This window comes from Perca fluviatilis, chromosome 11, assembly GCF_010015445.1.
Source record: "Perca fluviatilis chromosome 11, GENO_Pfluv_1.0, whole genome shotgun sequence".
In the NCBI taxonomy this organism is placed as follows: Eukaryota; Metazoa; Chordata; class Actinopteri; order Perciformes; family Percidae; genus Perca; species Perca fluviatilis.
In genome coordinates this window covers 5107149-5395506 of record NC_053122.1, presented here as the reverse complement: position 1 = coordinate 5395506, position 288358 = coordinate 5107149, and the positions used below count along the sequence as shown (strand labels likewise).

Sequence of the window (288358 nt, the reverse complement as noted above, 5' to 3'; positions counted from 1 at the left end):
AGTATACAATACTAGAAGGGACAAAAATCAAAGGACTAAACATGTGATCAATGTGCTTCTTTTTGTCTTTGGGCCGGGTCAGGCCAGAGCCCTTCATCGACATCACAAGCAATATTGTCCCTCCTGAGGCAACGTGGGGAAGAAATGTGTTTGTCTGTGCTAGCTGCTAGCTAGGCTAGTGTTTCCTGTGCTGCGCTCCATAGCAACTGCCTTGGTATATGCAGGCAGTCAGCCCTGACGGGCCTATTCTATTGTGAATATTATTATTATTTTTTTATTTTTATTTTAATTGGAATGTGACTATAACTGTCATATTGCCATACTGGATGACGCTTCACGTCAGGCCAAACAATCCCCCTTAGCTGTGATATAACCACAACATAACAACCTGTCCTCAGCTATTGAATTATTATCTAATCTTTCATTGAATCTTACAGTGTTTTGCTCAGTGTTACACGTTATAATTTTATTTACCATCTGATACCTTCACCTGTCACCACCACATCTCTTTTGACACATTACAGTCTAACTGAATGTGCATGCAGTCTGGCCAAAGTCACGCTTAGGGAAAACAAAGGCATTGGGCTGAGATGGTGCAAGGCTGTTCAAGCCTTTGCTATTGTCAGTTATACTGCAGCACCAGAACACTGCCTCGGGTCGTAAAGTTAGTGCGTGGGGTAATGGGAGAGTAATGGGATCGGTGGGGTACTGGTGTTTGGGCAACTGGGCTGCGAGGCAGCAGCTTAGGAGGTACTGGATTTGAGGAGCGGCCCTGTGAAACGCCATGACTGCTGCTCTGCTGCTCTGCTCTGTGTATGACAGAGAGGACAAAGCCTGGCAAAAGAAGATCTCTGTCAGTTAACAAACATTAACCTATAAGTTACTGGTGCAACTTGCAAGTAATGTTATTGCCAGCATTAATCAATCTATCACAAATAAATCTCACAGAGAGAAAGAGAAAGCAAAGCACAGAGAGAGAACTACTAAAACTGTGACTTCCACCACTATGCTATCCTCGTCGGAGTCATCAACAAGCTCGCTAATACCAAACAAGTACAGGCAGGAACTGGGCCTTATATAGGCTAACAGAGTATATCTAACTGCAGCCTCAAATTATATAGGCTAACAGGCTGCAGTTAGCAGTGGTCTGTTAGCCTATATAAAGTTGAGGCCCTCAACTTATATAGGCTAACAGAGTACTGTTATCTGCAGCCTCAACTTATATAGGCTAACAGAGTACGGTTATCTGCAGCCTCAACTTATATAGGCTAACAGACCACTGCTAACTGCAGCCTCAAATTATATAGGCTAACAGGCTGCAGTTAGCAGTGGTCTGTTAGCCTATATAAAGTTGAGGCCCTCAACTTATATAGGCTAACAGAGTACTGTTAACTGCAGCCTCAACTTGTATAGGCTAACAGAGTACTTAGACAGAGTACTGCTAACTGCAGCCTTAGTTTGTATAGGCTAACAGAGCTACAGAGCAACAGTCTAATTGAATGTGCATGAAGTCTGGCCAAAGTCACGCTTAGGGAAAACGAAGGCATTGGGCTGAGATGGTGCAAGGCTGTTCCAGCCTTTGCTATTGTCAGTTATACTGCAGCACCAGAACACTGGCTCGGGTCGTAAAGTTAGTGCGTGGGGTAATGGGAGAGTAATGGGATCGGTGGGGTACTGGTGTTTGGGCAACTGGGCTGCAGCGGCTTAGGAGGTACTGGATTTGAGTAGCAGTACTGTGAAACACCATGACTGCTGCTCTGCTCTGTGTATGACAGAGAGGACAAAGCCTGGCGAAAGAAGATCTCTGTCAGTTAACGAACATTAACCTATAAGTTACTGGTGAAACTTGCAAGTAATGTTATTGCCAGCATTAATCAATCTATTATAAATAAATCTCACAGAGAGAAAGAGAAAGCAAAGCACAGAAAGAAAACTACTAAAACTGTAACTTCCACCACTATGCTATCCTCATCGGAGTCATCAACAAGCTCGCTAATAGTAAATAACAATTACAGGCAGGCACTGGGCCGGTTCCATTGTGCTTAAACTAGTAGGAGGTTGGAAATATTCAAGTTCTGATTGTCTGGAACGCAGCCTTAGTCAATGTTATAATCTGAACATTGATTACTTGAACTAGTAGTAAAGGAAAGTAACTTAGTTGAAATACAGTAGTCCCATTAAAACTGGCTGGCACTCAATACAAGCTATCCTGTGTGGTTGCTAAATCATACTGTGTCTTTGACGTGTGAAATAGTGGATCATTCTTTCGACCAAAACCCCATCCAGATATGCCTCTTCTGTCTTTTGTTCTGTACTGTCTGTTTGTATAGGCTAAGAGATCCCTTCTAACTGCAGCCTTAGTTTGTATAGGCTAACAGAGTACTGCTAACTGCAGCCTCAACTTATATAGGCTAACAGAGCACTGCTAACTGCAGCCTGAACTTATATAGGCTGACAGAGCACTGCTAACTGCAGCCTCAACGTATATAGGCTAACAGAGTACTGCTAACTGCAGCCTCAACTTATATAGGCTAACAGAGTACTGCTAACTGTAACCTGAACTTATATTGGCTAACAGAGCACTGTAGACTGCAGCCTCAACTTATATAGGCTAGCAGAGTACTGTTAACAGCAACCTGAACTTATATAGGATAACAGAGTAATGTTAACGGCAACCTGAACTTATATAGGCTAACAGAGCACTGTTAACTGCAGCCTCAACTTATATAGGATAACAGAGTACTGTTAACTGTAGCCTCAACTTATATAGGATAACAGAGTACTGTTAACTGCAGCCTCAACTTATATAGGCTAACAGAGCACTGTGTACTGTAGTCTGAACTTATATAGGCTAACAGAGCACTATTAACTGCAACCTGAGTTTGTATAGGCTAACTTAGCAGCCTCAGTAATTGCTTTTTCAGTCAGTTAAATCTGTTAGTATTGGTTTGTCTGTTGAATTTAAAGCTGTCTAAAAGCAACATATTGTAATTTCTTTTACCTTAAAATAACAGCTTTAGAATAAGTTTGATGTTACTGACTTGTAATAGGAAAACTGGGCCTTTGTCATTTCCACAGTGGGCCCGATCACCTTTTCTCACATTATGTAGCTTTGGTGAGCAGGTATGAACTGCCAGGTGATGTCTGCAACTGAATTGACTGATTTTAGTGAAAGTGGTTTTCCCTCTAATGTCCTTCGGCTGCTCTGCCTCGACGCTGTGATTTACGGAGTTTCCTAATGTACAGAAAGCTTTACTCGTTGCTAAAGTAACCCTAAACTCAGTTAGCCATGCTGCCAGGACTCTCAGCTTAAAGCACCGGGGGAATGTTGATGTTTACCCCATTAGAACAGGAGTTTTAGACCGCTGGAAGGAGGTTTTTAAGGCCGGGGCATGGGGGGAAATAAATGCTGGTGGAGAGCAGCGCCTGTGTCATGCCAGAACCAGAGCCGTGTGAGCGGGCAAAAGAACTGGGTTAAGAAGCCTCTACATACATCATGCCAGAGACTATGAGATTGAAGACAAAACACTGAGAAAGCTAAGAAGAGAAAAGGAGAGTGACCAAGCAAGGGTAAATCCCAGACTGGCCTTTTGTGGTTAGCGAGAGCTTCTCAAAATAAAAGTCTGCTGACAGACTGGGCATCTTGCTGTTGGACTAGTAAGAATTATATGATGGCTTGCTATGTTTGTGTCATTCACTTGCTTGAGGTTTGGATTGAAATATTGGCTTGAGATATTTAACATGACATAAATAGTATTTTGATGATGTATACACAATATCTCATATAATAATATTTATTTTATTTGCTAAGTACGTGTACACATTCAAGGAATATAAGCTCTGGCATTTAACCCATTCTAACTACTTAGGAGCAGTGGGCAGCCATAGCCTGCAGTCCCACCTTAACCTGCCATTAGACTGTGGGGCTAAAAGGTTTTGTAGGCCTACCTCCTACCTAATGCTATAAATAACAAAAATTTATAATATCCACATTTGTCTATACAGCAGAAAATGTATTTATTTCTTTTGGTTGATACAATTGTGACTGATCTCCTCTTTGAGATGACCAAATCACTTAGTTTGCTTGACCATAAAAACAAAAGTCAGTCTAATCAATAACAAATAATGAGTATTTAATAATAAAATAGAATTTGCAAAAATGTATTCACCAGTTTAGGCTGGAAATGTCTATGTATGTAAAGGAAAACAGGTCATAATTCAAAATAGTATATAACAAACACATTTTTAAATGTGCATATGACACCTGTTGACCTCAATGATACATTGGCTCATTTTAATTAAAATATAAACCATTGGACTTTACTGGTGTCCAAGTATCTAATATGTTAAAATGGTTTCAATAGTGCTAGTAGTGTACCAATTAATAAAAAAAAACAAATTATAAGAAATATATATATATATACTATATCCCTATTATTTAAAAATTGTTTATCTTTACTTATTAATTTATAAGCTTATAGTTTTGTCTAAATTAGGCCAACAAAAAAGTTATCATGCATTTCTTTCAAAGAATAAAACCACTTTGAAAGGAAGTTTAATAATTAATTGGGAAAAATAATTTAAAATATAAATGTCTGATCACATTAAAGTGCGTAGACCAACAATACACACAACATTTTAAGCTTATTATGATATACACACTTATACACACTTACACACTTTTGTCAGGAAAATGACCCCACCAGTGCAAATTCACCAACCGCAATACCACCTCTGACCACTAGGTGCACACACAAAGTCAGAAAAATGAACTCCATGGGGACCTTTTTTTTTCAAGAAACTTGCACCAGGCATATCAGCAGGCTGTTTTCTATTGATTCCAATGCTTGTGCCTCTGGGGACCGAGTTTTGGTCCCCACGGGGAAAACCGGTCCCCATGGCGTGAGTCATATTTCAGGTCTTGGACCCCACCAGGTTATAAAAACAAACGCACACACACACACACACACACACTCTAACATTCAAACAGTCCCTATATAATGTAGCTATATCTTCAGTTTGCTGGCACGAGTGATGCATTGTGACATTTCAGTTTTCGTTTTTATTTCAAAAACACTCGTAAGGCTAGGTCTGCTCTGTCTGTCAAAAATATTAAAATGCTCAAAAGCAGAAGCTCTGACCTTTAGTACGTGGAGCGAATCACAACTCACACTCACACACACACACACACACACACACACACACACACACACTCACACACACACACACACACTCCCTGCAGTGGGAACTACAGGCTGCAGAGCGTCACATCAGCAGGCTTCATGCAGAGGCAGAACGCCGGCTGAAGACAGATGGTGAACAATGACGGAAAATAAAAACTCTCAGCTGCTATTTTCTCGCACAATCCAGTCCATCAACCCCATCAAAGACAACATCTGAGATAAAAGAGTCAGACATGCAGTAATTACAGACACACAAAGCTGTCACATTGAGGCTCTATCATTTCCTGTCAGGATGACTGTAACGTGTCATTTAGAGAGTGCCACGGTGATGGGATGAATGCAGCAGGTGTCTACGTTGAATAAGAACAAACGAAGGTAAAGCTAAAAAGCACAAAATGAAATACAGAAGACTGGTGGTGTTCCTATTTTTATTCAAGTTGAATTGATTGTACTTTGCTTTTTATTGTGTTTCTTAAAAGTGGTCTTAATGCATTTCTTCACAAAGCACTTTGAATTGCCAGAGGTGCTATACAAATAAAGTTGCCTACAATCACTTATTGCAATTAAACCAGTGTCATGAAACCTTTCAGGCTACATCCACACTGCTACCTTTTCATTTTAAGCGGCTATTTGAGACAAAAACTATCTCCATCCACACAAGAGTTTTAACTCCAGTAGCAGAACCCACTATCCGTCCGTATTAACACATCTGACGCCACATAGCGCATGACTGTTTACACACACTGGGCATGTGCGTGCATGTGGAAGCAGGATGCAATGAAAAATCATGGACGTGTAAGTTGAAAATACAGAAAAAACTTTGGAGAAAGAACAACAACAATGGGGAAAAGTAAGAGGAGGGATTTACTTAACTGTTTATGAAAGGTTAGTCTATTGTCAACTCATCACGAATGTTTGTTTTTTGGGTAAAATTCTCATTACACACTCGACCGCCATTTTAATTCCAGAGTTTGCCTCCCTAAGTGCACAGGATTCACCAAAACGAGTTCCTTTCCGAGACTATTTTGCAGAGGCACCGTCGCTCCGTCCGGAGCTTAGTGCCGCCCATGATGATTGTGATTGGTTTAAAGAAATACCAATAAACCAGAGCACATTTTTCTCCCATCCTGGAATGCTATGTGGACTAGCTAGACCCTCCTCCACGCGCTGTGGAGGAAGGTCTGGTATGTAAGCCTACCTAACAATAAGGATAAGGGGTCAGCCCTATGTTCCCACAGCCCAATGATCCCACAGCCCTATGTTCCCACATTTCTAAGATTTTTCTTAAAATTAGGTCCTATGTTAGGGTTATGGTTACATTCCATCTGTAGTCCACTGCTACTGGATAATATGTTGGGTGTAATGTGGCTACCAAATTGGGAGAAAGGGTGATAAATCTGATACAAATTTCTGAAAAAAGAAATGTGGGAACATAGGGCGTAATTTTTGAAATAAATCTTAGAAATGTGGGAACATAGGGCTGTGGGAACATAGGGCCTAATTTTCAGTAGAAAACATAGGATCGCTCCCACCGATAAGACTGACTGATGTGCGTCATCGTTTCCAAAGGTCTCCGTTTGTGCCCGTCCGGACTAGACAGTTTTCAAACCAAAACGGGGGCCAAACGTCTACGTTTTAGGCGCACGGAAACACCGGAGAAGTGTGGACGCAAGGCGCAAATTAGTTTGTTTTTCAACCAAAATGTAGTAGTGTAGATGTCACCTCATACACTATGAAACATTTTACTGTACGATTCACTCCAGCAGACTCGGAGGGAAATCTGTTCTACGTTTTTACAGCAGAAAAAGAAAGAACAGAGCTTCTTCTTGAGCTAAAATAGTTTCCTCACAGTGGCTCATGTTTACTGGATTCTTATCCCCTAAATACCACTGTTACCACATCGGGGAGTGACATGCAGGTCCTCCTAGCAGGCTTGAACAGGCAACCAAAACACAATGACATTTTAAGCTGTATCACCTTCTCTGGCTCAGTTTTTAACAGAGATGGAGCTCAAGACTGGACCAAAAGTCTACAGGAGAACAATATGAGGGAGGTGTGGACAGGGATGAAAGAGATCACCGGGTGTGGGGGTAGAAGAAGACCAACACCAGGCAGCCGGGAGAGAGCAAACAAGCTGAACTGTTACTTTAACAGGTTTAGCTCACAGCCATCCCCTGCCTCTTCTACCACTCCACCAACCCCCCATACTCCCTCTCTGCCTCCTCCCCCCCTCTCTTGCTCCCACACATCCCCCCTCACCCCCTGTGGTATGCCCACTCCCCCCACAACTACAGCACATCTCATCTCCCCCCACTGACACTTCAAGCACAGCCCCCCTGCTTTTCATTCACACCTGGCCAGGTGAGGAGACAGCTGGAGAGGCTTCACCAGCGCAAGGCTGCCGGCCCAGATGGCATCAGCCCTAGGGTCCTGAAGACCTGCGCCAGTCAGCTGTCTGGTGTTCTCCAGTATGTGTTCAACCTGAGCCTGAGCCTGCAGAGGGTGCCGCTGCTGTGGAAGACGTCCTGCCTTGTCCCGGTTCCTAAGAAGTCAACTCCATCTGGCCTCAAAGACTACCGCCCAGTGGCTCTCACATCCCATGTGATGAAGGTGCTGGAGAGGATGGTCTTGGCCTACCTGAGGCCGCAGGTAAGATCTTCTCTGGATCCTCTACAGTTTGCCTACCAGCCTCGTTTGGGAGTGGACGATGCTGTCATCTATCTTCTGCAGCGAGCTCATTTGCACCTGGATGGCGGTGGCAGCACTGTGAGAATCACATTTTTTGATTTCTCTAGTGCATTCAACACCATCTAGCCACAGCTACTAGGTGAGAAGCTGCGGATGATGGGTGTCGGTGCGTCCACAGTCTCCTGGATCACTGACTACCTGACAGACAGACCACAGTTTGTCCGTCTGGACCGTGTTCTGTCTGACGTGGTGGTGAGTGATGCGGGGGCTCCACAGGGGACTGTGCTGTCTCCCTTTCTGTTCACATTATACACCACAGGCTTCCAGTACAACTCAGAGTCATGTCACCTACAGACGTTCTCTGATGACTCTGCAGTTGTTGGGTGTATAAGGGATGGACAGGAGGGAGAGTACAGAGCGCTGGTGGACAACTTTGTGGAGTGGTCTGGTAAGAATCACCTGCTGCTGAACGTGGATAAGACCAGAGAGATGGTGATTGACTTCAGGAGGAAGGGAATGGCTCTGCAGCCCCTTTGCATTCTGGGTGGAGATGCGGACATGGTTGAGGAGTACAGATACCTGCGTGTCAACATCGACAACAGGCTGAACTGGAAAATCAACAGCACTGCTGTTTACAAGAAGGGGATGAGCAGACTCTATTTCCTGAGGAAGCTGAGATCCTTCAACGTGTGCAGCAGAATGTTGGAGATGTTCTACCGGTCTGTTGTGGCCAGCGCTCGGTTCTCCTCCGCCATCTGCTGGGGCAGCAGCATCGGAGCCAGCGATACAAACAGGCTGAACAAACTGATCAGGAAGGCTGGCTCCATTATTGGCTGCAAACAGGACACATTTGAAGCTGTGGTGGAGAGGAGGTCACTGAACAAACTAAATGGATCTATCACGGATAACCCCGACCACCCTCTCCACCCCACACAGGTCCAACAGAGGAGCACCTTCTCTAAGAGGCTCCGACAGCTTCGATGTCGCACGGACCGCTACAGGAAATCATTCCTACCACAGGCAATTCAACTTTTTAACACTTCATCACTGAGTGGGAGATAAGACTCATATACATCACAACTGCACTGAATGCACCTTGCACAACCTTGCACATTAGGTTTGTCTACATCCTATCATTACTAGGGAAACAGTTGTACATTTTTACTCCCCAACTTGTACATTAACTTTATCTATATCTGTTGAATCAGTTGTACATTTTATTTCCAAATTGTATATATTTTAAATATTGCTCGTGCAGTATTCAATTATTATTTAATGTATATTGTTTCCTATCATTTAATGTATACTCTGTATGTGTGCTGTGTGTCTGATATTTTTGCTGCTGCAACACCATTATTTCCCATTTTTTTGGGATCAATAAAAAAAATCTAATCTAATTTAATCTAATCTAAAACATTCATGGTTTATGAAAAAGCATGCATAGATGGCTCCATATGCTTATACCTGCGTATCACGTAGACTACACCACTGCCGTGAGGTGACTGACTTTTCAGCGGACTATGGTGGCTGTCATGCAGCGACGAACGTTAAGTTTAGACACCAAAACGACTAGTCAAGATTACAAAAAAAAGATTGCGGTTTGGGTTAAAACACCGGTGCCCTTAAGAAGTACTCGCGGGACACAAACACCCGTTCCTTCTTGGTGAAAGTCGTGTGTTTTCCCCGAAACTTCTTCCAGAACAGGAACTCCGCTCGCCCGCTTAAAAGCCCTGTGATTTAGGACCCAATATCCACCCAAAACTCCTCACTCTGTGGATCTTTGAGGTCTTACACAGCAGCAGTTACTGCCGTTTCATACAGTAATAAATACATAGAATACATATGAATGACAGCGTTACTTTCCGTAGCTATATACGAATGTTTCGTGAGAACAGCCTCCTGTCGTCCAATCCAGTGAAAGGCCTACAACATAAAAAAAATGATAAGTTTAGAGGATGGAAGGCCAAAGGAACATTTGTTATTAATCTTCTGATTTAGTGTGGACATGATCTGACGCCACCAGTCTACACCATGTGGATATCACAGCGGGCCTAACCAGAGATCAAAATGTGTTGAGATTTGTTTTGCTCTCGTACTAAGAAGCTCTTTATTTGTCCCTTTCTGTTGTACACATGGCTCTCTTTTTCCTTTCCCTGCGATGTGACTGTCCTTTGAAACCTGTGTGAGGAACTGTGCAAGCAGCGCTTTTCAAAAGCGTCTGTGTCATTTAGCTTGCCGACTGTGAGCAGGTCCTTACCCAGCCTCCATCTCTCTCCGTGTTCAAAGCCAGGCGTTGTGGGGGAGGATCAGAGAGACGGAGAGAGGGAGCTAGACGGAGGCGAGGCTTTGTGGAAGATCAGTCAGACCCTCCTGACGCGCGGATACTCTGGAACGGTGGGGGCTTCGGGCCAAACGTGCACAATGTGGCGGCATCTCTGCTCGGCGGCTGTCAGGGAGGATCTGTTAGGATGTTGGTCACCAGACGTTCACGGGATGGTAATCGGGCATGTTTCAGGCACAGGGGACACAGACAAAGATCTAATGTAACGCTTTAGAAATGAGGACTTGATATATTCCAGTGGTGTTGCTTTTGAAAAGAAACACGGAAGGCTCTGGCGTATTACAGGTCCTACGGTACCGAATGTAATGACAACGTTTTAACTGAAAAGAAATAAAATCTCACAGAGACAAACGGCTTCTGGTTCACTGGAGTATTTTACTGTACTTTGAATAAAGCAAGTTAGGAAAGAAAACTTCCAAAATGGAGTATTTTTTTCAGTTGAAAGAGTGACATTGAAGGATATATGTGACAGCAACATGTTAAACAAATGTTTTTGGATGCCATGTGTGCTGCATCTCTAGATTTCATGCATGCATTTTAAAACATCAAAAAAGGCAACAAAAAAAAAGTCTTTAATTATAATGCTCAGAAAAGGTGAAGCGGATTCTTCTCCCTTTACCTGTTAAGCGGGGTTTATCTGAAAAAGGCACACTAGAGACCCTCCGGTTTAGCGCTCCGCTAACTTGAAAGGGGATGAAATTATTTAATTGTGCGGCTCTTCGATACATTATATATCGACAGACCTACGATCACTAAACAGAGGACTTTCAGCATAGAAAGCAAAAAAATAAAACACACTATTAATACAAAAACTACGATATCATCAAGAACTCCGCTGGCTGAGCCGGCTACTTCCGGTTTAGCGCTCTGCTAACTTGAATGGGGATTTAATGATTTAAACGTGCAGCTCCTCGAGACTTTCCAAATGTTATCGGATCGAATGGATCCAATTCTGATAGTGAAACCATTTCGCGGGGGTTGTGACGCTCGAAAAAAAATGTATCCACTGATTAACAGACGTCTTTTTTGCCATGTAAGTCTATGGGAAAATGTATTTTTGGGCCAGAGTGACTGACACGGAAGTTGTTATTCCACTGTTTGGCCGCTATGTCAAATGGGCTTCAAAGCCTAGCACACTTCCTGGGGGCATGGACCAAACCCTAATAATATAGTTTCATAAAGCTTCATCTAGTTGTAATGTACAAACTGCATGCGTTAATATATATTGAATGTATGACGGTTACTGCCAAAATGTGATTGCTATCATTTGAGAATGTGTTGCCAGCTGTTACGGTGTCACTGGCGGGCAGAGTAAAGTGAATTTAATGCTCTGTATTTAAGAGGAAATGACAGTACTTTACAGCTTAGATAATCTAGGCCTATATGTTAAAGCCACTGAATGATTAACGGAAGGAGTCAATCCTACATATTATGGATTTCATTAAGTGCCGTTAAGCTGTAATGAAAGAGTGCGCCTTAATGTAAATGTAAATTGAGACAGCTAGCTAGACTATCTGTCCAATCTGAGTTTTCTCTCGCACGACTATTTTGCAGCAGCTCTGTGCGGAGTTTTGCACCGCCCATGATGATTCTGATTGGTTTAAAGAAATGCCAATAAACCAGCGAACGTTTTCCTCCCATCCCTGAATGCTGTGTAGAGTAGCCAGACTCACCTTTAGCGCGCTTTGGAGGGTCTGACAAAGCGTTATGTGACCAGGCTGGTGGATTGGCCATCGGGAGTACCGGGAGATTTCCCGGTGGGCCGGTCTATTTGTGTGGGCTGAATGGGCCACACTCCGGTTGAAAACTCTTTTTTTTATCATTTATTTTTTATTAGGCCCATAAAGAGAAGAGAGATCACATGATTGGCGCCCTTGTGTGTCTGTCATCTGAACACTGGCCAATCACATCCTACTATGGCCCACTTCCATCCTATCTATCCTAGCTGTTAGTAAGCTAATGTAAGCTAAAGCTAAGGCACTTATAAACATAATACTATAGCTTTCTGATTTATCGACATTCCACTATAACACAAGCACCATACTGTTTACAAAATGCAGCTATAGCTTAACTTACAGTCACTTGTTTGCTATTCAAGACATCATGAAGACAGCCATGCTTCACCCTCAACCTTTAGCCATCTAACCATCAGGAGCCAGACAGCCTTTTTCACTCAATGAGTACACTATCATACTATCTTACTTACCACTCAGCTAAGTGGTAGTATTATGGGATGGTATGCAGTGTTCAAAATTAAAAGATTAATTAATAAATTAATATGCGTTCCCCCAGCCTGCCTATGGTCCCCCAGTGGCTAGAAATGGTGATAGGTGTAAACCGAGCCCTGGGTATCCTGCTCTGCCTTTGAGAAAATTAAAGCTCAGATGGACCAATCAGGAACCTTCTCCTTATGAGGTCATAAGGAGCAAGGTTACCTCCCCTTTCTCTGCTTTGCCCACCCAGAGAATTTGGCCCACCCATGAGAGAGAGACATCATGGCTTTCAAACGAGCAAAGTGGTAGATGTTCAAGGCCACACCCCCCCTCTCCTCCTCAATAGCTACAGACACAGAAATGGCACATCCTAAGGAAAGCTCATTGTGGGACTGGCTCTAGTGGCTGTAATTCTGCACCAAGGCTGAATTTCGGGAAAGTGACTTCAGATACAGTATTAGGGGACCACTAAGGTCTATATAAAAGAGACTTCAGATACAGTATTAGGAGACCACTAAGGCCTATATAAAAGCATCTAAAGAGCAGCATGTCATGGGACCTTTAACGTTTTGTCAAACAGCCAAAATAGTAGTGAATGTTAAAATGTTACTTTTGTTTTGGCTGGTGAGGCAAGCAAATCTACGGTGCTAATTTTTTGCTAGTGGTGCCAATTTTGAACCCTGCTGGTGTGTTGAAGAGGAGTGCAAGGATGGTTGGTGTCCGGCCGATTGTGGTGGGCTTGTCTGGGTCTCAAAAGTCCAGTCAACCCCAGTCCAGCCCTGAATGTGACAGATGAAGAGCTGCAGTCCGGTATTTAATAGTTGGGTGCTTTAATCAGCTGTTTGTCAAGTAAGACCACTTTACAGACTATTATTTTAAAAATAATTGGAACGAAGTACAGTATTCAAAGTGGAACAGGAAGTGGGTCAGTAAACTGGGTGATCTTATTTGCTTGTGTTTTCTGTATTTGCAGCATGCTGCCTGTGTTGTTATGAAGACGATTTCTTCATTTGCTTGTGTTTTATCGATTAGCATGATCTTTTGCATTCATTTCATAAGTTGAAGTGGGTTGCGCTCCCAATTACCTCCACATTATGTGTATAATAAGGCAGTGCCCCCTGATTTAACATTGTAGCAGGACTCACTGCCACCGTGGGTTACCCTCGTCACAAATCAGCGCCAGGGCAGACAATTTCCAAGCAACCGTAGTTATTTCGACTGCTCACACACTTTAACCTGGAAGGCACTAGGATTAGGCAATGGTTATGGTTATGGTTATGGTTATGGTGCCATAAAGTCAACGGTTGGGGCGCTGCCTGGAAGGAGACTTTCGGGGGTAAAACACCATATAGCGTTTTACAACTAACTTTATTGACTTAAAAAATGATGTTTTAAAATGACGAACATCATATGTGTAATTTATGGCTCCATTTAAACGGGAACAAAAAAATCACCCCGGTAACTACCGTGCATATTTCTTTTAAAATAAAATGTCCCATGGTGGTCCACCGGAAGGGGAAGGACTTTGCCTCTCTATATCCTGTTTTGTATCTTGTAGCCTATTGCGAACAATACAGTAATATTAACACAGGCACTAGCCTAAGATCCTAATAGAAAGAAACACATCTATGTGCCAAATATGAAAAATATACAGGGATGTGTCTTCGTGACACATAGGCCCAAAAAAGATGTCAAAATTTATAAAAGTAACTGTGTGCACATCCCACCTTCTGGCAGGTGCAGGACAAATGAAAATACTTAAAACAAAAATAATATAATGTCCGCAACACTGCTTTAAACTCCCATATTTAATATAAAAATGCAACGTTTCGACCCAGCTGGGTCTTCTTCAGGCAAATGGTGAACACATTTGATGAAGGGATATATGTAGGGCTCACATTCAGCTGACACACCATCTGGCTTCAATTAGCCTGATTAGGTGTGAGCTACCCAAAAAGGCCCCACCCATGACATTTTCATAGACTTTTTCACCATATACATCCCAAAAGAGAGGGGGGGGGTTGCTTTTTAGAATACAATATATCCAAAGAGACACATGATATTACCATGCACAAAACTAGATGTCAACCAGACGTCACCAAGAAAACACACAGCACTGTATATTAAACTCAACATACAGTCAATTCAGTAGTGCGTCTGTGCATGAGAAGCATAAGTAAAAACAGTGTAGAGGAAATGTGCTTTTGCAACAACTACTTGGAGCAAGTGGAGCATTTTTTTTTTAAATATTTAGTGTTTCCCATGATCTCCGTCATGTTTCCCCGGTCTCCCGTGTTCTTGCGTAATCTTACATAATGTGTTGAATATTTAAAGCTCGAGTGCTCGTTTGCCGCTGAAGGAACGAGGACGATATTTTGGATTCACCCGGGAGGAGACGGAACAGGGATGGAGACATACAACAAGGGATGACTGTGGGAGATAATTGAAGGATGTGTTCTGCCGTCTTTGAGACGGATGCACGCACACCCGAACGCAAACATTCGTGACGCCTGCCTGGTGTTTGAGTTTAATTGAAAATGTTTAATCTCCAAAAGTAGACCCAGTGACAGTTGTAGACATGTTCACTATAACAGAACTCCACCCCTCACATGGTTTCACACGCAGACAGTTAGATGCTGGATGTTCATTTCTTATTGTGCATCATTTTGTACCAATTTATGCTGTTTCGTTCATTTCCCAGAGTCGATTTTGACAGCCTCCAGAGGACTCTGGACTTTAATCCAGCAGAAACGATTAGTTGGTTAATTGTTAAAGTCGAGTCAAAGAAAATTGGGATAATTGACTTAGCGTTAAGCAAAACTTCACTGCTTTCCGCCTTTTAATAAATGGTTCTCTTCCTTTATCAATAATCAAAATAGTTCAGACTGTTTTTGACTGTCGGTTGCTTTATAAATGTCAAAATATGTCAACTTGGGCTCTAAGAAAATGTGATGGTCATTTTTTTTTTTATATTTTCTGACATTTTATATACTGAATAATGAATCTATTAGTCAAGTAAATGATCTGCAGATTCTTCTATAACCAGAATCATTCATCATTAGGTGCATGTGTGTCAGCTACAGTCTGTCCTACAGCAGTACTCTCTGGTCGATTTCCTTGTCTCGTCGGTGAGGATATGGATTTCTTTTTTTGTCTTCTTGATGACATCCCTGTATGATTATTGAATTTTTGAGGAAGAACGAAGAAAAGAAAAAGACAAAAACCATTTTTGTTTGCAATTTATTTTCAATATCATCTGTGGGTCTCTTTTAAAATAACAATTGACTCTCAATATTCAAGGGAGGAAGGGAACATCTGTCGACGCCATCTTTACTCTTGCGTTGCCAGACCTTCCTCCACAGCGCCGTGGAGGAGGGTCTGGCTAGTCCGCACAGCATTCTGGGATGGGAGAAAAACGTGCTCTGGTTTATTAGCATTTCCTTAAACCAATCACAATCGTCTCGGGCGGCGCTAAGTGCCGGACGAAGCCACGGTGCGTCTCAAAGATTGGTCTAATAAAATAAAATAATCATGAAGTGAAGCCTTTTTTGACATTTTGATCAACAAAACCAATAAATCTGGTTTTAACAGACAACGTGAAGACATGGGATAAAAATTAGATGTTTTGGTTAGCAGCTGGCCTGAAAGTCAGGGTTGTCGGGATTGACAAGAGAGAATTCCGCAGAATTTTTAAAGATTTTTCAGATTTAAGAAAATAAATAAAATAAAAATCAGAACGTTAACACATCTCCACCACAAGCACAAAAACAGGCTGCTTAATTTCCGTAGATTTTCATTCTGGATCAACACATTCTCACTCCAAAAAGACTTGATCAGGTGCCTTTGGCGTTTGCTACTGACGCAAAAAGTCTCCCTTTAGCATCAAATTTAGACGCGCTTGGTCTGGACTCTTGGTGTCACTTTTTGACGCTCTGGGATGGAACATACGTTTAACTCACATGCAGCACAAGAAAGGGACACTTAGGTTTGGGAAAAGATCGGGGGTGGTGTTACATAATGTACGTTTCAGTGACACGCGGGACAAGAAAGGGACACAAACGTTCCAGGGTGAAAGTCCTGTGTTGTTCGACCCATGGCATCCACCCCGCCAACCTACCTCTTTACGCGGACTTTCAGTTTTTCACACTACTCAATAACGTTTTTGCTATTAATACTACATCATATTACAGTCCAGCTGCTGTTCTGCACGGTGCGTTCCATACAGACGCTAAAAGAAGATTTTTGCGTCGGTATCTGACGCTGAGAGCCACTGACCAAGCGTCAGAATTTGACAAGTTGGGAATGAGAACGAGTTGTCTGAATCACTGCTGAAAACTGTAAAAAAAAAAAAAAGATTCTGTTCGGGTCTGTTAACCCTTGTATTTCTTCCCGTCAACTATGAACTTGCTGTCCTCCCGGGTCAAAATGTATAATTTTTTTGTCCTTTTAACATTTTTTTGCCCACTACCACCATTATATAAACCACTTACGATTAATTTTGACTAGTTAAGATCAGAGGCTGTTGAGTGCATCACAGACTGGTTTATGTGAACATTTAGTCAGGATACTGTTTTGAAACCATTTAAACATTTCTATAAAATCCTATAAAAACTGAATAAAAGACCCAAAATTCAATGAAAGTAGTCATTTTTTTACTTGTGGATAGCGTTGAATGAAACCATCCATGTTATTTTGGGGCAATTTGGTTGATGCACACCCAAATTTCTGATAATGAAACTTTAATAAAGGGTCAAATTTGACCCGAGGAGAACAGGAGGATTAATAAGCTGCATTAAACCGGATACGCCAATGGATGAGCGAAAACAGGAGAATGACAACAGCAATGGATAGGCACTACAGAGCTAATGATCACTTTAATTACTCCCAGGCGCTTTCCCCGTGACGAGGCATCGGCGTTAACGGCCCACGACAAAGAGCACGATGCCGCCGCATCTACAACTACAGTGGAAGGAGGGGAGGGGGGCTTAGCATAACTCCAGATACCTGGTTTTATGTCCTACACATAACAACCCCATTGACAAATCAGTCGGAAAAAACTCCAGAGGGAACCTGATCGTCGGCCCACTGCCTCGCTGAGCCACCCCATTGGCCTGGGGGAGCTTCCTGCATCGTCCCGATTGGCTGTGGAGGCGGCCACGGTGCCGACTCTCGCCTAGCAACAGGCACACAAGAGCTGCCACTGCGCGCACACACACACACACACACACACACACACACACTCCTGCCTCCATGTGGGGGAGCAGCTGATAGATTGAGCATGTGAAGACACACAGAGAGAGAGAGAGGAAGGAACATAGGATGGCGTATGTACATGAGCACACAAACACATAATCACAGAGCTGAGGACGCACGTGTGCACACACACACACAAACACACACACACACACACACTCACATACAGTAAGTACATCTTGTACTGTCTTGTTGAACCTTACATAAGCAGGCTAATATTGGCACCTTCAGCCTGGCAGAGCAGCTGGAGGGAAATCAAACACACAACATTTTACCCACAATTTTTTCTCCAACATATCTGCTCGTGTAAACTACGGAATAATTTAGGTTTCTTTGATTATATGGAGGCAACTAGAAGCACCCGGTTAAAGCTATAGTGGGCAACTATTTTATATTAATGAATGTCCGTTACATTCAAGCCATTGCCAAATGAGTTAATACAAAGCTAATTAAGCTTCACAAAGCTCTATCTCTGTATTTCTCAGTATGGCTTTGTTTACAAAATGGTGTCGTCCGGCACTCGAGTGATGAGGACTGCTGCAACAGGTGAAAGCATGGCTGAAAACCCCCAAAAGAGCCCACAAAATGTTTCGGTCAGTGATTGTACTGCTACGAAAAGACCTACAAGTTCAAGCAGAAGGAAACTCCAATCCAAAAAAGATGAATTCAAGTTAATAAAGCTGCAAAGAGGAATCGATGAGTTGTCAACTATTAAATTAATTGCCGGTTTGAGTCATTTTCTATGAAAGAAGTACGGATTCTCTGATGTCAGCTTGTTAAATGTGAATATGTTCTAGGTTCTTCTCTACTATGTGATATTAAACTGAATATCTTTGAGTTGTGGACAAAACAAGACATTTGAGGACGTTTTGGGAAACACTGATCCACATTTTTCACAACATTTTATAGACCAAACAACTAATCAAGAAAATAATCAACAATGAAAATGAAATGAAAAGAATCGTTAGTTGCAGCCATAAAACTTAACTTAGAGTACTTTAAAATGGATCCACCAATGAAAAAAACAACCAATAAAACCTTCACAAAGTGTCTTAATGAATCTAGAGTCTACAAAGATCACACGTTGCCAGTGTTTTCTTGAAAAACAAAGGCCTAAAGGGGGAGTTTTTGATTCTGGAGAAAGATGTTTGACAATTTAACTCAACACCGAAGCAAATACATCCCTCCCGCCAATGCTCCTTCATAACGTTAGCATGTTCCAGGGTTCGTGTCCCATTCTTGTCCCGCGTGTCACTAAAACATTTTGTAACCCTCCCCCCATATCTTTTCCTAAACCTAACGGTCCCATTCAAGATTTTCCTTAAAATTAGGACCTATGTTAGGGTTACATTCCATTTGTAGTTTATTGCTACTGGATAATAGGTTGGGTATAATTGGCTACCAAATTGGGAGAAAGGGGATAAAATGTCCTGACTACCACTTCTCCATGACCCCCATCCGATGCACCCATCATCCCACCCCTGCGTGACATGTTATATTGTAATGTTGTGTTATGTGCAGCACGTGCAAATGTACTGTTATGTGGTGTGCAGCAGTGCAAATGTATGGCTTGTGGGCTTATGGGCTGAGGTGTTTTTCCTGTGCCCACACTGTACCCCTATTCAGGGGCATAGTCCGGGAGTTGCCTTTTCGCGACCGTCTCTCCTCATGTCATGCTGTATTTTCTTCCCACTTATATGTGTATGTACCGGTACCTTGGGCTGTGGGACCATTGGGCTCTGTGGGACCATTGGGCTGTGGGGACATAGGGCTGTGGGACCATTGGGCTGACCCCTCGGTGGTCCGGACACAGAGCGTCAAAACGTCAAGAATGTCCTGACCTAGCGCGAATCAGTTGAGAGCCCTACTCCATTTGACAGACGCCTAAGGAGACTTTTTTCGTCTGTATAAAACGACAAAGGCACCTGACCAAGATTCGTTTTTTGACGCGCTGGGATTGACCGTTTTGACCGTCGCTTTTAAAACTATTTAATCTTTTAGCGCCGCGGTCAAGCTGCTGCTATGCCAGGTGCGTTCCATACAGACACTGAAGGGTGATGGTTTCTGATGCTGACAGACACTGACTGAGCACCCAAGTATTTGACGAAGTTGGGAATGACAACGGGTTGGCCTTTCTCTTAATACTTTCCTCTGTCCTGTGCACGAGCGCCAACGCAATAGTGTTGTGTGACTTTGTGTCTTTCATTGTAACAGAGCCAGGGCTGTGTATGAACACCGTATTGTTTTTTAGCACACGCACAGAACGGACAGCTAGTAGACCGTGAGGAAATATTCGCTGAATTAGAATCACAGACTTAACATTTAATGCAAAAACAAAAGGCCTTCCAAAACTTACTATTTATGGAATAAAGTCAGATATCTGTAGGTGAAGGACCAGTTTAATCTTTGAAAATTCCAGTTATCCACGTGCATTTTCTACTACAGCATTTTCTTTCATAAGATGGAGAGAGAAGAGATTTGAAAGCAGCTCACAAAATGGCGCAGAAGAACATGCTGTGAGTATCGTCTAACAGTCCCTTTAAGCTGTCATTTCTTAGAGCCAATGAACCCGTTGTCCTCTCGCTGTTTTCCAAATTTAGATTTCACAAGTTCGGCAGACGATTACAAAGAATGACAGGTCTGAAGGAGCATTAGCCATCATGCAGGCTCAGAGAAGATGGGGGAGTTATGTACAATTCAACAGTCTCCTTTTCAAGGTAAAAACTGCTCACTGTATTCATAGCGTAACATTGTAATCATGTAATAATGTATTTTAAGTAACATTACAATAAACCTTTTGACCTGGTCTGTGTGCGTTTGAGACCGACTAACTGCAGAACAACAAAAAAGACGGGATCTAAAGTAAACTGAGTGGCATGATTTGGAGTAGGTAAATAATCATAATTAATAAAAAAAGATGGTCATTGTTAGGACGGGATTCAATATAATATCCTCGAAAATGTGTCCAGCTGCTGCAAAGTGTCTGTTGAAGGCAGAGCCGATGTGTTTGCAGGCGTTGAATAAAAGCTGGACACCAATTTAAAAAGATAATCAGATTTATTTGTGAATTCTCACGAATGGGCTTGTATGATATCGTAGGAAAAGTTATGCACAACGATTTGTATGATGTCCTACGAAATTACAGCAACAGTTAAATTTAGCGACAGAAAGATCTATGCGCTTTGTATAGTCGCACATGAAATTAATAGTTTATGGGTAGAAAAGGATTCTTGTGTTTAAAACAGAGTCTCCTTGGATACTTCTTCTGGGACATGAACACCTGTATCCTGGGTGAAAGTCTTGTGTTTTCTCCTTAACTTCTCCAGGACATGAACACCTGTTTCCTGGGTGAAAGTCTTGTGTTTTCTCCTTAACTTCTTCCAGGACATGAACTCCACTCCCCCTCTTGTACAGTAGCAGTCAATGTGGTGCATACAAATAAGTGGAATACATACAAATTACAGTGCATTACTTTCCGTAGCTATATATGTGCGAATGGTTCATGAGAACAGCCTGCTCCAGTCTGCTCCATATTAAGACTGAATAATTAAAGTCACTTCATTTGCCAAGTACAACAAATGTGCAGGAATTTGTGGTGGTGGCACTGCTGCAGACAAGTCAATAAAACAAAAAAAGCCAACACAGCATTGATGCATGCAGCAGTACAATGGGGAAGAAATCCAATACCACATGTATACACATTATTTGATCTAGCTGCATATCTACTGTATATCTGTCTCTGCTCTGTACCTGCGTACAAACTTAACTTAGTGCGTTCCCTGCATCATCCGGCTGATGGTAAATGATGGTAATAATATTATCCCTGCAACCGGTATTAAATCTCATTCATCAACGCCATTTGCACTCGTAAGCTTTTCCTCAAGGGAGCTGAGAACTGCAGCGTGGTCAGAAAGTCTTCACCTCTGTAACAGTTCAGCCAACTCGTTCTCTCTGTGCTAAATGCCTCAAGTACACCGGCAGCTTTCAGCTCAGCACACTGGATCCCATTCAAGTTCTCAGAATCAGAAAGGATTTATTGCCAAGCAAGTAACACTTACAAGGAACTGGCCTTGGTGGATGGTGCCTACATAAGCATATTAAAAGGAAATAAGCAATACATGTAAAAGAAACGATGAGATAAGTCAACAAATATGTACAATATAACTGCGTAACAATAAGAAAAGGCCTAAAATGTCCCAAAAAAACTCTTTACAGTGAAGTGAATTAAAAGTAGGTATTTAGTAGGAGGAGACAGGAGTCGTTATGGTTGACAAGTCAGCACTCAAACCACCAAGATTTAAAGAACATGAGCACACAATGTATTACTTTTTAACTTGTTGCTAAGGTTCAAGTATAGCTAAGGTAAGAGTATATACACACAGCACACTCAAAAATGATCATATATCCTTTTAGGCTACGTTCAAGTCTTAATGCTTAATTTTTTTTTTGCTCGGATCCAATTTTTTTTTTTTATCTGTTCACATTACCTTTTTAAAATGTGGCCTATATCAAATTCCAGTGTGAACTGTTTTCGGGTTCGAACTGACCCGCATGTGCAAAAGACCAATAACAATGACATCAGACGCAGCACGCTGCTAAAGTTAGGGAGGTTATGGAGGAAGTAAGCATTTTTCGCTTTTATTAAAAAAAAATTGTGTAATGGCAGCCGTAACATTAAAGGTCCCATGGCATGAAAATTTCACTTTATGAGTTTTTTTAACATTAATATGAGTTCCCCCAGCCTGCCTATGGTCCCCTAGTGGCTAGAAATGGTGATAGGTGTAAACCGAGCCCTGGGTATCCTGCTCTGCCTTTGAGAAAATGAAAGCTCAGATGGACCAATCAGGAATCTTCTCCTTATGAGGTCATAAGGAGCAAGGTTACCTCCCCTTTCTCTGCTTTGCCCACCCAGAGAATTTGGCCCACTCATGAGAGAGAGACATCATGGCGACAGCCCCACCCTCCACCTTGCCCCCCTCTCTCCTCCTCAATAGCTACAGACACAGAAATGGCACATCCTAAGGAAAGCTCATTGTGGGACTGGCTTTAGTGGCTGTAATTGTGCACCAAGATCGAATTTCGGGAAAGAGACTTCAGATACAGTATTAGGGGACCACTAAGGTCTATATAAAAGAGACTTCAGATACAGTATTAGGGGACCACTAAGGTCTATATAAAAGAGACTTCAGATACAGTATTAGGGGACCACTAAGGTCTATATAAAAGAGACTTCAGATACAGTATTAGGGGACCACTAAGGTCTATATAAAAGAGACTTCAGATACAGTATTAGGGGACCACTAAGGTCTATATAAAAGAGACTTCAGATACGTATTAGGGGACCACTAAGGTCTATATAAAAGAGACTTCAGATACAGTATTAGGGGACCACTAAGACCTATATAAAAGCATCCAAAGAGCACCATGTCCACCAAAGAGAGCCATTTTTTGTTTGCTATTTTCAAATCCGCCTCGGTTGTTCACACTGCGCCCGAATTGAAAACAATCAGACCTGGGTATGATTCAGGACCACAAATGGAAGTGGTCTAAATCTGATTTGAGAAAATTAGATCTGGGCAAGATTTTGAGTGTTCACACTACTTCTGAAGAAGTCTGACCTGGTCACTAGACCCCCCCAAAAAAAAATCTGATTTGGGCTTCTTTTGCCTGCAGTCTGAACGTAGCTTTAGAGAGAAAAAAAACGTGTTGTTCCATTCGGTAACCAACTAGTTGCTAACAGATGCTTCTGCAGCTCGTGCATTGTATTCAAACTGCGGGACAAACTCGACACAACAGCAGGAAGGCTGTGACACGTTCACGCTGCTCGTCAGCTGAGCCTCCTCCGGCTCGCTCCGTCTTTAAATATCCATGTCTTCGTCCTGCCCAGCGGGTGGGGGGGGGGGTGCGTCCGTCAGGCGCTGCATGGGAAACAGCGGCACCGGAGCTTTGTGATTGTTGTAATTTTCATCTCCCTCCCTCCCTCCATGGCTCTTGCCGCGGCCACCTGTCTTTTTCTCTTTTCTTTTTTTTTTTTTGCCTCCAGCTGCTGATCCCGATCGCCTCTCCGAGGAGTCAGCCGGTGTCATTGGCTCGCTATATCGTCATGGTAACCGCATTCTTGGAAATTTGCAGCGATGCCTCATGAGTCATGACTTGTACGTGTTAGGTTTGCATATACAGTATACATCAGTGGCATTAGTGCAGAGACAAACTGAAAACCTGCACAACGTGATCACACAGCTGTTGCTTTGAGTCGATGCACAAGAACATGTCCATATCCAGTGATGGAGTAAATACAAAGGAAGGCAAACGTGTATATAAAGGATATACATAGCCTATTCAATTGCAAATGTAATGATCTTTTCCTTTCAGAATGAATTTGACTTTAACTGCTTCAGAAAACCTACAATGGTGAGCTTCTTTGTGTCGTATTTTTTTTTTTCATTTGTCCAGCTTGTCTGCAATAGTCTGATCCGCAGCAATCTTTGATATTGAGCATTTCGAGTAGTATTAAGTTCATAGAATCTTGGCAAGGTGACGAAGCAGTAGGGCCGTCTTTGACCAAAGAACTTCTTAGTCGACTAACACGCACATGTTTGTCAGTGTGCTGTTGCTAAGACTTGAAAAGCGCAATAGAGGGCCCCCAAGAGCGCTTGAAATGTCCCACAAGAGTTCATAACAGAGCCAGTCTATTTAAAGATAGTGTTGCTGCTAATAGGTCTCACATTCGTCTTTAAATGCTTAATTGTACATTATGAGTGCTTAAACTAATATTTACAATACACAAGTTGGTGTTACAATGTGGAGAGTCCCCAGACCAAATCCTGCTTAAGGCCCTCAAAAGTCTAGGGCCGGCCCTGGTTTCTTGGAAATAAGTCATTAAGCATTAAAACGCATAACGATTTACTGAACGACTTAAGAAATCTCAGCCGAACAAGACCTAAACGACCGATTAGTCAACTGAGACGGTGCAGCACCACAAAGTAGATGGCGAGTTCCACCTTTACCTGGCAGTGTTTGTTGTTTAGATAACCTCAACTTGTGACTAATAAATCACATAACAACTTTTGTGTTATGTAGGTTATGAAACATTGAGCTTTGGCCTCATCCTCAATCTCTTAAACCTACTACACACCGAGCCGATAATTGGCCGTGGGACAGTCTGGCGAGGTCGGTGACTCGAGTCTGTTCGGTGTGTTCCGTGCCGTCATTTTGGCCGATTTTGACTTGTACAATCGGCGGGGCGGGCAATGCCGGCAGTCTCAAATGACCATTTCTGATTGGTGGAGTGCTAACCCGGAAACGGTGAGCGGAATGAGCGGAACTAGAGTCTCTCAAAATCTGACGAAAATCTTTTAAACTGACCTTTGTTGAGCTGAAATGAAGACAGATTCAGCAACTGCACGGCCTATTTCTCGCTTAAAATGTTTTCAGAAACACGCTTCGGTGAACTATTTCAGTACAATATGAGATCGTATTCTGAATGAGCCGCCATGACAGTCTGGCTTTGAATTTCCGGAGAAACCAGACCCAACGTGTCCACCAATCAGCTGCCGGTTTTCATTTTTGGGGCGACAATACAGATTAGCGCCGCCTGCTGGTATGGAGACGTATTACGTCTCGTCTCTTCGGTGTGTTCTGAGGCACTTTTTGGACCAACTCCGGGAGACTGATATCTCCACAACTGTCTTTTCTGCCGAGGGTCGGCCGTCTGGTCGGCGTGTCTGGGCCTTTAACGGCACTAAAAAGTGTTTTTTCCGCACACAAAAATATCTTTCATGTGCAAGGAGGAACAGAAACACATGTTTAACTGCAGCATACCTGCTGGCTTTTGTGCAATTATCTTGCATGTAAATCCAGACTTGGATTGTAAATGCCTTATATTGTGCTACATGTGGATAAAGGTTAAATTCACATCCAAGTGTAACTTAAAAATCCTGCCATCAGTCTCATTAACTGTTGTTTATAGCTGTGTTTAGGTGTTCTCACATACTGTACTGTACATGGCCAGAGTTTACAGATGAACCTTTGAGAGTTCCCTGCTCTAGCAGCTTTAGCTGGCGCTCAGCACCGTCTCCCCGGGCGAGCACGTCCATCATAGCATTTTCAGAACAAGCGAGCGAGAGAAAGCATTCATTTTTGGCTCGTTCGCCTCAACAAGCTTCAATTTGTCTCCCACTTAGAGCCCAATCGACTCACTCAGCCCTCCGCCCCTGAGATCTGCGAGCCGCTCGGATTAGAAAATGGAGCTCTGCTAAACAGCAATCAGCCGTGTGTGAGGTCCTCGGCTGGATGCTCAGTACAGCTAGACAACGCAGAGATGTGGCTGTGGACAAACAAACGTCTAGAAACACCCCAAGTGCTTTGTACCTGCTCTAGATCGTGCTATTGGAAAATAAAATGACACTAAACTATTTGATATGTATCAATTTGACTTTGCGTAAAGTGGAATAGAATTTACAACTCAGATAAAGCAAGGTGATAAATCTGTGCATTGCTTTGCATGGAATTCCATTTTGGTGATCTTTAATAAAGTAATTGGCACCACTGACAAATTACCAACCATCTTGACAGTGCTGACCTTTAAAAGGAAGCTGTGTCGCACCATGCAATTTTATATTACCCTCCTCGGCTGCAATATAACTCTCCTCTAAAGTTTGTATTCTGTTGTAAGAGTTATTGGTACAAATATACCGCCCAAAAACTTCAGTAGTTAGAGAGAAAGACAGACTAAGGAGTGTAGCTGATGTGCTGAGTTAGCCTGGAATGCTAACGGTAAGTAAAGAATGCAGGCTGTTCTCGTGACTCATTCGTACGTTTAGCTACAAAAAATGAATGCACTGTAATTCGTATGTATTCCACGTATTTATTACTGTATGCACCACATTCTGTTGCCACTGTATAAGACTGAAGATCCGCGTGGGGGGAGGTTGGGGTGGATGTTTGGGTCTTAAAGCTATAGTCTGTAGTTTCTGTCGCCCTCCCCCCAATGAGGAATTCTAAGTAGCGACAACAAAACTGTCGGCGCGTTCACGTGATACAAGTAGTGATGGCCAAATGAAGCTTCGTGAATCATTTTCTTTATTTTCTGAGCTCACTAGATGGCGCTCTCTGTTAAAAAAAAAAGGAATGGCAATAGGCCTATGTCACGCAACAATTGAAGACCGGAAGAATGTCTCCGAGTGGAGTTTTTTACAATGGCGGAGCCCGATAGATACTGCTGGACCAAGTCTCTCCGCTACCTTCCTGAAGTCACCTACGATGATGTGGTTGGGATTGTAAATTAATACTCTCAAAGTAAAAAAACATTTTGAAAACAGCAAAAAAGGCAAAAGGTACAAGACCGTGTACAGAAACTATCGCAGACTTCAGCGGTAGAAGCTCGCTCTAGCTGTTTGCGGTTTCGCGGGTACGGTAAACATTTCTATGGTAACAGCGAGTTGGACCAATCAGAGACGTTGCTATTACGCTTAGGATTGGGGGTAGTGTAGTTGTTCTCCATAGGATCGCGGATAAAACATGTTTTTCTTAAAACAAGGTTGATTTCATACGGACTTCTAGCTTCTACAGAAGCAGAAACTTTCGTTTCACAACCACGTAGCTCGGGGTCAGTCTACCGACGTTATGGCTGATAATCTAAATCCTTATGGAGAAAGGGACTGTTGACCGAAAATTCTGATTCCCTACTCCGCCTTCCAGAAGCAGGAGGTGTGACATAGGCCTATTTGTTGTGTTTTCAACCCTTTGTTGAAGAGAGAGCTCCATCTAGTGGGCTCAGAAAAACGACAAAGCTTCATTTGGCCATCACTAGATACAAGCCTTATGTGATCACACACCAACCCCACCCCTCCTCCACACAGTTGCTAGTAGCCAAGGAGGACACGAAAACACAATGGACTCTTCAGAAGAGGTCATTATCTTCGCTTGAGTTTCTGCGCACGAAAGTCGTCAGACGCCACAATCTTCTGAACATGGTCATACTGAGAAATCCAGAGAGAGTTGTGTGGAGCTGAGATTCTTAATTAGCTTTGTAGCAACTCATTTGGCGATGGCTTGAATGTAACGGACGTTCATTAATATCAAAAAGTTACGCACTAAGGCTTTAAAGCACAGGGCTTACAAGTGGGGGAGCGGAGTTCGTGTACCGGAAGAAGTTAACACAAGACTTTCACCCAGGAAACGGGTGTTCGTGTCCCGTTAAGTTTTGATGTCTAAACTTAACTGTCGCCGCCGTATGACAATTAGCTTTTGTCGGCTAAACTCAACTGCAACGTCTGCTCAGACAACCGTAACCTCACCGTGCTCTGTACCCGGCTCACAGTCACCTTTACTCGGATAAATCTAACCGTAAAGACCACTAAACTTAACTGTCCTGTGAATGGTTGTAACAGCCGGCGGTCGTTATAATTTTGTATGATATTTTAATTGTTGTGCGTATGTTTTAGTACGTTATCATACTAACCCATTCATGAGAATGCAGGATGAATTAAAGCGAATGCAGCTTTTTGGCATTTTTGTCGAATGATGAATGCAGCTGTGTATTTATTAAAGTGGAAGTCTACTGTATGAATATGCAACCTAATAAAGGCCCAGAGCGACGTTGCTCCGCTAGTGTTTGGACATAAAATCCAAATAAAATTGTTTTAATCATTTAGCCTTTTATTTTTTTTCTTAGAAAGAAAATACTCAAGTTTGACGGAGACTTGAGGCACAGAGGCCACCTGGGTGCAGAGCTGCAACTATCTTTTGTCATCCCGAGAGCCACGCTGCCAGTGTGGCATCAAACACGCAGTCAGACTAATACTGAAACATTCTCTGTTTGGGGGGCACACTGTTCAGAGCCAGACTTGTCACATTCTGTTAGCTGTGTATCCAACAGCGGCTCTGTGTTTGTGTGTGTGTGTGTGTGTGTGTGTGTGTGTGTGTGTGATGTTTGAGACTGTTCCTTAGATGTGGGTTGAGCCCCGACAAGCCAAACACCATCATCCCCCCCAACCCCAGTCAGTCTAGCAGCTTGTCCTTCCCCAGGGCCCTGTGTCCGCCATGTCAATCCAAGTCTGGGTGGGTACACACTACACAATCATTAAACACACACACACACACACACACACACACAAATAATTAACGTGTAATATAAACGTTCAGACAAGCACTCACAGCGGCTACTTTGAATTTTTACAAAAGAACACAGTAAGAATTTCATCAGAATCAAGATCAGAGACAGTTCTCATCTCAACCAGAACAGACATCTCAAAAAGATGGGTTAAAGCCTCCTTCAGTTTGGCGGATGCTGTGTCATGTAAACACTTTTGTGATTACTTCCTGTTTATCAGAATGTTTAACCTCTTTCTGCACTTGCTCATCCACTTAACTTTAAGATTTATGTATTAGGACAATGCACACTAATCAACATTTCTGTAAATGCGGCAGTGTTAGCCAGCCTACTAATTTCCAACTGTAGTCCTAGTTACCTAGCATGTCTTTATGGGAGCGTGCCTATGTTCCCACAGCCCTAATTTCCCACAGCCCTATGGTCCCACAGCCCTATGTTCCCACATTTCTAAGAATTTTTTTTTCACTGAAAATTAGGCCCTATGTTCCCACAGTTCCCACATTTCTAAGATTTTGTTTCCAAAATTAGGCCCTATGTTCCCACATTTCCTTTTTCATAAATTTGTATCAGATTTTATCCCCCTAACCCCTAATGGCAAAACAATGTTTTGGGAGGATAGGGCTTAAATTGAAGGGAAATGTAGGAACACAAGACCTAATTTTGAAAATGTCCTAGAAATGTGGGAACATAGTGCCTAATTTTAAGAAAAATCTTAGAAATGTTGGAACATAGGGCTGTGGGACCATTGGGCTGTGGGACCATTGGGCTGTGGGAACATGGGGCTGTGGGAACATGGGGCTGTGGGAACATGGGGCTGTGGGAACATGGGGCTGTGGAAACATAGGGCTGTGGGACCATTGGGCTGTGGGAACATGGGGCTGTGGGACCATTGGGCTGTGGGGATATAGGGCTGTGGGACCATTGGGCTGTGGGACCATTGGACTGTGGGGACATAGGGCTGACCCCATCTTTATAGTGGGAGGAAACCCACGCAAATGCGAGGAGAACATGCAAACTCCACACAGAAAGAACTCCGAGACCGGGGATTCCCGCAGGATGATCCCTAATTTTTGGCCGGATGTCCATCACCTTCCACTTTCTCTGTGTTGCCGTTCTAACCTCCGGAGGATTTATGAGGTCTATGGTTAACTGCTCGTCAGATCTCTGCAGGGTAAATCCAGACAGCTAACTAGACTAAATGCGGGACATCCAGCGGAATCCAAAATGAAAACCAGAAATGAAACCTCGTCGATATACACTAATACCTCCATAATCCAACAAGCGCTTTGTTTCACAGGTGTGCATCACGTTTTAGTGTCCCCTGTAAACAGTTTCCGTTGTGTGTGTGCTTCTTGCAGCGCTTTTTGTAAATGCTGCGCATCATGTGTCGTCAAATTGGTGATATTTCTTTGTTTGCTTGTGTTGAGTCTATTTGCATGTTTGTGTTTTCTTAATTGGCAGCGCATTGAGCTCTTTCTTTTACTGCTAATCGTAGCTGCTCTTCTGTGTGGGAAATTCAGACAAAAGCTCCATCTTTACCTACGTAACAGTACCAATATGCATGCTGTTATGTTTATACAAAAGTATATATTGTATTTATTAAAGAAGAAATGCCAATAATTATTCCATTGTGACAAATCTGTTGAGCCAACATGCACACACAGTGGAATATTTAGGTTTTGAAATTAATTAAGTCAGTGAAGTTATTTTCAGCCGTTCTCGTTGCAGGAGGAACAAAGATGACAGCGTCTTCTCACTTTTTCTTTCATTATATTTTCATGGGTGTAATGGTTGCTAAGCAACAACAGCAGTACTTCTGCATCTAAAGAGGAACACAGTGAGAAACTACAGAAAGGCCGAGTGGGCTTTCAGTTGAAAGAGAACCCATCTTTGATCTTCTCCTGGTCTGCTTGTTGAAAACGCAGTTTGCATGTGCGAATTCAGTTTTATTAGTGCACGTCAACTTCCTGCGGCATTACAGTGAAACTAATAATGGACGCTGCTCATGTCATCCTGCTGGAAGAGTGACAGCAGAACTGACAAACTGAACTTTAATTATGTAAATTCATTTCAGCGATAGAAAAATGCAAATAATTAAGTTTCCTCCTTGACATTTTCGTCTTTTTTGTTTTGGCTCTAGAGATGGCGGTCAGTCTTTCAGTCAGTCAGTCCAACACATTTTCCACAGTTTTATTCATGACAGGGTGCCTCTCATGATCACCAAATTCTTGTTAAATTTGACTATACTTACTCCACTCCACCATTAAAACGAAGGACGATAAAGAAGCTCAATGTGAAGTGCCCAGGCTGCCACACACACAACATGACTTTACATAGTGTTTACATCTGGATATTAAACCTAAAAAACGCCCTCATAAGTCGTTTGTTCAAGCTGCAATTACGACTCAAATTTACATTTATATTGGCGGCGCCCTCTAGTGGCCTCCTGTAATTACTACAGGAAGTAAAGTGACGAAATATAAGAGGGTAGGGTCCTAAATCTGATCTGCTAGAATGGTCGACGTAGTTAGGTTAAGGCATGGGGATTGGTTAGGGTTAGGGTACGAATACCACGGTAAGAAGGCAGAATAAGGCGGGGCCATGAGTTTGTTTGATTGGTGTTGTAAAACTTTCTTGTGGCAGGGATAGAGGCAGTGATGTTCCTTGTTTCCTGGACAGGACTCTCACACCGCCTCAGAACACACTGACAAGTCTGATCGCTGGTTACGTGATTGGCCAGCGCAGCGTGACATCGGGTTGCGTTTCTCCAAATGTTGACACCATATTTTAGTTGTACTGCACATTACTGCAGCTCCTCTTTTTACCCTGTGTGTTGATCTCTCTGTTTTAGCTACCGAGGCATCGCATGGAACTTCTGTTCCATCTTTGTTGGACTACTAGCCAGTCAGAAGCAGAATATGAGGGCGTGCCCTGACAGTACCTAGGTAAGGACTACTAGCCAGTCAGAAGCAGAGTATGAGGGCGTGCCCTGACAGTACCTAGGTAAGGACTACTAGCCAGTCAGAAGCAGAGTATGAGGGCATGCCCTGACAGTACCTAGGTAAGGACTACTAGCCAGTCAGAAGCAGAGTATGATGGTGTGCCTTGACAGTAGCTAGGTAAGGACTACTAGGCAGTCAGAAGCAGAGTATGAGGGCGTGCCCTGACAGTACCGAGGTAAGGACTACTAGCCAGTCAGAAGCAGAGTATGAGGGCGTGCCCTGACAGTACCTAGGTAAGGACTACTAGCCAGTCAGAAGCAGAGTATGAGGGCGTGCCCTGACAGTAGCTAGGTAAGGACTACTAGCCAGTCAGAAGCAGAGTATGAGGGCGTGCCCTGACAGTACCTAGGTAAGGACTACTAGCCAGTCAGAAGCAGAGTATGGGGGGTGCCCTGACAGTACCTAGGTAAGGACTACTAGCCAGTCAGAAGCAGAGTATGAGGGCATGCCCTGACAGTACCTAGGTAAGGACTACTAGCCAGTCAGAAGCAGAGTATGAGGGTGTGCCTTGACAGTAGCTAGGTAAGGACCACTAGCCAGTCAGAAGCAGAGTATGAGGCGTGCCCTGACAGTACCGAGGTAAGGACTACTAGCCAGTCAGAAGCAGAGTATGAGGAGGGCGTGCCCTGACAGTAGCTAGGTAAGGACTACTAGCCAGTCAGAAGCAGAGTGTGGGGCCCTGACAGTACCTAGGTAAGGACTACTAGCCAGTCAGAAGCAGAGTATGAGCACTTAAGTGCCTATGACAGTACCTAGGTAAGGACTACTAGCCAGTCAGAAGCAGAGTGTGTTGTTGTACCAATACAAAGCCCTCAAAGATTGTTTTTTACTAACATTGTGTGCACTTGATATGGAGTTGCTGTACAAAGACTGACAACAACTTGTAATGTGGTAAAGAACAGCTTATATAATAGCTTCCTCCATTTCCTCCAAGGTCAGCAAAGTCCAGATGGTTTTCAATTTGTCGAAAGCACACATCTGCGCTTCAAGGCTCCAGTTTAACTCTACATGAAAGCTTCTTCTAAATATACTTTTTCCAGGCGATTTACGATCTACAGCGCTTGCAATGATTCCATTTATATGAGTTGATCTTTGTCATGAAATGTTGCTGTTATAAATGCCTGTGATGAAGTGGAGTCACACATACAAAGCCAAGTGTGATCACTGTGAAGAGGCTTTTTCAAATTGTTTTCTCCTCTGGTGAGAAGCACTTTTCATTTGTCCATTTGTCCAACAATTTAGTTTTTTTGAATGGCTTTACAGCCTCACAATGTCTCTGTAGGCTTTTCACATTTGGTTGGATTCTTATATCCCTTGCTTCACATCTGCTGCGCTCACCCACTTTCTCCTCAGGGATCAATACGGTTCATTTTGTATCTTATCTAAGATCTGAGCGGGTATCAGCCGTGCTGTGAGTGCTGTGTATTTAAGTGCAGTGAATCAATGTCGGGCTAAGTGCCGTGTGATTTGGATTGTGAAGTCGTGTTGGACAGATCATACAAGCAGGATCTGTTTCCTCCAGTGCCAAACTATTAGAAGTTTAAGGTTTGGACTGCTGCCATTAAATTAAAAGCTGACCGAAGTGCTTTTCTGACTCTGTTTAACTTTGTGAACTTGAAGAGGATTTAATTGTTTCATTGTCAGAGCTGCAGTATTTGGCTGTGAAGTATCAGCTAAATGCACGTTTAAGGATGTGAATGAAACACTTCTCAGGTGGAAACTCACACAACGTCAGTGAAGCCAGATAACCCACAGAGGGTTATCTAGTGTTATACAGACGTTATACAGGCCCTAGTCTCGAAATGGCCAGACCAAGGTCTGGCCCCTCCACACATACACTCCTGGATAGGAGAAGAAAAAAATGCATTTCTTTAAACCAATCACTATCGTCTTGGGTGCGCCAAGCTCCGGACACAACGACAGTGGCTCTGCTAAATAGTCTCGGAGAGGAACTTGTTTTGGTGGAACAATTGCACTCCGCAAACGAAAACGCCACATACAATATTCATTGAAGTTATCTGTTGACACAATACAGTAACGTGAGCTATTTAAATGAGCTGATACATGGTTAAACCTCAATTGCTCTTACCAGTGTATCTCCGTGTGTACTTCGTCCACAGCAATCCCACCAATCGCTCCCAAAATGTCCCAGTTGCCATGAACCTATTCTTTGTAAATCTTTACAATCATTCCCTGAAAGAACCGAGCAGGCCTATCTTGTTGCACGATCCAAATGTTCTGCAAAACTTGACATTTTTAGCGTGTAATGTTAGCTTGCTAGCTCAGAGGTTCTGGTTGTTGTTTTCCGAAGCGACCAGAGTTTTAGAACAGCAACACATTGAAAGCGGAAGGTGAGGGACATCCGGCGAAACTGAACCGTCGTCCATCCAGACTAAACAGGCCCCAACTTAAACAACAAAGTAGGTAATATGTCAGTACCAATCAAAATGGCCCATACAATCATATGACAATTATCTGGTCCTTCACCTGTTTATTTAAGCTTACTTTGAGCATCTAAAACCCCCTTGGTTAAAGAGTAACTACCTTTTTTTTCAACCTGGACCCTTTTTTCCTATGTTTTTGCGTGTAAGTGACTGATGGAAACAATTTTTTTTTAAATTGGTCCAGTATTAAGCGTGCACGCTGTAAAACCACCAGACTCCATTTAAAAAACAATACTTTTAGCGTGCGTAGAGCCAACATATTTCCACATATAAATCGTAAACTATGTGTTTATTTCAACCCAAACTAGAGTTGTGATGGTTGGAAAAGTGGAAAGACGACGTAAAACGGCTTTTCATAGTTTTATTTTGTTTCTGTGGACTTTGAATTAAGTGTATTTTATGATGCTAAAATTACCGTTTATTTACATGGAGTCTGGTGGGTTTAGCGAACGCAATTTCGTAGATGTCTTTATGTTTAAAAAAAGGATCTTACTCTTTAACAGAAAGGTCAACCTCCTTATAAATCCTTTCCATAATGTTGTCAGACATTTAGAATAATAATCTGAGTCTGTCAGAACGTAAATACAAGCTGCACAATCGTCCTATTAACTTACATTGTAGCTTGTTTCGACACTGCCGACTGAAGCGATCTCGCTTAATACTGGACCAATGTCAAAGATTGTTGTTCCCATCAGTCACTTAGAATAACACAAAAACATAGGAAAATAAGATCCAGGTAAAAAAAAACAAAAAAAAACAGTAGTTACCCTTTAAGAGTTGGAGAAAGATCATAATCAAGAAATGCTTGTTGGTAGAAGACAGTATGTAAACTGAAGACGTCAAAGTCAGACACTTTTATTGACACAGCCATCCACCACGACCTCATGAAGAAGTTTCGTGGCGTCATTCTCCTTTTTTTCAGAGAGAGAAAGTCAGTATAAACAACCAGAGCAGGTCACCTGTCAAAACAATGTTGGCATTTGAACAAACGGCTGATGCTTTCAGTCCCAGTTAGCCATTAAATGTCAAAGGAATGATTACAAATGTGCATTACAAGCCGAGCACAAGGTGGCATCTTCAAATTACTTTTTTTGTCTCAATTCACAATAATAATAAAAAACTTGATTGATTGCTTGATAAATTACTTTAAAGAATATTTAGATTATTCAAATAGTTGATAACATTTCTGTCTATTGACTATTCAATTCATTGACTAGTCATTAAATTGAAAAGCATCTGGTTTTACGCTGCTAAGTCAATAGCTAGGTTTCTATCCAAATCCGAATTTCGAGGAAATCGGCATTGATAGGAGTTGGTTCATCGAGATAAGCAGTAGGTGGCGCCAACTCTCCAGTCAGAAAACCATTATATTGCTGCAGGAAACCTCCTCCACAGCGCCGTAGAGGAGGGTCTGGCAATTCTCTGGGAAACATTGCATGTGTTTCATGCATGTCTACATGTACTGGCTAAATCTGTTGCTATTGCACATTTTGTCACATTTTGCTTTTATCGGTATACAGAAACGTTTACGCCAGGCCTTTTGCGATATTTCAGGACTTTTACGAAATGACGGCGTTTCCACTCAGGGTTTTTTAACGTGCAAATTGAATATGTGCATAAAAACGAACGGATGGAAACACACCTACTGTGTCCTTGGGCGAAGCCCCACACTGGTGAGATATGTATCCAGGAGGATGATAACAAATACTCTAAGTGTCTGATTTCACCATAATGCATCAAATCTAATTTAATGTACCTTTCTGTTGTCGCCGTACACTGTTTTTAGATGCTGCCGGTCCCCATCGAGCAAGACTGAGGGGTCTCGTTCTTTACAGAAACTCTGCCTGACGTTTGAATTATCTGGCCCTCACTCTCCTGAATTATAGATAGCTAAACTCAGTGATTACAGCAGATTGCCGTACAATTGCCCGCGTCAATCAACCGGAGCGCTATCGACTGTCCTAGATTCACAAATTCTCCCTCGAGTGTCTCTCCTGGGATGGAGGGCGCTACTCGTCTCCGACTGCTTTTGTTTTAAGAGGTTTATAGGCTGAGAAGTAACACGAATTCATCGAGAGTGAAACTATTTTCAGCGCTTTTCAAGTCGAGTGGTGTCATGATGATAAGTGGAGGTTATTTTTGGTATGAAATTAACAAGGTTGCTGTGTTGTTTATGTCTGCCAGAGGGAGAGAGTAGGAACAGAGAAAAGTTTCTTTCTACAGGAAGACGCCTCAGACTTAAATCTGCAGAATATGTTGGCTGTAGCTCATAAAGTCATTTTTTAATGATTTACAATTTAGTCTTAACAGACACAAACTACAAAACTGCTGTTATGAATATTTCTCCTGTGAAACAAAAGGATCCTTATTCATCTTATCACTCTGCATGTTAGATTTAAAACTGTATTTTCATGACAGTGAGTGATGAATAAATCACATTAATCCTGCATCCCATTTCTTCATTTCATCCTTCCCTTTCCTGTGCAATGTTGACGTCACTATAGAAAACTAAAAAGTAGAAAAAAACTGAATTCTAAAGGTTTCCACTTCGTTTTTGAATGCAGAAATTAAAAGTCTGCATAAACAGGTCTTTTTTTATAATGTTTTTGTCTCTTTTTCTTTTTTTAAGATACATTTTTTTTAAATTATTTTTCCATTCCAACCATACAGAACAGACAAACACACTTGAACAAGAACAACCACCCACTCCCACCCCCCACCCTCCGCGGTCTCGAGGAAAAGAAAAGAAAAGAAAAAAGAAAACAGTGGGAGGGGAGAGCCAGCGTTGAACTATCATTTTCTTGGTTGCTGTTGAGCCGGCTAGCCAAATTTTCTTCTGTTTCCCAAGCAGGTGTAATTTAGAGTCATCATTAAGTAACAAAACAATCGGGTCAGTAGGAATTCGACATCCTATCACATCAGATAGTATTGATGTTGTTTTATTCCAGAACTCATGCACCTGTTCACACTCCCAGACCATGTCCAGAAAAGTTCCAGTTTGTTCAGGTTGGCAGAACGTGCAATAGGGAGTAGGAATGACTTTAGAGAAGTATCTCTTCTGAGGTGTTGTGTCTCTTTTTCGATGTATGTATCGCTTGTTTCAGTATTCTTGTCTCGTTCTTTTTTGGTCACGGAAGGCTTGTATCATGTGGACTAGAGCACGGATACCCGAGCCCGACGGGACCCGACGGGCCGGGCCGGGTTCGGACAGATATTTAGAAATGATGTTCGGGTTTGGGTCGGGCTCGGTCATATCAGCGCGATAAGGCATTGAACATTTGAAATTTAAAAAAGCTTATTATGTAGCTGCGTGCCTGTGTTAATGTGCGCTTGTTGCCCCGTGTGCGCTGATGAGCTCATCTGTTGACATTTCCCAATGCCTTCCTACAGTTGCTTAATAAAATCTTTCCACACAAACAAATGTACATGTGTCATTAGCATGAGAAAAAAAATTGATTTTAACTGTGTCGGACGCGGGCCAGGCTCGGACAGAAAAATGCGGCCCGATCGGCACTCTAATGTGGACGTGCCGACAGTTTTGTTGTCGTTACTTAGAATTCGTCATGGAGGCGACAGAAACTACGCACTACACTGTCAGCTGCCATCAGAGGACGCAGGTGAGGGAAACAAGAAACAGAAATAGAAACTATCAAAATGAAACTCAGTCATTAACCCTTGTGTTGTCATCGAGTCGAATTTGACCCGTTTTCAAAGATTTTTTTTTATACCAAATTGCCCCAAAATAACTTGGATGCATGCATGCACGTTGCATGGAGCCCATACAACATGCATTGCATAAAATTAATACTTCCATTTCAAAGCATTCGGGGAAAAAAAATGTTTAAGAGGTTTTAAAACAGTATCCTAATTAAACTTCGACAAAAAGTGATTCACTCAACAGCCTCTGATCTTAACTTTTAGTCAAAATAATTCGTAATTTTTGCTTTTTTAAACTCAAAAGGTAGGTATGATGTTATTTAATTTAGGTTTATTGACCATGAATATCCTGCAGATCGGTAGCTTAATTTCAAAGAAATATAGACACTTTATGATCCATTTCTGTTCATAAAGGGCCACACGCACCTTACGTAAACCGTGAAGCTAATCAACAGAGCGTTCCACAGGTATGTTCTGCAGCCCACCAGGAGCCGTCCTCCTGCTAATCACAGCCTGGCTCTATGTATACATTTCAAAGGGAGTAAGTATGTCATGAGTGAGATCTGGGCGTGGATAGTGAATCGTAGAACGTGGGCTCAAACATTGATGAGGGAGTAGTTAATATTTCAGAGGCAGCGTAGAGATCTGTTGGCGAGCACGAGTTAAAAGAGCGACAAGAAGTCTTGTTAGACAGGACGCACTGATGAAGCTGAACTCGTTTCTCAGAAACTGCAGAATCTGGGGGTTTATGAAATATGCACTTTCAGAAGCAAAAGAATTGAACGAATGAATGCTTTATTTCGACCATGTAAGAAATAATACAACAAAAACTAAAACATTATTAATTTAACATGTCCGAAAAGGAATAGGAAGAAGCTCCACTACTATATTATAATCATCAATGGCTTCATATTTATATCCTATATCTTTAACACATTCTTTACAATTTCCTACATATGTATATTTAGACACCACAAACAAAGAAAACACATATATTCACCATAGAAAATAAATAATGTAAGTAAACAAATAAATAATCTGTGAGAACACTGGTACATTTTTTAATTTTTTTAATACCAATTCAAAGCCTAGCTGACATTTTTCATCCTCACTCTTTGTTCGGAGCGGATAAACTGTAAAGACAATTTTCAAAAAGGGGATTTAACATGTGTAATGGTTTTTAATAATGTGCACGACACGGGTTAACCTAACCATAAAGAGTCAAAGTCACGCCGTTTTACTTCCGGCCATTTCGAAAAAATATGAATGGGAGTCAATGGAGAGATAATTATTTTTTTATCCAGTTTGAATTGAGCCATGATTTACGCATATGATGTTTGTCAGTTTAATAGATATTTTCGCAAGTCAAGAAGGTCTCAGTTTATTGTTAAACTGTTGAAGTATTGGACTGTGAAAATACGTAATTAGAAAGACTACAAACTTCAAAGTCGCATGGAAGACGTCTCGCTGAAGCTACGATGTCTGTGTGTATCGTACCGGGGACATAACGTTACTCTAATGAGCCGAGGATCTCGCTTGTTCTTTTGCTTATCTGCTGAAAACAATTCACTGGATAAAACACATTAGGTAAGATAACGTTACGTGTTGTGGAACAGAGCTAAGCTAGCTAGCTAGCAAGCAACTTGAGCATCAAGCTAGGTGACGAGAGATGTAGTTCACTGAGCGGTTTCACACTAAACTAAGTGGTCATATGACAAACCTACGGCTAACTGAGACTTTCTTAGGTTGAAAAATTATCTTTTAAATTGACGAACATCATATTTGTAATCCATGGCTCAATTCAAATGGGATCAAAAAATAATTAGCCTCTCCCCGTTTACTAACGTTAATGTATTTTTTTCCGAATTAAGGTCCCACGAGGTCCACCGGAAGGGGAGGGACTTCGTCTCTCTATGTCCAACCCACAGGAGCGTTTAATAAATTAGCACCCCTAACGGTGGCAGGAAACACATAATTATATCTAAACCAGAGAAAGTAAACAAAGTTGTGAAAAGGTCACATTTTGCGCCAAAACTACTTACTTTCTGTGGAGCCGATTTAGCTTTGTATCAACTCATTTGGCAATGTCTTGAATTTAACATACGTTCATTATTATTAAAAAAAAGTTATGCACTAAAGCTTTAAATTTAGAAAAACATTGTGGTTTGGACTTCCGGTTACGTACGTGGCTTAGAACCTGACGTAGCTCCATAAAGTAAAAAAAATCTTTTTTTTTTATTTTCAACCCCGGTTTTCAGGGTGAAAGTCCTGTGTTTGTTTGACCCGTCCACCACCACCCCAACCCCAACCTCCCTCTTAACCATAACTGGGGATTTCCACCGAATGCAGAACGTCTGCGGACCGGCTCCGCTGCGTGTCGGCTCCGTGCTCCTCCGTCCTTCAATACCCACCAGGTCCGGATTTGTTGCGTAACGGCTGCGGCCATGACTGACAGCTGTTGTCACGAGGACCCACGAGATCTCGCAAATTCACGTAGAATAGAACCACAAAACCACCACCAGTTAGTTTCCATCCAGAGGAGTAGAGGGGAAACAACTCTGTGCCGTGTTTTCAAGGTGTAGTGCAGGGAAATATGATCCAAATCCGAATATGAATCTTCCCCTTAAGGGGAAAGATTACCTCCCATTTCTCTGATTTGCCCGCCCAGAGAATTTAGCCCACCCATGAGAGAGAGAGAGACATCATGGCTTTCAAACGGGCAAAGTGGCAGTTGGTCAAGGCCATACCCCCACCCTCTACCTTGCCCCCATCTCTCTCCTCCTCAATAGCTACAGACAGAAATGGCACATCCTGCACAGCAAGGAAAGCTCATTGTGGGACTGGCTCTAGTGGCTGTAATTCTGCGTCAAGGCTGAATTTTGGGAAAGAGACTTCAGATACAGTATTAGGGGACCACTAAGGTCTATATAAAAGAGACTTCAGATACAGTATTAGAGGACCACTAAGGTCTATATAAAAGAGACTTCAGATACAGTATTAGGGGACCACTAAGGCCTATATAAAAGACTTCAGATACAGTATTAGGGGACCACTAAGGCCTATATAAAAGAGACTTCAGATACAGTATTAGGGGACCACTAAGGTCTATATAAAAGAGACTTCAGATACAGTATTAGGGGACCACTAAGGCCTATATAAAAGAGACTTCAGATACAGTATTAGGGGACCACTAAGGTCTATATAAAAGAGACTTCAGATACAGTATTAGGGGACCACTAAGGCCTATATAAAAGAGACTTCAGATACAGTATTAGGGGACCACTAAGGTCTATATAAAAGAGACTTCAGATACAGTATTAGGGGACCACTAAGGTCTATATAAAAGACACTTCAGATACAGTATTAGGGGACCACTAAGGCATATATAAAAGAGACTTCAGATACAGTATTAGGGGACCACTAAAGTCTATATAAAAGAGACTTCAGATACAGTATTAGGGGACCACTAAGGCCTATATAAAAGCATCCAAAGAGCACCACGTCATGGGACATTTAATGGAAACCTAATGACTCCTCCGCCATGTCGGAGTGGACCCGCAGCCGTTCTGCAACCGGTGGAAATTAGCAGTTATACTTCCTCACCTTACTTCCTTCTTTGCTCCCATCATAACTACTACGGCCACTAGAGGGCGCCGCCACTAGAAACCTAAATATAGGTTAGAATTGCTGCTTGAACAAACAACTTATGTTGCCATTTTTTGGGCGAGGGCAGTCTCAAAATGTAATGGGTTCTTCCTTGGTCCATGCTACACCCTTCCACCAAGTTTCGTGAAAATCGGGCGAGTAGGTTTTCTGTAAACTTGCTGACAGACAAACTGATACAATTTATATTTCTTGCTCATAGAGTAGGCTGTAACATACATAGTTGCAAAGATGTGCAAAAAAACTAGCAGAAACAAGATCAGCAAGGAGCAAATAATGAATATCAGACGTCATCATGGTGTGGGAGTACGTACCTCAGAGACTATTGGGCCGCTACGCTTCCCATCATCAGCATCATCCCTTGACGGGATTTAATGCAGGATTTGCTGTTTATCCCCTCGTATATACAGAATAATTGACTTTGCCGGCTGACACTGAATATTAACGTGAACTCCAGATGCCCCAAATCTGTGAGAAAGGCCATGAACTCTGAATGCTCAAACCTCATCATCCGTCTGTACTGAAATGACGTCATCGTCCAAACCTGGCATTTAAAGAAAATGAATCTGCTCTCAAATCCAAATAATAAGCAGGGAAAAGGAGTAAGACAAAGAAATGAGGTTGCTTTATACAATTCTAAACCTAAACCGGTGAGACTGAATTCTGTAGACGTATCTTTCATCTTAAAATACAGGACTGTCTCCTGCTATTTAACATTTCATATTTACATTTCATATAAATTACATATATAATGATAGAATTTGTATTGTTTGTTGGTCGCAGTGGTGTCTGTTAGCAGTTAGCTCGCTCATTAGCCGCTGAACCGCAGCAGAATGCAGGCAGAGCGAGCAGCCGCCAGCTGTTGACCCATGCAGCTGTGAGCGGACTGTGTAGAGACCATGTGACGGCAGGTAACGTTAACTGGTCCCTATACGCAAACAACCTCATATCATGAATGATAGGGGACCCAGCAACGGCGATTATGAGCTTTTCCTCCATTTTCTCGGTTGGTAAGAACGAGAGTTTACATCGTATGTTTCTCCGGGATCAGCCAGCGCGAAAGACGTCTGTATTCCGATTGGTTGCTGGCGTTTACCGCTGCTTGCTGCTGAACCGCGTCATAGCGTCATTACCATAAAGTTGACATACTTTTCAACTTTCCGATTGACGTTCTGGTCGCTCTGGACGCTCAAAACGCGACGCCGACAGACTTGCCGCTCCTTGCAGCTGAGAGACGCCAGCTTCCATTGAAAATGAATGACTTCCGGTAACTTTAGAAGCTCAACTCGGCGGCGGTCTTGTACGTACAGTTAAGTCGTTTCAGACGGCGGAACTGCCGTCTCATTTTGCCACTTCAACTCTTCTGACAGAAACTCGTCGCTGCCTTTGTTCCTCCCCGCAGATCCTCTTTCGTGCTGCTCTTTCCTCAGTCCGTCCCCCGACTCATTATACACATTATGCTGAGTGCAGACCTACACAGTCCCAGGGACATGGTTTAATGTTTGTCCCCCCCCTTGTTGGTCCATTCTATCGCTTCTCTTTTGTCCTCACTGACCCATTTAAGCACTTTCAGGTACAGCCGCGGCCCAGCGAGACTCGACGATGGGGCTCCGGGGCTTGTTGCATAGCAACAGGCAGCAAGCCGGCTTGTGTGGCGGCGGTGGTGGTGGTGGTGGTGGTTTTACGTAACACTGTGTTTGATGGTTGAATGTAGGGCATTCAGTCCCCGGGGGGGGGAGGGGACGTTTGTGTCAGCGACCATGACCCACCCAGCCCTGCATGGAGTAAACAGAAAGGGCACCCAGCGTGAATACCTGGCAACGGATTCACCTCTCTCTCTCTCTCTCTCTCTCTCTCTCTCTCTCTCTCTCTCTCTCTCTCTCTCCATATGAGTTTGAGTGGGCGGTGTGATCAAGTGTTTGATCTAGGTGAGTGGGGGTCCATCTTCGAGACATTAAAAGTGTCTTTTTTTGCGAGTGCAGTTTGTTAAAATAAAAAGAAATCACCATTTATGGTGACAGCAGGCAGCGATAGGCTCGGGAGAATACCAATCTCTTCAAATACGTACGTACTGTGTTTATATATATATATATATTATTACATTTATTTTAAATCCAATGTGCTGCAGCACAATGACAACTCAAGTCCAACCCTTATAGTATATCATGGGGGGTGTTTTTGCTGCTGTGCCTGCTGACACCTGAAAGCTTTTCCGACACTTGCTGCTGATGCTGTTCACATATGTTATATATAAGAAATTGTTATTGTCACTTCCCGCTACCTGCTGTGGGGAGTGATGATGTCATATACAAATAGAGACCATCTTGCGACCAGCAATCGGATCACAGGCCTAAACCACGGATGTGTAATAAGAATTGCATGCAGCGTTCAAGGCGGAGCCCCTTTCATCCTATGAGAGTTGCTCAGTGGCGCATGAAGCCATCATGGAGCCAAAAACAGCCCGGATGATTGGTGCTGCTTCCGCATTGTGCGGCCCGTTGAGCAGGCGCACTAGAGACCTCCGCCAGCCGAGCCGGCTACTTCCTGTTTAGCACTCCGCTAACTTGAGTGGAGATATGTAATCGTGCCGCTCTTTTGGACTTTCCAAATGTTATCGGACCCGAATGGATAAAATTCTGACAGTAAAACGAGTCACCTTGCGGAGGCTGTGACGCTCATGTAGATCTATGGGAGCCGAAAGTTGTAATTTCACTGTTTGGCCACCATGTTCAATTTGCTGCACAGCCTGGTGCACTTCCTTGGGCTTGGTGTAAAGTGTGTGTGTGTGTGTGTGTGTGTGTGTGTGTGTGTGTGTGTGTGTGTGTGGGGGGGTTTGTGTGGGTGTGTGTGTGCACACCCCCCCCCCCCAACACAATTTGGAAATGGGGAACCCCAAATAAGCTACTAAAAGCTTTTCGGAGGGGCCCAAACAACACAACTTGCAAACAAGTGTATGAGCTCTTCCAATCAACCATTACACAGTGGACAACAAAATACTAAATACAGCACTCAGTGTGAATCAGTGCACCATTGATTGTCATGTTTTGCTAGCTTGCATGTATGGTCAAAACACCATGCTGTCCTTTTGTCTGTATGGACAGTTTTCAACTTTACACAACTCAAACTTTTCTTCAAGTCTTTTACTAGTGTCTATGTATAGTTAAGTAATGATTATTCTATTTTTGATATATTGTGTTGCCTGTTGTACTTGAATAGATATAGAATTTGCACTGATGCTATCTTGCACTATGATACCATTGCACCTTTCTGCATTTTTTCCACACCGCGCCTTTAAACATGCTACAACCACACTTTACTGTATGGGCACACTATTTATATCTTTCTTTGTATGTATGTAGTATGTGTGCTTGGATGTCATATATGCCTATGTGGATGTATGTTGTGTATAAGCTATTGGACACCTTAATTTCCTTTGGGCTAAATAAAGTCTCTCTCTCTCTCTCTCTCTCTCTCTCTCTCTCTCTCTCTCTCTCTCTCTTTTTTTTATATATATATATATATATATATACACACACACACACACACACACACACACACTACTGGATGTAGCTTTCATGCCAGTGCCATTTGTTGTCAAATTTGCCTTCTTGAAAAGATTTGGATCCAGAATCAGAAATGCTTTGATGCTAATTGTATTGATTCCATTGATTCTTATTTTCAAACTGTGGTTGAAAACTGAAATACATGTAAATCAAAATGAAATATATTACAGTAAAGTATAAACATCTATTACTGTAGAGTATAGGAAATAGCCACTACTGATATACTCAGTCTCTTCTGTCTTAGACCTCCTCCATCCATCTTGGCAAAAAAACAACACAGACGCTGCACCTTTAAGGCCTGCACACTGATTGCTAATTGAAGATTTGTGTGAAGGAGTGTCAAACAGGTGCTTCAGTGATTTCCTACTGATGTAGGTAGTTTCTAATAGAACAGATGGTTTCTGTTTGGTTACCATAGCTAAAACAACAGTTTGGACTGCTTGAATGACATCTGTGTTAACTGTTCTGCAAAAGGGTGGAGGGGGGGGACAAAGGGTTAACACATATCAAGGTAACTTTATTGTCCCCGAGGGGCAATTATTTGTACAGCCAGCAGACACACATAAGACAAGACAAACAACAACAATACAGCAAAACATGAAATACCGAGTAAAAGAAAACTAGTGGATCCCAGTTTCTTTAAGCTGGTCAAAGCAATCAAGAAAAACTGTAAAACTACACACACACACACACACACACACACACACACAGTGAAAACAATCCCAGCGTCGTGGTCACGGCTGGTAAATATTGAATACGTTAGTTGCTTCTAGCTTTCAATTGTCGGCGTGTTCTGGGTGCAAAAGACAATAAAACTTTCAATCTTTGAATATCTGTATGCCAGTCAGTTGTGTTTCCTGTGCTTTTGCTTTTGCATATTCAAGGTTATGTGTTGACTGATGTTTGTTCTCATTCATGAGTTGTGCGTTTGCTTCCAAGTGCTAGTTTGTGTGGCATATTAACATGCTTTTTATTATGCATGTGCTTATCTGTGACAGCGTGTGCTGCTGTCTAGTTATGCATGTGTTGTGTGTTGTTTCTGTGTGTGTGTGTGTGTGTGTGTGTGTGTGTGTGTGTGTGTGTGTGTGTCCTCCGCCTGTTGGCCCAGCTGGCGGTCGACTCTTCGTGGTCAACTGAGGAGCATCACCGAGAAGGAGGCGGTTGCCATGGCAAAAGTGACGTGTGATTCATATCCAAACGGCTTCAGAAATTGGTAGTTTGACTTGAGTATTTTTTTTCAGAGTTTTCACCAAGCCATGCACACAGCAGCTCTGATCTCAACTAAATTAAAACTGTCACGCTGTCAATACATTTGTTGCAGCATCAATTTCAGTCAGTAAGCGAACCGACTTTTGATGGCTTCCCGATCACGCCGCTTGTTCTCAGTATTATCTCCTAAACTGAAAGCAAAAATAAATCTTTAAAAAAAAAAATCTTGTCAGTTTTAAAGTGACGATGCAGAGGTTTGGGTGAATGAAGACTTTTCATAGCTGTGGAAAAAAACTGCTCGTCTCTGGACTCTCCGCTTTATTTGCTCCAGACAACAGGCTCTCGAGCTCTGAGGTAATAAATCTGAGCTCAGCTGCGATGCCACAGGCGCTCTGCTGTGTTCGTGTGTGACAGAGGGGGAGAAAATAGAGGAGTGTGTTGGGGAAACAATGTTTTACATTACAACAACACAATTATATGAGCCGTGGCAGCAGCAGCTTGGTGAGGCTGTTACCAGAAAACAAAATGGTTGGATGCATGAAAAAAATCTATTTGTCATTCTTCAGTCCTTGCCACTAGGGATTACAAATGTAATGTTTGTCCTGGGAGTGGCACCAGAGGAAAGGCTGTATTGTTACTTTAATTTTAGGACATCTCAGTTACTTGTAGTGCAAGACTACACAAGCATGTACGATATTAATGTTCACACATTGGACCTTTTATATACCTGGGGGGGATAAAAAAGTATATCCACTAGTTTACCAAATAACAAAATATTGCCTTTTCAATTTTGAAAAAGGTTAAAAATAACCAAACCTGTTGACACCGAGGGGTGGAAAGCAGCAGTATCGCTTGGCCGATTTCCTTGGATTGTGGTTGCACCTGGATTGTGGTTGCAGCTGCTGCCGGCGTCCTGCTCAACGCCCTCCACTACTATTGCTAATGTTATTAGTTATAGTTCTGATATCTTTATCTTTACAGTTACTACAATTGCCACTGTTCATCCTCTCATTCCATAATACCCACTGCTAAAATCATTAGGAGTCATATTTCTGTATTGCTCTCTCTCTGCCAAGATGGCCGCCCACCAAGAGCCAGGTTCTGGTCGTGGCTAGAAGGGATCCAACTTCGGCCGGAAATTATGCAAAGATCTCACAAAATTTTAAATAATAAAAATGGAATTTTAATACTTTCACCAATGGAAATGTGTGTTTGTTCCTCAGAAGTGTTTTAATCCAAACTAGAGATGATCCGATACCAGTGTCGGTATCGGCTCCGATACTGCCTAAAACGCTGGTATCGGTATCGGGAAGTAGAGGAGTGCTGGAGTAGAGCTAGTACTGACAGTAGAGCTAGTACTGGAGTTTATGCACCGATCCGATACCACGTAATAAAGCCCTAAAAATCTACCTTAAAATAGTTTGTTATTTTTCCGTTATAACTGACTGTCAAACTGGAGAATAAAAGAAAGTTCTGGGGGATTCATTGTTTGAGTTTGTTCATGTTTCACAAAGAGTTTAACCTGAGCCAGACCGACAACAGAGATAGAAATCATATCACATCCATACAGGGATAGTAGTATACAGTTAGTAAACATAATAAAATACAGTACATGACACACTGGTATCGGATCGGTACTCTTTATTGGCCGATACACAAGTTCAGGTATCGGAATCGGTATCGGGAAGCAAAAAAATGGTATCTAATCCAAACCATGACATTTTTCCTATACTTAACTAGTCGTTTTGGTGCCTAAACTTAACTGTCGTCACTACTTTATTAGCTGTATCCCTTCTAGACACAACCACAGGTTCTGTGTAAGGTTCCTGCCTGTTTAAAGATTATTTTTGGGGGGCTTTTCCCTTTATTATAGAGTGAAAGTGGATAGACATGAAAGGGGGAGAGAGATGGGGGATGACAAGCAGCAAAGGGCAGCAGGTCGGACTCAAACCCACGCCGCTGCAGGACTCAGCCAACATGGGGCGAATGCTCTTAATGGGTGAGCTAGAGGCCACGCCGGTTTCTGCCTGTTTAAAAGGAAGATTTTCCTCGCCGCTGTCCCAAAATGCTTGCTCTTGGGAGGAATTATTGGGTGTCTGTAAATGATAGAGTGTGGTCTAGACCTACTCTATCTGTAAAGTGTCCTGAGAGAACTTCTGTTAAGATTTGACACTATAAATAAAATTGAATATTGCTACAGTATGTTTCTCTTCCGAACCTTCTGCCATTGTTGTTGTCAGCCTTATCCGAACAGCAAAGATGACAATACAATCCTGCTTATTAGTAAAAACAAATGTCAAAATATAGTTTCAAATGTTTTGTCATTTCTCATAAAAACCCTGTGAAGTCTACTGTGAGTCTTTCCTCTAGTTCAGATCCACTGAGAATCTGTTGGGTTTTTCAACCAGCTAGCCAACAGGAAAAAGCCATTAGAAAAATGGAGTGTTTGGCAGGGTTGCGTTCGTGGTCAGTCGGGTCAGAGACCTCTGGGAACAGAAATGAGCCGAACACACGAAAAGCTCAGAATCAACTTTAACCTCTGAAGCCCCGAGAGCCAAAGCTGCCTGGATAATAAAGTCCATTAGACCTGTCAGGTTGTTTCAGTACTGCTCTTACTCCATAACTGACAGTATATTATTATTATTATTATTATTGTGCAGGGATGTTGTTGAGGATAAACAGCAGCATCAAACTAAAGAATAATTATTTCTGAACTTTGCATATAAATGATCGCTAAAGGTCGGATTGTTCCTGTTGAATTTTAATCAAAAGCTATTGTATTGGTTAAAAAAAAAATTAAACACTCCTTTTTAATTAATTCTCATTACAGCTGCTTATTATTCCACGTAGCCTTGGGTTTACCTTTTTATCTGTATTTTCTTCCATATTTGAAGGTAAATCTCCAAAGATGCCAATCGGCTAGACATATTCTAGACGTCTCTGCATAATGCTTTACTAATTTCCCATGACATTTAAAAAGTTTGGGATCTAAATTAGAGTTTAAGTACGTTTTGTTTGCTCCAACAGTGATTAGGTGCGTTTACGCTCAGAATGTCACACAAAAAAATATCTCCTGACATTTCGACTTGTCCTGATGCCCAAAAACATTCATGTCTTGCGGTCAGTTCGTTACAGACCTCAGCTTCACGAGACAAAAACGAAAGATAAAGAGTTTGTTACACTCAAGTCCACACATGGGCACCTGTTGCATGTTTCCCACCACAGTGGCTGATAAAAACACTGGTCTACCGTATCCCCTAAAAATTACGTGGCAGTGCGAGTGGCCTATGACACTCGAGAAGCTAAAAATGTCCAACAACGCCACTTGGGATAGGCCTATAGATATAGTTCGTTCATTCCCTACCTACCTACCTACCTACCCTCTAATACGACCCACAGTTTCATGAATTAGCGCAGGAAAAATGTCCTAACATCTAAACCAGAGAACGTAACGGTTGCAGTTTTAAAAATGTCGTTAACAGTATGAAACGGTCGCAGTTTGGTTAGGTTGAGGCACAAAAACTACTTGGTTATGTTTAGACAAAGATGGTGGTTTGGGTTAAAATCAGATGTTACTTCACTTCCAGTTACGCATGTGACGCAGAACGTGATGTATTTTAGGGTTAGGGAACCACAGGCTCCTCGGTGAAAGTCCTGTGCTTGTTTGTAGGGCGCCCTTATTTGTTGTAGCCTTTAAACACATTTTTGACGCCCTTATATACTCCAAAACTGCCAAAGGTTGGCGCAAAAACCCTAACCTTTGAGCATTGTGAGACTACACAGTGATTTGGTCCATGCGAGTTTAATAAGCGCACCCTAATGCATGGAAGGCCTTAATTTGCACATAGTTGTTTCAATATTCACGAAAATTGGTCCAAACATTCCTCTCATCATTACCGACATACTAGACGTTGACCATTTTTAATTGTATGCTCTCAAGTTGTTATTGTTTTTTAGATTAACATAATTTTTTTGATTTAGTTGGTGGACCTGCCTCGTAATATGAAAATGTGGCGCTCTTATACTTCGTCACCTTACTTACGTAATTGCTGCTGAAACAAACGACTAATGTGGGCGGTTTTTTTTTGGGGGGGGGGACGACAGTCTCGTATTCATGTGTTGTGTAAAATCATGTTTATCTGGAAAGATGTATGAATCCAGGATTTTGTTTAGGATGATGTTAAGACTCCTGTTTCTCCTCAGTCCGTCTCCTCTGCAGAATAATTCCCTCACAGGTCTTACATCTGAAATCTAACAGACTCACACAAACATGCAATCTATAGTCACACACACACACACACACACACACACAGTAACGCCAACATGCCACTGGTCGCCATGGCAACTCCATTCTCCACATCTCTGCCTCTCCCGTTGTTCCCTCCTCTTCCTCCTCCTCCTTCACGTCCATCAGAAAATCCATACGAGGGAGGGAAACGAGAGAAACAATCATTTGTGTCTGTCACTGTCGCGGTGGCCGGACGCTCCGCGTCGTTCAGTTTGATTTATTGACTTATTCATCTGTGATGTCTCTATTTGAGGAGATGGGAGAGTGGGAGGAAATTTAAAGCTGCCATATGCAACTTTTACCACATTAAAATGGAAATGAATCAAATGTATGGGCCACTGACTATGTTTACATGCACATAATATTCTTGTTTTTGCCCTTAATCCAAAAAAAGACGATATTCCGACTAAGCCGTTTACATGGCTAATGAAAGAGAATATTCCCGTTACCGTGCAGCCATGCAAAATACGAGTTTTTCAGAGTTTACCAGCAGCGGCGGACTTGAACCGCGTGAACACAGCGTCCCGCTTTTATTCCTTCAACCAGCTTCTTGAAAAGGTCGGCGTTGCGATGTGTGCGAATATCCAAAAACCGGTTGATATCCGAGTCTTTGATAATGTTTAATAGTAGCCGTGTTTCTCCTTATCTGGTCTGCAGCCCTGCAAACTGTCGGCTGGTTGGTTTGCGTACAGCAACCATAGCAACGCACAGAGCTGACCATAAGCCGCAAACAGGCAAGAGGCCGTAAACTGCGGTAAAAACCCCGATTGAGACCCATATTCAGAATGCGCTGTATACATGTCCAAAGAATGCCTCTAAAACCTGAATAATACCAGAATAGCCCACGTCTTAATTGAAAAATGCTACAAAGGACCAGATACGAGAATTGTAATATAAAGTACATGTTATATTAAACAAATTAACTTAATTATTGTTTTTCCCATGCTTTAGAGCAGGGATCTACAACACGGGGTCCAGAACCCCTAGAGGGGTCCTAAGAGTCAATGCAGGGGGGGAGGGGGCCTCCAAATTGTTCATTTAAAAAATAAGTTTTTAGATGAATCCAACATATTATTAGGAAATATAAATCCCCACCGTTGATAGGCTAACTGGCCTATAGGTAATGTAGTCACCAACATCCACAGATACAGTTAATCCTAAATATTCACTGGGCCACATGTATGTTTAACATTAAAACATGATTCATAAAATCATGGCAACAATTATTATAAATTTGAATAGCTTTGTATTCTATGCTAAAAAGGTATGTTTAAAGGCTTTAGGCTGCCCTACACGTTATTGTTGGCCCAGTTTATTATGCAACTTCATTTCATACAATCTAAGTAGTAGGGGGTCCCTGATCCATCTCTCTTTAGGTTAAGGGGTCCTTGGCTTAACAAGCATTGAAGACCCCTGCTTTGGAAATAACGGTCACCAACTCTTACACAGTCAATTTAAACAACTACTCCATTTTGTCATCATTAGTACACCAAAACATTTCTGGATTTTTTTTCTCCCTTTATTTCAGAGTAACATTGGATAGACAGGAAAGGTGGGAGAGAGATGGGGAATGACACGCAGCAAAGGGCAGCAGGTCGGATTCGAACCCTGGCTGCTGTAAAGGCCTCAGCCTACATGGGGCGCACGCTCTTACTGGGTGAGGTAGCATTTCTGGATTTTGAAGAGACATTTAATTTGTGATGGGTGTTTTTAACGCGTCGTGATAAGAATCAATACAAAAGAAAATAAGATCCATTCTCAACTTCTCCTCACTCACACAGTTCGCACAATCTCTTATCTTCTTGGATGTTATTTTTTATATCTGAAATGGATCTTCTCTTTTCCTGCACAGCGGTCAGATAAAAAACGTTTTTTTTTAAGCTTGATCAATAAAAGTTTATACTGTAAATAATAATAATAATAATAATAAGTTTCACATGCTCTCCTGTCCTGTCGTTTTGGTCAGAAAACATTTCCTGACTGATGTTCTCAGGTACAGTCCTTGCATCGGACAACAACAGATGGCAGGACATATTCCTGCAGAGGCAGAAGGATCAAACGTATCCTTCAGAAGCCCTTCCTCAGTGTCTGACTGAGCATCTCCTGCCATCTAGTGGACGCGTGTGCACACTGCGAGAGGTTTGTGTCACTGAGCTAGAAGAAGAAGAAGAAGAAGAAGAAGAAGAAGAAGACGACATGTCTTAATTTATCCCACAAGGGGAATCGAAGACTTGAACCAGTGAGCTTTCGGTCATTATTGCTGCCATTCCACATTCTTCATTTATTAAATTTTTTTTTTCCTAAACCCAACTTTCCGTTCTTCTTTTCCTAAACCCAACTGTCCCGTTCTTCTTTTCCTAAACCCAACTGTCACGTTCTTCTTTACCTAAACCCAACTGTCCCATTCTTCTTTTTCTAAACTGTCCCGTTCTTCTTTTCCTAAACCCAACTGTCCCGTTCTTCTTTTCCTAAACCCAACTGTCCCGTTCTTCTTTTCCTAAACCCAACTGTCACGTTCTTCTTTACCTAAACCCAACTGTCCCATTCTTCTTTTTCTAAACTGTCCTGTTCTTCTTTTCCTAAACCCAACTGTCCCGTTCTTCTTTTCCTAAACCCAACTGTCACATTCTTCTTTACCTAAACCCAACTGTCCCATTCTTCTTTTTCTAAACTGTCCCATTCTTCTTTACCTAAACCCAACTGTCCTGTTCTTGTCCTGCGTGTCATGTAAACGTACCTTTTTTGTGCCCACCCTCAATCTTTTCCTTAACCTAACTGCGTAAAGTGACGCCAATAGTCCCGACCCAGCGCGTTTAGATAAAGCGTGTTTAGGTCTGACGCTAAAGGAGACTTTTAGCGTCACTAACAACGCCAATGGCACCTGACCAAGCATCCGTATTTTACGCGATGGGAGTGAGAATGTTTTGGATTTGTATATGCGAGACCGGAAGATGTCTTTTAGATCTGGTGTCTAGTCTGGTGATGTCTTGTAATCCCATATGGGATGGGCCAAATGTTTAGCATGACACAGAAATAAAATAAAACCAACTAATTAACTAACTAACTTACTATAGATTAGATAGAAAACGGTCCCAGCTAAATACAACAGTTTTTAGTCATTACCAATGTAGTTTCCTGTGTGTTCTTTCCAGTGGTATATAACTAAGTATTGTACTTATGTACAAATGTTGAGGTACTTGTACTTTACTTGAGTCTTTTCTTTTCATGCCACTTTCTAAGAAATATTATACTTTTTACTCCACTACATTCATCTGTTATAGCTTTAGTTACTAATTACTTTACACATTAAGATTCCTGCACACAGAACACATGTAGTTTATAAAATCTGATGTTTGATTCTAAAGTAAACTAGCCAATAATATAACAGCCTATAAGTCCAGCTGAGATCATTAGACCACAAAAAAAACAAATCGGTTTATAAAAAAAAAAAAAAAAAATGGGGGGGGCCCCCCTTTTTTTTAATACATTAAAAAAATTTTTTTCCCTGATACTTTTACTGAAGTAACATTTTCAATGCAGGACTTTTACTTGAAGCAGAGTATTTCTACAGTCTGGTATTAGTACTTTTACTTACGTAAAGGATCAGTTTACTTCTTCCACCGCTGGATCTTTCAGATCTTGACAGGATTTGAACCCTAAAAACCCCAGTATTACCAACACTGCTTCTTCCGAGCGATCCCTACTGGGGTTCCTGAGCTACATCAGCTCTCACACAGAATCTAAACTGGATGTGGATTGCTTTTATTGTCGCCCCCCCGCTTTTTAGTACTTGCATATAGTGTCTATATATATATTTGACATGGTGCTACAGCGATCAAGCTCGAGAGTTAATGAGTTCATTGAGAACACCTTGTCCCTCTCACCGCCTGATTGCTGTTTGTGTGATGTGTGACTTCTAGACTACCATGAACTGGGAGTTCTGACAGTGATCCTGGGACTGAAGCGTTCACGTTTCTTTCACATTGTCGCCCTATATAATTAATGTCACCCCTTCTTGGCATCTGAAGAACTACTCTATTCCTTTGTGACAAGCCTTTTAAAAGACCTGCAGATGTCCGTCCGGCATGCTGCATTAATAACCAGGGTCACACGGAGTCTGCACACACAGATTATCAACAAATTAAAAATAAAACTTAGAATGTTAACACGTCTTCACCTCAAGCAGAAAAACAGTCGGCTAAATTACACAGATTTTCATTCTGGATCACTGCGGAAAACTGTAAAAAATGTTTTTGTCGTTTGGATCTGTTAATAACTTACATAGGAAACAGCCCTATGTTCCCACAGCCCTATGTTCCCACATTTCTAAGATTTTTCTTAAAATTAGGCCCTATGTTCTCACATTTCTAGGACATTTTCAAAATTAGGTCTTGTGTTAGGTCTTAAGCCCTATCCTCCCACAAAATTTTTTAGGGTTATAAAATCTGATACAAATTTATGAAAAAGGAAATGTGGGAACATAGGGCCTAATTTTGGAAAAAGATCTTAGAAATGTGGGAACTGTGGGAACATAGAGCCTAATTTTGATAAAAATCTTAAAAATGTGGGAACATAGTAGAGCCTTTTGAAGTTTTTGTGGTTTTTTTCCCCAAATTTTTAAAGTCTTTTTTTTTTTTTACATTTGTCATTTTCTTTGTCACTTTTGACATTTTTGTAACTGCTTTGTCATTTTTTTCAAAGTTCTTTTTTCAATTGTTTTTTCCTCAAATGCTATAAAATTGACTAAAACACCCAAATTCAATGAGAGTAGTGAACTGATTATTTATTTAACTTGTTAAGAGCGTTGTAGTGAACCATCCATGTTCATCTTTTTGGACAATTTGTTTGAACCAAAACCCAAATTTCTGATATAGAAACTTTTTGAAAATGGGTCAATTTTGACCCAAGAACAACAGGGGAAAAAAAAAAAAAAAAAAAAAAAAAAAAAAAAAAAAAAAAAAAAAAAAAAAAAAAACTAAGGCCGGTTAGGCCGGTTGCACACTGCACGCGTCTCGCGAGCGTGGCGTTTCTGTTGCGTCTCAGCTGCGTGGATTTTTCTGTGTCCTACACACCAGAAGCGTGTCGGACGCGGCGCTGCTCCTGCTGCTAGGTACAGGGAGGGCTGATCTCGGGACATAGTGCCGACAGATTCAAACTGATAAATGGGTAAGTGGGCTGTCTGAACACTTAGTGTAGCTGTAAAGAGCCTATATAGCCTATCTGATGTTGGACCGTCACTCAGAACACACACTACGTTGTTATCGTAGCCTATCCTACCATTTATATATAGCCTACTGATTTGATTAAAGCAAGACAACGTCGGCAGTATTGACTGCAAAATATGTTACAGAATATTTCGTTCTGTATGACAGGTGCAATATTTGAAAATCTTTTCTCTGAAATTTTGTATTACATTTATATCTACATTGATGTCAAAACCTAGACTTTCAAACATCAATATCTCATTTATTAATATGTATTTGTGTCTAAATGACATATAAACATATTTTCCTATTCTATTTTGCCTGGAAACGCTTCTATTTCTAGCAGGCACGCGTCTCACGCAGGCAGTGTGTAAGCTCTAATCTGTTAACATGGGAGCTGAAATATAAACAGACACGCCACGTAGCTGACACGCTCGCGCGACGCTTCAAGTGTGTAACCGGCCTAATGTAGATGATCTGGTCTGATGGAGATAATCAGCCATCAGCTCAGTTTCTCAGAGCGCAGAGGGTTTGGGAGACATCCAGCAGGTGTCCACTTTCATTTCCAGCTCCGCTTCTTCACGCTCGACTGACCTTGGGACCGAGGTTGGTGGTTCGATCCCTGACCCTGCAGTCCCATGTTGAAGTGTCTTTGGGCAAGACACTGAACTCTGAGTTTCCCCCGATGCTGCGCCATCAGTGTAAATGTATGTGAGTGTTTATCTGATGAGCAGCTGGCACCTTGTACAGCAGCCTCGGCCACAGTGTGTGAATGGTGAATGGTGAATGGTTCCTGTACTGTGTAAAAGCGCGTTGAGTAGTTGTTAAGACTAGAAAAGCGCTATATAAAAACAGTCCATTTACCATGTGATTCATCGAAACCTTTTTCAAGATCAAGAACAAGAAGAGAGGTCTTATCCTAGTGTGGAAATCAGAGAGGCCGGTTCCGTCTGACGCCAAACATGAAGCGGATTTTCTGTTTTTATGTCTGAATATGATCTTTTCCGCATCAAAGTAAAATCAACAACAGAAACACTGTTTCCGAATTTGAACAGAACGTCCATTAGCCTTAAAAGACAGTTCTCAGCATTTAGTTTTTATTTGAATTATTATTTCAATTCAGGATATTTTCATATGATGAATAATAGTAATGAAAAACCTTTTAACCTCCCTGTTGTCCTCGGGTCAAATTTGACCCATTTTCAAAACGTTTCTATATCAGAAAATTTGGGTTTTCTTTCAAACAAATTGTCAAAAGGAATAACATGGATGGTTCCATACAACCATTACTCTAACCACTTTCATTGAATTTGGGTGTTTTAGTCAATTTTATAGCATTTGAAGCAAAACAATTTATGAAATAACGCTGAAAAAAGTGAGAAAAATGTTGGACTAAAAGCTTTAAAAAAAAGAGTTGCACGGTCGACGGGAAGAGAACACAAGGGTTAATTCTTTAGCCGCATACTTGCGTATCGATGATGTCATCGCCACACCCCTCGACCTCTAGCCTTCGACCCATAGACTCCTGTGCCACAGGATGTATACAGCGCGCAAGCTTCATGCTCCGCCTCTTCTTCTCAGTTTTTGGTGAATTTCTGTAGCAGAACCAACGCCGCCTATAGGCCTGGCATATGAAGTAGCGTGTTGAGTCATTTACAAATGGCTCCGTTTGGACGCAAATATTCTTGACACGATGCCAGGGAAGACGGGGAAACGTACGTGTGGACTTGGCCTCAGTTCTGATCCGGTTGTTATATTTCTCCCAAAATATGCTGTATGTGAACACAAATGATAAACGAGCATACATATTATTTAAGAATGAATTATAAATCATAAAATGACAGTTTACCTCCTTCCCGATGTAACCTTCTCTGCAAAAACATGACAAAATAAAGGCAACAGTGACACATGGCTTATATGAAAAATTAGACCCCATTTTATTGTGCTCTCATATATAAAAGAAATACAAAAAAGAAACATCGACACTAGGCGAGGATCAGAACGGGACGGGGGTTGTTTGGGTTTTGGGGCGGGGGGAGGGGGTTTGGGTGGGGGAAATCATTGGTGACATAAAAAGGGGGGAGTGGAAACGACAGGAGGAAACGCCAGACAGTCCGAGGGGATCATTGCAACAGACATGGAACAGACGAGGGCGGACGGACACAGAACGCAGCCGTCCCGTCCCGTCCCATCCCCCCCTCCCTCCCTCCCTCCCTCCCTACAGCACCACCTCCTCTTCATCCTCCTCTTCATCCTCCTCTTTTCAGGAACAAAGTGGACTTTCAGTTCTGCCAACATTCATCGAAAGCAGAGCAGCTTCAGGGGGCAGAAAATATCTCATTGGTTGAGTTAAACCTGAGTGGGAGGAGCCAGAGAAAGCTTCTTTTTTTTCAGAGCACATTTGGGCTAATTGGGCCACATTCAGCCCCGACAAAACAAGTTTTTTTTTAAAACTGAAACGGGGGGCGTTTAACACCCGGTCGTGTGCGCAGGAGCTCTGCCTTTTTATTTTCCAGGAGTTTACAGACACGTCTCTGCTGATTGGGTATCACCTGTGACACAGCCAATAAACGAGAGACACGCCCACCAAACAAGGGCAAACATATCTCAACTGGATTAATGAGGACTACGGTTAAAGGTGCAGTAGGTAAGCCTTATAAAATAACTTATAACTTAATAACTTTTCGTCATATTTGCTGAAACTGACCCTATGTTCCAGGAGAACTACATGAAGCAGGTCATTTAAATAATAAACCCAGCTCCTCTGGCTCCACCTACAGCCTGTAGTGAGATTTGTAAAAATCCACCGCTCCCTGTTCAGATGCACCAATCAGGGCCGGGGGGGGGGTGCTCATGCACACGCATTCATTCTCCCTTGTTGGGGGAGAGGCTAAGGAGACCATTTCGGGCTTTAGCGGAAAGAGGGGAGGGACTGAGATGTGATTTCTTTTTGGCTAAATCATAGATCTTCACAATCCTACCTACGGCACCTTTAACTGCTCCTCAGATCTCTGCATTGTAAATCCAGACAGCTAGCTAGACTAGGACTTGGACTATCTGTCCAATCTGAGTTTTCTGTACACGTGTTCCACAAAAACAAGTTCCTTCCCGAGGCTATTTTGCAGCGGTGCCGTTGCTCCGTCCGGTGCTTAGCGCCGTCCACGACGATTGCGATTGGTTTAAAGAAATGCCAATAAACCAGAGCACTATTTTCTCCCATCCAGGAATCCTGTGTGGACTCACCAGACCCTCCTCCACAGCACTGTGGAGGAAGGTCTGGCAAAGCGAGACTAGGCTGCAGCTAATCCCAATAATTATGCATTAACTTATTTTTCCTGATCTCCTGACTTGTTGTAGGCTTAATGGGGGCGTTTTCTTGTGAACAAGTTTCTGTTTATATTCAGTGTTTCTCACCAAACGTTTGTATTCTTAAAGTCTAAGGCTGCATTCGCACACGCTGCGTAGTCCTGAAACGATCTTCGTTTTGAATGGAGGGTAGTGCGTTTAGGCTGCGGCTGTGGGGGCCAGAGGCGGAAGCCGGAAAAACCTGCAGCGAAAAACACTGACTTAACTTTTTGGAGAAACGCAACCCGACCGACGAGCGTGGATCAGACCTGTCGGTGTGTTTCGAGCTCTGGTTTGAGGTGGTGTGAGAGTCCCGTATAGGAAACAGGAAACATCACTGCCTCTATCTCTGCCACGACGTTTTAAAACACCAAAACAGAAGCAGTGAACTATCCGGGAGTTTGTGAGGCTCGGTCCTTGCCGCAGCGCCCGCTGGTTCAGTTCCAACCTGCGTCCCTTTGCTGCATGCCGTTCCCCCCCTCTCTCTATCCCCTTAAATGTATAAGCTGACCTATCAAATAAAAGGCCTAAAATGCCAGAAAAAAAATCTTAAAAGAAAGCCTCATCAGCTGAAGTTTAACTCAACCTCTGGAATGTATTCTGCCTGCAGAGCAGCTCTGCCTCTGGGACACCTGTGTGGAACTAAAACTCCCGTGTGCCCTTCAGGACAGCTCAGTCTTATCAGCTGCTTCCGGGTGATGCCCCGCTCCCACCTCGGAGCTACCGGGCGCTAACAACGTCCTCCGGTTGTAGTGGTGGTGGCCCTTCAGGATGCCCGAGTTGTTGTTGTCGTTTAGGATCTGCTTCTGCTTCTGGCGGTTCAGCGACTGCACCAGGCCGAGCACCACGGCCGCCAGCGAGTACTGGCCCGTGATCTTGCGCGGCTGCATGATGAGCGGGTTGGGCTGCACACGGCCCAGCAGGTAGTGCGTGCGGATCTTGCCCTCCTGCTCGCTGATGCCCTTGACGTAGATCTCGCCGCGGTACTCGAAGGCGAAGCCGCGCTCCTTCAGGATCAGGTAGGTGTCCTCGGGCACCTGGATCTTGCCGCTGATCCCCGTGCTGTCCATGCGGCTCGCCAGGTTCACCGTCTTCCCCCAGATGTCATACTGGGGCTTCTTGGCGCCGATCACGCCCGCCACCACCGAGCCGTGGGCCATGCCTGCCAAACACACACACACGCGCGCGCACACACACACACACACACAGGCGATCAGTTGTTGCTTCATTCTAGAGACCCGTTTTCAGAAATCCAGTTTCCAGCTTGATTTTTAAGTTTCTACACATCACAGATCTGTTCGGTTTATACAGTGCAAGGTTCAAAGACGTGGCTGTTGAGGACACGTTAAAATATGCGTCTAGAAATGGTGGTTGTACCCAATGTTTGATACAATATGAATTTACGCTCAGTAAGTGGGATAGACTTATTGTCATTTTGCATGACTTTTTGGTTTCCTTGTGTTTGAGCCTATAATGCCAGGAACACACACCGCGAAGCGTCGTGAAGCGGCGCTATTTTCATTTCGGCGCCCATGTTGTCCAATCTGTCTGGTCATACCGGCTGCGATCAGGCGCAGTGGTCGTTTGGCGACTCCTGCATTTCTTCCGCGGGCCGCGAGCGAATGTGTCAAGCCAGGCAGGTTGTAATAACAGGCATAACATACAGGAAGGCCACAGTGCAGCCGGATGCTTTACAAAATGAAACACATTTCAAAATAAAACACCCAGGTTTATGGTGATTTTGGCTGTCTTGACTTCTCACAGCGAGACACGCGATGAGGCACACGGAGACTGACGGACGGACAGAGAGAGAGTGTGTTCCTGCTGTAATGACGAAGGACACGGAGCTCTTACCGATCCTCAGCTCAAAGTTGTTGAACGAGTGCTTGTTGATCTCCTGGATGCTCTCGTTGAGGGCGATGGCGAAGTCAGCCAACGCACACAGGTGACCCCACTTATCTTCACATTGCTGCGGGTCAGAGAAGAGTCGCAGTCAGCCAAAGGTCAAAGACAAAATCTTACACTTGAGGTGGTGGGTGGGTGGGCAGTGGGGGTGGGGGGGTACTGGATTCCGACCTGGCCGTCAGAAGAACTGCTGCTCATGTGTAGCAGCACCTGCAGACTCTTGCTGCATATTCAAGCAAACAATGCTACATTTGCCGTCTTGTGTGTTTCTTTTTTACTTCCGCTGCTACTACTCACACTACTACTACTCCTCAGTTATTTTATTCAAGAGATGAGGTGCTTTGAGTTCACCTCTGTTGGAGCATATCAGCTTCTTGAGGATTGTCAACCCCCTACATCAGAGAATGGCAAAGGCTCTGAACCTGGATCAGCATGACGGCTGCGGATACAACTTCAATACTTTAGAGCATAGGTGTAGACTGTAGAAAAGGTATAGGTATAGATTGTAGAAAAGGTAGATATTTCCCCCTTAAAAAAATATGAAAGACAACCCACTCCCTTAAAGAGATACAAAATAAGGGGGCTCAAAACATATATGGAAAACAAGAACTGTGTCTACTAAAAATGTGCTACTACGGGGGGTTAAAAAACACGACAGGATCGTGAAAAATAAAGATGTGATTTTGACTGTCTGAATGTGTTTTATGTAGATTAGGCCTGTGACAGTCATTACACAACAACTGTTGATGGTACCATAATGGTCAATTTTATGTTCATTAAACAACAATGTATTATGATAGTTGATAATAAGAGGGGTGGTTTACTACATAGGCTGTGTCCTTGTGTTATTACATTATCTGGGTCACATGACAGTTATATAAACAAAAGATGTATCCTGGGACTCATTCAAAACTTTAATTTGTTTGAAAAAGTAATACATAAATAAGAAAGAGACAATTGTATTGTTAATCAAAGTTATGTCTGAGACAATTAATTGCACCATAAAATTTGGAATTGTTCCAGCTCTAATGTAGATTTAAACTTTGAAGCTTCTGGCTTTAACAAGGTCTTGTTCTCTAACAGATTTGTTGTTGAGCTGAACATAATTCCTTCAAAAACATCCCAAAACACGTGGTGATGTTTTGAATATACAGAAAGATTTGAACAATACAGGAGAATAATAAGTTCTTTTAAATAAACAGAGACATTTGCACCATAAATTGATGCTTAAAAGGCTCTAATTGTTGGATAAAAATTCACCAGAATTTAAACCAAACCTATGCCAGGTCAGGATTCTTAATCTTTGATGAGATATTTTCTGGTTTAAATTGTACTTTTTCTCATTTTAGTCTGTATGTTGGTACAGAAAAGTTCTTGTACAGCTGCCACCCTATGAAAACAAAATAAACCAGTGATGCTTTTGAGAGGTTTGCTTCTATTGTTACACCTTTTTACAGCACAAACTGAACTTTGAGTCGGACGTCTCATTTGGTCAATTTAAAAATAAAGTATAAAGCTGCCAGTAACCCAAAAATACAAGTTCATAATACAAACAATCTATTTTTAGTCCTAATCCCTCAAAATATGTTATAATGTTATGTATAACAGTTTTAGGTTGTAAAAATATATTGTTTTACTATTTATACACGCAAGTAAAGCAGAGAAACTAATAAGGAATACAACTATAAGACCAGTTTTTGCAACTTTTTCATTGAAAGTCTACAGTGAGTTGATGTCAATCAGCAGATGAAATCCACCGGAGATTTTTGGAAAACCGCAAACAAGTTCTATATTTGCATATTAGCAATTTGTGTTTGTGTCTTGTGAGCCTAATGTGAACCTGAAGTTCCCTGCTCGACGCTGCCTCTCATCTGGGACAGCCTGCAGGTTAGAAACAAGCAGACGGACATACGTTGGAATGAACCGTGGAGGATCTCACCTGCTTCTCAGGCGACAGACCGGAGACGGCCATGTAGGTGCTGCCGATCGTCTTGATCTTCTCGATGTCCTGGAAACGCTCCTCGCCTAGCAACTGTGACAAGTGATACAGTGAAAGAAATGTTTACTTTCCTGATCTCAAGAAAATGAATCCAAGACAAGAAAAAAGTTTCGGCGGTCTGAACCGGCCCGTCTCAGCTCGACTCAAACCAGCTGATGGTGTCACTGCAACTCAGCTGGTCGAGTCTCCAGAGGCTGGTTTTAGAACGTAAGAGACGTCTCCTGATTCAACAGCCAATAGAGAAGTCAGCAGGGGTCCGTTCCAGGTAGGAGGTTTAACAAACTCTGAGTCTAACCCTGATGTCTGAGTTGATTTACCCTGAGATGGGAAACTCTGAGTTTTCGGTTCCAGAACAGCTGATATGAGTTGGTTCAATCAACTCAGAGTATGTTCACTCAGGGTTACGCGCGTGCACAAAAGGCAGTATGAATGGAGCCATGATTCTACGATTCACCATGGTAACAACCACAAACAAACGGGTCGGCGGAAATACTCATGCGCACAAACAGCGAGTTTGAACATGTGTTTTGTTAAAAAAGCAAGACAGCGGCTGCTGCTGCAAAAGAGAGAGAATTGGTGTGGGAGAAAATTGCTGCTCGAGTCAATGCGTACACATTCACAGTGTATTAATTTCATATTTAATCACAGTTAACTTATAATATTACTGGTGAAAACTGGAATTGTATTAGGCCTACACCTATAATTTCATTTAGGTGCAATCCTGCAGGCGAAAAAGTAAACTATACTAATCCCATTCTGAGGCTGCAGCACCATGATCATTAACAGAACTATAATGTATAATGATGTATTTCTTTTTAATGACTCTACTGTCCAGGGAACACTACAAAAAAGTTTAAAAAACGTTTCAGAGCGAGTCACACTTTTCTGATTGCTCTGCATACAGTGGCTTAGCCTACAGTATGATCCGCTACACTGTTGTTAAGAAAACTGCTGTTTGCAAAAAACGTAATGCGATAGGCCTACAAAGAATCTGCTGGGATGTTAAAGCCTGTCCACGATGGTGGATGTTAGTGATATGAGGACGGATAAGGTATCTAGGTGGACTGTGATAAAAAATACCTCTCAAATCGGTTATGTGGAAATGAAAATACATCTATAGTCGGGACTCAATACCGACGTAAACTCTCTGTGAATTAATACAGCTTTTTCATCAATGGGATCGTCGACAAAAGGACGTGACATGTTTGAGAAAAAAACGTTTTATAATCTGCCAAATATAAACCAATACGTTTTTTTATTCATGCAGATAAAACTGCATTAAAATGCGCCTGATACAGACTGAATGAATGAATGAGGAAATGAGTTTCTCCTCCCTCTGAGAGGGTGGAGACTGAGAGAAACTCGAGGTTTCTTGAAGAAAACCTGCTGTCGACCAGGTTAGGTTCACAGGCTCAGTTACCATAGTAACTAACTCCGAGGTTAAGTTACCTCTCTTTCTGGAACGGAAAACCCAGAGTTTCCCTCATCTCAGGGTTAACCAACTCAGAGTTTTCACTAAACCTGCTTTTTGGAACGGGCCTCTGGTCGAGTCTCCAGAGGTTGGTTTTAGAACATAAGAGAGGTGTCATGTTTCTACAGCCAATAGAGAAGTCAGCTGGTCAAGTCAGCTACAAACTATAGAAATAAAATGATCCATAATCTATTTTATTTTAATGTTTATAAACAGCTGGTCGAAATGGCAGAGTTTAAGACGGAGCCTCAACAACCACCCGAAAGCACGGTTACGTTATATCACTATCACTAACGTTATCCACCTTCATATTTAGACATAACAAATGAAATATTCAGCTACAAAAAAGCCTGGAAGTCGGAAGTTAGCACCTAAGTACAAAGAGGCGTTGCTGGAGATGGAGATGATAAACCGTCTCGTCTCATTGGTGTAAACTGGCAGGTTTTAGAACACTGCAGAATGGCGCCTTGCAAGTAGTTGCAAGTTTAACAACAACAATAATAATAATAATAATACACTTTATTTAAAGGCGCCTTTCTCGGCACTCAAGGACACCGTACAGGGATACATAGGACATTTAAAAACAGCAAAAAATTAAGAATACAACAATAACAACAACAGAAAGAGGCAGAGCTATTGACATTAAGTGGAATAGGCAGTTTTAAACAAATGTGTTTTGAGTTGCAATTTGAAATGGTGGGGAAGGAATCGATGTTTCTGAGTTGGGGTGGTAATGAATTCCAGAGACAGGGAGCAGAGCGAGTCAATGCTCTGCTCCCCCGTGGTGGTGAGACGGGCAGAGGGGACAGACAGGTGTATGAAGTTTCAACTCGTCTCATCGCAAATCTTTGGTCTGAACTGGGCTTTACAAAACAATCGGGCATTCTGAACAAGGCACATTTTAAAACAGGCACTGCAGTTGTATTATTATAAACTCGAAAAATCATAAAATCTTTGGTGATAAGGAAACTGCACAAATAAAAATCCTTTTTGCTACTTTTAACCATTCTTCTGTTTATTTTGTCAACAAAAACGTTCTGCCTGGCCTCCTTTCAGCACAGGAAGTCCCATTTGGAGTCTTTTTACAGGACCGAAGAATTTCCATTTCTGACTAGAAAGACTAAATGAAATGGAGTTCGTGCAAGCTCAGTTTTCCTGACAAAACAGCAAATGTCAGGTACGATATTGCCCTCTGTCAGTTTCCCTCTTCGAGCCGTTTATGAATAAACAGCATAAACAGAGGAGTTGTGTACTCAGCATGAGCGCTGACATGGCTGAAAAAGTGCCATAGACTGAAGCTGCATCAGGAGAAAAGTCAGCGTAAGACAGCAAAATCCTGGATACCTCACAGACTCACAAACTGAGGCTACATTTAGATTTCTACCTTTTGGTTTAAAAACTAAACATCTTCTGCTACGTTTCCCCCTCTCATTCCCCCTGCTCTGGTGATCTATGTGTTCACGTTACAGCGCATTACGCATCTTCTATTTTAGGTATACAATATATGGTCTTTTGTTGAAGTAGATGATCACTTATATTTTAAATAAGAATTATACTTAAATAATTCAGCAGAGGCAGGGATATGTAGACCAGAAAGGGGGAAATCCCACGCATCCCCCCTGGAAAATCACACCCTGCATCTTGCATCCCTCCTGCTCAGGCGTTTCCCCCTCTCATTCCTCCTGCTCTGGTGTTTCCCCCTCTCATTCCCCCTGCTCTGGCGTTTCCCCCTCTCATTCCTCCTGCTCTGGTGTTTCCCCCTCTCATTCCCCCTGCTCTGGCGTTTCCCCCTCTCATTCCCCCTGCTCTGGCGTTTCCTCCTCTCATTCCCCCTGCTCTGGTGTTTCCCCCTCTCATTCCCCCTGCTCTGGTGTTTCCTCCTCTCATTCCTCCTGCTGGCGGTGTTCCCCCTCTAATTCCCCCTGCTCTGGCGTTTACCCCTCTCATTCCCCCTGCTCTGGAGTTTTCCGAACCCCTAAACCGGAGACATTTGGAAACTCTTCTGACCCGTTTTGGTTGGTAATCTGCGGGGTTGTGTTGCAGTCTCATTGGCCGCAAACGGAGACCTTTGGCGACACCGACACTGACGCCAACGTTAACATATTGTAAAAGAAATGTGATGTTTCAAAACGACAGAAAATATTCCGTTTCATGTGATTAACAGTTTTGCCAACTGCCCTCTGATGTTATTATGTGCTGCTCATATCCCGAGCTACTCTGCCATCTTCCTCTCTGTGGGCTAGATTTATCAAGCCGTTTGCGCCAGTTTCCAGGCGCTAATTGGTCGCATAAACAGACGCAGCGCAAACTGTAAATCAGGCCCTGTGTGTCTCTGAAGGCGAGATCCCCGATGGAGAACAGAGAAGTCTGCTCATGTTGGAGGAGTGAGTGAGGAGTGTGGCCTGAGGCAGCAGAGATCTCAGCTGGTGTCTGCCTGTCTTGCCTCTTATTAGGAGAATTTGACACTTTCTGTCAAAAAGTCAGGGTCGAGTGTGGAGGCTCGATCAGGAACCCGGGTTCCTCCAGACTTCAGTCTGTCCACAGGGACCCAAGATGTGCCAGAGCTTCAGCAAACTTCAGCAAGTGTGCATTTGAAAATGAGTCATCTTTTCTGTCAGTTTCACAAATTCTGTTCAAGCATTTCCTAGAAAAGTGAATCCTACGTATAAAAATATCCTGAATATATAACTTTAAGTCCAATGTAGATGTGAAGCGGTGCTGGGGCGGGGGGGTATACTTCTCCATTGTTTTTCTGCCTTTTTGAACAGTGTAGGAACTGATTTAATCTGAAATAGTTTAAGTAAGTGAAAGTATTTAGTTTTTTCTACTATTGGACTGAGGGATATATACATATTTTTTGGAGGGAATCGTGAACTCAGCAACAGCAAATCCTTCTGTAACTCTGTAAGGGAAATCAATACATCTCAGTAGTGATCTGAGTATTACACAGACGTGTTAATATGAATGCAGATTGGTTCTGCTACTAGAGCTAAAACTCTCTGTTTGAGAATTTTCGGTGGGCATCTTGACACATTTCTTGCACCGAAAAACTGGCTCGTTGTTGGAAACAAACTTCTAAGACCTGCTCTTTGAAACCTTCAGCGTGTTTGCTACGGAAAAGACTCCTCTTCACTGTTTTCAGTTTCTTAGCATTGTTCTGATTTCATTATATGATGATAGTCGCAACTGTGCAACACTGATGCAACCAGATGGTCGACATAAGCTCAGTGTTTGCTGGAAAGTCAATGACCAGAGTTTTACTCTTTGCTTCATAATAAAGGCATAAAAAGACAGAAGAGAGATGACAAGAAAGGAGGGGGAGAGACGTGTATGATGGGTTTATGGTGTTGTCATTTATACAATACACTGAACAAAATTATAAACCCAACACTTCTTTTTGCCTCTGTTTTTCATGAGCTGAACTCAAAGATATTTTCTATGTAACCAAAAGGCTTATTCTTCTCAAATATCGTTCACAAATCTGTCTAAATCTGGGTTAGTGAGCACTTCTCCTTTGTTGAGATAATCCATCCACCTCACAGGTGTGACTTAGGCTGGACACAATAAAAGGCCACTCTAAAATGTGCAGTTTTACTGTATCGGGGGGTCCAAAAAACAGTCAGTATCTGGTGTTATGATTAGGGTTAGTGTTCATCCCTCATCTCTCTCTCTCTCTCTCTCTCTCTCTCTCTCTCTCTCTCTCTCTCTCTCTCTCTCTCTCTCTCTTTCTCTCGACCTGTCTGCAGTTCGTCGTAGTAACCGACTTGAGAGGGCAAATGCTCACATTTGATGGCGTCTGGCACTTTGGAGAGGTGTTCTCTTCACGGATGAACCCTAACACTAGATACCGACTGGTTTTCGGACACCCCCCCAATACATGGATTATCTCGGCAAAGGAGAAATGCTCACTAACACAGATTTAGACAGATTTGTGAACAATATTTGAGAGAAATTGGCCTTTTGTGTACATAGAAAAAGTCTTCGATCTTTTGAGTTCAGCTCATGAAAAATGGGGGCAAAAAGAAAAGTGTTGCGTTTATAATTTTGTTCAGTATATGTTTATTTGGTTTATTTTGTTACTATTTTGTTAAATAGTCTGGAATATTGTAGTTACTGTGTCACTAATGTTGCGAATTGTATGTTTTGTATGTTGTTTAAAAAATGAAAATTCTTAATCACCCAAAAAAGAAATACATTAGTATGGTCAGTAGACTGTAGATGTTTTTAGTCTCTCTGGAGCCATTTCTATCTGATAACCTGCAGATGTAAGCTCTCCTGTGGTTTCTTCCTGTACATTAATCAGTCCTGAATCTGGATAATCTGGATGTTTTAATCAAAAATGGACGATGCTGACGCATGTTTGAAAGTTGGGGCTGAAGTGTACGTGGGTGCACTTTGAAGTCGGCGGTCTCACCTCGTCAAAGTCGGCAATGATTTCGTTGAGGAGCCTGAGGCACTCGACCCCCTGGTTGTTCATCTCAGTCTGGGAGTAGAAGTCGGCGAAGCCCGGGATGGACGCAAACATCACACCCACCGAGTCGTAGGACTGGGAGTACAGCTCCTGCGGGGGCACACGGCACGGATTCAACGACTATTGTCACATTTGTCTTATTGAAAATGCAAAAAAAAATATCAGTGTTCCTATATAATTGATATCAAGTTCAAGGTGTAGAATCTTTTAGCCTACATAAATCAATCGACAAAATCGGATTCTTTTAATCAGTTTTGGATTTGATGTGTTTATGTAATTTGTTTGATGTCAACTAGAGCTGCAACTCACGATTAGAGCTCGACCGATATGGGTTTTTCTCTGGCCGATGTCGATCTTTATAAATCAGGGTCAGCCGATGGCCGATAAATTCTGCCGATTAATTTTGGCCAATATTTGGCCGATATGTGCTTGTTTTTAAACCTCTATTTGAAACATAAAATGTAACACTAATAATTACTGAAGATACACAAAATTTCTCAACAAAAATATTTATTGAACACTTCACCAATCTGCACGTGTATACTTACATTAAAATGTATAATGTAAAAACATATATTGTATAAATAATGTATAAAAAAATATATTAAATAAACGAAAAACAGGGAAGAAGAAAATACATTTTGTCAGAAACTTAGCTCCTCCAAAGGCACTGGGTCAGGTCACTCTGCTGGTAATTGACTCTAGGGGCAGCACAACAACAACAACACAAGGCTGCCCGCAGATGCGCCTGCCTATTAATCGGCTTGATATACTTGGATATCAGCCGAAGCCAATTATGTAAAAAATGCTAAAAATTGGCTGATTAATTGGTCGACCTCTACTAAGGATTATTTCCATTGTCGATGAATCGATTAGTTGTTTGGTCTGTAAAGTAAAAAAAAAAAAAAAAGTGGATCAGTGTTTCCCAAAAAGCCCAAGACAACATCCTCAAATGTCTTGTTTTGTCCACAACTCAAATATATTCAGTTTCCTGTCCCAGAGGAGAGAAGAAACTAGAACAATATTCACATTTAACACGCTGGAATCCGAGAACTTTTACCTCCTTTTTTCTTAACAAATGACTCAAACTGATTAATCGATTGTCAAAATAGTTGGCAATCAATTTAATAGTTGACAACTAATCAATGAACCATTATTAATCTTTGCAGCGCTATAAAAGATGTAACAACACTGGTGTAGGCCTATAAATTGAATACTAATAATAGGATATTTTCTAAATATTAAAATGAATCTTTAAATTGATAAAGTGTAATAGTGTATGAAGCTAAACATGTATATCATTTCAACTATTCCAGGGGTAACTTTGGGTCACTGTGCACAACACAGTGTCTGTGTGCATTAATTCAGCAAATGAACAAATGTGCAAAATAAAAAAACGTATTATTATTACTCAAACTCAATGTTACGAAATGCTTTAAAATAAAATAAAATAATCTTGCATCTGCACAGAAACACTGAGGTTTCAAGGTTCTGTGATGCAGCAGCTGCACCTACACTGCTCCCGCCACCGGGGGGCAGCGTTGGCACAGGAGAGAGCAGAGCAGCAGGCCTGCTGGCAGGAAACATCTTCACGTCACTGTGGGAATATTTTAATAATAGGCTGGTAAACATAATGTCCAGCCATAGTTCAACATCTCATATAAATAACTAAAGGGTCAGAAGTCAGACGTCTCTGACTCTTGCTCGGCATTTTGCTCGGCTTTTCTATTTAATTACTCTCGGCCCCTGACTTTAATGTGACATCGCCGCCGGCATTATACACACTTAATGAACGCAGTCAAAGGTCAAAGCTTCAAAGATGAAGTTGGTAAGAGTGGAACTAATTGAATTTCTTGGCCCTTCTTTAGTATCACGTGAGTCGCTGATATTTGACTTTTTTTTTAGGAGAAGTGTGTTATTTCTGTATGTTAGTGATGTGTCACCACCACAAGCCTCCAGAGCAGCGACTTCTGGGTTTGAGATCTGGTGACTGTGAAGTAGGGTTGGGTACCGAGACCCGGTGCTAATACGGCACCGGTGCCTAAACGACCGGTATCTACCGGACCGAATTGCAATGCGGATTTCGGTGCCAATTAAATGGCTTTTGCGCTGCTCTCTGATGCTCTGAAACAGATGTCAGAGGCAACAGGAGCATCGCTGCACGTGACGCTAGTTAACACTTCACTCGACAGCAGCTAACGTTAGCCTACCGTTAGCTAGCAGCTGGAGTAAACACGGTTAAAATGCTGACAGCTTAACGGTGTAAAGGGTGTCTGTATTTCACTGGGGAGGATTCCAACAGCGGGACGTTAAGCGGTCCCATGCACGTAACCTGGGTGTTATTTTGGACTCCCATCTTAACCTGAAATAGCATCTGTTGTAAAGACCAGTTTTTATCAATTTAGAATAATTTCCAAACTCAAGTCTGTTCTATCATATACTGATCTGGAAAAAGTCATCCATGCCTTCATAACCTCCCGCCTAGACTATTGTAACTCTCTCTGCTTTGGTCTCCCTCTGACACTGGTGGCACGCCTTCAGTTGGCCCAAAATGCAGCAGCTAGGCTGCTCATGATCACAAAAAAGCGTGAAGACATTACACCTGTCCTAGCTTCTTTGCACTGGCTTCCAGTCCAGTCTAGGATACAATTTAAAAATACAGCTGATGGTTTTTAAAGCTCTTCACACCCTGGCCCCCAGCTACAGAGCTGGAATCATTCATCCCCATTTTCTTCCATCCAGAATGCTGCATGGACTAGCCAGACCCTCCTCCGCAGCGCTGTGGAGGAAGGTCTGGCAGTGCAAGACCATTTCATCTTTAAATCCAAAACCCTTCCTTATATTTCTTCTTACACTTTTAGAAGAAGTAGAGTAAGGTTTTTCAGGACATGTTTAATGTCTGTGGCAGCAAGTGGAACTCAATATAAACCTAATTTCTTTCTTTAACAAATCACATGTAATAATCAAATAATGTTGATAAAATGACTCTCAGCTTTCTGTCAAGAGCTCTTCAGCGGACCCAGAGCTTCAGTATCTAAATCACGGAACAACAATCAGCCTGATTAATAATGTAACAAGTGATCAGGGCCCAACCTATCCTAATGGATGCATTTTTAATCGTGCTCTTTATAAGTAGGAATAGACATGGCAGCAGAATGATATCAGCTCTCCTCTCCTGACATTCATAATTCATCGGCCGCTTGCCTTTTGTTCGGGAAGCAACGGAAGATTGGAGGAGACGATAATGAAGGAGCCGAGACGAGGACGGACGGGGACAATACGGCGATTTGACTCTGGCGTGCCATAACTGTCCTCTCTGCCCGACCCGCACAATCAGCCATTATCGAGTTGGTAAACGAGAAGAATGCAGCAGAACGAACAGAGAAGAAAAGAAGTGAAATGAAGCAATTTTCTTGTCAGGTTTATTTCCCCCACATTAAATAAAAAAAGCTAAAATATTGTTTAAGTTTTAGTGTGAACTTCTATCAAACCCTGGTGATGGATATTTAAATAGATTCATCCCAGAGACATCTCCTCTTTCATCTTAATTGCTGGCAGCTCATTACAGAGAAACACAGAAGTTATCAGCCATAACTTTTAAAAGGTGGAATTAATAATTATAAATCTCATTAAAAACAATGTTTTTTTTAAATGTCAGTTTGTCGTTTTGGTCCAGACTTAAGGCCCTGAACATCTGCTCTACGGATTGACACTAAATTCAGTACTCAGCAAGGCCCGGTCTATGTTAGACTGCACAAACTACCCCCTTCACTCTGAGTTTGACTAAAAGCTCCTTTGTTCCCTGTGCAATAACTAGGCTTAATTTGCACGTGTAATGTAGAATTTCTTAGAGATTGCTCCTGTGGTATAACAACAGGTTCTCACTCCCATCTCGTAAAATACGGACGCTTGGTCAGGTGCCTTTGTCGTTGTTATTGACACTAAAAGTCTCCTATAGTGTCGTATAGGGTTGTGATGGCGCAGTGGATAAAACACCTGCCTTTTGTGTGGGAGACTTGGGTTCGAATCCCACTGCGATACATCAACCAATGTGTCCCTGAGCAAGATACTTAATCCCTAGATGCTTCAGAGGCGTACGACCTCTGACATATATAGCAATTGTAAATCGCTTTGGATAAAAGCGTCAGCTAAATGACATGTAATATAACGCGCTTGGCTGGGACTATTGGCGTTGTAGCTTTTGAAGGAAAAGCTCGTGGGCGGGCTTACGTTTCCGTGACATGTGGGAATAACGGGACGGTTAAAGAAGAAAGCGACTTTAGGAAACGTGACAAGTGGGATACGATCCCGGTCTCCTGGGTGAAAGTGTTTGACCCATCCACCACACCCAACCAACCTCCCTACGCGGATTTTCCCCCTTACATACTACTGTCTAAACCCCCGTCTAGCTGCTGCTCTCCCCGGTACGTTCTACAAACACGCTGAAAGGAGCTTCGTCGCTTCAGACGCTGACAGCCACTGTCCAAACGTCTGTATTTTACGAGTTCGGAGTGAGAACGGCTTGGGTAAAAAATTGTGTTGTATATATTACACACAGGAAACTTTTTTTGTACTTTGTACATGTCTTTGTATTGTTGTCTTGTTTATTTGTATGTTGTTTGAATGTGTGCTATCTTGCACTCCTGACTGCAGATCACATTTCCCATTTGGGATAACAAAGTGACTGAACTGATGGTTCTTAACTCTTTATCAGAAACATTTACCAAATCGGATTGATTTAAGCAAAAATGAGCCAAGCTATGCTTTATGGCCAAAACTTTGTGGACACCCCCTTCTTATCCAATGACAGGGTTTTATCTACCATTATAAGGCTTTTAAGGGCAGCACCAAAGCCGTTTTGGGCTGCTATAGGCTACCGAATGTAAAATCAATGTGAGCATCAAAACTAACGGATTGACTTTTCCCAGATCCAATGATTGTAGTCGGTGTCCAGTGGACTTCTTTAGCAAGTTTTGTCTTTAAGCTTTTTTAATGGTTATTTATTTATTCCCTGATCTGGTTTTAAAGACACAGATATGGTTACAATAATGGTCCAAAATAGTGTCAAATTGCATTTTTTATTAACTGAAAAATGTAAAATTTTCTTTATGGAGGACCCCTAGACTCCCTGCTAACTATGTGAACCTAAGTCTGAGGGAAAACACTGAATGGGTCAATTCATCATATTCCTATTCTGTTCTGTTAGATCTGCCGGGGTCGACTGCACATGCTGTTACTGTGACGCGGAAACCTCTAGGAGTAACCACAGCCCAGCAGCAAAGCGATGAGCCGCACAAGCTCAGCAGGACCGGGAAAAATCAATTGTCCTCAGCCGCAGCACTTGCTGCTGAGTTCTAAACTGCCTCAGGAAACCAACGTCTGCACAAGAACCATACGTCGCCGGGAGTTCCCGAGGTACACGCGCATCAGATCATCATGTGTAATGCCGAGCGTGGGCGGGACTGATCTCAAGCTCGCTGCCACTGGACTCTGCTGTAGGGGAAATGTGTTGTCTGGAGTGATGAATCACACTATTTGGCAGTCTGGGTTTGGTAGAGCTGTAACAATTCCAAATTTGACTGTACAATCGTCTCAGAAATGATTGCGATTAACAATCCAATTTCCCCTTTAGTCAAATTTAGATTTATTTATGTATATTTTATTTTTTTCAAACAAATAAACTTTCGAATGAATCCCAGGATACGTGATATATTACTGTCATGTGACCCAGATAATGTAATAACACAGGTACACAGCCTATGAAGTTATACATTGTAGACCATAGCTAATGTTAGCAATTCATTGCGGTTAAACAAAGAAACGACGATTAGCCTAAAATGCTGGTTTCGGTATGGGAACGTACTGGAGTTTATGCACCGATCCAAAACCATGTCATTTTACCCTGAAGAAAATCTACTAAAGGAGTTGACTGACTGTCAAACTAGATAACAAAAAAGAAAGTTCTACGGCATGTACTAGGTTCCCCAGTCAGTGCCCTTGATCAAGGCACTGGCTCAGATCTGGAGTTGGTACCCGGCGCTGTGATTGGCTGCCCACTGCTCCCTTGAGGGATGGGTTAAATGCAGAGAATGAATTTTGCTACATGTATGTGTATGTGACAATAAAGTACCTTTACCTTATTCATTGTTTCGGTTTGTTTTATGTGTCACAAAAAGTTTAATCCGAGCCGGACCGAACAACAAACAAAATCATTTCAGATCCATACAGGGATCCATACAGGGATAGTAGTTTAAAGCTGTTAAAACATCCATCATCACATGTATGACACACTGCTATCAGATCAGTACTCGTATCGGCCGATAACCAAGTTCAGGTATCGGAATCGGTATCAGGAAGCAAATAATGGAATCGGACCAACACGGTCCAACATGACAAAGCCTTTGTGTGCAAAACCAGCCCCGTGAAGAAATGGTTTTCCCAGTTTGATGTGGAAGATCTTGACTGGTCTGCACAGAGCCCTGACCTCAACCCCATCCAACACCGACTGAGAGCCAGACCTGATCCCCCAACATCAGTGTTGGACATCACTAGTACTCCCAACGTGTCTGATTTGGAGCAAATTAGGCATCGACCAATTATCGGCTGATATTTGGCAATGGGCAGATTATCTGTATAGTTATGTATGATTTTGAAATGTACGTCTACTCTTGTTAAATTTAGTATTTTGTCTTTTTTACAATATTGGAGCACGTACTTAAGATGTTTAATGCGAGACACAAACTTGTAACAGAGTATTGTAATTACATCTTAATTTTGACTAAAAGATTTTAATTTTTACTGTCGGTTCCAAATATCCGTTATCAGCTTCATTAAAGCCTTAATACGTAATTTTTTTATTAATGAACATCCCTTACATTCAAGCCGTTGCCAAATGAGCTGCTACAAAGATAATTAAGACTCAGCTCCACACAACAACAGAAGATTGTGGCGTCCGGTGACTTTCCCGCGCAGAAACTTGAACAAAGATAATGACCTCTTCTGAAGAGTCCATCATGTTTTGTTAATCCGTTTCCTCCTTGGCTACTAGCAACTGTCTTTTATTTTCATTACTTAGAATTACTCACGGGGCCAACAGAAACTATGCACTACAACTTTAACTACTAATAATCGGTGTCGGTCTACCCCCTAGAGCGAATCCCTGCAGCCAGATTGTGTTGTTTGAGTGTCCACCTTTAAGTTATGCAGTTTGTCATATTAATCAACACACATTCAAGATAAACGTAAAAAACGTAATGAGAAAGGTCATTTCATTTAGAAGATGGGTTAAAACACGCACCAGATTAACCATAGACCCATCTGATTTCTTTGTTATTGCGTGTGCTCCCATTTTAGACTTTGTGCAGAACAGCTCCATTCAATGGAAATTAAAAGCACAAAAGGAAAAGGGCAGCAGAGATAAGGGGAAAAAAAAAAGAAAAGAAACTTTGTAAAGTTTGACTCTGCATATTCGCGGCCGCTGAGTCACTCCTTCCTGTGACGGGCGAGATAAATCAATGTGTTCTCGGCTGCCGAGTGACAACATGTTATTAAAATCAAATCAAATTCATATGACCAAAACACACTCTCTCTCTCTCTCTCTCTCTCTCTCTCTCTCTCTCTCTCTCTCTGTACAGTTGTTTGAAAAGCAATTACGGAGCTTTTTCTTTTCTTCATATCAGTGGTTGAGAAAGGAGGTCCTGCACTTTTCTTATTTTACTAGTTTTGTCCATCATTTCTGTCAGCATTAATTTCATTTTACTCACCAATTAACAGCTAAGCTCACCATCACGATCAGACCAGACGCAAACAAACTTCCAGGTTAGACAAACTTACTTGGAAGGTAAAAAAAATGTATCACCATCACAAGCTACAGTGTCATATCCTCAAAATGTGAGGACAAAGACTTAAAAACCAATTACATCATGGTTGTTTTTTTTGCATCTAAGAAGTTAGTTGTTCATCAACAACATAGTGAGTCTCAGAATTCCCACAAGCAATTAAACACATCGACATGGAAGAGATTTAAGGGACTCGGCTTGCAGCTGTAGTTCCACGTGACAACAAACAATCACCTTGCAGAGAAACATTTAAGTCAATCAAATCAAATGAAGCAAACTAAATATTCATTGTGACTGATGTAGGCATGTCGTAAGCGTGTTTCTGTGGAGACGATTGGATCGTCAAGGTGAGGAAGAATGAAAAAGTGTGAGTGTGTTTTGTGCAGACCTCGTTGTAGGCCTGTCGCGATAGTCAATAAATCGAGTTATCGCACGATAAAAAAAAATGAGCTCGATAATTTTTCCGGCCGCGATAATTTCCATTTGCATGCTTGTTTGTTTTCCTCGTCTCTCTCTACCAAAGAGACTGGAGGACCACTCTCGGTTCCTTAGCGTAGCGGAGTGAACCCTCTTGTCAGTCGCATGGTCTTTGTGGGGGCGGGACTGCGGACAGAGAGACAGACAAACGCTAGTTGAGAGTTGGAGCAGGGTTTCCGCAGCACTTTGCAGTTAAGGCGCCGTCAAAAGAAAGTAGGCCTATATGAGGCGATATCCACCGTGTTATTTGACGTCCTCGTTTCTCCCTTTCAATCCAAACCACACAGCTGACAACCTGCAGGTGGAGACTGTGGAGACGGGCTCGGACATACACGCCGCTGGTCAGTCTCGCAAGCGGTTTCAGGAAAGTGGCTGCATGTTTCCGACAATGCACAGAACATTAACGGTACAAGTCTACAGCTGTCCGCGGACACGGAGTGTGGAAAGTATGTCAGAGTTGCACCTGTGTGTGTGTGTGTGTGTCCGCCCGCCCCCACGAAGCTCCGACCTGAAGAGGAGCAGAAGCCGCACCTTCGCCAAAATGAAGACTGAAAAACAGAACTATTTTGGTACATTTACTCGCCATGTGGCAGATAGCCATACAGATAGATTTAATGTATTAATTATATATTATTTAAATTTAATATTTAGAGTTAAATAATTGTAAAATGTAGTACAGAGTCTGTAGTCTGAGAACTTACGTGTCACAAACGGCAATTCCACAACTGTACATCAGCGTGAAAGACGACATACTAAAGGAGATCAAAGACATGTTCTGGATATTTAAAATGTCTTCCAGTTCCAGTGTTAAATATTATTTAGAAATAAAAGTGTATTGATCTTTGAAAAGGTGTACCTGTATTATTATGCCATTATTATATTAGATGCAAATGGTCTCTCGATGACAATATTATCGTTTATCGCAATAATTTCTGGGACAATTTATCGTCCAGCAAAATTTGTTATCGTGACAGGCCTACCTCGTTGTCCCGGTCCTTCTCCAGGAAGTGTCGGGCCACGTGGCTGGGCAAGATGTTCCTCAGCATGTTCTCGTTGTGTTCCCGCAGCTCCTTCATCTCGTTGATCTCCTCTTTGGCCTGGACGCGCCACAGGAAGTCCAGCCGCGCAGTGTATTCCAGCTACAGACGGAAGAAACACATGATCATCCCTTTCTCGTGTCTCTTCTCCCAGTTCTCAGGACGTTTTCAAGTCAATATGTTTCTGCCAATATAGGTCTGTGCAATTAATCGAAATGTAATCGTGATTATGATTTTGGCTCCCAATGATCACAAAAACAGAATAATCGAGAAAAACTACTATTTAGCTTTGCAAGTTAAATCTTATTTTCTTTTGTGTTCTGAATGAAATAATAAAGTTTAAATAGGACAAGTATTAAGGCAATTTTCATAGTTGTATGTTTTTTTTATTGTTGATTTATTTAACTTTTTCCATTGTTTTTAAGTTCAATAATTGCAACATCTTTCCAGAAGTCAACGAGTAATCTTGTTAAATTATCGTGATTTCAATATTGACCGAAATAATCGCGATTATATTTTTTCCATAATCAAGCAGCCCTAAGCCAATAGCAAATCAGCAGATAAGCCTGTGAGGATTAAGCAACTTCTCTACCCTGTACATCAGGGGTGTCAAACTCAATTTCACTAAGGGCCACACTGGAAAAAGAGAGGGCCAGACATGTAGAGTTTATTGACATGCTTTTATTTCATCGAAAAAGTAAAATATCTTTGATTAAATTTTTGCATGTCTCATATAGTCTTCTCGCTTACAGTTTGGTCCCAATAAAGCCCTGAAAAAGTTCCAAAGCCATCCCAGAATTTAGCAAATCAAGGAAAACACTGATTACATTTTCTAAGTAAAAGCACACAGCTGACTCACAACAAGCTCTTTCACAGCCTGAATATGCAAACTCTCTGCTTCTGGGGGAATTTCTGAGTTGCAAAGTCTGCAAAATTGCCAAATTCTGCTTTGAGTGTTGCGTAATTGCAAGTTGAAAAACAGTTTCCCATGTCTTTGGTTTGGTGCACAACTAGGTGGGCCAAAATTGATTGTGAACCTAAATTGATATGCGGGCCGGATCAGAATTTGTGAGGGGCCGGACTTGGCCTGCGGGACTTGAGTTTGATGTGCTGTTCATACTGTACATTATTCCTTGTTTGTAGGGGTGTGACGATACACTCAGCTCAAGAGACAGGACGAGACACGAGATTGGGTTCACGAGAACGAGACGAGATTTTAACACTATTTTAAGAAAACTTCAATTAAGAAATATGACTGGAAAAATAGTCTTTACTCAGAGAACAAAGGTTACAACTAGAGCTGGGCAATATATCGATATTATATCGATATCGTGATATGAGACTAGATATCGTCTTAGATTTTGGATATCGTAATATCGTGATATGGCATAAGTGTTGTCTTTTCCTGGTTTTAAAGGCTACATTACAGTAAAGTTATGTCATTTTATGAACTTACCAGACTGCCTTTACCGACTTAGTCATTATATCCACATTACTGATGATTATTTATCAAAAATCTCATTGTGTAAATATTTTGTGAAAGCACCAATAGTCAACACTACAATATCGTTGCGGTATCGATATCGAGGTATTTGGTCAAAAATATCATGATATTTGATTTTCTCCATATCGCCCAGCCCTAGTTACAACGTAACCAAGCGTTTCATTGCAGCAGTAAACAAGGAAGAATGATTTATGACTATAAAATATATTTTCTTTATCAAAACTAATATTTAAGTGTTTTTTTTTTTGTTATTTAAGACTCACAAATCTGCTTACATACAGCAGGGTTTTTTTTCACTTGTCTTGTTGGGCAAGTAACAAAAAATTCTACTTTTGAGGGAAAAAAACATAAAAAAAAAAAAAACAGGAAAATAACACGTCAAACTCAGAGAAAACCCCGTTAAAATGTATAAGGAAAAAAGTCAAACATTGAAAGCATCAAAAGTGTAAAAAAAAATTATAACATTGATTAGCCTTCGTCCCATGCAATTCAAATCATCAACAAGCATCTCCATTGACTGTTAAACACTCCAAAAACAACAAGGATGTTTTTCACAACTTTAAAGTGCTCATATTATGATCATTTTCAGGTTCATAATTGTATTTAGAGGTTATATCAGAATAGGTTTATGTGATTTAGATTTAAAAAAACACCATATTTTTGTTGTACTGCATATTGCTGCAGCTCCTCTTTTCACCCTGTGCGTTGAGCTCTCTGTTTTAGCTACAGAGTGAGACATCTCACTTCTGTTCCATCTTTGTTGGGAGTCGCACATGCTCGGTAACTATTAAAGCCAGTGAAAACAGAGTATGAGGGCGTGCCCTGACAGTACCTAGGTAAGGACTACTAGCCAGTCAGAAGCAGAGTATGAGGGCGTGCCCTGACAGTAGCTAGGTAAGGACTACTAGCCAGTCAGAAGCAGAGTATGAGGGCGGCCCTGACAGTACCTAGGTAAGGACGACTAGCCAGTTAGAAGCAGAGTTTTGAGGGCGTGCCCTGACAGTACCTAGGTAAGGACTACTAGCCAGTCCGAAGCAGAGTATGAGGGCGGGCCCTGACAGTACCTAGGTAAGAACCAAGCCAGTCAGAAGCAGAGTATGAGGGCGGCCCTGACAGTACCTAGGTAAGGACTACTAGCCAGTCAGAAGCAGAGTATGAGGGCGTGCCCTGACAGTACCTAGGTAAGGACTACTAGCCAGTCAGAAGCAGAGTATGAGGGCGGGCCCTGATAGTACCTAGGTAAGGACTACTAGCCAGTCAGAAGCAGAGTATGAGGGCGTGCCACGCTAGCAGCTAGGTGAGCATTATAACGTGTGTTACAAAGTGACCCACGTTGGTCTCTGAAGTAAAGGCTGGACTACAATAGAGCTGTTTGGAGCAGTTTGTGAACAGTGTTTTCTGTTGGAGATGGTAAGTCCCTTTGGGGGGGACTTTGGGCTTTTTCACTTTGTAAACCTATAACGTGCAAAAAGTATATAACACAATAAAGGAAAGGAAAAAAGCATAATATGAGCACATTAACTTTGATTGATGCATATTTAGTTAGTTATATTTCCCAGTGTTTCCCTCCTTTTCACTGCCCACCTCTCTTGCTTTGCCTCTGCTTGTCCATGTGTTTTCTTTTCTTTTGTCTGTTATGTAACCTTGTCTATGTATACCTTGTCTGTTTGTTGTATCTATATATAACTGTAAAGCGTCTTTGAGTGTCTAGAAAAGCGCTATAAAAATAAAGGTATTATTATTATTATTATTATTTTTATATGATTTTTTTGTGTTATAGAGAAATACTTTAAGATTACTTACTAAGATTTAAAACCCTGCTTAAAATATATTTTCTCACTGAACCAAATAGTTTAGTCTCCTGAAAAATCTGCTGGAGTTCAACGTGATTCACGCAGACACTGACCCAGAGATTGCTTTTCACAGAAACAAATAACCATCAACTCGGTATTATTTTCCATTTTATCAAAACATGTTGGTGCCCAAGCCTCCCAAGCCTCTGAAAATCTCCTTCTCCCTTTTTTCACAGTTTCCAGACAGGCCTAACACTTTAATAACTGCTTCAAAATGTAACCAAAGATTAGAGGAAAGTTGATTATATCTTTTTAGATGATTGAAAGGCCGAGCCGCGTGCCTGGAATGAATGGAACAATTTAACAAAAAAATCCGTCAGAGGTTGGCTCAATTATGGAACATGAGAGAGAGTGCGATCAATCTGAAGTGCAGCGAAAGGAGCATGCAACACAGATTGCTTTTCTGAACGCACAATTAATACAAAGTAATTTAAATACATTACAGCCAAACAAAAATCAGTACCATTTAGTTTGTACTTTCAGGAGAAAAGGGGGGTGGATCTGTGATATCGAAAATTAATTTCGGAGGCAGGCAATTAAGCCTGTGAGGATTTTAGCGTCTCTCTCTGGCGGTTGGCGGAAACAGTTTTGTGATTAATCTTGGTATCAATTAGTCCCTTAATCATATGAGTGAGTGCAAATCTGCAATCTCATTTTCTGTTTTCTAATTAGGAATGCAAAGCCTGCTGGGCCGGTGTGACGCCAGGATAATGAGATGGTGGCCGGTGAAATAACGCCAGGTCGCTCAGGCGTGAACCAACATCACCTCCGCGGTGCACTTTCATTCAAAACAGCTTCTAAAATCTGAGAGGGAAGTACAGACACTAATAAACATTTTACTCAGCATCAGCGCTGCTCTCTAATTAGGTTTACTGCAGAATAATGGTCAGAAGTACGGTCGTATGTTCTAGTCTGACAGCCTTTCCCCCCCGGCTAGCGTTAAAATATGTGAGGTTATTAAACTCCAGGCAAAAATTGAAGTCTGGAAAAAAGTGTTTGCACTAATGTGGCGAGCAAATAAGAACGTCTTTTTTACTTTTCCTTCATTACATTTCTGAGAGAAATATTACACTTTTGGCCGCTCTTCATTTATCTGACAGCTTATGGTTTACTTTAGGCATTTCATATTTTGTGTTGGCATTCTAAACTCCGGTGGATTTATGAGGACTAATATTATTATGAGTGTCTGACAACATTATGGAAAGGATCCCGAACAGAGATAGACCTTTTTTAAAATAGAAAAATCCTCTTGGTTTAACCAGAAACAACTCTGGGATCGCTAGCGCTAAACCCACCAGACTCCTTTTAAAAAAACACTATACTTTCAGCGTGTATAGAGCCAACAAATTTCCACATGTCCATCCATCCGTCTTCGTCTGCTTATCCAGTGTCGGGTCGCGGGGGGAGCAGCTCCAGACCCCAAAATTCCTTTTCCCGAGCCACATTAACCAGCTCTGACTGGGGGATCCCGAGGCGTTCCCAGGCCAGGTTGGAGATATAATCCCTCCACCTAGTCCTGGGTCTTCCCCGAGGCCTCCTCCCAGCTGGACGTGCCTGGAACACCTCCCTAGGGAGGCGCCCAGGGGGCGTCCTTACCAGATGCCCGAACCACCTCAACTGGCTCCTTTCTACGCAAAGGAGCAGCGGCTCTACTCCGAGCTCCTCACGGATGACTGAGCTTCTCACCCTATCTCTAAGGGAGACGCCAGCCACCCTCCTGAGGAAACCCATTTCGGCCGCTTGTACCCTGATTTCCACATGTAAATGGGTGAATTAAGGGTTTATTTCAACCAAAACTAGAGTTGTGATTGTTGGGAAAAAAAAGTGGAAAGACGACCCAAAACGGCTTTTTACAGTTTTCTTCGACTTTGAATGAAGTGTATTTTACGATGCTAAAATTACTGTTTATTTACACGGAGTCCGGTGGGTTTAGCGAACGCAGTTTTTTGCGGATGTTTTTAGGTTTTAAAAAAAATTGATCTTACTCTTTAAATTCACCACATGATGTTAGCTACAGTAACGTTATCTGTTCAGTAGATGGGTAACGTTAACGTTAGTCTACTCATCTTACATTAGCTAACGTTACTGACACGCGACGGGGAAATGAAACGCCACAACGGGGAAATGAAACGCCACAATAACGACACGGTTGGGGTTAGGAAAAAAAAAGAACGGGGAAAGGAACCGTGACACGCGGGAAAGGAACCATGACACGCGGGACAAAGGAACTGCCACACGCGGGACGCGATCCCCGGTCTCCGGGGTGAAAGTCCTGTGTTTTCTGACCACCACCCCGACCAACCTCCCAACGCGGACTTTAGCCTTATGAACTACTCGCTACCGTCAGCGTTCTGGGATCACGAAATATGCTTCCCATTAAAATGCATTGCTTTCAATTTCGTAATCGGCCCACGAAAAAAACGGCATTTACGTAACCTGTCCACGAATTAATAGATTAAAATGACGTGACTATTACACGACCTGGCGTGAGACCGGGCTGGAATAAAGCTATAGAGAGCCGAAGTCACGCCCTTCTACTTCCGGTCCATTGGACCTTAATTTGGAAAAATATGAACGAGAGTCAATGGAGAGACGATAATTATTTTTTGATCCCGTTTGAATTGAGCCATGGATTACAAATATGATGTTCGTCAATTTAAAAGATTTTTTCAACCGAAGAAAGTCTCCGTTCATTGTTAAACTGTTGAAGTATTAGACTGTGAAAATACGTAATTAGAAAGACTACACATTTCAAAGTCTCATGGACGACGTCTTGCTAAAGCTACGATGTCTGTGTGTATCGTACCGGGGACATAACGTTACTCTAATGAGCCGAGGACCTCGCTTGTTCTTTTGCTTATCTGCTGAAAACAATTCACAGGATAAAACCCATCAGGTGAGATAACGTCACATGTGTTGTGGAACAGAGCTAAGCTAGTTAGCTAGCGAGCAAGTTGAGCATCAAGCTAGGTGACGAGAGATGTAGTTCACTGAGCGGTCTCACACTAAACTAAGTGGTCATATGACAAACCTACGGCTAACTGAGACTTTCTTCGGTTGAAAAATTATCTTTTAAAATTGACGAACATCATATTTGTAATCCATGGCTCAATTCAAACGGGATCAAAAGATAATTTGCCTCTCCCCGTTCACTACCGTTCATATTTTTTCCGAGGTTAAGGTCCCATGAGGTCCACCGGAAGGGGCGTGACTTCGGCTCTCTATAATATATTTAACAATACATTACCTTGTCAGTAAACATGTTTTCTGCCGGAGATGCTAGATCGGCTGGTTGACTTTGACGACAACAACAAATCCCATGATCCCACGCTACTTCCCGACGTCATCAAAGTACGTCTTTTGTTATTACTCCTTAAAAAACCTTTCCATAATGTTGTCAGACGCATCCAGGTTGAAAAAAAAGTGAAGTTACCATTTAACCATAGATGTGGCAGATCAGAATATGAACCAATGGGTTGTTACGGAACAGAATGAAAAATGACCTATTTTGTTGTTTAGGAATGAAGATTTGCTATTACACTTTACTCTGTGGCATTACTCTTTAATCATCCCCGGTACCATTAGCTAACCTCGACTAATCTACCAAGTCTTAAAGTGATTCAACAGAAAATTAGGTGTCAAAAGAAAAACTGATCGCCCAATCATTTCACAATAAGAGCCTTGTCTTCAGCTTTGTAATGAAAAGCTTCATGTTCACTGCGCTTGATAATGTAATTACTGCTCTGACAGGAAGCTGCGTTCGTGAAGAACAACCTCGTCTGGCTTCAGTGCTCCGCTGCCGTTAGTTTATTACGTTAAATGACTGTGGCTCCAAAAATCTGCGTCATACTGCAGAATACATATAAAAGTGTCAAAAAAACTGCTTAGGTCAATACATTATCCAGTATTATTACATGGCTTTGTTGAATTCTAAGGCATTCTGCGGTCTGCTATTTCTTGATAACATTAGAATATCCACTTACAGTGAGAGTGGGCAAGTTGGGTTTTTATGTTATGGTTAGGATGTGCTTGCAGGAAAGGTGTGAGTGTGTGTGTGTGTGTGTGTGTGTGTGTGTGTGTGTGTAAGTTTGCAATGAATGTGTTGTGAGAGGAGTAGTTATATATATATATACTAGAGTGGCTCTACAATTTCATTGTAATTAAATGCAATGACAATAAAGGCATTCAATCCAATTCAGACCGTTGCCAAGTATAACAAACTGTTGCCATGCATAGCAGAGCATTGCCATGGATTCAGTTCTGTTCACTCTGGAGGACAGCTATCAAGCCGCTGAAAGAAGTCCGGTTAATTTATCAGCTGTGGCAAAAAGTTGGGAAAAGTGGACCAACTCCTGTCCTCCAATCCAGGCAATGAATGACAGCAGATCTGGTGAGCGCCTATATCACTCCATTTTTATATACGGTCTATGATCGCTACGCAGTAACTTCAGCTGTAGGGACAACGTTAATTAGTTAGTTTACATTGCAACATTGCGTTTACAGGTGTGTCAACTGTGCAAGAAGGAAACGAGATGAATGAGGACAGACATCCACGTAAATATTCCCATGGAAGTCCCATTCACCGTGTCTCACTTCATCGCCAACGGAAATGTTCAGTTTAATGTGAAATTTTCTAAAAGTTTCTATATCAGAAATTTGTCAACCAAAATGTCCAAAACAATAACGTGGATGGTTCCGTATGACGCACTTCACAAGTACAATAAATTATCAGTTCACTACTTTCTTTGAATTTGGGTGTTTAATTAAATTTATAGCATTTGAAAAAAAAGAATTGATAAAAGAACGTTGAAAAAAAGTGACAAAAATGACGGAAACAAATTAAAAAAAGGTTGGGGAAAAAAAAGAACAAAAAATCTCAAAAAAGTGCTGAAGAAAAGTGACAAAAAACATCGGGAAAAGGGAAAAAAAACATTGAAAAAAGTAACAAAAATGACAAAAAAAGTGACAAACGTTCGAAAAAACGGCAGAAATTGTTTTTTTCATATGGACCGACAAAAAAAAAAGTTGCATAGTGGGCGTCAGGACAACACAAGGCTTAACAACGCCTCAGCTAATGTCGTGTAAACCCGCGGTGATTAAAAACAGCAGCTGGGTGAATTAATTCGTCCACCTATGGCTATCGAAAGCAGGGCAGCACCCCATCACAGCCCGACTCATAAAATACACGGCTACTACCACAGCCCGTAAGGGGGGATAAAATGCGTGCCCGGACCGGTGGCTTTTTCCAGAAATGTATTCGCTGCAGGAGGAGGACATGCTGTGGTGTTGAGTGACAGATGGAGGGTTACAAATAAACAGCTACAGAGTTTACGATGCTATGGACGCAGGATTCCAACGAGATGGAGCGGACTATTTTCTTTAGCGGGGAGCAATATTATCATTTCTAAATCAATAAAATCCTGTTTAAGCGTCCTGTTGTCCTCGGGTCAAATTTGAACCGTTTTCAAAAAGTTTCTATATCAGAAAATTTGGGTTTCTTTCAACCAAATTGCCAAAAAAAGTAACAGGGATGGTTCCATACGACGCTCTTCACAAGTAAAATAGATGATCAGTTCACTACTTTCAATGAATTTGGGTGTTTAATTCAATTTTATAGCATTTGAAAAAAATAAATGATAAAAGAACATTGAAGAAAGTGACAAAAATGTCTTGAAAAAAGCATCAAAAACAAAAACTTCAAATAAAGTGCAGAAGAAATTGACAAAGACATTGAAAAAAAAACTTGGAAAAAAGTGACAAAAACTCTCAGTTGGTAGAGCAGACGCACATATCTAGAGGTTTACTCCTCGACGCAGCAGCCGGGGGTTCGACTCCGGCCTGCGGCCCTATGCTGCATGTCATTCTCCCCCTCTCTCTCCCCTTTCATGTCTTCAGCTGTCCTATCAAAATAAAGGCCTAAAATGCCAAAAAAAATTATCTTAAGAACATAAAAATAAAGTGACAAAAATGTTGTAAAAGCTTGAAAAACGGCCGGGAGAAGTGACAAATGTCGGGGAAAAAAAAGTGACAAAAACATCAGGGAAAGCAACAAAAGTGCTGACCAAAAAAAAAATTGTTGCATGGTCGACCGGAAGACAACACAAGGGTTAAATCAATATTTTGTCCTGATCACCCTGTCGGGGTTGTATTCGCTATAACGACCGCCTCATCATCATCCCTTTCTTACTCACAGTTACATGCACAATAGCAGTTGATGAGAAAAGCCGTCCACCCTGTGAGCCTAAAATTGTACCCTAATCATCTATTAGCGTATTTTGTTTTGTACCTTTGATCAAAGATCTTTTCATCATAAGCTGTGTACGTGCAGCTTCAACATAGTGCATGTGTGCAAATGTTGTCTGCTGGGCTATTGTGAAGACATCACACAGCCTTCACATTTAACAAACACCGAATGAGAGCCTCAACTGGATCCTTGTCGTCAACAAAAGGCTAAGAAGGACAATTATAGTCGCCTCCATTTTTCAGCTCTAATTGGCTCTTCTTCACAACACAACAAAGTCAAGGAAGTGTCTCTGAAAGAAAGTGCCAACAAATGCTTTTACACCTTCTGTGCTTTTTCTCAACAAAAGATGACGGCGCTGGGAGTTTTCATCTACAAAGGGATTGAAAAGCCTCGTTCTTCGTTCCTGAGTCCAACTGATGAAGCTGCCTCATTATTCCAGTGTTTGGCTTTGGTAAAAAAAAAACTCTGCTTTACTCCATCACGACATGTTTCTGTTGGATCTTGGCTCCAAGCAGCAAACTCACTCCCCTCTTAAAATTGGGGGAGATCTGGGAGTGAGTGCTTTAAGTCGATTACACAAAGCTGTAGATCACTGCAATCCTAAATGTTTCTAAAGGGGGAGATGACTGCTGCAACTACTGTTTCACTTTATTTGATCCAACCAATCGATACCCAATCAAGTCTAATTTATTGATGATTCTCTTCTGAACATTTGCCATGTCAGCTCCACCATGGTTCTACCACTGGGCCCAGTGTGTGTTATCTTTTCATAAAGAAAAGGCAGGGTTGGTTACTATTTCCAATGCACACATATTTTTTTTTACATATTCTTTGAGCAATAAATAACTAAAGATCATTTGGACAATTTAGCAGGAAATGACAGAATTCCTGTTAACTTTAAACCATAGACAGTATATAAGAATGGACCACCAGATCCCGTGTCTCTGGATGGAGACCAGTGAAGGATATTAGAAGTCACTTTTCCGGTGATGGCTGAGCATTACTGAGCAGCCTCCAACTGAGCTTGAAGACGTAGATGTGACGTGAGCAACCTGTCTGAAAGTGTGAAGTCTTCTGGTAGCTGTGCCAAGAGAAATCTCAATCATTCCCAATCTTGCAGAGACGGAGAGCGTAGGTATATGTAAGGAGATAACATAGGCACAGGCTAATTATTGCTAACTAAAATGCTAGTTAACATTAGTAATTAAACTTAAACAGTGAATGTAAGTCGAAACTGCCTGCGAGCTTCTCCTGTACTATATGGTAATTCCTCTACTGTGCGACAGTCTCGTGGTTATGACACAATCGTTAGCCTATTTTTATAAAAGCGTCTGCTACGGAGCCATAACGTGAGGTACAAGGTAATGGAGCCTTTTATACGTTGTCGTGTTTCTTTAGAAATAAACAACGGACAAAAAGAGTCTTTAAACGCTTCAGATGTAAAGTTATTCACTGTCAAAGTGATGCCAAAATTAATGGCAGTCAATGGGATGCTAACGGGAGGTGACTGCTTGTTGGTATCAAAATGGCTCCATAGGAGCTATGCGTTGTGGAGAGAGACTTACCCCCTTGGGCACAACAAACAATTAACACAGCAATTAAAAAAAGAAAGCGGGATCACATTTTGCACACGGGAACGGTCTCTTTTATCTGCACTCCTTTCTCTCGGCCTGATGCATCTCACACAAAAAGAGTGTAACACCTCGCCTCGTGCTGTGAGCCGTCATTGTCTCTGCTTTTCCAAACAAGTGGAAGAATTGACCCAGAGAAAATCAATATGCCACTGGATGACTTCAAATGCGGCTGCTTTCCACCTTCATGGGGCTACAAAGGAACCTCAATTACGGCCGTGTCCTGTCTGTCTCTGACAGACGCCGAGCCGCTGAACTGCATGATCAAAGGTTGCCATAGCAAAGAGCATGAAAGCAACCGTGATACCAGTTTCCATCAGGCTGCCGACTCGGACCGCATCTTTATAAAAAAAATGCTCGTATAATGTATCAGATGTTTAAACATGTTTCTGTTTGTCTTTACATCTGAAGAGGTATCACCGAGGTCAGCTATAACACAGCATTACCAACCGACAGGATGGCTTTCTTTGGTTTTATGAATATAATGCTTCTTCTTGGTACAAAACAGGGTTTCCTCCATTGTATTGCAAGCTTGGTGGACAACCGGGCCTTAGTTGCCCCCCAACAGGCCTAAGCCATTGGGAATTATTTTTAAATGTATTTTAAAGACCTTTTGAATGTACTGTTACAGCTCGGATGGAAATGTAAACGTAACGTTGGTCATATTTTCAAATCTCCAGTCAGCTTTTAGCACTGACTTAGTGTATGAAATCTGTCCTATAGATTTTTTCTATTTCTCAATTTCGCGATTCCATCCATGATTCTGTTATCACAGAAACTATTGGTCAAAAAAAGACACTTGCCACTAATAACTTTTTTGGGGGAAACCACCCTGGAAAGGGTTGGTTCCCTATCTATTTGGATTGTGAGCCCTTAATTCTTTGTCTCTTTGCACCCTTTTTTTTTAAGATTATTTTTTGGGCATTTTAGGTGATTATTTTTATAGGACAGCTGAAGACATGAAAAGGGGAGAGAGAGGGGGAATGGCATGCAGCAAAGGGCTGCAGGTTGGAGTCGAACCTGCGGCCGCTGCGCCATAGAGTAAACCTTTATATATGGGTGGCTGCTCTACCAGGTGAGCCACCCAGGTGCCCCCTCCTTGCACCCTTTAATCACAGCTTGCATTTGTTCAGCAATTCTCTTTGTTTCTGATGTTAAATAAATTGAAGATTCCTCAAGTTTTATAAATTATCATTTCACAATTATTATTATGTTGAAAACACTCTCGCTGTTTTTCCGAGCTGTAATTGAGATGCAGTCAGAGGCCCAACTGTAGAGGTTTTGCTTACTGTGACAGGTGCCAGTACATTTCTAGCTGTAGCTTGGGCGACCATTAAAGGGAAAGCTGAATAAGTGAAATTGTATTGAGACATGCATATTCATTTGGCTGCTTGCCAATGAGCATAGAAGTCTTGTGCAGTATAAAATCCTTGTGTTTTCTGTGTTCTTTGGGAGGGTAGCGTGCCTATGTTCCCACAGCCCTATGTTCCCACATTTCAAAGATTTTTGTCAAAATTAGGCCGTATGTTCCCACAGTTCCCACATTTCTAAGATTTGTTTTTCCAAAATTAGACCCTATGTTCCCACATTTCCTTTTTCATAAATTTGTATCAGATTTTATCCCCCTAACCCTAACCCTAACCCCTAAAAGTAAAATATTTTATGCGATGATATGGCTAAAATTGAAGGGAAATGTTCTAGAAACCCAAATGCAACCCATGACAGATGATTGGACAGACTAATGGCGTCTCGTTGTGAATACGATCTCATATTTTACGAAAATAGTTCACCAAAACGTGCACGGGCACATATATTCCTGTAAATGGCGATACACACAAATTTTTTTGCCAAATAAAGAACACAAGAACCGTACAGAACCGAAAACCGTGACCCTAAAACCGTGATACAAACCAAACCGTGGGTTTTGTGAACCGTACCACCCCTAGTAAATATCCATAAGACTGATACTATTTAGTCGTTTGTAGTTTGAGGTTTTCTTCTCCATTTGATCCAAACAATGTCTTTATGATTCGACACAGCTATGTTATGTTCAGGTGATCTTTTTCTTGGATTGCATTTGGAAATGGTGTTGTGATCGTACCTGCTGGCCGTGGTAAAACACAGCGAGGAGGAACATGGCCATCAGGAGCAAAGACGTCTCTTTGGTCCCCAGGAAGTTTCTGTTGGAACAAAAACGGAGAGAAGACGCTGCTCAAAGAAGAGTTCTGTTCATTTGACACTCTTCTGTAATCAGGGTTTCTGCAGGTTTCAACAAGTCAAATGTAAGACTTTTTAAAAGCTTTTTAAGACCTTTTTGAATAAAAATGTAAGACCTATATCACGACATAAAAGTACAAGGAAATGCAGAGTCACAAAAGTAATTGCAAAGTAAATAAAATGATTAAAATTGAAAAAAAACACGGAGTAATAATAATCTGTACATATACAGCTAATTATTATTTGGAAAGAGCACCACAGAATTAAAAAAAAAACATTTCAAAGAGCATCAGAGGTAGCGTTACATGGAGGTAGGAAAAATAAGACCTGTTTGAAATGATTTAAGACCTAGAACACAATACTTTTGCAAATTTAAGACTAAAATTTTGATTTTGGAATTTTAGACTTTTTAAGATGCCGTGGAAACCCTGTTTACATCACTGGCGCAAAATGTAGCTCAGGGCTTCTAAAAGTCCGGACAAAGGTCCGCATCCGTTTTTATTAAACCCTCTGAACACCCACACAGGTGTTTTAAGTTATTCTGGCTGATAAGACTCTTTTCAGGTAGAAGGTGGGCCAGAGCTTTGATGGGAACTTATTAGGTCACAAATTCTTTCTACCAATAAGGATGACAAAGGTGTCATTTGTCCCGCCCTAACAGGCGCAACAACACTAACAGTGGACTCTGGAAGATGTCAATCATTCTGTCTGTCCACACCCACACAGTCCTGGAAAAAGTCCAATTAGCCACATTAACTATAAACACCTGTGTGGGTGTTCAGGGCCTTTAAAAACTAAACTTCTGGGCGCCTGGGTAGCTCACCTGGTAGAGAGCGCGCCAACATAAAGAGGCTTAAACATCCGGTATACTCGCCATTCCTGACCTGTGGCGCGCCAGTGTGACGTCATGGGAGCGCCATAACTATTTCTACTTGCGCGTGGTGGTCGTGACACTAGTTGCAGTCTTCTCCTGAACAGAGGTGGCGCAACTGAGGAAAGGCTACCGACTTTTGCTATTTCTACGGACTAGAAGAAGAAGAAAAAGGTAAACAACGGCAGAACTGGCAGCAGCAGCATTGACGTCAATACATCAGAATGACTGCACAACGATTCGATGACCTACTTGGTGGGATCAAGCCTTTCATTCACCATAAAAGAACTCATCTTAACCCAGTAAGTTTACAAGAGAGACCTGCAGTCACTGTGAGAGTCCTGGCATCCGGCTGCCCTCAAAATCGTTCATGCTTACTGTTTCCGCTTTGTTGTGCGCTACTGAAAAAAAAGTGGTGCATGACCTCTGGTCGCGCACTTTAAATCCTGGCGCGCCAGCGAGATCTACGTCATTTTGTTGTCATTTTGACGCCACATTGTCGCGCTACAGGTCAGGACCAGCGACTGTCAAGAGGCCTTCAGTCCTCGACGCAGCGGCCCTTTGCTGCACGTCATTCCCCCTCTCTCCCCTGAAGCGCTCACTCTGTGTTGTGGTGGACGGTGTCGTAGCGGACGAACAGCGAGGTGTAGAAAGCTTCGGTGAGCAGTGCGTAGATGGCGATCATCACCAGAAGCACCGCCAACTTCAACACCGAGTTCAGCCGCAGGAAGACGGCGCACGTCACCATCGCCAGGACCCCCGTGAACACAAAATACTGGAAAAACAAAGACATTCATGCTCAATATCATGAGATCCATCCTTTACCTAAACATGTTACTCTACTTTACAGGACATTCAGAAGGTAGAGAGCATTAAAGATGGCAGTGAAATTTGGTTCAGACATTCATGTTTCCCTCATGGGTGATGGTGAGCCTGGTGTTTGATGTTTTAAGCCCCCAACGTCGTCTTCCAGGCAGCGCTGCCTGGAAGGCACTAGGATTAGGCAATGGTTAGGGTTAAGGTTAGGGTTAGATGCCTTGAAGTCGACAGTTGCAGCGCTGCCTTGAAACACCTTAAAACACCATTGAGCGTCGATCCTCTGACTTTCCATCTAGCGCTACCATCAGGTCAACATATTAAAGGTCCTATATCATGCTGATTTTCAGATTCATACTTGTATTTGGGGTTTCTACTAGAACATCTTTACATGCTTTGATGTTAAAAAAACACATTAGTTTTCTCATATTGTCTGTCTGAACATAGCTACATTCCCCCTCTTTCTGAAACGCAACGTTTTTAGCGCCTGTCTCTTTAAGCCCCTCTCCCGAAAAAGCCCATTCCGCTCTGATTGGTCAGCGTTTCCAGGTCTTCCTCATCTGCGTTCTCTGAGTCTATGCACCGCCATTGCAGCCGGGGAAAGACTGTAGCGGCACTTTCTACCTATATATGGTATAGTTGTGACATCACAAACGGTCCTGACGGCTCATTTAAAGACACAGTTTCTGCTTTATATTTAAAAAAATAATAATGCCCTTTCAATACTTATACTGGTTTATGACCAGATGCTTGTGGAACTAATCACATCCCATCAGCTGCATCTGTGCTTTGCTAATAAGCAAATTTTAGCATGCTAATATGCTAAACTAAGATGAATACCTACTTGCCTGGGAAACACTGAATCTTTTAAACTCCATGCCCCCCAGATTGTAACACAGGCCTTTGGCGTTGTTAATTTGTAGTGTTGATGTGCCCCTTTAAAGGATATTAAACATCTCAAAATCTGCACCAAAGACCTCTGATTTGGCTTTTTTTTTTACTTTGTGTGTCTTATTTAATATTCCAGTCTGGATTTATCCTAGCCAGACTCAATAACTCTTTCTTGTGTATCGAAAAACAGCTCTTATTTGTGCGCACACAAGTTTCCGAGACCCTCGGGAGGAAATAAGGTTTTGACGTCTACATGCAACAATAACTGTCTCAGCCCAAGCTTGCAGCTACAAAAAATGTAACTCCCTTATTGAGTCCATCAATCAGCTGCATATTGTGTGAGCGTAATAACATAATGGATGTTTTCTCCGTAACGTTTCTGACGGCTCCATCAGTCGCCGTTGTCTGAGGCGAGACCTCCCTCTGGGTGCGAGCAGATGTCTGTTTTTTTTCTTGTTCCCTTGCTTTCTCAAACCGATGGACCCTGACTGCAAAAAAAATTCAGACACATCATTTAGTCTGTACCTCTGGGTAGAAGCAGATGTCTGGGATGGAGACCGACTCGTTGTACGTCTGGTTCCTCAAGGTGCTGGACTTGTCGAAGTCGCACCACAGCTGTGAGAGACCAAAAGGGCGATTATTGTTGTTGTACAGTATTAAAGAGATGCAGGGTCAGTGCAAACATACCTGGAGTCCCGCTTCTTTATACATTTGTTCTTAAAGCCTTTAATCTTTCAAGGGGTTTGCATCAGGGTTGCGCCAGATGATATCGTGATGACGATTAAAAAAAAAGCCGATGTATTGTGCAGCCCTAGTTTGGATCAGAAAAGTCACAGCTCGTTGTGTGTGAAAGAGTCAGCTCTAGGCTTGAAGCGGTGACATTTTGTCATATTAATTAACAGCTGACCTGTTACGGAAGTTCGTATCCAAATAATGAGAGAAGCCTCCTGCCACACAGGAAGTGATGCATTTAAATGTGGCTTGTTTAAATAAATATAAAAGGAGAAGAATTCATGGTTATCATCGGCATGGAATTTGGCACAAAGATGTAAAAGCACTTTACAAGGAAGAAAAAATGAGGTTTTTGTTAGATGTTTTTATTTAATTTTTTGTCTTTTCTCTCTGTCTAACCCTAACACTAACCATCTTATAACTAACGCTTTTTTTTTAAAGACAACACTGTTTGCTGTAAACAGGAGAAAGGGGCATTTAGGTACGTAGTGACGTAAAACCTTTACATTAAAAGCACTTTAGTGGTTTCTATAAGCAACAGCAAAATGTATTTGCAAGAGCAGATGTTCAAAGTCACCAAATGTTTAGACCCAAAAAATATATCTGCAACATGTACAATGACAACACATTTTATTTGCTTTCCTACAATATCCACTTGTGGCAGCTACAGCATCATTAATCTTAATTAGTATTAATGGTTCTGCTGGATTAATATACAAATAACTTGCAAAAGCAATTTGTGTTTTAGTTCATTTACAGAAGCAAATCTCTCCAGTATTCTGATTAGTGGGCCCCTTATTCTTTTAGACAAACCGATCCTTTTAACAGTTGCCTCAACAGGGTTGTATAATTCACTTTGCTTTATGCAATCAGAAAACACCAAAAGCTTGTTTCATGTGCCTTGGTTAAATGGTAACTACCGTTTGTTTCAACATGGCCCCTCTGTTCCTATGTTTCTGTGTCTAAGTGAATGGTACCAACAATCTTTGACATTGGTCCAGTATTAAGCGAGATCGCTGCAGTCAGCAGCGGTGAAACAAATCTAAGTTAATAGGGCAATTGTGCAGCTTGTATTTACCTTCACTAAAGTGCTTGTTTTGCCGTTGACAGACTCAGATTAATATTCTAAGTGTCTGACAACATTATGGAAAGGATCCCTTCAGAGATAGACCTTTAAAACCTCTTTGAGACCTTTTTTAACCAGAAACAGCTCTGAAGTCGCTAGCGCTAAACCCACCAGACTCCATTTAAAAATGTAAAAAAACATTTTGTGTTTATTTCAACCAAAACTAGAGTTGTGATGGTTGGAAAAGTGGAAAGACGACCCAAAACGGCTTTTCTTAGTTTTATTTTGTTTCTGTCAACTTTGAATGAAGTGTGTTATACGATGCTATTGTTTATTTACTTGGAGTCTGGTGGGTTTAGCGAACGCAATTTTGCTTCTTTAACAGAAAGATCAACCTCCTTGAAATCCTTTCCATAATGTTGTCAGACACTTAGAATATTAATCGGAGTCTGTCAGTGGCAAAACAAGCCCTTTTGTGAAGGTAAATACAAGCTGGACAATTGCTCTATTAACTTACATTGTAGACCGACTGCAGCGGTCTCGCTTAATACTGGACCAATGTCAAAGATGTTTGGTACCATCAGTCACTTAGACACAAAGACATAGGGAAAAAAACAGTAGTTACCCTTTAAGTAATGACTTGAGAGCAAGTGTCTTTCAAAGGACGCCCTGCAGAAGAACAGCGCTGGAATATCAGACACAATGATGAGGTCAACGTTCAGACAATAAAAAAGGCTTATGAAGAATGAAGAAAAATGAATCTCATAGTTATAAAAAGAGGCTGTCATTTAATGGTGCAACAACCCTGGCAAACCTCACAATCCTCATTTAAAATTTAAAAGTGATGTAATTACATGGATCAATGCTTAAAACACATCTCCTTCACATTCATTATTAAACCACTCTTCAGTTTTACTTTTCAAGATCTGGTTTGTTTTGTTTTGCCCCCTTTTTCTGATTGGTTATAATAAAGTTTTGCATTGCCAGACCATACTCCAGTGTGGTAAGGTCTGGCTACACCGCTTATCTATTCTGGGATAGCGGGAAAAAACCATAGTGGAGATAACGGAAGTGGAGAGACATCAAGATGCTTTATCCCAGCAATGTACTGTCTGTTGAGCTAGACCAGTTTTAGTGTGAGGTTGGGTTTTTAATGTCTTACAGATGTGCAGATGTTGGGGAATTTTTAAGTTTCACCAGTAATCTTTAAGGTCCAACGTGTGGGAATTTCTCCCATCTAACGTTGAGATCATATATCTCAATCAACTCTCTCGCACCACGCAGTTCAAAGTAGGCATTACAGCTACGGAAGCCTTCACCCTTCAAAAAGTCGGTCTCTTGCTCTTTTCAATCTCCTTTTTCATTTTCTGGGCAAAGAAGAAGAAGACTCCTGTTCCTGACATTTGGATTTTGAATATGTGTGGTCCTCCATGTTTCCATCTTCAAACTTGCCGGGGCCGGGAAGCTACGATACCCATTAGCAGCATTAGCGGCACCTGTGAGTTTATCATATGACAGCAAAAACATGAATGGCGGAGCAGTATGTCCTGTATGTCCCTTACCGGCTAACGTATTTCAAGATGGAGCATGATTATGGAGCGTCTACCCCAGGTCATGCAAATGTAAAATTTCAAGCCAAAAGGAATACTTGGAATTGATGGTGGTGGTAAATATTCATGAAAAAGGACAAGTTGGTGAACGGGCAACACAGATTTTGATAATGAACGACTAAACACGTTACACACTGGGACTTTAAGCCTGGCGGTATTCTGTTTTTCTTAATGTCAGCAAATCTCATGTACAGACTCAAACCAACCGTGAATGTGTTGTGTGTGTGTGTATACAGTATATCTTCTTCTTTTGTGCCGTAGAGCTCCATTGCTGCCAAGAAACTATTAAACACACATCAGTGAGCCACAGTGTTGCACTGGGTGACATGTTCCTTCATCACCATGAACACACAGATTGTAGTTTATATTGACTCAATCCCACACACCGTCCTGCTGCCACAAATACTCAGTAGGAAAAGAAGAACAGGACAGTTGGGTTTAGGAAAAGAAGAACGGGACAGTTGGGTTTAGGTAAAGAAGAACGGGACAGTTGGGTTTAGGAAAAGAAGAACGGGACAGTTGGGTTTAGGTAGAAAAAGAACGGGACAGTTGGGTTTAGGAAAAGAAGAATGGGACAGTTGGGTTTAGGAAAAGAAGAACGAACAGTTGGGTTTAGGAAAAGAAGAACGGGACAGTTGGGTTTAGGAAATGAAGAACAGGACAGTTGGGTTTAGGTAAAGAAGAACGGGACAGTTGGGTTTAGGAAATGAAGAACAGGACAGTTGGGTTTAGGTAAAGAAGAACGGGACAGTTGGGTTTAGGAAAAGAAGAATGAACAGTTGGGTTTAGGTAAAGAAGTCCAGGACGGTTGGGTTTAGGAAAGGTGACACGCGGGACACAAACCCCAGTCTCTGGGGGGAAAGTCCTGTGTTTGACCCATCTATCACCCCAGCCAGCCTCCCTATGCAGAATTTCAGGCTTTCATACTACTCCCTACCATTGTCTCTCTTAATACTACGTCATCTTCAAGCGCTGCGTAGCTGCTACTCTGCCCGGTGCGTTCTACACACAAGCTGAAGGGTGCTTTTTGCGTTGTATCTGATGCTGAACGCCAAATGCCCAAACGTCTGTATTATACGAGTTTGGAGTGAGAAAGTGTCAGAGCATAGACAACAAGTAGACAACTCTGTAAATATTCAGCAGTCAACCAATGATCTGGAAGTGGAAATGAAACTCACTATATTGATCATGGCTGCCAGGAAGTTGATGAGGATCGAGATGAAGATGATGACGTTTCGCGCTGCGTACGTCTCGTTGATCCAGCAGCAGGCTTTGCGCAGGACCAGAGGCAGACACTTGTAGTCTTCCGCCGTGGTAACTAGGACCAGACAGGAATGGAGGACGATGAGGATTGAGAACTGGATCACCATGGTTACCATCCTGCAGAAACACAATAAATGGCAAAATAACAATAATACCATCCACTGTGGGCTGAGGCCTTACAATACATTTTAAAAGCAGGCCGTCCAATCACATTAAAGAAGTGATGTAAATGTATGTAAATAATAAGTAGGCCTATGAGATAAATGTTTTAATACATTTTTATTTCACATTCTAATAATTAACGAGATCGCTATAATTTAAATAACTTGTGTTTGTGGGATACAGATCTCAAAATTACAATGTCCCATTTTTTGCACATACTCTGTTCCATTAGCTTTGGGCAGATTATGTATTTTCTCAGTTTCTTTCATCATTTTTTCTCGAATTTTGAAATAGTATCCTGTGGTTTTCTTTCCATACTCAAAAGTAAATGCTGCGTTATTGACTTTAGACCAGGTTTTTGTTGGTCAATGGCGCGATCACTTGCCGCTGCCTCAAGGGGCATTTGCTATTTAAACGACGTGGGCATTGGACGGGAAATTGACAACTGCGTCCTTCTAAAAAACTAGCAAAGACACTTGCGTTGGGCTTTGCGCTGCACCGGGTGCAAGATTGGGCCCTATGACTCCAAGTGAGAAATATATGGAGAAAAGGGGAAAAGCTGTCACGAAAAAATCACTTTTTGTTTGTTAAATCTAGTGAGAAAGTCACCAAGTTGACAACATGGTCAATGTGTATGTTGATAACGTTAGATAGCTACAGCTAATGTCTACACATTAGCTAGTCGGGGCAAAAAAGGACTGCTACACACTCTGTAGCTAAGACTAATAGAAGCTGCAGTTGGGGAAAGCTAACAAATAGCATTATTCCGTCCTTAAAAAATCAAAATCTTTCCAAATTCAACTAAACTGAAAATACATTGAGAGCTGAAAGCTAGCCAAACAGAAGCAGAGGCAAGGCAGGACGTTGGTTCTTAAAAAATGTGAAAATATCTTTCAGTTATCAATCCTTTTGGTCAGAAATGTCCACCATGTTGACAGTCTGTCCTCTTTTACCTGGCAGAGGGAAGCAGGCTTTGGATGGTGGTGATGAAGATGAGCACGATGAAGGCGCACACCAGGTTGGACTTGAACACCTCGTCCCTCATCTGGGAGTACTGCGCCGTGAAAGGGAGAAGAAAAAGAGGGAGGAAGAGGAGGTGAGAGAAAGATGGAGAAACGCGTTTTCAGGCAAACACAGAAGACTGAAAACACTGAAATGCACCTCAAACACACCGACTCGCTGCCACAGATGCATTCAATGGTTCAACCACAAGCGTTAGAGAGAGACAGGAGCTGTGGGTTAGCTGTGGGGTCCTGGGGAAGGTGCAAAGCTGACAAGCACAATGCTAGCTGTTAGCCGTTAGCTGAGTCAGAGACACAAACAGCGAGCGCTGCGCCTAATTAAGCTAGCTGGGAAGCTAAACGGGGGCGTAGAGAGAGTTTCTGAAAGCTTAACTGGGGGGAATTCTCTGGATTTGAGAAATATTAGATCATGAACTTTATTTTCACAAGGTTTTATAGTGTTAGCAACTAGCGCTGCGAAGATTAAGCGATTAGTTGTCAACTATTAAATTAATCACCAACTATTTTTGATAATCGATTCATCGGTTTGAGTCGTTCTTTATGAAATTATAGGTAGAACTTCTGAATATGTGAATATGTTCTAGTTTCTTCTCTCCTCTTTGACAGAAAACTGAATATCTCTGAGTTGTGGACAAAACGAGACATTTGAGGACGTCATCTTGGGCTTTTTGGGACACATTTTTTCAGCATTTTATAGAAAACAACTAATTCATAATCCATAAAATAATCGACCAATAAATCGACAATGATAATAATTGTTAGTTGAAGCCGTTTTAGCAACTCAACCAAAGTAAAATATCTGAAAAGCAACGACAGCAAATAGCCTAAGGGCATTTATGGTTGTAGCTACTATCTAAATCCAGTTTTGAGTTTTTGATATTGCATTTATCTTAACTTTAAAATGACATAAATGCAGCTGTTTTGGGGCAAAAGTAGGTCTTTCCGAAAAGTCAGGAACTCTAAGTTTTAGAAACGTTTTTGTTAACCTCCTCCAAATTAATTCAAATAGAGATGTTGTTCACCTGAGGGGTAAAAAGCCTTGTATTTCCAACCCCTTGATCAGTCCATTGCATTTTAATAGTTAAGCACATGCTAATGCTTGTTTTGTAATGCCAGAACTTTACTTTGGATGTTTTCCAGTCCAGTTATTTTCCAGTCCAGGATAACATTGTGTATTGTATTGACTTTGTTAGGGACAGTACTCATCAATTAAGAGAAACTGGAAACGTACAGGTACGTACATTTTTGTTGAGCAATTTTGGGAAATGTTCATTTGCTTTCTAACTAAGGGTTAGATGAGAGGATGTGCATGTACAAAAGGAGCATGAATGTTTTATTCTTAAAATTCCAGTTAATGTTTTTTACGTGCATAGTACATTTTAGGCCTACTGAGTTAAACTGGTTATATTGAGATAGGAGAATGTGGGCATGTGCGCTGATGTAAGACTCTAGACTGAGGAGTCACCAGTCTGGACCGACAGCCTGACTCATCTTAATCTTAAAATTTCCACCCCCATGACCCCCGCTGCCCCTGTCCTTGCTCTGTCTCTTTCTCTAAGAGTGCTGGGAAATTAGCAAGAGGATGCTACACGTTTGGTCACAACTTCGGCAAAAAAAAAAAGAGGGAGGCCAACAGCAAATCACTGCACACTTACTGAAGAGGTTAAAAGGTCAACCAAAAAAAAAAATTTTTAAGATGGCGATGGAGTTCTCAGGGAAAAAGGGAAGAGCCGATACGACAGTCAACTTAAAAGGAACCAAGAAAATATAGGGAGAAAGGGGACAAAAAGATACAGAAGTGCATTGCATTCACAAAATAAAAGAATATTCAGACACATTTTCATGTAATTATGACTTTGACATGTCACAATTATGACTTAACATCTCATAATTATAACAGAATTACCCGTGGTTTTTCAATCTGGGTGATCTAAATCTATTTAAAAAGGTATATTGCAAGCTCACGGTCTCATAGTTATGAGATGTTAAGTCATAATTATGGGATATGTAAGCCGTAAATTTGAGAAAAGATCCAAAATAATTTTTTGTTTAGTGAATGCAATGTGCTCCTCTTAAAATAAAAAGTCAGCCTTTTCTACAGAACTTGAAAAAGGTAACAGGTCCATGGACTTTTGGTCATGAGTAAACTAAAGGGGCTTCTGCAATCAGCATTGCCAAACATTAGTGTTTCACACAGCTGACTCGTCGAAGCATCAAAATCTTTTCATTTCATGAGTCATGCTCAAATTGCTTTAACCTTGGAAGTAAATTTTAAAAAAAATACGTTATTGTTAGTTAGTATCTACTGGTAGATAGTGTTTATTCATGCACTAGTACATTATGGAGTCTGACGTGTGCCAACTGGATACTTCTACTTCTACTTTTTATTATAGCTGTAAATCAATCAGGGTTTCTCCCAGTGCATTGTAAGCCTGGTGGCGACTTCCGGCAAGTCACAGAGCTGAGGTTTTACAGTAATGGACAAACGAGCAGTGGAGTAGTAATGTTACGAGGCAAAGAGCCAGACACTAAATGAGTGAACTTAGCTTCATGCTTCATCCACACAAAGCCCGTTGCTATCGCCACGAGTGACAGCTTTATTCGGCTCGTTTTCTGTGAACTATGTGGCGAGGGGGTAACTTTAAGGTGGAGTTAGCAAGCTAACGTTAGCCAACTAACACCGGCTGGTTCTGCCATGCTTTCACGCTGCATTGGTTACAGAGAATGAGCTGACCAGCGGGCTGGGTCTAATGTTAGCGGCCTGCTGACCCACTGCCGCTAAGTCTAGCGTTAGCGTTCCGCTGACCCACTGCCGCTGGGTCTAACGTTAGCGGTCCTCTGATCCACTGCTGCTGGGACTAACGTTAGCGGTCGCTGACCCACTGCCGCTGACCCACTGCCGCTGACCCACTGCCGCTGGGTCTAACGTTAGCGGTCTGCTGACCTGCTGGGTCTAACGTTAGCGGTCTGCTGACCCACTGCTGCTGGGTCTAACGTTAGCGGTCCTCTGATCCACTGCTGCTGGGTCTAACGTTAGCGGCCCACTGACCCGCTGGGTCTAACTGTCCCTCCTCACTCCCTGCAACTCCGAGAATGTCTCCCAGCTGCGTCGGGTAGCTCTCCTCCCAGCGAGCTGCGACACAGTTTACGGCCCCACTGACGCATATTGTCAATATAACAACAATCACCATTTTGTTGTGTACCAATCAAATGACCACGGGAAACAGTTCAATGGCCTTTCTATCCATTTTAATTCTATGTTTAAGACGTTTTTTTTTTTTAAACTACAGTTACAGTGGGGCGGCTTAGTTTGAAACTCAGACAGTCATATTTATTTCGAATCTCCAGTTAGCTTTTAGCACCGACTTAATGTGCGTCCCTATGGATTCTGTCTTATAGCTTATTTAAATTGTCAATTTCGCGATTCGGTCAATGATTCTGTTTTACAGAAACTATTGGGCTCTACATTAATGTCTGTGACTGGACCCAGCCGGGCCCTCGTCAAAAAAATACACTTGCCACCGGGTTAAACAACTTTTCTGAGGGAAACCCTGTCAATTAACATGTTTTAAAAAGCTACTATAAACTTGAGAATGACCCTTGAGAACAATAGTTTGATAAAAAACTCAAGGACCATTTTCAGAGGTTTCAGCTGCATCTCAGGGTCTTCCTCCGGAGAGATGGAGTAGAATGGATGGAGACTCCATGATATTTATGGATGAAGACTGTGAGATGCAGTTGTAAGCTCTAAAAACGTGGGTCTTGAAAAACATAGACCTACTATTAAACTTAACTAATGATAGTTTGAATACTGCATTCATACAAAGAAAAAATATATTGTATATATATATGTATTTGCATTTTAATTATTTGTTTTGTCTTTAAATGTTGAGTTGATAATTAAATTTTAATACAGATGCAAAATCAATTGTTTTATCATTTTAACTTGACTTTTCACAAAAGATTCCAAAATGGAAACGCTTAGTATTAATATTAGTAAATATTTAAGCAAGAAATGAACTGTGTGATGGAATATAATAGGCAGACAATAAAGGGAATCACAACATTTAAAAGCCTGTAAAAATAACTAAAAATTACATTTTAAAATGTTATTATAATTTATCATTTCAAAGACGTACTTTAAACATAATTTCCTGAACTTTTTTTTATAACTTTGAATTTAGTGCATCATCTAAATGCAAATTGAAGTCATAATAGTTCTTCAAAATTCATCAATTTATTAACAGGCTATAATTTAAACTTTGAGTCCAGAATTATCAATGCTGGCACACTTCAGACTCCATACCCTGGAAGACCAAATAGAGGAAAGCACTGACCCTGGACTATTAAATGTACGTACTGTATAGTGTGTACAGTTCATTATTTTCCCATACGTTTCATGACATTCTTCAGTTACACCATGAATAGTATCTTAAGTGCCTTTAGCTTACTCATGATTGGATACAAATTGTTGCTTCTTGTTTTGCTTCTAAAAAAACTTAATCTAAGAATAGATATGAGGAGGGAGAGAGAAAGAAAATCAAAAACAGTCATCTATCTAAAACCCCAGCTACCTTCTGTTCCAGGCTGGAGTCTTTAAACATCAGTGAGAAAGGCTTGATATGCTCTCTTCTCAACTTATCGCCACTCCTTAAGTCGATGGCGCTCTCTATTCGCTTGTTAATTTCCTCAGGACCAGACTGGACATGCAAAGCTTGTGCGAGATGGTTTGGAAGCAGATTTATCGAATTTCTCGTTAGGGCAGCCAGAGTCTAGGGGGAAAGCACATGCACATAGAATGAACCTGCTTGTCCCCCTTTTTGTTTCATACAAGTTACAAATGAAAAAGAACAGACAGTTACGTTCAGTACATACACAAAAAAAAGGAAGATAAGGGAAGACCAAAATGCAACATTCGCTATCAGACGGACAAGAGCAAGTCATGCAATTCTCATTCACGCGCTGCATGTTCACTTTGCACTGATGTTAGTGGTGACGAAGCTTGTAATTATGGCTGTGACTGAAAAGGGGAAGGACAGGAAATGAAAACAAACAAAACGGATGAAAATAATAAAATATTAAGCATGAAATGGGGGACAACAAAACACAGCTGAGAGAAGAGTTTAGTTGCAAAATATCATGACAAATATACCAAAATGTACAATTTATTTCATTGTATTAATCTTTAGCAAGTAAAAGGATGAGAAGACAATCTGAATTTTAAAAGACTTGATCCTCCAAAAAATGAATTCAACTTTCAAAATGTTTTTTGAGCGTTTTTGAAAGAAACTCTTAAAATGCATCATGTCCCTAACCAGGACAACCCTGCAAGAAATAACTATGCAACACTGTAAAAAGTTTACAGGGGTCTCCTAAAGGGTTTTTAATTTACCACTTCATCACTTCCAATTTCGCTTGGCCTTCCTTCTCTCTCTGTGACACAAATATACTAAAGGTTGGAACCCGTCCACAGCCGGACGTTGCTTAGCTTCCGTGTCGGTACTCCTGTCTGCTTCGCCAAACTCGGGGCATGCTCACCGCCGTCTACTGTAGCTAACACACTGACTATGGATTGGCGTGCATTCACACTGCCTGTGTCGGCCATCTGACGGAGCGACAAAAACGCAGGTCTGCCCATTGATTTTGAATGAGGGTAGTGCGCGGTGGGTGCAGCGTGACGTGGTGTTACGTTTCTCCAAAAGTTGAATCCGCCCCAACCTTTCGCCGCAGGGGAGTCAACTTTTGGAGAAACGCAACCCTGTGTTACGCTGCGGTGGACAATCATGTAAGCGTTGATCAGACCTGTCAGTATGTTTTGTGGACAACAAACTGCAACTGGAAGGTTTTAAAACACCGAAACACAAGCACTGAACTGCTCAGGAGTTTGTGGATCAGTTCACTTGTTCCCTGTAACAAAAAAGCACAGTCACTTTCTCCGTAGTCTATATCGACGACGTTTCATCAATCGATACAGCATAGTATCGCAATATTTTTCGTGGCAATGCTGTATCGATACACAGACGCCAAGTATGGATCTATTATTATATGTGTTGGTCAGTTTGTCTGCTTGACAATCCCATTTAGCAGCAATACAATTGAAGTGAGATGAACAAACAGAGAAATTTATCTTTTTAGATAAAACAGATGTTGACAAAATTGTCCTTTCGAGACATCATTTGAAATTGGGAAGAATTTGAAGTTGGAAAAAATTTAATACATTGCAATATATCACAGAATATTGCAATATTTATTAAGCTACGCAATAATATCGTATCGTGACATAAGTATCGTGATGATATCGTATCGTGAGGCCTCTGGTGATTGCCACCACTAGTAAACACGCAGGCTCTATGTGGACATCGGCGCAACGCCATTTTATTGTGACCACGCAGAAATGTCCGCGAAGCCACTGCGCTACAAGTGCCGCATAGTAGGATTGTATATATGTACTGTATCTCTCGCTACCTCTGTCACGCTCAAACAGCCAAAAAACAAAGGAGTGGAGTGCTGTGTGGACTAGCAAGACGTTCCTCAGCAGCGCTGTGGAGGAAGGTCTGGCAAAGCGAGACTTCTTTCTCCGTGAAATAAAGCTGCCTTCAAGTGCAGTCGAGCTCTATTAAAGATCTGACGGAAAACAATAACCGTGAAACATAAAGTCTACTTGTGCTACATTGGGCGGTTAGAGAACACAACAGAACGTCACACAAATGGGCCGTTTAAGTAACACTCTCACACCATGCCGCCGCACAACCCAATCGCCGGAATCCTTTTTCTGGTCTGAACCAAACTATCCCTTAAAAATCACTGCTGTGCTTTTTCTGCCTTTGTATCCTAAATTGAGTCAAGGTGAGCCCGTCCGGCCCGGCGGAGACATCACGGTTTTTCAAGAGCAGCCCTCGAGGTAAAAGTGGTAGAGACCATATGCGTGAGGATCAGAGTCATTTTCTCCGAGCCACTGACATTATCTCTCCACCATTAGCTGTGAGTTAAAGTAATTGCACAGAGGAACGTGATGATAGAGCATATGTGTGTGAAATTCAATATGTCTCTCACCTCATCTCGCTTAATCCAACACTTCAACAGATGATATCCATCATACCGAGATCAATAAAAGTTCATTTTCAGACAGAACTGATGTTCTCAGACAAATCTTCATTACTGGATTAATTTTTTTCCTTTACCTGTCAGGGCCTTTCTGGCGATCCCAGGCCAATATTACGGGGAGATTTAAATCTAATCAGAACTACCTGGAGATTGTAAATGACTGCAATTTGTAGGTGTTTCCATCAATGCCTCACAAATCACAAGAACCTGCGGCATTTATCAACGTCAGCGAAAAGATTCTCACATATTTAACCCTTGTGTTGTATTCCCTTCAACCATGAACTTGTCCTACAAAATTGAAAATTAACTTTTTTTAATGTTTTTTTACCCAACGTTTTGTCGCTTTTTTAAAATTATTCTTTTGAAGCTTTTTTTTAAAAAATGTCTTGCTTATTTCAATGCTTTTTAATTTTTTTTATTTATGGTCAATAAACCTAATTTATGACATTATACATAATTTTTGAGTTAGAAAAAGCAGAAATTATAAATTATTTCAACTAATAGTTCAGATCAGAGGATGTTGAGTGGATAGTCACAGACTGGTTAATGTAAACTTTTAGTCAGGATACTGTTTTAAAACCATGTACATTTTGCAAATGCTATAAAATTTAATAAAACACCCCAAATTCAATGGAAATAATCATTAATTTTACCTGCGAAGAACGTTGTATCCATACAACCTACATCCATGCATCCAAGTTATTTTTGGGCAATTTGGTTGAACAAAACCAATATTTCTGATATAAAAAAACTTTAAAAACGGGTAAAATATATAACACAAGGGCTAGGGTTGGGTAGCATTCACATTTGTATCGGTACGGTAACGATACCGTTACCTGAAATTCGGTTCCGGTACCCAACGGTACCTTTTTTCAACCCGTCCCTACAACCTGTTAAATCAAATAAGTATTAATTTCTTACTCACTGTAACTTTTATTCTTGTATTTGTATATTATTCTATTTTAGCCTGTTTTATTTTCATGACCGTTTTTAATTGCTCCTAAATGTTTTATGTGAAGCACTTTGAATGATGTGCTAAAGAAATAAAGTTGCATTTCGTTACAACCTCAGCCGGTCAGTCAGTTGTGCCCGCTTGTCTCAGAGGAATTGTAACGTTAACGGCACCACCGCGACTGCTTTCGCCTCGCCATTAATGTCATATCGCAGCGAACGCTGTCTGCGTGAGGTTTTGAAAACTGTAACTTAACTTGCAACCACTTTAACGGTGCTGGCGTGACTCACTGTGACTTAAACAATACCGCAGAGACGACATAGTTTGGTTGAGTTTGTTTAAGTCTGAGCATGAGTGCATGTGTGTGTGTCTGTGTGTGTGTGTGTGTGTGTGTGTGTGTGTGTGTGTGTCTGTGTGTCTGTGTGTGTGTGTGTGTGTGTGTGTGTGTGTGTGCGTGTGTGTGTGTGCATGCGTGCGTGCGTGTGTGTGTGTGTGTCAGAGCCCCGCTGTCTGTCAAGATGCAGAGAGGAAAGATAAGCTCCCTCTTACTCACTCTCAGGTACCGAAATTTGGCACCGTTTGATTTAACGTGAATCGGTCCAATGTAATTAGGTCGGTACCCTAAAAATGACCGAGTTCGGTACCCAACCCTACACATTACGAGAGAGACATGTAAGCCAAAGACAAGTCGGACCACTCACTTCTACAAAGTGTAACATGATAACCAACCAGCTAAGCAATGGCAAAACACAGAGCAAATGCAATGATTTAACGTAACATAAACTACACCTAAAGTTAATCAAACTGCATTTTTCCTATCTGGGGAAATAGGAACAACCCTACTTGGTGAGCATAACTTCCAGATATATGTATAATTTGAGGAAAACGAACACACTGACAGCTGAGAGTAAATGGGATGTAAACTACATAAAATATAGAATCTGGAAAAGTCCTGCCTATAGCTACTTAATACTTGTGACTTTTTATAATTGTCTGCCAGAATGGAGTATTCAGTGAATGCAAACTGGCCATTTTTGGTCTCCACAAACAGTGACGATAAGGGAGAGGGAGATGAACTGAAATTGAACTTGACCAAACCGAACCTCTGTTGCATATGAATGAAGATGTGTGGCCTGTGTGTCAAATCATTAACATATCAGCCACAGAAAACACACAAGCGTCATTATAATGAAGACAATTGGACGCCGTTTTGTGGAATCAGATGAGCTCCATTATGTATGTGTGCCTCAGTTCACGGTGATGACATGTCGACCCCATTATCAGTCTATTTTAGGGGACGATCTCAGCTCACTTCTGTGGAAAATACCGTGTCATTACTGTAGCTGTTGAATGAGAGATCTGCACACTGAAATGAGCCTGAAGGGCTTTTAAAGTCAGTTAATTATCGGGCACATTTTAATGTCCACACTGGGTGTTTGGGTCAGGTTCGAGCCTAAAATATCAATGTTGCTATTGAAAATTAAATGCTACACTGTCAGTATAATAATCGTAAAGTTCCACACATCATAATGCATACTGATATATGTCAGTCACGTGGTGAAGACATTCTCGTTTGTAAACTTGTCGTGTCAATGTCCTTATTTCTTTCCACATAAGGACAAACAGTTTTGATGTATGATGCAGGTGCTTGCTGGTTTATTGATATGTTTGCATTCTGCTTGGTTTGTTGAGAGCTACAATCAGAGCCGTGCTGCCATGATTGTTTTTGTCGTGCGCATCCCTGAGGAAGCACACAGCCTAAAGGGCACATGGTTTCATCTCTGACATTTCTCTGTGATATCAATGTGATGTTGCCCGGAGCAGTGGTTGGCTGTATGGGGGCAGCAGTATGTGGTAACATGTATGTAGATGCATATTAATAACAGAACACCCGGTGGCTCTTAAAGGCCCGGACTGGCCATTGAGAGCATTGGCGATCACCACCGGCGATCACCACCGGCATTAATTCAATTCAATTTTATTTATAGTATCAAATCATAACAAGAGTTATCTCGAGACACTTTACAGATAGAGTAGGTCTAGACCACACTCTATAAATTCCAAAACCCCAACAATTACAGTAATTCCCTCAAGAGCAAGCATTAGCAGTGGCTATTGCGAAAGTGGCAAGGAAAAACTCCCTTTTAGGAAGAAACCTCGGCAGACCCAGACTCTTGGTAGGCGGTGTCTGACGGGGCCGGTTGGGGGTGTGATGAACAGTGGCAAATAATAGTCACAATAAAGATAATGGAACAGTGACTTTGAAGGTCATCGTGGAAGTTCATGTCATAGCAGGGCACATCGTGTCATACTGAGTAGTGCAGTCTCCTACACCGGATCCTGACTACTCTGTGTGTATGAACATCACAGCAGGGCGTTGCGGGATGTAACGTGGCGCTGCAGAGCATGGGTGGGTGCGGCGGACGCAGCAGGACGCGGCCGGGAATTTGCAGAGAAACGTAAGGACTCCGGGGAGTAAACTCCCCAGAGCTAGGTTAGTAACAAGCATTTCTGGGACAGGATGCATACAAAAGGAAACAAGTGAAAACAGAGATGAGAGAGCAGCTCAGTGTGTCATAGGAAGGAAGGAACTTCCCCGGCAGTCTAGAATTATAATAGCATAACTAAGAGAGGCAGGTTAAAGAGAGGTGCTTGGTCGGGCTAGAACTCTCCCCAACCGGATCGGGCTGCACTGGCCTGCCTCCCTCTACTCTCGCTATATTATTGATTATATGATAAATAAAACTGATGACTATGAAGAGGAGCAGATGGGCCGGTTAGGCGGATGCTGCAACTCCTCACTCCTTAACTATAAGCTTTATCAAAGAGGAGGTTTTCAGTTTACTCTTAAATGTTGTGACGGTGTCTGCCCCTCAAACTGGCCCCCAGTCTACTTTTAGATACTCTAGGAACCACAAGTAGCTCTGCATTCTGGGAGCGTAGTGCTCTACTAGGACAATAAGGTACAGTTGTGTTCAAAATTATTCAACCCCGCCAATGCTGTAAATGGTTTTAGGGAATTTAGTGTACATTTGTAATTGTATTCATAATGAAATCCTACAAGGACTTCTTAAAGAACCATATGCAACTAAAATGACATCAATTGGTTTTGTAATACAGTAGTAAATGTTTATTTTGTGAATTCTTCATTGACACAATTATTCAACCCCTTAAAGACTACCACTCTGAAGAACAGAGGTTCATTGAAGTGTTTTCAATCAGGTATTGAAAACACCTGTGGATGTCAGGGAGCAGCAATAAAGCCTAATAAGCACCAATTAGGCAGCTTTAAAATGACTGTGATACTCAGCTCCTTCTAGACATTTACTGGTGTGGTTACAAACATGGTGAAGTCAAGAGAATGGTCCAGGAAGACAAGAGAAGAGGTGATTACTCTTCACAGGAAGGGCAATGGCTATAAGAAGATTGCAAAGATGTTAAACATACCAAGAGACACCATAGGAAGCATCATTCGCAAATTCAAGGCAAAGGGCACTGTTGAAACGCTACCTGGTCGTGGCAGAAAGAAGATGCTGACTTCGACTGCTGTGCGCTACCTGAAGCGTAGGTGGAGAAAAGTCCCGGTCGTGACTGCTGAGGAACTGAGAAAAGATTTGTCGGATGTAGGTACTGAAGTTTCTGCTCAGACAATGACGCGCACCCTGTGTAATGAAGGCCTCCATGCCAGAACTCCCAGGCGCACCCCCTTGCTGTCTCCAAAGAATAAGAAGAGTCGACTGCAGTATGCCAAAAGTCATGTGGACAAACCACAGAAGTTTTGGGATAGTGTTCTGTGGACTGATGAAACAAAATTAGAACTGTTTGGGCCCATGGATCAACGCTATGTTTGGAGGAGGAAGAACAAGCCCCATGAAGAAAAAAAAACCTTGCCTACTGTGAAGCATGGCGGGGGGTCAATCGTGCTTTGGGGCTGTTTTGCTTCTGCAGGTACTGGGAAGCTTCAGCGTGTGCAAGGTACCATGAATTCTCTTCAGTACCAGGGAATATTGGATGACAATGTGATGCAGTCCGTCACAAACCTGAGGCTTGGGAGACGTTGGACCTTTCAACAGGACAATGATCCCAAGCATACCTCCAAGTCCACTAGAGCATGGTTGCAGATTAAAGGCTGGAACATTTTGAAGTGGCCATCGCAGTCACCAGACTTAAATCCGATTGAGAACCTCTGGTGGGACTTAAAGAAAGCAGTTGCAGTGCGCAAGCCTAAGAATGTGACTGAACTGGAGGCTTTTGCCCATGATGAATGGGCGAAGATACCCGTAGATCGCTGCAAGACACTTGTGTCAAGCTATGCTTCACGTTTAAAAGCTGTTATAACTGTAAAAGGATGTTGTACTAAGTACTAAGATTGAATGTCACTTGGGGGTTGAATAAAACTGATAATAATGTGAGCACAGAAAAGACATTTGTGGTTATTTCATTATGAATGTTATGTTATATTTGTCTGACCTACACGTGCCTCTTTGATTTAATTGTAAGCAGGATGACTGAATGATCAAAATCAATGTCAAACCGGCCAAAACAATCAATTTCAGTGAGGGTTGAATCATTTTGAACACAACTGTACTAAGAGTTCTTCTAGGTATGATGGTGCTTGACCATTTAGAGCTTTGTAGGTCAGGAGGAGGATTTTAAATTCGATCCTAGATTTCACAGGAAGCCAGTGCAGAGAAGCTAATACAGGAGAAATATGATCTCTTCTCTTAGTTCGCATTACTGTCTTTTACGAGGTGGAAGCCCTGAAGATATTAGTATGATATGAAACTAGACCACCGAAGGAATTCAGTGGTACCAACTGTTTCATGCTAGCGTGACGGGAAGTGGGCTAAATAACCCTCCAAACATAGACTTAATTTTAGCGATGGAAAAACTGGCATGGCCTTTTTAAAAGGGGTCCCTTGACGTCACCCCTCAAGATATCTGAATGAAAATGGATTCTATGGGTACCCACAGGTCTCCCCTTTGCAAAACTGCCCACTACATGCTAATCCAATGCAGTCTGGGGAAAAGCCATGCAGTTACTCCTATACAGTACACATGTTATTTTTTAGCCAATTCTAAAATGGTCTATTTGAATATTTCTGCATGATGGGGTGCCTAAACATTCTGGGAGTTGCATATAGTGGGTCTAACTGGAAAGCTGAGACTCGTGTGGATTCAATGAGCCCAATTGTATTCCCGTGTGATGATTTTAGTCCCCGTAGTGGCTATTTCATTGTAGTGAATCCATTTCCTTGAAACCTGACCTCACTGTATAAAATGAGCTTTTGTGACATTGAGGATAATCACAGCATCATGGAACTTTACAATCGCAAACTAAACACCTACGGCCTTCAGAGGATGTCATATTTAGACCAAAAGGTGGTTTCTGAGCAGTTTCCTGGACAGAAGTCCTGGCCATCCAATCGCCAAAAAAAAAGAAAATGCAATTTGTGTCAGAAATCTCCAAATGTCAAAAGTTGTTTAAACCAAATCACAACATATGCGACATAATTGAGCATGGAAATAGGCATTATAAGAGAAAAGAGAAAAAAAAAAAGGTTACAGCATACGTGGGCTCTTGTAAATGTGTGGGTATTGGCCTTGACTGCTGTTAGTATTCCTGGCCTGAATTATTAGCCCAGTCTGGCCCTGACAAAACATATTTGTCTCATCGAAATGCCAACATATGATACCAGGAAAAGGGCAAGTGGAGGTAGGGGAGCGGGGGAGATACTGTAATATCTGAGGATATTCATGTGCTGGATGTCTCACGTGTGATAGTGTGACAGATTATCTTATACTTTAGAGCCAGGAAGTATAATTCACTGCAACATGACTTGTTTGGAAGCGGTGCAAGCCTTTGCACCGCACGCATCGGGGCTAATGAAGGATCTGGACCAACACTGTAGTACAAAGTCAAATGTCTTGACAACTATTGGACACGTTCAGAGTCTTGAACCTAGGTATATTGTTAATTGGTGTTGAATCCTTCGTTATGGCACATCTTTAATGTGAAGAGAGTGGAGCTGCCATGTGCCGCAGACGGCTAAACCACCTTTTATCATTTTGAAAATTTTAATGGATTCTCTTCAGCAGATATGAAAGCAACCGTCTCAGAAACCAGCACCAACGCAGACCTAAACCAAAACAGAAACGTGGAAACTACATTTCTTTTTGGCCTAGATTTCACTGCGATGAGACACGGAGTAACTGGGTCTTCTGAGGAAACGCACGACCTCCTTTGAGGTGAAGGCACTGTGACAGTGCTGTGCATCATGGGAGCCAGCAGGCACACAGCGAAGCATGAAAGAGGAAGAAGACAGAGCCACTCAGCCGGTACAAAGAGCCTACACAAAGATGGGAGTCTGATTTCAAGGCTCGTCTTCCTGGACTCACAGGTCCGTCAAAACCCAGCGCCGCATGCATCTTTTGGGCTTGATAACGGCAACCAGTCCTGGATGACGGTCTGTCCCATTAACGCAGTGACTGACAGGAGATAATCACTTATTCAATGGTTATCACTGTACAAGCGTATTTCACAATAAAGACCAGGATGAGTGGAAGATAATGTGTTGGCCACAGATAGCAAATACAGTTTTTATGGCAGTAATCAGCAAAGAGCTTTTACGTGGTTCCTGGTGTTTCATGCAGCCACTGGTAAAGAAGATGAATCATGCACCATCACTCTGTTGCATGTCTGCAACCAGGAAGATCCTAATGTCCATGTGAGTATGGAAACTGTACTGTCACTGTACAGGTTGAATAAAAGGAATCTAATTCAGATGATTGTTGAGAAGAACAGTAACCCAATTCGGATTAACAAAGAGTAAACATTGACAATTTTTAGGGTACGGGTGACTTTTTACCCACAGTGAGGTTATAATAACCTCTTTGGTTGAGGTGTTAAGACTGTACCTCGTCTTTTTCAGCTCACCTCTGATCGCCGGTCGCTGCTTATATTAGGCAAGAAATATCTACAAACTCGGGCCTCCTATCTGTCGAACATCTCAACTTCAGTTTGGCTTAAATTACAGAGGTTCAGTGATATGGAATGCTTTGCCATCAGATTTTTCAAAGCTAACACTTGTACAATTTAAGAAAGATGTTAAAGGGTAACTATATTTTTTGTTCAACCTGGACCCTATTTTCCTATGTTTTGTGTGTAAGTGGCTGATGGAACAACTATCTTTGAAATTGGTCCAGTATTGGTCCTGCCTATGGGGCAAATGTGCATCGTCAATATGGTCTAATAAAAGTGCTCTATTTAGCCACTGACAGGCTCAGATTAACATTCTAATTGTCTGACAACATTATGGAAAGGATCCCTTCAGAGATAGATCTTTAAAACCTCTTTGAGACCTTTCTGTTTAACCAGAAACTGATCTGAGGCCGAAAATGAGGGACATCCGGCGGGATTTCCGGCGTCACGTGAACAATCCCGGAAATGAAACGTCGTCGATATAGACTACCGTTATAGTGGCCTGGCCAATGCATCCGTAAGCTCCTACTTCTCACTGTATTGCGGATGTCATTCACGGTTACAGACCACACAGTGCTTGTTTCGGATCAGTTTTCACACACTGTTTTTGCATAATATGAATACAATTTAAATACATGCCCTCTTTCTTTTTCTACATTTCACTCGCTCCTCTCCCTCTATTATTTCCTCTCTGTCTGACACACACACACACACACAGCCTAATATTCAACCTTGTTGTCAACCCAGTGATGCTGAAAAGTGAATCAGACTAACAGGAAGGGGCGACAGGGACCCCGGAGGACAGGAAACCACCAGAGAGGGAGACGTTCCGCTCCGAGCAGCAGAGCCAAGCGACAACATAAAAGACACTTCAAAACTCCAGCGAGAAGCCTTTGATATGCAAAGAGACAATCTTTGAAAAGGACTGACAGAATTTAATTGTGCCACAAACAAAGAAGTGGCACTTTCAGAACAAACCAAAAAAACACGCCTCTGATTCCAAACGCATGGTTACATCAAATGCTATAAGCTGACAGGCCTGCAACGAAGGTGAGCTGAACATCTCCATGTATATATATATACACACACACACACACACACACACACACACAAGAGGTAACGGCAAGTTCACTGTTAGCTCATGGCTGCAGGAGATGAAACAAAAGGCTGTCACAAGCGGAGAAAAAAGACTAATTTCACGGTGTACACCACCAGAGCTGGAGAGCTGGGAAATATTGCTTTATACCTTTACATACAGTAAATTACATGTGGTTACACAAGGTGTCTCCTTGTTTCTAGGCAGAAACTGTTATCTTCACAAAACACACGGGGTCGGGGCCTCTGTCTGGTGCAACTTCATCGTCTGTTCTCTTAACTTTAACTGTCTTTCCTTATTTTCTGCTTATCTGTCTGGTGCAAAATGCACTCTTATGCCATAAAAGGCTTAAAGTATAGTTAAAAGCTTAAGCTTAACCTTCTATGTGTCAGAAACATTTCCTTGAACCACTTCCTCAATGACTGCACACAGCTAATATTCCACACTCCTGTGCATCATATCTAAATTAACATCCCCAGTATCTCCGCCCAGGGCTTTGAAACAACCTGCCAATGTATCTATGTAACATTAAATATGAAGCTAATTGATCTGGCTCCCTACAGCGAGAGTTTAGAAATGTTCCTGATGAGACGTGGCAGAGTTAACGCGCCTGGAGGAGAAGCAGCAGGTTGTAGAAAGTCTCCTGTTGGTTCTGGAAAAGGAACATTGAGTCCCAAGCAGGCGCCATTTTTTTATTTTGGGCGCTGGGGTGTCCGCCAGCAGGGCAGGACGCAAACAGCAAGTCACCTCAAAACAAATCTGGGGATGCAAATGTGGCCTGAATATTCAGCTTCAACCCTCTTCCCAGCTATTATGTTTGATGCCATATCTGAGAGTGCAGCAGATACCTCGCATGTCTGTGAATGTCTGGTGGCTGCGAGGGCTCGGGACCAATATTTGCCTGGAATGAATCCCAGGAAAGTGAATAAATAAAGGTGACCGCGAGCCAGAAGTTTGTCAGCTTTGCTTTTTGTCGTGGTTTACAACCATTTATTCTGTTATTTTTCTATATACTGGAAGTAAGTGTATGTATTCATGCAGAACCAGATCTAGATTACCATAAAAGACAAAGGCAAGACAATAGATCAGGTCTTATCTAGTCTCGATCAACAGAAGTGTACAGTATTTCCAGCTAAAGCTTGGCGTCAGGTCCTTTCCGCTCTCTGTGTGGTGCTGTTCTCAAAAATCCCTTTGCTACGGGAAGCAACAACAATAAACTTTGAGCTAGCGAGCTACACGCTGAAAATGAAAATTTGGACTGTGCAACGAGGCAGGCCTGCTTGGTTCTTTCGGGGAATGATTGTAAAGATTTACAAAGAATATGTTCACGGCATTTCCTCTCTGACTGGAACATTTTGGGACCGATTGGTGCTTGTTGACCATGGGTTTGTCATGGTTTGGGTTTCTGTTGGTTTTGAGGAGGTTCTTGTTTCCTGTTTTTGTTGTGTATTTGTTCTGTTGTAGCCAGTGTTTCCTCCCTCGTCTTGTCGAGCTGTAGTTCCTGTCTTGTTTTCCTGTGTGTCTGTATGTTCTGTTTCCTGTTTTATTTTGATGGTCTGGTTTCTGTCTTGTCTTGTCTGATTTACTTCCTGTGTTTTCCCTCCCCTGTGATTGCCCTGATGTGTTTCACCTGTTGTGTCACCTGTCCCTCGTTAGTCCTCGTTACCTGGTGTATTTAGTCTCTGTGTTGTCCTTGTCTGTTGTTGGATTCTTGTTTCTGTTTAGTGTGTTGCTGTTAGTTGGCCGTGTGTTAGTATGGTGGTTCCTGTTGTGTATTTCCCTGTCATGTGAAATAAATCTCTAGTTGAACTGCATTTGGATCCAAGCCTCATCTACACCCTCACAGGGTTTGAGATGGATGTAAAGACCATGCAGGCCAAATCCAACACAAAAACGTTTACCTTCACGTGCAAAGAGCTAATTAGATATGGTTTGGGGTGTTTGAGTATCCACTCTAGTTTACTTGTCAGTCACATGTCGACCTTAAAGTGCTCATATTATGCTTTTTGGCTTTTCCCTTTCCTTAATTGTGTTATATATCTTTTTTGTGCACATTATAAAGCACGCCCTCATACTCTGCTTCTGACTGGCTAGTAGTCCTTACCTAGCTACTGTCAGTGCACGCCCTCATACTCTGCTTCTGATTAGCTAGTAGTCCTTACCTAGGTACTGTCAGGGCATGCCCTCATACTCTGCTTCTGACTGGCTAGTAGTCCTTACCTAGCTACTGTCAGGGCACGCCCTCATACTCTGCTTCTGACTGGCTAGTAGTCCTTACCTAGGTACTGCGCATGTGCGACTCCCAACAAAGATGGAATAGAAGTGAGATGTCTCACTCTGTAGCTAAAACAGAGAGCTCAACACACAGGGTGAAAAGAGGAGCTGCAGCAATGTGCAGTACAACAAAAATATGGTGTTTTCTGAAAATGAAACCATGTAAACCTATTCTGGTACAACCTCTAAATACAGTTATGAACCTGAAAATGACCATAATATGAGCACTTTAAGTAATCACCAATTATTTCAAAGAATGGATTCAGAATAAAAACTCAAGCCTGCACTGCGTTCTCCAAAATCAACCACTGCAGACAAGAACACCCAAAATGTCAACATGATGCCACCGTGGGCTGACGTGTTGTCACAGGCGGACGGGAACGCAGACAAATGAAGAAGGGATAAAGAGGAGGTTTGAATTAAATGGGCCACACAATCAGAAGCTCGTCATCCTCACAAACAGTCAGGCTGACACGCAGCGATGCAGACAGCCGTCCACTCATTCCCAGGAAAACAAAGAAAAAGACAAAACAGGCAACAAACAGGCAACGAACTGAGAAGATCCAATGTAGTGCAGAAAAACGTCCATCTTAAGAAACCACTTCATCCTGCAGCGAGGCTCAAAGTCTGCACAAAATCTGTCTAAAAACAAAAGGTTTGATAAACAGCTGCACAATATATCGTTTTTATTTACTTTTTTAATCGCGTCGAGATATCAAGCAATAAACACATCGTGAAAGACACATTTTTTTGTGTTAGTTGAAAGAAAATATCAGAAGAAAACTGCACTTTGAAATGTCACTTTTTTTTTTTAGTGCCGTCTATTCTATTCAATGTTCAATTTGTTCAATAAAACAATGTTGGAAATGATTTCCTTTCTTCTAACAAGCAACTTGGTGTATTTTAGCAGACTACTGAAAGCAGCAGAAATTTTTCGCAAATAATATTATAATCGCGATATTCAACATTGTTATCGCATATTTCCTCATATCGTGCAGCCCTACAGCTAACATATCCTGGTGAAAGTATAATTATGGGGCGCCTGGGTAGTTCACCTGGTAGAGCGCGTGCCCATATACAGAGGCTCAGTCCTCGATGCAGCGGCCACAGGTTTGATTACGAACTGAATACCGAATCCACTGGTTAAGATTCTGCCGAATCCGAAACGGAATATTGAACCCTCCTCCCATCCTCAGTCCATGAACACCAGTTTTTAGCCATTTTGGCTGCTGTCTGTAGATTCCTTCATGCACAACTCGTATTCTTTAAGATGTTTCATACCAAATGTTGTAACAGCGGCCATGTTGTGTATAGTTTAGGGTCCTCGCCACCACCAGACCAATCAGCATTGCAGATTGAACATGTTGCTGGACTTGAATGGCCTTCTTTTGACTGAAAGTTCTGCCAAACAACACTTTCTGTTCCCGAGTTCCATGTCCACTTTCTCACAGCCTACTGCATTGAACGCTCCACCTACGTAAACACCTTCCTGTAATCAACGGCGCCGTCAGCACGTCGACCAGCGTAGTGCGCGTAGTGCAAGCGTAGGGTTCGGTGGAACAAAAGCCCAATATTTTTTCTGAATCCTGGATGCGGTGAATCCCTGGGTCCAGACCCACTCTATCTGTAAGGTGTCCTGAGATAACTCCTGTTATGATTTGACACCATAAATAAAATTGAATTGAAGTGTGATTTTAACGCCATATTTCCTCCTAGAAAATGACGTTTTTTTTACCCCAGCATTAGAAAACAAATAACCCTAAATTCAATTCTCAATTGCAGAACACGTTTGTTAAGATAGACGTTTTTAATCCCACAGTTCGATAAAGCGCAGAGCATGACAACACGACTTGAATCACGAGCAGCGGCGGCACTTACGTTCTGCTTCCCGACGATGTTGTCGAAGGGCAGCTCGGGGCTCCAGGACGCTTCGTTGAAGGTGGTGCTGCTGGCGCGGCGGTCCGCCGAGCTGGCCGACTCCTTCATGATGTCCTCGGGCAGGCTGAGCGTGCTCTCCTCCGGCTGCTTGATGAGGTACGTCTCAATGTTGTGGCGGCGCAGGAAGTCGTTGCGGTCCTTCCCGTGACCCTCCTCCACCTCGTAGTCGCCATTCAGACAGTCCAACGCCGCTTTGGAGATGTGAATCCTCCTGGAAAGGTGACGGGGAGAAGCCAGTAAAAACCGGTTTGAGTACCTTTTTGTTGTTGTTGGGATTGACAATTTTTATTTTTTAACAACATACAAAACAAACAACTCGCAACATGAACACATCCCCCCAACCCCTTCGTTGTCATCACCCAGCCAGACAAAAATCAAGAAAAGATGACACTAAGTGTAAGTAACTAAGTAGTAACAAAAAATACACTGGGCCCTATTTTAACAATCTAAGCGCACTGCGTGAAGCGCCTGGCGCAGGTGCGTTTAGGGCGTGTCCAAATCCACTTTTACTAGTTTGACGGCGGAAAAAATGGTCCGTGCGCCGGGCGCCTGGTTCTAAAGGGTTGTACTTAGTGTCTTCATTAATCAGAGGTGTGTTTTGGGCGTAACATGCAATCAACCAATCAGAGATCATCTCCCATTCCCTTTAAAAGCCAGGCGCGTTTGGACCTTGGAGCATTGCTGTTATGATGGAGGATTTGCAACGTAATATTTTTATTTGTAGTCTTTTGCATGTTTTTGTGCTGCTGTGCATCCCTGTGTGTGTAACAAGCATAGTGTGCGCACGCTGTAAACGAGCCTAGGAGCATTTTACTAATGCTCTGTTAAAATAACAATGAAATGCTGCGTTATTGACTTTCGACCAGGTTTTTGTTGGTCAATGGCGCGATCACTTCCCGCTGCCTCAAGATAGCAATACGCCCAGAATGCACCTGAACACACCTCCCTGTAAGACCAGCACGCCCATGGGCGCAGGTATATTTGCTATTTAAACGACGCGGGCGCTGGACGGGAAATTGACACCTGCGTCGGTCTTAAACTAGCAAAGAGACTTGCGTCGGGCTTTGCGCTGCGCTGCGCTGCGCTGCGCTGCGCTGCGCTGCGCCGGGTGCAAGATAGGACCCTTTAAGTCATAAACCAAATAAACATAAGTATAAATGACAACACCATAAGCCCATCATACACATCTCTCCCCAGCACAAAGCTTCTTAGGAGTCCTCCAGAAATCTCAGCTTTCCCAACTTTCCCCATTTTCTAGTATAAACTGTCCAATCTGGCAAACCGTATATATGCCACCCTAGCCATCTCACAAGCCCACTCCTGGACAGGCAGGAGTTTTTAAAATCAGCCGTTCAGTTTGAAAATCTGATTTACTTAACAAGATCCTCCCAAGAGTTCACAGATGTACGTCCTGGATGGTTGGTTACAGAGTCGTCAGGTTTCAGCCCAAAAACAAAGACACCTTCAGCCAGAGTGGAGCAGCTAATCAGTGAACTGTGCAGGCGTGAATCAAATGCTGCACAGTGTCATGTCAGAGACTGTCAGCGGACCTAACAGTGAATACACACGTATAGCGTATAGCCCGCGAGTGTGTGTGTGTGTGTGTGTGTGTGTGTGTGTGTGTGTGTGTGTGTGTGTGTGTGTGTCACTCTCTCTGTCTGATCGCGTGTCTCGCTGTGAGAAGTCAAGACAGCCCAAATCACCATTATTTTGAAAAGCGTTTTATTTTTAAAGACAAGTAAAGTATCCGGCTGCACTGTGGTCTTCCTGTATGTGATTACTTGCCTGGCTTGTCACATTTGCTCGCGTCTTGTTCAAGAAATAGAGGAGACGCCGACACGATCCCTGCAGCGCGCGGGCCGACACTGACGCTCCGCACCCGGTATGAACGGACAGATTGGATAACATGGGGCGCCGAAATAAAAATAGCTGCACTACGCAACTCGGGACCTATTTCACAGCAGACATGTTGACTTGTCATAGTAGGAAAAGCCCAGCTGACACTGATAACCTTAACGATGGCTCAGTTCCATCAAGTGTCCCAGTAAGATGTTTCAGTGAGTCAGCATGCACAATACCAGGGTCTCTCCTAAGTGGAATGCAGCCATCATTAATGGTTTAATACCAGGGCCTCTCCTAAGTGGAATGCAGCCATCATTAATGGTTTAATACCAGGACCTCTCCTAAGTGGAATGCAGCCATCATTAATGGTTTAATACCAGGGCCTCTCCTAAGTGGAATGCAGCCATCATTAATGGTTTAATACCAGGGTCTCTCCTAAGTGGAATGCAGCCATCATTAATGGTTTAATACCAGGACCTCTCCTAAGTGGAATGCAGCCATCATTAATGGTTTAATACCAGCACCTCTCCTAAGTGGAATGCAGCCATCATTAATGGTTTCGAATACACCTGTGCTTTGCCTACTATGACATGTCAACATGTCTGCTGTGATAAAGGTCTATACCCGACGCCTATTGTGTTTTCGCTGTAAAGGGTCATGTTACAAAATTTAGTGGAAGGGGTCGGATGTGTCGGATGACATGGACTTATGAAACATCAGGCATTCAGAGATCTTCTGTCGGAGGCGTAAGAACTGCGGCTTAATTCATCCATGTTATGCAACAGAGACCGCGAAGGCCACGGCTCAGGGTTACTGCGTGGCTCAACAACAGATGCTGGCAGGGATATTTAAAACCAGCAGTTAGAGAACTAATCCCAGGCTGCGACTGAATGACAATGAATCTGTCCCAACAAGCACATTTATTTCCACATTTCCCAGGAGGAAATTTCCATTTTCCATGGATTGTAAACTACTATTTTGAAGAAATGATCTCACTTAATGGTCCTTTACACACTAAACGTGATCAAGTTTATTGGTTTTTGAAGAGACTTTTGATATATTAAAAGATGACGTCCTCTCAGTTAACGGGAAACCAACCAATCGCCATCTTGTAAAACAGTCGTGACCAGTCGAACCACGAACGCCGTGTTTGACTGTTTTCGACGGTTTTGTTTTTGACGGTACAGTCTTTCTAAACTGTCTTTTTAATAAACTGTCTGTACACTTACAAAGTTCTCAATGCTTCGGTTTACATGTAGGGACCCTCATTATGCTAGCGTGGAAGTGTGGTGCTATTTTGAGCGTTGTTAGTGGTGTAGAAATAGCGATTTACCCTCTGCCCCGAAAGGTAGCGTTAGCAGCTAACCACTGGTTTGCGCTAGCTTGTTTCAAGCTAGAGTCGTGTTAGATTAGCATGAAAACATATCCCAGAGAACGGTCAACTCGGTACACATATGTTATTAACCCTAACCTAACCCTAACTAATCCTTTAAGGTTGGTACGTAAATAAATTATTTAATTAGTGAAATGATGGAATAGTAACTTTGGGTTGTATGGTTGCATATAAAAAAACATAAAGCGATAGATTGAAAACACTTCGATAAGGTTATTTTTGTAATTAAAGATTTAAAAGGTATGGACATGTCAAAAAGGGTGCTCCTTTCTGACAAGAATATTTATTTAACAGTATTTATTTGTTTAGCTCATTCTTGCTTTTTCATTTTTTCATAATGAACAACTTTTGTGTCTTGTGATTACGTTGTTTGTTAATTCTTTGGTATGTTGTTCGAAATCAAACTTTTTATTCATTTGTTCATTCAAATGAAACCAAACAAAACATACACAAAAAACATGGGAAATATGTTTTGTCCCCAAATGTTATTCTCACATTTTTATTCTATTCAGTACGTATAGCTATACACCTTTGCCTTCTCTCTAAGCATGTTTCCTGTCAGTATCCACAACCAAGAATTACATTAAAAGGCAAAATATTCCCACAAACCATTGGGGTTTACTCACCCTGGGATCCCTCCAGACTCCAGCTTGTTGGCGATGTCGACGTCCCAGGACCAGACGTCAAACTGCCACTTCCTGAGTCCCAGCACACCGCACAGCACCGAGCCTGAGTGGATCCCGATACGCATGTCGATGTCGTGTTTCGTACGTGATCTCACATATCTGGAAGAAGACAGAAAGGAAAGATCCATGAGAACTATCAAAACCTTATTAAAGTTATAAAACTTTCATTTATGTTCCTCTGCAAGTTTCTTTTTTACTATTTTCCTATGTTTCTGTGTCTAAGTGACTGATGGTAACAACAACCTTTGACATTGGTCCAGTATTAAGTGAGTCTGTCAGCGGCAACAACAGAACTTTTAGTGGACCAAATTGACGATGCACATTTGCCCCGTAGGGTTACATTGCAGCCCGGTCTGCGGCTGCCGGTTACAGCGATCTCGCTGAATACTGGACCAATTTCAAAGATGGTTGTTCCCATCAGTCACTTACTGACAAAAACATAGGAACATAGGGTCCAGTTTGAAAAAAAAAAAAACAGTAGTTACAATTTAAACTTTGTCCTTTCATATATATACTGTTTACTCATCGTGATCAGTTTGACGTTTAGTCCCTTGCTCAAGGATACGTGGAAAGAAAACTGAACCAACAACCCTATGATTAATAGTCAGCACTTTCAACAGTTTCATTATGATGGATAATTCATAAGAAATGAGTTTTAAATAGTATAAAATATTCAAGCTGCAACTAACGATTATTTTCATTTATGTTCTCAATTAATCGATAAGTTGTCAGTGAAAAATACCCGTCAGTGTTTTCCACAGAGACATTAGATGACGTTGTCTTGGGCTTTGGAAAACACAGATCGACATTTTTCACCAACTAATCGACTAATCTGTCGATTATTTTCTGGATTAGTTGTTTGGTCTCTAAAAATGTCAGAAAATGATTAAAAAAAATGTGGGTCAGTGTTTCCCAAAAAGCCCAAGATGACGTCCTCAAATGTCTTGTTTTGTCCAAAACTCAAAGATATTCAGTTTACTGTCACAGAGGAGAGAAGAAACATATTCACATTTAGGAAGCTGGGATCAAAGAAGTTTTTATTTATAAATGACTCAAACCGATTAATCGATCAACAAAATAATTTGTGATTAATTTAATAGTTGACAACTAATAGATTCATCTTTGCTGCTCTTAACATGCATCGACACTGGTGTAGTCCTATAAGTTGAATACTAATTATATTTTCTTGTAATTGAAATGAATCTTTAAATTGATAAAGTGTAATAGTGTATGAAGGTCAAAATTAATATTTAATGATGACCATGTATATTGTAGTACAATATAAAATATGTATGTTTCTTTAGTTTTTTTCTGCTTTTAAACTATTCCAGGGGTAACTTTGGGTCACTGTGCACCACACAGTGTCTGTGTGCATTAATCCAGAAAATGAATATACATGAAATTGACCTTTGGCTAACCAGAACACGGATAATGCTGACAGGCAAACAATGTTCATAAATTCACCAAGAAATGAGCGAAGCACATTTCACGGGTATCAGCGAGCTCAAAAGATAGGTGAAAAAAAACAAACTCAGCAGACATTTCACACCTGTTAATGAATTTGTTTCTCATTTCATACTTTATTATCCCGGAACACAATAAAAAGCCGGACAAACTGAGGCTGATAAGAGTCTGAGAAGAGCAAACGTCGGGCTGTCACGCCCATCCCTGCCTCTAGGCCCCGTTTCATGCTTGAAAACAGCAGCGATGAATGTGAGGCTGAATGAATGAATGGATGAATGAATGTTGCATTATCAACTCAGAGCCATCGATGTGCACAGTGTTGGGAAAGTTCACTTTCTACATGAACTAGTTCAAAGTTCAGTTCACAAATTTTAAAATGAACTAGTTCAGTTCATAGTTCATACGTCAACATTTTGAACTAAGTTCACAGTTCCAAAAATGAACTAGTTCACAGTTCTTTTTTTTCCATATGTTGCTTCAGTTCAACGTGCAGTTTCAGGTTTGCTGTGGATGTGACTGAAGTGCGGATTTTCTTTTTGAAAGCCGGAGGGCAAAGTTTGCACAGAAATGTCTGATTTCTGGAAGGCTCTATAGAAATCTGGCGCCCTATTGGACGAAGTTAAACTGAGAGAGCGTGTCGTTCACAGACGCCAGAATGAAGGAGTTCACAGTAACGTTCATCAGGCAGTATGTTCAGTTCACGTTTGCCCAAAATATGAACGAGTTCACGAACTATCGTTCAATGAACGCGTTCAGGCACAACACTGGATGTGCACTTCTATCACCCTTCAGAGTCCCTCTGAAACTCTAAACGGAGCTCAGCGCAGTTTCTTGCAGGAAGACGTCCAATAACTTCAATCACTGCTCTGTCATCCTAAAACTATTCAGCTGTTTAGAGGCGTTCCCTTTTCAGTAAACCAACCAGAATTGGCCACGAAATTCACGATCCAATCACAGCACTACATCACTGCTTTAAATCGGTTTCTCTCTCTGCTGCCGTCAGCTGTCATTTCGGGCAAATCGTGCAACCATCCTCCTCCTCCTCCCCTTCCTCCTCCAGTCACCATCTCCCGTGCCACCCAGCAGAACGCGCCCTAGACTCCTTCGGTCTGGTCTTCGGGCTCCTTTGCCGCCACCAGTGTCTAGACTCCATCAGGGGGGGGGATATGTCTTGGCTTCTCTACCCCTTTTAAAAATCATTTTATACGATGGAGTCTAATCTCCAAAGACTCTGTACATTTCATATTATGCAGATGTACAAAATATCTTTGCATATCTGCAACAAAGTCTCTCCTGATTGAAATATCTATATAATGACAAACAACAGTACAGCACTGCATGTCTCTCCTGCTCTGTACTCATGTTTGACGTCAAGGATTTCAATAGGAACATTTCATCTTGATATGCATCAGAGGTGTGGACGAATGAGGCAGACCTCTTTGTCAGGTAATTAGGTCACCTCTTGTCAACATGAACATCATCATCAAAAGAATAAAAAATTAGGGAAATAAGAGTAAAGAGTGCACCCATTAAATTCTGGGTTATTAAAATAGCACAAAGGCAGGTGCACGTATAAACACAAATAAGTGTCACACAAGAGTAATATGAATTATAAAATAATGTTATGCAATACTAAAATTGTCAGTCTCTGTCAAGCTCTGGGTCACTGTGACACCAACATGTTTACTGAAGCGGACAAACCGTTGGAGCGAAAACTAACATGTTCACAGGTACTGGCCTTTGAATTGTGTTGATTTTCCACCATGATGGCAGCAGACATTTGCTAGATGTACGTCAGCACAGGGACTGAGAGACTGATGGGATCTTGACACAGAAAATCCAGTTTTCAACCCTCAACTCAACTGATCTGATTTTGTTTTTTAGCGGCCCAATCAGAGTAAACTCATATTCCGTCCGAGGGGCCGAGAGACAAGAAAACCAGCACTGACGTTTAAGGAGACAAAACTAGGCTCTTACTAATCAAGCAACGAAAATCCAGGATATTCAGCAAAAAATAAAAGATAAATATCAAAGTCACCGACACATTGCGTCAGCCACAACAACGTATCACACGTATCGTAAAGCTGCCTCCATGTCAATTCTGTCTGCTAGCAAACAACAGAAAAATGTCTTAAAGCTGCTCTGTGGTGCGACGCACCACCAAAATAACTCTTAACTAAGTTTTTGGAAGCTGCCGAAATGAAAAATGTAGCCTTTATGAATAGAAAAGTGGATACGGATGGGAGGAATCAGTAGGAAGAAAGGGAAGGCACCAAGCTAACGTTATGTCTGACGTAACGTGTGCAGCAAGCATTTTGTTACCAAGACAAGTATCAGATGTCAGTTGTAACTATATTTCTCCAAGTTAAACTAAAGCATTTTGTTACCAGACCAATATCCAAATGATGTCGAAAGTATAAAACTCTTGTTATAATGCAATGGGGATTAATCACAAAGTTAGCCTATCTCAATCCTTCCAGAAAAATGTTTTTTTGTGATTGTTGCGGGCAAAAATCCTTGATTATGTGGCACGGATATTTATGCAATTTTATGCGATGAAATTGCGGGAACTTGCAAAAACTGTGGTTTGATGAAAAAGAGAAAAAAAAGTGATTCCCCAAACACCCTGCTTTTCGATGATGACCACGTCGCGTAATTACGTCACTTCATAACGTCACTTCATAACGTCACTTCATAACGTCACTTCATAACGTTCCCATGGTAACAGGGGAAAATGGCTGCTCTTGTGTGAAGTAAACGTAACATTTTTAAACTTTCTGCTAAGATATATGGGACTTTTTTGCAACGAAAATTCGGGGATTATGAAATCATGCAAGCCCCGCATATTTTGCGTGGAAATCGGCAATTTATGCAGCGAAAGTGCGGCGTATTTTAAAAAATGTGGCCCCCGCATAAATATGCGGACTTCGGCTGATCGTGATTGCATAATCACGTTTTTCTGGAGGGACTGCTATCTAGTAATATGTTTGCAAGTGCCTTAGCTTGCTAACACATAGCTAATATTAGCTTACTAACAGAGATGGGAAGTAACAAAGTACAAATACTTCGTTGCTGTACTCAAATAGAATGACGCGATGCGCTCTGACTTTATAATTCCATCTTCTATGTGTACCTTACCAACCATTCAGGCTCGTATTTTATTGTCTCAACTTTACACTTTCACCAACACTGCCCTTTGCACTCTCATGACAAAATGCCATTGTCAGTCAGAACCCCTGCAGACCTCTGTTTTTATTCCCAGTTCTTTTAATTAATAATAATAATAATAATAATAATAATAATAATTCATCTATCGTTTAAGCAATGTGTACCAAGCTGCACTCTCTCGTGCAGCACAGAGTGGGCATCTGTAAGCAGCTCACCATATTGCCTTAATAGTATACAGTACAAATCGCATAGCTTATCCATCACTAATCCCACTTTTTTCCCTCATAATGTCAGTCCTCCTCTCCTCCCTCACTGTCACGCTGAAACTGATGCAATGGGGCCAAAACGCCCCAGTGACAAAGAAGATAATTGAAATGGAAGAAAAAAAAAGGCCTCAGGCTTTAAAACGCCAGGGTCAGTGAGCCTTTTCACAAGTAACCGCAGAGTGATTGTGTGTTGTAAGGGAGTGATTGGAGATTTTATTTCTGCGGCATACCTCCTTTCTTACATAAACTGAAGATTACACAGTCAGTTATGTGTCAGGATTCATGAGCTTATCAGATCTGTAAATCCCTGTTGTGTAATCATAAAATATGACGCCATCACTGAAAATATCCCAGTGATGTATGGATATGTGATATGGTGGTTCAGACTGAAATATGAAAATATGACATGACAGACAAAATATGTCTAACTCAGGGGTGAGCAACCGTAACAATCAAAAGAGCCATTTTGGCCATTCAAAATTAAAAAATCTGTCTGGAGACGCAAAACTAATTTGAGCGTAATAATAATGGTAACAGTCCATTAGGTCTAAATTAGCCTATCAACATTACTAATAGGTCTATATGAGCATTTTCAATATGGTGATGTTTGTTGCCATTTTTACTGCCTTGTCTTTTGAACATTCAATCCCATTCTTAAGAGTACATTTGCTCTGCTTTCTCAAAATCTCTCTCTTTCTCTCAACCCCAGCCGGATACTTACAAATGCAATGTGCTTGTTCTGGCAATGTCTTTCAATATTCATTTGTTTGGATTTGGAATCCATAGCTAGTCCATGGAAACTAAAGCCCGCTATCAAGGTTCGGCAAAATTAAGAGGGCAAGGCGCCGGGCTATAGACATATGTAGGCTGTGGTGCACATTTTTACTTGACTGAAATGTCATGTAGCCTAAATGTAGAATGTAAGAATCACTGTAGGCCAACAACAATAATAAATGAAAACTAAAATGTAAAAAAAACTAGCCGCTCATTTCAATAGCCTATAATACTTTTGTCAAAGCCACAGGTAGCCACTGGAGAGGGGCAAAGGAGACGCTGGTCTAGCTTAATGTTTGCAGGTAGTTGGCTTAGCTACAGTACATCTAGTCTCCTGTTGCCAGACCTTCCTCCACAGCGCTGCGGAGGAGGGTCTGGCTAATCCACACAGCATTCTGGGATGGGAGAAAAACGTGCTCTGGTTTATTGGCATTTCTTTAAACCAATCACAATTATGTGCAGCGCTTGGAGCCGGACAGTGCAACGGTGCCTCTGCAAAATAGCCTCGGGGAAGGAACTTGTTTTGGTGGAACGCGTGCACGAGAGGTATGGCGAGTTCTGGAATTAAAATGGCTGTCGAGTGTGTGATGAGAATTTTACTTAAAAAGAAGATCAATATAATTCGGCTCTAGCTCAGTGTTTAGAATGTCAACAAAAAGAAAGAGGAAGGTGACGGACATCCGGCCGAAAATGAGCGACATCCGTAAATAAAACGTCGTCGATAGAGACTACAGTACATCAAACCTGAACAGAATCTTAATATCAAGAATCCTTTGAACCTTTTAACTGTATTTGTTGCTGATATTCTGTAGAAGCACAGCCAGGGGCAAATTCTTGCAAATGCAAATAAAATCGGGGCAGCGGCTTTCAGATCAAAGACCTGGCATTTCAGTTTGACTTGCACTTCCCGAGGATACAATTTTCTGAATTAATGTAAAAGATATGCTCCTTATAAATGCAGAAATTGCCTGGGAATCATCACATCTTTAAGTTTTCTTCAGTATCATAGTAATCCAGTGACAGTTCTCCATACATCCCTGGGTTCAATGCAAACAGGAACTAATAATAGCTCATTTGGCACACTTTTAATGGTGGCAATTTTCCCCACCCAAAGCCTGGCATTCGAATGGTTAAAGGGATACTTTGCCGATATTCAACCACCTTTGTATCATGATAATGTTGGTAGTATGTGTAAATGAAGTATATTAAACTTCCTTCACTTTTTGTATGTGTTGGACCAAAGTTTCTGCAGGTTTCACCAAGTCAAATTTAAGACTTTTTAAAGGTTCCATGACATGGTGCTCTTTGGATGCTTTTATATAGGCCTTAGTGGTCCCCTAATACTGTATCTGAAGTCTCTTTTATATAGACCTTAGTGGTCCCCTAATACTGTATCTGAAGTCTCTTTTATATAGCCTTTAGTGGTCCCCTAATACTGTATCTGAAGTCTCTTTCCCGAAATTCAGCCTTGGTGCAGAATTACAGCCACTAGAGCCAGTCCCACAATGAGCTTTCCTTAGGAGGTGCCATTTCTTTTTATGTAGCTATTGACTAGGAGAGAGGGGGGGGGCAAGGTGGAGAGGGTGGGGGCGTGGCCTTGACCAACTGCCACTTTGCTCGTTTGAAAGCCATGATGTCGCTCTCTTTCTCATGGGTGGGCCAAATTCTCTGGGTGGGCAAAGCAGAGAAAGGGGAGGTAACCTTGCTCCTTATGACCTCATAAGGAGAAGATTCTTGATTGGCCCATCTGAGCTTTCATTTTCTCAAAGGCAGAGCAGGATACCCAGGGCTCGGTTTACACCTATCGCCATTTCTAGCCACTGGGGGACCATAGGCAGGCTGGGGGAACACATATTAACGTTAAAAAAACTTCATAAAGTGATGTTTTCATGCCATGGGACCTTTTAAGATCTTTTTTAGACCATTATGAATGAATTCAAGACCTTTATCACAACATCAACTGAGCCCTAAATTCAGTTCTTTCAAGCCAAAGATCGCTAAACTTGCACTTCCCCAAAGCTGAAGAATAAAATCAGTTTTATGTCTGTGGCTCAAACCCGAAAGAGACTCGCGCTAATAACACGAAAACTGATTGGCTGCAATCTGAGTTACATGTTGGTCTCATTTTTAGTCATAATACAGCAAAGATATAATTGGACTAGCAAAAGAAAGAACAACACCACCACAGAATGAAAAAAAAAGTTAGCATAATAAGGTAGTGATGGATGGACATAGGAAAATTAGGACCTGTTTAAAATTATTTAAGACCTAAAACACAATACTTAAGCGAATGTTAGACTTTTTAAGGCCTAAATTTTTTATTTTGAAATTTTAGACCCTGCGGAAGCCTGTGGACCCACCAGAGTCTCCATCCCTACAGTTAAAAATAATAACCACCATAGCAACATAATGGAGGCAGCCAGTACCTGATGGTTTTGATCATGCTGAGGCCCATCTCCACACAGCAGTGGGCGTGGTCCTGTCTGGGTTCGGGGAGACCAGACACACAGTAGTAACAGTCTCCCAGGATCTTTATCCGTAGACAGTGGTTCTCCTGCAATGGACCAATCACATCAGTTCACCGGCAAACACGTGGCACTCTCTTTGGCAGAAATGCTAGGGCTGCACGATACAAGGAAAATATGCGATAATGTTGAACATCACGATAACAATATTACTTGCGCTAACTAAACAGATATTAAAGTGTATTTCTGCTGCTTTCAATATTCTGCTTAATATAACAAATTGCTTGTTAAATTTAAAATAGGCCTGGACACCGCTCAACTCACATAGATACTTAAAAAGCTTTGACGGCTGGGTGCTGGACAGCACTCCTATTTGATAGTTTATTGCCACACAACGGACGTTTCGGGCAGCGCCCTTCCTCAGCGTGTGCACAGGCAATAACAAACAAAAAATTATAACGGTTTGTAATTGCCTGTGCACACGCGCTGAGGAAGGGGGCGGTTCTCCTTGGTCCGAACCCAATAAACTATCAAATTGGAGTGCTGTCCTAGTAGCTTTATTTATAATTACTTGTAAATGAAAGGAAATCATTTCCAAGATTCTTTCATTGAACAAATTGAACATTGAATTGAATACAAAAGGCACCACTAAAAATAAACATTTTAAAGTGCAGTTTTCTGCTCATGTTTTCTTTCAACTAACGCAATGTGTTTATTACGCCAATTGATATCGCAATGCCTGTTAAAAAAACAGTGTCTCGTGCAGCCCTATTACATACAATACATTCATTTAATTAACCTTACAACAGAGGAACATAAAATATATGTGATCTAAAATGAAGTGGCAAATAAAAAAATAAACCAGTGAAATAACTGTGTAATCTTGACTGGCCAAGCATGACAGCTCTTCAATCTAATATCAGACAGACACTCAGTACAGCCCTACAGAGTCAACGTTGAATCAATTATTCGCTCTGTTGTTTCTGAATAAAAAATGTAGTCTGGAGTATACTGGAGTTTCTTTATTCAGCTGTCATGAGCTTTGCCAGCCCTGAGAGGCTGTCAGAAAAGATTAGCTCCGAAAAAAGACACAATCAAGCAGGCAGCAAAGTCTGGGATTCAAAGTCTTTTAAAGACTTGTTTTTCTTTAACATTACAAAACGAAGAGTGTAGAAAGTAAAACTTTCGCCAAGCGCTTTTTTGACAGCTGACCGATGACAAGCGGAGTGGCGAGACCTGTTGTTTCCATAACAACAAGAAAAAACTGGAGACGGTGCAGATAGATGAACTAGCTGTGCCAGTGTCAGAGCACAGCGAGTTATATGACATGAGCAGGTGCTCCCTGTTCAGGAAACTCACTTTGTTTTAACTAACGTTAGCATTAGCACCGCCCGCTCTCTCTGATCTTTCTCTAGATCGCTCGGCCACTTTGTTTTAACTAACGTTAGCATTAGCACCGCTCCCTCTCTCTGTTCTTTCTCTAGATCGCTCAGCCACTTTGTTTTAACTAACGTTAGCATTAGCACCGCCCGCTCCCTCTGTTGTTTCTCTAGATCGCTCGGCCACTTTGTTTTAACTAACGTTAGCATTAGCACCGCTCTCTCTGTTCTTTCTCTAGATCGCTCGGCCACTTTGTTTTAACTAACATTAGCACCGCTCCGTCTGTTGTTTTTCTAGATCGCTCGGCCACTTTGTTTTAACTAACGTTAGCATTAGCACCGCTCCCTCTGTTCTTTCTTTAGATCGCTCAGCCACTTTGTTTTATCTAATGTTAGCATTAGCACCGCTCCCTCTGTTCTTTCTCTAAATCGCTCGACCGCAATTACTGTAAGTTCCTGGAAAATGCACAAATCCAAAATACACTCTGGAACAATCCAGCATTTTTGGGGTGTTTCTGTCAAATCAGACCAGAAACTGCAGTTCAGATTCTTTAACCATAAAGACGATCTTTCCAAAACCTTAACTGAGGCCAACGCTAAAGCATGGGTGAGTGTTTGATGCTGAAAACATACAGGACAAAATTATGCATGTAAAAGAAATAACCGTGATACATGCATCTGGGGCCTAAAGATAAATCACTTACATGTGCGAGGCGGTCGAAGCGTGCAAAGAGTTCATTCAACATTCGCACCAGCTCCTGCGCTGACAGCGTCGTGGAGAGGTTTGTGAAGCCTTTAACATCTGCGAAAAGAATGCTGAATAAAATATGGAAATGTCACTTTAATATCCAGGCCAGTTCTTTAACACCATCCAAAAATTTATTATAGTGTATGCTACTGAAACATATAAGTCCTGTTTTCCCTGTATAATGAAGATGTATGAAACTTTCCATTCTAACAAGTCTCAATCAGCTGGTACCTATGTCTAACAAATTCCAGCACCCCTAGGCCTACTTCACACATCCATAGGTATATGGGTTTAATATGAGAAGATGACAGCCAATCAGAAGCCTGAATAAAATGGCCTCAATCAGATCAACACATTTTCACTCCCATCGTGTCAAAAATCGACGATTGGTCAGGTGCCTTTGACGTTTGCTATTGACTCAAAAAGTGTCCTTTAGCGCTCTTGGGACTCTCATCTAGCCCTTTGGCGTCATATTTTGACACGCTTGGTCGGGACTCTTGGCGTCACTTTTTGACACTTTGGGTCGGGACCCTCGGCGTCACTATTTGACGCTCTCGGGACTGTGGCGTCACTTTTTGGAGCTCTGGGTCGGGATGTATGTTTAACTGACATGCAGCACAAGAACGGGACATGAACCCCGGTCTCCTGGGTGAAAGTGCTGTGTTGTTTGACCCATCCACCACCCCAACCAACCTCCTTACGCAGATTTTTGGTCTTTCATAATACTCGCTACCGTTGTCTCTCTTAATTCTATGTCATCTTACAGCGCCGAGGTCAAGCTGCTGCTCTGCCCGGTGCGTTCCATACAGACGCTAAAGGGTGATTTTTGCGTCGGTATCTGACGCTGAGAGCCACTGAAACATCAGTAATTTACGAGTTGGGAGTGAGAACGGGTTGATCAGATAGAGCACGTCTGCGGTAGAGGTGGGCGATAAGGATCTTCTTGCAATACCACGATATTTTTGACCAAATACATTGATGTCGATAGCTGCGATATCGTAGGGTTGACTATTGGTGCTTTCACTAAATATTAACTAATCATCATAATGTGGATACAATGACTGAGGTGGGTAAAGGCAAATAATAAAACAGCTACAACAGTCTAATAAGGTCAGAAAATGACATCACTTTACTGTATAATGCAGCCTTTAAAACCAGGAAAAGACAACACTTGGGTCATATTATGATAATACGATATCTGAAATTTAAGACAACATCTAGCCTCATATATCAATGTCGATATAATATTGATATATTGCCCAGCCCTAGTTTGTAGGTGGAAGAAACGCGAGGCACACCGCATGGCCTTTTTAGTTGAAGACGCCCCGATCAGACAGAGCAAAGCCAGTTGTCTTTTTGATATTCTTGCTAAGCAATGACTGAATCACCTGTTCCCAGCCAATTGTTATTTTTCTGTGCAGTTAAACAATGTTGGGCGCTTTTCCGCTCTGAGTTGAAGGTTTTTTTGTTTTTAACGTTCAGATCGATGCTGCCACAAAAAGGGTTGAATTGGCTCGGTAACGTCTTACAACTTCTCCCATTGGAAAGGCGATCCCCAAAGGGTAAAAGTCCACATGGCCAGAAACATCTCATACCCTAATGCGGTGTGTCCATTGTCAGCGTAATTTCCCCACTTCCCATTCATTTCTATGAAAGCAGCCGTACAATGCATTCTGGTAGTGTTGCGGGGCCTCTGGAGAAGCGGGGCGTTGAGTCGCCCGCTCCTCATTCGGATAAAGTTGAATCCAGCCAACTTTATGCAAATGAGGAGCGGCCGGCACGACTCGCTGCCTCTCAAAAGCTGACGGAAATCTTTTAAACTGGCCGTTGTCAATCTGAAACGAAGACAGATTCACCAGCAACTGTATGGCCTATTTCTTGCTTAAAATTTTTTCAGAAACATGTTTCGGTGAACTATTTTCATAAAATACGAGATTGTATTCCGAACGAGCCGCCATTATGGTTGGTTTTAAAATTCGGGAGGAGCCAGCCCCACGTGACGCGTCCGTCCAATCAGCTGCAGCCATCACGGTTGTAGGAGGATGAAGCCTGTTTAAAGACACTCTGGGCTAGATTTATCAAGCCGTTTGCGCCTGTTTCCAGGCGCTAATTGGCTAATTGGACGTATCCGATGCGGGCTATTTACAAACAGGGCGCACTTGGGTAAAATCGCAGATTGTCTGCCACATGAGCAAGAAGAGACAAGTTGCGCTTTCAATATGCGTTCGTGGGAGGGTCGGGGGGAAAGTGGGAGTTCCACCCAAAAAGGTGGGAGGATAAGCGCAAAGTGCCCCTAATTATATATTCCGTGGTATTTACAAAGACTGTCAGTAAGAGCGCGCCTCTATTCTGCGGGGGAAATTCTCCGCCTCTTAAAAGCAGTTCTAAACCAGCTGCAATCGAGTTTCCTCGTAGACCTTTATGCCGCTGGTGAAATGGCAACAGTAATTTGAGCAAGACGAAGACATAGGCGAGGCTATTAGAGTTACTGGAAGAAATCAAAGATGAAATTGAATCTCCCACTCAGCGTTCACATCCCATTCCAGCAGTTGTTAAACTCCTCGCTACATTACAAATATTGGCATCAGGATAATTTCAAACAGTCATAGCATCAGCAGTGGGAATATCGCAGTCTGCACTAGGCCATATCATAGCACAAGTACCGCTTTGCTACAGCGCAATTTACGGTATAGTGGGCGGAGAAAGACGCTGATTGCCTGATGGGTGTCAGGGTTGATAAATACTACACAAAATGTGGAAGCATAGCGTGCGCTATTACCGAACTCGCATAAACGGACGCAGCGCAAACTGCGCTAGTGTTAGTAAATCTAGCCCTCAGTTTAAAAGCATGCAATGCTGGGAAGCAGGGCAATCACATCCGTGAAAACAACGCGTATATGGACTGTACCATAACCCTAACCCAACATATCTTGTGCCCACTTATGTGATTATTACTGCAAATGTCGACTACATTTCTAAAACCCATGTCTGGCGGCCTCACCTGACATTCTCGTAGCGGTGGATGTAGATTCTGTGAAACTGATGCTGGAGGTGTTCATCCTCTACATTTGTCATGTCGTTGATCATTTCCAAAACTACAAAACGTGGCAGGACTGATAACACCAGTCTCTCCTGTGGGGGAGAAAAAGCAATCATATTAATACTCTGAAGCAACGACAAAAGACGAATAATAATCAGATATTTGGATAATCTAAAAATGATATCATCTGTAAAACACCTGCACTGCAGTCATTTACCTTTTTTTTTTTTTTTTTACTTTTCTTTGAAAAAAGTGATAGTTGAGACGTCATTTTAACCTGTTTCCAATATTAACCCCCTGAGGTCTAAAAGCATTTTAACATTTCTCTTTAATTCACATTTTAAAGATATTTCTATATAACTGATGACCGTGTATTTCATATCAAAATGTTCACAACAAACGGCTTTCTGTATAGTGATACCCAAATTTGTTCCAGAGCAATGTGTAAAGAGATATTTTGGCCCTAAAGCTGAAAAGTTAGCTTTTTGAAATTTCTCAAATCTCTTGAGACAAACCTAAACTCAATTGTTTTGAAATAATTATTGATACATTTGAGGGTGTTTTGCAGTAAAGTGGAACTTTAAGTTAGTAAGTTTAAAAACTTGATATACAGGTCTGTAGATTTCCAAGACTTGAATGTTCTACAGTGACTAACACGGCATCAAGATTAAGAGCAGAGAGGAATTAAATGGAGACACAAGTCAAAAACTAAGTATGAAGCACGCAAACGAGTAAAAGAATCTTGTAAAAACAAATTACTTACATAAGTAAGGAATGATTTAAAAGATGACTGTGCCAGCCTAAGCTCCTGGAGCAGGATTTTCCAAAGCCTCCAGGCCCACAGAAAAAACACAACCAACCAAATCTGTCTCGTGTTTTTTTCTTTTTTTCAATGACGCAGTGCCACTTGGCAAATAAAGACAGATTTGGAGTGGGAGCCCATGCAGCGTCCCTAAGTAATTTTTGGCCTGGGGGATCTGCACTGCCGCCAAGCAACTGCCTCCTTCAGATACTGAATGCATTCAAAGCAAGACTCAAGTTTCTCTGCCTAGAAGTCCTGTCCGTGATGTCAGAACACAACATGCTAATGATCAAAAACCCAGCTGGACTGACAGAAAGACAGAGGGACACAGAATCTCGAATTGTCAGTTCATCTATTCTTGAGTCCTGAAACTTTACTGGTTGTAAACAACGATCTGCCACTGGGGAGGGGGGTCAATGCTTCACCTGTTCCCAAAACACAAAAACATGTTTCTTGTATTTATTCAGCACATTCTCATGAACAGGCTCGTACAATATTGTACAAAGATTTATGCACACCAATATATATGATATCTTACGAAAAAAAGGCAACCGCGGGCTACAGAACTTCGTGAGCTGTCACAAGACGATGTATCATCTCCATAGCAACGACTCTTTGTACTTCCGTTCTAACTTTTTGTAGCTGAATATATCATTTGTTGAGTCTAAAATAACGTTAGCGATGCTAAGTAGTGCTTGCTACGGTTGCATTTCTAGTGATGAATCGGCAAAAACAACGTTCTATTTCTCTGATTCAAGACTTTGTCCTAGCGCCGCTGGGCGCTCCCTCTCTTCAGTCACTCTCTAGCTCGCTCCACCACACACCCCGCTCGTGGGTGCTCAATGAGCCTCAGTCTATCTGCCATTTTCACCATTTAACAGTTTGTAACAGAAACAAAATGGATTATGGATATGCATTTTATTGTCTTGTAATGACTTCTCTATTGGCTGTAGAAACAGGAAACGTCTCTTACGTTGTAAAACCAGCCTCTGGAGACTCCACCAGCTGAGTCGCAGCGACACCATCAGCTGGTTTGAGTTAAGCTGAGACGGGCCGGTTCAGACCGCTGGTCTGAACTGGGCTTTAGGGCGTTTTCACACCTGAAAGTTCAAACCAAGGTCCGGACCAAGGTTCAAGTTTTTGAAACATTGTCATTTGATCCGGTAAGTTTGGATTTCACACTGCAGTTATGCAAGCGCACTAAAGACCTCTACGTGGCAAAACTACGTCCTGCCATCACCACATACGTGAGCTGCGTCTCCAGATACTTAGAATTGATTGGTTTGTTGACGGGCTTCACCGTCCTCTCGTCTCCTCTCTCTGTGTTGGAGTCTGACTGCTACTCTCCCCTACTGACTGCTACTCTCCCCTACTGACTGCTACTCGCTCCTACTGACTGCTACTCTCCCATACTTACTGCTACTCTCTCCTACTGACTGCTACTCTCCCCTACTGACTGCTACTCTCCCCTACTGTTTGCTACTCTCTCCTACTGACTGCTACTCTCTCCTACTGACTGCTACTCTCCCCTACTGACTGCTACTCTCTCCTACTGACTGCTACTCTCTCCTACTGACTGCTACTCTCTCCTACTGACTGCTATTCTCCCCTACTGACTGCTGCTCTCCCCTACTGACTGCTGCTCTCCCCTACTGAACTTTCTTTCTGGAGCATTTATTCCGAAACAAACTGAAACCTACCCTGTACATTTACTACCACTTAACAAGTAAACTGCTGTTGTATTCTCAGCTCTGATAGCTGACAGCTGTCTGCTCTGAGCACATTCACCGTCACACTCTCTCACATACAGGCCAAGCACCGAGCTATTCCTTAAAGGAGCTTCCCCGGTCTTGTAACACAAGGAGAGCCATGCCAGAGCTTCTTGTATTCGGTCCGAAAGTCCCAACCATCCAAAAAATGCTTTCACACTAGAAACGAACTGGACCGAGACCACCTCCTTTGATCCAGACCATGGTCCGAGGCACCTTTTCTCACCTGCAATTTTGGTTCGGACCAAACTGAAAAGTTCGAAAGTCCGGACCAAATGAGGTATGTGTGAAAACGACTGATATCGTTGTACAGTTTGGAGGACCTGTTGGACTGCAGCGTTTGATTATCATCAGCTTGCTAACTTGCATTGCCTTTATGTTGTGCTTAAAAACACATTTGTGCAGTTGAAGTGAAAAATATGATGTTTTTTTGCCCCGTTTGGCTCGTTTTTGTACCGTTTTCCAGCACAAAATGAACCTCCAACCTCAGTGAACTCAGTGGAGCTGCATGACGCCTGCTGAGAGCTCTAAAGAGCCTCTTCAAACCTCGAGCACCAGCGGAGAGGGAGAGAGAGAGGGAAAGGGAGGGCAGGAGAGAGAGAGAAAGGGAGGGAGAGAGGGAAAGAGCTGGGGAGAACAGGAGGAAGAGAGAGAGAGAGAGAGAGAGAGAGAGAGACAGCATCCTCCTCTGCTCCATTCACTCTTTACTAAAACAAACGCACATCTATCTTCATTCATCATTGTCACACTGAATGAAAAAACTATCCAGAGATGATGTTTCATCACTGCCTTCAGTCTAACTGTTGACACCCCCCACACACACACACACACACAAAGGAAAAAAACACTGCTTCTACGGGTCAAAAGTAATAATTTAAATAATGCAGCAATAGTTATCGAAAAATTTGAGACGCAAAGATTAATCAATTAGTTGTCCGCTATTAAATCAATCGGCAACTATTCTGTTCATCTGATTGGGCGGCTGCTCTGTGGAACGTGACGTCAGCTGAGCGTGTAAAATGTGAACGCTGTTTGTTTAGGTGGAGGTGTTTCAGCACTTGCTCTGTCCTTTTGACCTGGTATCTGTGCTGGAAAGCGGAGCCGTGTATCCCCAAATTAAGGTCCAGACAGACAAACACTCCAGCGGAGCGTTGCTAATGCTTCGGCTGCTGCATCGCAGACCAAAATGCTCCGGGCTTTGGTGCTGGAGACTCACTGCAAGAAATGTTGAGTTTACATAAGTCACACTGAACGTTTGCACCTCTGAGGAGCTCAGTCTGGTTTTTTACAGTAGAATAGAGCTCTATGAATAAATATTATAAAGAAATTGTCACAGCAATTTCTTTATAATATTTATTCATAGAGCTCTATTTTACGGAAGCGTAATGCATTCACTTGAAAACAAAAGCCCTGTTTTTACAAGTTCTCTATCTCGTTAACTAAGAGACTGAAATTCAGAAATACAAAAAATGGCTGTGAATTAACAAAAAAAAAATTCCTGTGAGAAGCTCATGCGTCATATTTCTGTTTTGCTGAATGACGCTAAAGGAGAAACTTAATGTTTCTGTGCTGCACCACAGAGAGTCTCCTGTCAATCAAACTGTAGCTACATAGGCGCCTTTGATTCCACTTATAATCACATTTGGATCTTTGTTTGAACAGAAATGTTTATTATTTATAATTTATTAGTTTCTCAAAACCTCAGGGGCTTGACGCGCCCTTGAACCTTTAACCCAAGTTGATACATAAAATCTGTCCAAAGCCCAGTTCAGACCAAAGATTCGCAACGAGACAATCGTTTTAGAACGTCGCAAGAAAAAGTTGCAGCGGTCTGAACCGGTCCGTTTCAGCTCGACTCAAACCAGCTGATGGTGTCGCTGCGAATCGGATGGTCGATAGGGCTGGGCACCGAACGTCGATACTTTTATGGCACCGGAAAAAATTTCCGATCCTATGAGTATTGAAAAATTATTAATCTTTCGGTGCCAAATTTTGGTTCCAAAAGCATCTGAACGCGTAAGCGCAAGCTTATCTGTCCTCTCTGCATATTGACAGAGAGTAGAGCTCCAACCGGATCGAAAAATTTTGAACGATGCCCAGCCTTACTGGTGGAGTCTCTAGAGGCTGGTTTTAGAACGTAAGATACGTCTCCTGTTTCAACACCTAATAGAGAAGTCAGCTGGTGGCGTCTCCAGAGGCTGGTTTTAGAACGTAAGAGACGTCTCCTGTTTCTACAGCCAATAGAAAAGTCAGTTGGTAAAGTCAGCTACAAACTGTCAGCTGGTCTGAATGGATTTTTGGACGGAGGCTCAACGAGTCAAGTGAGCTAGAGAATGACGGTGTCAGAATAAAACAGTGAATCAAACATGTGTTGTTCTGTTGAAACAATTCACATTAGCTCAAACTAACTCATAGACGCGGGAAGTAGGGGTGCTGGAGGTGCTGCCGCACCAACAGAGGGTGCGGCAGCACCCCCTGTTGGCAAACTGCGATAAAACCTGGATTACCCAATGGGCATTAATCATTATGGTGATAATTATCCAATCAGAATAAAATAAAAGTTGTTTACAACGAGTTGAGATTGAAACAGTGTAATTAATTTGTAACTGATCCCCGGTCAGATTGGGTTGTATCAGCGAGTGAAAGTGTGGAAAAGGGAGAGAAAGAAGCGGCTGCTATAAAAAATGTCCCGCGAATAAATTGCTTTTTTAAAAGAGCTGGGAATGACGAAGAGGAGGAGGTCGAGGAGCTAGCCAACGTTAGCTTGGAAGAATCGCTGGCCTTCTACCAGCTACACCCAGCCACAGCTAACTGTAGCTAATGTTAACTTTAGCGAAGTTGTTGTGGAAAAAGACAGAAATGAGGCCGTTCATCAGCATTACAGAACAAGGTAATGGCACCTTGGGTACCATCATCTCTGAAGACCCTGCACTATGGGGACTGATTACAGAGACCGTCCGGGAGGAAATTATACCCAGAGGGATATTAGCCTTTCAGTATCTTGGAGGGGGAACGAGGCTGGCGGCAGAAACACACACTCTCTCTCACACTGACCCGACACCTTCACAACGGTGAAACTGTACCACGGGAGTGGATTCTACAGTGGGGCAAAAACGTATTTAGTCAGCCACCAATTGTGCAAGTTCTCCCACTTAAAAAGATGAGAGAGGCCTGCAATTTTCATCATAGGTACACTTCAACTATGAGAGACAAAATGAGAAAAGAAAATCCAGAAAATCACATTGTAGGATTTTTAATGACTTAATTGGTAAATTCCTCGGTAAAATAAGTATTTGGTCACCTACAAACAAGCAAGATTTCTGGCTTTCACAGACCTGTAACTTCTTCTTTAAGAGGCTCCTCTGTCTAATGGCACCTGTTTGAACTTGTTATCAGTGTAAAAGACACCTGTCCACAACCTCAAACAGTCACACTCCAAACTCCACTATGGCCAAGACTAAAGAGCTGTAAAAGGACACCAGAAACAAAATTGTAGACCTGCACCAGGCTGGGAAGACTGAATCTGCAATAGGTAAGCAGCTTGGTGTGAAGAAATCAACTGTGGGAGCAATTATTAGAAAATGGAAGACATACAAGACCACTGATAATCTCCCTTGATCTGGGGCTCCACGCAAGATCTCACCCCGTGGGGTCAAAATGATCACAAGAACGGTGAGCAAAAATCCCAGACCCACCCGGGGGGACCTAGTGAATGACCTGCAGAGAGCTGGGACCAAAATAAGAAAGGCTACCATCAGTAACACACTACGCCGCCAGGGACTCAAATCCTGCAGTGCCAGACGTGTCCCCCTGCTTAAGCCAGTACATGTCCAGGCCCGTCTGAAGTTTGCTAGAGAGCATTTGGATGATCCAGAAGAGGATTGGGAGAATGTCATATGGTCAGATGAAACCAAAATAGAACTTTTTGGTAAAAACTCAACTCGTCGTGTTTGGAGGAGAAAAAATGCTGAGTTGCATCCAAAGTACACCATACCTACTGTGAAGCATGGGTGTGGAAACATCATGCTTTGGGGCTGCTTTTCTGCAAAGGGACCAGGACGACTGATCCGTGTAAAGGAAAGAATGAATGGAGCCATGTATCGTGAGATTTTGACCTCCTTCCATCAGCAAGGGCATTGAAGATGAAATGTGGCTGGGTCATTCAGCATGACAATGATCCTAAACACACCGCCCGGGCAACGAAGGAGTGGCTTCGTAAGAAGCATTTCAAGGTCCTGGAGTGGCCTAGCCAGTCTCCAGATCTCAAACCCATAGAAAATCTTTGGAGGGAGTTGAAAGTCTGTGTTGCCCAGCGACAGCCCCAAAACATCACTGCTCTAGAGGAGATCTGCATGGAGGGATGGGCCAAAATACCAGCAACAGTGTGTGAAGACTTACAGAAAACGTTTGACCTCTGTCATTGCCAACAAAGGGTATATAACAAAGTATTGAGATGAACTTTTGTTATTGACCAAATACTTATTTTCCACCATAATTTGCAAATAAATTCATTAAAAATCTTACAATCTGATTTTCTGGATTTTTGTGTTCTCATTTTGTCTCTCATAGTTGAAGTGTACCTATGATGAAAATTACAGGCCTCTCTCATCTTTTTAAGTGGGAAAACTTGCACAATTGGTGGCTGACTAAATACTTCTTTGTCCCACTGTATATTCACTGTCCACCGGAGACATTTATTGCGTTGCCTGTAAAGTGCTACCAACACACAGCAACGCATTTGTAGTAGGGTTTAGCGAGCTGCTGAGGGAGCTTGACTTTGAGGATTTGATCTGCGACTTTGCAAAGAAAAAGACAAGAAATTAGAACTTCTAAAGGTAAGCTATCTGTAAATTGAGTAGGCTAATATAATCTGTTGTGACCGTGTGACCAGATAATGTAGACATTTAGTTTAGTTTATTGAAATGCCATGCATATCAGACGTATTGCATTATTATTTTGTGATGCTGCTATAGGCCTGTGTGACTTAGTTGACACGTGCAGTGTTGGCTTTTGCAGTTTGTGAAGTTGCCAGCTGACTAAGTGACTGTTATTTTGCAACCTGCGCTCAACTGTGTTGTGTGATGGCATTGTTGTATCTTCAGTCAATAACGTTTCAGAATTACTATTGTGCTTTCTGCTTGGGTGATTTTTAGTGAATACTATATTGACATAGTCTTGAACCATACAATGCCTTGGTATGATTTAATTCATTGTAACATTGTCTTGTGATGTGTGAGTCAGATGGCAGTACTTGGTTTATTGAACTGGAAAGGCATACTTGATGCCTGCTCAGCTGGACTAGTCATTCATCTTCTTTTTTTTGATTATTTTTTATTCGATAGTGACAGTGGATAGACAAGAACGGGGGAGAGAAAGAGAGGGAATGACACGCAGCAAAGGACCGCAGGTCGGATTCAAATCCGGACCGCTGCAAAGGACTCAGCCTACATGGGGCGCAAGCTCTTACTGGGGGAGTTAGAGGCCGCCCCTAAGGCTAGTCTGTAACTTTAGAATTTGTCACATACTTCGCTGTTCGTTGTTCTGAGTTCGCTGTGCAATACGCACCGTACCATGTAGCCTACTTCATGGGGGGAGGCAGAGGTAGAGTGGTCTGCGCCCCCCCCACACACACACACACACACCCTCCGCCAGCACCCCCTGCAGAAAATGACTTCCCGTTCCTCTGAACTAAAATAACTGTAAAAGACAATTGACCCAGAACTTTTTTCATAATATAGCATTTAATTAAAGAGTCAAACTGCATGTGTTTTTTTTTTTTGGTGTTTTATATTGTCTCAGTTGGACATTTCTTGCAGTGTGCCAAGTGGACGGGGGCTGTGGTGTGTGTTTGCTCCACTGGACATGGTCTCTGGTTTGTGTCAGTGTCACATTAGCTTCATTAGTCATTAGCGCAGCTTGATTGTAGCCGAGAGCGAAAGCCCTGCAGCAGCTCACTGACAACGTATATCTTCACATTTCATTTAGATTGTGATAAAGGTTCACTAGACGACATTTGGTTCCTTCATGCTGCTTTTTCTTATCGTCGCTTATGGTGAATTTTTTTCAGTTTAAAGTAAATTCAGTGTCAGCGTCTCTAGTTGACCTATGTTCACAATCTGTGTTTCTCCACTCGAGCGTAACGGCTTTATTCCCAAACAATAAAGATCAGTTTAGACTTAAAAGACGCATAATTGCCACTAAGACTCCTTTTATATTCACATTGTGGGCATTTAGATGATACTCTCAGAACTTCTGCTGCTGTTGGGAAAATGAATCCCTTCAGAAATGAAAAAAAAAAAAAAAGTTTAGTTTAAAGAAACATCTCTTAAAGAATGGGCTCACAGTAAGAAAACACTGTTCAGAGGGACATCAGCAATGAAAGATGGGGGGGGAAATGGCCCCCCAATCCCAGTGGAATTAATGTCCTTGATTAATTACAGTATAACCAGTTGAAGATGCTGGACAGAATCTTAAAGGTCCCATATCATGCTCATTTTTATGATGAACACAGTTTTTACTAGAACATGTTTACATTCTTTAATGTTCAAAAAACACTTTTTTTTTCTCCTCATACTGTCTGTCTGAATATACCTGTATTCACCCTCTGTCTGAAACGCTCCATTTTAGTGCCCGTCTCTTTAAGACCCCCTCCCGGAAAAGTCCAGTCGGCTCTGCTTGGTCAGCGTTTCCAGGTCTTCCGCATCTGCGTTCTCTGAGTCTCTGCACCGTCATTACAGCCGGGGAAAGACTGTAACGGCACTGTAGCAGCAACTCCTACCTATATACTGTATAGTATAGTTGTGACATCACAACCATACAGGAAGTCCTGACGGCTCATTTAAAGGCACAGTTTCTGAATGCTGTGTCCATTTCTCTGTGGATTGAGCAATGTAATGTTTTCACAGTATTTATATAGCACCACAACCTGCTCTATAAACAGAATAAAAAAATTAAAATCCAACTTGTCTTTTTTTTTACAACATGGGACCTTTAAGTTACCTTTAACTTACCTTTGCTATTTTAATGTCAGGTTGGAGTGTTTCTTTTCAATGTTTTATCAAAAGAAAATACATTGGAACATTGAAATGTATTGTTACATGTATAATACAATAATCTCAAAGCACAACATTTATATTTATATAAACAAGTTACTTTTTAGCAGTGGTAAGAAATGTTTTGTTTTATATTTTGTTATATATTTCGTTGCACGTTTAAATTAAAATACTTATTTTAAACTCCAGAAAAAATAATGTATGTTAACTTATGATTTTTAGTAATGACTACTGCATCAACTTAAGGTTCTGTGTTAATACAACTTGACCTGTTAAGTAAAAAAAAAAAAATTGACAATGGGTCAACTAATTCAGGATGAGAGTGTAGATGTCATTGGTTGTTGTAGATAGTCTCAGTTTAATTAGTTTTCACTTTATAATCGTATGATTTTCTGAAAACTACGATGAGAGTAGATTTACATTACATGTGGTCATTTAATCCATTTTTCGAGCAGCTTTCTACTTGCACTTCCTATCCACATCCTTCCTCCTCTCACAGTCACACTTTAAGGAAGAAGACACACACACAGGCTCTAATTTGTTATGTGCTGTGGGCAGAAACGTGGCTCAGCTGTTCTACCAGGATGTTGACAGAAATACCAGGCCCTGATTGGTTCACATTAAGGTGGCCTGCTCGGGGTGGGGGACCCATCTCACTCCATTACAACCATCCCAGAGCTTATCAGAGCCGAACCCTTCCAGGAAACATGACGCTGTAAAAGCTTTCTGTGGCTTCTCAGAGTCCCACCGCTCACCACTCCGCTGCGTAAACATAGCTCTCTACGTTTTACTGTGTGTGTGTGTGTGTGTGTGTGTGTGTGTGTGTCCGTGTCCACTGAGCTGATGCACAGGCTGTGTGCGAGCAGCGGATCGATGCAGCAGCGTCCGTGTTATTCTCCTCTCAGCAGGCTCATTAACCGAGCTGCTAACGTTGGGGCCTGTCAACTGAAATCCATCAATCGCTCTGCTTCCTTTATCAAAGTCTCATCACACTGAGCTCCGTCGCTAAACAACAGGAAGTGAAAACACATGATTCTGTTATGTATTGCTGTATTGTTTGGGCTGCCGTGGTGGGCCAGCTATTGTTGGACGACATATATATATATATATATATATATATATATATATATATATATATATATATATATATAAAACATTATATATTTTAACTAGGGTTGGGTAACGTTTGGGTTTTTTTCCGATACCGGTGCTAAAGCGATAAAACGGTGCCGGTGACTGAACCGATACTTTTTTTTAAAAAGCACAAAACAACAAGCGGCAATATTAAAGAATGGCTTGTTTATTGCTAAGGCCATGTGGTCAAAATGAAATGATGTATTAATAATGTAATAGCAATAACTTATAACAAAAAAATATTTCACCAGTATTTGCTGTTAAACAAAAAACAACCACCAGATTAGAAAAGGGTATTTTACAATAACTTTGAATGCACCACAAGGCTTAAGGCTACCAGTTTCATGTGAACGCACCACCTGTGTTGTTTTTTCCAACAACGGCAGCTGCAGAATGTTACGTCCCGCTGTTGGAATCCTCTAAGGTCAAATACAGTCACACTTTACACCGTTTAACCCTCTTGTTGTCCATTTTCAAAAAAGTTTTTCTATATCAGAATTTTTTGTTTTTTGATTTAATTTCATAGCATTTGAAAAAAATAAATTATAAAAGAATGTTGTGACAAAAACGTCAAAAAAAAGCAGAAAACATGACATAAAAACTTTTTTTTATATAAAAACAAAAACTTCAGGATACGCTTCAAAAACGTCACGAAAAGTGACAAAAACATTGGGAAGAATGAAAGAAGTGTTGAAAAATACGGCCAAAACGTTAAAAATTATTCATTTTACATTTTGACCCAGAAAAACCAAAAGTTGCATGTTCGATGGACAGACAACACGAGGGTTAAACGTCAGCATTTTACCCGTGTTTAATCCAGCTACTAGCTAACGGTAAGCTAACGTTACCTGCTGTCCAGTGTGGTGTTCCACTATCTTTATTGTTACTATAACTGCCACTGTTCATCATTCCAACTGCTATAATTATTATGAATTATACATCTCTATATCTGTATCAGTGTCTGCGTCAAAACTGGCAGATACAGATGGCGCCCACAAAGAGTCTGGGTCTGTTTGAGGGTTCTGCCTAAAGTACGTTTTCCTCGCCCCTTGAGGTTTCTGCTTGTTTAAAGGGAGTTTTTCCTCGCCACTGTCGAACCAAATGCTTGCTCGTGGGAAATTGTCGGGTCTTTGTAAATTATAGAGTGTGGTCTAGACCTAGTCTATCTGTAAAATGTCCTGAGAGAACTCTTGTTATAATTTGATACTACAAATAAAATGTAATTGAATTAGTGTCACAGCGTCCCATCCAGCGATGCTTCTATTGCCTCTAACGTCCGTTTCGGAGCACCAGAGAGAAGCGCAGGCATTTCAGTGGCACCGAAATGAGGCACCGAAATCCGCGTTGCTATTCGGTCCGGTCGTTTAGGCGCCGGTGCCATATTCGCACTGAGTTTGGGTACCCAACCCTACTTTTAACCCTAAGAGAACAGACCTCTGGCAGTAGGAGGTCTTTGCTTACATGATCCTGTTACGTTGATCCAAAATAAAAACCAGAACAGCTAGAGCATTCATTCTTTTTGCAGCAGGGTTGTGATGATTTCATCCCGTTACGTGACATCCGGTCTAAAATGTGTGCGTGTGTGCCTGCGGTGGAGCTGGAGGAACGGTCAACGGACAACCAAAGTCAGTAGGATTCATCCCCTGGGCAACATTAATGCATGTACAAATAATATCCGAACAATCCGTCCAATAGTTGTTGTGCAACGCAAGCAGTTCTAATCTTTATTTATAAGTTATTATCTTTTGTCATGTTGTGGGCTCACCTGTCTCTGGTTCTCTGTCTCGAGTCGCAGCCGAGCCTCGATGCAGCGCCGCGTCTCCAGGAAGGCCTGCCGCTGAGCGCGGTCCGACAGGTAACTGATGAATATCCCAGCGGTGTTCATACACATGAACAACACAGCCTGAGCCGCTACCTGAAACACACAGAGACACACACACACACACATACAGAGGGTGAGATCACACAAACAGCTCGTTTTCTGTTGTTTTTTTTGTTGGTGGTGGTGGTTCATTTCAGTTCACAAAAGGCAGTTCACAAGCGAAGCAGTGGCTGTACACAAAAATCTCACAAGCTGCTCATTTTCTGAACACAGATCCAGTGACTTCACAAACCAAAAGGCAGCGGTAGAAGAAGTATTCAGATCCTTTACTTCAGTAAAAATACTAATACCACACTGTAAAGTAAAAGTCCTTCATTGAAAATGGTACTTAAGTAAAAATATGTAAGTATCATCAGGAAAATGTACTTAAAGTATTAAAAGTAAAAGTACTCAATGCAGAAAAATCCTCACATTTTAGAAACGAAACGATCCAACCAGTTGTGTGTTTAATGGTCTAATCATGTCAGCTGGACTTGTAGGCTGTTATATTGTTGGCTAGTTTACTTTAGAATAAAACACATATGTGTGTATATATGTGTTTTATTTGTTTTAATTGTGTAGTAACTATAGCTGTCAGATGAATGTAGTGGAGTAAAAAGGACAATATATCTCTCTGAAATATAGCGGAGTAGAAGTAAGAAGTTGCATTAAAAGACATTTCCGTACGGTTGTGATGTCACAACCAAATTATATTTTGGTAGAAAGTATTTATTTTATTTTCAAGGATAACCCCTTGAGATGCACCATCTCATTTTCGAGGGGGTCCTTTAAGATACAAAAGAAACCAACATCAAGATGGAGAATCATAATTAAAGTAAATACAGCACAAGACAATAACAAACATTTAAATACAACAACATTCACATTCATATACACGCACTCACTAACAATGCTCCCACAAACCTAATCCCTTCCCTTTAGCCCATACCATAATCAAAGTCAATCAGTGAGCCATCTGCGAAAATGCAAATACAGAATCAAGGTATAAATATGTTTATGCACTTCACTATCGCATGCAGGTACATAACTGCGAACATGTACAGTATATGAGAAAATAAAAAAAAAGGATCAGAAACAGGAAGATGTTTGAGAATAAGTAAAAAGAGATGATTTGAAAACATAAAAGGAAGTTATAGATCTGAGCAGGCGAGAGAGATTGTTCCAGTCTGATGGTGCTTTAAATTTAAATGCATGACGACCTACTTCTTTGTTAATTCTAGGTACATAAAAGAAGAGCTGATCCGTATGCCTTAAATTGTACTGTGTATTAAAAGAAATTAGAAGACATTTCAAATATGGAGAGAAATGAAAATAAATACACTTAAAAATAAGTAATAACCAGTGGAATTGCCTTCTTGACTTGGGAGCCAGCCAGTTCAAAGACTCATACATTTGGCAATGGTGAGTTCTATAAGGACATCTAAGCACAAATCTGCAAAGACTATTATAAAGTACAGAAATAGGACGAAGAAATGAATCTGTAGTATTCCCGTATATAGTATCGGCATAATCAATTATTGGAAGTATTAAATGAGTTATAATTCTTTTTCGAGCCTGTTGTGAAAAGCAATCTACAGAGCGATAAAGTGACTTCAACTGGCCATATATTTTCTTGCAGATTGAATTAATATGAGGTTTGAAGGAAAGCTGGGTATCAAGCCAAAGACCAAGATATTTATACTCTTCAACTATTGTTAAAGCAGTTTTATCAAGAAAACTAATTGACCAGCATTGTGCAAAGTGCAGATACAGTGCCGTTACAGTCATTCCCCGGCTATCATTGACGGTGCAGAGAGCGCAGATGTGAAAGACCTGGAAAAGCTGACCAATCAGAGCAGACTGGGCTTTTTTGGGAGGGGGGGCTTAAAGAGACCGACGCTAAAACGGAGCGTTTTCAGACAGAGGGTGATTAAATGTATGTTCAGACAGACAGTATGAGAAAAATTTTTTGTTTTTTTTACACTGAAACATGTAAACATGTTCTAGTAGAAGCGCAAAATACATGTATGAACCTGGAAATGAGCATGATATGGGACCTTTAAACAGCAGGCTCAGTTGATTAAAACTACTGGGGAGACTAGCATGGAAATCACCGTAACTGAATGTTGTGTGAACGGGGCGATCTCATGACCTCACGGTTCGTAACGTTCAGATGTGTAGACTCCTTTAAATAAACCAACGTCCTGAGGCTCTGTGACATGACGACATGAAAGGACTGTGCGTGTTATCCGACGAGTCATCGCGGCTCTGCAGAATGTCAGCGACCCTGCCATTTTGTGAGTAACTGTCTCAGTCCTGATTCACTTTTGAGGCAGTCTGATGTTGGCATGAAGCAAATTTGAAATCATTAAGGGGAAGACTTGCAAACGGCTGCCAGATTTAGTTTTCACAGCGTCTCCTCTGTCTACGTCCCCTCTTTCACACATTTTATGAACCACCTCATGACATATATGTCTGTTTACTGAAAGCAGAAGCTGCTTTTACAAGTGTTTGTGAATGAAATTGTGAAAAGATGACAGGCACCACGGATATCCGTACCAATTTGTGTGCCAATCCATCCAGTATATGTTGAGATATTTCACAGGAACAGTGGAAATATTTGCCTGCTGGAACAGTCAGGGAATCACACAAATCATAAGAATTAAGTCACTTTCATGACAATCCATCCCAAAGTTTAGAATAGTTTACAGCACAACCGCTTAGCTCAGTTGGTAGAGCGGGCGCACATGTGCAAGGTCCAGTGTTCAAATCCGACCTGTGACAGTTTTCCTTCATGTCTTCCCCCTCTCTCTCTCCCCTTTCATATCTCAGCTTTCCTATCCAATAAAGGCAGAAATGCCCAAAAATAAAAAAAATAAAATATTTTTTTCAATCTTCAAGCTTTTATTGTTGCTGTTTATGTTTATTATAGTATGAATAAGAAATAAACAGAAACTTGAATAATTACAGTAACAAATATATAAAAAATAGCTGTTTAGTATAAGAAAAAGGAGGCAAAATGCAAGTACGGCAAGACTGTTATTTCTCTTACGAGGGCCCGCCTGGGGCCAGTCACAGACCGATGGCATCTTTAATGTAGAGCCCAATAGGTTCTGGACAGACTCATGGATGGAATCGCGAAATTGAGAATTTAAAAAAGCTTTAAGACAGATTCCATAGAGCTGCACATTAAGTTAGTGCTAAAAGCTAACTGGAGATTTTAAATATGACTATATCCAAGTTTCCAAACGAGCCGCCCCGCTGCTATCTGTAAAACACTTCTAAAAAAAGACATTACAAAATAATTCCCTGTGGCTTAGGCCCGGTGGGCCACTGGGCTTGCAATACAGTGGTGGAAACCCTGTGTCACATGTAGTGTATCCTGAGCCGTATCATTCCAACAACAACAACCAGCGGTGGAAGAAGTCTTCAGATCCTTCACTTACATAAAAGTACTAAAACCACACTGTACAAATACTCTGCTAAAAGTAAAAGTCCTGCATTAAAAATGTTACTTCAGTAAACGTCTGTAAGTATCATCAGGAAAATGTAGTTAAAGTATTAAAAGTAAAGAAGAATCCTCCCATTGTAGAAAGTGTAAAGGCTCCAAACAGTTGTGTGTTTAATGGTCTAATGATCTCAGCTGGACGTTATATTGTCGGCTAGTTTACTTTATCAAACATCAACTACATGTGTAAAGTAACTAGTAACTAAAGCTGTAACAGATGAATGTAGTGGAGTAAAAAGTACAATATTTCTCTCCGAAATATAGCGGAGGAGAAGTAGAAAAGACTCAGGTAAAGTACAAGTACCTCAATTGTACATAAGTACAATACTTTCACACCTAAAAGTCCGGACCAAAGTCTGAACCAACGTTTGTGTTTAATTACATTGTATACATTTGATCCTGTTCTTTTTGGTTTCACATGGTTTCTCATCAGTCGTGCTCCTGCACAGTGAAGAACAGCTCAGAAAGAAAGCACAGCTGATGTAACACTCTGCAACATGAGTGTCCTGCTCAGCTGCACGGGGGGGGGGGGATTTCATCACCACCTCCACCTCCACCTCCACTCGGCCGGCTTCCTCCTCGCCTGCCAGAGCTTCACATGACGCAAGTGTTAAAACAGGTTGGCTGACAGATGAAAACCCTTCACTGCCTACACCTTACTGCTTCACACACACACCACACACACACACACACACACACACACACACACACACACACACACACACACACACACACACACACAGGCACACACACACACACACACACACACAGTCTGCCCTTTAAACTAGCTGAGGATGTTAAGTTTAACTTATTTTTTAGCCAAAATGATCCGTTTAGGAACCAGGGGTGGATCAAGGGGGTGGCTTCTGGGTCTCTAGCCCCGACTGTTTTCTCAGGAGCACCCAAATCTTTGAAGGGTTTTTTAAATACCTTAAGCTTTGTGTCATTTTCCCCCTCGGTCTCTCTGACTGGACCAACAAATCAATGCAGCATCCCTACCTATGTTATGGAACTTAAAAAATAGAAAACATCAGACAGTTTTTGCCTTTCTTTAGGTGTCAGGAGTGAAAATGAGTCATCCTCAATATTTGTTGTGTTCTGGTTTCAGAATGATGAAGACAGTTGGAGAACATTTAGATACAAAACAGAATGTAAAAAAAGAGACAAAATCGTTGAAAAAAGGACAAAAATGTCCTTTTTTCGTGAAGTGTCGAAAAAGTGACAAAGCGTTGACATAAAGCGCTGACAAAAGCATAAAAAAAGTGCCAAAAAGTGGCCAAAAACTTTGGAAATCGTGAAAACCATCAAAAAGCATAAAAAATGTCCGGGAAAAACAGTTGAAAGCCTAAAAATAAAGCTTCAACAACATGTTTTCTCAAATGATGAACAGATTTTTAGGCATCCTGTTAAAAATAGTGCTATTAGCTGCCATAAATGGAGCATGCACCCCTAGACTCCCTGTTAGGAACGGTGTTTATCTATTCTACAGTATGCAACTCTCAAAGGGGTGAGGTGTGAGCCGATGGTGTAATCACAGTCACAGGCGAGTCTGGGCAGGCCCTGAGCATCTGCGACTGTCTCTAATGTCTCTCTGTCTCTATCAGAAGGTCACTGAGGACAGTTTTTATTACCCCCGCAACGAGCAGACTGTACTGTTTCTGTAAGCAGCTGATAAGGTTGCCGATCAATAAATCGTGATAAGGTGCCCAGGTGAGGAGATTTCTGGCTTTTAAAGTGCATCCTCTGACAGGCGATGCTAGATTATCAGCTGGTTAACGTGGGGGGGCAGCAGGCAGCAGCCCTGCGGTGCCAGAACACAGTCTTTGTTTGTGGAATATAACAACATCAGGGCAGGGACCATATGTTTTTGTCCCTGATTCAATTATTTCACGATGCATGGGCGCCGATTGGATTTGTGTAGCATTTTTCATTTATTGCGATTTGACAGTATTGAGTATTGGGATTTTCTTTTCCTTCTTTAACAAAAACAAAAGTTCAAATAATACACTTCTAGAGACACTATATCGTGAGACATTTCTAAAAACTAATTGTTTTCTAAGAATGCACATCACATGTCAGTCAGTCTGACATAGTTATGTACTGACTGACTGACTGTTTACACTGTTCACTGGCTACATCAGCCCATATGCATAACCCCTCCCTCCCTCCTCCCCCCAGCCTGGACTGAGGTCTAACTTAATACTTGAACAATGGCTGTAACCCTATTACTTCAAACCTCTAATATTGACTGTTGATTTGTGTCTATCCTACTGTCTACTTTATTCCCTTCTAATGCCCATATTTAATGCTGTCTTTTTTTAAACTTTATCCTTGCACTGCTAGAGTTTTTATATTACTATGTCTACTACATTCTTCATTCTCTTATTAACCTTCCTTACCATGCAGCCTGATCACACAGTCCCTGCCCTGTCACTGCAAGCCTCTCATGCTTATACATCCCTTATAGTACATTCATGTGGATTTTTTATTTAGTATATTTTCTTTTATTGTGCATATTATTCATGTGGATTTGTTATTTTATCATCCTGTTTATGATGTCTGTGTGATGTCTGTAAGCTACTGGGACCTTGAATTTCCCCTTGGGGATCACTAAAGTATCTATCTATCTATCTATCTATCTATCTATCTATCTATCTATCTATCTATCTCTCATTGGTAAAGAAGAACATAACATGGATTTTCTGCATTTTCTGCTTTCCGTCTGTTTTGCTGGAGACGGATATGATGTAGTCGCCGTCAGCCGTACCATATGAACAGAAAATATTTAGGTAACTCATTGGACTCATTACATTTTAAAAATCGTCGATACGATACATGCTATTTTAAATTTTTTCCCCCACCCCTAAAGAACATGCACCTCTGAAGCACAAAATGAACTGACATGATAAAAGGCCATGATGGGGTCACTGTGTCAACATTTTGGTTTAAAGGTGCCCTGCCACACAAAACCTTTTTTAATTGTATTTTTTTTAAATCTGTGAGGTCCATATGTGTTTGTGTTATGTGGTGAATGTGAAAATGAACTGCTAGCTCCTCTGTCAGCTCTAGCCACTGGACAGAAATAAGCAGAGAAATCAGACCAATTACAACAGCTGGTCAGTCTCGAACCAATATTGAATATAATCAAATCGAATTGGGACTTTGGGAATCGGAATCGCTTCAGGAAATCAGTGGCGATACCCAGCCCTAAGAGGTAGGCAACTAAAATACTCTGTACAGCAAAGCATGTGGACACCTGAACATTACACAAGGTTAGCATTAAGATGTTTCTATAGGAACCAAGAGGTCCAAAGCAAACAAAATGCAGACCAAGTGCACAAAAATATGTGGATAGAGGTATCTGGTCTGACACACACACACACACACACACACACACACACACACACACACACACACACACACACACACACACACAGACATAGTGCGTGGCACTATCTTTGTGGGGACCTGTCATTGACATAATGCATTCCCTAGCCCCTAGGTCCAGCATTTTGGCCCCACAAAGCTGTCCAGACCCCATAAGTATACTGTATTCTTGGTTTTTGGACCCCGCGAATATAGTTAAACAAGAACACACATACAAACACACACACACACACACACACACACACATTATTCACCACTGAAGCTGCTACAAAAACATCCCACTACTTTCCCGTATAAATTATAAATTGCGGCTTAATCCAGTGTTTTATGGTCAGACGGAGCTGTTCCGAATATGACAAACACACCGTTGGTGACTCAGCTTCAAAGCTTATAAAACCACTTGCTCTCCAAAAATAAATAAATGTCAAGACAGCTTTATTATTCCAGGATTTTCGATGGTGATATTTTCTCATTTATTTTGTTTGAGAATGTGACTTGATTTTTGTAAGTGAAAAGGTATCTCTGCAATCTAAACACAGACGTGTGTATTTAAACACTTCTTTTATAGCTCTCTCTTGCATTAAAGAGAGACAAATCAAAGTGATGGTGACGCCCGTTTCTTTGCTTCCTGTCTCGTTTTTTTCCAATTTTTTTAGGAAGAGAAATTGCTCTTGCTCTTATACTCGAGGCGGAGATGTGTCACAGAGATAAAAACCTCAAACAGACAGTTCAGCATCCTCTGTCGCTGAGAGAGAAGCTCTCAAGTGCTCTGCCGCTGTTTTCCTCAGCAGTAAAATCGCTGCACTAAGAGCACATGTCAAGAGGAAAGAATTGAGCGTGAAGAGGGGGGGTTTCTGATCTCTGATGCTCTCGATAGCTTTATACTTTGTGGAGAGCGAGTTGACATTTTAAAAGGGGGCTTTCCCCGACTGCCCGTATAGGCCCCTCTCCACTGCTTCAACGTAAAAAACTAATTGCATTGAAGAAATATAAAAATACATGTCAGAGTGATGTAGAAACCTGTAACGGCTTATATTACAACCACAACCAAAGGGCATATACAACGTAGACATTCAGAATCTAGTGTTCAAGGTGCAAGGTGTGCAAAGAATTGAAATAGAAATACATGTAGAGAAACTGAAATAATAGACCTTTTTCACAGCAGACATGTTGACATGTCATAGTAGGAAAAGCACAGGTGTGTTCAAAACCATTACTGATGGCTGCATTCCACTTAGGAGAGACTCTGGTATTAAACCATTACTGATGGCTGTATTCCACTTAGGAGAGACTCTGGTATTAAACCATTACTGATGGCTGCATTCCACTTAGGAGAGGTCCTGGTATTAAAGCATTAATGATGGCTGCATTCCACTTAGGAGAGGTCCTGGTATTAAACCATTAATGACGGCTGCATTCCACTTAGGAGAGGTCCTGGTATTAAACCATTAATGATGGCTGCATTCCACTTAGGAGAGACCCTGGTATTAAACCATTACTGATGGCTGCATTCCACTTAGGAGAGGCTCTGGTATTAAACCATTACTGATGGCTGCATTCCACTTAGGAGAGGTCCTGGTATTAAAGCATTAATGATGGCTGCATTCCACTTAGGAGAGGTCCTGGTATTAAACCATTAATGACGGCTGCATTCCACTTAGGAGAGGTCCTGGTATTAAACCATTAATGATGGCTGCATTCCACTTAGGAGAGACCCTGGTATTAAACCATTAATGATGGCTGCATTCCACTTAGGAGAGGTCCTGGTATTGTGCATGCTGACTCACTGAAATATCTTACTGGGACACTTGATGGAATTGAGCCCTCGTTAAGGTTATCAATCTCAGCTGTGCTTTTCCTACTAGGACAAGTCAACGTGTCTGCTGTGAAAAAGGTCTATTGCCATATTTATAGTAAAAGCAACAGTTTCTATGAGCTATCTTTTTTTTCCCGCAAAATCACACAGTTTAGACAGCAGGGCATTTCTTAGTCTATTTCCAGAGAATAGAAAGTGATAAAGAGGAATGAAATTGAATGTACATTTTCATCTATGATTCCAGGAAATGTGATAGAGAACTGACGGCGGGATGTTGGAGAGGAGAGCCATTCTCAAGAGATTCCTTAAAATGAGACAGACGTTTGGTTCTGCTGAGCTGACAGATTGTGACTATGGGTACCCACCCATAGTTCTCAGCAGAACCAAACGTCTGTCTCATTTTAAGGAATCTCTTGAGAATGGCTCTCCTCTCCAACATCCCGCCATTTTTTTTTTTGCCAATATGACTTTCTTTCTAACCCCTAACCCCCTAAACCTAATACCAAAAGGATACTTATACAAATTGTTTTAAACCTACTGTTGTCCTTGTGTCAAATTTGACCAGTTTTCAATTCACTTCAATTCAAATTTATTTTGAAGTTTTTTCAAAGTTGCTAGATGAGACATTTGGGTTTCTTTCAACCAATTTGCCCCAAAATAACATGCATGGTTCCATAAAACGCTCTTGACAAGTGAAATTAAGGACGAGATCTCCACTCTCATTGAATTGTGGGTGTTTTATTTAGTTTCATAGCATCATCCTGACTAAACTTCATTCCTCTGATCTTAACTATTAGTCCAAATCATTCATAGTTTCAGCTTTATTCTAACACAAAAATTAGATAATTTCAAATAAATGAGGTTTACTGACCATGAATTCAAAAATAAGTTTAAAACTAGTGTTAATAAGTGTGTTGTAGTGGTGAATATACTGGTGGTAATGGGGGAAAAAAGTGTCAAACGTTGAAATAAGTGCCAGAAAAAGTTGAAAAAAGCGCCAAAAAACACAGAAAGAAGCAAGCAAAACGTGGGGAAAAACCCGGGAGGACAACACAAGGGTTAACAAAATAAAACAAACTCACACTCGAACACCTCTGTGAAGGCAGCCATTCAAAAACTTTGCCTGTAAAACAATATTCTCAAATTGGCAAAAATGCGATTGAAATAAACGAGGAACTATCTGAACCAAGCAGCAACCAAGTACCCCAACAAACAAAGTCGGTCCGTTTAGTTGACGGTTAAAACAGTAGCCTCACTCATTAAATGTAACACTTCTACTGAACATAGCATCTGCTCAATCTTAAAAAACACCAGGTCCATCAAAATATGTTCTTAAAAGAGTCCTTCACTGATTTACCGATGCACTCCTTTAACATGGTGGGAAAATGATCACAATCGACGCAGCAGAACCGGAGATAAAGTCTTTCCTTTTCCATGTATTCTTCATCCTTGTCCAAACCTGTCGACTACATTACCCACAATGCAACTCGGTCACCAACACTGTTGTGCTATTAGAGTAGGGGTGTCAAACTCAATTTCACTAAGGGCCACACATTGAAAATGAGAATCATAAAGGGCCAGACATGTTTAGTTGACATGCTTTTATTTCTTTGAAAAAGTGACATATATTTTAACTGTATTATTACATAGCTCGTATAGCTTTCTTGCTTACAGTTTGGTCGACATGAAGCTCTAAAGAAGTCAGCAAAAAAGTTCCTTAGCCATCATAGATGTTAGCAAATAGCAAAACAATGAATTGTGATAACATTTTGAAAAGCGGGCTACAGCACAGCCGAGTCACAACAACCTGTTTCACAGGCCTCAATATGAAAACTCTGGTTATGTGAACATTTCTGGGTCTCAGAGTCGGCAAATCTGCCAAATTTTGCTGTGAGTGTTGCGTAATAACAGTTTGAAAAGTGTTTCTTATCTTTTTGGTTTGGCGTACAACTAGACGGGGCAACATTTATTTAAACCTCAATTAATATGCCTGCGGGCCGGATAAAAAATTGCCGGATTTGGCCCGTGCGCCTTGAGTTTGACACATGTGTTATAGGCTAATTATATAGCCTGATGCTTCTAGCCTGCAGCAGAGATGAACAAATGGCTGCAGAGGTCTGGTATGCATACATTTTTCTAACTCCACTTTTGTTTTTGTCTTTCAAACTTGTTTGTTGTCTGCACAACCACCTGAAGCTGACTTTAATCAGACTTCACACAGCTCCCTCTGGAGACACTACTGTCTTCATACAACTCGGTTTACCCATTCAGTTGCATTCCACAACACCTGGGGGCACGTTCAGCCCCGACAAAACGCAGCAAAAAAACATTAATTTACACTGAAATGGCTGGTGCGTTAAACACCCTGTCATGTGCGCGAGCACAGGGCCTTTTGAATACAAGTTTACATACACGTCGCTGCTGATTGGGTAACATCTCTGACACACCCACCAATGAGAGAAACATGGCCACGATAACCCCCGACAAAACACTGTTTCACACAGCCATTAAACGAGAGACACACCGTTTCACACCGTTCTGAGGAAAAATCTCGCTCAACCAGGAAACACCATTTTGAGATGGAACGTGCCCCATTTCTAAAAAAAACCTGTTGCACGTTGTTCCACACCATCAAAGAATTTCTAATAAGGGAAGAAGTTCCACTCTCAGGAAACTTCCGGCTTCTGAACTGGTTGCAGTTCTACTCCGATTCCATATAGGGGGCGCTCACAGGCCAGTGCAGAATGAATGGAGGTCTATGGAGCTATAGCCCTCAAAATCCACTTTTCTCAGGATATCATTTTTGGTCTAGTAATTTGAATGTTGCATTCGAAAGGGGAGGCTAAGAAAATACACACTGCTGGGTGTTAGATTTTTTTTAAAGTGGCTTTTTTGTTCTAAAAAGCCTTTTAAAATGTCAATGACGTCATACACATATACGGCCAGTCAGCTTAGTCTCTGTTAATACAACACAGCTGATAGGTTAGTCTCTGTTAATACAACACAGCTGATAGGTTAGTCTCTCCCTGTTAATACACGTGCTAAAAAGAGGTTTGCTAATGTTTTAAAGACCACGCCGAAATATTCACTCTGACATTCTGGTTCTGCTTCGGATGCCGTCAAGCGGGATCTCCGGTCGTAATCAGTCCTCCACTGACCAATCAGCATTCATTAGCAGAATGCTAGCGTGTTATGAGCAACGACTCCCCCTGTAAGAAATCCAAAGGAAATAAGTACTCGTTCATTCAACTTTCGACCTATAATCCATGTGGAACTTGTAAAAACTCCAATCAAATCTGAGATTTCTCAACGACAATCAGGCGAAAGAGACACATTTAGCCGTCTAGCTCCATAGAGTCCCATTCATTTTGCACTCGCGATCACCCCCAGTGGAACTCTGGTGGAACTGCAACCAAATTTGGTACAATGGGGCAGAATAGGGAGTGAACAGGCTCTCCGTAGACGGGCTCTGACACCGTGCCCCAGTAAACACACGTGGAAACGTGCTAATGTTAAAAGATATATATAATAATATCTATAGCAGAAAAAAACTAGACATATACACGGTCAAAATGATGATGGAGGAGGTGGTCATTAATTCAGCGGAGGCGGCCCGCCTCTGCTAAAAGAAAGTGATGAAGTAAACCCTGCATGCTACCATAAAGAGAAGGAATCTTTCACAATAAAAACTAAATGTGTGTAGGAGTATCTTTCACACACACACACACACACACACACACACCCACACACAGTCATCTTCCTCTCCTCCCTTGGGGCTCTTCATTGCATCTAACAGCGCTGACGAGCCTCGCGGTGCATTAACGTGTGTTACTGTGTTCCATTGTGAATCTCTCCCAGGACGCCATCAGCACTGATTCAATTCAAAGTCGCACCCCCCCCCGAAGGCCTCTGCTCCTCCCACGGAGACGAAAATGAAAATCCCATAAGACCCGGCAGCTGTGGTAGCTGTGGCGGCGTCCATGTTGTTTTGGAAAAAAGAGCAGCGCCGGCTCGCCGTAAAGGGCAGCCGCACGGAGAGCGCCGGTGCACTCATTACAGGAAAATGCCAGTGATGTGGATGTTTTTAACGAGGCCTCATTAAGAGGCAGCGGGCCAGGAAGAGGTCCAGCTTACAAACAGCTAAATCGAAAATAATGAGGCAAGGTTAATAATAGTAATAATTACCATAATGCTTTCCATTTGATTCAAGGGTGAGTAATGACATACAGCCAGACATGGGAAATAAACACACACATTTGTAGTCAGTTACAAGACTGTCCTCCAGATTTAAGAAACAGAACATAGATTTGATAGATGGATAGACAGACTTTTGTTTTCATATTTGCCGTACAAATAGATTGATTTTATTCATATAAATCCATCCTAATGTTGTGTTAATGTTCATATAACTGTTTGTGTTTTGTCCGAATATTTGGACTAATTGTATGTTGATGATTTGGCTACACTGGTACTGAAACTGTCATGCCAATAAAGCATCTTTGAATTGAATTGAGACAGACAGACGGACAGAGAGAGACAGACAGAGAGACAGACAGACAGAGAGAGAGAGAGAGAGAGAGACAGACAGACAGAGAGAAAAAGACAGAGAGACAGACACACAGACGGAGAGACAGACAGACAGACAGACAGACAGAGAGACAGACACACGGACAGACAGACAGACAGTCAGAAAGAGACGGACAGACAGACAGACAGAAAGAGACGGACAGACAGACGCACAGACAGACAGACGGACAGACAGAAAGAGACGGACAGACAGAAAGACAAACAGACAGACAGACAGACAAAGAGAAAGAGATAGAGAGACAGACAGACAGACAGACAGACAGACAGAGAAAGGGACAGAGACAGACGCACAGACAGACAGACATGATTTTTGTCATTTTATTTGCTAATTAGCCTCAGAAGAACAGGTAAAGAGCAGAGAGAGAGAGAGAGAGAGAGAGAGAGAGACAGCAGGGGGTGTAAAGCTTTCGCTCTGTGAATTAAAGGGTTTATTCCAAAACCTGTGTTATTATTATTATTATTATTGTTGGAACTGTGGAAAGATGAAATAAGACGGTTTAGGTGAGATTTATTTTTGAATGAAGTGTATTTAGACGAGTTAACAAGGTAATTCAGAGAGTGAAAGCAATCAACTTCCATTCAAAAGGTGGACGCTTGCATTTTTCTGTTCGATAAGGAAAATAAGTGTAAGAATATTTCCTCTCCAGATTTTTGAGTTTATTTTATTTATTTAAGAACTGAGAGAGCTAAGAGTGCTTACGGAACGCAGAAAACTAACACCTTGAACACATCACCCAGCTGAAACTACACACACACACACACCTGCACGCATATATATCGACAGTCGGTGGTTGTTGGGCTGAATACTAAAATTGAAAAATTAAAAATACCTAAAAACTGAACCAAAGGAAGCTTTCTGCCAAGAGAACAAGACTAATATGAGAAGAACTTCTCCTGAACATTGATTGATTGACTGAAAGTGTTAATCTGGAATATATAAAGAACAGAAACAGCAGACAAAAATTATGAACAATAACAAGACAATAAATGAATAACAATAATAAAATTAATATTTACAACAAAGAAAATCGTGAACACCGAAAAAGGAGTGAGAAGAAATATAAATGTATTTATTCCCACCCCGTGTCCGCAAAGGGATTGTAAAATCTACCCAATTGCTATTTACGTCATGTGTTCCCCCCCCCCCCACCCCACGCCAATACTCAAAGTCAATTTCAAATGTATATCAATTATTTACAAAAAAAGAGGAACATGAGATTAGAAGAAAAGGAGCTTAAGAAGGGTGTGGGAACTTGTGAGCGGGATAATTAGTGGGTGTCAAGCTTTAACACGACAAAGTGATTAGAAAAGAGACGGGCAGACAGCCAGATCAGAGACCCCCCCCCCAGCATCAATAACTCAGAGCTATCGGTTACCTCGCTGCACAATGACTGGCACTCATGTTACTGTACACTCACGGAGGTGAGTTCTCTACACAAAAAGGTCCGTCCTGAAAGCTGTCGGGCCCGCCTCGGTTTAACCTGCTCTTAGTGTCTGATGACAGCTGTATGAAAACATGTCGGAACGGGGTGGGGGGGGCAGCTGGCTCTGAGCGGCAGAGCTAAACCTTTCCCGCTGCCAGCAGCGCTGGTCTCTGCAACAAAAAAAACAGTCAGTGATTAACTCAGCCTCACACTAGGGCTGCACGATTAGGGTTAGGGTAACGTTTGGATTTTTACAATTCCGATTCCTGAACCGATTCTTGAAAAACTGAAAAATGGCATCAAAGAAAGGCTCTTTTATAGAGTTTTTTAATTTTTTTTATTGAAAATTATTTTAATTTAACAATATATTAACATTTGAAAGTACTTAAATATATAATAAGAAAGAGAGTGTGTTTTTTTTACGTCCATTTCGCAGCGACAGAGGGGAAAATATTTCAGTCGACACATTAAGTCTTTAAAATAGTTTTTTCATCGTCATTGTCAGGGTTGGACTTGGGTAAAAAAATCATTAAGACACATTAAGTCACATGTGTCAAACTCAAGGCCCGCGGGCCAAATCCGGCCCCTTGCAGATTTAGATCCGGCCCGCATATCAATTTGGGTTCACAATATATTTTGGCCCTCCTAGTTGTGCGCCAAACCGAAAACACAGGACAGTGTTTTTTTTAAACTACAATTACCTGACAATCAAAGCAGAATTTGGCAGATTTGCCGACTCTGAGACTCATATTGACGATGAAAAAACGATATGCTCCGTTATCTTTCGACGACTAGATAAAGACATTCCACAGTCAACGTAAGCCGTCAAAAGATACTGGATTTTAAATGTAACACGGCATGCACGGCCGCCGTTAATAATTCATAACCGAGAGCAACATGGCTCTGATATTTGCAGGCAGATTTTGTAGAAAAACAAACTGAAGCTCAGTGTTTTCTCTCGGCGGACAAACTGTCAGAATGTATTGCGGCTGTGCTCAGTGTCTCTATTTAAACTGGATGAAATCTGATAATCTAACCATCAAATAGCTCTTCTGTACCCTGGACAGAACTAGAATCTGTCACACCAAGAATGAGTTAGATCACACATCTAACATCAACTGCCAATTCAAGCTCCACACAGCATTGGCTTTCAGTAATTAGCAGTGTAATGATAATGATAAGGAATATTTTATAGTTTATAAAGCAAGAACAAGCAAAAAATAAATAAATACTCTTGTCCAAAAGGGAGTAGGAGGAAGCTAAATGCTTTTTTCGGGTCCTACCCTTTTGGAAATGTCCAAACCTTTACATCTTTAATTACAGAAATAACCCTTATCAATGTGTTTTCAATCTATCGTTTTAGGATTAAACAGTATTAAACAGGGATTAGGTATGCACAGAATCCAGATTTTTGGGTTCAGCGGAATACCGAATCCACTGGTTAAGATTCTGCCGAATCCGAAACCGAATACCGAATCCTCCTCCCATCCTCAGTCCATAAACCCAGTAAACACATGAATGAAGTAAACAGTGACTGTGACCTTTGCCGTACCTGAAGTTGCTGCATTTTGGCTGCTGTCTGGAGATTCCTTCATGAACAACTCGTATTATTTCGGATGTTTCATACCAAATGTTTTAAAGGGGGCGATGTTGTGTACAGTTTAGGGTCCTCGCCACCACGAGACAAATCGGCATTGCAAATTGAACATGTAGCTGGACTTGAATGGCCTTCTTTTGACTGAAAGTACCGCCAAATAACACTTTTTCTGCTCCCGAGTTCCATTTTCACTTTCTCACAGCCTGCTGCATTGAACGCTCCACCTACGTAAACACCTTCCCGTAATCAACGGCGCCGTCATTATGTTGACCAGCATAGTGCGTGTAATTCGGCCGAATGCGAATTCTGGATTCAGTGCATCCCTGATAGGGATGTTTTGAGTCATTCTACAGAATGCACATCAGTCATTTTAAATGACCTAAAAAATTTAATGAGAATCAGAACCACCTCCTTGTGCTAAAAACACTAAATTGTGCCATTCGGACAATTTAAAAAATCTGGTTTTAAACCTGCAAACTTCTACTTGTAACTTCTAACATAATTGCATGTTCTTTTGCATTCCTATTATCCTAATGTATTTATCAAATCATTTTCCAATTCTGAATGTTGTATTGTCTATATTGTTGTGCTGTATTTGTCTTTGTAATCCGACTCAATGACAACCAAATTGACACATTGAGGTAAATGCAACCCTGTGCCTCGGCCTGCTCTGTAGATTGGAAAGAAACTTTACTCCCCCGAATAATGGATGGGTCAAATGTCAAACAAGCCCACAAGAGATTGGGGTTTTATTAGTCCTACCAGACTCTGGTACACTAGCCTGGTCCTACCAGACTCTGGTCCATTAGCCTGGTCCTACCAGACTCTGGTCCATTATCCTGGTCCTACCAGACTCTGGTCCATTAGCCTGGTCCTACCAGACTCTGGTACACTAGCCTGGTCCTACCAGACTCTGGTCCATTAGCCTGGTCCTACAAGACTCTGGTACACTAGCCTGGTCCTACCAGTGACGTAGAAGCTCTTATCTGTTCCCACTGCACCTCAAAGTGTCCCAATTTCGTTTATTTTATTTTTTTACTATGACACAGATCTGATGTTTTCCTTTTTCCATTCAAACAGAAGGTTCCATTCAACCAATTGTTCAATTCCAATCTACACCACACGGATCTGCGCTCCAAATATGAATCCCATGGCATACGACCTACATGCGACTTGTTACCATGGCAATATCTGATGTCATTTCGGCAGAGACAATTGCTGCGTTCTGTTTGGCGAGTAAATCTCAGAGGGCTATTTGCCACATGGCGGGTAAGTGTTTGTACCAAATAGTAGCATTTTGGTGAAGCTGCAGCTACTTTTTCCTGTTACTCTGCTGCAGGGGAGTTTACAGGATTTTTTAAGTGGGGTGGCACATGAGGGGGGCCAATAATCAGTAGGGGTGGGGGGGTTGGGGGGGGGCATTTTAGCAGAATACAGCATAGGAAATCTGCTTAGAAATATAGGAAATATTGGATAGAATAGAACAACATAATGTAATTCTGCTAAATAAAACATCACAATCACATAAAACATTGGTGTTTTGTGTTTTAAGCCCCCCAACGTCGTCTTCCAGGCAGCACTGCCAATAGCAGAACAGGCAGCCAATAGGGCTGGACAATTAATTGCAATCTTATTGAAATAGCAATATGAACTAGTGCAATATCTAAATCGCATGGGGGCGCAATATTTGTTAAAGGCAAAATATGTGTCTAACCGTTCTAAAATAAAGTAGTGTGGTGCTGCAGAGACATTCCGGCCTACAAATCCTATCCTACAGACTAAAGGAAAGCATCTTTGTTTGGTACAGATCCTCACAAAAAAATCAAACTTCGGTCATTTTTTTAATTTATTTTTTATATATTTTTAATGAAAATGAGAATAATGATACAAAAATGTATCATTCCCTCCAATATCGTGAATCATATCGCAATATCAGTCAAAATAATCGCAATTAGATATTTTCCTCATATCGTGCAGCCCTACCAGACAGTACTCTGATCCAATGGAAATCACAATTGTCAGATTGACAGCACTCTACCCCAAAAGATTGGGGGGGCGGCAATCATATTTTAGGACCCCCCCCCTTCTAGCCACGCCCCTGCTCTGCTGTCTGCTTCGCGAGGTGAGCACCAGCCACCACGTCACTTCTGTTTACTGCTATTGTTTACCTCAGGCTAATTAATTAGCTGACAAGTGGCTGCCCATATGCCAGTATTTGGGAGCCTTATCTCTTACAGTAAGAATGATGGCCAAGTTGCCACTATTGAATGTTTAATATTGCAAAATGTATTGTTTTGCACATTGCAAAACAATATAAATAGGCCTGCAGTACAGTGTATAGATTAAACAGTATCAAGACATTATTGGTATAACAAGTTAGACGTGACAGTCAACACTTTTCCGTGACAGTCTGTCAACAAGTCTTCCTGGCGCCTCTGGCATCACAGCTCGGCTGTTTTCTCCGGCTGAACGTGTAAATTGGACTAATGTTGGAGATGACAAGTGAACGTCTGCAGGAGGATGTGTGTGTGTGTGTGTGTGTTACAGCAGCTCATTTTCAGACAGGCAGTGAAGGAAGCTGAGATGTTCAGCAATATGTTCCCAATGTGTGATCAGAAACAAGCCAGTGACGAAGCGCTGGATTAGCTTTGCATTTCTGCCGGGTCGCTGTATGTTTTTTTAGTGTACGCTGTTTGAATACAATTTCTTTTTTTTTTGAAGATTATTTTTTTGGCGCTTTTCCCTTTTATTTTTGAAAGTGGATAGATATGAAAGGGGGAGAGAGATGGGGGATGCAAAGGGCAGCAGGTCAGATTCGAACCCACGCCGCTGCAGGACTCAGGGTGAGCTAGAGGCCGCCCCGAATACACATTTAAATAAGCGGGAGAAAGAGGGTTGCTGAGGCTTAAAGATCAGCAGGACAGGTAATTTAACGACAGCCATGCGTCAAAACATCTTCCGAGACAAACCGCGATGGACAGTTAGTCCATTTACTCAAGTATCCTGCCCTTTCGAATACAAAAATCCCCCAAATTAGAATCACAAGTATGGGTGACATAATAATCTCAACTTACAGGTTTGGCTATTGACTGTTTTTAAAGTTTTCAACCAATTCGAGTCACAAAACGTCCCCCAAGCAGTAATGCTATGGGAAGTCTTAATTTCCAAATGTCCATGTTTTTGGAGAAAATATTTCTAAGAGCAGGGCTTGGTACCGAATTCAAATCGCCTCCTCAGTAACGAGTATTGAAAAATGCCTCATCGTTCAATACCCAATTACAATACCTAAGGAGTAAATCAAATTACCGATAAATCAAAATAAAAAGTTGAGCCGCAATGTGTAATGTTGTAATTTCTTTTCATTTTATAAAACCGGCATCGTTTAGGAACCGATATCAAGTCACAGCATTGGTATCGGCACCGGCATCGAATGTTTTTGAAGGATACCCAGGCCTATCTTAGAGTAACCAAAGATTTCCTAACGCAGACGATCTTGCCTGAAAAGGAGGAGTGTCTTTCAACCTAAGCCGTGGTTTTGTTACAGCGACCTCTGACCCCATTACAAAACCTTCTCCGAGTCCAACAGAACATGTACACAGAACACGTGTTTACGATCCACGGTAGTAGCCTTTGGCGAAGTTTTTCCTGGACGTGTGATGCTGACATTTCCCCGCAGCTCCGCCTGCAGGATCGCTAGCATGCTGCTCTCCCTAATGTCAATTTATGACCTCTTGTTTCTTCCCCAGAGCGATAAAAAGCAGAAAGCGGAATTGTGCTGATCTCCATCAGCTCTGTGTGTGTGTGTGTGTGTGTGTGTGTGTGTGTGTGTGTGTGTGTGTAAACATGTTTGATGGATTGCGGCCTGAATGCACAGATGCACTGAGTGCCGACGCACACATCGGACTGATTTGTGTAGTCTACCGTAGGGTGCGTCTTCTTGTGTTCCTCGTGTGTTGTCTTTCTGAAGCTGATTTATTGATATCACTAATGGAATCCCCCCCCCCTCCCTCGACCACATCCGCACCATATCACTTATGTGAGCTCCTCTCGTCCTTTGAGATCTTTTTTTATTGTTTTTTTCAGAAAATCCAGTTCTGCAGATCAAAACGTGCAACTGTAAAGAGTAATAAGTCAACCTACATGCTTTATTACATTCTGTAGTCAACTACAAAAACGGTACAAATTCATCAGTATTTAACATTGCAAAAGTACATTTGTTTGCTTGCTTTTTTTGGTGCCAAATTGTTAAGTCATCATGCTGAGGAAGCTTTGCTAAATGTACCATACACAATGGATTTAAAGAAATCAGAAAATCTGACTCGCACCTGACAGCCGAGATTTAGGACAAAATAAGCACTTTGCACCAAAACCAACCAGATTTTCTCTATAAGAAGAAAAATCCTAACTTTAAAATGAAGTTAGGCTGTGATGTTTTTGCAGTGTGGCCAGCCGTGTTTGTTCCGTGACACCGTCTGGGCGAGGACATCCCTGAGGGAAGGTATAGCAGCTGTAGCACCACAGCCTCGGGGACAGGAGACATAAGACTGTGATACTGTAGCCGCTAAAGACCCGTCCTCCCAGGAGACACTCTGCACACACGCCAAAATGACAAGCCGCTACAAGCCTCGAGAACATGTGCAGCGGCACGCTCCAGTTTGTCCTGACAAAGCACTAAAATACAAACAACAGCGAGGAACACAGAAATAACAATTTGACCAAGATTATATAAACTCCCGGGAAGTTCAGTGCTTGTGTTTGGTGTTTTATAACTTTCTCGTGGCAGCCATAGAGGCAGTGATGTTTCCTGTACAGGACTCTCACGGCGCCTCAAAACACACTGACAAGTCTGATCGCCATTTACGTGATTGGCCACCGCAGCATGACGTCGGGTTGCGTTTCTCCAAAAGCTGAGTATGGAAGGAAAAACTAAACAAAAAACGAACACTGAAAATGTTTAAATCGAACGAACGGATATTCGAATAGTCAAATATTTGGATCCAGCCCTATTAAGCAACTGCTTAAACAGCTTCAGCTTCCAATACAAATTACATTGGTGGGACTGGAGCAAAACAAACCCCCTCACAAACTAAGGCTACGTTCAGACTGGAGGCAAAAGTGGCCCAAATCAGAATTTTTTGGGGGGGTCTAGTGACCAGGTCAGACTTCTTCAGAAGTAGTGTGAACACTCAAATCTGGCCCAGATCAGATTTTTTTCAAATCAGATTCAGACCACTTCCATATGTGGTCCTGAATTAGACCCTAGTCTGATTTATTTATTTATTTATTTTCAATGTGGCCGCAGTGTGAACAACCGAGTAGGATTTCATAACGACTTTTACGTGAATCTACATCGACATTTGTCACAATTATGCGCCGGCGGGAGTTAGCCCTAGACACAGACAGTGACATTAAAAACTTGACTAGGCCTACACAATGGAGAACAGTGATGGAGCAAGTCGATGGAGGGAGAGTGAGGTGTTAGACCTAATTAGTGTCTGCTCATTAATGTTACGGCTGCCATTACACAAACATTTTGAAATAAAATCGAGAATGCTGACTTCCTCCATAACCTCCCTAACTTTAGTGCGACAGCGGGCTGCGTCTGATTCTTTTGCGCACGCGGGTCAGTTCGAAACCGCAAACAGTTCACACTGGAATCTGATACAGGCCACATTTTAAAAAGGTCATGTGAACAGCCAAACAAAAAATCGGATCTGAGCAAAAAATCCGAATTAAGCATTAAGGCTTGTGGTGTGAACGTAGCCAAAGTAATCCCAAACAGCATTTGTGACCCACGGTACTGGAGAAACAGTCCAGAGCCGCAAAAAAAAACTGTAGTCCAGAAGAGTAAGGTGTCTACAATCAACACAGTTGTGCAGTTCAATTTTTTAGGTATGAATATTAAAATCCCAACTTACACATTCATGAAAGTGCAGTGTTTTAAATGTCCATTCCAATCAACAGAAACCATTTCTCAGTCTCCCTGCCTGGTCATGAAACATTCTACTGACTATCACTGTGTAAAAGCTAATGGTATTCTCGCTGCCAGAGTCACATCACACATGACAGATAGTCCTTGTTGTGTAATACCAGGGTGTCACACGGCTCAGAGGCAAATTCACGGCGAGCTTCCCCAATTTCATTGGCAAGTGTCAAACTGCTCTGTTTGGATTCAGTGTCCCTCTGACTTCTGCTGAACACACAAGGCTTTCACTGCTTTCCCCAATCAAGCCGAACCAATGTTGGAATCTTAAACTAACTGCAAAAAAGGGTTGATGTCACTGCAGAGACTTTGTATGTCAACGTGTCCTGACTTTCCAGTCCTAAAAATTCTATACCACAGTTTCATGGATAAAGCAATATATTTCAGGAAACACATGTCAGTTTTCAGTTGTGATTTGAAGAGGATTTTAACTTTTTTGTGGGGTTGATCCGACTTGGGTTTGACATTTTTTTCTCAGTCAAAATTGCCGGAGTAGACCCGAGATTCAAGATCAGACCAAAGGCCAAACGCCTATCTTTGACTGAACACTTCCTCATACCTTAAAGCGCCCATATTATGCTCATTTTCAGGTTCATAATTGTATTTTAAGGTTGTACCAGAATAGGTTTGCATGGTTTAATTTTCAAAAAACACCATATTTTTGTTGTACTGCACAGCTCTCTCTCACTGCTGTAGATCCTCTTTTCACCTGGTTTCTGTTTTAGCTACAGAGTGAGACCTCTTTTCTTCTTCTTCTTCTTGTACTATTTTTGATTGCACTCGCACATGAGTAGTACCTCAGATCGTAGATCATGTCAGCTAGCTCCATAGACGGTAAAAGAAAGCTGTTTCTCCAACTTCGGTCAGTTACAAGGCAGGATTAACTACGAGACTTCTAAATGAGGGCGCACATGGAAGTAGTTCTTTTGTAGATTATGGTGAACTTGTGTGTGTTGTAGCAGTGCTTTGCTATTGAGAACAAGGTTTGCATGCTAACGCTAGCATGCTAACGGTTGCGGTTAGCCAGCTCGTTTCAGCTTGTGGCGTAGAAAGCCCTGCAGATTTTGACCAGCTCACCCAGAGACTGAAGGTAGGACACATTCAGAAACCGTATCTCACTCAGAACACCATGGATGGATTTATTTCAAAGTTTGTATGCGTGTGGAAGCACCAGAGACACAAAATAACACCCCAAATCCCAGAAAGTTATTTTTTCATAATATGGGCACTTGAATGACAAAATAGGTTCTTTGCCAATAACTCCCAAAATGACATGGCTGTCGGAGAGTACCAGCAACAGGCGCGCGTTGTGAATTGAAACAAAAGTATTTGGTTAGGCTCATAGATCATGGTTTGGGTTCAAATAAGCAAGTAGCCTAGTTAAATACAAGTCAACATTGACTCCTAAACCTAACCAGAGAATGTAACGGTTGCAGTTGAAAACACGTCGCTAACGTTGTGAAAACGGTTGCAGTTGGGTTTCGTAATATCGTAGTTTGGGTTCAAATCAGACGTTACTTCACTTCCAGTTACACACATGAGGCTGAATGTCACGTTCGTGAAGTAATAAAACAACTTGTTTACTTTTATTTTCAAACGGGACACAAACCTCCGTCTCCTGGGTGAAAGTCCTCTTTCTTTGACCCACCTATCAGGCCCGACCTGCTCCCAACGCAGACTTCATCAACTAACTCCCTCCTTTGCTCCCGTATATGTCCCCAATGTAGGTCCTAATTGCACAGATGACCTAGCCTATATGGCCGTTTTTTTGGGAAGGACAGTCTGCTTCAATTGATAGTCAATACAAATTGCCTCTGCACTGGACAAAAAACGTTCCATAAATGGTCATTTTCAGGTTCATACTTGTATTTTGGGTTTCTACTAGAACATGTTACAGGTCTGTGGTCAAACATTTTCACCACAAAGGGTTGAATACAGACGCCATACATTCTTTTTCCAGAGTACCTACCGTTTTTCTACATTTCAAACAGATAACCGTAATCCAAAAGTAATGTCATTAAAGGGGTGATAGAATGCAAAACCGATTTTACCCTGTCATAGTTGAAAAACGACAGTTTGGTGGGTAACTAGGACACACATAGAACCTCAAAATCCCATTGACACCCCTTTCCTCTGCAAATCTCACAATTTGAAACTGCCTCTGAAAACGGGCGAATCTCAACAAAGCTGGAAGTTGACGTCAACATCCCAAATCCTCCTCATTTGGCTCAACCTTCTATCTTTGTATCGCCCCAAAATTTACATACTAGGCCACTTACTGATCTGAGGTCAGTTAGTCTTCTAAATCTAGGTCGTGCAGATCTCTGCTATTCCATTACAAAATTCACTTCTGAGACTTTTTTATGCGAGAAATCAACTATGTAAAGCTCAAATATGGGCCGTTTTATGAAAATGTATGGCTAATTGCAAATTTAATAAGACGTGTCGGACTTTACGAGCTCCACAATCTGCCGAGACAGGCGGCGGCTGATGGCCGGGTTTGCTGCCTTCCTGGTCGGCCTCTCCCCCTTCACAGACCCGCTGAGCTGGAGCTCTGTCAGGACCTCACACACGAGCTGTGCTGTGTACTTTAGAAAAGAAGAAAGTTTGGAGGTTTTGCAAGGATATTGAAAAAGAACCACGGTCGTATATGCAGTGTTCCAGACTGTACAACGGAAGAGCCTACTGGCCCAGAGAAAAGGGTTTAGAACGAGTATATCGGACGAGAGGGAGTTGTGGATCTAACGCAGCGCTGCAGAGGCACTGGCAGAGGACAGGCTTGCTGGGGTTCACTCTCCTCTCCCCGCGCTTACTAGCTACGAGGTGAGTTGGGATTCTCTGGTGGAGGTTTTTTTATGTCGCAAGAGTAACGTTAGAACAACACTAGTTATAATGAAAGTGTGGAAATTTTTTTATTTTGTCTCGGCTGTTTTAGCCGGCTCGCGCCTGGGCATGTCTGGGCATGTAACAGACAGTGAGTCTGTGTTTGTGTGTGTGCGCTGTGCAGCGGTGTGTGTGTCTGTGTTTGTGTGTGCGCTGTGCGCAGGGCAGCAGTGTGTGTGTGTGTGTGTGTGTTTGAAATATGAGACCTGCTGTATCGTCTCCAATGTATTGTGTATGTGGTTCCTCATCAGCCAGCACGCAGCTCATGTAAATATTACTGAGCATACCATTTCAATCAGGAGAGACTTCTTTGCAATTATGAACATATTTATTGTACATACAACATGTAAATGTACGAGTCTCTGGAGATTGGACTCCATCGAACCCAAATATCCTAAAGGGTTTAAGGAACCCAAACAAATCCCCTGATGGAGTCCAGACACTGGTGGTGGAGAATAAATAGAGGGACCATCAACAGCCAAGCCGAGATGCAACCCCAGGTCCGGGTGACCACCGGTGGCAGAAGGGGAGGAGGCGGGACGCCTCTATTTCCTGAAACGACAACTGCCAACCGTGGAAGAGAGAGCAGATTTAAAGCAGGGTATCAAGCTGTGATAGGCTCGTCGACAAATGGTCGACCCTGATTGGTTTAACTAACAACAACAACACAGCTGTTCTGATTACTACTGACAAGTGACGTACCGTGAAACAGCTTATCATTATGAGTGATGGAAAAGTGAATGAAGTCTTCCTTTAAGAATTTACGATGAGCTTCATATTTGGAAGAAAAGCTGTCTTTCCAAATAGGGCCAAAACGCAGGGATGCATAAGGGCCAAAAAAAATATCAACCAGGCCATTTTCAGCCCAACCAATGTTAAAGGTGCAATATGTAATATTGTATGTAATACTGGCAGCTAGCGGTTAAAATAGTTACTGCACTACCAATTCAAAATACTGGAGAGTTGTTTCCCCCGCCCCTTCCTGCCCAGACTCGAAGTTCATGGGGGTTGCCAGGCTGAGACCTAGCATTCACAACAATGTTGCTAGACGCTTTTCTCACATAGCCAGACATACTCCACAGCACAGCAGAGCATAGATATATACGACAGCAGAGTAGCTAACGTTAGATGCTAGTCTCACATAGCCAGACATTACTTCACAGCACAGCAGAGTAGCTAACGTTAGATGCTAGTCTCACATAGCCAGACATTACTCCACAGGACAGCGGAGTAGCTAACGTTAGATGCTGGCTATATTGACAGTCATAAAAGCCCGTGCTCACGCGGAGCTCTGTAAGCAACTGACAGACACACTTTTTCGGCTTAAAATTACAGTATGAACCGCTAAAAACACAACAACATCACCGTCCTCTCCACACGCCAGTCAGGCACACTTCCTCGGCTTAGAATTACAATAGGAACCGCTAACAATACCACCACCATGCCGACTGAACAGCCCGGTCTCATGGCAGTTCGTGTAAATGTGACGTTATTTTAATCTATTGATATGTGTTCACGGAGACGTTTTTGTTGTTTTTTACGTGGCGGACAACACGAATCGGCCGCCTCCCTGCCGCCTCATCCAGCGCGTCCCCAGCGGGCCGCCTTGCGGGCGCCTCCCGGCTTATGGAGCTTCCTTTTCGGCCGCCTCCCGGCGTCCTTTCCCCGAGAAAATAACGTGACATTTACACGTAAAAAACGAGAAAAACGTCTCCGTGAACACGTATCAATAGATTACGAATAACGTTGATATTTACACGAACTGCCGTGAGACCGGGTTGGAACTACACGTTGTAAACAGCCATGGCCCGCTTGCCTGGTCCTACCGGTAACGTTAGCAGGGTTAGCATGGCGGCGTTAGCCAGGACCAGTCGGGATCACTTTACTGGCTATGTCTCAACTGTTTTTGCGAGTAACCAACTCGGGTACTCTAGCTATATAATTCAATGTGAGTACACAAATGTTGAAATGACCTAAAATGCCCGTCCCTAGTGGCTGTGATAAATTAGCCTGAAGCTATGCTTACCTGTTCAGGAGGAAATAAGCCAATTCTGCGTCCTTTTTGGATCTAAGCTGTCTCCATCTTTCAAATACATCTCCAATATTTACCAGGGGGTTGTTACGTCTCTGGTCACGCAACTGTTTTTTTAGGTCGGGTAGAATCTATCTCCATTTATCCTGTTCGTTTGTTTGCTGCTTTCATGGCTGTACTAACGTTAGAGCTGTAGCCCGCTGGGTTTACGTTTTTACAGGTATATCTGGCAACCTGGGCCGTTGATAACAACACACAGATCAAAACATAAACAGAAATTCCGTCACGGAATGTAAATTTCAAAAAGAAAAAATACTGACATTAGCATTGTTGTCGGAAAAGATAGTATTTCAGCTTAACATGTTTCCTTAATATCTGATGAGGCATTGGTGTCATTTTTGGATTTATTACAGTACAAATATTACATATTGGACCTTTAAATACCCTATTAGGAGACCATAAGGAACAGTGTGAAATACCCTATATAATCATTCTATCACCCCTTTAAACATTAACCCCAGAGGAGAGCGGTAAGCGCTGCTGGCTGGCGCCCGCTGCAATGAATGGCTTACAGCTGCGAGGTAATCCTGTCGGAAATCATCCTCAATGTGAAGAATAATCTGAAAATCACCCTCATATTAAGCCTTAAACCTCACTCAATATGTTGTCAGATAAATAGGACAAATGATGCATATCAAACTCTCTGTGGAGTGATTTCACAACAAACTATGAATGATGTTATGTTAAAAAATGATGCTCATTGGACACACGAAGAGTCCTGATCCTGCTCTGCTTTGATCTGCAAAACTTCAACAACTTTTTCGACCCTTCGTGTTTTCAAAAAGCTGCTCTCCTCAATGTTTCTTAGATCTATGAAATTGTTATTTTGAATAAATAATGCTGAACATAATACTGGAGCCGGTATGTATTTATTGGGGTGGCGGGAGAAATGTCCAAGCCGGTTATCTCAAAAAGTGCTTAAAAAGATACCACTATGTCCAAGCAGAACAAAAATACGTCCTTGTTTTGAGTCTTTTGTATGATGCAGATGGTTGGTTGGTTGGCAGCTGTGCAAGAAGGAAACGAGATGAATGACGACAGAGACGTCCACATAATTATTCCCAAAGAAGTCCCATTCATCATCATTTTTAAATCAATAAACTCCTTTTTAAATCAATACTTTGTGTCAAATTATTGCTTTATTTGGTAATACTGGACCAATGTCAAAGGTTGTTGTTCTCATCAGTCACTTAGACACAAAAACATGGGAACATAGGGGTTCCAGGTTGAAAAAATACGATAGTTACCCTATAATATGTGCGTAGGAAAAACCAATCGCCGACCAGTCCTTCAATCGTCGATATACAATTGGCTCGCCAATAAGCACAAGCCCGTAACACATACATTAACCACGCCTGTAGCTGCCTGTAAGTGCCCGTAGCTCCTGATTGGTTCAGTAAGCTGATAGTTCAGAGACAAATCGCATTACTTGAAGCCAGACGAGATGGCCGGGCAAGGTACGATTTTTCGTCCCTTGAAAATATTATTATTATTATTATTATTATTTTATAATATTATTTTATATTTTTTAATTCACAGAATACTGCTAGGGTAAGACTGGAAACAGCTGAGAAATGTGTGGATATTACATATAAGCACACACAGGGGGAGTGAATCTCTTGACTCCATCTAAACAGGATCGATGCAGTGATACATTGACACTGAATATGTCGTCCCCCACAGAATAATGAGAAGAAACGGCACGTCGTCATCAGTCAGCTGTGTCTTCTCATTATTCTGTTTGTTTGTGTTTAATCTCAGGAGAGCGTGTAGGGAAGGTCTCAGGGTCACCAGGTCTCAGGTGACCTCCTGACACTGAGGAAGAGGAGGAGGAGGAGGAGGAGGAGAATAACACGAAAAGACGATCGTTGTTCTTTTTTTCTGCCCTACATCTTTAGCACTACGACGATCAGACCCAAAAACTCCAGTTCAGGCTGCACTGCTGTGTCTTCCAGTGAATTTGGAATTCAACTTAAGATCCTGTTAATAAGATTCAAAGCGCTCCATGGAGTCTCTCCTTCCTTTATTTTTTTGATCCTTTTTAAAATCAATTTTACGGCACAAAAACTCTTCGGACATGCCGACGAAAACCTCTCAAAAGGTTTAAGGATCAGAACAAAGCAAGAGTGTGATTTTACTGGTTTATATTATCCGTATCAGGTCATCCGAGCCACCCTGACCACGGGAGACAAACGGCGTTCTCCTGGGTGAAAGTCCCGTGTTTGCTTGACCCAAAACATACTTAAGGTGCGGCTGTGCTTAAACAGGGAATTTGTGTGTCCATCACGACAAAGGATGCAACACAACATCATGACATTTGTGTATGTCTAGACTGTATACAGCGGACGGCAGTCTGCAACATCACAGCGTAAACATACACGTCACTTTCTAAAGCCACGTGGCGTGTTATCGCGAGGCTACATGTTATCGCGAGGCTACAGTTGGGTTTAGGAAACATCACACGCGGGTTGGGTTTAGGAAAAGAACAAACGTGGAAAGGAAACATCACACCCGCGACACGAAGGAAACCGATCCCCGGTCTCCTGGGTGAAAGTCCTGTGTCTGCTCCATCCTCCACCCCGACCAACCTCCCTATGCCGATTTTCGCCCTTTCATACTACTCGCCACGGCGTCAATTCACACGCAATCGCAAGGTAATGTAAGTCTTCACTGGTCTCATGATTTAATTCGATTGCGATTATCCTGTCAACGATTCAAATCGATATCACGATGCATCCCGATTCGTCACCTCCTCAATATTATATATATATATATATATATATATATATATATATATATATTGCTACACATTGTTTTCATCAACAAATTCAAGCAGTCAGGTATATATGAACTCCCCTTTTTATTGTATATGCTCTAAAAAAAACACACAAGCGGAGTTTGAACACAACAGACAAAAGGCAAAAACAAAAAAAGCAGCAACCAGAAAATCAACCAGGGCAGTAATCGATTATGGTCTGTCACTGCATCGATCACTTTCCATTGGCATTGTTTCCGTGGTCATTCGAGCGAGTCGCTCGTATGTATTCTGAATGATTCTGAATGGCAGATTCTACGCTTACGAGAATACTTTGATTAGTTGGTGGAATTAATTACACATGAATGAGCACATTTTTGTGAAAGAACGAAAGGGTTTTTTGCTAAGAATCAACTAAAAAAATTTAATAATGTAGCTTTAATTTGTAAAGTTCTTTATAACCGTTTACTGGTTTATATTTAACCAAATCCTCATCATGCCCCTCATCTCAGAGTTTTCTTGAAAAGTGTAAGAAAGGACGACTTGGCGAACCGTTTCCTCAGTCTTTGTTCTCATGACGTACGAAGTAAAGTCTTGTTTACGCTCGACTCTGGTGATTCAGCTGTGTTTCTTAGATGTCAAGTTAAAACTAAACCGCTCTTTCACAGACTCCTGAAGTGTTGTGTTTGAAGCCAGAAATCCTTAATCAGAAACTTTGGACTGCAGCAGCAGAATGCGTCATGAAGACGGTGACGGAGCACATTTTGCTGACGTTCTGCTCACGTAAGGCAGCCGTGGTCTCCAAAAAAAGCTTAAGGAGTTTGTTGAATTTGTGCCCAACGAGTTGACATCAGAGCATTTGACCTTCTCGCTTATACCAGCAGCAAAACAATAACCACAATGAAGTCCTGTCAGCAGTTTAGTCCAAGGGACACAAAGAGAAGCTTTCATTGAGATAAATGTCTAGGCTGCCTGGACGATAATAGAGGAAGAGGAGGGGGGTTGTTGAGTCAGCGTTTGGCAAGAACAAACTGGAATGACTTGCAGGTAACTTTGGAGGTCGGACAGCTGCTGAACACACTGGATCGAAACTGACACATTTCAGTTTACACTTCGGGGAAATTTGGAATTCAAGGCTTGACGTTTGGATAAAAACAACAAAGGGATAGACTAGTAGAAGGTGGAAAATAGCTTCCATATTCCCTGAAGGCTACTTCAGGACTGACTGTGCTGTTTAACGACACAGTGTGCCATTTATCAGGTCAGGACACTCCTCTGGCACTAAAACTCCACCGAAAGGTTTAAGAGCTCTAAGCAGAGAGCAAAGACAGGAGGAAATGAGGCCCTACACGGCGCCTTTTTTTTATGGTCTGTGTCTGTAATTCTCCCAGACAGACCATTTCATTTGGTCTCACCGAGGGCGAGGCCAGACGAATAAACAAGGTGACAAACGCTGGCCACGGCCAAAGGCCCCTCAGAGAAGTTTGTGATGGCAATAAGCTGGATACTAAATCAAGCTCTTAATTCTGTCTGCCTTGAAGCAGACTTACTGCTTCATCCATTTTATTCTTTCTCCTTTTAATATCTTAAGACACCAACATAAAGCTTGAGAGACAGTGTGGATTTTCTTTCAATATTTGTACCACTTCTTCCAAAAAAAGAGAAACTCAGAACAGCAGAGTTGGGAGTTTGTCAGGTAGGGAATCAAACTAATCTGGATCAACTGAAGTACGTTTGCAGGTGAGGGATAACGCCTGCCGGACCGCCGGATGTCAAGCTTTCTGTGTGTTACCGCCAAAATCTCTTCGCTAAACGAAACAACAACAAACTGTAACAACGAGCTATACAGCTACACGCTGAAAATGTCAAGTTTTGAAGAAGATTTGGACGGTGCAAAGAGGCACTTTATGTGATTACTTTGTCATTAGTCTGGATTGACCAACGGTCGTTGTACCTTCTGCTTTCTTTGTGTTTACGTTCTAAACTCCGGTCACAACCAGAACCACCGAGCTAGCAAGATACACGCTGAAAATGGCAAGTTTTGAAAAAAACTGTAGATGGCACAACAAGGCAGGCCTGCTCGGTTCTTTCAGGGAATGATTGTAAAGATTTACTAAGAATATGTTTAGGGCATTTCCTCTCTAACTGGGATGGCCTAGAAATCTAGATGCACCCTAGCGGCAGCAAATGTAATTTGCAGCCAGGGGGTCTAGCAACTCTCAGTTGGCTTGCGAAGTGGAAAAACCAAACTCAGGTCAGGCCAATCACATCGTGTATAGAGTCGGTGGGCTGGCTTATGGCTGCTGCTGCTGAGAACAGCGGTCTTTCGAATCGGCTTTGACCGCAACTCTGGAAGACTTGGAGTTCAGCTTTTCTTTGAGAAAAGAACAAAGAACGGCACTGAAGTCATTCTTAAAAAAGTGAGATGTGTTCGGAGTTTTGCCGACCGGATACAGCAAAAGTTGAATCTATCAACTAGCGTTGCTCTGGTTGGTTGTAGCGCTATCCTATTGCGTGCAGAGGGAATTTGAAAGACAACCGTTTATCCCGCCCCTCGGATCGAGCCCTGCCAATGGGGAGTTCCCAGACCCAACATCTGGATGTGGGTCTGGCTTGTCAGGCTATAATTGGGATGTTTTGAGACCGATTGGTGGGATTGCTGTGGACGAAGTAACCACGGAGATACACTGGTGAAGAGCCAATGAGGTTTAACCATGTATCCAGTTAATTTAAATAGCTCACGTTACTGGATTGTGTCAACAGTTAACTTCACTGAATATTGTATGTGGACTATTTAGCAGAGCCACCGTCGCTGCGTCCAGAGCTTAGCGTCGCCCAAGACTATTGTGATTGGTTTAAAGAAATGCAAACAACCCATCCAAAGTTTTTTTTTCTGCAATCCCAGAATGCATCTGTGGAGGGGCCAGACCTTACTGCACAGCGCTGTGGAGATAGCGCTGCCAATGCGAGACTAGGAATGAACTAATCAACAACCTTTTGTAATTATTCCTTAATACACTTCCAGATGTTATATCATAAATCCTTTTCAGGTAATGAATGCTTTTAATGTGAAAGAGATGCTGTGAGTGTTGCAGCAACAGCAAATGAAAGCGGGGACAGATCAGAAAACAGGGACACGTCTTACTATAATATGACAACAAACACTTATAAAATCAGGGAAAATTAGTAATGTAAATGTTTGTAAATGTAACCTAAGCCTAGTTCTCTTTCAAAGCTGCAGACACTATTTGAAAAGTTATGGTACTTTACGCAAAATATTCTGGGTACAAAATAAATATTTACTGAGCCGAGACTTACATACTAATTTAACTGTATTTAGAGGAAGCTTTTATAAAATTGATGAATTTTCTATAATACTTTTTTTGCACTTTGGCAGTCAAGCATTTCTTCGAAAAGACAAAGAACTTTTGGTTAACTTTTAATAATGCCTGCTAATTTCTAAATGGATGAAAAATGTTTTATTTCATGCCCTGATTTTAAGGGTTTATTCATGACTGAAGAATAAGAATGAGGGACGGTAAAAGCTTTTATATCTGGAGCCGTTTTTGGAAACGCCTTGGATGGGTCACAGCACAAAATGTCACTGGAAAACTCTGCTATTAAAAGCTCAAAAAAGGCTGCTGCTGATGGCCCCGATCCTTCATTAAATATTAAGAGTGGCTGAGTGCAGTGTCTGGTAACAGCAAGATTGTCCGAGATCAACCGCATGAAACCCGGCGAGATAAAGGAGGAACGAGGAGGGTGAAAGAGAGGGGAGGTGAGGGGGGAGGAACGAAAAGAGATAAAGGATGGAGTCACTGATTCGTCCCGTGTCCCTCCTCTGTCAGAAATGGTTTTTCGCCGAGCTGAGTCAATCTAAAGACGCGTGGCTGCTCACAAAGGGGAAAAGAAAGAGGAAAGCTGCAGATAGAGACAAGCCGACCACACTTTGACTTTGGATGACAGAAAGTGTGTCAGGATCAACATAGTCTGGCATTGTCAGACCTTCCTCCACAGCGCTGTGGAGGAGGGTCTAGCTAGTCCACACAGCATTCCGGGATGGGAGAAAAACGTGCTCTGGTTTGTTGGCATTTCTTTAAACCAATTACAATCGTCTTGGGCAGCGCTAAGCACCAGACACAATGATGGCCCATTAGATTGGGTAAACCCAGCCCGATCTAGACTGGGTAAACCCAGCCCGATCTAGACTGGGTAAACCCAGCCCGATCTAGACTGGGTAAACCCAGCCCGATCTGCCGGCGATTTGATTTCTCCCTGCAGCTCAGGCTGGAAACCTGTACCTTTCTATCCTGCTTCCGTTACAAATCTGCGGGGACCAATCACAAACTGGCTTATCCACCTGGCGCGCTATTGGCGGGGTTTAACACGATGACGATAGAGAAGCGACGGCAAGCTGCTTTTTGTTTACATTCAACATGGTGGCCACTGAAGCGCGGCAACCCACAAAAATCGCTTGATGCCATTGCTGCTTCTGCAAAATGCTGATCAATGCTACAAACCAACACGTTTGTTGACAGAGTCATTTGAACTACGCCCGTTGATCCCGCCTCTTGTGCAGTAGAAAACACAGAGCAGACTCCCCAGAATAATGTTCAATTTAAAAAAAATTCTGTCTCGTGAGAAGGGACAGCGGGCTGCAGGGAACGGCCCAATAATACGCAATAAAAGCTACAATATAGTGTTCGTCAAACAAGGAAAAACTTTCAAGTATTTCCAAAACTTGGAATGTTGCGAGTGGGCCGACCGAAGTGTCCACACACAGTATGGTAGAAGGCTTCTTCGGAGAGAAACTTTTTGGATTTATTACCTCAACACAATGTCTCCAAAAGGCTTAAATGAAGAATTTGATATAAAGCCTTTTCTTGTGATATTGTGTGTGGGATTGGTCTAATGTGAAAAATAGTGTCAATGTGGGATAGTGTAGCACATAATGTTATTTTGTAAGTTAGGGTTTTGGCCATTTTGTCATTTTTTCATTGTCTGTGTGCATATCGTGTATAAGTAATTGTATCACTAACTAAACTAACGAACTATGTGACTATTGTAAAGGTGGTACTTAGGCCCATCAAGGCCTTGGTAATTTGTTTAAATGAGCTCAGCTGAGGCATGATCAGCTGACCATGTCTGTGCCCTATGTACAGTATATGCTTGAGCCACTGTTGAATGCCATTTGCCTGAAGAAGACCCAGCAGTGTTGAAACGTTGTAGAACAATAAACATGGGAGTATCAGCAGAGTGTGTCCATCTCATTCTTTTCAGTTGTATCCAGCCCCTTTTTGCCCTGCACCTCACCAGTGGGGATGAGCACACTACCACTACTGCTCTACACACACAGTAACATAAATCAGACTGTTCTCGTGAACCATTCGTACATAGAACTACGAAAAGTAAAGCACTGTAATTTGTATGTATTTCACATATTTATTAATGTATACAGGGCTTTAAATTGACACCCGCCAACCCGCCAAATGCGGGTAAAAATTAACTTTGCCAGGTAACATTGTAAAGTTACTGGCAAAGCAAATAACGACAGTTTGACTTCAATTGAACTATAAAGACCGCTGAATTTTTTGTACCATATCATACGAACCCTTTTCATGAAAAACAATCAACTGATTGATAATCAACAAATTGAAAATAACCGTTGGTTGCAGCCCCAGTTCGAACTAAATGAAGTCTCTCCGGATTGTAATTAGGTCGTGATCAGCCAGTGGCGCTGTTTAGAAAAGAAAGAAGAGCCAAAGAATCCGTCACAGACAATCGGATCAGTTCCTTTCTTATGTAAACCTGAAACCTCAAAATTGAAATAAAGGCACACGGACGTCTTTTAAAAAAGAAATTAAAAAATGGGTTTGATTGTGATTGGCTGGCAGCGGGGGAAACAGCAACGCACACAATATTAAAAGGCACAAAATATTGTTTCAGGGCACGCAAAAGGGCAAGAGAATAACAATGCATGCATGTATTCTCTTTATGAAATCCACATTTGCCTCGTTGTCTCTTTTTTTCCCTGCTCTATCTCCTCGCTGCAGCCGGCGCTCCAGGTAAGATGAGTTTGACCTTGACGGAGGAAACTGCGGCGAGCTTGAAGAACGAATAATCGCTGGGTGCAAAGCTCACGCTGTGTGTGTGTGTGTGTGTGTGTGTGTGTGTGTGTGTGTGTGTGTGTGTGTGTGTGTGTGCGCCTAAGTGTGAACATAGGGAAGAAGATACAGTGCTATTGACAGTTTTATAATGCTCTTAGCAACACTAGAACGTTTCCCTAACACCCAAACACACACACACACACACACACACACACACACACACATCATCATCATACACACACTCCCCCACAGCCCAGAACAACCTAATCTGTTATTTACTGAATGCCTCAGTTCATTTAAAACAAGTAAAAAGGCTAAATGGCTTCTACAAAGGCATCCTTCAATACGGCAGCGAGGGGAGAAAAATGCAAACAGCAGGTCAATGTGAGCTCATGTTTAGAGAAGATAGGACGTGATCGGGGTTGGTGTGAAGGCTTTGAGGGATTCAATGGGGCCGCAGACAAAAGATGTGCGACCAGCAGCGGCGCTGAGAGAGGCTCTATAGAGACGGAGACGGATCGATGGAGGCTTTTCAGAGTCTGACAGGAAGGGAGGAGTGGTGGTAACAGTGGTTATAACAGTATTTCTGCTGTGAAATGATACCGAATTCAAACTACTCTACTAACCCTCCTTCACTTTCACATTGTAGTCAATTACCTCAACGTTTACAATTGAGGTGCCACCGCAACTAGGGCTGGGTATCGTTTATACATCTTCGGTACCGATACCGTGACTTCGATATCGGTTCCTAAACAATACTTTTTTTCCATACTAATTTCATGAAACAAGGGTCGCCTGTTTAGCTCACATGGTGGAGCGTGCGCCCCATGTACAGAGGCTCAGTCCTTGTTGCAGGTTCGGTTCCGACCTGACTTAATCTGTCCTATCAATAAAAGCAATAAATGCCAAAGAAAAACTGCATGTTTAATTTCATGAAATCACCCTGAACAATCTGTCCCCCTCACTTCTGAAATTACGGCTACGCCCCCTGGCTCCTTCTGTCATTGGTGACAGGAGAATGTGCACTCTATGTATGTTTCGGTGGACTGTAGAAACTGAATTGCCCTTCCGGGGTAAATAAAGCTATCTGTATCCGTAAAAACAACAGCAAGCAGCAAACTGGGTAGCGCCGGTGTTGTCTATGGTTGCAATTGCGCCGCGCTAAGCTAAATGCTAAAGAGGGAAATTTGCCGATTTTCAACCCTCCCGAAGCGCGTCATCCAACGGATGAACGTGGACCTCCGGCTACTGCTGCCATTCATCTGCATGTACGGCAGAAAAGAAAATCTGCTAACTTTTCCTCAAGTTACCAGCTAACGCTAGTTACCAGCTACCTAGCTTGCTTAAAGTTTTCAAAATGAATCTAGTTGTAGTATGGAAAATTGTGACCCTGCCAGATCTCCAGTCTTTACATATCATGACGGATTGTCTTTAGATGTGAGATGACTCTTTTTCAGAGACTTCTAGTGCATGGCAGGCATTAGTGCAGCCCTGCGGGAATATTTTTAGTCCCAGTTTGACTTCCACTTGAACCGAGGCGTGTGTTAAATCCAGAGCTTCCCTTTCTAATGAAACTGACATTCAGCATCCTCGTCTCTCCTCTCTGTCGTTAATATGTACATAATATGTTCGCCACATCCTTAAGCAAACACAATTTATTAAAGGCAGATTAGCACTGCTTGAGTCCAGGATGTTTCATTTCACAGCGAGCCGCGTCTTCCCAACCCCCCCGGGGTGTATGTGTGAGCCGTCCTAATCCTCGCTCCGCCGCGACCATCATGCTGCATGCACTCGACCCCGACGCAGCATGCATGTCATCGCAGCCGAATTAAGACTGAACGTGTACGTATGGGACTAATACCAACACACAATGCTAAAATAATCCCCAGTTTCCAGCGAGTTAATGCTCATAATAATGACACAAGATAGGATTTATCGCAGCGCGAGTGGAAGATAATTAACGGACTCATCAATAACCTGCAGTGGCTATGACACATGACTGGTGTGGGAGATCTGGGTTCAATTCCTATACATCAACCAATGTGTTCCTGAGCAAGACACTTAACCCCTGGTTGCTCCAGAGGTGTGCAGCCTCTGACATATGTAGCAACTGTAAGTCACTTTGGATAAAAGCGTCAGCTAAATCACATGTAATGTTATGTAATGTAATGGTATCGCCAGTGACTTCCTAACTCGATTCAATTCCGATTCACAAGGTGCCGATTTGATATCAGTTAGGTCAGGGAAAATTTCAGTTAAAATACCAGTTTATCTTGGATTTAAAGGAGATTCTCAGAGAACTTCTGCTGTAAATTGAAATTGAAGAAGCAAGAAGTAACCGTCTAATATTTTTTATAATGCACCAGGTTATTGTTTCCATTAGGAATGAACCCCCCCCGAAGAATTTTTTTAGATTAGATGTCTACACTAGAAAATGGGGAAAGTAGCTGAACTTTCTGGAGGACTCCTAAGAAGCTTTGTGCTGGGGACAGATGTCTATGATGGGCTTATGGTGTTGTCATTTTTACTTATGTTTATTTGGTTTATGGTTGAGTGTCAATTGTGTTACTGTTTTGTTGAATGGTCTTGAATGGTGTAGTTTAGGGCTGGGCGATAGGGAGAAAATCAGATCACAATATTCTTGACAAAATACCTCGATAACAATATTGCGGCGATATCCTAGGGTTGACAATTGGTGCTTTAACAAATTATTTACACAATGAGATTTAAGATAAATAATCATCAGTAATGTGGCCATAATATCTAAGTGGGGAAAGGGTAAATAATAGAACAGTTACAACAGCCTGGTAAGTTCAGGGTTTAATCACAAAACAACAACCTGACCAGTAAGTGTTTTAAGAAGCAAATGGAAAAGCTTTTATGGTCAGAAATCAGGCTGCATCGCAGCTGTGTCGAAGATTAAATGATCTGCAAAAATTATGGAAAGTGTCAGACTCCCGAAATCCAACTAACAGCAGCCTCGACCTCGGACCTCGCTGGGCCGGTGGCTGCGAGCTACACAACACAGCTGAACAACACGATGGGGAAGCTGGGAAATCCCCCCCGAGCTACACAACACACGAGACACACAGAGCAGCGTACAGTCAGCTACACGGCCACGCAGAGGGTCGGCCGAGTCAGCTGAGACTCAGAAGTGGAGCATGATGGGATTCAGCGTGACACCGGTAAGGACAAGGCTCTGTTCATCCAGCCTTCAGATCAGGCCGCTATAGAGTCACACTGAGCACGCTCAGTGACCTTTCGCCGTGTTCCACGGGTGCAGTACGTGCGTGACTCTGTGCTGCATCAACAAACACGCTGAAAATAAGGCATGACTCCAAATGTCTATGTGGACAGCCTGGTGACCAGGATTATTTTTCCTCAAACGTTTGATGTACAAACTGTCCGAAAGATAGTGAGAAATGAAATTACAAAGGTACCACAGTCCACGGTAACATCTTCCAAAACGTCTTGGTTTGTGCGACCTACAAATCCTAAAAGATATTCAATTTCCTATCGAATCAACGAGACAAAAGCAGGAGATCCTCGTAATTGCAAAGATGGAATCATTGAAATAACCTAAACGTTTAATCGACTATCAAAAATTGTCGCCAAGAAACATTCTATGGATCGACTAATCAGTTTTAAAAAGACACAAATGTGGCCGGGTTAGCTCAGTTGGTTGAGCAGGCACACATATAAAAGAGGTTCATTCCTCGACACTGAAGGTCCAGGGTTCGAGTCCGACCTGTGACAATTTCCTGCATGTCTTCCCCTCCCCCTCTCTCTCCTCTTTCATATCTAGCGGTCCTATCCATTAAAAGGCAGAAATGCCCACAAAATAATCTTTAAAAAAAGACACAAATACCAAAGCAAAAAGCTAATGCCCTTAATATCACCTATAAGCCAGAAATTGACATCCTGGACATGAAAGTGTTTGGTAGCTCTGTGAGATGACGACAATAGAATGTCTTTGTGTTAATGCAATGATACTGAAAATTGCAAAGAGATGGAAAAACCGAAGTCAAAGGCCAAAAAAACTGTGTCGCATGAGACAAATTGTGAATCATCATGTCGTTTTAAACAGCAGAACTTCCCTTTATTATGGTTCTCAGCAGGAAACCGATGGAGTGCCTTCTCCAGGTAGGGGATGAGTCATTACTCCAAGTGAAGGAGTTCAAGTACCTTGGGGTGTGAGGGGACAATGGAGCGGGAGATTGGTAGTAGAATCGGTGCAGCGGGGGCGGTATTACATTCAATTTATCGCACCGTTGTGATGAAAAGAGAGCTGAGCAAGAAGGCAAAGCTCTCGATCTACCGGTCAATTTTCGTTCCTACCCTCACCTATGGTCATGAAGACTGGGTCAGGACCGAAAGAACGAGATCCAGGGTACAAGCGGCCGAAATGGGTTTCCTCAGGAGGGTGGCTGGCGTCTCCCTTAGAGATAGGGTGAGAAGCTCAGTCACCTGTGAGGAGCTCGGAGTAGAGCCGCTGCTCCTTCGCGTCGAAAGGAGCCAGTTGAGGTGGTTCGGACATGGGCGCCTCCCTAGGGAGGTGTTCCAGGCCCGTTGGCTCCAGCTGGGAGGAGGCCTCGGGGAAGACCCAGGACTAGGTGGAGGGATTATATCTCCACCCTGGCCTGGGAACGCCTCGGGATCCCCCAGTCGGAGCTGGTTAATGTGGCTCGGGAAAAGGAAGTTTGGGGTCCCCTGCTGGAGCTGCTCCCCCCGCGACCCGACCCCGGATAAGCAGATGAAGATGGATGGATGGATGGATGGATGGATGGATGGATGGATGGATGGACTTCCCTTTAGTCGCTGAACTGATAAATAGGCCTACTATTGAAAACTGTTCTAGCTTTTCCAATGTTTTAGACACAGACCAAAATGATGTGAAATTGCATATTTCTTTTATTGAAAAAAAAAACACATTTTCTTGAGGAAAGACCCCCTAAACCCTCGCCAAATATGCACACCTAAGGTTTCCATAAAACTCTAGGAAAAACACTGGAGGTGATGTTATTTTTTTTTTTTTTGTTGACTGTAGTTTCATTGTCTGTGGTTATATTCCATATCATTTCATGTGTCTGTGTGATGTGTGACCCATAACCGTCCTCCAGTGTTTTGATGCAAACTCTACTATGGATTATCCTCGGGATGCATGACAGGCTGTCATCTCCGCTCCTCTCACAGCGCTCGCGGCCCGGGCCGAAAAGGAGCGAGCTGACGGGGGAGAAACATTTCACAGCGGACTGCTGATGTGGGGAGTTTTCATGTTGACATGGAGACCTTAGTTCTGAAAATGAGATCTATGCGCTGCAGAAAATAAAAGCTGATTTAAAAAAAAAAAGGAAATCACTTCCGAGGCCTTCGCTGAGATTTCCGATCCCACGCCGTCCCATCCTTTTAGTCCTGACAGCAAACGAGATGGACAGCACGAACCATGATCTGTCCAGTGTGCAGCACGCGGTCCAATCAAACGCGTTTTTGTTGACTTATAGCTTGCATGATCATCACCTGCAGTATAGTATTCCATCCCGTCACTTATATATCTCTAACGAGCAATATCGCTGCATACTAATGTTCATTAGGATTGCAATTTCACTGGGACATGTCCACTTCTTGCTTGTCACTTCTCTTCTTTCTTTGTTGTTGCGTTTTTTTTATTTATATATATATATATATATATATATATATTTAAATTCAGTTTTCAGGGAACACCAGTACAATTTCCTTGTGATACTTTTAGACAGCAGGTGCAATGACAATACAGCCTCCCATGTCTTATGTCTTATCACAGTTACGCAGTAAGAGAAATAGGAAGGAGGCTTTTCTCACAGCTTAGGTTTCCCCACGACGACAACGAGAACAAAAGTTGTATTGTACGTGCAGAGTCGGGTAAAATGAACCGTATCAAAGCCCTTGATCTGAAGTTTAAAAAGCTCTTGTTCTGCCTCCATAAATCCTCCACAGCAACAGCAGACCGTACGGTACTGTAGCTTTTGAATGCATTATACCAGCTGTACTATCTGACATTTGAGCCGCGGACTGCCTTTCGAAAGCAAAGACTCCAGGAAGGGGAGTACTAGGAAACAAGGGTCCAGCTCAGTTTCAGTATTATTAATTCCCTCCTCAACAGAACGTTGAGTGACAGAACGCTCCTATAGATTAAGGCTGCGTGCTGCACCCGATGTATAAATCTGTATGAAGGCAAGGCAAGGCAGCTGTATTTGTGTAGCAGATTTCAGCAACAAGGCAATTCAAAGTGCTTTACATGAAACAAACTGCTGCTCCTAAACTGGTAATGTGACGTGCATGTAAAGAACCTCGAGCTGAAAGTCAGCGTTTTGTCCTCATCGTCACACTTACACTGACCTACATATGGAGAGAAAAGGTTTGGGATGGATGCAGGTTGTGTAAAAGCTGATTTATGATTATAATATTCACCAGTAGGGGGGGCAGAACCTTTTCAGAGCTGCGACGCGCGTGTGTGTGTGTGTGTGTGTGTGTGTGTGTGTGTGTGAGTGTGTGTGTATGTGTGTGTATGTCTCTGTGTGATTGTCTTTGGGTGTTTTGTGTGTGTGTGTGTGTGTGTGTGTGTGTCTCCATCTCTCAGTGTGATTGTTTCTGTGTGTGCGTGTGTGTGTGTGCGTGTATTTGTGTGTGTGTCTCTGTGTGATTGTCTTTGGGTGTGTTTGTGTGTGTGTCTCTGTGTGATTGTCTTTGGGTTGTGTGTGTGTGTGTGTGTGTGTGTGTGTGTGTGTGTGTGTGTGTGTGTGTGTGTTTGTATGTGTGTGTCTGTCTCTCTGTGTGATTGTTTTTGTGTGTGTGTGTGTGTGTGTGTATGTGTGTGTGTGTCCGTCTCTCTGTGTGACTGTGTGTGTGTGTGTGTGTGTGGACAGCTCCTGGTGCTGAAACCTCAGCAGTCAGACCAGGCCGATGTCACCCAGAAACAGAAAGTGCCATATTTCACTATTACAACTGAAACTTTTCAAAACTCCATTCAAGACCTTACACACATGGGAAATCCCAGACAAACAGCCCTGGGAAGCCGACAAACGAACACACGTTCACACACAGAAACACAAGCCAAGTGTAGTTTCACCGACAACAAAACTGCTGCAAATGAACTACTGCCCAGTTTTTATAGTTTTTATGGTCCGAAATCAAGCATAAATATGAAGCGGAGAAGGAAGGAGCTTCAGTAAAACACCAAGATATCGCCAGGCATTAGTTAGCACTGCGGCCATTTGTCAACAAGTTTGGTGGTTTCTGGAAGGAGGCACTGAGGAGCCCTAACAAACCGAATAGTAAATGACTCTCTTTACTATTCGGTTCGGAGGAGGAGGAGGAAGAAGGGGAGATGGAAGACTGAAGATAAGCATGGGCCCGTCAATAATGGAGACTGTCTGAGGCAGAGGAGAGGAGGAGAAGGATGATGAGAAAAATAAAAGGGAAAGGCAGACAGGAGAGAAGAGGAGGTCTGGGTGGAAGCGAGGAGAGGGGAGGTAGAAGGAGAGGAGGTGGAGACGCCTAAGTGAGGAAGAAAGGTAGATAGAGATAGAGCCGGATGGAAGAGAGAGAGGAAGAATAAGTAAAGAAATAGGGGGAAGGTGGAGAAACTGTAAAGGAGGAGCAGGGGATTAGGGGGAGGCAAAGGGAGACGGAGGGGGAAGAGATTAGGGGGAGTAGAGAAAAGAGCAAAAAAGAAAAAAAAAAAAAAAAAAAAAAAAAAAAAAAAAAAAAAAAAAAAAAAAAAAAAAAAAAAAAAAAAAGGTCAATTAAGGAGAAGAGGAAGAGGAGAGAAGGGGGTGGATGAATTGAGAAGACCAGGAGGAGAGGTCAGGAGGAGAGGAAGAGGAGAGGAGGGGAAGATGGAGAAAAGAGCATGGGATGGATGGAGAAAGAGAAGAGGAAAGGAGAGGAGACAAAAGAGGAGAGAAGGATGGAGAAAAAGGGTGGGTATGAATGTAGTCAGGAGGACAGGTGAGGGGGCTTACCTGGTTGGTGGAGAGCGGTGCATTCTGGGAGATGAGCATCTGGACCAGGATGTGGAGCCCCGAGGTGAACAGGCCGGCCATGATGGCCCAGGTGAGCGGCAGCGGCAGCATGCTGTAGGTGGCGAACAGCGTGAACAGCACGTAGCCCACCCCGTCCCCGAGCAGCCCGTAGCCCAGGCCGGCCGCCAGGATCTGCGTCGCCATGGCCACCCACGTGACCACGCCGCTGTACTGCAGGTAGCTGTGCGACGTGGTGTCCTTCCGCACCACCACTAAGGCACATATGACCACCTCGACGCCCGTGAAGAAGCCCAGGAGCGTGCCCTTGATCGGGTCCATCGGGGACGAGGCCAGCGTCAGGTGCAGCACCAGCAGCGTGAGCTTCGTCACCACGTCCAGGATGTTCATCACCACCACGGATTTGCGCCTCTGGCCCAGGAAGTAGCGCTGGTAGAGCCGCTCCAGGTCGCGGGACTTGAAGGAGTTCCGTAGCGTGGGGAAGATGACGCCCCGGTATGTGTAGCCCCAGTTCAGGAAAAAGTCCGAGTTGCTCGGCGCGCAGTCGATCTGCAGGAAGCCCAGGTCGCTGCTCGCGCGCTCCGCCGGGAACACCTTGGTGCCGCCGTTGTTGTGCCGGTCTCCCACCGACGTCCGCCCCGCGGAATGCTTCCGCGCGCCCTCCTGGCTCGGGTCGTAGGGCTCGTCCTTCACCCCCGCCCCGCCTCCCCCCCCGCCCTGCTCGTGGATGAACCGCTGCTCTGTGATGTGCCGCACCGCGTTCTGCCACAGCAGGCGTTTGGGTCGCGCGCTGCCGCCGCCGCCGCGCCGCTACCGCTGCCGCTGCTGTTGTTGCTGCTGCTCGGCGTCTTGTTGATGGTGTACAGCTCCTCGCTCGCGCTGGAGCACCGGACCTCGGACAGCTCCATCACCGCTGCCGCTTGTTGCTGCTGCTGCTGCTGTTACTGGGTTCTTCTCCTCACGGTTGCGTCGGTTAATATTATCCCTCCCTTCCCGCAGTTCCCGGCTGTGGGAACGGTTAGCTCGAAGATTTCGGGGCGAGCGCAGCACGGCGTAAAGCGCGGTTGGAGGTCATCGTCACGCGAACGATTCCACTTAAGAAACAGCACGTAAATCCAGCTCGAGTGGAAACGCATCTCCCGGAATCAACCGCGTACCCGCACCATCATCATCACCATCACCGTGCACAGTGTCTCCGTGCTGAAAGGGCTGAATCACCGGGCGGCGTGTCCAAACGGCAGCTCGAGCCACCGTGCGCCGACCGTCCGCACCATCAGGGGTGCACGCGGCGCCACACGGGCAGCCGGAGATCAGTCAAAAACAAAGGCGGAGGTTCCGGGGTTCACGCGGTGTCAGGCAGCAGGAAAAAATATATATATATAAAATATATATAGGCTATGGAATCTATTTAAACTGTACGGCTCGCGCGTCGTTGGCACAGCTGGGTCCGTTTACTTTGCCGTACCTTTCTTATTTGCGCGTGCCGCTGTAGAGCAAAGAAAAACAAAAGCCCAAAATCACGTTAATTCCCGTTTTTACTGTAACGTTTAGGAAAAATGCCACAAAAAAGACAAAATCCGCTGACCGAAGAGGCCAAGGAAACGGTAACAAAGACTTAAAAATCCGTTCATATAATCCGTTTCCGTTTCTGCCAGGAGGAGATTCAAAATTGTCAAACTTGTTGTTGCACGAGAGGCTCTCGGACTGGTTCAGACAGAGTCGAGTGCGCGAGCTCCGCAGCACGGATCAACCCTCCTTCTCGTGCCTCTCCATCGACACGAGGGGCTCGCGCTTGGATTGAATGCAACACCTGGCTTGGTGGGAGGGGGGCGGTGCCAAGAAAAACACAACGGTCCTCCGTCACAATCCTACTCGGTTATCTCTGTAGAGAGGAGAGACCGCGCGGGGGATAAAAGCGGCTCGTGTGCATGGAAAGTGTCCCCAAAGAAACAATACCCCACTGTCCTGTCAGTCCCCGTGCTGCGCGCGAGGATGAGAACGGAGCCTCCTTGCTCCTCCGTGTCTCTCTCTCTCTCTCTCTCTCTCTCTCTTTCTCTCTCCCGGTTTTTCTTGTCTCTCCCTCTTCTTCTTCTTTGTCCCCTCCTCCTTGGTGTTTAAAAAGGGCGTGCAGCAGCAGCCGCCGCGTGGAGTAGATGTGCAGGGAGCACGAGGCTGGTCAGCGAGCGAGTCAGCTGGGCTCCGGGTTGACGTCACGGTCACCTCTGTTTGTGTGCTTCACCCCTCTCTCTCTCTCTCCTCGTCTTAACTGTCTTTCCTCATCCCACCCTTTATCCCTTAATCCCCAATTCTACCATTTCGTTCCTCCCTGTTTGTTTCTTACTATCCCTTCCTTGCTTCTCCACCTCCCTTCTTCCATCCCTCTGTCTGTCTCCAAATAGTTCTCCCTTTCTTCAGATTCTTTGCCTTCTTCTAGTCCTGTCCTCTATTTCCCATCGTCGTCTTGTCTTTCCTGCCCTTTTTGTTCAATTCCAACAAGACTCAAATTGAATTTAGCACGTTTCTAGAGAAGCGTACCGACTTGGTCTATGTTAGGCCTCTTAGGGCGTGCTCACGCTCGGCCCAATTGCTTTGAACCATGTGCCCGAGCACGATTGTCCCCCCCTCCCCCTCCCCCACGCTGACCTGCCCCTCACACTGCAATCAGGGCCAGAGCACGCTTACATCATTATATTGCGGGACTCGCCGACTACAATTCCCGTTCATCTACATTAACAGGGGTGTCAAACTCAAGGGCCACACTAGAAGCAGCGTATGAAAAAGCGTATGAAAAAAAACCATAACCAAAAGAGTCATACACTGTCATTGTGTTTCTTGTTGGGATTTTAACCCCGTGAATGCTGAATAATGTGTACTGGCCACTCCAGCGCTCCTATCAGAAAACATGAGTCACCATGTGGAGTTCAACTTTTTACTACATGGTAAGACTGTGTATTACATTATACGTTATGGACCTATTTCACAGCAGACATTTTGACTTGTCATAGTAGGAATAGCACAGCTGAAATTGATAACCTTAACGATGGCTCAATTCCATCAAGTGTCCCAGTAAGATATTTCAGTGAGTCAGCATGCACAATACCAGGGCCTCTGTCACTACCCGATGTGAGTCGCGCATTCTCAGATTTAAACGGTTTACGGCATAACGTGTCTTACTGAAATTTGTGAAATCCATAAAATAATAAATGTTTCTCTTTACATACAATAACAGAAGATGGAAACCATTTCAAAAACATTTTAGCTATCTATGATTGTTTGATTGCTAACGTTAGCTCAAAACGCCGTTCAAGTGACAGCCTTTGTTGTGTTTTTGATTGCTAACTTGTAGCTAGCAGTCATTTCAAAAACGTTTTAGCTATCGATGATTGTCTGATTGCTAACGTTAGCTCAAAACGTCGTTCAAGTGACAGCCTTTGTTGTGTTTGATTGGTAACTTGTAGCTAGCAGTCATTTCAAAAACGTTTTAGCTATCTATGATTGTTAGATTGCTAACGTTAGCTCAAAACGCCGTTCAAGTGACAGCCTTTGTTGTGTTTGATGGGTAACTTGTAGCTAGCAGTCATTTCAAGAACGTTTTAGCTATGATTGTTTGATTGCTAACGTTAGCTCAAAGACTGTGCGTTAGCTCAAAAAGCCGTTAGCATCTTGGAGGCTACTTGTCGCAAAGTGACGCAGGCGCAACTCACATCTGCACTCGCCTCACATCGGGCAGTGACACCTGTGGAAGTGGAATGCAGCCATCATTAATGGTTTTGAACACACCTGTGCTTTTCCTGCTATGACATGTCAACATGTCTGCCGTGAAAAAGGTCTATTGGTTTTCAGGGCACTGTGGCTTTGGATGCTGCACTATTTCTTATATTTAATGTTTGATTGGATTGGATTTTAAGGCCTATTATTTTACATTGTGTTGATGTTTGTTATCTTTAATTTGCGGTCTGTTCTGCTGCTCAATTAAATCACCCTGGGTAAGAGCATCTTACTTACTGACTAAATAATATTCTCGGCGATATAACCTGATCACGAATCTAATCTAAGGCCCTCACATGTTTAATCACAAACAGTAAACTTCAAATTAATCGGGAAAAAGAAGAGCTCCCCAGAGATGTTTTTACAATCACCCTCCGCAGATCTCTACTTACTGTCTTGCCTGGAGGACTCTGGTTAAAGCGAGATTAATTCCGATTTTAATTCAGAATGTCATCAAAACGCCCAAAATGTAGACAGAATATTGAATGGAAATGTGCACACGGTAGAAGCTACATCCTCCCCCGCAGCGTGCAAGTCTTGTCCTACTTTCCCCTTATCCGAGAGAAGCAGGGCCGCGGATTAGATCGGGTAAAATCGTTCCCTCCTAAACCTTAAGGAGCTGCGAGAGGTCCCTACGAGGAGAAGCAACCCCCCCCCACACACACACTTTGACTCACACGGCTTCAGGGCGAGAGGAAAGTTGCCTCATTGCTATTCGGTCTATTTTTACCTCCTTGTCGTCTGCTGTGTCTCCACTGTAGCTTGTTTCTGCTGATTCCCAGGAACAGAGAATTACTGAAATCCTTCGCCAAAACTGAACGCTATCAAGCACCGGTAAGAGCGGGCTATAGTTCAACGTGCCCTTTATTTTATTTGTCCTTATACTGTATGTAGGCTAATGGAATGAAAATCAAATTGTAAATCTGCAGTTCCCACATCGCTGGACCTTCAGAAGGAAAGCTGCTCCAGAAAGTTGCAGCGTACAAATGAAGTTGCACGTCAGAGAATCTCGGTAAAAACCGAACACGAACTCCACTCCACTTTTAGGATGTTTGCGCTCTTATACAGCAGCAGTCAATGTGGTTTACATAATAAGAAATAAGTGGAATAATTATGAATTGAACTACATTACTTTTCGTGTACGAATGGTTCATGGAAACGCCTGCCATCTAGGGCTGGGCGATAGGGAGAAAATCAGATATCACGATATTCTTGACCAAATACCTTGATATCGATATTGCGACGATATTCTAGGGTTGACAAGTGGTGCTTTCACAAAATATCTTCACACTTAGATTTTTGATGAATAATCATCAGTAATGTGGATATAATGTCTAAGTGGGGAAAAGGCAAATAATAGAACGGCTAGAACAGTCTGGTAAGTTCAGAAATCACTTTACTGTAATGCAGCCTTTAAAACTAGGAAAAGACAACACTGTCATATCACGATATTACGATATCCAAAATCTAAGATGATATCTAGTCTCATATCATGATATCGATATAATACCAATATATTGCCCAGCCCTACTGCCATCTCTGTGTCTCTTTCTGCGTGGGGTAGCAATCACAGTCTGGCACCGGAAACATACGTTCATCACCGACCTCTTTGGTGGGATCCACAAATCCATTTGTTGTTCATACACTGTTCATATTACATAGCCATATTTATTCTGCTCTTATAAGTTAACTGCTAATACATTGCACATATTTATATTTAATTTATATTACTCTTAAACCACCTTCTGTTAACCAACTGTATACTACTGTCTACACTGCACTATACTTATTGTCCTGTCTATCCTTGAATATCACATTGCACTTTTCTGCTCTTTTTGCACTTCTGGTTGGACGCAAACTGCATTTCGTTGTCTTTGTACTTGTACTCTGCACAATGACAATAAAGTTGAATCTAAATCTACATCTAAGTTGAAGGTTAAACACCTTTTGGTTACGTATATCATGCCTGTGTGCGCATTTCATCTTCACGTTTCATGGTCACTACATCAAAGAGAGTCATGTCGCCTGTCGCATGTCGCCTCCTTTAACAACTATTTTTACATTTCAAAGGTTTTAAGTTATAAATAGTGTGATATACTGATATACATCCATTTAGAGTGAATCCCTTCATTTACTTTTCCCGCATCACATTAAAGGCTGCATACATTATGTGGAGTTTATCAGTCTGTGGGGCCTCCCAGCGATCAAAATGTCGCAGTATTCTCAGAAATTAAGCTGTTTGCCTTTTTCGTCTGGACCTGCTCATTTCAGGGTGTCAGCCCCCTGACAGCTCTGCAGGGTCGCGCCTGACAGCTCATCAATTCCACGGTGGCGTAATTTGCGGTTTCAGTGACAAGATGACAGGAAATGAGGGACGGCTCGCCCTCCGTTCCTATGTACAGAGCTTAACGACGGCGAGCGTGCCCAGCGAGGACGAGTGTGTCCTTTCCCTGTCGCCTGACAGTGTCAGGGCTGCAGTCCGTGCACGGGCCGTGTCCCGCGGCTAGCTGCAGCGCCAAAATAGGTCTTACCTTGAATAATGGAGGGAGACATGGGAAGGTTTTTAACTCTGCAGGAGCCTTTATTCTCATCATTTGTCCCGCTGGAGGTTACAATCTGCCTGGAACATGTTGTCGCTTCTACTTTACTTTCTTTTCTTTTTGTGCTTTGTCTGCTTTGAGGTTTTCATACCCCCACATCATCACATACCGTTCACCATACCCCCACATCATCACATACCCTTCACCATACCCCCACATCATCACATACCCTTCACCATACCCCCACATCATCACATACCCTTCACCATACCCCCACATCATCACATACCCTTCACCATACCCCCACATCATCACATACCCTTCACCATACCCCCACATCATCACATACCCTTCACCATACCCCACATCATCACATACCCTTCACCATAACCCCACATCATCACATACCCTTCACCATACCCCCATCAATCACAAACTATTCCCACCCCCACTCCCCCCCCCCCCACCCCCCCTCCTTTTTTTTGAAGGGTATGTGATGATGTGGGGGCTATTTCAATTCCAAATGCCAAGGGAACTTTATCAGCATGCATAGTATCCTGGATCCATGAAATAACTGGCCTTTAAAAAAAAAATCTGCCTGCCTCTATGGGAATTTAACATAGGGGTGGACTGACTTAATACTTTGTTTATTTCACAGAAAAAACAAAAAAGAAAATTGGTGTCCTCAAAGGGTGGATTTTTTCTCATTTTTGTAATTAAGGGATTAAGATCAGTTTCCAAAAGATGATTTTTTTATTCCTCTATTTAGTCAACTTTAGCATGGGTTCATAAATGTATGAGTGCCACTGTAAGTATATTATTAATGTTTTTAATTGAAGAAAGAAGAGAAGAATAAAAAATGGGAAACAAGAAGGAAAGTCTTTCACAGTTTGGTTAAATTCTCTAAATGTCTAGTTTTTTTTTTTTTTTTACAGAGTTTTTTTTACTGATAAGTTTCCTGATATTTGAAATTTGAAAATGTGAATCTTCAAAGTAATCCATATTTCCCTCTGAAAGAAAGAGCAATGTCCTGGTAGAAAAGTATTCTATGAAGCACACAACTACTCTAGAATCTGCGCACTGTCAAACGTATACAGCGTTAAGGAAACCTAATGTTTAAAAGGAAAGGTTTTGTGTCCAAAACGCCTTTAAAATCTGTGTGCGCTGTTGTGGGAAAGTGATATTACCGGACGGCTCAGTGCGAGCCTAAAGCAGCAGAGAGAGACAGACGGTAGAGATGATGATGTCATCCGGAGCAGCTCCACAGACGGTGAATAATGAACAACGGGAGTGTGCCTATGTTCCCACAGCCCTATGTTCCCACATTAAAAAAAAAAAAAAAAAGATCACTGAAAATTAGGCCCTATGTTCCCACATTACCTTTTTCATAAATTTGTATCAGATTATCTCCCCCTTTCTCCCAATCTGGTAGTCAATTAAACCCAACCTATTATCCAGTAGCAATGGACTACAGATGGAATGTAACCATTGGGACCATTGGGCTGTGGGACCATAGGGATGTGGGAACATAGGGCTGTGGGACCATAGGGATGTGGGAACATAGGGCTGTGGGACCATAGGGATGTGGGAACATAGGGCTGTGGGACCATAGGGATGTGGGAACATAGGGATGTGGGAACATAGGGCTGACCCCATGAACAACTACTCTGAGATCATCCATACAACATTAAATTAAGCTATCCGTTCTCACATTATAGTAACGTGAGCTATTTAAACTAGCCAGATACATGGTTAAACCTCATTGGCTCTTACCGGTGTATCGCCGTGTGTACTTCGTCCACAGCAATCCCACCAATCGGTTCAGACGGCAGCCGCCATGCTGCGAAGGTCATTTACCACTTCATTTGTCACACCGCTTCAGCTACATACTGTACGTGTCATACTTCAACACTTGCAATTTCCTTCCCACATAATGATTGATTCCACATTACTTATTTGTCTTTGTTCAAACGGTGTTGTTGTTTGCATAGCATGAGTAATGACCTCATTAATTCCTCTGTCAGGCTGGTTTTTGGTCCATCCCCCCCCTCTCCCCCCCCAACTGAAGACAAGGTCTCAGAGGGCTTTCTCAAGCACAAGTTGTAAATCTGAGTCTTAATGGAGAGTGGAAATATGTCTCTTGATTATATTATATTTTATATTATATTAAAGTGGTTATATGCAAGTGGACGTGAAACTGTTTGTCTCCTACCACAGTCCAAGTAAGATTCTTTTAAACAGGATTTTTTTCAACAAATCATCCAACAATTTGGGTTGTTTATTCCAACCTGGTCGCACAGAATTCCGTGAAATGAACACGGCCCCTTAACTCAAAATCTGTGGCAGTTTCACGGAATCGCAAAACATCACGTGATGGTCCCATGGAAGAATTCCGTTAAATAAACACGGCCGCTTAAGTTAAGGAAAAGGTCGTTGGTGGGCTTACGGTTCTGTGACACGCGGGAAGAACGGGACGGTTGGGTTCAGGAAAAGAAGAAAGCGACTTTAGGAAACGTGACACGCGGGACACGATCTCCGGTCTCCTGGGTGAAAGTCCTGTGTTTGACCCATCCACCCCCCCCAACCAACCAACCTCCTTACGCGGAATTTCGGCCTTACATACTACTCACTACCGTAGTCGCTCCTAATGCTACGTCATCTTCTCATTGACTTTACATTGCCATTGTTTTCTGTGGTGGCCACACAGATTTTCACACATTCACCATCACCTTGAATGAGCTGTCAACAGTTCGTGATCATTTCACGGAATTCTGTTAGACCAGGCCTTTAAACTCTAAACATATGTATATAGTTTAAAGTATAGCGGCACCCTCTAGTGGTGTAGTATTTATGATGGGATATATATGCATGTATATATACATATATATGCATCGTTATTGCTGCTTGAACAAACAACTTAAGGTGGCGTTTTTCAGGGGAGGACAGTCTCCTACTTTTTCTAACCTTTTTCTTATATGAATGTCTAAACCCTTTTGTCTATTTCACATTTGCTCCTCTCACTATTTTGAATTGGGAAACATTGTGATGTCATGTTGATTACTACCATGCACCAATGAGGATTAAGCAACAATCTGATGACAGTTGGTCAGTTGTTTTGGTGTCAGTTAAATCTGATCAAACCACACCCTCACAGCTGAGGTTTTTCTTAAAAGATGACAATAATATTTAATATACTGAAATACTAAAGATTTTAAGCTTTCAATGGCTTCAACCAAATCTTAACCATAGCGGTTACGCGGTGGCAGATCAGAAATTGATTTTTAAAGGCAATAAGAAACCAAATTTTTTATAATTTTGGTATGAGGACTTGTTTGGCACAACCACATTGATAATGTAACTTTGACAAAAGGTAACAGCAATAAATTCTTCTCTGTGATTTATCAGCTATCTTAAGCAACTTGCAAGTTGACTTTTAGACTCAAATGAACATTTGCTGTTCCCTATATGTTAATTCTGACTGCTTTTATGGAGCTTTTCTGTGATTAAAGGGATTTGGAAATCAGTTTTTTTCAAACGTCTCCAGCTCATTCACTCTAATTCAACTCCAACAAGAGCAAACTGTGATTATACTGGCCCACTGCCAGGTCTTAATGCACCACTGAAGGAGCGAGTAGGTGGAAAAAGAGTCACCCTTCTCTAGTTGTATAAAGGTTAATAATTACACCGGTAAATGCTTCTCTCTGCACTGAGTCAATGCTCTGGATCCACCAAGGTTACACACTGAGGCTCTGCAACAAAACAGACTTTTATTGAGGCAAATAATCCAGTGTGTGGAAACTGCAGGCAGACTCTCTTCATTCCCCAGAGGACTACCGCTCATCAGTGAAGTTCTGTGTGATTTTGCTTCTGTGCAGCGTTGGCTTTGAATCTGGGTCGAACATGAATTAAGTGTAACCTCTATTTTCCACCGGGTGTGTTTGTGTTGCGTTCCGGAGGCGCCGAGACCACCGCGAGCAATCGCAGCCATTTAAGTCAATGCTTGATATTCCACCAGTCGCGCCACGACGTGTCCCTGAAGCGGGCGTGAAGCGGCCAGGTCTGTTGGTATACGTGCAGTTTAGTGTCCCAAATTATTTTCCAAAAACTGAGCGTCCCAAATGATGAGGTTCTTATTTGAGACAGGTTAGTTTATTATTTTCCAAAAACTGAGGGTCCCAAAGCTCCCATAGAGCTACCTGCGGGATTATGACTGAACACCTCTAAGTCAGAATCCCTCCCAGATGTAGCGATACCCATGTGCCTAAGTGCTTCGGTTGGTCGGGAGTAGGGCCCGGGTGAGCAGAGCCTTTCGTGACTGGGTTGGGGTGCGGCCGGAAAAGCGCCCTAGTGTTTATATAACGAGTTTTGATGGGTGGGGGTTAGGTAAGTAGGCCTATCATGATTTCTTTAGGCTACTGCAGAGGCTGGAGACCCATCGACAGAACTTGAGCCCCCTCCTCTTTCACTGAAGTCACCGGTGTAGAAGTATTTTGGATTTCCAGTGAGTAAATGTTGACAACGTTCGCGTTGTCGACAAAAAGCCACAGTTTGCAAGCTCTGCTATGTGCGTGTACCATATTCTGTGAGTTTACCATTGGACATTTAGCCTAGAAGCTAGCGGATATTCCTTCTGCTTATAGCTTTATCCCAACAAAACGGTTGAATTTCAGCCTGCATGCACGTTTTGTAGCCTAAACAGAGCACCTTATATTGGTTATATTCAGAGGTGTATAGTCCAGGTGCCAGAAAGTAAAAATCCTGCCTAGAACAGGTGTTTTCACTAACGAGCTCATCTACCTGGTAGAGGAGCTGGTTTAGTGATGGTTGGGACAGCTGCTGGACAGGATGTCTACTTTCTGGCACCTGGACTATACACCTCTGGTTATATTAGAGAGAGCAACAAGTGTTAATAAATGTTTTAAATTTGACAATGTAGTGTGGCGCATTGCAAACAAAGGTCAGATATATTGCATAAAAGTCTAGTCTAAAAATAAATAATGTAAAAATCGAGGATTGAATTGAATCGTGACCTCAGAATTGAAAATGTAATCGAATCGAGGATTTGGAGACTCGTGACACCCCTAATATATACGTATAGGTCTTCTTTACAACACCATAGACGAGAGATTCATCTTGGAATTTGATAAACATAATACGACATCACAGGTCCTTTTATTTTTTTTATGGACAACACCAGAAACGAGAAGGCATGGAGTTTACCTGCAGGGGAGCTTGGAGTGGAATAGATAATAGCTTAATAAACCTGTGATTGTTCTGTAAAGCACTTGTAGAGACAATAAAATCTGTGAGTCGAGCAGCAAGACGCTCCGCTTCTGAGACGCTCCCGGTGTGGTACTGCGCGTGGCGGAAGATGGAACAAAACCGGAACGCTGCACAGACGTGCCCAGTGGAAAATCGGAGTAAGACCTCATTTTTATCCTGACAGGGAGGGGGGGAATCCTTCAGATTAAGAACACAGAAACTCACTGAGGATGTGAAGAGGACAAACCTCAGCTCATTGGATCAGACAGAGAATCAAAAGATTGATGCATTGCAAGGAAACTGAATTGAATTCCAGTTTGATAAGATAAGATAAGATATACTTTATTGTCCATGAAGGGGAATTTGTTTTGGACTCTGTCAATTCAATTCAATTCAATTAAATTTTATTTATAGTATCAAATCATAACAGAGTTATGTCGAGACACTTTACAGATAGAGTAGGTCTAGACCACACTCTATGAATTCCAAAACCCCAACAATTACAGTAATTCCCTCAAGAGCAAGCATTAGCAGTGGCTATTGCGACAGTGGCAAGGAAAAACTCCCTTTTAGGAAGAAACCTCGGCAGACCCAGACTCTTGGTAGGCGGTGTCTGACGGGGCCGGTTGGGGGTGTGATGAACAGTGGCAATAACAGTCACATTAAGGATAATGGAACAGTGACTTCAAAGGTCATCGTGGAAGTTCATGTCATAGCAGGGCACATCGTGTCATACTGAGTAGTGCAGTCTCCAATACCGGATCCTGACTACTCTGTGCGTATGAACATCACAGCAGGGTGTTGCGGGATGTAACGTGGCACTGCAGAGCATGGGTGGGTGTGGCGGACGCAGCAGGACGCGGGCGGGAATTGCAGGGAAAGAAGAAACATAAGGACTCCGGGGAGTAAACTCCCCAGAGCTAGGTTAGTAACAAGCATTTCTGGGACAGGATTCATACAAAAGGAAACAAGTAAAAACAGAGTTGAGAGAGCAGCTCAGTGTGTCATAGGAAGGAAGGGACTTCCCCGGCAGTCTAGCATTTTAACAGCATGACTAAGAGAGACAGGTTAGCTTAGAGAGAGGTGCCGGATCGGCCTTGAACTCTCCCCTGCCAGATCGGGCTGTGCTGGCCCGCCTCCCTCTACTCTCGCTATATTAATGATTATATGATAAATAAAACTGATGACTACGAAGAGGAGCAGATGGGCCGGTTAGGCGGACACTGCAACTCCTCACTCCTTAACTATAAGCTTTATCAAAGAGGAGGGTTTTCAGTTTACTCTTAAATGTGGTGACGGTGTCTGCCCCTCAAACCCAAATTGGGAGCTGGTTCCACAGGAGTGGAGCCTGATAGCTGAAGGCTCTGGCTCCCAGTCTATTTTTAGATACTCTAGGAACCACAAGTAGCTCTGCATTCTGGGTAGTGCTCTACTGGGACAATAAGGTACTAAGAGTTCTTCTAGGTATGATGGTGCTTGACCACTTAGAGCTTTGTAGGTCAGGAGGAGGATTTTAAATTTGATCCTAGATTTCACAGGAAGCCAGTGCAGAGAAGCTAATGCAGGAGAAATATGATCTCTTCTCTTAGTTCTCGTCAGAACACGCGCTGCAGCATTCTGGATCAGCAGGAGAGTCTTAAGGGACTTATTTGAGCAACCTGATAGTAAGGAATTGCAGTAGTCTAGCCTAGAAGTAACGAATGCATGGACTAGTTTTTCAGCATCGTTTTGAGACAGTATATTCCTAATTTTGGCAATGTTACGAAGATGGAAAAAGGCTGTTCTAGAGGTTTGTTTTAAGTGGGCATTGAAGGATATATCCTGATCAAAAGTAACTCCTAAATTTCTGACAGTAGTGTTGGAGGCCAGGGCAATACCATCCAGAGTAACTATGTCTTTAGACAGTGAAGTTCGGAGGTGCTTTGGTCCCATCACAATAACTTCAGTTTTGTTTGAGTTTAACATCAGGAAATTGTAGGTCATCAAGGATTTTATATCTTTAATACACGCTTGAAGTTTAGCTAACTGACCACTTTCGTCTGGCTTAATTGACAGATATAATTGGGTGTCGTCTGCGTAACAGTGAAAGTTAATTGAGTGTTTCCTAATAATATTGCCTAGAGGAAGCATATATAAGGAAAATAGAATTGGTCCAAGCACTAAGCCTTGAGGAACACCATGGCTAACTTTAGCGTACTTGGAGGGTTTATCGTTAATGTTAACAAATTGGGATCGCTCAGAGAAATAGGACTTAAACCAGCTTAGTGCGATTCCTTTAATGCCAACTAAGTGTTCCAGTCTCTGTAACAGGATGGTGTGGTCAATAGTGTCGAGTATTGAGACAAGTCCTTTGTCAGCAGCAGTTAGAAAGTCGTTAGTAATTTTCACCAGTGCCGTCTCTGTGCTATGATGCATTCTAAATCCTGACTGAAAGTCTTCAAATAGATTGTTCTCATGTAGAAAGTCACATAATTGGTTAGCGACTACCTTCTCAAGGATTTTGGAGAGAAAGGGAAGGTTGGATATAGGTCTATAGTTGGCTAAGACTTCAGGATCGAGGGTAGGCTTTTTCAGAATAGGTTTTATCACAGCTATTTTAAAGGACTGCGGTACATGACCTGTTAATAAAGACAAATTTTCGTGTTTAGTATTGTGGTATTGACCACAGGTAGTGCTTCTTTAAGTAGACTCGTTGGAATAGGGTCTAAGAGACAGGTAGTTGGCTTGGCTGAAGAGACCTTTAACATTAATTGTTGAAGGTCTATAGGATAAAAGCAGCTTAAGTATGTATCAGGTCTCTCCTGCGCCCAATGGTAAGCTGTTAGAAGTTGAGGGCGAAAGGTGATGAGTTTTATCTCTAATTGTTATAATTTTATCATTAAAGAAGGTCATGGCTACAGTGCTGAAAAGAAACCTTGGGTTGTTCTTATTTTCTTCTATTAGTGTTGAGTAATAGTCTGATCTGGCAATTCTGAGGGCCTTCCTATAGGTTTTCAGACTATCTTGCCAATCTACACGAGATTCTTCCAGTTTAGTGGAACACCATTTACTTTCAAGTTTTCGTGAGATTTGTTTTAATTTGCGAGTTTGGGAGTTATACCAAGGTGCTAATTTCCTTTGCTTCATCGTCTTCTTTTTGAGAGGAGCGACCAAGTCCAAAGTTGTCCGTAGGTAGGCTGTAGCAGCGGCTACGAAATTATCAAGTTGGGAGGGACTAAAATTAACATAAAGGTTCTCTGTTATATTAAGGCACGACATTGAGTTAAGTGCTGTTGGAATATCTTCCTTAAATTTAGTTATAGCACTGTCAGATAGGCATCTAGTGTAGAAACTTTTATTTAATTTCTTATGGTCTGGTAATAGGAATTCAAAAGTTATTAAAAAATGATCTGATAATAAAGGATTCTGCGGAAATACTATTTTCTATAATACTATAATACATTCCACAGCTTTACAAAGACAACACTAAATACAGAAAATAAGAATCTCTCAATACATACTCTCATGCAACACAAAACATGCTTTCATATACATTAGACAGGTACCTATATACAGTAGTAAGCAGATTAACTCCTCCTTTCATTGGCATTTTTTTATTTAACAACCCTGTCGGCTGCATTCTCCGACCATAAGTGTAGCACAGACCTTGCACAATGAGATATTGCACAACTATCATAATGCACAACCCAAATAGCCTACGCATTGCACAACTAAAATATTCCACAACCCCAATAGCCTATGAATTGCACAACTAACTTCCAATTCCAGTTTGAAATGCAGTTATCTCACTTCCAGACTTCTGAAACATCTGAGCTGATCTGAGGCTGGACTTAAAACTGGGTGGTTAGGTTGGATGTAGTGATCACAACAGTTAACTGTTTAACCGTTAGCTGACAATAAGAATTTTGACAAATTGATGCTATCAGTTTAACAGCTTTTGTGTGCAACTAATATTTTATTTTTGGGGGTGTCAGCCAGGAGACATTCTGACAAAAGTCACGCTCCAAATATCAGCCAACACCAAGTAAACATTTAGAGCAAAAAACAAACATGAAAACTACTTTATTTTCTTTCTTCCAAATTTATTTTTTAGATTTTTTGATTTAGATTTTTGAGACATTTTGTTTGATTATATCGACACAAATCCACCATGTATAACCTTTGCTAAAACAATAAATGTTAAGTGAAACAGCTATTCAAATGTTTGCTTCTTGCTTCTTTTTGTGTTGGCGTTCTAACCTCCGGTGGATTTGTGAGGACTATGGTTAACTGCTCCTCAGAAATCCAGACAGCTAGCTAGACTATCTGTCCAATCTGAGTTTTCTGTTACACGACTAAAACTACTTTAAAACATATACGTTCCACCAAAACAAGTTCCTTCCCGAGGCTATTTTGCAGAGGCGCCGTTGCTCCGTACGGTGCTTGGCACCGCCCAAGATGATTGTGTTTGGTGTAAAGAAATGCCGATAAAACCAGAGCACATTTTTCTCCCATCCAGGAATGCTGTGTGGACTAGCTTTTTGCTGGCAGGTTTCTCTATAGAGCTCCCTCTACAGCTTCAGAATAGATATTTGGCAGCTCCCATGTTTACTCGTGTCTGACTCCTCCTTCAGTCAGTCTGCTGTTTCCTCTTTCTCTGTTCCTCCGACAATGCTTTCCTAGCTTTCTGCTTCTTTTTTGCCAGCTCAGCCATGACGATAGTGTGAAAAACTCCATTTCTACTTGTTAGCCGGCTCCTGAATGGTGCGTATGTGTGCAGTGCCGTGAAGCAGTTCGTTACATGGCGAGACCTGATATCACGAGAGATACTTCCTGATGCTGAGGCCGGCGGCTCACCGGCCCAAAGTTGCAAGGCCGTTTTTTCCGTTCACAGGCACTAGTGGGGAGCGAGACGACCACCATTCAACCCGAAAAAAGTCATATAGCCATTCCAATGACTCCGAAGCTGTTCAGTTAAGGTCAATTAAGCTAAAAAAAACTGCATAGTTCCCCTTTGAGTACCTGTTAGTAGTTTCGTTTTGAAGGTACCATGCAGCCTGATCCACCAGTTGAAGTTTACCTATATGGGTAAGCAGAGATAGTACCAGGTAGGCACAAAAACTGGAGAAATTAACCTCACAAAACGCCATCCTTGCCTGGAAAATGGACTTTTTTTATTGCCTGTGTAAGGTTCATTCCTTCGGTGCCTCAGTGGTCGTTTGATTTTGAGTGTTTTGTCTCAGGACATATCGCCACTACGCCGTTGAGCTTGTAATCTTCACTATTGTTCCTTTCTTGCCATAACCCAACTCAGGGTTAAGACCAACATGCAGCATTAACAAGCAGCAGTCACTGAGTTAAATCCATTTTCTTCATTGTAATGTATTTCCCTTGAATCCTTGTCTTTAGTTGATTAACTCAGGTTCTTCCTTGTTGCCAGTGTATCTTTTTGCTTATTCAACCAACAAATTGTTTTTTATGCAAACAACCATTAACCATTAACAAACATTAAATTCCATGGGGAGATTAATTGGTATATTTGTTTGGTTTGAGAAACAAAACTGTACCTTATAAAATTGGGTGAAAATGCACTTGACTGTGGAGCTGAATATTGTTTTTATGCAAGAGACACAATTCTGCAAAGATCTCCCAAGGGTTTACAAAGTTTGACTTTCATCTGCCTATTTCTGTTTTAACACTTACTAATGAATTGTCCTGTTTTCTTTTTTGTTTCTTTCTGTTCCTTTTTGTTTTATTGCAAATGTTACTACTTTATATCTTGTGTGCGTTTTATTGTAATTTTAACCTGCTTAATGGACTGCAGATGGAAATTAGCCCTTGGGCTATAATCTGGCATTTTTTACGTGTACTGTTGTACATGTTCATCAAATGTGCATTGTCCTGAAAAAAAATAAATAAATAAAATGTAAACACAATGAGGGGCTCAAACGGTTTACATCTCTCTTGACCTCTGCTCCGTGTCTTCGTCCTCTGTGTGATGACAGGATGCAGATTCTCTGGATGGTCAGTAGGTTTTAACTCAGCTGCAGTTTATCTGACAGATCAGAGGCAGGCTGGGAAACGACAGACACACACACACACACACACACACACACACACACACACACACACAGCATCCCTTCCCACTCCTCCAGTCTGCTAACCTGCACTTCGCATGCTACCATCGATTAGTCACACCGTCATCAGCATGCCAGCGTTGTGTCACACGTGTGAGCGTGTGTGTACTAGGAAGTGCATGTTAGCATATTTGTGTTTATGGGCATGTAAACAAGTGTGAATATGACATTTAGAGTGAGGACATTTTTGGGAAATAAGGACATTTTGGCCTCACAGTTTGAGGGTTCAGACTTGGTTCTAAGGTTAGAATTAGGTCTAGGTTAGGGTCAACTAAATGATCAGTCCCCAGACCTCGTTCCTCACACCTCAGTCCCCAGAGCTCGGTCCCCAGACCTCGTTCCTCAGATCTCGGTCCTCAAACCTCAGTCCCCAGAACTTGGTCCTCAGCCCTCAAACCTCATTCCTAAAATGGGCGACAGAGAGCCAATCAGAGCGCTTCAATGACCACAGCATACATTTTCAATTGCATTCCTGGCTGGATGAAAAGGGGATGAATGCATTTGACACGTTCAGCTAGAGCTTCATCGAACTGGTCAGCAAAGAAATGTCATGGCGGCTCGTTTAGAATACAGTCTCATATTGTACTAAAATAGTTCACTGAAACATGTTTCTGAAAACATTTTAAGAGAAAAATAGGCCGTGCAATTGTCTTCATTTCAGATCAACAAAGGTCAGTTTAAAAGATTTTCGTCAGATTTTGAGAGACTCTAGTCACGCTCATCCCGCTCGCCATTTCCGGGTGAATCCCGACTGCCCTGTCTCCGACTGAACATGTCAGGTCGGCCAAAATGAAGGCCGACAGCCCCTCAGACACATGGAACAGACTCGAGTCACCGACCTCGCCAGACTGTCCAACGGCCGATTATCGGCTTGGTGTGTCAGCGCCTTTAAGTTTCTAGGTGTTGTCAGGTGAATGCAACGACGCGTGAAATAGATCTTTCGTAGCTAGAAGCAATCTTAGAATCTATGTTTGCGTACTTGCGTTGACCATGTTAGGGCTTGTTATGAATTATGGTGTTTGTTAGGACAGCGGTTCCCAACCTTTTTCACGCCAAGGACCCCTAAACTGACACAAATTAGACCACAGACCCCCATTTAATAAAATGTTGTCACTGATCTGATAGTTTTGGTTTCAGATGTTTTATTACAGAACATGTATGAAACCCATGACCACAACAGTCATACATGCTGTCACTGTGTAACTTTTGAGATTATAGTGAAAGTGGCTTCCCGTTTTGCTGGGGACCCTCTGGAAACCCTCAAGGACCCCACTTTGATAAACCACTGTGTTAGGTAATAAGTGTAGGGTAAGCTCTGCCACATCGCTGATTATATTACGAAAGTCCTTCTCCAAGAGGTGGAAGATCATGGGTAAAAGAAACCAACGGTGACGGTCTAATTTTTTCCCCAAAGTTTGAGAGTGGGATAATCCAGCTCTCACATCGCTGCGCTGTGATTGGCCAACAGCAGTAGCTCTTTTAATTCAAACCTGCTGAGTTGAAGTTTTCCAGATCCATCTCGGCCAAAATGCAATCAGATGTAATTAAAGAGGAGAGACAAAATTAAATTTCACCAAAGCCTTTATTAAACATCTTGGATCATATTTGGATGTACATACAGGAAAAAAATGACTTCAGTCATTACAGAGGCTCTATTCAACAATCTGTTGAATCATGAATACAGAGTAGACAGTGTTAACTTTTTTCAATATAGTCTTCATTGAAAATGTTAAATAAGTTTTGTTACAATGTGAAAAAAAAACACTCTCTCTTTTAAGACTTCCCATGGTCAGCTCACGTCACAAGTCCAGTTAATAAAAATAACTACAAACCATTTAAATCCGCTTCTGGGACGCGGGTGGTGGAATATCAAGCATTGACTTGAACGCTCGCAGTTGCTCGCCAGGGTCGCGGCACCTCCAGAAAGCAGCCACAGACGCGCCTGGTGGAAAATAGGGGTAACCTTAACCGTTGTGCTTTTGTTGCTAAAACCTAGCAACACACCGGACTTTGCGCAACCACCATCCATAGCGTACCTAAAGTTAGCAACTAGAAAAACATAATCTGTTTCCTGTGAAAAGCAACAGCAACGCAACAAAGTAGTTGTATATAAACCTAATTTCTGGGAGGCAGGGTTGGTATACGGAGGAGGATTAGGGCCACTGGTGAAAAATCGATTTGAATTCTGACTTTAAAGTCTAACTCGACTTTAAAGTCAGAATTTAAATTCTGACTTTAAAGTCATAATTCTGAGAATTAAGTCAGAACTCAAATACATTTTTCACCAGTGGCCCTAATCCTCTTCCGTATTGGTAAAAAGAAAAAATTAGCATTTTATTTTGGAACATTAAAGTGTAAATCCCATTTTTAAAATCCTCTCCATACTCATTAGAAATGCAACTATAGTGAAGAAGTGCTGAATCCTTTCATACCCTTATCATTGTGGTGGCCCTAAAAGAAGTCCAATTGAAATATATTGAGTCTAAAAATACAGAGAGCATCTTAAAGTTTTCGACTAAACTCCCCCAAAATCCTCCCACGAAGAATACAGAGGAGATACCCTGAGTGTCGTCAGCAAAACCACTGGTGTGCTCCTTTAAATAGACATGAGAAGAAAAATCAATTCCCACTGAAAGATGCCCTCATTTGACGTCATCCCCAGAACTCTGTATCTGTATCTTTGGAAGTCAGAGCATCATAAAATATGTCCGCAGTAATCCTAAATATACTTGTACTGGTATGAATCATTGCATAACCTAATACAAAAAACTAATCAGCACCGGAAATACACAGAAATTACCCTCATGTGTTCCAAGTGATATAGGTTTTTAAATCCTCCGTACAAGATTAAAGAACTCGTTCAGATGTTTTTGCGCTCTGGGAGTGGTGGTGGGCGGTGGCGGTGGCGGAGGCTGAGGCCGGCTCTGGAAATGATCATGTTTGAGGGTAACGCGGCAGTTTGAGCCTTGCTGCAAATAACCAACTGTGCTGGCATCATATCTGAGAGGCAGCCTGAGGGGATGAGTCATCAAGAGGACTTTCTTTCTCTTTTTTTTCCCCCCTCCTTCCTCCTCCTCCTCCTCCTCCTCATTCCTCCAGTCTCTGGCTTGTAATCCGCTGCGCTCGGCTCGTCGTCCATTTGGCTGCTGGTTTTTTGTCGTCGTTTGGCTTCGAGCCGCAGCGTTAATCATCCGTAAATCATGTCGGCAATCAGTGAATCTATAACTAATACGCCAAACATTTCCCTGATTGTCCACTTGAGCTGAAGACTGCCAAGATGCTGATGTACAGGCGGCTGTAATTTAAAATTCATAATTGTGATGTCTGACAAAGTCCCCCGTCTCATCTCTTCCCTCAGAGCCTAAACTTGGGAGTTTAATTTGTCTCCATTTGTTTCTCTTCTCACTTTGATTCTTTTCTTTCCTTCGCTGTTTTGTTTTTGATTAAATTTGCTCACTTGGAATTCATGTTTACATTTTCCGGTAATGCTGTCACAGTTGGTACAGGTTTTGGACTCAAAGGCAGGTGGGACACGGAAACTGAATTTATTCTCCAAACACAAAAAAACTAACTGGGCAGCTAAGAACACCGGGAGCAACACAGGATCCACGACAGACAAAGCGACAAAGAACTCAAAGAACAGACAGGTAAAAATACACCTGGAGCTAATCACAAGACAAGACACGGCAGGAGTGGCCAGGGAACAGGAATAACAAGGGAAACAGCTGAATGGGCAACAAGGGAAAGAGGACAGGCAAGGCCTGCTAAGGCGAGAAGCAAAACAGCTGTAAAGGGAAAGACATGCCGGGCTACAGAAACGCATAAAGAACACACTGCAGGCACTCCTTTTGATTTGATGTTAGACGTCATCCAGAAGCAAGGATTTCAAACCGGGTCTCTCAGAATAGACGAGGCCTTCAGAGGAGTCACTGCTGAGTGATTTATTAAAGCGAGGCTGCTGCTGCTCGGTTGTATAATGATGTCTATCAGCACCACCTTCACCTCCGTTTCCCATGGGTCACTGCTTCTCACAGGCAACACAAATTACCTCGACACCGAGCTCATCAGCCTGAATACCTGTCGGGGGGCCCGCGGCGTCCATGCCGCCTGTACAGCAGGACCGTCCAGTTTGTTATTATTTAGTTGACTTCAGCTCAGATTGATTCGGATAAATCAGATCAAGTGGAAATCTGTGAGAGTCTGCGGCCATTTGGTCTAATGGCGTTTTTCCATTACTCGCCTCGACTCTACTCGCCTCGCCTCGACTCGGCGCACTCTGCGTCCGTTTTCCATTGCAGATTTTAGTACCGCCTCAGCGTGGCTGGTCATCACTTAACGCGACGAACACACAGAACGTCGAAGGTTTGTTGTTGTTGCCACAGCCAGAAAACACATTTTGTTTCAAATGAAGCTGGAGGCAGCACAAAAAAAACACACACACAGCTGGCTAAACTATTTAAAAATGGTGGGTTTGTTCAGGACACCCCCCCTGTCGCTTTCACATCACCTTTTGGTATCGCCCCAGCTCGCTTGGAACCTCGACTGAGGTGACACTAAAAAGTAAAACCTAAACTAAAAAGTACCTGTTGGCAGGTACCAGGGACTTTTTTTCGTAATGGAAAACCCAAAAAGGCGAGAGTCGAGGCGAGTGGAGCAGGTACCATGTGATGGAAAAGCGCCATAATTCTTTGTTGCTTTAAGAGTTTGATACCGATCCGATACTGAAGCTGTAAGTGACTGGGATCATTCTTTTAAGGCTTGACTTAAACATTGATTCCCTAACTTTGTAAAACCAAATGTTACAAATCAACACATTCTCACTGCCATCGTATCAAAAGCGATGCTTGGTCAGGGGCCTTTGAGATTGAGTTTAGTTTAGTTATGAAAGGGGACAGCGCAAATTAATAAAACACATGATTTCCCATGGGTTAATTAAGCCAGAATTAGCCAAAATGCTATGTTTCATCTTTGGCATTTGTTATTGACGCAAAAAGTCTTCCTTAATGACACGCTTGGTCGGGACTCTTTGCGTCACCATTTGGCGCTCTGTGTCGGGACTCTTTGCGTCACCATTTGGCGCGCTCTTTGTCGGGACTCTTTGCGTCACCATTTGATGCTCTGGGCAAGATGTACGTACATTTGCGAATGTAGCGTTATCAGCGCCATGGCCAATCCGCAGAAAGCGCACGCTGTGATACTTACGTCGTATTTACCAAACCTGCAGTTCATCGGGGAATCAGCGCCTTTCTCCGCCCACTATACTGTAAATTGCGCGCATCTTTCTACCATGGATCAGCCAGCAAGTCAGTCAAAACAGCGATAACAAAGTTGATCTGCTTGTTCATGAGGTAACAGCTTGATGCGTGTTATTTAAAAATGTATGTATCAACTAGTGCGCTGTAGCAAAGCGTTGAGTACTTGAGTTGTGCTATGATACGTCTGAGTGCAGACTGCGATATTCCCACTGCTGATGCCATGACTGTTTGAAATGATCCCGATGCCGATATTTGTAATGTAGCAAGGAGTTTAACAACTGCTGGAATAGAATGTGAACGCTGAGTCGGAGATTCGATGTCATCTTTGATTTCTTCCAGTAACTGTAATATTGCATGGCTGCTTAATCTGTAACGCTTCATGATTTTGTGTTCACTCAACTGAAAAAGTGTGATCCTTGTGGCAAAAATCCTTTCAGCTCGTCTCCTTGGCCTATGTCTTCGTCTTGCTCAGATTACTGCCGCCATTTCACCAGGAGGCATACGCGAGGAAACCCGCTTGCGGCTGGTTTACGCCTGCTTTTAAGAGGAGAATTTTCACCGCAAAATAGAGGCGCTCCCATGAATGCATATGCATGACACGGAAAAGCGCAATTTGGCATTTTCAGTCCCCGCGACAGGCAGTCTGCGCCTTTACCTCAGTGCGGCCTGTTTGTACATACCTCGCAATGCTTTTACGCGCACGCTGCAAAACTAATACGCCTGAAGTGGGCGCAAAATTCACCGTTTTATATAAGCATATCTATATAAACACCATAACAATTGAAATGAAATACATTTTTTACTATTTTTGTGCCGTCTGTTTCATCTTTCATCTTTTCTGTGTGAACACAGAGGCAGCAGTTGTCAGCGTCCCAGGCTGGGTGCTGTCAGGGTGATGTATGGAGCCACTGGGTGCTCACACGCTGTGTGTCGCATGTCGTGTGTCTGGAGTGTCGCCAAAACTCTGAAGCGTCTTCCCCTCAGAACGCCAAGGCTGACAAATCATGTCGCCCTCCATAAGGACAGCAGTCCCGCGCCGCTTCGTCGCTGTGTTTCACCACTATGTTGCAGCTTCCTGCTGCCAAATCAATGCATGGAGATTTACTCCGAAATAAAAGACTTCAATTCTCTTGAAGTTTTTTGAGTTTTAGAGATGTTGACTGATCTTTTTTTAAACTGTATGTTCACTGTTGTTATGTAACTTGTGTTATGAGGGTTATTAAATCTATAAACTGTATATTCTTGATATTTTAAGAAATATGCCTGAATTGAACATTAATCAAATATTAAATGCAAGATATGAAAACAGAGATGTGGCAGTAAAGGGCAGTGCTCTTTTTTTTCAGATTACTTTTTGGGGCATTTCTGCCTTTAATGGACAGGACAGCTAGGTGAGAAAGGGGGAAGACATTGTCACAGGTCGGACTCAAACCCTGGACCTCTGTGCCGAGGCATAAACCTCTATGTACATGTGCGCCCGCTCTACCAACTGAGCCAACCCAGCCACAGGGTGGTGCTCTTTTTAGTATTCATTAACCAGTCCTTCCAGAAAGAGTTTTTTTGTGATTGTTGCGGGCAAAAATCCTTAATTATGTGGCACGTTTTCTTAAAAAATGCGATGGAATATGCAGGATATTTATGCAATTTTATGCGATGAAATTGCGGGAACTTGCAAAAACTGCGGTTTGATGAAAAAGAGAAAAAAAGTGATTCCCCCCCAACACAACATGCTTTTCGATGATGTTCACGTTGCGTAATTACGTCACTTCATAACGTCACTTCATAACGTCACTTCATAACGTCACTTCATAACGTTCCCATGGCAACATGGGAAAATGGCTGCTCTTGTGTAAAGTAAACGCAACATTTTTCAACTTTCTGCTAAGATATATTATGGGACTTTTTTGCAAAGAAAATGCGGGGATTATGAAATCATGCAAGCCCCGCATATTTTGCGCGGAAAATGGTAATTTGTGCGGCAAAAGTGCGGCGTATTTGAAAAAATGCGCCCCCCCGCATAAATATGCGGACTTTGGCTGATTATGCATTGAATTATGCGATCGCGTAATCGCGTTTTTCTGGAGGGACTGATTAACGATTTTTTTTCTATCAGGGTCAAGTTTCTATTAACAAAGTGTAAGGTTACTTTATTAATAACACATCAATTTTCACAGTATTTCTTAATTTACTTTGTCTGTCCCTCCAAAAGAACTAAGACTGATTATGCCTACCATAGATTATGCCTAACATACACTAGAAGACTTTGAACACACTTTAAAAAGACTAAAGTCTGACACCACTCACTCAAATCTTTTAAAACAACAGCGACAGCGGCATCAAGCTGCCGTCGCTTCTCTATCGTCATCGTGTTAAACCAGCCCATAGCGCCGCCTGGTGGATAAGCCAATGTGTGATTGGTCCCTGCAGATTTGTAACGGAAGCAGGATAGAAACATGTACAGGTTTCCAGCCTGAGCTGCAAGGAGAAATTAAATCACCGGCAGATCGGGCTGGGTTTACCCAGTCTAGATCGGGCTGGGTTTACCCAGTCTAGATCGGGCTGGGTTTACCCAGTCTAAGTTTTATGACCACCTTACACCAAACGACTGAGACGAAAGAGAGAGAAGAAAGACAACTGAGTCCTTTGTGAAATGAAATGACCGCAAAATGCAAAACAGACTGAGTCCCTTTTGAGATGGTCCACTTTTCGGTCCACTCGGATGACAGAATTCAGTTCTTTAACTGAGAACTGTATGTAAAAACAAGTGTGATGACAAATGTGTTATTTTCTAGCTGGATATAAATATCCATATACTTTTACGTATGTTGAATAACGTCTCTTGTTCTTTTTATGTCTTATGGTGGATGACTAACAAAGAAGTGACTCACTCCCGTCCGTTGCCCACTGCTACATGTATGAAGAGTGTCAATGCTGTCTGAACATCCTCTTTTTGTACACCTCGTTGTTTCATCCATGAGCTGTGGTCACACATATGCAAATGAAGGTGACCTGCTGAGGTGATACCGGCTGGTTAGTGAAGGGAACTGTGTCTAAAATAAGGCCCTAAGGCCTGTCAAATCTGACTCCAATTTATTATATCCCACGCCTTCTTTCATTAGACTTAAAGGTGCTCTGCCACACGTATTTCATTACTTTGTGGTAATGTCTGAAGTTCTACCATGGAGTCTGTAACATATTTTGTGGAAAAAATGCCTTGGCTACCTTGTTTCAAGCCATTCTAGCGTGGTATAGAAAGCCTGCAGGAAGACTCAGCTCGATTTCTGCCAGTTCTCATTAATATTCAACAAGCTAAGCTGTTTGAATTTGATTGGCTAACAGCTACCCAATGAGAGCCTGGCTGCCAGAATCCTTTACCCAGCCCAACTGGGCGCGCTCATGAATAGTAATGAGCTCAAGTAAAAACGTTTTTTTGTGGCAGGGCACCTTTAAGTTTACCAGAACACAAGGATCAATCTGAGACGTTAAGTTAAGCAAAGTTTATTGAGTTCAGCATAACAGTTGTGGGTTGTGGTTTCACAAACAGAGTCTAAGTTTCCCTAGCGACAGACATGAAGTCGAAGCTCTGTCCACCAAGGTCTCCGTCCAAATTAGCCTCGAGCAACAATCAACTAGGGCTGTCAATTGATGAAAATATTGAATGCAAATGAATCGCACATTTTTCGTCTGTTCTAAATGTACTTTAAAAGGGAATTTTTAATGCTCAAGTGCTTGAGTCTAGACGTACTCCAGTGGTAACTCAGTTTACACAAGAGCAGCCTTCCTGGAAGCCGTGCAGCTGAAAGCCGTTGCTATCTTTTATGCGATGAAAACTGCAGTTCCCCCCCCGCCCAACACATTGCTTTTCGATGACATTCAGGTCGCGTAATTACGTCACTTCATAACGTTTCCATGGCAACAGGGGAAAAAGGATGCTCTTGTGTGAATTAAACGCAACATTTTTCAACTTTCTGCTAAGATATATTATGTGACTTTTTTGCAACGAAAATGCGGGGATTATGAAATCATGCAAGCCCCGCATATTTTGCGAGGAAATTGGCAATTTATGCGGCGAAAGTGCGGCATATTTGAAAAAATGTGGCCCCTGCATAAATATGCGGACTTTGGCTGATTATGCATTGAATTATGCGATCGCATAATCACATTTTTCTGGAGGGACTGATCAATGGTATCGCCAATGGTAATTCTGTGACCGCAGCTTCAAGTGGTCGTAACCATTCAAACCCAAACATTTAATACACATTATATTACCATTTAAATACAGGTGAGGGGGGAATTTAAAGTGCTTTACATATGATGAAATAATTCAATTAATAAAATACAGAAATACTTAATAGTTCACAGGAAGCTTTTACTTCCTGTGATGGCCCCTAATGTGTCACCTTGTATTTGCTCTGTGAATCCGCTCCGTGGGCTCTCTCTGCAGGTGGTCATTAGAGCGACTGGTAACACCTGAGGCTGCTTCCTGGTTATTTCAGTCTGGATGCAGCTGGCAGCCCTCTATGGGCTGAAATATGTGCCACCAGAAACTGAATTTGAATCATTTATATTTGAATTTGAATTGCTAAACTTGAATAATTGCATTGAAAAACTGAATTTGAATCACATAATTTGAAATTGTATTTATTCGTTTGTAACTGAAGTCTAATAAAATTTGATCTTCACTGAAAATTCAACTCTCTATATATCCTCACATTCAGTTCTCACTATTCAGATTCAGATCAGCAAATTCAATTTCAAGTTACTGAGACAGACATCCGGGTACTTGGAGGATGAAGGAAGAGCAATCGAGCGCAGATCGATAGGTAGAGTTCAGTGGCGCAGGATTGGCACTAAAGATGCCAAACTGTTTTTGGATGTTGGAACGAAAGAAATGACAAAAAAAAAACAGCAAGGGTGAGTTCACAGGTGAGGATGTGTTTTATGATATATATGCCGCCTTGGACCTGCAATCTGAGCTCCGGCGGCAGCGGGAGGTAGAGAGTTCCGTGGCCGGCGGCAGCGTCTCTTTCCCCGGGCAGGAATACTGCTTTGCCTCGCTGCTGCGCCGGTCCCCGCTGATCCAGATCGGACCGGCCAAAGACAGAGTGGTGATCGGCAGGATCTTCCACATAGTCCAGGACGACCTGTATGTAGATTTCGGCTGGAAGTTCCACTCGCGTTTGCCGGGCGGCGCGAGGAGAGAAGCTAAAAGCGGGGCAGCATTGTCCGTTTCGCGGCTGCAGGATCTGGAGCTCACTGCCCGCTTCCTGGAAGCCAACCGAAACCCACGCTGCTGGAGGCCCGGCCGTACTGCTGGGACGGCTGGAGGGAAGGGAAGCCCGGAGAACTAGAACCAGGACTCAGCGGGCGGACTGTCACAGCTTGCTGAAGTTTAAATCACAGGTTTCCTAAAGGGAGTCGGCGGGACTCGGACTGTGGACGACGAAACATGATTTTAAGTCTCGTTAAATAAATAACTACATGCAGAACTAAATGAATGAATAGTGGAGCAGTGAGCCTGGACATTTCAGTCTGTTTAAACTTCACTTTGAAGCAGAACCTCTTAGTTCAGAAGGGTGAAGTTTCTGTTTGGACTCAGATCTGTGAACTGATTATAATAAATATTCTTTTTATAAACACATGAATTAGTCTTTTTGTTTTGTTTGTTACTGCACATGATGATAAAGCTACACTTTTAAATCACAAACAAAACTAACTTTAATATGTATATAAACGCTCTAAGGAAGGAGACAAACGATCAGATATTAGAGTTGATTAAAAATAGACTCAAATAATAATTTACTATTTTGCGTTTTAATGTGGAAACATCTTGTATAAACTCAGGGGACTGACTCTTACATCACATTGTATTGCAGGCTTGCTGATGTACAAAGTAAACCAATGCAATTCAAATGTTTAAATTAATTAACATGTATTTTCAAATATGGATAGTCACACTACTTTACATGCAGTAGGCTAGGCTAAGGTAGCCTAAGTAGCGATAGTTCATTTTAAGTTTACTTAAGTGGAAGAATGTGACTAATAAACCTAGGCCTACTAACACCAGGCATTACATTTTGAACATTGTGAACAGGTAGATTATATTATCTAGGAGTCTCTGGGTCAAGGCGCGAGGCTGCTCCCCAAAACGTATATGCTGGCCGAAGAGGAGTCCTGTGTATCTGCCACTGAACTCTACCTATCGATCTGCGCTCGATTGCTCTTCCTTCATCCTCCAAGTACCCGGATGTCTGTCTCAGTAACTTGAAATTGAATTTGCTGATCTGAATCTGAATAGTGAGAACTAAATGTGAGGATATATAGAGAGTTGAAGTTTCAGTGAAGATCAAATTGTATTGGAATTCAGCTACAAACGAATAAATTCAACTTCAAATTATACTATTCAGATTCAGTTTTTCAATGCAATGATTCAAATTAAACAATACAATTTCAAATTATGTGATTCAAATTCAGTTTTTCAATGCAATTATTCAAGTTTAGCAATTCAAATTCAAATATAAATGATTCAAATTCAGTTTCTGGTGGCACATATTTCAGCGCATAGCCCTTTCTCTGCTGCCGCTGCAGCTTCGCTCCTCTCCCGTTGGCTTTAGCTCTTTGCTTTGCTTTTATGCAGCGGTGGAAGAAGTATTCAGAACCTTTACTCAAGTAAAAGTACTAATACCACACTGTGAACAATACTCTGTTACAAGTAAAAGTCCTACATTGAAAATGTTAAGTAAAAGTCTGAAAGTATCATTAGGAAAAAGTATAAAAAGTAATGCTCCAATTGTAGAAAGTGTAAAGGATCCAACTATTTGTGGGTTTAATGGTCTAATCATGTCAGCTGGACTTGTAGGCCATTATATTGTTGGCTAACAACACTGTCAGCGCACCCACATGAAACAAGCCTTGCGTGATCATGCACCCCCCCCGCAGTTGCTAGTAGCCAAAGAGGACACGGAGGATTACAAAAACATGACGGACTCTTCAGAAGAGGTCATTATCCTCACTCGAGTTTCTGCGCGGGAAAGTCACCGGACGCCATAATCTTCTGAACATAGTCATACTGAGAAATCCAGAGAGAGTTGTGTGGAGCTGATAGTCTTAATTCGCTTTTGTAGCCACTCATTTGGCGATGGCTTGAATGTAACGGACGTTCATTAATATCAAAAAGTTACGTACTAAAGCTTTAAAGACAGGGTTGCTAATGTGGAAAAGCTAGCAAGAATTGAAAGTAGCATCTCGTCGGGGCTCCGTCTATTCTCCAGTGGACTCGTAGTAACTCCGGGGGCGATGACGCGCTTTGAGCTCAGGCTCGTTCATGGGAGGGGTAGAGTACGCGCAGCATTGCAAGGAGGCATTTCATTGATTCTTTCCAAGCGGACTGCAAGGCAGTGACTGGTGGGCGTTTTTACAGAATTACAGCAGCTACAGATGAGGGATCTTTTTTGCTCCTTTTTCACAGCCCATACGTTATCTATTGCTGTCGGGTGTGTAAAGATTTCAAATAGTTACCAACCCTGCCTTTAAGTCAGGTGTGAAAATAGCCTTGAGTGTGTGTGTGTGTGTGTGTGTGTGTGTGTGTGTGTGTGTGTGTGTGTGTGTGTGTGTGTGTGTTTGTTTGTGTGTGTGTGTGTGTGTGTGTGTGTGTGTGTGTGTGTGTGTGTGTGTGTGTGGGAAAGCCAGTTAATGAGCAGTTATTTTCGACCCTCTCCAGGACAGGATGTCGTATTTGCTGCTGTGACTACACGGTGACGGGAGGTACACATCAAATCAACACAGACTGAAATGGAGCATTAATGAGCCTTCAAAATTCAGACAGCACTTCTTTCTGTGTGTGTGTGTGTGTGTGTGTGTGTGTGTGTGTGTGTGTGTGTGTGTGTGTGTGTGTGTGTGTGTGTGTGTGTGTGTGTGTGTGTGTGTGTGTGTGTGTGTGTGTGTGTGTGTGTGTAAGAAAGCCTCGATGTAAAAACCTTGCAGGAACAGCGAGCGGTCTTTAACACCAACAGTAATTTACAAAAGCAAACAGGATTCGCAAATTGCAATTGCAGCCGCAGCCTGATTTCACACAATGTTCTGAGCTTATTTTAGTTTCCTCTTCTCGCATCTACACCTTGAGTGGCAGCTGCAGGAGAAGGAAAACACTTAATAACATACCGTACAGTCAGCTGTTCAGAAAAAAAAAACATGTAAAACCCTTATACTGTCTGTTGTAGTTTCAGTTTATTACACCTTGGGTCTTATTTTGGTATATTTGTCCATCATTTCACAGTGATAGTAACGTTGTGCTCACCAAGTTAATTTGGAGACCTGGAAACATGCTATAGGTCGTTTATTCCTACCATCTCACTTGTTTAAGGGAGTTTAGAAGATTCTTGAAACCACGTAAATGGTAGGGATAGACCGATTATTGGCCTGTTTTTTGGCAGTTTGCAGATTATCTTATCTTATATTTTATTTGCCTGACAACCGATAAAGTTAATTAATCAAAAAGTGGTCTACTTTGGCTCAGCTACAGCTGTGCGTCTGTCCCTCTGCTTTGGTTTCACTCACCACTGAGTCTGACTTAATGTCCCGCCCACAACACTATCTGAATCTCTTTTACTGGGTGCAAGAGCCAATTAGTGCCCTTGGTATAAATAGGAACCAATTTTTTACCGTGTTTTTGACCACATGCGCACACACACACCAACACCACAACACCACAACACTCCAATACCACACAGGCATACATATAAGCAGTGATTTGTCTGGAAACCCAACTAAGATCTCATGGAAATAAATGGAACCAATGTTTTTAACTGCCAATATGGCTTTCATTGATCAAAAAGGTAAAACGTGCGTCAATTACTCTACCGGGGAACAGCACCTCAGGGGCTTAAAGCTTGGGCGTAGGCCGGTTACACACCGGCTGCGTCGCGTGAGCGTGTCAGCTGCGTGGCGTGTCCGTTTATATTTCGGCTCCCATGTTAACAGGTTAGAGCTTGCACACTGCCTGAAACGCGTGCATGATAGAAAAGGACCGACACCTATTTTTCACGTGACACGCAAGCATGTTGGAAGCGTTTCCAGGCAAAATATAATAGGAAAACATGTTTATATGTCATTTAGACACAAATACATATTAATAAATGACATGTTGATGTTTGAAAGTCTCCAGGTTTTGATATAAATGCATATATATGAATGTAATAAAAAAAATTCTAATACTACATTGAATACTGCTGACGTTGTCTTTGCTGTAATAAAATCAGTATATATTTATGTTTAACATGGTATTTCATTTTATCAATGGGAAACATACATGTGTCCAGACAAGGCTAGCAGCAGCAGCAGCACCGCGTCAGACACCTTTCTGGTGTGTAAAGACGTAGAAAAATCCATGCAGCCGCCACGCAGCTAACACGCAACAGAAACGCCACGCAGGCAGTGTGTAACCGGCCTTAGCCTCTACACTGGGTGTTATGTTCAAAGTTTCTCATTCATTAAATAATTGCTTAAACAAAGTTTTTTTGTTGGAGTTTGTAAGATTCCAAAATCTTAATTTTGACTTAAGCCCAGTTCAGACCAAAGATTGGCGACGAGACGAGTTGAAACTTGCAACTACTTGCAACGCATGAGTCTGCAGCATTCTGAAAGCTGCCAGTTCACACCAATGAGACGAGACAAGGCGGTGCATCACCTCAACAACGACTATTTGTACTTCCGTTCCAACCTCCGACTTCCAGGCTTTTTGTAGCTGAATATATCATTTGTTGCGTCTAAATATGAATGTGGATAACGTTGGTGATATTGAGATGCTTGCTACAGTTGCATTTCTAGTGATGAATAGTCAAAAACACATTCTATTTCTCTGATTCACGGCGCTGTTCTAATGCCGCTGTACGCTCCCTCTCTTTAGTCACTCTCTATCTCGCTCCACCATATAACGTTACCGTGCTTTCGGGCGGTCGTTGAGGCTCTGTCTTAAACTCTGCCATTTCAATCAGCTGTTTGTAACATTAAAATAAAATGGATCATTTTATTTCTATAGTTTGTAGCTGACTCGACAAGCTGACTTCTCTATTGGCTGTAGAATCAGGAGACGTCTCTTACGTTCTAAAACCAGCCTCTGGAGACTCCACCAGCTGACTTCTCTATTGGCTGTAGAATCAGGAGACGTCTCTTACGTTCTAAAACCAGCCTCTGGAGACTCCACCAGCTGACTTCTCTATTGGCTGTTGAAACAGGAAACGTCTCTTACGTTCTAAAACCAGCCTCTGGAGACTCCACCAGCTGAGTCGCAGCGTCACCATCAGCTTGTTTGAGTCGAACTGAGACCGCTGCAACTTTTCCCTGCGATGTTCTAAAACGGTTTTGTCTCGTATCTTTGGTCTGAACTGGGATTTAAAGATTATCATTTTCACTGTTTATGCATATCAGTTCCAAATATCAGTTATCGGTTTTAAAAACCCTAGTAAATGATTTTTTGTGTGCATTTTACAAAAAGAAAACGCTAAATAAAACAGGAAGTGGCATTGTTCTGCAAAAATGTCTCTATTTCAAGACATAATAATATACACAAAATGAAAATGGATATTTCTCTTGTTATACATCCAGAGGATTCGGAAGGGTTGAGCAACAGTGCAGTGACTTATGGTGACATATTTTATTTTATTTTTTTGCAGCGTGGGATGAGGCAGAGCCAGCCCGGCGTGGCCGCTGTCGTCCACCCCCGCTCTGTGATTAAACTGACAGTTGGGATGTCGCAGAGCGCCAAAGCACTGCTATCGAAACTGTGAACCGGCTGCCATAATTAACGGCTTTCGACTGCACGAGGAACAATGTGCCAGAGCAGCTGAGAGAGGATCAGACACACAGTCAGCAGCCCCGATGTCTGTGACAAATAAACTGTTTTTTTGGCTTGCTGTTGTTTTCTGCATCAGGACTAAATGTGCAGTGATGCCACCTAGAGTTCAGTTTAGTCACAAAAATCTGTGAAATGTTCATTTGTAATTTTTTGCAGTGGAATTTCAAAACCAACGCCCAACATGAAGTACATCCACTTGGCTTTTGAAAACTTTTTAAGAGGATGGTGAATTAAGCAAAATAGTAGACAGGAGTGAATTTAAACAATAAATACATTATTAGGTAAGTGTTAATGAGTTATGACACCGAGAAATTCAACAAAAACTCAATTCAATTTTAAGTTATGTCAGGACACTTTACAGAACTAGTAGGTCTAGACCACACTCTATAATTTACAGAGACCCAACAATTCCCCCAATAGTGAGCATTTGGTGCGACAGCAGCGAGCAGCAATGCTTTAGTGGCCCTAGTAATTATGATGGGGAGCAAAGCAGGAAGTAATGTGACGAAGAAGGCAGGTTGGGAGGGGGGGGGGGGGGATGGGTCAATCAAACACAGGACCAGGGGTTCATGTCCTGTTTGAAAATAAAAGTAATCGGCAAGGTTTTTAAAGACTTTAACGGAACGACAGTTACTTCACGTCACGCTCTGCGTCATGTGTGTAACCGAAAGTAAACTTCTGATTTTAACCCAAACCACCATCTTTTTCTAAACTTAACTAAGTATATTTTGTGCCTAAACGTAACCAAAACAGCGAGCGTTCACAACTTTTTCACGGCGTGTTTCAAACCGCGACTGTTACATTCTGTGGTTTTGATTTGAGGTTGTATTTCCTGCCACAGCTAGGGGCGCTAATTTCTAAAAATGCTTCTGTGGGTTGTATCAAGAGGTTAGGAATAAACAACCGATATCGTAGTATGGTTTGGAGGACTTGTTGGCTGAAGCTGATGGGAATGTGTTTAGTTTTGCAGGGATTAAACTATAAACCACAGTGTTGGTAAAGTGAAATTTTGACCTGCAGATGGCGCTAAATGAATAGCAGAGGATCACCAAAGTTATTACAATTCATCATCTTGGGAGCATGGATGTTTGTACCAAATATGACAATCCATCCAATAGTTCAAAAGGCCATTTCACTCGAAAATGTTAATGTCGCTGTGGCACTAGTCTGGATCAACGAGTAGTACATTACCAGGATATTAGAGGGTAGGAATAAACAACCAGGGCTTTAAATTGACACCCTCCAACCCGCAAAATGCCAGTCAAAAATTAACTTGGGCGGGTAACATTGTAAAGTTACGAGCCAGTTTGAAAGCAGCAAAACAACACTGCGTCTGTTTGAATCAGCCGGCTGCAGAAATGTTGCCAGATTGATCTGTTTTCCACCAAGATATTTGGGCTGCAGTGTTTCCTTTAGTATTTAGTATATTTAGTATATTTTTTTTTTTTAGCAGTGGGGGCAGGTCTGTCCGGTGGAGCTGTTCGTTTAATAGTTGACTCGGAAGAACGCAAACGTTTTTACAATAAACTACATCAACACAACAGTACGTGGAGTTAAACTGGACGGGCCCAATAACCTCTGAATAGTTCTACTTGTTGTTAAATTGCAATGTGAGCAGCAGCCAACTCGGGGTGCATTATGTCAGCAGGCTAATTTAAAAGGCAACCGCTGCTACATTGTGCGTCTGCCCTATTTCTGATACCGTGGCGGCAGAAATTTTGCCATGGCGGACCGCCACTACAAAATCAACATAGAGGAAACACTGGGCTGTTTGGCTTGGAATTGTAATCTTTATCTGGCAACACTGCTCATAGCACTAATCCTACATTTTGCATGAACACCATGTTGTGATGTGTTGTACAACCGTTGGCTACGTGCGATGAAATTAAGGAGTTTAGTTATTAAATTTGTTGAAATTAGTAAAAAATTTGGCTAGTGGATAAAATGAACAAGCCATGTTGGCTGGTGATTAAAAAAAGTTAATTTAAAGTCATGTAAACAACCCATATCGTCGTATTGTTTGGAGGACTCCAGTCATTGTTTGTGCCTTGCTTCCGCCCGTTTTCCACCAGAATGAGTTGTGTCTTGTTATGAAGCACACACAGAGTCTTATCTCAACTGAATAAATCCACACATACCAAGGTCACACCTGTAAATATTGTCTCTGGCCCCGGACAGGTTTCCCAGCCAGCTGTCGCTGAAGGATTTTAATCACTGCCACACTTCACGGCTAAACCACAGACAGGAAGTAGAAAAAACACATTGTTCGGTGCAAGGGCACATCTAAACTGTACAAAATGTGCTCTCTTGAAGCAGAGCAGACCTTTGTGATCACAGACAGGTGTGCTGAGTCACTTTACAGGATGGAGCGGCCGACTGTGTCCTAATACAGCTTTAATCATCAGTTTAATGAATTACAATGTGATGTGTCCGCCTCACTGGTTCATCACCTGCCTTCATTTCCTGTATGCAGAAAAACTGTCACGTTAAATCTTTGGGTTACACTTTACTTGAAGGTATCTACATAAGAGTGAAATGACCCTGTCATGAACGTGTCATAAACATTATAAACAAGTCACAAACGTTTATGACATAACGCTTCTGTCAGTAAGTGTAATTTGGTTTATGTCATGACAAGTAATGGTTAAGGTTAGAGTTAGGGTTAGGGTTGGTCATGACAGTGTCATGTGTTCATGACAGTGTCATGTCACTCTTATGTAGATACCTTCAAGTAAAGTGTTACCAAAGTTTGTTTTGTGAAGTTAGCAGCTGAATATTAAAACCAAAACAGCAAATTCACAGGTATGACCAATTACACACTATATAATTCATACTTTCTGAATGAACTCATCTTTATAGTATAGAATGTGACACAAGATTTGAACTTATGTAAGTTCTGAAAATAGCTTTTCAAAGCCATTCATTATTTCCCCTCAAATTAAATTTTAAACCAAAATGAGCGTCAAATGTCGAGGCAGACAAACTTGTTAACTTGTTGTTAACTTAAGTTACGTATGTATACCAAAATGCAAACCATTATCATATTTTCTGGGAATGTGCTATCATTAAATACTTTTGGAAGGTGATACACAATACCATACAGGAGGATTTCAAGAGGAAATCCCTCTAGAATTTAAGACAATGTACCTTTGGAAGATACCTCAAGACTGGTTTAAAGGAGATAAGTATCTAATTAACATATTCCTGTGGGCCAGTAAAAAGACTCTTACTAGGAAGTGGCTATTGGATGGATACTGTGGCCGAAATTTATTAGATGGAGCAAATAACAGCCTATGTAAATCATAGAATGGAGATGTTTGTTTCATGTTGGGAAAGATGGTTTAACTATGTCACATCTAATAGGCCTGATTGTATTTCTTTATTTTACTGAATATGTTATGTTGAAAAGATTACTCCCTGTCTGTATACAGTTTTGACTTTTTGGTTTTATTGTTGTTTGTCTTAGTTGTAATATTTTATAGTTTAGAATATTTTATTAACACTTGTATCATATTTTGTATCATACATGTCTTTGAAAATTCTGTATCAAAATGTATCTGATTCTAAACATTAATAAACTATAAATAAAAAAAGTTATGTACGTACGTTACGATACGATACGATGCAACTTTATTGTCAGCCAAAGGCTGAAATTCTTTGTACATCCCTGGGTAGCTCGTTCAAAAACATCCAAACATACATAAGATTAATACCACCAACAAACATACATGAGACATTACCACAAATGACAAACTCCAAAAAGGAAACAAAGAAAACATATGTAACAACAGTACATGACATAAACATACACACGGACAGAGTCTTGGAGATGTATATCCCTGCGATAAATATTGCACTGGGTTTAATGTAGCTGGTTTAACAATAGGATAGATTGATGTATGAAGGAGTTTTTAAGTCTAATACGATTAAAAGAATGAACTCTAAAGCGTCTGTTTGAAGGCAGAAGCTGATATTCACTGTGCAAGACATGTAAAGGGTCATTTGAAATAGTTCTGGCTAGTCTAAGCATACTATTATTGTGAGCCTCCTGAAAGGAGTACACTGCAGGTAGTCCTGTAATCTTTGCGCAAATTTTAATCTGATTAAATAGCTTTGTTTTATTTTTAACTGAGAGGCTACTTAGCCAAGCAGTACTACAGTAAAGCATCATACTCTGAATTACTGATGTGAAAAACAGAGAGATGATTTGACTGCTAGCTCCAAAAGATCTCAATCTACGAAGAAAATAAACCCGCTGTTGTATTTTTTTGCAGATGAAATCTATATGAGAGGTCCATGAGAGATTGTATGAGAGACGTATGTATGGAACGTTATGTTTGATTACAAACGTATCTCTCATACGTCAAAAATAAATGTAATCTGGGAGAAAAATGTTTCCTTCAAAACATATGTTGTAACGAGAATGCTGTTTAGTTATGGGAACGTCATTTTATGGAGATATGGCTGATGATTTCCAGATCTTGTATATTTAAAAAACTTTGGAAATACTTTTCGAGTTGTGAACAATGGCCTTCCTGTCTGTATTCATTTTTTTTTTTTTAAATAAGAGAAGGTAATTAGAATTTAAGATGGTTCTCTATCCTTGAAACTGGTAAAGTTAGGGACTAATGTAAAATTTACATGTGTTTCAGTTTTTGGGATTAAATTATGGAATGAATTTAAGGATGAGTTGAAAATGTGTATACATCTCTGTTGAATTTCAAAAGAAGCTTTAAAATCTGAACTATTTGATTCAAATGTACTAAATTACTAGTATTTAGTTTCATTTAATTTAGTTGGATTTCTGGCTGATTATATGTGGGTTATAGGATAGTCAAAAATAAGCCTGTACAACAAACTTGTAAAACATGTTTATTTTGTTTTATTGACCCGCTGTGTCGAGGAAATAAAGGGGAGCGTGCCTATGTTCCAACAGCCCTATGTTCCCACATTTCTAAGATTTTTCATAAAATTAGGCCCTATGTTAGGGTTAGGATTACATTCCATCTGTAGTCCATTGCTACTGGATAATAGATTGGGTGTAATAGGCTACCAAATTGGAAGAAAGGGGGATGCACCTCAGCTAGTTTTAAGAATTTGCACCATGCCTTGCACACTCAGAACTATGATTGACTGTGCTCCTCTGTGCTTGCTCCTTTGGAACAACCATCCGTTCATAATCCCATAACCACGGTGTCTGTTCCCCGACTGAGATTGATTAACATAAACAAAAGAGGTGCTATACTCAACAACCTAATTGGAATTAAAACAACCACTGCACTGACAGAACAGAATAGGAAAATCAAATGTGGACTATTAAACATTAGATCTCTGTCTTCTAAAGCAATATTGGTAAACAAATTGATATCAGATAACCAAATTGATTTATTTTTTCTCACCAAAACATGGCTGAGCCACGATGAATACGTTAGTCTAAATGAAGCCACTCCTCCCAGTCATAATAATACTCAAATTCCACGAGGCTCAGGCCGAGGAGGGGGAGTTGCAGCCATATTCAACTCAAGCCTGTTAATTAATCCTAAACCTAAACTAAATTATAACTCGTTTGAAAGCCTTGTTCTTAATCTTCAACACCCAACGTGGAAAACAGTACAGCCAATTATATTTGTTGTTGTTTACCGCCCACCACGTCCGTATTCTGAATTTTTATCTGAATTATCTGAGTTCTTATCAAGTATAGTCCTTCAATCAGACAAATTACTTATTGTAGGTGATTTTAATATTCATGTGGACGATGACGGCAATAGCCTTAGTACTGCTTTCAATTCACTACTAGATTCAATTGGTTTCAGTCAGAATGTGCATGAGGCCACGCACTGTTTTAACCACACCCTCGACCTTGTGCTAGAATATGGAATAAAAATTTAAGATTTAATAGTATTTCCGCAGAATCCTTTATTATCAGATCATTTTTTAATAACTTTCGAATTCCTATTACCAGACCATAAGAAATTAAATAAAAGTTTCCACACTAGATGCCTATCTGACTAAATTTAAGAAAGATATTCCAACAGCACTTAACTCAATGTCGTGCCTTAATATAACAGAGGACCTTTATGTTAATTTTAGTCCCTCCCAACTTACTAATAATTTCGTAGACGCTGCTACGGCCTGCCTACGGACAACTTTAGACTCGGTCGCTCCTCTCAAAAAGAAGACGATGAAGCAAGGAAATTAGCACATTGGTATAACTCCCAAACTCGTAAATTAAAACAAATCTCACGAAAACTTGAAATGAAATGGCGTTCCACTAAACTGGAAGAATCTTGTGTAGATTGGCAAGATAGTCTGAAAACCTACAGGAAGGCCCTCAGAATTGCCAGATCAGACTATTACTCAACACTAATAGAAAAAAATAAGAACAACCCAAGGTTTCTTTTCAGCACTGTTGCCAGGCTGACAGATAGCCACAGCTCTACTGAGCCATCTATTCCTGTAGCTCTGAGTAGTGATGACTTCATGACCTTCTTTAATGATAAAATTATAACAATTAGAGATAAAATGTATCACCTTTCGCCCTCAACTTCTAACAGCTCACTATTGGGCGCAGGAGGACTGGAGAGAACGATAAGACCTGATACATACTTAAGCTGCTTTTATCCTATGGACCTTCAACAATTAATGTTAAAGGTCTCTTCAGCCAAGCCAACTACCTGTCTCTTAGACCCTATTCCAACGAGGCTACTTAAAGAAGCACTACCTGTGGTCAACACCACAATACTAAACAGGATCAGTTTGTCTTTATTAACAGGTCATGTACTGCAGTCATTTAAAATAGCTGTGATAAAACCTATTCTGAAAAAACCTACGCTCGATCCTGAAGTCTTAGCCAACTATAGACCTATGTCTAACCTTCCCTTTCTCTCGAAAATCCTTGAGAAGGTAGTCGCTAACCAACTATGTGACTTTCTACATAGGAACAATCTATTTGAAGATTTCCAGTCAAGATTTAGAATGCATCATAGCACAGAGACGGCACTGGTGAAAATTACTAATGACCTTCTAACTGCTGCTGACAAAGGACTTTAGTGCTGCATTCGATACTATTGATCATACAATCCTGTTACAGAGACTGGAACACTTAGTTGGCATTAAAGGAATCACACTAAACTGGTTTAAGTCCTATTTCTCTGAGCGATCCCAATTTGTTAACATTAACGATAATCCCTCCAAGTATGCCAAAGTTAGCCATGGCGTTCCTCAAGGCTCAGTGCTTGGACCAATTCTATTTTCCTTATATATGCTTCCTCTAGGTAATATTATTAGGAAACACTCAATTAACTTTCACTGTTACGCAGACGACACCCAATTATATCTGTCAATTAAGCCAGACGAAAGTGGTCAGTTAGCTAAACTTCAAGCGTGTATTAAAGATATAAAATCCTGGATGACCCACAATTTCCTAATGTTAAACTCAAACAAAACGGAAGTTATTGTGATGGGACCAAAGCACCTCCGAACTTCATTATCTAAAGATATAGCTACTCTGGATGGTATTGCCCTGGCCTCCAGCACTACTGTCAGAAATTTAGGCGTTACTTTTGATCAGGATATATACTTCAATGCCCACTTAAAACAAACCTCAAGAACAGCCTTTTTCCATCTTCGTAACATTGCCAAAATTAGGAATATCCTGTCTCAAAACGATGCTGAAAAACTAGTCCATGCATTCGTTACTTCTAGGCTAGAATACTGCAATTCCTTACTATCAGGTTGCTCAAATAAGTCCCGTAAGACTCTCCAGCTGATCCAGAATGCTGCAGCGCGTGTTCTGACGAGAACTAAGAGAAGAGATCATATTTCTCCTGTATTAGCTTCTCTGCATTGGCTTCCTGTGAAATCTAGGATCGAATTTAAAATCCTCCTCCTGACCTACAAAGCTCCAAATGGTCAAGCACCATCATACCTAGAAGAGCTCCTAGTACCTTATTGTCCTAGTAGAGCACTACGCTCCCAGAATGCAGAGCTACTTGTGGTTCCTAGAGTCTCTAAAAGTAGACTGGGGGCCAGAGCCTTCCGCTATCAGGCTCCGCTACTGTGGAACCAGCTCCCAATTTGGGTTCGAGGGGCAGACACCATCACCACATTTAAGAGTAAACTAAAAACGCTCCTCTTCTAGAGGAGACTATCGGGGAAGTTCCTTCCTTCCTACGACACACTGAGCTGCTCTCTCATCTCTGTTTTCACTTGTTTCCTTTTGTATGCATCCTGTCCCAGAACTGCTTGTTACTAACCTAGCTCTGGGGAGTTTCCCGCGTCCGCCGCATCCACCCATGCTCTGCAGCACCACGTTACATCCCGCAACGCCCTGCTGTGATGTTCATACGCACAGAGTAGTCAGGATCCGGTATAGGAGACTGCACTACTCAGTATGACACGATGTGCCCTGCTATGACATGAACTTCCACGATGACCTTCGAAGTCACTGTTCCATTATCTTTAATGTGACTATTATTTGCCACTGTTCATCACACCCCCAACCGGCCCTGTCAGATACCGCCTATCAAGAGTCTGGGTCTGCCGAGGTTTCTTCCTAAAAGGGAGTTTTTCCTTGCCACTGTCGCAATAGCCACTGCTAATGCTTGCTCTTGAGGGAATTACTGTAATTGTTGTGGTTTTGGAATTTATAGAGTGTGGTCTAGACCTACTCTATCTGTAAAGTGTCTCGAGATAACTCTTGTTACTGACAATGTGAATGAGCAGTAGAGGTAATACATGAAGTTTTTGTCCAGGAAGAGAGGAGAAGAAGCTGGGTCAGTAGACTGTCTAGGCACCCAGCTCTGGTCCTGTGTACAGAAATAGACAGTGACCTGGTGTTTCTCTGCCCAGATCACTCTCTCCCCCAAAAACAAAAAAAAAAAAAAAAAAAAAAAAAAAAAAACAAAAAAAAACACACCCCCCCCCCCCCCCCCCCCCCCCCAAACCAAACAAAACAACCAACCAACCAATAAACACAAAAAAAACCCCCCCCCCCCCCCCCCCCCGAAAAATGCTTGCAGACATTGTTTGTACAAGCAGCAATTACGACATATGTACATTTACACTTCTAGTGGCGTCACCCTCTAGTTTTATTTCATTATGACGGGGGGAGCAAACACGAAGTAAGGTGTCCAAGTATAAGAGAGCCAAATCAAACGCACAACTTTCACCTGGGAGAGCAGGGTTCGAGTGCCATTTTGAAAACAAAATTAAAGACAAACAGGAAGCTAAGCAATGTCCTGCTGTGGCCGGGAGCAGCAGCTAAACATATTTAAAACCAACACATTCTCATGAACCGGTTCGTGTGATATCGCACAAAAACGTATGCACAACAAATTTTATGATATTCTACGAAAGTCTTGTGTTTTCTCCTTAACTTCTTCAGGACATGAACACCTGTTTCCTGGGTGAAAGTCTTGTGTTTTAGGACCAACTATACATACAAATTACATTACGTTTTGTAGCTATATGTATGAATGGTTTCATGAGAACAGCCTGTTTAGACACCTAAAAACATCTATATCAGTCTAAGTAGATGCTATATTAAGAAAATTTTTACTGCTTTACCTTGCTGTCAGACAGCCCTTTACGACAGGGAACTGAACTTATCTATGCTCTCTTCAAATCCACCAGACTCCTTTGACAAAACATACACTTAAACAGATTTTAATGCTTTTAGGTGTCTAAAATCTGTTTAGCTGCTGCCCCCATCCACAGCAGGACATTGCTTAGCTTTCGGTGCCGGTACTCCTGTCGGCTTCTCCAAACTGGTGGCGTGCCGAGTATACTGTTACAGTTGCTTGCTCCCTGTCTTACCAGAAAATTGGGCTAACAAAGTCTCTTTAAAATAGAGGTGTTATTTTTTCTTCCCCATAAAAACTTGGTGACAGAACCTGAATGCCAAAGTCATTAATTCTGATTGATGCATTAGCAGAACTGATCCTGTAATTCTGTTTCACGCCCCAGTTACTTTTCAGGGCCTGACGGGAACACACAGCCCCCCCCCCACGCCACCTACTTACCCAGAATAAACTCCTCATCCTCATCATCACCTTCTCAACACCTTCACCTTATTATCATACATGCGTGTGACATTTAACAGGTAACCAACAGAGCACAACACACCAAAATAAAAGTACAAGGGATAGTAAAGAAACTCCCCCGCTATTTACTGTCTGGAGCGTCTCGTTTCCCTTTCCTCATGGTGACGAAATATAGGAGCGCCAAACTTTCACCCAGGGCTGGGGTTTATGTCCCGTTTGAAAATATCAGGTCAGAGAAGTAAAGTCTGATTTGAACCCAAACCACAATTTTTTTTTAAACTTACCTAAGTAGTTTTCGTGCCTAAACCTAACCAAACTGCGACCGTTTAATTGCGAAGTTCTCTGGTCTAGTTATAAAGTTGTATTTCCGCCCTCGCTAGGGGCGCTAATTTATAAAACGCTCCGGGACATGTCATTCTCATGTTCTCGTGAGTAACAAGAAATTTAGTACCGTAACAAATTATTTTAACCCATACCACGATCTTTGGGTAGTTTGTTAGTTTTGGGTAGTAGTTTTGGTGCCTAAACGTAACCAAACTGCAACCGTTTCACAACGTTAACAACAAATTGTTAGCCTTGAATTGTTGCATAACTTTTCCTACGATTTGCGTACCCGTTAATGAGAATGCGTTACCCAATGATTTGGACACATAGCACTCCCTCATGGGAAATGAGTGCAGATGGCAGATGTTTGGACAAAAACGAGAAAGTAATAGTAAGTAATAAGATGCTGAAGAAGAGACATAATTGTGGAGTAGAGAAAGAGAAAGACAGAACCGTGCAGAGATGTTTTCTCTGTGTGCTCTGCTCGATGATGAGAAGACCTCCTCTTCGCTCTTCATCAGACAGATGAATGACTCAGCACTCTTTTCTCTCTTTCACTCCTCGTTCTTTTTATCTCGTCGGGCATCTTTGTGTCATTTAAATGCTCCTCTCTTCCGTCTTGATGTCTCTTTCTTTACCTGACAGTTATCTCGCTGATACAGGAAGTCTGTTTATTCAGTCATCTTCACTCTTTGAAGAAAAATGCTTTGTGGCTTATGTCGACGAGCCAAATAATTCCAGCTGCTACAATGGAGTAGCAACTGTGATCTTCAACAGGTACAGTAATTGGATTTTTGGCCTCAGTCCTTCTGAATCAAAGAGTAACAACCACAAAGATGTTCAACAGTCTCACAGGGACAAAATTGGCAGAAGAGGAAACACAAAAAAGCATTTAATAATAACAATTTATACTTTATTAATCCTGCAAGGGGAAATTACAATGTTTTCACTCTGTTGTTATTACACACAGGCATGAACGTCTTCCTGAAATGACAGCTGATAGCACAGGGAGAGAAGCAGCTTTTTAAACCAGTGATGAGACACTGTGATTGGCCTATGGGATCCTTAGCCGTTCCTGATTGGTTTATCAGAAGGTGAACGCCTCCAGCGCTGATTCGCTTTAGGAGGGACTGATTACTTGTTAGGTCTTCCTGAAAGAATTTTCGCTGAGCTACATAAGTTCTTTTGTGTTTGATGTTTTTCTTTTTGTTCTCTCAGCTTGCTGATCACAGGCCTTAAAAATAAGAAAAGAAGCAAAAGAAGAAGAAGAAAATCAGACATTCATCATTTGAAGTCAGATGACTTTAGGGATCCTCAGGGTTTCTGCAGGTTTCAAGTCAAATTTAAGATTTTTTAAAACCTTTTTAAGACCTTAATGAATGAAATTTAAGACCTATTTCACGACATTAAAGTACAACGAAATGCAGAGTCACAAAAGCACTTGCAAAGTAAATAAAATGATTAAAGCGACTAGGCACTATAGCTTTAAGACTATTTAAGGTTTCAAATTGTTATACTTTTTAAAGGTGCTCTAAGCGATGTTGGGTGACGACACTTCTTGTTGACGTTCAAAGTGTTGTCAAACAAAACAGAGGCTAGCTCGCCCCTCCCTACTCCTCATCGCGTCCCCCCCCCCCTCCCTTCCGTGCTTCCGCGCACTAACCCCCCCCAACCCCCACCCCCAAATCCTTTTTGTCGGTTATTGGCCGGAACACGGTTTGTTATGTTTGGTGGTGCAGGTTGGCGCAGTTTGTTTTTGTTGCCATTTGTGGAGTCTGGGCTGTCTACAGAGACCGCGTTTTTTTACAGTGTGTTCAGCGGACAGGCAGCTAGCAGAGAGTGAGGAGATATTTTTTACAGTGTGTTCAGGGGACAGGCAGCTAGCAGATAGTGAGGAGATGTTTTTTACAGTGTGTTCAGGGGACAGGCAGCTAGCAGATAGTGAGGAGATGTTTTTTACAGTGTGTTCAGGGGACAGGCAGCTAGCAGATAGTGAGGAGATGTTTTTACATGTGTTCAGGGGCGGCAGATAGTGAGGAGATGTTTTTTTACAGTGTGTTCAGGGGACAGACAGCAGCAGATAGTGAGGAGATGTTTTTTACAGTGTGTTCAGGGGACAGGCAGCTAGCAGATAGTGAGGAGATGTTTTTTACAGTGTGTTCAGGGGACGGGCAGATAGTGAGGAGATGTTTTTTTACAGTGTGTTCAGGGGACAGACAGCTAGCAGATAGTGAGGAGATGTTTTTTTACAGTGTGTTCAGGGGACAGGTAGCTAGCAGATAGTGAGGAGATGTTTTTTTACAGTGTGTTCAGGGGACAGGCAGCTAGCAGATATTGAGGAGATGTTTTTTTTTACAGTGTGTTCAGGGGACAGGCAGCTAGCAGATAGTGAGGAGATGTTTTTTTACAGTGTGTTCAGGGGACAGGTAGCTAGCAGATAGTGAGATGTTTTTTTACAGTGTGTTCAGGGGACAGGCAGCTAGCAGATAGTGAGGAGATGTTTTTTACAGTGTGTTCAGGGGACAGACAGCTAGCAGATAGTGAGGAGATGTTTTTACAGTGTGTTCAGGGGACAGACAGCTAGCAGATAGTGAGGAGATGTTTTTTCAGTGTGTTCAGGGGACAGACAGCTAGCAGATAGTGAGGAGATGTTTTTTACAGTGTGTTCAGGGGACAGGCAGCTAGCAGATAGTGAGGAGATGTTTTTTTACAGTGTGTTCAGGGGACAGGCAGCTAGCAGATAGTGAGGAGATGTTTTTTACAGTGTGTTCAGGGGACAGGCAGCTAGCAGATAGTGAGGAGATGTTTTTTTACAGTGTGTTCAGGGGACAGACAGCTAGCAGATAGTGAGGAGATGTTTTTAACGGTGTGTTCAGGGGACAGGCAGCTAGCAGATAGTGAGGAGATGTTTTTACAGTGTGTTCAGGGGACAGGCAGCTAGCAGATAGTGAGGAGATGTTTTTTTACAGTGTGTTCAGGGGACAGGCAGCTAGCAGATAGTGAGGAGATGTTTTTTACAGTGTGTTCAGGGGACAGGCAGCTAGCAGATAGTGAGGAGATGTTTTTTACAGTGTGTTCAGGGGACAGACAGCTAGCAGATAGTGAGGAGATGTTTTTTAACAGTGTGTTCAGGGGACAGGCAGCTAGCAGATAGTGAGGAGATGTTTTTTTACAGTGTGTTCAGGGGACAGGCAGCTAGCATTTAGCAGATAGTGAGCAGATGTTTGCTGTATGTGACAAAAAAATGTTGTAGCCTAAAAAAAGCGTGACATCGCTTAGAGCACCTTTAAGACCCCCCCTGAAATACTGGATTCAGGGTCGGGCCAGTTTAATTCTTGTTCACAACTGCAGAGTTTACTCTAGGGCTGCAACTAACGATCAATTTCATTGTTGATTCATCTGTCGATTATTTTATTGACTTATCGATTAGTGTTTTGATCTATTAAATGTCAGAAAATTCTGAAAAATGTGGATCAGTGTTTCCCAAAAAGCCCAAGATGACTTTCTCAAATGTCTTGTTTTGTGCACAACTCAAAGATATTCACATTACTGTCACAGAGGAGAAAAGAAACTAGAACAATATTCACATTTTGACAAGCTGGAATCACAGACAAAAACGACTAAAGAAGCAAACTAAAATAAAATATTCCAAGTATGATGCGGTGATATTTATAAAATCTTTTAAACTGAAGGAAAGTTACTTGTTTGCTGATTCAGCTCCAAAGTTCTGCTGTAGTTGTATTTTTCATACTGACAAATGACAGAAAGGTCAACATCAGCATCAGCCAGCATATCTCTTGTTGGAAAATGAACAAATGAGTCCAGTTGATAAAAAGGTTGTGTGGAGAGAAAAAAGGACAGGGAGCTCAGTCGTCTTGCACTCTGCCGTTTATCAACCGAACCAGAGAGCTAATATTTCCCACCGCAGATTTTTCAACTTGACGCTCTGTTGTGGAGCCGAGCGTCAGCTCCTGCTGGGATACAACATCCATCAGCTGGATCCTGCAGAGAAATTCATATCCCGCATCTGAGGCTGCAATACTGCGTGAAAAACAGATCCAATAAAATGTAAATGTCTGCCAGTGGCAGGACTTCAAAGCTAAAAAAAAAATGCTGTTCTAGCTGCTTTTGTGATGTTTCTGCTCTAATCTTCTTTTAGGCACATTTTTCTTTCTTCACTTTTTTGACAACAATCTCAACCATCTTTGTCTTCTTATACATCTTCATTTTTGCAGAAATGTTCATTCGGGAAAGCCATTTGATGTTGTTTTGATTGTTACATTTTCTACATTTTAAACGTAGTGACAGGAATTTAGCTATTTGTGATTAACCGTTTAGCTAGTAGCTGTTGCTACACCTGTTGAGCTTTCCATTCTTGAAGACGAGGCTGTGTACAATGATGACAATAGCGTAGTATTAAGAGCGACAACGGTAGAGAGTAGTATGAAAGCCTGAAATTCCGCTTAGGGAGGTTGGTTGGGGGTGGTGGATGGGTCAAACAGGAGACCAGGGTACATATCTCGCATATCACTTCTCCTAAACCCAACTGTCCCGTTCTTCTTTTCCTAAACCCAACCGTCCCGTTCTTCTTTTCCTAAACCCAACTGTCCCGGTATGTTTACGTGTCACGTAAACATACCTTTCATAAGCCCACCCACAATCTTTTCCTTAATCTAACTGCGTCAATAGTCCCAACCCAGCATGTTTAGATATAGCATGATTAGAGCTGACATTAAAGGAGACTTTTAGCATCAAAAACAAAGCCAACGGCACCTGCCTAAGGGTCCGTATTTTACGCGATGGGAGTGAGAATGTGTGGCAATTATCAATGAATAGAAATCATTGTAATGTCACATGGTCTCTTAATAATACTGAAAAACTAGCTTTTGTTTTTACCTGTGTAGATAACTAAAATTTTATTTCATGTTTTCGCTTCATTCGTGTGTGTGTGATTGTGTGTGTGTGTGTGTGTGTGTGTGTGCGTGTGCGTGCGGACGGAGCCATCCAGTGAGTCACTGACAGGAGGTTAAAGAAGATGGCTCTGACCTTTCCCTTTTGAATTACATTGGGCAGGAAACAAGCGTGTTGGCAGAACGTGATGTTTTCCTGAAGCTGACTGCTGCACTCAATCTTTAACGTTCAGTTTTCCGCTGTCTGTTGGCTTTCATATGTTATATTATGACAGAGTGACATACAGGATACAGGAGAGGGTTAGAAACCGGTCACAGAGGCTAGCGTTGTATCATTTGACACCTGTGGCAATCGGTGGATGCACCGTGCACAGAGAGAAGCAGTAGTCAGGGTACAGTAGCTGGAATATGCCATGTCAAATCAGATTTTTTTGGGGTTATTTGGGGTTATTTTGAGTTGCCCTGCAAGAAAGTAGCCTGGTCCCTGGTGACGTTGGCTTAGCATCGCTAGCGTTCGCATTAGCCAACTCCTTCACCACAAATCAAACTGTTCCCGAACCCCGTGGGGAGGAGGAGCCACAACATCATGGCCACCAACACAACTCAGCAAAGATTGTTCTTACTCAAACTAGCGCACAACCTCAACGTCATCGTTCTCAGCTACTCCCTCTGTTCGCTGATTGGACCGGTAAAGATTTGGTCGGAGAAAACCTGCGAATATACCGCAAACCCAGACGACATACTGAAGGAAAATGAAAATTGAGCGGAAGTATGTAGGAGGGCGGAGCCAGGCTAGTAAGAAAGTGCAACAAAATGGCTTTGGTAGGCTATGTCGATTTACATTATAACAATCACTGTAGGTGTTTAGGTTTGTGCTGCCGGTGTGTTTTTAGCATGTCCAATGGCTTCCACAGCTATGGCTATATATTTAATATACAAATACAACTCAAGTGGTTTGGAAGGGAGGACAATAAACCCATGGCTGTCTTTAGTCTTTACTAATGAGTATGGAGAGGTCAATGCCACGCTTGGTATGCATACAAGAGGCTGTGAAGGCATTACAAACACAACGGCAGGCTTCGATGCTTGACCCAACACCCTCCAACGACCCCATCGGCTCCTCCAATGAGCCGTTGATCACATAATCAATGATACATTATCGATTGCACAATAACAACTCATTAACATAACGTTTGACATTCACCATCGGGGCTCCACGAAAGACCCAGGGGAAGAGCAAAGGCTGCGGACGGTGATTGATTCACACGGTTGACGGCAGCCACTTGGAGAAAGAAGAGACAGTGATGACAAGGACGAGATAGAGAAGGAGAGTCTGAGTTCTCCAGCAACCCCAGCCTCTGTTTCAAATGTCATTTCTTTAATTAGAGACACCACCACAATGCAGCAAGAATGACGATATTAATCAGAACAGCTCCCTCCAATGAGCTGCTCTCTGGTGCCACTTACTGAGCATTTTGTCAGCCATCAGGCCCCTTGTCAGGTTTGATTCAAACTGGGAGTTTTTTTTGGCCTCCCAGAACATAAATTAAATGTCACAAGAGGGGTAGCATTCTCCAAATCCACAATTCAATTTGACTTTAGATTTTAATGTCACGATTCGATAAAATTTTTGATTTTAAACATTTTGTTTTCAACAGTAACAGTGGCAATGCCACAATAAAAGCCACTAGATGGCAGAAGGGTACAATTGCAACAACAGTTTACGTTTCGCAGAGTTTACGACTTGCAATTGAATGCATCATTAGTTTAACAAGGTGCACCTGAATGCATAATGGAGTCCCGTCGGAGCCCACACGCTTTACCTTCGTTATTTGTTTAAATAACTGATTCACAGGAAAGGCATAATGTTGCTATACCAATGACTTCAGGAAAGCAGTTCTGTAGTTTCTCCATCATCTTCAACTCCAGCCGCAGGCTGCCAGGCCAACGCAAACCCCCACCAGGCCGAAATAAAATGTTTAATGTAAAAAACAACGTCAAATATCCCCTATATTCTTTCAGCGTTGCACTGCCGGGAGTCCTCAAACAAGGTAACTGTCTGTGGTTAGTTCACGTGTCCAACAGCAGGATAGTCAAGTGTGTTATCTAAACTGCTTAAGTCAGTTGAACAGGTGATGCGAAGATAATGTTGTCGGTAGCCTAACGATTAATGATTAACGAACGACACGCTGACGGATTCATGTTGTGATTTCACCTGAGCTAGACCAGAGAATATTCGGTTAAAACAGTTGGATGATGCTGTTTTGCCCACAAAATTGCCTCTTAGCAATTGTGTTGACTTCGGGTCAAATTGACTCGTTTTCAATTTTTGTATTATATCAGAAAATATGGGACGTAGAAATAAGCACTGAAAATGTAAAGAAAAGTTTTACAATTTAAAACTTTGGAAAAAGCAAAAACAAAAAAAGTCGAAAAAAACGTTCTTTTTTTCAAGGTTGATGGCAAGACAACACAAGGGTTTAAGTGCTACATTGCTTATAAGGAAATAACCAGAGTAGCTAAGAAAATATGTCACTTTTAAAGCTGGTTCGCCTAGCTTTAAAAGGCTTTTATTCAGCCATTACAGTCACACTGATTCAGCTGCTCTCTGTGTGATTGTACAAAGCTCTCCGTCAAGGATGTTGTCAGTGACCTTGTTATTAAAGTTGTGAATTAATATGTTGAGAAGAACAAGATTCTTGATTGGCATGCATACAATTAATACATTTCCCTCTGAGGAAGCTCTCCAGAGTGACTCATTGTTTTTCAGCAGATGAACTTAGGAACAGTCTCTGCAGAGAGAAGACTGAAGCATTGTAACAGTGTGATAAAGTAAAATGTATGTTGTTTGTTAATTTCATATAAATGTTTAAATGTTTTTTTTATGTATGCACTAGGGCTGAACGATACATTGAATTTTCATCGTAATCGCGACAGACAGCCTGACACGATGAATAAGGGAAAACAGTACATGCCCTAAGCGCATGTAATAAACGTTTGACCTATCACGTTTAGCCCTGAAGACATGGTTGGCGCATTCATGCAATTTAGCCAATCAGGTGAAGCCCCAGGAAGTGTCAGCTACACTCAGATTGATTTGTGAGGTGTCTGTCAATTTAGTTGCGACAGTGTGCCGTTATACGATGGCGGAGGAAGGAGAGAAGAGTGAGGTAAATGTGGTGGCTGACGAAGACCTTGTGGTGAAAAAGAACAGCACTTCAGCTATATGGAATTATTTTGGATTTAGGAGAGATGACGCGTTACAAACACAGGTACTGTGTAAAACATGCCGAACAGTGGTGGCAACTTCAAGAGGAAACACGACCAACCTCCATCATCACCTGCGATACAATCATAAAGACCTACACGAACAATTCAAAACTACAAACGCCAAACAACAAAACCAAAAACATTGAGTAGCAAATCTAAAACTGCCATCACTACATCAGCAGTCAATTTCTCAGAGTTTTGTGAGTGTGACTCCTTATGACACATCTAAACGCCACAGAGAAATCACAGCGGCCATAACTCGTTATTTGGCGAAGGACATGATGCCTATAAACACAGTGACTAAAAATGGTTTTGTGAGCCTACTAACCAATTTGGACCAAAGATACCAGATTCCATCACAGACTTATTTTTCACAAGTCGCCATTCCAAAAATGTATGATGCATGCAGGGAGACCATGGAATCGGAACTGAGTCAAGTTGAACACTACGCGTGTACCACAGATCTTTGGTCCAGTCGAACGACAGAGCCCTACATCAGCCTCACTGTGCACTTTTTGGATCAAGACTTTGAACTGAAAACGCAATGTCTACAGACAGCCTACTTCCCCGGACAGCACACCGCAGAAAACATTGCCTGTGGACTAAGTGATGCTTTGGCCAGCTGGCATTTGCGGGAAGACCAGCTGGTTTGCATCACCACCGACAACGGGGCAAACGTTGTGAAAGCCACAGAACTCAACCACTGGGTCAGACTTCAGTGCTTTGGCCATAGGCTGCATCTTGCCATTGGTAAGTGTAAATGATATGTGCTTTACGTAAGGGATGATGTAGAGCGAGGCAGTTGTTATATAGTCCTAATCAGCCTGAAGGTGTGTTATACTTAGCAGCGGCTGTTATGTAAGGGTTAATGCCCGACGAGGTGTCCATTGTCAGTTATTAATGGACGACGGCAAGGCGTGAACCGTCCTAAGCGCAGCGTTTGCCTCCGCCGAAGTCCATTAATACCTGACAATGGACACCTCGAAGGGCATTAACCCGCTTATACCATGGTCACTTGCCAAATAACATATTTTTAAAACATTAGTTCATATTTTAATTAGTTTTACAATCGAAATCTAAAGTTTATCCAAACAATAACTCCGTTTCCCTGGTTACGCCTGACGGTTTGACTAATACCTGGAACAATCATTCCCATCCATCAGGTTCTTATGCAATGCAAACGTTGTTCTCTCCACCAGGAATTAGGAAGAACCTTAGATACGACTTGCCTCCCTTAGCAACCGGAGATATTTATATAGTCCGCTCAGCTGATAGAACCCTTCAGTTTAGCTACGAGCCACAAAGCTAACGCTATGCTAGCAAGATCCAAAGTTAATAACATTGTGTACAGTTAGCAATCAGTAAAACTATTTTTGATAGTATGTTGAACAACAAGACAAGCTAGCTATCCAGCCATGTCATTGTCCCCAAAACAATATAACGACTTTTACGAAGAATTTGATCCGCGATGTGTAACGTTACTGTCGGCCACAGCGGCGCAGCCTGAAGCAGCGAGCTGAGATATGTGAGATAACGTTATTCTCTGTGAAACTGAGTCAGTCCAGAGGGCCAGTAGAACTGACTTCTTGCAGCCTGTGTGTTTTAGCGCCATCCTGTGGTGTTCAGAGGACGAGTTGGAAATAATGCTGTTAAGGATGACAGCCGCATTGACCGTGCTGCTGGGCTGTGAAAAAATTGGAGGAATTTACTGATGCTCTTTCCGGGGAAATCTATGTCAGTGTTTCATATGTGAAACCCGTCCTTCATCTTTTAAACACATCGGTTCTTGTAGAAAAGGAAGATGACACAGATTTAACCAAATCCATTAAAGTGAAAATCCTGGATTACATGAATACAAAGTATGATGACCCAGGAACACAAGAACTTCTGGACATCGCATCCTTCATGGACCCCAGGTTCAAGGTCACCTACATCAGCAGTGAAAAAGTTGAGAACATCAAGAGCAGGATCATGTCAGAAATGAAAGACTCAGCACAGAAGGAGGGGACACAGAGGCCCAGACCATGGAGCCACCCAGCGAAAAAAAGACAAAGCGATCATTGGGCAGTTTGCTCAAAACAAATCCAAGCCCCACTCCAACAGCATCTTTCATGCATCTGCAGCAAGCTATTGAAGCTGTACTTAACAGCTACTTGTTCTCCCCCACCATTCACAGTGAAGCAGACCCTGTGGCCTGGTGGAAACTCCACCAGGTCACCTACCCTAAGCTGACCAAACTTGCTCGGAAGTATCTTTGTATAGCTGCGACTAGTTCTCCCTCCGAGAGGCTCTTCAGCACTTCAGGGAATGTGGTAACATGTCAACGTACATGTTTGAAACCTAGCAAAATTAACATGCTGGTTTTCTTGGCCAAGAACTTGCCCTAAAGAGATAACCAAGGCAGTAACTTGTCCTAAGGGGCAGATATTTTTTTGCTGGTTTAATGAGCCATACAGTTATTTTAAATTTCCATTTTTATTTGCATTTATTTATTTGAGTATAACAGTTATTTTCCCCACATTTGTTTTGTTCAAAGAGAGATGTTTTTGTTGAGTTTACAAGAAAATATTTTAAAAGTAGCAGGGGAAATTGAACGTTAATTTCTTATAATGCCTCATTTATGTGTAATTTGTTCAATAAAAGCATGTCAAAAATGCCTCAAATCTATTTGATTTCTCTATTCAGTGGGAATAGACTATTCAATGTTTAGGTTCGCAAAGAACCTATTAAAGCACTAAGACATGGGAACAGTATAGCTAACATTCACATTTGAATATTTATCGCAAGTCATATCGTCATCGCAATATTAAACAATGTCATCGCACATCGCAGCTTTTCCTCATATCGTGCACCATCAACCAAAGCAAATTCCTAGTAAGTGCTACTAACCTGGCAATAAACCTTTTTCTGATTCTGAAATACAGAGAATAATATTAATAATAATAATAATAATATTCTAGCCCAACTATACTGTTATGGTACAGAGTGGCTGTAGCCATTAATCATAGGGTTTGGATATTCGACCCTTCCCTCCTGTCCACATGTCCTTGAGCAGGACATTGAACCCAACAGTGCTCCCGGCGAGCAGTTCAGGGCCTGGCGTGATTGTGTTAGAACCATAGAATTTAACAATAATAGACGTAGCATCGGCAACGTCATCCATTGTTTTGTGGACTGCTGTTTTGAAGCAAGGAGTTTGCATTTTGGCCATCGCCATCTTGGTATTTTGGAGCCACAAGTGACTATATCTGGACAAAAGGGCGCAGCTGGGGAGGATGACGCAACTAAGCCAGTGTTGTGTATGGTTTCAATGCTAAGCTGTGAACTGGCACCGCTCCAGCTACGAGTCCACCACCATACTTTGGTCCTTGAACCAGCGACCAATCCAACCCAACCCCACCCAACTCCCTACTGACTGAGCTACTGCCACCCCAGTATCCAACAGGTTTGAGTAGTGTGATCACTACGGGATCATACTAAACACGAAATAATAATCTCAGAATGTCAGTGGCAAAACAGCACTTTAATGGACATACATTTTAGGTGCACAGTTACATTGCAGCTTGTTTCGCTGCTGCCGTCTCGTTTAGTACTGGACCAATTTCAAATTGTTCCCATCTGTTACTTAGACACAAAAATCAGACCCTCCAGGATATTGCGGCCTTCTTTTGATATTGTTGTGGCCCAAAATGCCTGATTTTGTGGCAGCTTTTGCAAAAAACTGCGATAAAAGTTGCAATGGCTTTTGTATTTTTGTTGCAGTGAAGTTGCGGGAGATGGTGAAAATTGCAACAAAAAAAAAAAGTTTGTTATTTTTTTGTTAATTCTTTAAAAATCAAAAGGAAACTTCTTTTGGGGAGAATAAAACTACTCTGGGCTGAGTTTTCCTAGGAACCTTACCAACAAGGCTCAGGATGCTGCAAATGTTGGTATAATATGAAAATGGCTGGTGGATTTAAGACAAAAAATGTTTTTAACTTTAACATTTTGGTCAGTGGCTTGTTGATCTTTACATTGTTAGTTAATTTCCTATCCTGGGCTGGGACACACATTCATACGGTTTGATAAAGTAACGTTACTTATTGGACTTCTCATTGCACAACGAGCATAGCTGTCCTCAATTTAGGTCATCCTGTACGTCTCATCTCCGGTTTTTCCTGCATCCACCGTGTGTGTTTGCGTGTGTGCGCACGTCAGTCGCGGGGGGAACTGAGCAACAGCCCCGAGAGAGCTGACAGGAAACAGCAGCAGCTTTCAGCGACTTTAGAGTGAAAACGCGTTACAGCGTACATTGATGTTAAAATGTGTACAGGTTGGCAGGACGGTCTGAATTTGTTGCACGGTCTTTCGCTGTACATTTGGTTGGTAAATGTGAGATGTTCGAGTCACACACATCTCGTTTTCATATCAGAAACAAGGAAATGAATTTGGCGACGTACGTGTGTTACGTCAACCCGTTCTCACTCCCGCTTGGTCAGTGGCTCTCAGAGTCATAAACTGACACAAAGTCTGGCACGTGGGACTGCTGGGATTGGTTGAAGTCACTGGAAACTTCGGTTATTGGTCAAATTTGCGGTAAAGTTGCGGTGATTGGTCAAAATTGCGAGTCGCACCGAATTCACGATGATTGGTTGAATTCGCCAGAATTGTTGCGATCGCGACATTGCGCATTCCTGGAGGGACTGAAAAACATGGGAATATAGGGTCCAGTCTGGAAAAAAAAAGTTGTTGGAAGCACAGTTGATAGTGGCGTGATAATTCAATGTGAGAACTCATACATGTGGTTGGCACAAATCTTTCGATAGAAGAACATTTGACAATGCCAAAGGTGAAAGGTACCTACTGCATTGTCAGCACTGATGGAGCTTCAAGTCCAACAATGTTTCAGACAGCGGTGATTTCTTTCTGCGTAGACGGGCAGAAGCGGGACTAGGTTTATTTGCTGTAATTAATTAAGGGAATATTGACACATTCCTCCCAGAATAGAGATTATAATACATTACGAAATAAATCTCTTCCATTTTTAGTGACAGAAACAATTAGAGAAGAGCTTGGAGCTTTGCTAATGATGGCTGGATTTGGAGGCTTTTAGCAGAGTTGCAGCACAAGAGGTCACGAAGAGCAGGAAGAGCTTCGGTTTTCTCTGGTGGGCTTCACCGCCCTGAATTCAGCTCAGAGCCAAACTGATGGAGAGTCAGTCACCAAAACCCTGCCAATCTTTACACAGGTCTGATGGCGATGATACATACGCAACACTTACTGGAACTTCAGATGATAAAAGGCAGCCCAGTATGTCTGATGGTATTGGAAATTGGTTTTGGATTTGTTTGCTAGTCCCAAGAACCAAATAGGTTAAGTACCCTTTTCTTCCCTGCAACAGAAGACCCTCTTTGCCTTGTTGACCCCCTCCGTTTTTCAAACCGTACAGCCTTCCACATCTTTTGTTCACTGACATTTCCTCGAGAACAGATTTATTGGCCCACATAATTAAAATGGCTGACGTCACGTGCTGCAGCTCTGCTACCTGCTGCCCCATAAATGCTGTCGGAAATGTGACGGATGGGACACCAGAACGTGACAATGTGGCCGAAAACAAAACATCTGAGCCGTAAATCTCTGAAACAGCGAAAAGAGCCGCTGCATACATTCTGCGTGGCTGATGTGAATCGATAAACAGGGCGTACATTAGAGCCAGCGTCTTAACACACAGGACAGATTTACTGCAGGGAAACAGATATAGTTTGTCATCCACAACATTAATCTCATTTTGCTGAGCATACATGATTTTAATCTTACTTTGCAGATAGCCTGTGTGTGATTTTAATCCATGGAGCTGGGGAACAGGCGTACAGCAGCCCAGATCATCAACTGGTACAATAATGAAAATAAATATAACATATTACTGAGCTCAGAGGGTTCAAATTATTAACCCTTTAAGCAAAAGTGGTCTGTGGTCAGTAGGGCTGTTACATTTACAGTCATTTGACATTCAAACCACAAATTCACAGAATGTGTGACAAAATAGTCTCAACTCAAAGATCCGCTCACCAGCTTTTCGTTACTATAATCACTAGGGCTGGGTACCGAATTCCATTCTTTTTAGTCACTGACTGAATTGCCTTGTCATGCATTACCCAATTTCAATTCCTAAGGATCTCATCGGTGTCAGTGAGCCAATAAGCATGCAGCATGCTTCTACCAAGATCGAATGTTTGCAATTGGCTGTCTAACGTTATACGACAGCTCACGTAGTAAGAGCTGAGAAATAAATAAAAAATTTGAGCTGAGATGTTGTCAGTTCTTTTTGTTTTTTAAAATTGGTATCGAAAAAAGTATTGGTATACGGTATTGATATCGGTGCGAATATTTTTCAACGATACCCTTATAGCCCTAATGACCGCATCGCACTGTCAAGAATGAACTTTAGCATGTCCTGTTGCCCACCGCAAACTAAACAACTGATGTTGCAGCTAAAGAAGACGCAGAGATTTCCCGCCGGAGTACTCGCTCATGGGGCAATGTTGGGTCTCCGTAAAGAGTATGATCTAGAACTGCTATATATTAAGCATGTCATGACATAACTTCTGTTAAGATTTGGCGCTATAGGCAATAAATAAAATTGACTTAACTTGACTCAGGAGTTGGTAGAGACCAAAAACAAAGCTAAAAGACTGACTGGATGTCCTCCAAACCATATGACGATAGAGGTGGTTTATTCCTCCACTCTAATATGACCAACAGGAGCGTTTTCAGTCCTCATATCTAAACGAGTGAATGTAACGGTCACGGTTTTAAACACGCCGTTAACGTTGAATGAATTTGGTTAGGTTTAGGCACCAAAACTACTTAAAGGTCCCATGGCATGAACATTTCACTTTATGAGGTTTTTTAACATTAATATGAGTTCCCCCAGCCTGCCTATGGTCCCCCATTGGCTAGAAATGGTGATAGTTGTAAACCGAACGCTGGGTATCCTGCTCTGCCTTTGAGAAAATGAAAGATAGGGCCTAATTTTGGAAAAAAAATCTTAGAAATGTGGGATCGTAGGGCCAATTTTCAGTGAAAAAAAGAAATTCTTAGAAATGTGGGAACATAGGGCTTTGGGAACATAGGCATGCTCCCGACGGCACCACCACTGTAAACGTAAATATAAGTTGTAATTGCTTGAACGACTTATGTGGGCGTTTTCCCGGGAAGGACAGTCTTGTATGCTAATACATTAACTTTACTGAGTTTCTGCAGTGGAAATCAGTTATTGCAGGTTTAAACTGTTTTTGTTTTCACGTTTTTCACTCTTATTTACTAAAATAACGTGTGGAATAAAAAAGTTAAAACCTTTGATTCTGTAAGGTTCATAGACCCTCAGACTTTAACTTTTAATCATATATCTCATAATCATGTAACTCATATATCCATCTGGTCCAGAAGTTAATGAATCTGTGTGGGCTTTTGCTGTTTACACAAATCTGCATCTTGTTAGAGAAAAAATAGAATTGGACCACAGCTGCAGTTTGACAATCATCCAGGTGAAGAACACATTTTAATATTTCATTTAAAATCAATTCTCAAGCCAATATTTTTCCTCCTACCATTCTCGCTTTGATTTCCATCCACAGACATGCTGCCATTGGTGGGGCCTGGGGAGGATTTGTGGAGGACTGATGCCTGGGTAGAATTTAAACACCAGTGTTTGCTTTTTATATGTACACAGCAAGTCTTTAATTATTTGCTCCAGAAACCCTTCTTCCCACTTCATCGGCATGCAGCCTGTCGCTTTCATCTGTTTGACAATCAGCCACCTGCTCGCTGGCTCCGACACAGTTTGACTCCAACCAGAGCAAAATGTATGTGGACAGATTCGCACGCACAGAGCGCACGGTCGGCTGGCTGAAATATGGGGGGAGCGGCAGGAAAACACAAGAGCACTGGGTTCATATCAGGGACGGAGCGGAGGGGATGCTTTTCGGGCTCCGAAGCCCCGATTCTTTGAGGGGTTTCAAAAATGATTTCAACTTTGTGTCATTTTCCCCCTCAGTCTCTCTGACTGGACCGGCAAATCAATGCAGCATCCCTACCTATGTTATGGAACTTAAAAAATAGAAAACATCAGACAGTTTTTGCCTTTCTTTAGGTGGCAGGAAAATGAGTCATCCTTAATATTTGTTGTGTTCTGGTTTCAGAATGATGAAGACAGTTGGAAAACAGTTTGATATAAAACGGGATGTAAAAAAGAGACAAAAACATCGTCGAAAGTGTCAAAGGCAACAAAAAGAGACAAAAATGTGAAAAAAGCCACAAAACATTGAAAAAAGCCACAAAACATTGAAAAAAGCAATGAAAATATTGGGAAAAGTTGTCAAAAGTAGGGGGAGTGGCTGTTTAGCTCAGTTGGTAAAGCAGGCGCACATGTGCAGAGGTGTATTCCTCGACGCATTCCTGTATGTCTTCCTTTCACATCTCTCTGCTTTCCGGTCCAATAAAGGCAGAAATGCCCCCCCTCCCCCAAAAAAAAAGCGGGGAGGGAAAAAATAGAATGTTACACGGTCACGGTACACATCATGTTTAGAACCTCCAGTTTGGACTACTGCAATGGAGTCCTGTCTGGGGTCCCCAGCAAAACCCTAGACATGGCTCCAGTATGTCCAAAACTTTGCCGCCAGGGTCCTCACCCACACCAAGACCTGGCAGCACATCACCCCAACCCTCATCCACCTTCACTGGCTCCCAATTAAGTCCTGTATCAAATATAAAATCCTCCTTCTCACCTACAAATCCCTCCATGCCCCTGGCCACACTGTACCTCTCTGACCTCCCCAACCCCGAAACCTGCAATCCTCAGACGCTGGCCTGCTCTCCATTCCCCACACCAGACTCTGTACCTTCGGGGGCAACCCAGTCTCACTGCAATTCGTTAAATGTTACGTTAGTTAATCTATTGATTCGTGTACACGGACACGTTTATCTCGTTTTTTTCGTGGTGTTCACGATGTTTTTTTAAACTAATGTATTTCAATAGGAAGCATCTTTCGGGGTTACAGCACGACTTACGGTAGCGAGTAGTATGAAATGCCGAAAATCCACGCAGGAAGGTTGGTTGGGGTGGTGGATGGGTCAAACAACACAGGACTTTCACCCAGGAGACTGGGGATCGTGTCCCGTGTGTGATGATTCCTTTCCCCATTGTTCTTTTCCTAAACCCAACCTCCATATAGATGCTTTACGTGCTGACGTCCATGAAAACCCCCCCGAGATAAATGTGTCCGTGTACACAAATCAATAGATTAAAAATAATGTGACCATTTCACAAACTGCCGTTGATACCATGTTGTTCGGAGACAGAGTCTTTAGTGTTGCAGCCCCATCGCTCTGGAACACCCTCCCTGCAGATATCCAAAATGCTACATCCCTGGAAATATTAAAAAAACTACTGAAACACCACCTGTTTACCACAGCCTACAACTTCTAATTCTGTAAAGTGTCCTTGGGTTTCTTGAAAGGGGCTATATAAATAACAGTTATTATTATTATTGTGTTTTTCCCCAAAAGATGTTAAGATTTTAAGGCATTCTGTGCCTATAGCTGCTTTAAAACGGACATGTCCCCGGACCCCCCTGTTAGGTTTGGGCTGAGCCCCGACCGTTTACAACGTCTGGCTCCGCCCCTGGTTCACATCACTGCCAACAGTAAAGATTGTGTTGCCACGTTACAAACCGTGACAGAAAAAGAAACAGCGGGGATTGTACTTGTGATATAATGGTTGCTTGTGTTCATCCATCAGCGGGAAAACACAACAGTAGATTAACCTAAACGGTATTGATTTTCACTTTAACGCCCTCTAACTGTCTTTCTGCGGCTTGGTCAGTCAATCAGGAACAGATTAATCAGGGCTTTTCTGCTGCTGACCGGTCAGATCAATCAATTACCAGCAATGAGCTTGCCGCACTAAATATTGATATCACTCGGCCATCTCAACCAGAGTGTAATCGCATAATCAATAACTGTAGGCCTTTAAAGTAACATTTTTGAATACAGGAATGATCAAAATTTTCCAGAATATGGCGCAAATTGTGAAATGGTCGCAGTTTTAAACACAGGGTTACCGTTGTGAATCGTTTCCTCCCACAAAAAAACGCTCCCAGAAGTTGTTTGTATAAGCAACAATTACAACTATATTTACGCTTCTAGTCGCCCTCTGATGGCAGTTATAATGGAGAGGAGGGGGACTTTAACCAAGGAAACTGAGGTTCACGTGCATAACCGTCAGGACGTGAAGGTTAGCCCCTAACCCTAACGTCTGATTTTAACCCAAAAACACTGTCTTATTTTTTTGGGATTATTTTTTGGGCTTTTCCGCTTTTATTTTGACAGGACAGCTAGATGAGAAAGGTGAGTGAGAGGGGGAAGACATGCAGGAAATAAAGGAGACTATTGGCGTCAAAACAACGCCAAAGGCACCTGACCGGGCGTCCCTATTTTACGTGATGGCAGTGAGAATGTGTTGGACCGTGGCAAGTCACGTGCATAACTGAAAGTGAAGTAGTCTGATTTTAATCCAAAATAACAATTCCGGCGCAAAACGAACCTAGGGATAAACAGATGTGTACCCACTTGATTGTTTTCTGGGACATGTTTTCATGCTAACCGAATGTGTCTGTAGCTTGAAACAAGCTAGCGCGGACCGCTGATGAGCTTACAGCTAGTATTCGGGGCACGGGGAAAGTAAAATCAAATCACTATTTTATACCACTAAAAAGGCTCAAAACAGCACCACACTTCCACGGTAGCATAATGTGAGTCCCTAAATGTTAACCAAAGCATCGAGAACTTTGTGAGTGAACAGACAGTTTATTAAAAAGATAGATTATAAAACTTATATACAGGCGGCCGCCGTCTTGGGAGCTACTGTCTTTCTAAACTATCTTTTTAATAAACTGTCTGTACACTTACAATGTTCTCAATGCTTCAGTTAACATTTAGGGACCCTCATTGTGCTACCGTTGAAGTGCCCCGCCGCCCTGCCTCCGCGTGTTGTTTTTTTGTTTTTTTTTTTTTTATTTTTTTTTTTTTTTTTTTTTTTCTTTTCCCCTTTTTTTTTATTTTTTTTTAGTCATCTTTCTTCTTTCTTTTTTTTTTTTATAAAATATATAAACATAACAAAAAAACAATTTTTTTATTTTTTTTTTGTTTTTTTCCCTTTTTTTTTTTTTATTTTTTTTTTTTTTTATAAAAATTTTTTTTTTAATAAAAAAAAAAAAAAAAATATTTTTTTTTTTTTTTTTTTTTTTTTTTTTTTTTTTTTTTTTTTGTTTTTTTTTTTTATTTTTTTAATTTTAAAAAACACAAAAAAAAACAACAAAAGTAGACTTTTGTTTTCAGCCCCAACCTCATACCCTACATCAAAGACAAACAAAATCCTGGACAAAATACGTTTCTCTCCAAACATAATTGAGAATGCAGTTTTGTTGTAGGCCTATATGGGAATGTCATTTTTAGGAGACAGGGCTGTTAATTTCCACCTTGACGTCTAGCCTCTGTCCAACAGGGCTGTTGTGTGAAATAAGTTTGTGATTTGACAGCAAAGGTCCTTTCTAAGTCACCTCCACTGACGTAAAAGCTTCCCGGCTGAATCTAATGATAGACGTACCTGTTCCACTTGTGTCCCTGCGCCCCTTTGGTTTAATTGACTGCCAACAACACCCTGAACAACTGGCCTCATGTCTTGTCAATCTAACCAGCAGGACACAAGCAGTGGTTAAAAAAAAAAACTAGGTCGATGCAGGACAAGAGCCTTTAGATGTTGGGAACTTTGAAAGCTTTATAATGGCTCTTCAGTGTAGAGCGAAGGGCTGACAAAGTGCACACCATCGCCTCACTGAAATAGAATAAGAGGTTAGTGCTTTTTCCCCATTTTCCTGGAACATGTCTTGTTGCCTGGCTTAAATTGTAAGGCTTGGAGAAGATGCTGACACATCCCCAGCAGCTTCTCTCAGCGGTTTTCCTGTGAAAAAGAATGAGAAAATCAACACCCACACATTGCGGCGTTGAAGCTGAAAGGGACCCGGGGCCTCGTCTCTGCTGAGTCATGATCTTCTTTCTCTGTTGTTTGGGAGGAAGGAGAGGATAAATTCATGTCCTTTTTGTTTCGCTTTCTAAACTTGGATTTCTCTGCCTGTCTGTGTTTATTTTTGATTTTTTTTGGTGCTCTGCATGTGTGATTGTCTGTTTCATTATTGTATAGTTAAGCAAATCTTCTATATTGACACGTTTCCTTTCTGGAATTGTTAAGGTGCCGCCAGAAATTCCGCATAATTTCGGCCGGATGTCCGTCCCCTTCCTCTGTCTTTGTGCTGGCGTTCTAACCTCCGGTGGATTTGTGAGGACTATGGTTAACTCCTCCTCAGATCTCTGCAGGGTAAATCCAGACAGCTAGCTAGACTATCTGTCCAATCTGAGTTTTCTGTTGCACGATTAAAACTACTTTTGAACGTGCACACGTTCCGCCAAAATAAGTTCCTTCCCGAGGATATTTTGCAGAGGCTCCGTTGCTCCGTACGGCGCTTAGCTACGCCCACAACGATTGTGATTGGTTAAAGAAATACCAATAAACCAGAGCACATTTTTCTCCCATCCAGGAATGCTGTGTGGACTAGCCAGACCTTCCTCCGCACCACAGTGGAGGAAGGTCTAGCAAAGCAAAACTCGCCAAAATGTAGCCTATCTTTGTTCCCGTACCATTGGTACCCATTGATGTGATACCGACAGAGATCGATTCAGGATTTTTATAATCAATATTGGATCATTCAAATGATAATTGATTTGAAGCATAAAATCTTTTTTTAAACCAAGCCGTAGAAACGATTGTATAAAGGAATTGGGATGTACACTGTGTTTCTATTTTTTATATCAGAGGTAATGTTTACACTTAATAAAATGTATCTGCAAAGTGACCTGGACGGGAATGTTTTGGATCATATTTTGTGGACTTATTCAAGCTACAATAGGTTGTAAAGTTGCTCTTTGAGGATCATGCACATGATAGATGGAAGAAAACAATGCTGGTAAACATAATAAGGTACGTTCACTGGCACAAATTTCCCTCCAAATTAGGGCTGCTCGATTTTGAAAAAAATCATAATCACAATTATTTTGGTCAAAATTGAAAGGGAGTTACATTTATTGAATTAAAAAAAACCAGTGAAAACACCTTGAACTGTGAAATTTCCCTAATATGAAATACTTAAACCCTTAAAATAAATATAAAAAATATATATAAATGTTGGCTGAGTGAGTTTAGAATTTGGGAGGAGGCGAAAGTACGTGTTTCATAATGTAATGTAATGTTCATTCAGAACCTAAGATAGAATAAGAGTTTACTTGCAAAACCTAATGTGCACAATAATTTAGTTCACGATTACATTGTTTTTGTGAATCGTTAGGAGCTGAGTAAGTGCACAGCCCTACTTCAAAACATATTTGACGGAGCGGATTAGGAGTACAATTTTTTTTTTTAGGGGACAAAGTTTTGTGAGATACAGTATTGTGAGATTCTTCCTCCTCACTCACTGCCATTTGTGCTTATAAAAAGCTAAAAGCCCACAGAGCAATTGCACACGATAATCCCCCACTTTCAGAGTCCAGATCCTTATCTTTCCCTACCACAACGCCTCCCATCTGAGAGGTCAAAGGTCAGAATTCTTTCATTTCCAGTCAGGATATCAGCGGGCGTTCAGCAGCTCTGCAGAGACCTGCTGAGTCTTTTCTATTTTTTCCCCCCCTGCTTTACCCTGAGCAGCTCTTTCATTTCCATTTTTAAAAATGACTGTCTTCCCATAGGAGGACTGCTTAGTAATTTAAAAGCTAATGAGAGAGAATTAAAATGACACAGACTGTTTCATTGGCAAGACATCTCTCTTTGATCGAGTGGCCCAATTAAAAGTAAGAAAGATAAAGAGACCCGAGGGGAGCTGGCTCTTTGTTCGCTTTTGTCAGGTGAATTAAGGTGCGGCTCAGTTTGAACTGGAGACCGGAACATCATGCTGCCATTCAAATTGGATCCGTTATTCAAATACAAAAGGACAACTGGGACCTGAAAGGGATGAGAGATGAGAGTGCAAAATGTTTGGCTCCACTGTATGTAGTTAAAGTTAAATATAGTGGCTGACTGCTGTATAATGCACTCTCTCTGTCCTATTTGTTACACTAACCCTAACCATTTCAACCTAAACCACAACCTTTTTTTTATTAACTAAGTAGTTTTTGTACCTAAACCTAACCAAACTGCAACCATTTTACAACGTTAAAGACGTTCTCTGGTTTAGATATGAGGTTGTATTTCCTGCCACCACTAGGGGCGCTATTTAATAATACGCTTCTGTGGGTCGTGTTACAAGGGAGGAACAAATGACTCATAATGTTGTATTGTTTATTGGCTTATATATAATTGTATTTTTTTTATAGGCATGCTTCCAATTTGTGCTAAGTTAGGCTACAAATGTCCTGCACCTAGCTTTGTGCTACTGGTGTTATTTTTCTGGTGCTGATGATGAATCAATGAATTATCAGGGAGACTGAAATGGTGCATGATAAGACATTTATGTAACAATAAAGACCCGAGTTAACAACTGCAGACAGACAACTGAAGCTGCCACCAGAAGACAATTCTTTTGTGTGTTTTTCTAAAGTTTATTGTAAAGATGACTACTGGATGTACTGGTTACTAGATTAGAGATATAACATGTGGAAATTCAGGTCAGAGTCCATGACTACACCAAGATTTCTGGCTTTGTCTGTTGTTTTTAACATTGTCGTTTGAAGCTGAGCGCTGACTTTCAATTGTTCCTCTTTTGCTCCAAAAACAACCACCTCAGTTCATTTAATTTAAGAAAGTTCTGGCACATTCAGTCCTTAATTTGTTCAATGCACTTACTCAGTTTTTGTATTGGACTATAGTCCCCTGGCGATAAGGTTATGTAAATGTGTGTGTCATCCGCGTAACTGTGGTAACTTATTTTGTTGTTTTCCATAATCTGAGCCAGTGGAAGCATGTAGATGTTAAACAGAAGAGGCCCCAGAATGGAGCCTTAGGGAACTCCGCACGTCATATTTGTATGCTCAGATGCATAATTACCTATAGACACAAAGTAGTCCCTATTCTTTGAGTAGGATTCCAACCACTTTAGTACTGAGCCAGAAAGTCCAAACCAGTTTTCCAATTGGTCTAGTAATATGTTATCGTAGACCATGTCAAATGCAGCACTGAGATCAAGTAATACTAAGTTTTGCCACTATCTGTGTTTAAGTGGATGTCATTAAAGACTTTAACAAGAGCCGTCTCAGTGCTGTGGTCGAAAACCCAACTGAAAGGCATCAAAGCTGTTGTTTAGTGACAAGAAAAGGTTGAGTTGTCGAAAAACTGCTTTTTCAATGATTTTACTTAGAAATGGAAGGTTTGATATCAGCCTATAGCTGCTCATTAGTGACGTGTCTAGATTGTTCTTTTTTAAGAGTGGCTTGATGACTGCAGTTTGCAGGGCCTGTGGGAAGATACCTGAAAGAAGAGACGTGTTTACAATCTGTAGAAGATCTGAAGTCAAACAATTTGAAACATTTTTGAAAACGCCCGTTGGTAGAATACCAAGGCAACAGAAGGAGGTTTTCAGATGTTGTATAATGTCCTCCAGGTCTTTATTAGCCTAGAAATCTAGACGCACCCTAGTGGCAGCAAATTTATTGTGCAGCCAGGGTCAGTCTAGGCACTCTCTGTTGGCTTGCGAGCTGGAAAAACCAAATTTTGGTCAGGCCAATCACATCGTGTATAGAGTTGGTGGGCGGGGCTTATGGCTGCTGCTGCTGGGAACAGCGGTCTTCTGGAAGACTTGGAGTTAAGCTTTTCTTTGAGAAAAGAACAAAGAACGGCACAGAAATCATTCTTAAAAAAGGAAGATGTGTTCTGAGTTTTGCCGACCGGATACGGCAAAAGTGTAATCTATCAACTAGCTCTGCTACCTTCTTCGTTGCTCTGGTTGGTTGTAGCACTATCCTATTACGTGCAGAGGGAATTTGAAAGACAACCGTTTATCCCGCCCCTCGGCTTGAGCTCCGTCAATGGTGAGTTCCCAGACCCAACATCTGGATGTGGGTCTGGCTTGTCAGGCTAGGTCTTTATGGTTGATCATATGAAATTGTGTCATATTGGAATTTGTTTTGCATGGACACTGTGACAACACATATCCTGTACTTGATATGGAGGCACTGACTGTTTGTCTAATATTCTGAATGTTGTCTCTGAAGAAGATGGCAAATTCATTGCAGCCCTCGGTGGATAAAAGTTCAGATGCTACTGGTACTGGAGGGTTTGTTAACCTATCGACAGTGGCAAACAAAGCACGTGAATTATTATTGTTTCTGGCGATAATGTCAGAGAAGAGTTTCTCTTTATAGGTGTCATAATGGACCTAGAGATTAGTTATTCGCCAACTGCGTTCAGCTTTTCAACACTCTTTTTTTCTATTCTTACCAGTGTGGCATTTCTCCATGGAGATCTTATCTTACCAGAGACAGCTTTGATCTTTCCATAAGAAATTTGCATACATTGAAATGAGTCATTAAACAAAATGGCGACTCCACTTCCTTTCTTATTCACTCTATTCTCACTCATAAAACTGAAGTTAGGAGGAGCTGACTCAATGAGAACAGTAGCACTGTTATTACGGTCAAACCAGGTTTCAAAAACATAAAATCAAGATTGTATTAAAAATAAAAAATCATTGATTAAGAATGATTTTCCTGTGAAAGATCTGACATTTAGTAAGGCTAGTAGTTAGTGTGAATTATCTGCCTCATTTTTTTGGGACGGGCTGTGGATGTCGAGGAATGGATGCTAAATTTGATAAGTTTGCAGTTAAGTGCTTCTTCTTATTTATATTTTTCTATTACCTATTACAACATAAATTGAGGAAGAATTTAATACACAGGGCCCGGGCTTGTACCGAGTGCCACTAGGCGTGCAGCCTGGAACTGGCACATATCAGGTAAAGCTTGAGAGAGTCATGAGTGCCACTAGGCGTGCAGCCTGGACCCGGCACATATCAGTTAAAGCTTGCTGCATTTTGTACACAACCATCCTTATCAGTCTGGGGAGAAGGAGTTTGCTGCCGTCCTTGAGGGAGCAGAGGTGTCTGGCGTTTTACTTTCGGTGATTGAGTCAAAACTGGGGCAGTTTGATGCTGGGGGCGAATGATGGTAGAAGGAAGGGGGGTAAATTTGGTTCCAGCATATACCAGCTGCTTCATCTGGTCAGTGAACTCCAATGTGGGGCAGGGGGTAAAGAGGGGAAAGGGTGAGTGGAGAGAGCGATGGCATGGGCGGGGCATACGGATCCTCAAAGGTGTTGGGGTTGGTGAGGGAATTAAGGGGTGATAGAATGATTATATAGGGTTCCTTAAGGTCTCCTAATGGGGTATGTAACATTGGTTGGGCTGAAAATTGCCCAAATGCTATTTTATTAGGCCCTTAACTACCCTGTGAATATGGCTCTATTTGGAACAAGAGCTTTTCTTCCAAATATGGTATGCTAATGAATATTCAGAATGAGCTACGCGCTGATTGGTTTGAGCAAACTACATAGAAACACATGGGAGACTCGGCAGCAGGCCTCATATTTCAGACACTGCAAAGTTATACATTGTTTGTCGGGCTATTTCGTTATTAAATTCACTTCTGAGACTTTGTTAAGCGAGAAATCAACTATATAAAGCTCAAATATGGGCCGTTTTACGAAAATTGATGGCTAATTGCAAATTTGGTAAAACTGTGTGTCGGAGTTCAGCCGCTGGTGCTGCCTCGCCGCCCGCTGGTGCTGCCTCGCCGCCCGGCCTGCCTTCCTTCACAGACTCCGGCCTGCTATGAGGTACTTGGAGCTCCGTCACGGCTGGCAGCCCACAGCAGGGACTACCAACCTGACAGAGCTCCAGGGCCTTCAACTCCGCTCTTCCTGCTAGCTAAATGGCCCGTTGTGTGAGAGTGAGAGCTCCGTCAGCGAGCTTGTTACACCAGCAATCTCTTACCACATGTTACACACATGTCACGCCACTTATACAAAATCTAACTAAAGGTCTTATAAAGATAACAACTGTGTCCGATTTCAAGTTAATGAATATTTGTGAAGACAAAGTGTTTCGTTAGCTGCGACTGTCCCTTCAATCCTAGCTATGTGTAGCTACAAATCACGGATAGTTAGCTTCCTTTTCGCCTTAATTCGAGTATATTTACAGTTTGAATTTCGTCACGCCACTTACACAACATCTAACTAAATGTCTTATAAACCTAACAACGGTGTCCAATTTCAAGTTAATTAATATTTGTGAAGACTAGGTGTTTCGTTAGCTGTGACTGTCCCTTCAATCCTAGCTACAAATCACGGATAGTTAGCTTCCTTTTCACCTTAATTTGAGTATATTTACAGTTTGAATTTCGTCACGCCACTTACACAACATCTAACTAAATGTCTTTTAAGCTCGCTGAGCGCGCTCTCACTCACATACTCCGGGCATTTTGCTAGCAGGAAGAGGGGAGTTGGAGGCCCTGGAGCTCTGTCAGAGCAGCGGCGTTTCCTAGTCCATTAGCCCAAAACGGTGACTTTGCGCGAGTATGGAGTGCTGTGGGTTGCCAGCCGTGACTGAGCTCCATCTACCTCACAGCAGGCCGGAGTCTGTGAAGGAAGGCAGGCGAGGCAGCTACACAGGCAGCACCAGCCTCTGAACTCCGACACACAGTCGGACAAAATTTGCAATTAGACATCAATTTTCGTAAAACGGCCGTATTTGACCTCTACATAGTTGATTTCTAGCATAAAAAAGTCTCAGAAGTGAATTTAATGGTAAAATAGAATATGAACAATGTATACAATTTCTGAGATCTGCACGACCTAGATTCAGAAGACTAACTGATCTCAGGTCAGTTGCGTAGCCTATGCAAATGTTGGGGCGTGACAAAGAGAGAGACTAGAGCCAAATGAGGAGGAGCCGTAATAGTTGACGCCAACTATGGGGCTTGTTGAGATTCGCCCGTTTTCAGAGGCAGTTTCAAATAGTGAGATTTGCAGAGAAAAGAGGTGTCAATGGGATTTAGAGGTTCTATGTATGTCCTAATTACCCACTAAACTGTCATTATTCAACTATGACAAGGTAAAATCAGTTTTGCATTCTATCACCCCTTTAATGCTATCTATTTGGGGATTTACAGTATATACAATAACATACAGTGTAGACCAGGGGTCTTCAACGTTTTTTAAACTAAGGGACCCCTTAACTTAAAGAGAGACAGTGCAGAGACCCCCTACTACACATATTGTATAACATTAAGTTTCATATTAAACTGTGCCTACAATAACGAGTAGGCCAGCCTAAAAGCCTTTATACATACCTTTTTAGTGCATGGAATACAAGATTTTATAAATCATCTTTATAAATCATCAAAGTTTTACATAACTTTCTTAATTTGAATGAAGATGAAACTGAGTGTATTATCTTCAGTACTTCCTGCATGTCAAACAATCCAGCTTTGAGTTTGGGAGCTCTGGCTTCACACACTAAGCCAACTGTCAAAAATGTGGGGGTGACATTTGTTTGCAGCATGAAATTTGACAAGCAGATCAACCATGTTTTTAGAATGAGCTTTTTCCAGCTTTCTCTCCTGGCTAAAGTTAAGCTCTTCCTTAACAGGCACGATCTCGAGAAGACAATTCATGCCTTTATTAGTTCATGGATTATTGTCATGCTCTTTATGTTGGTCTGAATCAAACCTCCATCTTGCGCCTTCAGCTTGTGCAAAATGCTGCTGCTCACTTCTTAACAAATACATCTAGATGTGCACACAACTCAAAACCTATTTATTTAGAATGGCTTTTAATACATGGTAGTGGTGTGACAATTTCCCTCTCCTCCTCCTGTTTCTACTGATTTTACTGTTTTCTATGTTTTCATTCTTTTTATTGTCTGTTATGTTGTTTTATTGTTGGTTCTTGATGTAAAGCACTTTGGATACCTGCTGGTTGCTGTAAAGTGCTATATCAATAAATGTTGATTGATTGATTGATTGATTGATTGATTGATTGATCTTTTAATGTTACACATACATGTGGACCAGTAAATCCTTAGGATGAACTGTATCTGTGCATGGCTACCTTTGTGACTACCTAGTCTATATCCTTGATGTTCCATTTCAGGGATTGCTCCTTTGCCTCCGGAAAATCCACTGGATATCACTCATTTAGGCCGGATATCCATTGCCTTGGTCATTCTTTGTGTTGGCGTTCTAACCTCCGGTGGATTTGTGAGGACTATGGTTAACTACTCCTCAGATCTCTGCAGGGTAAATCCAGACAGCTAGCTAGACTAGGAGTATTCTGTTGCACGACTAAAACAACTTTTGAACATACACATGTTCCACCAAAACAAGTTCCTTCCCGAGGCTATTTTTCTTTTTTTTGGATTTGTATGTTGTCATTTCTGTATTTATGTAATTTGTCTGGGGACTACGGATGTAAATTAGCCCTGTGGCTATATTCCGGCGTGTTTACGTCTGTTTTTGTTGTTTCAATGCAGATGTTCATTAATGTGCATTGTCCCTATCAAATAAAGGATTAATAATAATAATAATAATTTTGCAACGGCACCGTCATTGCGTCCGACGCTTAGCACCACCCATAACAATTGTGATTGGTTTAAAGAAATGCCAATAAACCAGAGTTTTCCTCCCATCCCCAAATGCTATGTCCTTTGGAGCACACTTTGGAGGAAGGTCTGGCAAAGTGAGACTAGTGACTACCTTCGCTATAGGCCACTTAGCCTACCATCAGTGGGGATTTATATTTGCTAATAATATGTTGAAATTATGTTGACATTTAAATTTTTGAAAAAACTTTGAAACATTACTGCAGTGACTCTGAGTACCGCCCTAGGGGCCCCGGATGCAAATTTACGAATCCCACTATGGCCACGCCAAGACCCGCCCTTCAATAGCAGCTCGAATGGTTGGGGTTAAGCATTGACCTTGAGTGGTTAAAGTTAAGATAGCCGATTGGTCAGGGGATAGGACCTGTACAAATCGGGTTACGTTATCTTGCGTAAGCATGGACGCCTGGCCAATAGTAGTGATTGAAGGGCGGGTCTTGGCGTGGCCATAGTAGGATTCGTAAATTCGCGCCAGGGACCCCCTGTTGAAGAGCCCTGGTATAGACAATTTCACAGTTTTAAACAGAAACATTCTAAATGTGTCTCAGTTTGTTTACGTTTGCAGTGTACATTCTGTAATTTGCATAATGAGCATATAGAACATAATTCAGTTTATGACATAACACTGATTCACCTTCTAGAACCGTTTTGGTCAAAGAGCTCCTGAGCTACTGAAGGATCAGTTTGACCTCAACAACCCAACAGTGCACACAGAGATTACAAGTTAACTCTGAATTATAAAAGAGATTTAAAAAACAAAAAACACAAAGATGTTTGGATCACTTCCACCGCGACAGGTTTGTCTCCATCTTTCTGCAGATTCAACATGTGAAATGTAAAAGTTGTTGAAACTTTGATGGAGTCAGGTGTTAGTCTTAGTAAATACTTTTCTGTAACATTTTACTATGAAGGCACATTCATTTTCTGTTACTATTCACTATTCTATTACTTTTCTTTATTCTAAACAGAAAACATCTCAAGTAAATGTTGTGGGGGATGAGAAGAAACTTCACTCCCCCCCTAAAAGGAGGCAAGGAAATATTTTACTTATTTTAATATTATCCCAACTGCTTCTTTACTTCAATTATCAATTTCATAGCTGCCTTTATTAAAGGTCCAGTGTGTAACGTGTTTAGTTGTTTGTTATCAAAATCTGTGTTGCCCGTTCACAAACTTTTCCTTTTTCATGAATATTTACCACCACCATCAATTCCAAGTATTCCTTTTGGCTTGAAATTGTACATTTGCATTTGCATGAACTGGGGTAGACGCTCCATATACGTGGTCCATCATGATAAACTCACAGGTGCTGCTAATGCTGCTAATGGAGGACCACACATTCTCTTGATAAATCCATGCATGTATTCAAACTCAATGTCAGGAACAGGAGTCTTTTTCTTCTTCGCCCAGAAAAAGAAAAAGGAGATTGAAAAGTGCAAGAGACCGGCTTTTTGAAGCGTGAAGGCTACCGTAGCTGTGATACCTACTTTGAACTGCGTGGTGCGAGAGAGTTCATTGCGATATCTGATCTCAACGCTAGGTGGGAGAAATTCATACACATTGGACCTTTAAGATTTTTATTTTACCAAAGGGACTTAACATTTTATGTGTAGTACGTGATTAATATTTAGTTTCTCGTGGTAACCCTAACCTTTAACCTGGTAGTGTAATTTTTGGTTTTAAACTGATAAATCAGGGGTGTCACACTCATTTTCATTTACGGCCACACTGGAAAAAAGAATTACATCAAGGGCCAGACATGTAGAGTTAAATTCACATGCATACATCCAAAAAAGTAAAATATCTTTGACTATATTACTGCATGTCACATTTTTGTTGCTTTTTCCGACTTTTTTGTGCCTTTCTCAGACGTTTTAATCAGTCTTTTTTTAATTGTCGTTTTTTGCAACGTTTTGTCGTCGACTTTTGTCGCACATCGATCGACATAAACCCGTAGAAAGTCAGCAAAGAGTTCCTTAGCCATCATAGAGTTTAGCAAATCATGGAAAAACAATGATAAAATTTTTTACAACAACCTGTTTCATCGCCTGAATATTAAAATACTCTGGTTCTGTGGGACGTTCTGAGTCTCAATGTCAGTAAATCTGCCAAATTCTGCGTCATTTGGAGTTTGAAAACAGTTTTCCGTCTTTTTGGTTTGGTGCACAACTAGCCAGGGCCAAAATGTATTGTGAACCTAAAATTGATATACGGGCCTGATCAAAAATTAGCAAGGGGCTACATTTGGCAAATAGAGGGTCTGGGAGAAAAAAATGGATACGTAGCATAGTATCATGATATTTTCTGTGGCAATACTATATCGATACACAGACGCCAAGTATGGATCTATTATTATATATGTGTTGGTAAGTTTGCAGCAATAACATTGAAGTGAGATGAAGAAACAGAGAAATTTATCTTTTAAGATAAAAAAGATGTTGACAAAGTTTCCTTTTGGGGACATCATTTGAAGTTGGAAAAAAAAGGTAATAAATTGCAATATATTATGTTATATATATATATATATATATATATATATATATATATATATATATATATATATATATGTTTAAAAATCACAATACGTGATGATATGGTATCGTGAGGCCTCTGGTGATTACCACCCCTAATTTATACTTAAGTTTAGGGACTATGGTGATACAACATCCAGAAAATGATTAAGTTGATCGTAATGATAAATTCTACCAGAAAAAAACTAAACTACGTATAAGAAAAAAATGTCTTACTTTCTTTCATGTTAAAAATAGAGACTGATCACAGAGACTTATGAATTAAATAATATCAAACAAATTTGAAAGTGTGTGTGTGTGTGTGTGTGGGGGACGACACAAACTGGATTTTGAAAAGTGTCGCCCCTGTCGCCAGTGGAAACTACTACCCCAGGTTAGACAATTAAATAAAAAATTAACGTAAATCATTCCGGTTTTAGTTTTTTCAGCTTTAGTATTTCACTGCCGAAAAAAGGAGACTCTGTCATCTCTCACTGTACTCTGAACCACAGAAACTGAACAGACTTGACATGAGATGGCGTTGTGTGGCCATTGCGTCACATTAGTAGGCCTGTAACAATTCCAAATGTACAATTAATTGTTTCAGAAATAATTGCGATCAACAATATAATTGTCTCTTTCAGTCGAATTTTAACACTTTATAAACAAATTCAAGTTTTGAATGAATTCCAGTACACATCTTTTGGTTATATATGTGGTATACAGTATATAACCAAATAATGTTATGTGTGCTATCTTTGGTATAGAGGATCTTTGGTATGATTTCATATAATATATCCAAAAATATTTCTCTATAGCACTTCTGATGCCCAAACAACAAAGGAAGCGGCCGAGAAGACTTCTTGGTGGCGTCAGCTGTTTAAATGCTGCAGTGTATGTTTCACAGAAAGAGTCAATGTAGATTCATATTCACCTGTCAGGACCCAATCAGAGTACTAACGTAGATCGTTGTTCTGGATTTGCACTATTGAACCATGAAAGTTTGTCTTTCCTCCAACAGAGAAAGCATTGCCTTGCTTCGGCTGCAGACAACAAAAAAGAAAAGAGGAACTCCCTGGACCCTCTGATGAGGTAAAGAAGTTAATTTAACGATGCTTTCAGTGTCTGCCAGTATATTAAAAGTGTTGATAATTTTTCTTATATTCACTGATCACTATACTTTCAAGACTGACGTCTCCTGAAAAACACTCCCAGATGCTGTTTGTACAAGCAGCAGTGACGAGCTATATTTACATTTATAGTGGCATCGCCCTCTAGTGGCCATAGTAGTTATGACGGGAGGAAAGCAGGAAGTAAGGTAGTCTCGCATTGCCAGACCTTCCTCCACAGTGCTCCGGAGGAGGGTCTGGCTAGTCCACACAGCATTCTGGGATGGGAGAAAAACATGCTCTGGTTTATTGGCATTTCTTTAAACCAATCACAATCGTCTTGGGCGGCGCTAAGCACCGGACGGAGCCACTGTGCCTCTGCTAAATAGCCTCTGGAAGGAACTTGTTTTGCTGGAACGTGTGTACGTTCAAAAGTAGTTTTAGTCGTGCAACAGAAAACTCCGATTGGACAGATAGTCTAGCTAGCTGTCTGGATTTACCCTGCAGAGATCTGAGGAGCAGTTAACCATAGTCCTCACAAATCCACCGGAGGTTAGAACGCCAACACAAAGACAGAGGAAGGTGACGAGCATCCAGCCGAAATTAGCGACATCCGGCGGAATTCCCGGTGGCAACGGAGCGATCCCAGAAATGAAACGTCGTTGATATAGACTTTTTTTTTTTTTTAACCTAACGATCTTTTTCTAAACATTAACAAGTAGTTTTGGTGCCTAAACATACCCAAACTTCGACGTTGACAAGTCTTTCTTTAACTTTACGAATGTCACCTTCAGTGTCACGCTCGTAACCTTCACGAAGTGAAGTTATGTCTGATTTGAACCCAAACCATAATCTTTTTTTTTTTTTAAGCTTAATCAAGTAGGATTTATGCCTAAATTTAACCAAATTGCAACCGTTTCACAACTTAATGCAATTAACAACAATGTTTAAAATCAGGACTTTTACATTCTCCGGTTTAGATATGAGGGAGTATTTCCTGCCACCGCTAGGGGGCGCTAATTTATGATGTTTTAGAAAGGAGGAACAAACGACTCATATCGTCGTATGGTTTAGAGCAGGGGCCCTTAATTTTTTTAAGCCAAGGACCCCTTAACTGAAAGAGAGATGGAGCAGGGACCCCCTACTACATATACTGTATAAAATGAAGTTGCATAATAAACAGGGCCTAAAATAACGTGAAGGGCGGCCTAAAGCCTTTATACAAACCTTTTATGCTGATGTACACCTAATTCTAAGCTATTAAAATAGCCTAATAATTGTTGGCATGGTTTTATAAATCATGTTTTAATGTTAAAACATACATACATGAGGCAAAGTGAATCCTTAGGCCAGTAAGCAGTGGGGATTTAAATTTGCTTAAAATATTTTGGATTCACGTTAAGACTTTTTAATTTCTGAAAAAAATTATAATTTGGATGCCCCCCTGCATTGACTCTGAGGACCCCCTAGGAGTCCCGGACCCCCTGTTGAAGATCCCTGGTTTAGAGGACTGGGTTTTAATTGTAATTGTAAATAACATGTAGAAAAGGGATTCTTAAATCTTTCCTTTTAATATAATTTGTAATAAACATTTAATTTGTGAGTCTTTTTGTGTGTTCTGCCTATATGCTGACGACGGCGATCTGTTTCTTCTTCTTCTAGCAGCAGCTCTGCAAAAGTGAACGGGACAAAGACGCAGGACAAGAGGGGACGCAAAGACAAGGTGGTGCAGTTTAGCGACGGCATCGAGCCACTGGACGACTTGATGGTGGCACAACTGACGGACTTCAGTGCCATCCTGGACGCACTGCGCGAGCAGAATCTCGCCGGGTAACCCAAAATCTGTAGCCTGGTTGACACCAGACCCTTCTCAGTTGTAACTGAGAAGGGTCTGGGGAAGGTTCATTCACAGCCCATTTCCAAAGGGGCGTCACCAACGGACGCCGCTCCAATGCCTCTAGTCACAATTGGATAGACATAAAACCAATCAGAGCGATGAAGGATATGACGTATGCAGAGCGACGGAAAAACATCTCAACCAACGAGCATGTTGCAAAGCCCGCCGCAACGGTTGTGATTGGTGCCTCAATTTGGAAAAATTGGAAATGGGCTTGAATGGGCTCTTGGCCAGACGGACTTGCAGAGCAAATCTCAAATTTGCTGAAAGTTCGTCAGGGTTTACCCAGGCTATGAAATCTGCCTCCACGTTCTCTAATCTCCTAAAGCTTAGTTGTAGACAGCCAAAGTTCGACTTTAAAGGCCCAGTTTATTTCTTTTAACCATATAATTTATAGTTACTGCAGATTTTGAATTCTTTATCTTTAGAATTTTGTTTTCCAGCTGATTATAACTGCAAATGAAGGTGTTTTCATGATATTGCTACTGTAACTAACAAGCATTAATTTAATTAATAATCATAATTTTAACTTTTAGTTTAGTTGCTGTGAAGTTTCAGTTTGTGTTTAAATGCCTATCACGACAGATTCCAGTGTTAAAGCTTCTCAATTTTAAATATATTTTTTCCATATGTTTTTTTTCAGCCTCTTGACATGTTTATTAACCATAGTTTTGCTTTTGTTTTTTGTGTTTATCAATTATAAAGAGGTCATATCGACTGCTTCGGGTGAGTACATCTGCACATGAATCAAAGATGTAACGAGGAATTTATCCATCAAATCAAACTGACATATGTGTGTTTTGACCGGCTGTGTTTGTGTGTCAGGTTACCAAACATTGGGCAGAGCTGCTACATGAACTCCAGCCTGCAGAGTCTCCTGATCCTGGAGGACTTTATGATGGACATCAGCCGCATGGAGCAGGTCTGGAGATCAGTCCCTGAGGCTCAACTGATGAGGTACGGCAGCCCAAACCACAGACTGTTTAACCAACATGTTCTCACTCCCATCGCGTCAAAAAACGCTGCTTGGTCTGGTCCCTTTGGCGTTGTTATTGACGCAAAAACTCTCCTTTAGCGCCATATTTAGATGTGGTTGGTCATGACACTTGGTGTCACTTTTTGACACTCTCGGGTCTCTCGTCTAGCCCTTTGGCGTCATATTAAGACGTGCTTGGTCGGGACAAGAACGGGACATGAACCCTGGTCTCCTGGGTGAAAGTCCTGTGTTGTTTGATCCATCCACCACCCCAAAAAAAACGCCTTACGAGGATTTTTGGTCCTTCATACTACTAAAGATTCTCCGATTGCAGTTTCTTAAACGTGAATATTGTTCTAGATTTTTCTCTCCTCTGTGACAGTAAACTGAATATCTTTGCGTTGTGGACACAAGAAGACATTTGAGGAGGTTATCTTGGGCTTTGGGAAACACTGATCCACATTTTTTACCATTTTCTGACATTTTTTAAACCAAACAACTGATAGTTTATTGGGAAAATAATCGATAGATGAATCAACTATGAAAGTAATCATTGGTTGCAGCCCCTAGATCAAGATGTTTTGGCTTCACTTATACAGTCTATGCATCAACCCCCTCTTCCCACACACACACACACACACACACACACACACACTCATGCTCATGTCAATCCTCAAGTTTCTCCACAAACTCGAGGAATGAAATGAACAGACCTAACAGCAGAAATGTGTCTGTTTTTTTTTCTCTCATTCTCTGCAGAAGATTGATGGAGATCAGGGACGCTCGCACCTCCACACACTCCCAAACTAAAGCCCCAATCCTGCATTCGTTTCGGGAGGCAGTCTCACTCCAGACTCCTGGGTTCAGGAACATTCGGCAACATGTGAGTCCTCTGCATGTCATGTTTGGTTGTGGTGAAAGAAGAAGTCAGATCCTTTACTTAAAGTGACTATATGTAACTTTTAAATGTTTCTGAAACTGTGTTATGTTCCATCTGATGATCATAAATGACCTGTAACAGCAAACAGTGAAAAGAACGCCAATTGTATATAGTTTTTATAAATGCCTCTGCCCGGGGTCCAAGTCACAAAATGGTTTTCGGCAGGTAGACGGCACTACAGAGCACACATTCTGACGGGTTAGAGATTTCAGCTGACCGCCGAAAAAGCCTGTGTTATTGAATATGTAGGTAAAAGGTAGCAGGAGATTTCTTTATAAAGGCCTAATTGTATTTTTATTTTATTTTATAAGTTATCTGTTGCAGTTATGGCTGATACTGGGGTAGGGCCATCACAGGAGAGAAAGAAATTAAACGAAGAACTAAAAGGGAAAGTGAAAGACAACGGATGATAACGCGAGTCACACTCGGTCGGGCTTTCAACAGACGGAAACAATTACGAGATTGTAAATGATTCAAAATGTCCCAGAATTGGCCCTCATGTATGTAATATGTCTATTTTATTCATAAAATAACTTTAGATTGCGCAATGTGGTTGTAGCCTAGATTAAATTACGTCCCCCTTCCATTTAATGCGGACGTTTTATTGCTTTCAGTCCGTGTTTGTGTTTGTGCCCTGCTATTTTATTTTCCCTCGTTCCCCTGTACTTGTGTAAAGCGTCTGTGGGTTTCATGAAATGCGCTATATTAATCTAAGTTATTATTACGTTGGTTGCTACAGTCCTAATGCATTGGCTGGTGCACACAGTGACAGGGATAACGTTACCCGCTTTAGCTCAGGAGACATCCAAAGTAGGCTAAGTTACCGTATGCAACACTTGAAATGCAACCATGCATCTGTAACGTATTCTCTTATTGTAAATGAATGATTTTCTGGCTCAGCAAAACATTCATTGCAACTATATGACCTTCTCATAATGCTAACTCCTAGACCTTTACGACAGCAGGTGTGTTAAAACCACTAACACTTTTATCCAAACGGGCCGCTGAAATCAACACAAACTGAAAGTTACATATAGCCACTGTGTGTATATATATTGGCCAGAATCTGCATTTGGGGGAGGGGGGGCCATATCATAGTGGGGGGTCTGGGTGTCCTCCCCCAGGGAAGTTATAAGCATCAACGCAGGGCCGGCCCTAGACTTTTGGGGGCCCTAAGCAGGATTTGGTTTGGGGACTCTCCACATTGTAACATGTTGCCACTGCACTTGGCACTAAACCAACTTGTGTATTGTTAATATTAGTTTAAGCACTCATCATGTACAAATACGCATTTAAACACTTATGTGAGACCTATTAGCAGCAACACTATCTTTAAATAGACCGGCTCTGTTATGAGCTCTATTGTGGGACATTTCAAGCGCTTTTGGGCGCCCTCTGGTAGCCACGGGTTCCCTAAGCAGCCGCTTAGTTTGCTTATGGGTCGGGCCGGCTCTGCATCAACGACTTCATTTCCGGTATTCGGATACACTTCTATGCATCAATTTATGGTGGACATAACTCAATTTAGCCTATGTGAAGAAAAAAACACAAATGATGTATGTTGTTGCGTGTCATTGGGCATTTTTAAGTGGGTATATGGAAATCCTGGAGCTTTCTTAGTGGGTATACTGCGTATACCTGCATATCACGTAGACTACACCACTGAGTAAAAGTACTAATCCCACACTGTTAAAATACTCGGTTACACCTCCTCCTGATATCCGTGCTGTGTGTATCAACTCCAGGACGCTCATGAGTTCCTGACCTCGGTGCTGGAGCAGATGAGGAGTCTGGCCCCTCTGCTGCAGGAGGCCGCAGCGAGCATGGGCCGACGTTACGCCTGCCCCGTCGAGGACCACATGGTCTTCAAGATGGAGAACACGAGGACATGCAAGAGGTGAGAGTCACACACACACTCACACACACACACACACACGTGGTCACCTTGGAAATAGCGCTGCGGTACAAAGTAGGGCTGCAATTAAACATAATTTTCGTTGTCTATTAACTTGTCAATTTTTTTTCTAGATGTAATGGATTAGTTGTTTGGTCTATAAAATGTCAGAATATGGTGCAAGTAGTTAGCAGTTAGTTTGGGAGTGTGTGGAGGTGTGAGTGTGTTTGTGCTTATCAAATGTTGATCAAAGCCCCAAGATGACGTCCTCAAATGTCTCGTTTTGTCCACAACTCAAAGATATTCAGTTTACTGTCACAGAGGAGAGAAGAGACTAGAACAATATTCAATATTTAACAATGTGTGTTGTCCCTTTAATGTGCAGCTGTGGGGCCCGGTCAACGAAACAGGAGGAGTTCACTAACCTGCCTCTGGACTTGGTTTCTGGAGTCTCTGTGGAAGAGTTGCTCCAGGAGTACCTGAAGGTAAGATCCACCTGGCCTCGCAGGTCTTTCCATTCATTTTGAATGGGGTTAGTGTGTTTAGGCTGCGGAGGGGGGTTGCCGCAGGGAGGACACTCAAAGAAACGCAACGGGCCCAGATGCACGGGAAGGTATTTTCGGCAGGGGGGTGCGGGGGTGGGTTCCACGGTCCACGGTCCACGTAGAGTCTAAAGATATTATCTTACACAGGCTCTGTATTCTGCAGACCACTCTACCTCTGCCTCCTTTTAAAATCTCACTCTCTCAATCTCTCGTCTCGCTAGTCCTCGGGTGTTTGGGGTTGGGCGATTGAAAAAAATCCAAAATTCTCTTTTGAGAAATTGCTAAGTAGCGCTGACATAGTAGAAAGTCTGTGAGTGTGCGCGCGCGTGCTATGCATAGGCTGAATCGCAGTCGCGTCAAGACAAATCTGATTGGCCAATACACACTGAAGATAAATTAAGTCATTTTAAAATTACTAAAATGATCCCTCTCTTCATCCCACACACCCCAAACATGACATACAAAATGTCATGGAACAAAAACCACAACCAGAGATATTCATAAGCTAGTATCATTTTATTGTCATCGCCGTTTTAAAGCTATCGCCACCAGGGGGTGCTGCAGCACCTGCAGCACCCCCACTTCCCACGCCTATGAGTGTGACTCATTAAACTTAACTGTATGGCTACCATAGTGGCTTCCGTACCTACAGTATAGCAAGCCTATCTTCAATGTGTAAATTAATGAAAAAAATATATATACTGTATATTATTGTACATTTTGTATAATCTATATTCTATTTTTTGAAAAGAGAAACTTTCAAAAAAATATTTTTTAACATAAATTGGCGGCCCCCCCTGCACTAACTCTGAGGACCCCCTATGGGTCACGGACCCCCTGTTGAATATCTCTGCTCTAACACACACACACACACACACACACACACACACACACACACACACTCACTGCTTGTGTTATCTCTGTTCTGTTCTGCAGGAAACAGAGTTAGAGTTCAGCTGTGAGTGCGGAGGAAAATCATCGACTTACAGATCATCATTCAGCACTCTGCCACGGTGAGTCCAAGCCCCCAAAAGAATTATCTTTAAAAGAAAAGATTCATAATAATCTTACAAAACACAACGGCCAACACTATCAACTCAACATTTGTCCTTTTCTTATCGTTTCCTTCAGCGTGCTCATCTTGCAGCTGAAGCGTTTTCGTTTCTCTCCGTCCCTCGAGCTCGAGAAGGCCGATGACCCCGTCACGCTGCTGAGGGACCTGGTGGTGTCCTCCGCACAGGTAAAGAAACGCACAACTTAACCCTTGTGCCTCACTTGAACCCTCTGAGGTCTAAGGGCATTTTTAGATATCTTCTTGAATTCTCCTTTATAGGGTTTTTGCTTATACCCTGATCCCCATGTGTGTTTAATATCAAAATTTTAAAGGTCCCATGGCATCAAAATTTAATAATTTAACTCAATATGAGTTCCCCCAGCCTGACTATGGCCCCCCAGTGGCTAGAAATGGTGATAGGTGTAAACCGAGCGCTGGGTATCCTGCTCTGCCTTTGAGAAAATGAAAGCTCAGATGTACCAATCAGGAATCTTCTCCTTATGAGGTCATAAGGGGAAAGGTTACCTCCCCTTTCTCTGATTTGCCCGACCAGAGAATTTGGCCCACCCATGAGAGAGAGACATCATGGCTTTCAAACGAGCAAAGTGGCAGTTGGTCAAGGCCACACACCCCCCACTCCACCTTGCTACCCCCTCCTCTTCAGTAGCTACAGACACAGAAATTGCACATCCTAAGGAAAGCTCATTGTGGGACTGGCTCTAGTGGCTGTAATTCTGCACCAAGGCAGAATTTCAGGAAAGAGACTTCAGATACAGTATTAGGGGACCACTAAGGTCTATATAAAAGAGACTTCAGATACAGTATTAGGGAACCACTAAGGTCTATATAAAAGAGACTTCAGATACAGTATTAGGGGACCACTAAGGCCTATATAAAAGAGACTTCAGATACAGTATTAGGGGACCACTAAGGTCTATATAAAAGAGACTTCAGATACAGTATTAGGGGACCACTAAGGTCTATATAAAAGAGACTTCAGATACAGTATTAGGGAACCACTAAGGTCTATATAAAAGAGACTTCAGATACAGTATTAGGGGACCACTAAGGTCTATATAAAAGAGACTTCAGATACAGTATTAGGGGACCACTAAGGCCTATATAAAAGAGACTTCAGATACAGTATTAGGGGACCACTAAGGTCTATATAAAAGAGACTTCAGATACAGTATTAGGGGACCACTAAGGTCTATATAAAAGAGACTTCAGATACAGTATTAGGGGACCACTAAGGTCTATATAAAAGAGACTTCAGATACAGTATTAGGGGACCACTAAGGTCTATATAAAAGAGACTTCAGATACAGTATTAGGGGACCACTAAGGCCTATATAAAAGAGACTTCAGATACAGTATTAGGGGACCACTAAGGCCTATATAAAAGAGACTTCAGATACAGTATTAGGGGACCACTAAGGTCTATATAAAAGAGACTTCAGATACAGTATTAGGGGACCACTAAGGTCTATATAAAAGACTTTAGATACAGTATTAGGGGACCACTAAGGTCTATATAAAAGAGACTTCAGATACAGTATTAGGGGACCACTAAGGTCTGTATAAAAGAGACTTCAGATACAGTATTAGGGGACCTCTATGACCTATATATAAAATCATCCAAAGAGCACCATGTCAGGAGACCTTTAAGAACAAACTGAGCTTTCTGTATAGTGACACCCAAAATTGTTCCAGAGCAATGTGTAAAGAGATATTTACTTTTCAAATCTCTGGTGAAAACATACCAAAACTTATTTGTTTTTGGTGCTTGAAATGAGTTTACAAAAGTCTTGGCTTCACAAAAGTAGCGTAACAGTGAAAACACACCGGCGCAAATACTGACGCAGCAATGTTTTCAGTGTAGTGTCCGAAGTCTCATTTGGTTTCCCTATATAGTCACTAATTAATAAACATTATATAGGAAATAGTGAGTGAGGGAACGGTTTTCCAATACAGCTCGTTATGGTTTCATGCTTCAGTTTCCTGTTTTACTTTGTAGTCTCTGTTTCTCCTGTGTCATGTCTTATTTTACTTCCTGTCCTGTGTTTTTTCCCACCTTTGTGATTGTCTGCCCCGCCCTGATGTGTCTCACCTGTTCAGCAGCCCTCATTTCACCTGTCCCTCGTTACAATCCTCGTTACCTTGTGTATTTAATCTATGTCTGTCTTTGTCTGTTGTCCGATCATTGTCATGATTGTCATTCCCTGCTACTTTCCCTATGAAGTTTATTTCTTGTGTTTTTTTTTGTTGCTCTTGTTAGTTTTCATTGTTTTGATTTTTGTTTGGATCTCAGATGCCAGTTTTTACCTGCCTGCTTTAGGACACCTTTTGCTTGTAGCTCTTTTAAAGCGCCCATATTATGCTCATTTTCAGGTTCATAACTGTATTTTAAGGTTTTACCAGAATAGGTTTACATGGTTTAATTTTCAATAAACACCATATTGTTGTTGTACTGCACAGCTCTCTCTCTCACTGCTGCAGATCCTCTTTTCACCTGGTTTCTGTTTTAGCTACAGAGTGAGACCTCTTTTCATCTTCTTCTTCTGTACTATCTTTGATTGCACTCGCACATGCTCAGTAGCTCAGATGTAGAGCATGTCAGCTAGCTAACTCTAGAGACAGTAAAAGAAAGCCTGTTTCTCCAACTTTGGTCAGTTACAAGGCAGGATTAGCTGGGAGACTAAATGAGGGCGCACATGTAAGTAGTTATTTCGTAGATTATGGTGAACTTGTGTGTGTTGTAGCAGTGCTTTGCTATTGAGAACGACGTAGCATGCTAGCTACGAGCTAACGGTTGTGGTTAGCCAGCTCATTTCGGACTGTGACGTCACAGTCCGAGGCCGATTTTGAACAGCTCACTAGGAGACTGAAAGCAGGACACGTTCAGAAACCGTATCTCACTCAAAACAGCATGGATGGATTTTTTTCAAAGTTTGTATGTGTGTGGAAGCACCAGAGACACAAAAGAACACCTCAAATCCCAGAAAAAGTGTTTTTTTCATAATATGGGCACTTTAATTTATTAAACCTTTGAGATCTGCCTGCTGCCTCCTCATTTCCATCTGCATTTTGGGTCCAAGCCTGCTATTATATACATAAACCATGTCAATATATTCAGACATTATAAAAAATAATGTTTTAAACGTTAAAACACGTAAATATGTTCTAGTAGAAACCCAAAAAACAAGTAGGAACATGAAAATGAGCATGATAAGGGACCTTTAGCTGAGAGCTGGAGAGTGTGCTGTTGTTTAGTGTGTATGTGTGAAGCCATAGGTGTAGAATTTAGGGGCGCAGGTTATATGTCTCCCCCAATATTTAGAAGCGAGAGATTCCCCTTAACAAAATATGAAAGACAACCCACTCCCCAAAAGAGGTAAAAAAATAACCGTTCAGGGGCTCAAAACATGTACGGAAAAGAAGAACTTTGCTACATGTGTTAAATAACACAACAGAAGTGTGAAAAACAAAGAGATTTCAACTTTGGAGCTTTTGGCTTCAAACAGGGTTTCCGCGGGGTCTTAAAAGTCTTAAATAAGTATTGTATTCTAGATCTTAAATAATTTTAAACAGGTTTTTAATGTTCCTACGTCCATGTAACGCTACCTGCTCTTCTTTTTTTGATTCCGCACTGTTGTAGTTCTTTCTTGCGCTAGTCCAAATATAATTTGCTGTAATACGACTACAAATGAAACCAAACATGCAACTTATATTGCAGCAAATCAGCTTTCGTGTTATTGGTGCGAGTCTCTTTCGAATAGCACCACAAACATAAAACAGATTTTATTCTTCAGCTATGAGGAAGTGCAAGTTTAGCGATACTTGGCTTGAAAAAAAAAAACTGAATTTAGGGCTCAGCTGATGTTGTGATTAAATTTCATTTATAATGGTCTTAAAAAGTCTTAAATTTGAAAATTTTGAAACCTGCAGAAACTCTGTTAAAGGATTTGTTGTTGAGATACACATGATTCCTAAAACATCTCGAAACACGTGCTGTTTTGAATATGCAGAAAGTTTTGAACAAGAGAAGGAGAATGATCATTTCCTTTACATAAATAAAGATATTCACACCATAACTTGATGCAGAAAAAGCATAAATTGTTGCATAAAAAGTTAACCAGAATGCAGGAAATTTAGTTTTTGATGCTCAAAATTTTATGAGGGACGACCCCCAAGATATAATGTGCAACCCCCAAAACCCATGCCCTCGTTTGTGAAGCTAAACCCTTCTAAACTGTTCCTTCTCAGGGCGGCAGATGCTACAGTCTGATCAGCACCATCAGCCATTTTGGCTGCACAGAACGAGGTAAGAGACTCGCACACTGAAGACTGAATGTGGCCTTCTGTTAGAGATGTTAAAGAGTAAGATCATTGTTTTGTTATATGAGGAACAGAGCCAAAATCGCTATCGCCGAATCTCCATTTAAATATACAATAATTTCATCATTGTGAAACACACTTCACTCAAAGTGGACGGAAACAAACTCAAACCGTCAAAAGCCGTCTTGGTACATCTTTCCACTGTTCCAACAATCGCCACTCTGGTTTGGTTGAAATAACCCCTAAATTCACCCATTTTACATGTGGAAATATGCTGGCTCTATACACGCTAAAAGTCCTGATTATTTACATGGAGTCTGGTGGAAATATGCTGGCTCTATACACGCTAAAAGTCCTGATAATTTACATGGAGTCTGGTGGAGTTTGGTGATGGTGATTTCGGGGCTGTTTCATGTTAAACTAAAAGGATCTTACTCTTTAACTAAACGGTCTATCTCTGTAGGGATCCTTTCATAATGTTGTCAGACACACTGTCAGAACTTTTAGTAGATATTAACTGACGATGTCCGAGTACAGGTGGCTTAATACTGGACTAATTTCAGAAAATGTTAGTCACAAAAACATGGGAAAATAGGGTCCAGGTTGAAGTTATCCTTTAACCTTTATAACTTCCACTGTGTCTTAAAGTGCTCATATTATGCTTTTTGTAACGCACTTTGTAACCCACGTTATAATGCTCGCCTAGCTGCTAGCATGTCACACCTTCATACTCTGCTTCTGACTGGCTAGTAGTCCTTACCTAGGTACTGTCAGGGCACGCCCTCATACTCTACTTCTGACTGGCTAGTAGTCCTTACCTAGGTACTGTCAGGGCACGCCCTCATACTCTGCTTCTGACTGGCTAGTAGTCCTTACCTAGGTACTGTCAGGGTATTATACTTTGCTACATATTAAATCATATTCGTTACTCAGTAAATAGAAAAGGCCTCTAGCGTTGTTTTGTATCTGTCAACAAACTCAAAACTAAACGCTTTGTGCCCTTATCGAATCGACTGCAATTTAATTAAGTGTAACAAGTTTAATTAAGATATTAAACAAGTATAAATATAAACAAGCCTCCCCCCCCACTGTTAAAAAGTAACTTAGTAACTTTTACTTTGAGTAAATTTGAAATGAGCTACTTTTCACTTGAGTAGATTTTTATACCAATCGTTTTACTTGTACTTAAGTAAAAGTTCATCAATAGTACTTTTACTTTAGTAGAAGATGTTGGTACTCTTTCCACCTCTGCTTACGATGTTAACAACAATCTCTCTCCCGATAGGACACTACATCTGTGACGGCGTTCACCCCGATGACAGTCCAGACGATCCGCGCGATCGCTGGCTCAGCTTCAACGACTCTGTGGTCTATGAGACGACCGGCTCTCTGGTCTGTGAGCTGCAGCAGCAGGAAGCCTACATCCTGTTCTACAAGAGACAGGTACGGAGACAACACCGCCACTCAACTCCGCCTACATTTACATCGCTACGTGTTGGTTTTTCAAGCAGAGTTTTAAGCCAAAAGCGATCTCTGTGTGTTTTTAGCTGCAGTAGAAGAACTAATCTCTGTTTTAAACTAACACGCCCCAAACCAAAATATCTCATCAACATTCTGGTATTCTGGACATAAATAGGAGGCAGCATGGAGACTCCGCCTGTTGCTGGTAGTTGTCATAGTAACGTTGGTAGCTTATGCTGCGTTCCAGGCAACCCGTAACTCGTGTTTTCACAACCTTCTACTCGTGAAAGAACCCTGGAACGGCAGTCAAACCCGTAACTTACTACTCATGAACTCGTACCAGATCGTTGTACTCCCAGTTACAATTTTTTTGACGTCACACACACATAAACAACAATTTGATGCTGTACAGACGCCATTTATTAACAGTGATAAGTAGAAATAAATAGACATAAATAGGCAACGTAAAGTAACCTAGATAGCTAACGTCAACGTTAGGTTGCCACTATCTATCACTAGCTAGAAGGGTTTGTGGTGACTTTGCCTGGAACGCTACCAAGTCGTGAGTCGTGACTTGAAGTCGTAACTTACGGGCTAAAAACTGTGTCTGGAACGCAGCATTAGTCTCAGAGAACGAGACGTCATGACGCAATCAGTCTCCATTTGCGGCCGTTGAGACTGCAACACAACTCAGCAGATACCAAACCAAAACAGGTCAGAAGTGTTTTCAAATCTCTCTGGTTTAGGGGCTCGGAAATGCCAGAGCAGGGGGAATGAGAGGGGGAAACACCAGAGCAGGGGGAATGAGAGGGGGAAACACCAGAGCAGGAGAAATGAGAGGGGGAAACGCCAAAGCAGGAGGAATGAGAGGGGGAAACGCCAGAGCAGGGGGAATGAGAGGGGGGAAACACCAGAGCAGGGGGAATGAGAGGGGGAAACACCAGAGCGGAAGGAATGAGAGGGGAAAACACCAGAGCAGGAGAAATGAGGGGGAAACACCAGAGCAGGGGGAATGAGAGGGGGAAACGCCCTCATACTCTGCTTCTGACTGGCTCGTAGTCCTTACCTAGCTACTGAGCATGTGTGACTCCCAACAAAGATGGAACAGAAGTGAGATGTCTCACTCTGTAGCTAAAACAGAGAGCTCAACACACAGGGTGAAAAGAGGAACTGCAGCAATGTGCAGTACAACAAAAATATGATGTATAGTGAAAATTAAACCATGTAAACCTATTCTGGTAAAACGTAGCAATGTAAATGTAGCCTCAAGTTCAGAAGAGACCGAAGGCTGGCAAAGATTTTAGTGACATTCATTGAATTCCACAGCAAGAAAGATTTTTTAACCGGTTTGTACATCATAGTACGAAAATCTATGCACACCAATTCCTAGATATCCACGAAACTAGGAACTATGAAACTGGCTGGTCACGTGACGCCGGCCACAAAGCTCCGTCGTATAAGCGGCAGTTGGTAGTTGTGTTTAGCCGTCAAAAGGTGACTGTGAGCCGGGTACAGAGCACCCTCCAGATGACCGTCCTATCAGGGGCCACGGCAGTTGAGTTTAGCCGAGGAAAAAGGGAGCGCCATTCGGAGTTTGGGCACCAAAACGACTGGTTAAGTTTAGGAAAAAGGGGGCGGCCTATAGCTCACCCAGTAGGAGCGTTCGCCCCATGTAGGCTGAGTCCTGTCTATCCACTGTCACTGTCTCATAAAAGGGAAAAGCCCCAAAAAAATTAGGAAAAAGATAAATTACAGAGCTATACTTTTACGTAGCTAGATGTACGAATGTTTTATATGTAGGGCTCGGTACTAGATCAATACTTTTTTCGGCAGCGACCAAATTTCTTCCTTAGTATCGAGTATTGAAAAATGCCTCGTCGTTAAATATCAAAGGAGTAAATCTCATCAGCGTCAGTGAGCCAATAAGAACGCAGCATGCTTCTATCAAGATCTAATAATGTCTGTGATTGGCTGTCTAACGTTAAACGTCGTAGAGACACGCAGGAAAAACTCTTTACACAGAGACAGGACTCACGTAGTAGGAGCAGAAAATAAAATTTTTGCCGTAATAAAAGTAAAGTAACGTTAAGGAACCGGTGTTGGTCACGGTATTGGTACCAAAACAGTTTGAACGATACCCAGCCCTATGTATGAGCTTGAACAGTATGTTAACCCTTGTGTTGTCTTCCCTGTTTTTCTGGGTCAAAATGTAAAAAAATAATTCAACATTTAGGTCGTCTTTTTTTGTAACTTTTCATGTCAATATTTTTCTGCGCTTTTTTAAGCTTTTCCCATGTTTTTGTCACTTTTGCTGACGTTTTTGAAGATTATCCTGATGTTTATGTCACCTTTTCTAGCGTCTTTGAAGATTTTCCTGACGTTTTTGTCACTTTATCGGACGTTTTTGTCATTTTTCCTAACATTTTTGACATTTTTTCAAAAAAAACACAAGTTTTTCAGCGTTCTATTATAAATTCTTATTTTCCACGTTATTTTGTATTAAAATTTGGTTGAAAGAAACCCAAATTTCTGATATAGAAACTTTTGGAAAATGGGTCAAATTTGACCCGAGGACAACAGGAGGGTTAATGGTAGGATTATTGTCTTCAGATGTAGGACAATGGGGGGGAGCAGGGACCTAAAACGCTCCAGGAGCCACATGAAGAGAGCCAGGATCATTATTATCATGATGGAGCCCAAAGGAGCCGCCACGGGGAGAGGAAAGGGAAGTCTGTCACCACATGTGGGGAATGTAGATGTGGACGACGGAAGAAGCAGACGCCCCCCGGCAAGAAGCAGCTGCAGGTCCCCCTACCCTGAGGAGTATGGGCCCCGTCCCCCATCCCCCAGAGAGCCTGGTTTCCTCCCAAGGTTCCTCCCTCTCAGGGGGAGGGAGTTGTGCCTTGCCACTGTCGGCCCCACACTCGCTGGACAGCAGGACGGACCAGACTCAGAACATCAGCAGAGACACCGGGGTCGGAACCCCGGACAGAGATGTTATAGTCATACTGTAAATATGTTGTCCTGTAATGTGCCAGCGTTTTGGCTTTCTCTCTGGGGAGACCTGCACAAAGAAAAGTACAGAAAATAAATACTTTTAATCTGTTGGATTTTGTTGTTTGCTTTTTATTCACTTGAACGGGAATTGTTAGGATAGGATAGAAAATGAGTATCTATCCAATCTTCACAGCGCTGTCAGGGGGAAAAAACACTCTGTATTACTTTAAAGGTCCCATGGCATGAACATTTCACTTTAGGAGGTTTTTTAACATTAATATGAGTTCCCCCAGCCTGCCTATGGTCCCCCAGTGGCTAGAAATGGTGATAGGTGTAAACCGAGCCCTGGGTATCCTGCTCTGCCTTTGAGAAAATGAAAGCTCAGATGGGCCAATCAGGAATCTTCTCCTTATGAGGTCATAAGGGGAAAGGTTACCTCCCCTTTCTCTGATTTGCAGAAATGGCACATCCTAAGGGAAGCTCATTGTGGGACTGGCTCTAGTGGCTGTAATTCTGCACCAAGGCTGAACAGATACAGTATTAGGGGACCAATAAGGTCTATATAAAAGAGACTTCAGATACAGTATTAGGGGACCACTAAGGTCTATATAAAAGAGACTTCAGATACAGTATTAGGGGACCACTAAGGTCTATATAAAAGAGACTTCAGATACAGTATTAGGGGACCACTAAGGCCTATATAAAAGAGACTTCAGATACAGTATTAGGGGACCACTAAGGCCTATATAAAAGAGACTTCAGATACAGTATTAGGGGACCACTAAGGCCTATATAAAAGATACTTCAGATACAGTATTAGGGGACCACTAAGGTCTATATAAAAGAGACTTCAGATACAGTATTAGGGGACCACTAAGGTCTATATAAAAGAGACTTCAGATACAGTATTAGTGGACCACTAAGGTCTATATAAAAGAGACTTCAGATACAGTATTAGGGGACCACTAAGGTC

At 41.9% G+C, this 288358-nt stretch overlaps 2 protein-coding genes across 2 annotated transcripts; one reads left to right on the top strand and one right to left on the bottom strand.

Moving 5' to 3' along the window:
- Window positions 1-59014: 59014 nt before the first annotated feature.
- adcy8 (adenylate cyclase 8 (brain)) lies at window positions 59015-196414 on the bottom strand. Its single transcript, XM_039816414.1, is given in 19 exon segments — window positions 59015-60328; window positions 61021-61135; window positions 63011-63103; window positions 68956-69102; window positions 78308-78466; window positions 91698-91776; window positions 93287-93459; window positions 94917-95006; window positions 98978-99179; window positions 100178-100278; window positions 104821-105018; window positions 120533-120803; window positions 124454-124612; window positions 132612-132739; window positions 134734-134845; window positions 137779-137909; window positions 150340-150489; window positions 194575-195399; window positions 195402-196414. Coding segments are annotated over 19 exon segments (3732 nt in total). The 5' UTR covers window positions 195501-196414; the 3' UTR covers window positions 59015-59828.
- A 50391-nt stretch (window positions 196415-246805) lies between these two features.
- LOC120568537 (ubiquitin carboxyl-terminal hydrolase 29-like) lies at window positions 246806-287466 on the top strand. Its single transcript, XM_039816107.1, has 16 exons — window positions 246806-246934; window positions 247487-247682; window positions 248725-248905; window positions 249109-249244; window positions 271196-271266; window positions 272946-273113; window positions 273886-273906; window positions 274006-274137; window positions 274916-275039; window positions 276842-276993; window positions 277376-277475; window positions 278472-278548; window positions 278667-278775; window positions 282856-282913; window positions 284213-284370; window positions 286999-287466. The coding sequence occupies exons 1-16, from the start codon at window positions 246806-246808 to the stop codon at window positions 287002-287004; spliced, it is 1818 nt and encodes a 605-aa protein (XP_039672041.1). The 3' UTR covers window positions 287005-287466.
- The last annotated feature ends 892 nt before the right edge of the window (window positions 287467-288358 follow it).

Bases quoted from the DNA above. Each gene is read 5' to 3' on its own strand.
- LOC120568537 (XM_039816107.1), top strand. From the start codon at position 246,806: ATGGCGGAGGAAGGAGAGAAGAGTGAGGTAAATGTGGTGGCTGACGAA. The intron at 247,683-248,724 runs GTAAGTGTAAAT...CGGTTCTTGTAG, and splicing joins TAGGCTGCATCTTGCCATTG to AAAAGGAAGATGACACAGAT. The intron at 276,994-277,375 runs GTGAGAGTCACA...TTTAATGTGCAG, and splicing joins AACACGAGGACATGCAAGAG to CTGTGGGGCCCGGTCAACGA.